Genomic DNA, 269,618 nt, shown 5'->3' with positions numbered 1-269,618 from the left:
AGCGGCGCTCTCTGTTGAGCTCAACTCTCTGGCTCCAGAGGGGGGTGGAGCCAGAGAGCTCCTGCTAGTGTTCATTCAGATGATTGACAGCATGTTGGCCAGTGGGCGGGACTTTGACCTAGCCCACGCTTACCTGGCGCTCTTCCTAAAGGTTAGCCAATCAGAACACACTCGTCAACTGTGCCATCTTTTATTGTGGAAGTCTCTTCACGATTTCCTGCTAACTTTTTTTGTTTTGTTTTTTTTAGCTCCATCTTCGCTCTTTATCACAGGACGCCACCGCCATGGAAGCTTTGAACCACCTCTTGTCCCGGTTGGAGAAAGGTTGGGCGGAGCTACAAGCATCATTTGACCAATCGTTATGTCTGCTTTCATACGCAAAGAGTGCCCTGCTGTGACACACATACATACACTTTTTGTATTCTAATAAATTTGTTTTGGATTCTTCTTCTGTGTTTTTATTTCAACCATTCAATGAATCTTCTTAATGAAAGATTTCAGTGCTGATGTGCTTTTCTTCATCACTTTCCTAATGCATGATCTCAATGGCAACATCTCAATCTAAAGGAGAATAAATGAGAGGTTTGGTGTTTGAACTACACAGTGGATGTCTGCCTTATAAAAACTACAATATCCAGAAATTGGACTACAAAATGCATACTTTACTTCACTCAAATGTTTTTACTGAGATGTTTGAGCAGTTTTTATAAGCGTGACATTCAGAGTTCAGTTGTGGGTTCATCAGCCTTTCAGGAAATAAAAAACACCATTAATGAACATCTTTGTGATCTGAGTCTGTCTCATGAACATTTCTGTGGATTATGGGATGGTATCATCTCCTATTGCAAATAGTATGTAATAATAGAATAAAATAAAAATGGTAAATGGCCTGTATTTGTATAGCGCTTTACTTAGTCCCTAAGGACCCCAAAGCGCTTTACACATCCAGTCATCCACCCATTCACACACTGGTGATGGCAAGCTACATTGTAGCCACAGCTGCCCTCGGGCGCACTGACAGAGGCGAGGCTGCTGGACACTGGCGCCACCGGGCCCTCTGACCACCACCAGTAGGCAACGGGTCAAGTGTCTTGCCCAAGGACACAACGACTGAGACTGTTGGAGCCGGGGCTCGAACCGGCAACCTTCCAATTACAAGATAAACTGCCAACTCTTGAGCCACGATCGCCCGAAAACATAAACCTTTAATTGTCCCACAGGGGGAAATTTGGTTGTAACAGCAGCAAAAAAAACCAAACACATATACATACAGAACAGGACATAAAATTTTTACATATTTACACAATCTGCACTTTTTGTGTATTGTACCTCTGCATTAAAAAGTGACATGTAACTTCCAATAAGTTATATATATAAACTGAGAAAAGTAATGTGCAATAAAGGGAGAATAGAAGCTGCTTATGTCAGAATTTAGGATTTGAGCATCTCTGATTGAGGCTGCAGAGACTTTGAACCTCAGTTGCTCCACCCGAGAAGTGGAAGTGGCCAAGGATGTGACACCTGCTCTTCTTGTCTAGCTTTTGCTCCTTCTGATAAGCATGTTGTTTTTTTTAAATGATTCCCGTTCATGCGCACATTTACCATCACGCATACATGACAGGCACCACTGACACCCGACACTTTCACACGTGAAGTACAGTTTCTTTAAACAAAATGTGTTTTCAGGTAAAGAAGGAAATCTTTTCATAGTAGTGTCAGGAACAGTGGATGAATAAACCCCTTTGAGTCTCCACCGTGTACAAACAGAGCATGTGTCTGTATTATCAAGGACATATTTACACACATTTGAGAAGCAGTTCTACCCACCAATATTTGTATGCGAGAGTGAAAACATTCTACATTAAGAGCTCGTTCAGTCCTTTTCTGTGTAAATGCCATTATTGTTCTGGGACTGAGGGATGTTCTGATGGAGGAGTGTTGAATTTTTAAAATCCCAGATTGAAATGCTGTTGTCAGCTGTGATGCTGTAGTTGGTTAACGTTACAGCGTAGTCGCTTAAATCTGAACTATAGTGTGATAAATATTTAACTTGAGTGACAGTTACAGTCACCAGGAGCTGTTCCATAAACATGTTTTCAGACCAATGAAGATGTTTTCTGTGTGTGATGGTAATATTGTTCCATATCAAACATCTGGGAGGAGAACAGCTGTGCTGGTGCAGAACACCAAAGAAAAACATCTGCACACATTGGCATTTCTGGGTAGAGTCACAGGAGTCGCCCCCTGCTGAACACTATTTTCACACATTGAGAACATAAAAAGTTTTTTACATTAGAAAAGTTTCCCGATGAACACAGAAATGTTTTAATTATTCAACAGGTTCCCAACAATCAGAGAACACCTCTGAACAATGAAACGAGCATAAAACAGAGCCACCTTTGTTTTTCTTTCAGAACGTATTAAACAAAGAATGTTACTGAACAAAGATCTGTTCCCAATGTGAGCAGGTGACAATAGCAGGTGAAAAAAGTCAAATATAACAGGGCCACCTTTACACCACGTGACTCAACGGAAGTGACGTCGTGCTGAGTAAGCTCAACCAAGCAGGAAGGAAAACAAACGGCAGTGCGCAGGCGCAGCAGCAGAAGCAGGCTGGTCTGACTCTGCCAAAAGTCCGAACTTTATTTTTGTTCGATTTTAAGAAACTTTTAATTTATTTATTGTTTTTTATTCGGTTCGTTTTCGCGGGAGGCTGAGGTCACGCAGTGTCGTCATTGCGCACGTAAACTGCGGCACGAGACGCAGTGAGAGCGCGAGACCCGCCAGCGTTTGTACCACCCGGAAGTAAGGAAGGAAAAGTCTGAGTGGAAGTTAGTAAAGTTTGATGAATTTTCTGTCGGAGGTTCTTAGACCTGCAGCGGAAAGCATCAGGTGAGCCGGCAGGTGAAAATATTCTAAATTATTTCTATTGGTCAGTTTTACTGCTGCGTGACAAGTTTGACTTAAAGAGCAGCTGTTTGGTCTCCGGAGAGCTGACGGGCAGATTTTACTGCAGGAAACGTGTGAAAGTTTCCTGTGAGCAGGAAAATTGTGAAACATCCACAGAAACCCTGCAGACTTGCGCAGTTTATCCGAGCTCGGAAACTCACCTGTTCATCACGTGCTCACCTTTTAATGTCCCACAGAGGGAATGACACTCTGCTGCTGTACACGAGACACGAGGACAGGACATAAAACCAGTGAACACATCAAACAATACAACATAAAACACATGGGAAACCTCAGAGTTTAGACAAATAATGTAAACTTAAAGAAAAAACACACACTTAAACAAACGTAACTTTATGGGTCATGCTCTGTGAGCGCTTCAATAGTCTGCACATATTAAATTTCTTCAAACGCGCCTTTAAACTCGGAGTTTGGAGCCAGAGGATGTTCTCCAGATGTGCGTCACGTGATGCTTCGTTTCCTGTTCGCTAGTAAAGTTTTTGGCAGGAAATTTGTGCTTTTTTAAATGAATCAGCTTACAGAAAACACAGAAACCAGACAGCAGCTGACAACATAAAGACTAAATATAACACAGCGAGTCTCACATTTAACTCTTTCCTCCTGAAAGTGTGCTAGGAGGAACCATTGAAGCTTTTTTCTGAAACATCACATTTCAGAACAAAATGACTGGATGTGTACAAGCTACTCTGGGGCGTACAGAGGAGGGCGTCAGATGTCGACTTTATGGGAGAAAAGCTTAAAAACTTTCAAACAGCCGGGTAAACGGTCTGTAATGTGCTGTAACTCACTCTCTGCTTTGGAGTGCACAGCTGGATCCTAGAGGAGGACTTCTGAGAGTCCGGCCTGTTTTTCCTGCACTGTGATTAATGATAATATTTTGATGTAAATGTTTTTATCTGTGTAAAGGAAAATTCAAATGTCAGACAGCAGGTTGTACTTTATATTTAAAGCAGAGATTCTGCGTCATTTACTAATGATTATTAATAAGGTTTCAGTTCATTTTCTGCCTGCTCAGACTCTCTCTGCTCTCCTCTGCATGTTTGCTTTTAAATGTGTAAAGAGTTAAACTTAATACTCATATCAGATGATTTTATTTAAGTTAAGTTAAGTTGAGTTTTTACCTCGGTTAAATTTCTTTATTACACTCTGGACTTTATCATCATCATCATTACTGTTTACAGCACAGTTTGTAGAACTAGTAGCAACTTCATGAAGAAAAGTTCCAACTGTGCAAAAAAGTGAGTGTGTGTGTGTTTTTTCTTGTTAATAATATCAGCAGCAGTGCAGTAACCCTCCTGAACTCTATTAATGTCTAAAAACTTAGCCTGACTCCTCCCTCAGAGCTAACCTGCTGGTTTTGAGACTGAAAACATTGCTTTTATGGAAACGACTGATCTTCCTGGACTGAGCAGTGACACAGAAATGAAAAACAGGTTCAGGAAAAGTGGGAAAAAAAAAAAAAAAGTTATTTCTGCAGAAACTCTGAGTTCACTGTCCTCAGGAAGGAAAGTGCTCACAGCTGCACGGACAGATGGAAACATCCAGATCTCTGGAGGTCTCCGATATTTAAAAGCCCCAGCATGTTTAAAACTGAGTTTTCTTAGATCTTCTGATCATATCTTTTATTTCTTTAAAGATTCCCCCCCCCCCCCCCCCCTTTTTTTTTTATTTTTAAAAGGGAAAGACTATGAAATTCATCCTGCAACATGACTGACTTCCTGTTGTATGTTATGCAAAGCAGAGGAGTCAGGAGAATTGCACAGAATTCATTAACAAGTCAAAAATCGCCTCTGTGAGCTGAGCCGCTCCGTTTGATCCATGGAGGCAGCGTCACTTCCAGACTAAGAAATCATGACTGAGTGTTTTCAGATGCTATTTCATAGCCTTAGATCTGAACACCTGCAGCTTTCATGTGATTGGTCCTTTTCTTCTTTGTATTTGTGGCCATAAACGCTTTAATTATCGGCTGATAGTCTGTCATCAGTGTCAGCCAGTCAGGAAGCATTCAGCCCTCCCGCAGGAAGAGGTCACGCCAGGTGAAGCGACTGCTTTAACCTCCAGATCTACAGAAGAACAAAAACAGGAACCATGTGTTAGACTGCCAGGTCAGCCTGGGGTTCACCTGTCAGGTGTCCTACCTGTCGGGCAGACCCTGTCCATCTGTTGTGGTCCCATTGGTCACAGGGTCTGTGGAGTCTTTAAAGAGGTCAGACAGTGAATTAAGACATCAAGCCTAAAAGTAGTCTGATTACTCTGCGGCACTAACATAGAGATGATCGTAAACTTCTGGGCCGATGCAGGCGGTTGGAAGATCAGTAATTTATTTTTAGTTTGTTTATTTCAGTCCCTCTGAACTCTTGAGGAGTGAAACATTACAGAAATAAGTCCTTCAGCTCTCTGAACATTTAACCGGTGCAGCTGTGAGAGCAGACAGCTGCTGGGCACTGATAAGAAAACATGAGTCAATAATTCTCATATCAGCTCTGAAATATTTACTTTGACAAACGGACTCTGAGGTTCAAAGTCTCCACAGTCTGTTTGTGCTGACCTGACTTTAAACTGTGTTTCCTGCTCAGAACGAGCCTCAACTGCACCGCTAAGCATGAACGATCAACCTGTTGTTTTATCAGTGAAATTAAATTAAATAATTTTATTTGGTCATTTTTAATACATTTCCAGCATCGAGCTCATGACCCTGATTATTTTTGCACATGCACGTTTTAAAATAAGTGTAATGTATAAAAATTATTACATGACATACAACTTACAGTTTTCCTAAAAATCAAAGCAGAAATTATTGGAAAAAAAAAAAAGTTAACTGATAGAAAATGTGTTTCTTTGTTGTCATAGCGATGAAGAGGAGTCGGATGTTGGCGGTTCTGGTGGGCGGAATCTTCTGCGTGGCTGTGATGTCACTGTACCGCATGCTGGACCTCATGCAGGGGTCAGAGTCTAAGCGATATGGGGAGCCACCTGGTGGACAGGTGGATGAGGTGCGTCCATAAGAGTTTTAATTTGTTTCACAATAAGAGCCTGTGGATTTTCAAAATAGTGTCATTTGTGAGAAAGAAAATTTAAACTCTTTTTTCACATTAACTTAAATTTTCTTTTTAGCTGTGATTCTTGTCATTATTCATAATAATAATAATAAAAATAAAATTGGCCCACAACAACAACAACAACAACAACAACAATAATAATAATAATAAGTGATAGTGGTAACTTTTAAAATTATATAAATATTTCATTACCAAGGAAAGAGAAACGAATTCAAACTAATTATAAAAATTGAACCAATCAGATCTCTGGGGTTTTTTAGGATTTGGCCCACCTCCAGCAGAAGATTGACGGGTTGGAGCGTCTCCTTAGCGACAACAACCGATTGGTCGCCATGCTCCGTGACACTCTGCTCCAAAGCAAAGCATCAGCGTGGAAAAGAGCCAACAACAGTATAGACTCCGCCCTCGGCAGGAGGGGTGAGGCTCTTCCTGGCTGCCGATTGGCTAAAGAGATGAAGGATGGAGTGGACGGAGTTCAGGTCTGCAAAATTTTACATTTATATTTTGTTCTGTCTCAACTTTAGAAGATTTAACTGACAACATTTACTCAAGTTTTTCAGTTTTTAATTTTTTATTACTTTTTATTTAAAGATGCTGATATCAACACTTTATCAAACGGGAACCAGCAGTTTAACGTGTGACTAACATGGCGTTGGCGTGGATCGGCTGTAATGTCAAATGAATCAAACACTTATTTAAGATAAAATTTATTGATCTTAAAAGTATTTGACCCTGAACACAGGCAGATATCGTTAGCATGTTTAGCATGTAGCTGCTGAATAAATAAAAAAGTAAATCAATGATGTTCAGCATCCAAACACAGGCTCAGGGAATCTTTCAGAACACACTGGTGTGGATGTAAACGAGCAGCTCGCACACACTGTGTCAGTTTCATGGATGTGTTCGTGCTTCCTGTTTACCTTTGGTTCCTTGACGTCACAGTTACGTGATTCTGGTTTGGCACCTCTGGTGAATACACTGTGAAAGTTCATCCTCCTCACATACTGACACACATTCTGATCTCTGTAGATTATAATACACTAAACTATGAAAGTTACACTGGCACACATCCAGCCTGTAAGGACAGAAATGTCCGTTTTTCACTCTCTGAATATCTAGGATAGCATCCCAGCAAATACTTTTATGCAGAGTAACGGTTATTTGAGTGTGTCCACCTCTAGTTTGAAAAGTCATGCTGACATCAGAGGGGTTACCTCACCATCTGCTGGACATCCTCCTTGGACTTCCTGTGTTTGAGAATTTTCTCCTTTTATTGATTAGAACAAAATTAAATAAAAGAATCTTGATGAGAACAGCTTGAACTCTGAACACGGAGGGTTCATAGTGCTGGAGTCTGGAGACAGTTTCTCTTATTGATAAAATCATGATAAAATCATCAGATGGATACATTAATAATGATTTTATTTTTTAGTTTAAATGGGTTTCGGAAGTTTGAATGAAGAACTGAAAGTTAAAATAAATATAAATATTCAAAGGAAAACGTGTGTAAATCTTTATTAACATATTCAAAGTTTTTATTAACATAGAAATAAAGTTTTAATAATAACCCCTCCTCCATCAGCTGCTGGATGTTTATGACCTCCTGCCCTTCGATAACCCCGATGGCGGTCCCTGGAAGCAGGGCTTTGAGATCACTTACAAGGGCGACGAGTGGTCGGAGCAACCTCTGGAGCTCTTCCTGATTCCACATTCACACAACGACCCTGGTGAGTGAGACTCTGAGACTCTGATGGCGTGACGGTGGCTGAACTAACACGTGGAGGTGATTTGGTTTTTTTTGTTCTTGTTGTCACAGGCTGGATAAAGACGTTCGACGCGTACTACCACGACCAGACGAGACACATCCTCGACAACATGGTGGTCAAACTGAGCGAGGACAGCAGGTACGCCCACTTCCTGTGCACTGACGCGCCTCACAGACGGCTTCCTAAACCTAACACTAAAGTCAGGTTTAATATTAAAGCAGCATTTATCAGCAGATTTGCATCTTATTATATTAATGTTTTTATTAACCACAGAGAAGGTTTAGAGGTTAAAATCAACCTTCATAACCAGGCTAGCTGAAAACAACCCCACCCAACATTCTGTTCTCTGATGGTGTAAATGTATTTATTTATGTTTTTTTTTCTTTGGTTTTCCCACCATGACACAGAAATTAGATCATTTTAGACACCTGTTAAAAATGTTTGGAGCTTTCAGAGTTTTATAAAAAAGTATGATGTGAATTATGAGTTTTGCCATCATCCAATGAGATCAGGAATAAAATACAGATCAGACTGACGATAAAACAACAACAATAAAACACAAAAACAAACATCATGACGTGAAACAAAGACACAGCAGCACAGACTGATGTTGGTTTGACTCTGAATAGGAAGAAATGATCTTCATATTTTTCCAAAATAAAACTTATTTACATTAAGTTTATCAGAAGTTTGATTTCTTTATCAGTTTGTGCTTCGTGATGCTGTTTATTGATCGAGTTCCTGACAGATTATCGATCATGTCATGTTTTCTGCTCCTCAGGAGGAAGTTAATCTGGGCTGAAATCAGTTATTTCTCCAAGTGGTGGAACGACATCGACGACCAGAAGAGAGCAGCAGTCAAACGGTAACTTCTCCTCAAGCTTCCTTTCATTTTCATGTTTGTTTGAGGTTTTTTTGTTTGGTTGGTTGTTTTTTTTTTTTTTTTCCAGTCACTTCTGAACATGTCCAGAAAAACCAAAAGTAATTATTCTTCATTTCATTTTCTGAAAATTAAACAATTAACCAATGTTGTTTAAATACCAGAAACATCTGGAAAACAGGAGGAAGCACAAAAATAAAATGAAGTGATAAACACAGGCAAGGATGTGCAGAGCTCAGGAGTCGAGCCGCAGACAGTTTTGGTTCATTGAGTCTGTATCTGATGCCATTTCCCCCCTCTCTCTAGTCTGAGCGTCTGCTTTGAGTCTCATCTCTTTATAACATGCTGCAGACACCAGCCTCCATCCAAAAACCCAGCAGTCATCATTCTCGTCCTCTCTAGCTTTTTATCAGCACTGTTCATGTGCAGCTCGTCTGTATGCTCAGTTTTTAAAATCACAGCCCATCACAGCTTCCCAAATATTTGAAGGATTCAGAAGATTTCAGTGGACATGAAGCTCAGGATCAGGACTTTCTAATATAAACATAAAGCGCTCAGCAGCAGATTAATAACAACCTCGTGCTGTGGGGCAATCCTCTCAGACCTTCTCTTTTTTGAACATTGGGTCTGTTTTCAGCAACTACTTCCTGTCTTGTGATGGCAGCTGTTAAAACAGTTTAACCCTCATCCTCTATCTTCATTAATGCTAATGTGTTAATGTTAGTCTAACCAGAGCTTTGTAGCTAACCATCAAGTAGCATAATGTCAGCTAGCATGACTTCACTGACCCTCCAGACATGGCTGCGGTGTAGTTTTCTTCCTCTTTTACAACCAGAGTGATATCAGCGCCATTCAGTTTTGTTGAAATCCTTCAGTCAGACCGTCGTACAAGATGTCATCCTTAGATGGATGCTAACCCCAGAAAATTGTGGCAGTCTGAATGTTAAACTTTATTGTAACAGCTGGGAGGAAAAAAACAGAAGCAGACTTTATTTTTTTAAACTATAACTAAAATTGTAAGCTGTTTCTTGCTTATTCTGAATTTTCCTTTCAGTTTAATTTCAATTTTTCTCTTATGTCATATTTCCTTTAAAAGAAAAACTTGTAAGTTTTAACCTGCTTAAATAAATGTAACTACATTCTTTCTGTTAATTTTTGTAATTAAAAATATATATATTTTCATCATTTGAAGCCATTTTTTCCCCTGTTTTCTGTTTCCTTTCGTGTGATTGGCCAGCCTGGTGGAGGCGGGGCAGTTGGAGCTGGTAACGGGCGGCTGGGTGATGCCCGATGAGGCAAACTCTCATTACTTCGCTATGCTGGATCAGCTGATGGAGGGACACCAGTGGCTGCAGAAACACCTGGGTCACATGACTCCCCTGTTTGGCACGTTGTTGTGATGATGTGTTTCCTGTTCGCGTGCTTAACCGTGGTGTTTTCTCTGTGCAGGTGTGAAGCCGAGGAGCGGCTGGGCCATCGACCCATTTGGCCACTCCCCCTCTATGGCGTACCTGCTGAAGGGGGCGGGGCTTCACAACATGCTCATCCAGAGAGTTCACTACTCTATCAAGAAGCACTTTGCCCAGCAACAGACCCTCGAGTTTCTATGGCGACAAAGCTGGGGTAAATAATGTTTTTTCAGTGATGGAAAAATTTATCATGAACAATACAAAACATTTGGAATTTTGACAAATATTTGAAATAATAATTTAAATGATTAAATATTGTAAGTCATTTAAAAATGTGGATTAAATTCAGATTTTTATTAAATTTTTTAATTTAATGGTGTTACTGAAGAAAATATAGTCAAAAAACTTTATTAATAACCAATGAAATACCAAAAGGAAAAGGGGCAGTTAGAGTGTTTAACTCTGCCCACTTCCTGTCCATCAGACTCCTCCTCCCGTAGTGACATCACATGTCACATGATGCCCTTCTACAGCTATGATGTGCCGCACACGTGCGGTCCAAACCCAGCGGTCTGCTGTCAGTTTGACTTCCAGCGGTTGCCTGGGAGACGGACCTTCTGTCCATGGAAGATCCCACCAAAGCCAATCACAGACCAGAATGTCCATGAGAGGTGAGCAGGAAGCGGGGCCAAAGAGAATAACAATATTATTATTATTCTGTTATTATTATTATTATTATTATTATTATTATTAGGTGTATTATTGAATTTTGGAGCTTTCTTCTTTTTAAAAGAAGGGTTATTTTATTTTATTTTACTTTCATTTTTAAGGAATTTTCGTGATTCATTTATTTATTTACCATTCAAATTTAGGCACCTTTTAAAATTGTTTTAAACTTCTTTTTTTTTTACATTAAGCAATTTTATTGAAAATAAATTGAAATTTTTTATTCAAAACTGTTTCATGGATGTTTTATGTTTTAACATAATTTCCACCTTTTTAAGTTTTTTATTTTTCTTCCTTTGAACTTTTTTCTTGACATTTTAAATTTTGATTGCTTTTTTAATCTTTTTTAGTTTTATTTTCCTTTTCTTCTTTTAATTTTTCCTTGACATTTTCTTTTTTTTAACCTTTACTTTGAATTTCAGGTATTCTAAGTAGAGTAAAGGTTATTGTATTATCATTGTCATTTTCTAGAATGACAGTGATAATACAAATAGTTTTCTAACAAACTTCATTAATTTAACATAGCAGCTTCTCTTCTTCTTCGGTTACTTTGCTGTATTTCTGCTAGTTTTGTTGTTAATAATCACTCTGATTGATCAGAGCTTCTATTGATCCACCTGTCGTCCTCTCAGAGCGCTCCTCCTGCTGGATCAATACCGTCAGAAGTCGAGACTTTTTCGCTCATCTGTCCTTCTTGTTCCTCTTGGCGATGACTTTCGATACGTTGAGTCAAGCGAGTGGGACGTTCAGTTCAACAACTACCAGAAACTCTTTGATTACTTCAACCAGCACCCAGAGCTCCACATCAAGGTGAGCTCTCAGGACACCTGGTTCCCAGGTGGGACCAACTGATTATCAACATTTGGAGACATTATGTTGGTCTTTGCTGTTCTTGAAGAGGCCCGAGTATGCAGCCATGTGGAACTCCACGTGTGATTTTTGCCTGCTAATATTTATCATTACTGCCTGACAAATAGGTTTCTCTTTGCAAAAATGACTCAGACAAACTTGACGCAGTTCCACAGGGTCTCGATCACTTTTCTAGAATATTTTATTTTATTTTCCATTTGTTGAATGTCACACTAATATCCAGTAAATACCCATGCAAAAGAGTTTTTTAAAATTATTATTATAATGAATCACAACTCTGGCCATTGTTGTTTCAAAAATTGATGTGATTAAAAACTATCAGTGTGTTTATGTCTCATGTGAAAAATGGCAAACACAAATATGATTCATGATATCTAAAATATTCTGAAACAACATCTGGACATACAATACAAAAGTGACAAAGAAAGCAAATGAGGTTGTTATCAGTGCAAACAGTCAAGTCAGCAACATCAGCTCTTCGCTGATCGACAGCTTTCCTCTTCTCTTATTTTCAGGCTCGTTTCGGGACGCTTTCTGATTACTTCCAGGCTCTTCATCGGCGTCTGAGCACCACGAGAACAACTCTGCCGAAGCTCCGAGGAGACTTCTTCTCGTATGCCGACCGAGATGATCACTACTGGACCGGGTACTTCACATCCCGGCCATTTTACAAACGCCTTGACAGGAAGCTGGAGGCCACGCTGAGGTACCGCCGCTCTGTGTGGTTACACGATACACATTATGATGTTGTCTTTATTTTTATGGTGACTGTCTGAGTCTTCTTTCTGTGTCAGAGCAACAGAAATCCTCTTCAGCCTGACACTGGCTGAGATGCGTCGTTCCCATAGCGATGGTCGTCTGGCTGAAAATTTTCCAGCACGTGAGTACTTCCAGTGGCTGACAACGGGGAGGCGGAACCTGGCGCTCTTCCAACACCATGACGCCGTCGCTGGCACCGAACGGGAGCATGTGGTGGTTGACTATGGTACCAGGTAGTTACTTCATGTTAGCAAAGTAGCATGTTAAGATAATCGGGAAATAAAAGCAATACATTTAACTTATTAAAAGGTCAATCAAACACAAACAGAGCATTAATCTCTGCTGTGTGAAAGAACAGCCAGGTAAACGTTGAAGTTTGCAGTAGACACATTAGCAAGGAGGGTGGAACAATAGAAGAAAATATGTACAGCACTTTCTGTAGTGAATTGCTTTTATAACTTTTTTTAAACTGACAAAAATGACCTGAGAAAATACAAAATACGGTGTTTAAATAATGATATCTAAATGATTTCATTTATTAAGGGAAAACTGCTGATCTGTTCCTGTGTTTATAAAAAAAGTGAAACAATTGCTCCCTAAACCTAATAACTGATTCTGCCAGCCTTGGCAGCAAGAACTGGAATGTAGCATTTGAGATAAAGTCTTGCTTTTCCCTTTTATCATAAGAAGTGATAGTGTTGGCCCATTCCTCTTTGCAGAATTGTAATAATTCAGCTACACTGCAGGGTTTCCTAACATGAACGGTCACCCTAAAAATTAGATTTTGTTTTGAGTCAGAGGGGTGAGTTGCTAGCGTGTTTTGGATCATTGTCTTGCTGCATAACCCACAAATGTGTGGTTTTATTAATTACAGCAACTCGTACGGGTCCCAAAGGACCAAAGCAGCCCAGACCGTCACACTACCACCCCCATCTGTTGCTCTGATGATCTTTTTATGAAGTACTGTTAGTTTGATGCCAGATGTAATGGAACGGAATCAAGGTGCAGCTTTTTTCCCCCCACAGAGTATTTTCCCAGCAATCTCGGGATCATCCATATGTTTTCTGGCATATGTGAGACAAGCCTTTTTGGTAGCAGTGGTTTTCCTCTAGAATTCTCCCGTGAGATCCTTTAGCCTGCTTCAGTTTGTAAAACAGTTTCTGTTTAAGTGAGTTCTGATTCAGCAGGTCTACCAGGAGTCAGGTCTGCGAGTGGCAGTGAAACTGAGCTCAACTTTCCAAAAAATGTGCTCAATCACAGTTACTTCATAATTAAACAAGAGGGATAATTACTTTTTCACACAGGATAACATTTTTTCTTAATAAATAAATTTATAATTTAAACAGATTCATTTTCTATTTAAACAAATTGCCTAATATCAAAATTTGTTAAACATGTAAATGTAACAAAACTGCAAAGTAATATCAGGTATGGGGAAAAAATACCTTTTCACAGCACATCAGTGTTAGCATCACCTGTATCTGTGTATTATTTTTAGCATTAGCCTGTTTTTTTTGTCTCATTTGTTTCCTCCATGCTTTCTGTTGAAGGACGGCGTCGCCACTGGCAACGGTAACAGGTACCACCACATCTAGTGTGTGCAGTTAGCATTTAGCATTAGCCTCCCATGACACCCATTCATCTAGATTTTAGCATCTAACACTAATAGTCCATCACTCCTGTTAAATAAGCGTGTTGCTGGCATGTTTTTGCCGTGTAGAATCTCAGTTGTCGTGTGTTTGGAGACTTTAAATATTGAACTGTTTCCTGAATTTAAATTTAAAGGAAAAAACATAAAGAAACAGAAAATTTTAGCTAATGTTTGTTTGTTTTCCAGGTTATTCCAGTCGATCCTGAATCTACACCAGGTGTTGCAGAGCTCCGCTCATTGGCTGCTCCTATTGGACAAGAGCCAATATCACCACGACCAATCAAAGCCCTTCTTACAAATGGTGACTTTTAACTTTCCTCTGGACTTCATATATTTATGAAGAATGTTTTTAATGCTTTCATCCTTTAACGTGATTTATATCCAAGTCCATGTTTTTATTCTTGGTGGCGCAGCTTAGTTCACAATAATCCTTCTTTATGTCATACTGGGCCTTGGTGCAGATCCTCAGGCCATCCTCCATGTCTTTACTCCTTAAAGAGGCTTCACTGACTTTAGTAACTTTTGAAGTTAAAAGATGAGTTTAGAAAGTTTTAATGTTAGAAACGATAAACTGTTTTAATGTTGTGACTTTCCTCCAGGACGAAGTGATCTCGGCGCAGGACGCTCTGCCTCAGAAGAGCACGCTCTCACTCAGTTATGAGCCGAGGTATGTGGGTGGAACTGAAGAGGCCTTTTTTCCCCCTTTTTAAAAAAAATTTTAAGGTGTGAATTTAATAATGAAATAATCCGGTTATTTTATTATTTTACTACTGCTGTTTAAACTGAGCTTTATTAATACTTTTCATATTGTGAATGTGTAAATTGAACAAAGGGGGGAAAGAGCAGATATAATCTCAATTTTGTATTTACAGTTCAGATTTTAGACGATCGTCTTTATGTCAAAACACAAAACAATAAAGTAGAAAAAGTGTCTTTAAAAAGTAATAAAATGAGTGAGAAAAAAATGGCGGGCCTCTGGGAGTGTAAATGTCAGTAACTCCTGTTAGCGGCTGACTTCAATCACAATCACTTCTATTGATTATTGGATTCTGCTTCAGGTCATTGATCATCTTTAACCCCACCGAGCAGCTCCGTACCTCTGTCATCAGCGTCGTCGTTGACTCTCCGGACGCACAGGTTATTGACGCTGAAACGGGCCGACAAATGTCCACTCAGATCTCTGCGGTGTGGGCGGAGCCAAGCCGGCCATCCACAGACACTTTCCAGGTGAGAACCAGCTCACTGATCAGGTTATTGATCACTGCGGTTTGCTTTAACTTCCTCTTCTCTCACTCTAGCTCTCCTTCGTGGCTGAACTTCCTCCTCTGTCACTCGTCGTGTACCATGTGACCAAAGCATCCTCTGGCTCCACCCCTCGGGTACGCTACACAGTCCATCGTCGTGGCAACCCGCTAGATATCCACACCGAGCACTTCCAGGTGTCCAGCCTTCAAGGATCTGAGGCAGACGCACCCCTGTCACTTAGCAACAAACACGTCCAGATATGGAGCTCACCTGAAACGGGCCTGCTGGAGGTCAGGATTTTCAAACTAAAAGTCTGTTGTGTGAATGTTGTTGGCAGACTTCCATGTTCTTAGTAACAAACTGTAAGAACTGATACATTCAGTAAAAGGGATTAAAAATAATGAAAATTCAAAAACATGACTATAAAATGTAAAAATCTGAGTCAAGATTGCTTCAGTCTCTGTACGATTACACCTTCAAAACCAGCAAAGAAGAAAACAAAATGTGAATAAAATCATGTGTGGTTAGATATCATCTTATTTTCAAAATAAGGTTTCTTTTTCACTAAAGCATCTTGTTGACCTGCTTTTACTTTGAAATCCAGAAGCTCCGCCTGCAGTCTGGTCTAGTCCGTAAGATCCAGGTTCAGTTCCTGTGGTACGGAACCAGAACCGGATCCCGGGACAAGAGCGGGGCCTACCTGTTCCTGCCCGCGGATGAGGGGGCTCAGGTGAGACCAGCATGAACACACCTGAAACTCTCGCTCTCTCTCTCGCTCTGTCCTCTGACTTGTTGTTAATGTCTCCTGCAGCTCTATACATCCTCTGAACCTCCATTGGTCCGCATCTCCAGAGGTCCCATCTTCTCTGACATCACTTCCCATTTCCCACACTTTACACACACAGTGCGACTCTTCCACCTGGATGGTAATGACTTCATTCATAAATTTATAAAATAAATTATAAATGATTGTAAATATGAATTTGCTTTGAATAATTCTTAAGCATCTGCTCTGCCTGCCTGTCCCAGGGCATGCTGGGAAATCCCTGGAGATTTCAAACTTGGTGGACATTCAGTCTCAGGTCAATCGTGAGCTCGTCATGAAGATTGTTAGTGACGTTGCCAGTGGCAACCGCTTCTACTCTGACCTCAACGGTTTCCAGGTTTTTACACAATTCTGCTGCTTTTATTTTGAAATGCAGTCCCTTCTGTGATTCCTTACTGAGTATTGATCTGTTATCGGTATAGATGCAGCAGCGTCGAACGCTGGCGAAGCTCCCCCTGCAGGCTAACTTCTACCCGATGACATCAGCGGTATTCCTGCAGGACTCGACGAGTCGCCTGTCGCTGCTGTCGGCTCAGAGTCAGGGTGTCGCGTCACTCAAACCAGGTGAGCCCACAGTTTACATCACATTTCTATTCTGTTTTAATAGTAGCAAAATTATCAGATCAGTAACGTTGCTGTTTAAAGAGTCACTGCAGTTGGTGGACCTTTGACCTGTGTGACTCCTTAACTGTGCAGGTGAACTGGAGCTGGTGTTGGACCGGCGCCTGCAACAGGACGATAACCGCGGCCTTGGGCAGGGTGTCACCGACAACAAGCTGACAGCGAGCCTGTACCACTTGCTGCTGGAGGACCGTGGGGGCGGGGCTAAGGTAAGGGACAGAAATAATAGTTGGCAGAAATAATAGCTAGATTTGTCGGTGGGGCCTAGTCTCACGGCACAGTGTTTTGTGAGATCAACGCTCATCACTTTTTCGCTTTTGTTTTTAAATCAAAGGTGACTTGATTACTTTGAGCAGAAAATACTCAGAGTAAAGTTTTCGATATGACACAGAAACAAACCGCCGTCGGAGCTTCGACAATAACAACAAATATTTTTTCTCACTCTGGTTTTATTGTGTTTTTGTTCTGACAGGAAGTGGGAGGAGCCTCAGTTGATCACCTGTCGCTGCTTGCCCACCTGGCCTCCCTCTCCCTCTGCCACCCGCCCATGACCATGGTTGCTACCAGCAACAGCCAGCTGCTAAAGCTCCGCCCTTTCCAGCCACTCCACTCGTCGCTGCCGTGCGACATCCACCTGCTGAACCTGAGGACGCTGGAGGACACGCAGGTGAGAGATGCACCTGGAGTACAGGTATAAAATAAATGATGAGATAATAACCTGTGTGATGTCACTGCGGTAACGGTAAGGAAACACCTGTGGCTCAAACTTCCTGTCAAGGTTCTCGATCAGCGCGAATCGATCACCTGTCAGAAACGAGGTCATTTTTTTGTGTTTGTGTAAACAGGAAGCAGATACACCATCACAGGAAACCGCCCTGATCCTCCACAGGAAGGGGTTTGACTGTAGCACCGCCCCCGAGCCGGCGCCTCAGTGCACGTGGAGCGAGCATGAAGAGGTGATGACACGCTCGCCATTTATTTAAGATTTAAAATGACATTAAAAGATTGTATGACTTAATTTTCTTCTTGTTGTGTTTCCAGGTGAACCTGGACGACCTTTTCTCTCCGCTTCAGTTCCAATCAGTCCGTCGGTCGGGTCTCACGCTGCTGCGAGCTGACGACGAGCCAGAGTCTGCCCAACAACGGCATCCGCCGCGCATCGCACAGCTGCGGCCAATGGAAATCAGCGCTTTCCGCGTACAAATGGACTGAAATGCTGACGCTGCTGCAGCCACTGAGCAGAGATTGGTACTTATGGTTCTCACAATCAGAGAGCAGACAAACAGGGACTGAAAAAAGTCACATTTAAGGTGAAAAGAAGCAGAAAATTAAAAGATTTAACAGAGAATTTTTTTTTTATCTCAGATGATTGTCAGACTCGGAGAGAAAATCTTTCAGGGACCAAAACAAAACAGGAAACAAATAGTAAGAAAGGATTCTTTCAAAATAAAAGCCATGATGTTTTCTAGTTTTAGTCCAATCAAAGGTCACATTATTTATTCAAATGAAGAAACACTGAAACTGTGACCAGTTGGTTTGTCCGTTCGGTGTCCAATGAGCGTGTGCGAGAGTGTTTCTATGGTGATGGTCTGTTACTGCTGTTTTACCTGTGAGAGTGGAAGTGTGTGTAATTTTGTCTCATTGCTCTGCTTCTAAATGCACATATTGATTTTTTTTTTTTTATGATTTAGTTTGTTGTCGCTGTGAAAAGAGAAGTTGCAGGGAATTCTGGGAAAGCTTTTTTTAATGTAGAGATTCTCTCGGGTGAAAGAAAAAAACAGAAACAATTTGTTAAAATGCTTTTACTGCTGGATAAATTTGTGTTAATATAAATAAAAAAAGTTTTTTTATATTTCTGAATAATTTTTTACAATAAGGTTCAGAGTTTCCTGTTTAAGGACTCAGTGATGCTTTGTGTTTGAAGGCTTCAGTCTGGTCACACAGGTTCATTTTTAAGGTGGTAATTGTAATTAAATATCTTTAAAAATAGTTTCAAACCTTCAAAATTAAAAATAACAAAATTCAGGGTGGAAACAAAAAGTTGCATTTTCTTAAACGACTCGTTCCTTTTTTCTGCTTATCTCTTCCTGTGCCCGCCTCTCTGGTTTGAGGGGCCACAAATACAGATACACAAGAACTGAACTAAAAATCAGTGAAAACAGGTCTAATGGAGCGATGAGTCCAAATTTGAAAGTTTTGGTTCAAATTATTGTCAGCATGTACAAGAGAAGTCCAACAGTGAGTGTCTAGCCCTCTGTAAAACACAGTGGCGGCTCAGTCATGGTTTGTGTCTGCGTTTGAGCCCGTGGTGGGAGATCTTTGGTAAAATTGGTGGAGTTATGAACACAGATTTTGATTCACCATGTTAAACCATCTGGAAAGAATCTGATTGGCAAACGCTTCATGTTTCAGTGTGACAGCGACCCTAAAACACACCGACAGTGCAGTAAAAGCAAATCTGAACAGAAAAAACACACAGTGGAACACAATCGGTCAAGAATCGGCCTCCCAGAGCTGCTTCATTAAACACATTTGGCAGTTTATCTGGATACAGATTAAGACCAGTTAATATTTACAGTTACACTGAGGCTGAATTTGCAGCTTAAGGGCCCCCTAGTGGCTGTGGGATAGTCTGAAAATCGGGGAAAAAAACGGCTCAAAAACTAAGTATGAAAATAACAGGTTGGCTATGGTTTATTTATTTATATATGGCAGATCTGTGTGAGCTCTTTAGATAACTGTAAATTGTAAGCTTGGATCTTCTTAACTTGACTTAAAATAATAACATTTCTTCATTACATAACAACTAAAAATCAGAAAAAAGGTACAAACAAGGAAGACAACATGAAACATTAGAAAGCAATTTCAGGTTAATCCACCCCCATACATGCCAACCCTCCCGATTTTTTTCAGGAGAATCCTGAATTTCAGTGTCCCTTCCGAAAATCTCCCAGAGTCACCATTCTCCCGAATTTCTCCTGATTTTCCACCCGGACAGCAAAATTGAAAAACCATGTCTCAGATTAGCCCAGCCACTTCCAGTTTCCAACAATGGCTACTACTACTGCAGCTACTTAGTTTTAATATTACTCTTCTTACTCTTTCTGGGTCGCAAAATAAACTTTTAACATATTTTCATGCAAGAATGTAGCTGTGTAAACTTCAAATATAATCGGTTTATCAAGACCACATATTTTCAAAAGTGCTCTGACGGCGAGAACAGCGGACTCCCGGCACAATGTTTTCAACCCGTCCCCCCCCGCGCGGTCTTTCTCGCTACTCAGGTTAAACATGATATATAACCCACATAGCAAAATTGGTATGGCCCGGATCTGGCCCACACAATGTGCTTACACATGGCCCACATACCGCAAAGAATGACGGCCCTTTGGTGGCCCAGATCTGGTTTGCCAGAGTTGGCCCACACATGGGCCAGCACAAGGCCAGTTGCAGACACACTGGTGGTCCTGTGCTGAGCCACGTGTGGATTACCTGGCAAACCTGATCTGGGTCACCAAAGGGCTGTCATTCTTTGCGGTATGTGGGCCATGTGTAAGTTGTGTGCAGCCATGGGCCAGTTGCAAACACACTGCTGGCCCTGTGCTGGCTCAGAACAGTTTCAGCTCTGGCCCCAGATGTCAGCCTAATGTGTACCTTCATCAAACAATGTAATAAAAATTTGCTGGAACATGATAGTGCAAAAGAAACATGATGAAACTCTGTTCAGACAGTGAATAGACTGATTCTTATATAGCACTTTTCTACTCTCCCGGATTACTCAAAGTGCTCTCTACAACATGCCATGTTCACCCACTGTCTTTAAACTGAGTGCTTCCTAACTACATTCATACACGTTCACACTTTTGACATGCAGACTGGAGGAGCCAGGGATTGAATCACTAACCTTCTGTTCAATAGGTGACCTGCTCTACCTCCTGAGCTACAGCCACCCAGTGGTAAACATCAGTAAACCCTAACTAGGTTTTGGATAAAGTGTACACTCACAAACCTGTCAAACCTGCATTTGAAACGTTGGCCACCATAGCAGTATAGTATTGCAATATGGCATTTGGGTCTTCTAACTAAAATAGGAACATAAATAGTGCCATTATTGCCAGACCTTGCCCACATCTGGTTGACATACACCCTGCCATGACAGGCATCAGGCAACAGGTGTGGCCCGGATCCGACATCAAGTGATGTTTTCTATGAGCCTGGGCCACATAAACCAAAAACCAATCGAACCAGATATGGCATGCCATCACATAAACAGTGCTATCATTGCCAGGCCTGGCTCATCTCTGGATGACATGCCACTTACCATGCCAGAAGTCAGCCAGCAGTGCTGGCTATAGTTTTCACACAGCTGAATAAACGTCAAACAGAAAACTGATTAAACAAAAGTGTGAGATGGTCGAGAATTTACTCCAATGCTGTGTTATATATTAGCGAGAGAGGAGCAGATGGCTGAGTTTATTAAACTGCACCGAGACATCTGATGACGAAAATCTGGCTAGACCGTCCCATTTCACAGCCTCACACTTCCGCCCTTCTCGGTCTTCAAAGGACCTGGCCCATGTAGACTGCAAAGGCCCGGTCCTCCGATGGATACAGCCTATGAATTAGGACAAAGCTAGGATTTAATGACTTGACTATCATAAGACTCCTTTACTGATTAATTATTTGAATAAATAAATCTTTGATTTGATATATTTCAGTTGGTGTTTACTGAAAATATTGCTTCATGTTTATGAGAGCAAGGAATAATTTTAGGAGTTATGGTGACTTTTACAAAGAGGCAAGTGGAAACATAAAAGCATCTTAAATGTAATAAATGAAATCTAATCAATTGCTATACAATATTTAGATTTAACATTAAATGTCATATTTAAATTTAACAGTTCACACTGTTAAGACTTTTAAATGTAGCAGAATTAATACTTTGATCAGTGTCACTTTGCTATGCTTTATGGCTGATAAATAGTAGCTGCCATCTGAACATCTCTCTCTCTCTCTTTTGCTCTCCTGTTGCTGACTCTGCATCCGGGTTTCTGCTCACCTGACTCTCATACCTGTCGCAGGTAGGAGTCTTGTTTATGCCCCGTCCCCTCGGCCTGATCAGGTTGTTCCTGATTTGTATTTATGTTGGATTCTTACTTTCCTGGAAGCTGTCCCTCTGAGGTTTGTTGGTATGTCGTTTATTATTTTGTGCTGAAAGCTGAATTCTTTCCCTCAGGTGTAAACAGGTGTTCTGATTGTAGGCTGTAGCTGGGGAAGTCTGGCACTGGCTGCTTCTTCCTATGACCAAGCGACGCTGCTTCATCAATGAGAAACTTCAACTTGGATTTATTTCTGTTATCATCGCTCCCAGGTAGGCTAAATGCGCTGTGTGCGGGGTGGTAGCCCCTTCGTACCTTAAACGTGTGTTTAAGGTACGAAGAGGCTGTCGTCATGCCTACGTGCTACTTCTCTTTGCGCCATCCACACAGAGAGGGATTCCGACGCCTTTTCTTTCTGAGCGATCCTTTTCCCACTGAGAAGCTGGAGCGTCAACGTCACATAGCGCTGCTTCAGCGGCTTCCAGCTGCTCTTTGTGCGACGTTCACGAGCCACACGCTGATGTTCCTTGTGGGCTATGTCAGCGTTATGTATATCGCTATTGCTGGTGCCTTTAGGTGCAAATTCAGCAAACCATTCTCCCGAAGACATATGGTTGTTTAAAAGGCTGCTTTGGTTCATTTTCCTTAGTTGGAATAAACATATCTGTAATCACTTTGATGTTCTTTTTGATGTAGCTACTTAAAACAGCTCAAAGCACATCTGTTTAGACAGGCATTTAGGTAATATTGATGTGTAGTAAACTGTTTTATTGGATATGCTATTATTCCCATGTGAAGCACTAAGACTCACCTGAGAGGTGTTATATGTGTTGAGACGAGACGCGTAACTGTGATGCGTAAGTGACTGAATAAAAATATTGGTGGCGGCCAGTTGTACACCTCAGCCTCCTAGGAGATGCACCTATGGTATCAATTAAAAAAAATCATATATAGCCGTATTCTCAAATTATTGCATTTACAAGTTTTAAAAAAACTTGACCTCTGACCTTCAACCTTGAGGACAAGGTTACTTACATTCAAACTCTGAGATCTGAGATTTTTAATAGTCACACCTAAGGTATCAATTTGAAAAAGCTACATCGCTTCATCCTCGAGTTATCGCATTCACACACTCGGGTGTCAATGTTTCCCACCTGGCAGGGTTGTGATAACACTCCATCAAAGGCTTCAGCTTTCTGAAGACTCAGTGTTCCTCAGGCACACAGCTTCTACAGCCAAACAGGTAAGAATCAGCACACAATATCAAACTAACAGCTGACAGCAGGATGGAGACAAAGGGCTGGTTGGCAGACAGTACATAAACTGTGGAACTGAAACCAAATGTTACCCAAAAGGTAAATCTGTGTTTCTCTGCAGGACTTTGGCAGTAAATCATATGGCCAACACTCATAAACATCAGTTTGAGAACTGATACTGACGCTGTTATTGTGATACCTGTGGGTGTGAATGATTTTCTGTTTCTGTTTTACAACAAAGGGAGGGAGAGGAGTCTTCCAGTACCGATGTTTTTTGTTTCATGGAGATGTTATAAAGTGGGTGATCAGGGTTGTTCAGGGTGGCTTCAAAGGTCTCTAGTGTGCATCTTTCCATCTCCACTTCACCTTAGTTATTAGGATAACAGGATCATTAAAAAAGATGAAGTTTCTGAGCAGTTATGAATGTGATTCTTGGTCTAATGGTGAATGTCTTTTACAGTGTTAGTCAGTAGTTGGTTCATCCACTCTGTCTTTTCCCTTTTCTGTTGTGTCATTGCAGCTGTAACCTTGAGTCTAGTTTCAAAACATATTTATATTGTCTGGAGTGTTTCCCTTTGCAAAACTCTATTAAAAGTTGCAGTACTGCCTCAGGGTTGTACATCTCCAACTGGTTCAACTGCAGTTTCCATCCGTCTGTCAGACTGCCTGCAATAAATACAGTAACGAGTCTGCAGGAATTTAACAGGTGGGTCCCAAAGATTATAGTATCCATTCGGTTTTCAGGTCAAATATAAATTATAGTCACAGTTTAACTTGGAGCTGGACATTAAGCTGGACATACAGCTTAATGTTTGCATCAGTTAATGATTGTGACAGCAAAGAAAGTGATGCTAAAAGTTTCTGGGTGTTGGCTCAGGAATGTTGAGTTGAATGCAGCTTCTAGAGGTTTGCCCTTCTTTCATAATGACAAACTGTCATTTTCAGTGTTGTTGTGTAACCGAAGAATGCTCTTTGGTGTTCAGAATCAGAATCAGAAAGGGTTTTATTGCCAAATGTTGAGTAGGTTTACAACATTAGGAAATTGCTGCGGTACTTAGTGCAACCATACTGTCAGATAACGCTTAAATAGACATAAAAATAAGAATTAAAAGTGCTAAGTAGATAGATATATACATGATATATACATGAGTGCAGGTGGTGATCAGTGCAAACATGGAATGATGCAGTGAACACAGCGTAGGGTCATGTGTTAGTGGTGGGAACAGTCATACGGTTATTGTTCATGTGTCCAACAGCAGAGAGGAAGAAACTGTTCTTATGGCGAGAGGTTCTGGTGCGAATGGACCGGAGCCTCCTGCCTGAGGGGAGCAGGTCAAACAGACTGTGTCCAGGGTGAGAAGGGTCAGCTGAGATCCGAGCTGCACGCCCCAGTGTCCTGGTGGTGTACAGGTCCTGCAGAGATGGGAGTCTGCAGCCAATCACCTTCTCAGCAGAGCGCACAACACGCTGCAGTCTCTGTTTGTCCCTGATAGTGGCTCCAGCGTACCACACGGTGATGGAGGAGGTGAGGATGGACTCGATGATTGCAGTGTAGAATTGCATCATCGTCCGTGTTGGCAGGTTGAATTTCTTCAGCTGCCTCAGGAAGTACATCCTCTGCTGGGCTTTCTTAATGACGGAGGTGATGGTGGGCTCCCACTTCAGGTCCTGGGTGATGGTGGTACCCAGGAAGCGGAATGAGTCCACAGAGGTGATGGGGGTGTCAGTCAGGATGATGGGGGGGAGTGGGGCTGTGTGCTTCCTGAAGTCCACAATAATCTCCACTGTCTTCTGGGCATTCAGCACCAGGTTGTTGTGGCTGCACCAGGACACCAGGGCCCTGTTTCAGGAAGCCGGTTTAGTGGAAAAACTGAGTAAGTATACCCTGAGTTAACGAAAACTCTGGGTTTTCGGTTTCACAAAGCGAGTTCAGCTGAAGCCTGAGTGAGTCACTATGACGACACACTCCGTGAAGCTAACCTGCCCCCTAGCAGGTTTACTACAACTAACCCTGACTGTCTCCGCCCCTTTGTCGGAAACCTGACAGTAGGAAGTGTCGGACATGGCGTGTCCCTTCCTTGAAGAGCCAGTAGATGTTGAAGCCCAAATTCTCCGCAGAGCTCTCCGCCGGGAGAGAGTGATCAGAGCGCGTTTGGACATTTTATCATTTCCTGATGATTTTCTGTGTGAACGTTACCGTTTCTCAGCACAATCTATAAGTTATTTGAATAACATCCTCAGGCCATATATTACGCATGTGACACATCGCGGACATGCTCTCAGTTCTGTACATATTATTTGTATTGCACTTCGTTTTTTTGCAAACGGGAGCTTTCTGTATAATATTGGTGACGCTGAGCACGTTTCCAAGGCTACCGTCTGTCGGGCAGTCAGGAATGTTACAGTTGCACTGAAACGTCTCCTGTACACGTTTGTGGTGTTCCCCGGTCACAGACCCACAAGATTTATCAAAGAGGGATGCCACAAAATTGCAGGTATCAGGGTGACCAAAACTTAATTTATGGTGTGGTGATACTTGGACTACTACTTAAATTTTACATTTATTTTCAGGGTTCCCAGGCGTGATTGGCTGTATAGATGGTACTCACATTCCAGTCATTGCTCCTTTAGTAAATGAAGGAGACTATGTGAACAGGAAGTCTTTCCACAGCATTAATGTACAGGTACATAGTTCCCTGTAGCATTTCAAACTAACAAATTATTTCATTATAGTAATGGATGCTAATTTGTGTTCTCTGCACTGTGAAGATCATATGTGATGCTGCCAACATTATCACAAATGTGGAAGCCAAGTGGCCAGGCTCTGTCCATGACTCACAAATATTCCGTGAATGTACACTGAGCACAAAATTTGGACATGGTGAGTTGAGAATACTTTAAAATATATAAAGACCAATTGCTTCAGGGACATTTGAACTGAAGTGTATCCTTCTGTCTTAGGAGAGTTCACTGGCTACTTGCTTGGTGATAGGGGGTATCCATGTTTACCCTATTTGCTTACCCCTTACCCTGACCCTGAACCGGGCCCACAGCAGCGATATAATCTGGCTAATTGCAGGACAAGAGCCAGAATTGAAATGACTATCGGAATGCTTAAGGCCCGGTTCCAGTGCCTGCAAAGACTCAGGGTCACCCCAGAAAGGGCATGTGACATTATTGTGGCATGTGTGATTCTTCACAACATTGCCACAATTAGAGGAGAACACTGTCCTTCTGAACCAAACATCAGCAGTGATCCAAACCATGAACATCCTGACCCTCCCACGGACATACAAGATGGAAGAGCAGTCAGAGACACCATATGTCACAATCATTTCTTTTGACCCATCATCTCAACATGTTGAAAGAAGAATAAACAGATTTTTTGTTCAACTGGCTTTATTGGTCGCCTGTGTTTCCTGTACACAAAGTATTAAAAGATGTAAACCTCATAAAGTGTCTCTGTTGCTTCCTCCTCTGTAACAGCTGTCAATGTTTCTTCATTATTTTCCTGTAGTAAAGAAATAGACAACATTGCTGTTCTACTGTAAACTCATATAATCTGTGGAGTATTACTCACAACTGCATGTTGGTCTGGCTCAACAGGAGGCTGCACCAGATGCAGTACACCACCACCATCAACTGATAGAATATGAGGTTTATACAGGTCACTTATAACTTACAAGGGACCAAATGGCAATTAACAAACATACCAATCACCTTACACTTCATTGTCATTATGCTCTCAAAGACAACCAAGGCTGAGGGAAGGCAAAGTCAGTAGGAAAATAACTTCACTACAAAATAATTCATTATGGTAAAGAGTTTATCAGATGAATGAGTAGCACTGCAAAGGTGACTGTGAAGAAAGGATGTATGCACATCATGTATTATTTTGAATTTACCCCCTATGTAGGCACTTGTGTCTTGTGGGGTTATTGACTCAGAGGATGTCCCCGCAGAGATGCCTTCGGCCACAGGGCGCCCACTGTTTTGGCTGAGGGCCAACTGCTCAGCCTCTGTGAGTGGTGGTGGTGGAGGACCCCCACCTGTTTTTCGGGCCTCCGCTTTTTTTCTGTTGGCTATAACGGGCCACATTTGAGCATACAGAGTAAGCAAATATGTACTTGTAATGTGCTCAGATAATTTCAATAAGTGCTTACAGAAAGAAAATTAATGTAGCCTCTAACTGCAATTGATTTACATGGGACAAACAGACCAAGCACTGTGGCTCATAATACAATTACACCTCACCTGTTTGGACTATATTTTTATATTTCATTTTTACTTGCTGCCAGGAACGTTTGGGGCCTGTTGGGTTGCACCTGCGCTCACATCACATCACAAAATAAAATGTATAAAATAACAAATAAAATAACATATGATAAAATAACGTGTTAAATGGGTGGAAATCCCTAGATCAATGTTTAAATTAACACTCACGCATTGACTCTGTCGGCTATGTTTTGCCATGCATGCTCCCTGTCTTTCGCAGCTGTGGCTGTGTTACTTTTTTCCGCGGAATTTGCATGTTATCGGCATATACTGCCATCAGAATTTCGGCCTCAAGCGCTGTAAAATACATTGACCACGCCTTCTTTCCCTCCGTCTCCATGGTGACTCGCTTAATCTGTGCTCCGCTTATCAGGGCTTTATGTATCCTCGTCCGCGCGCTTCACTTGGGGTTAAAGCAACTCCGCGTTGACTGAACTAATTGTTATCAGCCTTTCTGAAACCGAATATTCCGAGTTGGACAGTTCGGGGTTACTCAACCCTGCGTATCGTTTTTCACTCTGAGTTTTCTAAACCGGCTTCCTGAAACAGGGCCCTGATATCAGAGTTCATGCTGTTTGTGAGCAGCATCTGTGACTCTGATTGGTCCACATTAATTTTAAAAAGCGCTAACTGGAGACCATGTGATTTCAGAAACAAACCTCATGGTGGGACTGAGTGAGGACATCTCAGCTGCTCAGTAGTGATGGTAAATTTGATTCTTTTTACTGAATCGAGTGTTAATGAGTCACTCACCAAAGTGAATCAGGTGTTTTGAGTCATTTGATTCACTGAGTCAGTTGACCAGAGAGTGCAAAAATTTTACGTTTTCACTCAAACTTAATTTGTTTCCCTTTTCATGTAAATCCCACTGCTAAGATGAATGATTAAAAAAACAACAAAAAAAACAAACAACTATTTTATAGAGAACAAAGAGCAAAAACATTTCTAAAATTAAGCAATTTCTTATCAAAATTGCTTAATAAACATTTATTTTGTTTATTTGTATTTTATTTGTATTTTCCTTAAGTGTGTCAAATATATATTTTCTCATCTAAATGTCCACTGCGCTGTGAGCCAGGGGGCGGTAATGCGCCTTAACATTGGTCAAAGGAGCTTGCAAAGAACATTGGTTGCCAACCAAGAAGAAGAAGAAGCTGTGAGCCAGGAGGGAGGGGGTTAGTGAGTGAGTGATTCGTTCGCTCGGTCTATGATTCAGCACAGGAGGGAGGGGGTGAGTCACAAGAGCACCTGGCTGCAGCCACTGTGGAGCTCCACAGTAACCGGAAACACGTGACCTCCACAGTAACACGTAACTTCAGTTAAATCGACTATGACAGCGAAAACTAAATTGCGTTTTTGTTACTATTGATGCTGCTGAGAAATAAAAATGGTTTTAAGTGGGGTTTTTTTTTTAACACTCTGGGTTTGTTCAAAAAAATTCACCATCCCCTAAATTGTTCGTGGCCAAAAGTGACACTTGCTGTTTCGCTGATTTATTAATTTTTTACAGTACATCGCGTTGTGCGTTCTGATTGCTGTAGACCATTGTCAATCAATCTAGTCCAGTGTCTCCTGTACAGGAGCGGTCCCTAATAGGCCCACGGACCGCTCCCGGTCCGTGAGTCTTTTGGTACCGTTCCGCGAGAGTTGATCCTCCGGTGTGAAATGTATGGTTGTAGTTGTGTGTCTTATTTTGAAAGAACTATTTACGCGTTACCATAGCGACCAGAGAGCGTTAAGAAGCAGAGAGGAGAATGTCACTGTCATTGTTGCTGGCGCACAGCTCAAGTCACGTTTATTATTATATTTACAAAATACCACAGTTTCTTTTTTTAAATTCTTTTGTTGTATTTATCCGCGACACCTTAAAGGTCGTTCCCTGAAAATATTGTCTGACATTAAAGTGGTCTGTGGTGCAAAAAAGGTTGGGGACTCCTGCTGTACAGTACAGAATGCGTTTAGCTTGTCGAATTTACATAAATCTTCGATCGCTAGCAATGTAACTCTGAAGTGCTGTACTGTATGTTTGTAAGTTTTCTCCCAAACAAACACAACAATGCCGACGAAACGTTTTGCACCCTCAAATGCACCTTTAGGTTTCATTCCATAATCCGGACTTATGTTTCTACGAAGGTTTGAACTCTAAGAGTGTTTAAACAAAAGAGAAAAGTGTGAAAATGTTCATGCCTGTCTGAGAAAAGTGTATAAAGCAAGTAGTGAGGGGTTTTACAGTCTTAACATCTATAATAATTGTAAAAAATAAAGTTGGCTACTTCATGGATTTCACCTACCGCGGGTTATTTTTAGAACGTAACACCAGCGATAAACGAGGGGCTGCTGTATTATTAATAGTAGTGTCTGGGACATCTAATTGATTAACATCAACATTGATTATTATGCACTATTATTTTTGTTCAAGGAGAGCAAAAAATATAAAACTCTCTCTCAGCTTGTTTGTTGCCAAAAATGGCCACTTTTTGTGTATGTTCACAAAATGCTATAAAATGTATATTTCTTAAAACATTTATCTACTTTTGCCGACGTGACTCTTTAAAATAGCACCAGTCCTTTTCATCAAAATCAAAATTGTATCTGAGCATCGGGGAAAAGGCTGTCTTGCAATTGTTGAGGTCACTAGTGTGTGCCCCATTTCTTCCGGGATCACTCTCTTTATAGGTTTTAGTGGACTCCTAGTACTGCGAAGTGGTTTCATGGTACAAAGGGATTGTATTCCAAGATCTGGGAGATTGTAGAAATGAGCAGTGATGCCCTTCCTACCATCTTTCCAGAAAAATAATTGATCTGGAAGCTGTTAGGCTTACTTACAGCAGCAGCACTTTCTGCACCTGCATAAACTCCAGGACACATTTACTAACGGTGTTTGTTGCTGTATGTGCTGCAGCTTTGAATTTTTTAATAATATATATTTTGTTAATATTTTGGCTATGGTGTCTTGTTATGAAATGTACAAGAGTAAAAGTGTTTTTAGCAGGTGCTTCAAAGCTAAGTTTGACTGGGAAACTCAAAGCTCAATAGGCTGTATCAACAGAAATTCACTGCAGCCTGTGTAATATTTCATGCGTCATAATTTATTCTACTCTATCTTGCAAATACATATTTGTGTGGCAATGTCATGCACAACACACACAACTATTAGATCCTTAAGATCAAACCTGTGTCATTCTTTTGGTCCACTGCAGTGCAGTAGTCAAAAAAAAGAATAAGTGAAGTGTCCACAGATGGCCAGGATAGAGCCCAGAGTGTTAATGTTTAAAATGTATAAAAATATTATTGATTGCAATTCTTTACTGTTAATATCAACAATAAGCTTTTTATTTTGAAATTACAAGTTAAAAAAAAATGCTGTTACATTTACATTTAATGCTGTTACACTGTAATCCTTTATTATAAGTATGGACACAGAATAAAGTGAACAGCATTTTGAAATAAGTTTAATTGGAATTTTGTACTACGCAAAAAACAAAACAAAAAAACAACAACAACAACAACATATTAAACAAACAAACACAGCCAGTGCCTTCATTTGTCCATTACATGTCAAACATAGCACTGACCCTTAGCCCCTGCTCATCAGCACATGCTTTCAAAAAGAGCTCCATGTCCTCTGCAAACTGAAAAACAAAGAGGAACAAGTCCCTTGCTCCAGTGTCTTCTTCCTCTGACATGTCTATTAAGACCCTCTGCTGGTCCCCTTGATTTAAGGACAGATATTTGGGCATTGTTACATGTCCACAGAAAAGTGCCTTATTTTGGACAACCCACTGCACAGCAGGACGCAGATCTTCAACAACTGCTGGCTCCTGTGTCAGGCAAATGGGGATGAAAACAGTTATTTCTCTGTTGCAGAACAGTTTTTTAACAGTTATTCAAATTTCACTAACCATGTAATTACACTACTGTTTAAAGTGAATACTGACTTGACTGACTTCCTGGAACTTGCGCTTTTTCAGTCTGAAAATGGGCACGTGTTGTCCTTCAAGCACAGCTTTGGCTTCCTCTCTCCAGTGTGCAAATAGCTTGCCAGAGCTATGAAGAGTAAGGCCACAGTGAGGGCATGTCATTTTCAAGGACTTTCCATCAGCTGCAGTTTTATTGAACACAGAGGGTAGAGCCAATGAATGTTCTAACAAAGACTCAGAAAATGGTTCAGATACCGAAGACAAAACCTTGGGGGGGAAACGGGGCTCCTCGAAGAGTACTGCCGGAGGAATACGGGTCTCCTCGGAGAGTTCAGCGGGGAGCAGTCCTGATAATGGTGGCTGACTTGGTATTGAAGAATGCTGACAAGACAATAAATGCCTTGCCATATCCCCACGCCGTATGATTGTAATCTTACAGACAGGGCAGTGAAAGTGTCCTGTTGTCCTACAAGGCAGCCTGCACCGGCATATCATTTTATCTGTAAGAGAAAAAAACAAACAAACAAACAGATGTAATTTAAATGTAGTTGTATAGAATGCAATCAATTTGTCTAACAATCAGATTGTACATGTTAACAAAAACATCCAAGCCAACCTCAATAATGAAAGCAAAATGGTATGGATCACAAAACTTATGTCAAGAAAAATTGTGAAAAGTAAATAAAAATATATTTTATAAAAACACTATTTTTGTTGCAGATGAATGCACTGAACTGTACAATATCAACAGCAACTTTTAAGTCAACAAAGATACTGCAGAAGTGCTTAAAAAAGTGCATATTTATAACTATAACGTATATTTAATACAAACATACCTTTGAAAGGCAAAGCATTTTTTTATATGCACACTTAGATGCTCCTCAATCTTTGCCCTGACAGTTGGGCTGAAAGTGGGGCACAGAGGGCAGTGAAAGAGTCCTCTGCAACACGTGTTGCATTCCTGCAATTCTGGCTTTAAGCCCGAATTCCAGATTGATAAGTGCATCTAAAACAGAGAGAGAAACAGATAAACACCATATACACATTTAAGTTAAGGTTTTAGCAGAAATAACAATTTACAGTTGGCATGTAATAGATTTGGGAAGAAAATTCTTGAAAAAAACCCCACAAATATTTTACAAGACACTTTAATTTGTGAGACATGTTTCTATTGACATATAACAGTCAATTGAACAGGGGCTAACTAAAATCTGGGCAATAAAAAAAGCTGTACAGAAAAGAATAACGAATAGAAGTATTGATAAATATATAAATCTGTTTGTGACGAAATTTACAGTGTTGACGCTAACCAAAGGTGTCACAAGTACACACGTTCCTTACTACAGTTTAGATACCTCTGTTTAGAAAGCACTGACTCGACTTTTTAGTCAAGTCGAAGTAAGAAGTACAGGGTCTAAAATATAATTTATGTACAAAATTTTGAAGTAATCTTGCGTCCAAAGCATGCGCGCGGGGGGCTGATTTACAAATGTATGGATTACAAAGTACAGATACGCGTGCTAAAATGTGAGAAGTAGAAGTATAAAGAAGTATACAGTAGGCACAAAAAAGTACAGCAGTAAAGATACCAGAAAATTCTACTTAAGTACAGTATTGAAGTATTCGTTATTTTGCATCTCTGACGCCAACAATAAATCATACTCTAATGCAAAATGTGGTTTTTGCTTCTTCTCGCCCACAGAAGCCATTAATCCAGCTCTCTTACTTAAACCAGGCCCAGGAAAAAGCATATTTGTGTGTTTCTCTGCCATGGAGCACGATGAAAAAACATTAAAATAAATTGTAACGCTAAATAAGTGGCAACATGATCATTGTAAGAAAACTAGACGATTCCTAGAATTATAAAATCACTAACGGCAAATTTATTTAAGAAAGACTTAACCAACCTTTGTGATCAACTTGCAAGACTTCCATGGTATCCATGTGTGTTTACGGCTAGTGTGGAGGTCACGTGTTTCCGGTTAGTGTGGAGGTCACGTGTATCCGGTTACTATGGAGCTCCACAGTGGCTGCAGCCAGACCCTTCTCGGGGTTTTTTTTTTTTTTTTTTTTTCTTTTTTTTCCCAAAATCTTTATTTAAACATCAGTACAATACAAAATGGAATTAAGCAGTATTATAATAATGGTGATGTACTTACAGAAGAATTGTATGCATAGATAAACAAATACAAGAACAGCATTCAAAAGCAACAATAGAAACATGCTAGGGGGAAAGTAACTAATCAAGCCAAAGAACAAAGTGATTGAAAGATCTTGATTTTTTCACAAACACCAATAGTTTTTATAGCTTTTGGGTTAGTGGAGTTCTTAATAGAGTTAAGATACTGTACAAGTTCAAAGGAGAATACATAGAAAGAGGGATGTCTTCCTAAATATTTGGACTTGTGAATATGAAATTTAGCCATTAAAAGTAACAAGTTAATCATATATCTGTTATCAAAATTGAATTGTTTTTGATTTTTGTGCAGACCAAACAAAACATATTTCCAAAACAGTACAAATCCTTTAAATATATTTTCTGAAATAAAAACACATAAGCTCTGCCAAAAATCTTGTACAAGGTTACAAAACCAAAAAAGATGTGTAGTAGATTCCTTGGAAGTTTTACAAAAGCTACAGCTTGTATCAATGTCTAATTTGAATTTGCTTTGAAGATAATCTTTAGAAGGATAAATTCTGTGTATTAATTTATAAGAAATATCTTTAATTTTGTTGGTAATTAAAAACTGATTAGGGAGTTTCCAAACTTCGTTCCACATAATACCATCTGACAGCCGGTTCCAGAAAAAAATAACATATGGTAGCGTGGTTATGGTACTCTGAAATAAAGCTCTAATCGATTTATTGCTGTTTTTAGATTGCTTAGAAAAGCAAATCTTGCCAACAAAAGTTTGTATGGGAGATGTCAACGGCCTGTGGAATGAAGTGATATTAGGTTGATTCTTAAACAGCATACAAACCCCTGATGGTATTGAGCCAAATACTTTGGTATAATCATGACGATTTATAGCTAAATTGAAGTGTAAACAAAATTCTTCATAGGAGAAAAGAATACCATTTGAGTCAAATAATTGGTTGACTAAAACAATGTCATTCCTAAACCAACTATCTAAGAAGAGAGATTTTCTTTTAAATAAAACATCCTTATTATTCCAGATATAATAACTGTGTGGACTAAAGTTATGCTTGTAAATAAGGGTCCAAGCTAAAAAAGCTTGACGATGAAAAGCAGAGATGTTTAAAGGGATTTTATCAATATCAAAATTACAAGTAAGGAAAAATTCAGTGCCACCTAACTTAGAAAACATGAATACAGGTATAGCATTCCAAATGGAAGTAGGATTAGTAATTAGATTCTTCAACCAATTTATTTTGAATGTGTTATTTAAAGTGTTAAAATCTAACACATTAAGTCCTCCGTTGACATAGGAGTTCATAAGAACTGTTTTTTTAATGTAGTGTGTCCTATTTTTCCAGATAAAGTTGAAAATTAACTTATCAACCTCTTTTATAAGCTTTTTATCAAGGTGCAATGCCAATGCAGCGTATGTAAGACGAGAGATGCCTTCTGCTTTAGTTATTAATACTCTGCCTTTTAACGACAAATCTCTTAAGAGCCACTGATTAAATCTGTGTTTGAGTTTCTCTAGAATAGGATAAAAATTTTGAGTTATTCTACTTTCCTGGTTCTTGGTTATTATGACACCTAAATAACGAACTTCTTGTTTAAGTGGAATGTTACACAAAGCTGTTTTCGAGCAGTCTTTTATCGCCATAAGTTCACATTTAGGAATATTCAAGTATAATCCAGAAGCTTTGGAAAATATGGAGATTGAGTCAATAGCAATAGAGATTTGATGTTCATCTTTTAGGAATAATGTAGTGTCATCCGCTAACTGTGTTATGAGTAAATCTTTGCCAATTAGCGATATACCTTTTACATTGCTTGATTTCATATGGTTAGACAATAGTTGGGCAATTAACAAAAACAGGTATGGAGAAATGGGACAGCCTTGTCTTATCCCTCTTTGTATGTTAAATCTGGGTGAAGTACCGTTTGTTAATTTAATACTGCTGTTACTGTTATGGTATAATGTTTTAATCGCTGTAGAGAAGTAAGAGCCAAAACCATACTTATCCAGAGCTTGAAATATAAATTCATGCTCCACCGTATCGAGGGCCTTGTAGAAGTCTAAAAATAATATGAAACCATTGCAATCTATGAGGTCAGAATAATCCAGAACATCTAAAACCAATCTGATATTGTTAGTTATGTGTCTTTTGGGCATAAAGCCAGATTGTGTTTCATCAATAACAGAGTCAAGAACCATCTTAAGTCTGTTAGCTATAATTAGAGCAAATACTTTATAGTCATTATTTAGCAAGCTAATCGGTCTCCAATTATCAATCATTAATAGGTCCTTATTAGGCTTCGGGATCAATGTAGTCAAACCTTGATTCATCGTAGTGGGAAGCTGTTGGTTTCCTATGCTTTCTGCAAATACCTCAAGAAGAAAGGGAGACAACTCTTCAGAGAAAGTTTTATATAATTCAGCAGTAAGACCATCCGTACCTGGAGATTTATTATTTTTCAATAGCCCAATTGCAACTTTGACTTCTTCTAATGAGATGGGTTGATCACATAATATAGATTCTTCTTGGCTGATAGATTTAACATTCAGCGATCCTAAGAGATGATTTGCATCTTCCTGAGAAAATGTAGAACTATAAAGTTCCTTATAGAAATGACTACAATATTTAGAGATTAATCTGTAATCCTCTGTTATAACTCCATTTATCATTAATTTGCTAATATTATTTATACTTGAGTGTTTCTTTTCTAAACTGAAGAAGTAATGGGAGTTACGCTCACCTTCTTCAAGCCATTTAGATCTTGATCTGATAAAAGCTCCTTTTGCTTTGTCTGTGTATAAACGATCTAATTTATCTTGTAATTTAGCAAGGTTCATTTTTCCTCTTCAGGTAAAGTGTCAATTCGTTTATTAGATAACTGTGTGATTTGAGAAATTATATTTTCTTCCTCCAATCTTTTGGATTTTGCATTAAGGCTGCCAATCTTTCTTAAATATTTGCCAATTTCAAATTTTAATAATTCCCAGTTATTACCATATTTTAAATCTTCTTGAGCTATAGACCAAAAGTTTGAGATCAGTTCTTTAAGATCCTTTTTCACATCGTCTTTTTGTAATAATGAGCTGTTGAGTTTCCAGTATGTAAATTTAACAACAGAAGAATTAGGTAGAGAAGTTAGATTTATTTTAATATATATGGCTTTATGATCTGTTGCTGGAGAAGGCCAAGCACCTACATCTATGCTATTGCTGTCAAAGCTCTCTGAGACTAACCAAAAGTCTATCCTTGAATGTCTCGAGTTAGAATTGTTGCACCAAGTAAACATTTTGGACTGAGGATATTTGAATCTCCAAATGTCTGTAAGTTTCAGGCGTACCATAACAGCCTTCAATGTGGTATTAATTCTTTTCGAATGTCCTGGAGGAAATTTATCTAATTCAGCATCCATAATACAGTTAAAGTCTCCACCTAGTAATAATTTTGCATTTGGAAATTTATTTAACCAGCTAGATATTTTTTTTTCAATCGTCAAAAATAAATGATCATTTTCTAGCTTCGTGTTAAACCCATATATGTTAGTAACAATTAAGACTAAATCATTATATCTTATGACTTGACATATGTAATGACCTGCAGAATCACATTCTGTATGTAAAACATCCCCATTATATCTGTTTTTTAGGATTGATACCCCAGCTGATCGTTCAGTTCCATGAGATAACCAAATAGAATTTCCCCATTGAGATCGCCAAAAACTAACATCGTCGATAGTAGAGTGAGATTCTTGCAAAAACACAAAGTCAGATTTAAGTTGCTTTGCATAAAGAAAAGTGGCTTTACGTTTTAAGTTGTTACGAAGACCCCTAGCATTAATAGAAACAAAAAACAAAGAACACAAGTTGACAAAGAAAAGATATGTATTAAAAAGTAAATCGAAGATAAACTTTTTAACCTAACACTGAGATCAGCACTAGAATATGAGAATGTTCACAGTATAGAGTAAATATATATATATAAAAAAAAAACTTTAGACGCCTAATAAAAGCATAACAAAAAAGGTTTTACCTATTTAACAGTAATTTGGCTTTTTGCTAACACCAAAGAGCAATTTAGACAGCCAACTATTAATATCTACAAATATCAGGCACATCAATATAAAGAACACCTTGTAAACAAACCTGAGAAGAACTAAGGGTCAGGGAATATTGAAGAGTTTATGTGTGAACTTCAGCACCATTTACAAAGCCTCGACCTCCAATAAAGTAAGCAGACTTCCCTTCTTCACGTGCTTTCTTTATAATGGGCCACAGCTTCAGTCTGTTTTCTTTGTCCTCTCTCGTCAGGTCTTCAGTAAACCTCAGATGATTATTTTGAAGGAAAGTATTATTCTTGGCAGCTTTCCACACCGCATCACGAATTCTTCTTGAGATGAACCGGATGATGATCCCTCTGGGTCTCGGGTCATTTTGTTTTGGTTTCCCCACTCGATGAGCGATGTCTAAGACCTCTGAAAACTTTTCCTTCTCCGCAGGTAGAACCGTTTGGCATATCCCAATCGCCTTTGCGCGCACATCTTCCTTCTCCAACTCCGGTACCCCATACAGTCTCAGATTCCAACGGCGGTTGTAGCGTTCAACTTCAGAGATGCGTTCGTCACATTTCTGTGTAAGCGTTTCGTTTTTCTCAACCCTTTTCTCAATGACCATAATCTTATCACTTATGTCCTTTAAGTCCGTACGAACTGTTCCTACCATTTCTTCAATTGCGTCACTTCTGGTGTTGATCAGATTAATCAAAGTGTTGACCGCATCAGCTTTCAGGGAATCGTCATCAGAGTGACTGGTAGACAGTGTTGGTTTTTTAGCCACTGGAGGCTTGGAAGGCGTAACTGGTAGGGGTGGAAATTCTTCTTCAACCATCTGCTGACACTCCATTTCTCTTATGTAGCTATGGTCGCTAGCTAGCATGCTAGTTGCATGTGGTTTGCCCGAGTTACTCAGCCTTTTCTGAGCAGATTTCGACATGTTGTTGTTGCAGAATTTGGTTTCAGGTTTAGCAGGTTTAGTGTGTTGATCTTCAAAAAAGTCTTGAAAGTTACAAAGACGTCAAATAAGCGTTGTAAAAATGCTTTATATCTTTCTAGTGCTGAGAGCTCGAAAAGACACTCCTCATCACGCCGCCATCTTGCTCGGCCCCCTTCTCGGGTTAGTGAGTCCTGAGTGATTCGCTTATGCTTACGATTCAGCACAGGAAGGGAGGGGGTGAGTAGCTCAAATGTGCTGTTAGCATGTTAGCAGCGCAATGCTACTGTGAACCGAGGAGCTATTTTCTTGATGTGAGCTTCTACTCAGGGGGTTTTCTTTCAGTTCAGAGCAGAAATGCTTTTGTTACGAAACTGGCTGTTGTTTTTCCCCCCACAATTTTAATTATAAGCTAGATATATTTCTACTAATGGAATTAGTTTGCTAACAGCAACAGGGATGAGTCAGTGAGTCAGTTGGGCTTGTGAATCATGATTCACAAGTCAGTAAAGTGATTCTCGAGTATTGAACGATTCGTTCACGAATCGAACATCACTACTGCTCAGACATTTTGAAGAGTGACTCGTCGGAGCTGCTCGGACTCTCAGCTTCTGCAGACTAAAAAGGTGAGAATCCGCTCGTTATGTCATAGTGATTGTGCAGGTAGGAGAGAGAGGCTGGAGAGACAGAGAGCCAAAGAAGGAAGGAGGACTCAGATAATGTTCAGATAAACTCTGTTTGGAGTTCGTGGCGAAGTGAAAGTGAAACTAAGCATCAACAAGTGTTTTTTTTTTGAGTATTTTAGTTTTTTTAAAAACGTTTTTCCTGAAGAGTTTTCAGAGACTGAAAATAGTTTCATAACAGATGTATTCATCTGTACGGGATCTGAGTTTGATCTGCGTCATCACAGCAGGAGCAGGGCTTGCAAAATCGCTAGCCCGACGTCCTGGGGCTAGCGATTTTTCCAGTCGGGCTACCATCTCTGCCCTGCCTGTCGGGCTAATGTAGGAAGGAAAAATATATGTCAATGCTTTTGCATTCTTTCGGAAATGTAGCTGGGTAATTATGTCATTGGCATCGGTGAGCCACTGTCAATATGTGACATATTGAATTCGCGCTTGTTTTTTGCTTTCACTTTGCAATCGCGCGAACTGTGTATAGATAGGGACAGTACTGATTGGTGAGTGATGATAATTTGCACACCAATTCCTCTGACATCGTCTTATTAATCGTTAGCTTACTATGCAAACATGACAAGTGAAATCTCCCGCAGCTTAAACATGTGAGAGATTGATCGCGCAGAGAATCGCTGAGCGTTATGTGAGTGCGTGTGTAAAAGCAGCAGGATTTATATTTTAGTTCTGCTGAGCCAAATAAGACAGGTCAGGGTGAAGAAGTGACAGCCAAAGAAAAGCTTACCACAAAACGGAGAAGTTATGACAAATCAGACTATAAGGCAAAAAGAAAGTGCAGCTTTATGGTTTCATGGACAAAAGAATTTCTGTGGCTGCAATATGACGAGCTAAATAACCAGGGCTGCACATAAGTGGTCCGCAGGTGCGCATTTGCTGTCAAAATAGTTGCAACACGCGTTTGCGTACATAAGATTTTCTGGAGGAGGACAGACATTTGTTTAGAACTCTTAAAGATGTCGAAGAAGCTCCTTTAAGCAATTACTTTGGTTTTCCTCCACCTCCAAACAAATGTCAGAAGGAGTCCGAACCACAAAAGAAGCACGTATTCTCGAAAAAGTAGTTGCAGGAGGTGAGCTGGCTTCAAACAAATGATGAACGCACAGAGATGTGGTGCAGAATGTGCCGTGAAAATCCCACTCTAGCGGACAAAAACAGTGCTTTTTATATGGACGCAAACGCGTGTTGCAACTTCTTATCTGGTGCGCATCTTTTATTTTGACAGCGAATGCGCTGCGCACATGCAGACCACTTATGTGCACCCGTGTAAATAACATGATGTTCTGCCGGGTGTGTTGTTGGTTTTCCCTCGATTTCTGAGTCGACAAGCATCTTTGTTACTGGGACCAGTCATTTTAAGAAAGGCCCCCATTAGAACCCATGAGAAATGCAAGAAATGCATTATTGCTCAGTCTGCAATATCTTTCCCAGAACAAACACCAGTTGCAAATAACATACTAAAAATAAACCTGAAAATCAGTCTAAAACAGCGTACTATGTTGCAAAGAGTGAACTACCACTGGCACAATTTAGCAGTCTTTGCAAACTTCAAAAAGCAAATGTCCTAGATCTTGGTTCCACTTGTCTCTTACCTGTGATTTCAGTGGAAATTTCAAATTCAGGATCTGACACAGACTGATTCATGTCCTACACAGTTCTTACAAGTTCATAGAAATTTCTGTTCAATTAGAACCAAGTATTTGAATTGATGATTGTAATTTTTATACAATGTTGTAATTTGTTTTTCAACAATTTTTTGATTAATGTTTTGTTTCCTTTACAATATTATACTTTAATGTATAATATTGTAAAGGAAACAAAACAGGAAACAAAACATCAATCAAAAAATTGCTCTTTTTTATTCGGGCTACTTAAATTTATTTTGGGCTACAAAAAACTGAAGAGTCCCTGCCCGAAGGGCTACCAGGGATTTTGAAATTTTGCGAGCCCTGAGGAGAGTTAGAAACCTCAGAGCTGGTACACAAAGAGAAACATGTTCAGGCTCTGTATTCACAGATCTTTGCTGTAATAATTTTTGCTGCCCTGAAAACTGATTTTTTTTCTAAGAATTTCCCTGAAAGTTCAGATCCTGTGAAGCATAGCAAGCATAGCCAAGTTCCTTGGTTGCAATTCTGTTAGAAGTGATGATGGTGAAGACAATAAGAGGATGAAGAAATCCCTGCAGAAAATTTTTCAGATAACAGGTCTTAATAAAGTGCCGTCTGAACCAAACAAAGAAATAGAAATATTGTCTGGGCACACAAATGTTTCACCTCCATCGTCCCCTCACATCATCATAACCCGCTCATCTCCATTTCCCATCTTATATGGAAACTAACAAATCATCCTGAATTCAGAATTACTTTGTTTTTCATGGCGTCTGTTGGCACTTTTTGTAAGACCATGTATATCACCTGTTAATAATACATTTTGCTTTGTCCTCTGAATGCTTTGTTACATTTTCTTGTTAGTCAGACTGAACTATTGTAAACGGCAGTAATCTTTTCTTTTTTTTGTAGAAATTTCTGCAAAGTTTCCAGTTGATCAGTCAGGAGGTCGATTCAACATTTTTCCACTGCTTTGAATAGTATTAGAACATCTGGTGGTGCACCCTCACCCTCTGCTGACATCACTGCTAGCATCGACTAATCACCAGACACAAAGGCATTAGCACAATAACCACCGCTCACCTTCACCACACCGTAAGGAATCATGGGGGTTTCAAAGTTAAAGAAAATGCTAGATGATTTGTGTCTCTGTGAAGAGGTTAAAGTAGAAAAAACAGGTCTCATCATTGATGGTGCAGCTCTGTACTATTGTTTGTATTATAACTCTGATCCAAAGCTGGACCAGCGCTGTGGAGGAGATTATCCTGGATTCAAAGATGAGGTCTGTAACTTTTTTAAGACTCTGCAGGACTGTGAAGTCACTCCGTACGTCATCTTGGATGGAGGCTCGGGGCCTGACAAGCACAAAACAGTTGTGTCTCGCCTTGGAAATAGACTAGAAAAAGCAAAGACAATAGCAGAGAGTGAGCCTGACGCTGTGCCAAAAGGATGTAACGTCTTACCACCTCTGGTCAAAGATGTCTTCATAGAAATCTTGAAGGAGAAAGGCATAGAGTTTAAACAGTGTTTAGGAGAGGCAGACCCTGAGGTTTTTTCTGCTGCAAATCAGAAACAATGTGCTGTGCTGGCCACTGACACAGATTTCCTTATCTATGATGTGCACAAAGGTTTCCTTCATCTCGACAACTTTGAATGGAAAAGAAAGAAGGATGGCAAAATTCCTGCTAAGCTCTACACACGTTCAAAGTTTTGTGAGCATTTTAAATTGGACCCTGCTCTCATGCCAGTCTTTGCTTCAATAGCAGGAAATGATTATTCAAGATTAGAAGATAGAGGTAGGTTTGCAAGACAATCATCTTCATCTTGTGAGTACAGCATTAAAAGACTGGATGGTATGCTCAGGTTTTTAAGTAAAGTGAATCTGGATGGTTTGAACGACTCACAGAAGAGAGAACGTGCTCTGAGTCAAGCTTTAAATCATGTTGGTGAAAAAGAGAACAAAACATTCAAACTTGCCATTCAAAAATATGTTGAACCAGAAGAAACAAGTTCTAATCTGCCTTCGTGGATGCATGAAAATATGATGTCTGGAGAACTCACCACTTTCGTCACAAGTGTTGTGGATCAGAAGACAATGATGTTGACTCCAGTTGTGGAGGACTTTTCACAGCACAGTAGTTACACAGCTGCTTACCGTATCAGACAGTACTTCTATGGACTGTTAATTGGAGATAAGATGTGCACTGAATATGACAGGGATAGAGAAGAGATCAAAGACAAGCGTGTCCCATCAATACTCCTCAGCAGTGATGAACAGAAACAACTGCAACTAGAGCGTCTGCATAAGGTACTGAGGTTAATCATGAAATATGTGTTTAATTACTCTGACAGGTCATAGATGTGTTTCCGTGGTACACGTGAGCATCTTGTCTGTGTGGTACCTCTCTGTGCAGGCTCCTGAGGGTTTGCGTCGCAGAGTGTTTGAAGAAGCTCTGCAGGTTCAGACTTCAGCCTTAGAAAACATCCCCGACCAGCTGAAGCTGCCAGTCTGTGTGACTGTTTTCTGGTTCAAGAGGCTACACCACCCAAAACCTGAAACTGTCCACTGCCTCCACGCCCTCCTGTTGGGGTTTGTGTTTGACCAACATGGTCCAGGTGAGTCTCACTGGGTAACATGATGGATATTTACAACGAAATGCATAGTTACAAGTCACTTAATTAGGAACACTTGTGACAGCTCTACAGTTTCAGCTCCATAAAGTTGATTATTCGGTTTATTATTCACGGTCAGCTGTCAGCAGGTTAGTCTCTCTGAAAGCAGTCAGCAGATGGACTGTAGTCAGAGTTTCTGTGACAGCAGCAGCACTGATGCTTCCACATCAGCCTGATCAAGAAGACAAACTGCTGCTGGTCTCTGGTTCTGTGTCACTGAAACTTTGTCTTATGTTGTCTGTAGAGGACGAGTTTGAGAGGAAGAGGAAAGCTTTAAAGGATGAAGGTGTGAGTAACTGGCAGCCCCGTGTGGCTCATGCTTTCAGCCAATGGCTGTGCTGCATGAGGCAGAGCCTCCACCTGAACCAGCTGCTGTGTTCCCCTCTACCAGAACCTCAGTGTGCCCGGTAAACACCAGACCAATGATGCGCTCCACAGATGTTTAACACACTTCATCAACTTTAACTGAGATTTTCTGCTTTGTCAGGCTTTACTGTGGACCTCTCCTTCATCGGCTGGCAGATGAAGACGAGATTGAAGAAGTACAGAAAACACTGAGAGGAGAAAAGAAGGAATTATATGAGAATCTAAAGACTGCTTGTAATCCATCTTCTGGAGAGGGATCCTCTCAGTCCTTGATGAGTGCAGCTCCCTCTAATGAGAAGGGATCACAGCAAGTCCAGAAACGCAAGAGGGAAGAAGAGCAGAGAGACTCAAAGCAGAAGAAAACAGATTATTGAGACCAAGTGATGCTGCTGCTCCTGAAGCTCTATTCTGTTACACTTCTTTGTTATTCTCAGAAACTTTGTACCTTTTCTGCTCTCACTTTAGCTGTACTCTGTCTTTTGTATGCTCTGCATTGTCTATACTGAATGTAAATTGCAGAAGCATGGAAAGGAGTGTGAAGGGAATTGAAATTTGGGACAACAAGGCTGCCGATTTAAAGTAAAAGAGAAATTTTTATTTGGCCAAAGAAAAACATGCAAACCAAAATACAAAAGGAAACAAAAGCTAGAGTCCAGAAATACACAGAAATAATCTGATTAATGTGCCACATGTTGTACAAAGCACTTTGAGTGCTCTGGGAGAGTAGAAATATAACAATCAGTCCATTTACCTTTTACATGACAAATGACAGTTCATGGCGGTTTTATGTCACACAGTATCCACAGGAAGTATCATGATGTGCAACAGCAGGTTAAACTCCAGTGAGATTTAGACTGAACATTGATCATCATTTTACTTATTCTGTTTTAACAGCTTTATGTTGTTAAAACAAGTTATGGTGACAATTTGTGTTACTGTGAGATGTTCTCTTCTGTCTTAACTTTCTTTTATCCTGTTTGGTTTTGAATTGTCTCTTGGGTATAAAGCTGTTTCTCCCCCTCACCCCCCTTTCTGCATCCTCAGCATCACTGACCATCCTGAAATAACACAGGTAAGATCACTGCAAATGTTGGGATCAGGAAATCAAGATAAATTTAATGTAGAAGTTGATTTTTTTTTATCATCCTCATTTTTAACTTAATCATTGAGAAAAGGAAGAATTGCCAAGGGGAAGCAGCTTTTTGTGACGTATAGACGCAGATGTGTTTTTTCCAATATTGTCTATCATTATTTTAGATATTAAGATATATTAAGAACCAGTGTTTGCAATTTTCTTGAACATGGGATTATGTACCCTAACATATCAAGTGTGCTTAAATGAATTGGTCCTGGTGGAATTAATCTATTTGTATTACAACTACAGATAAGACTTGTCTGCATAAAGAAATAAATATTAAAAATACAGTGGTTTTGTTTTTGGCTTTTTAATGAGGGGTCAGCCATGTTGAATTAGCCATATTTATAACAACCTTTTTAGAGAAGTGTGTCAGTGTGCAGCTATTTTACAATAACATCCCCATAACGTCTTTCAGACTAAAATATCTTAAATTTACATTCAGGTTTAAATTTTCCTAAATATGATTCTGCAGTAGTATCCTTTGTGTTACAATGTTACTTCTCTGACTTTAGCTGAACAGATTCTGGAGCTTCATAAATGTGTTTCAGTGTTTGAAACATGGAGAAAATCTGCCTCTTTGTTTTTTTTAAACATATATTTATTGAATTTTGTATTCAGAAACATCCAACACTTTAAACAACTTGAACATATGGCAGTAAGAAAGTACTAAGAACACAAGACATTCAAAAAACAAATAAAAAAATGTTAATAATACTAAAGGAAATTTAAAAAATATAAAATAAAAAAAAAAGTACAGGATAGTCTGTACTGTATACATTCCCAAATTTAGTTGCATATTTTCATTACATTACTCTCTCTCCAGTTCCTCAACGTCCCCGGTCTTTAAAAGCTCCAGAAACATCTTCCAAATATCAAAAAATTCTGATGATCTTTTCCTAACCACATAGGTCAGTTTCTCAAGAACTAAATTTACATTGTTTAACATTGGTCAAAAGAGGGGCCACCAACATTCTTTTAGCATATAGCAATACAACGTTTGGCCTGGAGTAAGCAAAAGTCAACCATCTTTCTCTCTGTCTGAGTTGAAATACAGTCATCTGAATAAATGCCTAAAATACAGACCTTAGGACTTAACCCTTTAAGACCTACCATAGAACCAAGTCCGCCAGAGCTTATATTATATTTTTACATGGTGTGGTGCCATTTTTGGGAGCATTTCAAGTTGCTATACATCAATACATCAATTATAGCCCAGATTTTAATAATATGTATTCATTAAGTGCATAGTAATTACATAAATTGCAAAAAAGTGCAATAAACTACAAAAAAATTGAAAATCGTTTTTGCTTTTTTAACATATATTTCTAGTTAGAGAAATTTAAGAGGCTTATCCCTCAAAACTGTAAATACAAAAAAGTTGCACAAAATAGTTTCCCACCACAGGAAATTTATTTTGAGTGCCTTCATAGTTTTATTTTTGAAATACACCAATTTTTATATACTGCAGGAAAAACGAAAATAAATATTATACTGCAAATTTGCAAAAAGGCAGCATATGCATCAAAATAAACTATTTCCAGCAGTGCAATATGAGTCCTAAGCATCCCAGAAAAGACAAAGAAAGTCATAAAGTCAAAGATAACTTTTAAAAACACCAGTATAAGCCCTGAGGCCCTGATGGTAAAAAAAAACTACATTTCCGCGAAAACGACGGCACTTCCGGTTTCGGGCAAAAGTTCGCGCTGACGTCTATTCCAACGTAGGAAGTGTTATGAACAGCTGATTGGATCGGCAAAGCGTGTTTCTGGAATATTATGTTTTTGTTGCTGCAAGTGCTTTTTATGCAGTTTTTGCAAAGCTATATGTGGAAGGAAACCGTGACCTAGTTCAAGCTGATGGCATAAGATGTAAGTACATCTCCTCCGGTTTCATATGCAAAAAAAATTATTGCACTAGCTTACGTGGTTGCAGAGCTACCGGGATTTAAAAATAGTTACGCAAAACAGAGCGTGCCCGCTCTGACCGGCTCTAAAGGGTTAATGGGACAGGGAAGATGTGATCTGAGAAATATATTTTAACACTGAGCACCAAAACTTTTGAATCTTTTCACACTCCCACAAACAGTGGTACAATGAACCTTTGTAACCAGTACACTTATAACCAATGTTCCCCCTAAGCTGTGCACGTGCGCAATTGCGCACTGCTGGCACGGTCTCTGCGCACAGAAAATTTGCGTTGCGCACAAAAAAAAAAAGATCTAACCTGATTTGAAATTAAAATTAAAACTTTAACAATTCTGTTTTGCAGTGTTAGTCAGTAAGTGACTGGCTGCTCCTGTATGGGATTACAATGATGCCACCTTATCCCATAGTCCAGCCAATCACGCGATTCACATTCGTATATACGCAGCTAATCAACGTTGACAGGCTATGACAGCGTCCTTATGTGCCGACACCGGTGTTTTAGCTAGCAAAGCGGCTGATGTGGAGTGAAGCCACGGTAATGACAACGTGTACAACCATTGGAGATGTGAGCAGGACAGACGGAACAATTGACGGAAAAAGTGTGGACTTTATACCAGTTTTTAAATTGTGTTGATAGGCCACGTAAAACCAGAGTTGTGATAAAAATATCTGCAATGTTTGGTTTTCTTCCTGAATACTGTCGTTGTTTATATTTACTGCGGGGAGAAACGGTAAAAATGGCATTTTATAAGAAAAACGAAAGCACTCTCCACCTGTGAGCAAAGACAAAACCAAAAAACCCCGCCCTTTCCTATTGGTGGAAAAATGTACGTCGACCAATCAAAAAATGATATGGCAACATGGCATTCAGTTAAGAAACGGGGGGAAGTTTTAGGAGTGATGCCGGTGTTTTGAGATGTGAGAGATTTGTGACGTTTAGCTCAAATCTTGTGTAGTTAGTGTGTAGTGTAGTCAATAGTTTTGTTGTGTGTGTCAGAACAATGAGGCGACTGCTGAATGTTACAGGTGTTACAGCAGTGATACATCTCCTGTTGTCAGGCCTGCAGGTATCAGGCTGTTGTTCTCCTTTATCTCATAGTGGACAGAAATTATTTTTTTGGAGTGGCACAAATAATTTGTGAGAACAGAGAGAGTACAGAAACTAAAACCTAAGAACTAGAAAATCACAAACCGAGAAGAACTGGAGACAAAGAAAACACAAAACAGAAGCCCAAAACACTTGCAGCCAAAAACCATAATGAGAACAATGGGTCAATGACTAAGGTACCCTAACAGTGTGGGCCAAGGGCGGGAGCACGCAGTGAGCTCTGCCCAGGCAGAGAGGTGAGAGAAAGAGTAAACAAAAACACATGTAGCCTTGCGGGGCTGGCCGGGCTGACACGGGGACTGTGACATTATGAGATCCTGTATTCCACTTTGGGCCTAGAAATATTTATAATTGAAATTTTGTTTGTGAATCTATTTTTCATGGAGTTACAAACATGTCCACTTGGACACCATGTGATTGACTTTTGAACTAAAGAAATATGTATTTAACAAATCAATAACAGAAAATGGTATACTGTATGAAAACAATGAAAATAACAAGTTTTAATGTTGTTGATGTTTTTGCACATTTTAAGATTTTTAAAGCAAAAACGCTAGAATAGAAAGGCTTGTCTATGCTCTGCTTGACACCCAGAGTCACACTGTGTTTATTGATGAAGATGTTAGTCATAGCTTGACAACCAAGACCTATCCTGTAAGGCTAAAGCTAACCACCATGATCGGAAAGGACACAGTAACACACAGGGAAAGAGTCTCAGGTCTCAGAGTGCGTGGCTATACCTCCACAAATCTCATTGATCTCCCTCCTGCCTATACCAAAGCCTGCATACCAGTGAATCGAAGGCACATTCCTACCAGTGAAACGGCGAGGCATTGGAATCATCTCAAAGCAATAGCAGATGATATTCCACCACATTTAGACTGTGAAGTTGGTCTTCTAATAGGCTATAACTGCTCACAGGCACTAGCACCAAGACAGGTCATGCTAGGAAGAGATAATGAACCTTATGTAGTCCGCACAGACCTAGGATGGAGCATCATTGGCTGCTCACCACCTCACCTTGAATCTCCTCCTGTTGCCAACATATGCCATAGAGTAACTGTCAAAGAGCTTCCTCCAGTGACGCCATCCGATGCCATTAAAGTACTTGAGTCTGACTTTAAGGACATCAACAAGGACAGCAGAACAGTGTCTCAAGATGACATCCTCTTCCTGAATATGCTAAAGGAAAGCATTTCCATGAACGCCCATGGTCACTATGAGATCTCTCCCTTTTAAAGACAGACCCTACCTTCCCAACAACAAGCAGTTAGCTATCATCCGGCTCAACCATCTCAAACGAAAGCTGCTGAACAACAAGAACTACAAGACTCACTATGTAATGTTTTTGAATGAGGTAATTAAAAACAATGATGCTGAAGAAGTTCTCTGTGAAGAGAAGGAAGGTGAAACATGGTATATTCCACACCACGGAGTTTATCATTCCAAAAAACCAGAGAAGCTCTGAGTGGTTTTTGATTGCTCGGCTAAGTACAAGGGAACTTGCCTAGATGATCATCTCCTGTCGGGCCCAGATTTGACAAATACTCTAACTGGTGTACTTATTAAATTTTGACAGAACCATGTTGCTCTGATGTGCGACAAGTTCAAAGAAGCGCCCCTCCGACAGCCAAACCCATCTGTTCTCTGATTGGATTGTTACATTTGTGATTGACATGACATTGACCAATCAGATGAAAGGAAGAAAAATAGGGTTAAAATTCGTACTTGTAACTTGCAGAGTTTCATACAGTTTTTTTTGGGCTAAGTCCACACACAAATCTTTTTTATGTACACACAAATTCATTTTACACATACAAATCCTGATTTACAAGTACAAAACTGATTTACAAGTACAAAATATTTATGACCACAATTTGAGCCCATAGACTTGTGCGTAACAAGCAAGCGAATAATGAAGAAAACAGATTTTTAGATTGGAAACTGTTCTTGAAGTATACAGAGAGAGCGAGAGAGAGAGAGAGAGCGAGCTGTGCATGACGTGTGATTTTATCCTGGTGGAAGCAAAACAGCAAAAGTAAGAGGGAATTCATGATGATGTTTATGTGAAGCGTAGTTTGGATCTTCTTTTGCTGCTGGTTCGGTCAATACAGTGGGGCAAAAAAGTATTTAGTCAGCCACCGATTGTGCAAGTTCCCTCACTTAAAATGATGACAGAGGTCAGTAATTTGCACCAGAGGTACACTTCAACTGTGAGAGACAGAATGTGAAAAAAAAATCCATGAATCCACATGGTAGGATTTGTAAAGAATTTATTCGTAAATCAGGGTGGAAAATAAGTATTTGGTCACCTCAAACAAGGAAAATCTCTGGCTCTCACAGACCTGTAACGTCTTCTGTAAGAAGCTTTTCTGTCCCCCACTCGTTACCTGTATGAATGGCACCTGTTTGAACTCATCATCTGTATAAAAGACACCTGTCCACAGCCTCAAACAGTCAGACTCCAAACTCCGCCATGGCCAAGACCAAAGAGCTCTTGAAGGACACCAGGAAAAGTATTGTAGACCTGCACCAGACTGGGAAGAGTGAATCTACAATAGGCAAGCAGCTTGGTGTGAAAAAATCAACTGTGGGAGCAATCATCAGAAAATGGAAGACATACAAGACCACTGATAATCTCCCTCGATCTGGGGCTCCACGCAAGATCTCATCCCATGGGGTCAAAATGATCATGAGAACGGTGAGCAAAGATCCCAGAACCACACGGGGGGACCTGGTGAATGACCTGCAGAGAGCTGGGACCAAAGTAACAAAGGTCACCATCAGTAACACACTACAACGGCAGGGAATCAAATCAAATCAAATCAAATGTTTGGAGAGAGATAAAACTAACAGCCTTAGAATCAGCGCAAAAGGGTGTAAACACAAAGCGCGGACCCGCCGAAACATCAGAATCGAGCGAGCTGTCGGCTTTCAGCCCCGATCGTGTCCGTGCCGTCGGGTTAGAAAAGCGACATCTCACTGATTCTGATCCGCTGGCGGGTCCGCGCTTTGTGTTTACGTCTTTGTGCAGAATCCGTGTACCTGCTCTCATTTACTGTTTTAGCTGTTTGGTGGTTGTTGAAATTGTTGGGTCTGTGTTTCCACAAGCCCCGCTAATTCTAGAGACTTATTCATCATGAAGAAAACAAGACAGTCGACCGATCAATCACTTGCGCAAGGGAGGCCTGTGTCCACCACGAAAATGACCCCGACGACGACCTCCCTTGCTGCCCTTTTTATTGAGACACAGTTCACACAAAAAACATCAGAACAAAGCCATGCCCACATGGTTCTAAGACAAGGCCTTGTATGTATATGTGTGAACTTCTGTAAGAATGTGTGTGTGTGTGTGTGTCAGACCTCCTGTTGACCAAAGGGTCGTAAACGCTGGAATCTTACATCAAAAGAAGCAGATCTTCCAGATAGGATGTATCTGCAATAAAACATTACAGCCCCCCACCAGAACCTCGAGAATCTGGGGGTATAGGACAGTGGAATTTCTTTCATCAGAGTTGGCAAGCATAGAAATGACAACATTTAACAATTCACTCTAACAGAAATTTTGTGAGATTTAACCTGAGATTCTGGCGTTTTGGGCAAAATACATTTATATTGAAAAATCGATTCAGGATTTTAATGACTCGATATCACGTTATCCGAGCCAGAATTGATTTTAATCGATGAATCGATTATCAAAACCCACCCCTACTGAAGAGTACTCAGAGTAAGAAAGTAAAAGTAAGTTATTGAAGGACAACACTACTAACAAGAAAACTGAACCTTGTGTTATATTAATATGACAATAGAATATTATTATCACATGATAATAAAAATATTTAAAGTCTAATTCTAATGTATGTCCTCAGTTTCAGACTGATATGTAGGACACAAGCAGAGAAGACCATCCTCTGTACTGGTGGACGTAGGTTACTGGCCTGGTGGCCTGGCTGCCCCTGAGTGGATCCGGGGCAGGCGTGGGGGTTTGGGGGTGCTTCGCCTCCGTGCTGGGGCTCTGGCTGGGCCTTGGGGGCTTCGGTCCTCGTCGGTGTGTCACCGAGGTTGTGAGCGGGTGGGTGCACGGGGGCTCAGCCCTGGCGCAGGGGGCCTCTTGTGCATTGGCCTAACTGGGGGGCTCTTCAACTGGCGGGGAGGTTGTTCCATCCTTGCAGGAGTCCACTCTGCAGGTGGGGGAGAGACATAAGAGAGGTGGAGAATAAACTTAACCTGGGTGTCTGTTGTCTTGTGTAGTCTGGGAGACGATTGAATGTTGGGGTGGGTACAGTTCCCTCTGCGATGGGGTAGGGTGGGCTGCCCCGGGTCCTGTGGGGCTTGGCAGTGCTACCGTAGGCCCCAGTCTGGATGGACCTGGGCTCCCTTGCCTTGGTGGGTACCAGAGGACAGGGGTGCCTACTGGGGTCAGCAGGGGAGCTGGCCCTAGGGAGGGGCATCCTCCCCTCCCTCCTTTTCCTCCCCATCCCCGGCTACCTCCCTCTTCCCGCTCCACCACACTCACCCACACAGGTAGGGCCTTGGGGTGCGGGTGTGTCACAAGGGTGCAGGGGAGACATTACCCCCCCCCCTCTGTCCCCTTCTGGCCACCTGTGCCTCAATTTTATCTCACAACTTAGACATCCACATTACTTACACTCTCATAACACACACATATATATAGGGCCTTGAGGGTGGGCACGTTAACGGCGTCCAGTGGACGGTCTGTGTACTCAAACCTACCTCTGGCGCTGGTGCCCACCTCTCAATTTTAAATCCATGTAGACATTGAGGGTTCTCGGGAGGGGCCGTGCTAACACCTGCTGCTCTCTGGCAGCAGCACCATGCTCTCCCTTGTTTTAAATGCACTTTAGAACAACACGCAGCAACATTACACATGAGCGGGAGGAGGGAGGTATGGGGTCTTCAGACACCCCCGTTCTCTGCTGGCCATTGGGGCGGGGGGGCTGGGAGGAGATGTTGGCTGTCCGATTGGCCTCCCTGCTGCTGCGGAGCCTGGGGCAGTCTGCTTGCCTCCACCCCGGGGGGAAGGGTAACATCTCTTGGGTCTGGGTTCTGTTTCCCCCTCTGGGGGTGAGGGTACCTGGACCCGGAGTATAGAGTATGTTTGGGGAGTGTGATTGTGTGTACATGTCCATTTATGTCAATCCTTACGTTGGGTGAGTGCTGAGTGTTTGTATATGTGTGCATGAGGGTGGGAATGCATGTTTGTGTCTGTGTGTGCCTGTTTGTCTGTGTCTATATTTCAGGTCGGGTCTTAGACTCCACCTCTCTGGGAACTCCCAGGCCCTCCAAGGCCTATCTCCCCTCACCACACTCCCTGCCGGTGACTGATGCCCTCAGGGGTCGGTGCATTGGTGGTTCTTGGTGTCCGGGCTGGGCACTCAGGTATGTACCAGCTCACTCCCGGTGGCTACCTGGCGGGGCCTGGCGCCTGTTGCTCGGTCAGGCCTCCTCCGGGGTGCGGGGGGCCCTCGGGCCTCCGGCCTCTGGGCCTGCGGCTCGGTTCACTCTGGCACAGCTGGCTGCCGGCAGAGCCGGCGGGCACGCCGGTGCAGCCCCCTCTAGCTTCTGCTCGGTGGCTACTGGGTGACGCCTCGTCTGGGGATCCTCAGCCCTTCCCATGAGGGTGGCACGGATGCCCCTCCGGTGGTCCTCCTTGGGCTCTCGCACTCTGAGGCCTCTGGATGTCTGGGGCCTGGATCTCCTCCATGCCTGCTTCATGCCCTGGGGGACGGGGCTATGGCTCGCTACATCCTCTTGCAGACCATTACATGTGGGAACTATTTGAATACAAGCGCGCTGATCCACACAGGTATGCACATGGGTGTTCACTGCTCGTAGACTTAAATTACACCTTTCTTGGCTGCTACTTCAAAGCACATTGTGCGCTGTCTGTCCTGCGTGCTGCACAACAACATTGAATTTTTAGTATTTACTGCTGTTTACACTTAGCTAGATTAATGCGATGGTGTTGTGTTTAGTATGTTGCTTTGTTGTTTTTTTTTTGCTTGTTTTCTATTCTTCTCTCAACAGGTGATCCAGGAGATTTTTTTTCCTCCCCCCCTTTCTCACTGTCCCTCTCCCCTTCTGTTTTTCTTTTCCTTCCTCTTTCCCTCTCCCTTTCCTATCCCTCACTCATGTCTGTCCCGTCTGTAACATCTGAAAATAAAATATAATAAATAATAAAAGCAAAGGTCGATCAAATGGACCAATACGGCAATGCCACGATGATCCATTTGGCAAAGTAAATCCATTGGGTATCCTTGTTGGTCTTCAGACAACAATTCTGACGGCTAAAGAACCAAATGGGACAGGCAGAAAAGAAAAAAAAATGATTTTCTGTTGCTAACATGAAACCACAGCCACCCTGCACCAACCAACACAGAGCTGTACTGACAGTGCAGCAAACAAACCTTTTTATCCTGAACAAAAGTGCTCAACAGTATTTTCATGCAACATTTGAATAACACAAAGTTATTATAGCTTTGGTTGTTTAGCCAGATGTTTCACAATAATGCTCACAACATTCAAAAGGAGTCAAACTGGATGAGAGCAGATGCCACAAGTCTGTGAACGAGGCTCAGAGTTGGAGGGAAATGTAGAAGAGGGTGAATCTTTCCCAGGATGCTCTCTGTTTATTACAGAGATGAGAGATTTCTTTGTTTACATTTGGTGGATTTTGTATTTTGGACTCTGCATTCAAAACAAGCAGAAACTGAAGCATTTTATATTTTCTGTTTGAAGTTTATTTCTAGGACACTTGAAGAAGAAATTCTTATTTTTTTTAATTGTTTCTGAATGTATTAAAATAAGTAAATGGTTTTAAAATGGTTTGAATATATTTTTTTTTTTGCATGATGTGTCTTTTATTTATTTATTACCTTTATGTCATGTTTTGTTGCTCTCTCTCCTTTTTTCATTATATAGAAAATTATTTTTAAGAGCTTTTTCTTAAATAGAAATGTTTATTTTATTTATATTTAATTCATTCTTTTTATTAACCCTTTTATGCATAAATTATTAGATCCTCAGTGAAGAAATGTATTCCTCTTTGGACCTAGAAAATATTTGTCACGGCTGGCGGGTTGAGCCGTGTGGTGTGGAGGAAAAGGAGAACCCAAAATGCAGACAGCCGACGATATGAGTGAGGGTTTATTTACAGGTGACAGTGGCAGAACAGACAACGAATCATGAGACATACTAACGGAAACCTAAACTGGGAAAACTAAAGAGCAACTAGAAATCCTCAGGACACGGGGTGAAAGGCAGAGAGACACAGACTGACGGAGGATACCAAAAACGCAGCGATACACAGATGAATGCAGACGAGCCGACAACGAACACAGACCGACAACGAACACAGACCGACACCCACTAAATATACACACGCAAGGTAATCAGGTAATCACACACAGGAGGGAAGAACAGCTGAACCTAATACACATGAGGACCGGAGGAGACAAGCTGAACACAATGACAACAGACACAGACTTTCAGAACAAAACAGGAACTCTAGGACACGAGCCTTCAAAGTAAAGCAGGAAACACACAGACTGATTTACAACACAACACGGGGACATGAACAGGGCCCTGTTTCAGGAAGCCGGTTTAGTGGAAAAACTGAGTAAGTATACCCTGAGTTAACGAAAACTCTGGGTTTTCGGTTTCACAAAGCGAGTTCAGCTGAAGCCTGAGTGAGTCACTATGACGACACACGCCGTGAAGCTAACCTGCCCCCTAGCAGGTTTACTACAACTAACCTTGACTGTCTCCGCCCCTTTGTCGGAAACCTGACAGTAGGAAGTGTCAGACATGGCGTGCCACTTCCTTGAAGAGCCAGTAGATCGTGAAGCCCAAATTCTCCGCAGAGCTCTCCGCCGGGAGAGAGTGATCAGAGCGCGTATGGACATTTTATCATTTCCTGATGATTTTCTGTGTGAACGTTACCGTTTCTCAGCACAATCTATAAGTTATTTGGATAACATCCTCAGGCCATATATTACGCATGTGACATCGCGGACATTCTCTCAGTTCATTACATATTATTTGTATTGCACTTCGGTTTTTTGCAAACGGGAGCTTTCTGTATAATATTGGTGAAGCTGAGCACGTTTCCAAGGCTACCGTCTGTCGGGCAGTCAGGAATGTTACAGTTGCACTGAAACGTCTCTTGTACTCGTCTGTGGTGTTCCCCGGTCACAGACCCACAAGATTCATCAAAGAGGGATGCCACAAAATTGCAGGTATCAGGATGACCAAAACTTAATTTATGATGTGGTGATACTTGAACTACTACTTAAATTTTACATTTATTTTCAGGGTTCCCAGGCGTGATTGGCTGTATAGATGGTACTCACATTCCAATCATTGCTCCTTCAGTAAATGAAGGAGACTATGTGAACAGGAAGTCTTTCCACAGCATTAATGTGCAGGTACATAGTTCCCTGTAGCATGTCAAACTAACAAATTCTTTCATTATAGTAATGGATGCTAATTTGTGTTCTCTGCACTGTGAAGATCATATGTGATGCTGCCAACATTATCAGAAATGTGGAAGCCAAGTGGCCAGGCTCTGTCCATGACTCACAAATATTCCGTGAATGTACACTGAGCACAAAATTTGGACATGGTGAGTTGAAAATACTTTAAAATATATAAAGACCAATTGCTTCAGGGACATTTGAACTGAAGTGTATCCTTCTGTCTTAGGAGAGTTCACTGGCTACTTGCTTGGTGATAGGGGGTATCCATGTTTACCCTATTTGCTTACCCCTTACTCTGACCCTGAACCGGGCCCACAGCAGCGATATAATCTGGCTAATTGCAGGACAAGAGCCAGAATTGAAATGACTATCGGAATGCTTAAGGCCCGGTTCCAGTGCCTGCAAAGACTCAGGGTCACCCCAGAAAGGGCATGTGACATTATTGTGGCATGTGTGATTCTTCACAACATTGCCACAATTAGAGGAGAACACTGTCCTTCTGAACCAAACATCAGCAGTGATCCAAACCATGAACATACTGACCCTCCCACGGACATACAAGATGGAAGAGCAGTCAGAGACACCATATGTCACAATCATTTCTTTTGACCCATCACCTCAACATGTTGAAAGAAGAATAAACAGATTTTTTGTTCAACTGGCTTTATTGGTCGCCTGTGTTTCCTGTACACAAAGTATTAAAAGATGTAAACCTCATAAAGTGTCTCTGTTGCTTCCTCCTCTGTAACAGCTGTCAATGTTTCTTCATTATTTTCCTGTAGTAAAGAAATAAACAACATTGCTGTTCTACTGTAAACTCATATAATCTGTGGAGTATTACTCACAACTGCATGTTGGTCTGGCTCAACAGGAGGCTGCACCAGATGCAGTACACCATCACCATCAACTGATAGAATATGAGGTTTATACAGGTCACTTATAACTTACAAGGGACCAAATGGCAATTAACAAACATACCAATCACCTTACACTTCATTGTCATTATGCTCTCAAAGACAACCAAGACTGAGGGAAGGCAAAATCAGTAGGAAAATAACTTCACTACAAAATAATCCATTATGGTAAAGAGTTTATCAGATGAATGAGTAGCACTGCAAAGGTGACTGTGAAGAAAGGATGTATGCACATCATGTATTATTTTGAATTTACCCCCTATGTAGGCACTTGTGTCTTGCGGGGTTATTGACTCAGAGGATGTCCCCACAGAGATGCCTTCGGCCACAGGGCGCCCACTGTTTTGGCTGAGGGCCAACTGCTCAGCCTCTGTGAGTGGTGGTGGTGGAGGACCCCCACCTGTTTTTCGGGCCTCCGCTTTTTTTCTGTTGGCTATAACGGGCCACATTTGAGCATACAGAGTAAGCAAATATGTACTTGTAATGTGCTCAGATAATTTCAATAAGTGCTTACAGAGGGGAAATTAATGTAGCCTCTAACTGCAATTGATTTACATGGGACAAACAGACCAAGCACTATGGCTCATAATACAATTACACCTCACCTGTTTGGACTATATTTTTATATTTCATTTTTACTTGCTGCCAGGAACGTTTGGGGCCTGTTGGGTTGCACCTGCGCTCACATCACGTCACAAAATAAAATGTATGAAATAAAAAATAAAATAAAATAGAATAAAATAACGTGTTAAATGGGTGGAAATCCCTAGATCAATGTTTAAATTAACACTCACGCATTGACTCTGTCGGCTATGTTTTGCCATGCATGCTCCCTTTGTTTTGCAGCTGAGGCTGTGTTACTTTTTTTCTGAGAAATTTGCATGTTATCGGCATATACTGCCATCAGAATTTCGGCCTCAAGCGCTGTAAAATACATTGACCGCGCCTTCTTTCCCTCCGTCTCCATGGTGACTCGCTTAATCTGTGCTCCACTGATCAGGGCTTTATGTATCCTCGTCCGCGCGCTTCACTTGGGGTTAAAGCAACTCCGCGTTGACTGAACTAATTGTTATCAGCCTTTCTGAAACCGAATATTCCGAGTTGGACAGTTCGGGGTTACTCAACCCTGAGTATCGTTTTTCACTCTGAGTTTTCTAAACCGGCTTCCTGAAACAGGGCCCAGACGTTCAACCTCCCTCCTGTAGGCAGACTCATCCCCGTCCGAGATGAGTCCAATAACGGTGGTGTCATCTGCAAACTTGATTAGCTTGACAGACTGGTGGGTGGGGGTGCAGCAGTTGGTGTACAGGGAGAAGAGCAGAGGAGAAAGAACACAGCCCTGAGGGGAGCCAGTGCTGATGGTCCGGGAGTCCGAGACATTCTTTCCCAGCCTCACATGCTGCTTCCTGTCCGTCAGGAAGTCAGTGATCCACCGGCAGATGGGATCAGGCACATTCATCTGGGAAAGCTTGGAGATGGTCTGGAAGGATGGTGTTGAAGGTAGAGCTGAAGTCCACAAACAGGATCCTGGCGTAGGTTCCTGGGGAGTCCAGATGCTGCAGGATGAAGTGTAGAGTCATGTTGATAGCATGTTGTCATTACATCTTGAACTATTCCCATTGGCTTGTTGGGTTTCTCAGAGTAATGCTGTAGACTTTTTACCAGTGTCCACTGGAGAAATGTCCTGTGTAGGTTAACAAATTACTTTTGCCGGCGAGTGATTAAGTAACATACTAAATTACTTTTATGAAAAGTAACAAGTAATGTATAAAACATTACTTTTTTCAAGTAACTACGCCAACACTGGTCTTTGCTTTACAATATAAAGTGTCTTGACTTTCTTTGACTGGGTTTTTCCAGTCTTGAATGTGTTTAACTCACCTGCATCAACGCTTATCCACAGTTAACCTGTCAGACGTGAAGCTGTTCACCAGACTGGGCAGAGAAAAACTTATCAGTACATCCAGCTTGGAGGAAACTGCAGAAAATGGCCTTGGCTCCAGAAACAGCAGAAGGCACAGACCTGCAATGCTTATCTACAGTAATGGAAAAACTTATTAAAGATGCAGATTCATTCTTCCAACAATTTAACAGTCGTCAGTCAAGGATGAGAGAGATTGTAGAAAAGCTTAAGGGGATTTCTGAAGAAGTACAAAAGATGCAGCAGGTAGGATGCAGACAGAAAACTGCACCTACTGCTGAAGAAAGAGGAGCTGCAGCCATACGAACAGGAGTTGTTTTAGGAGCAACTGCTTTGGTTACAGCCAGGGGCGGAGCGTGGGGGTGGCTTACTGGGCTTAAGCCCGGGTTGTTTTGTCAGAAGCCCGGGGTCTTCCATCCATCCATCCATCTTCATCCGCTTTGTCCGGGGCCGGGTCGCGGGGGCAGCAGCCTAAGCAAAGAGGCCCAGACCTCCCTCTCCCCAGCCACCTCCTCCAGCTTATCCGGGGGAATACCAAGGCGTTCCCAGGCCAGCCGAGAGATATAATCTCTCCACCAATATCAGGGGGGATTCACGCACAGTCGTAAATTCCCACAGTGTGCACTATGTGCTTCGAATATTGTGTGTACTTTTTGTTTTATACAGTTGTCAGCCAGGCATCTAACTATGAAAAATTACACTCCAAAAGACCCCGGGAGGAGGCCCCGGGGCAGACCCAGGACGGGTCTGCCCCGGGAGTGTAATTTTTTCATAGTTAGATGCCTGGCTGACAACTGTATAAAACAAAAAGTACACACAATATTCGAAGCACATAGTGCACACTATGGGAATTTACGACTGTGCGTGAATCCCCCCTGATATTGGTATGATCCGAGCTCAGGCACTAAGCGACTGAGCGAGGGGGCGGGGCAGCTGCTGCCAGCAGTGAGTGCGCTGTTGGAGAAACGGAGCCAGCCATACTAAGGAGAGCTAAAGTTTGACCAGGTACCAAAGAAAATCATTCGTACCGTACAAATAATGTAAATATGACGGTGCATCATGAAAGATTGATATCAAACTGAACACTTGACCAATATTACGTTACTTGCTCTTCAAGTGAATCAACAAATGGCGAAATGAAAAGCCGAACAAATGCTATTTTTTTAGAGTCTTAGCTTACGTGTGTTTATTTCATATTTTCAGTTCTTACCCTCCCCGACTAAATCGGTTTCAGTTATGTACTGAAATATAAGAATGGACATTAGAGGGTTCTTTCAAAGAAAAACTCAGGTAAATGTTATTTTATATATTATGCTTTGGATGTTGTTCAGTATATTTCTATGCAAAACAAGAGGGATTTCAGGACACAGCAGGATATTCACATTTGTAACCAGATATTTACACTTTAGGGAGAAAACATAAAACATTTTTACTGTACAACATCAATTTAGAGTAAACTTGTTTTAGATAAATATTGAAATATCTTTTGAATTAGTTAAATGTCAGAATAAAGAGAGACAGAGCTGTCTATTTTTTATCACTTTGATCAAATTTAGGAGTACATATACATTAAGTTTATTGTTAATTAGTAAGAAACTCCAGACGATTCCATTCTGAGCTGAAGAAGCTTCTGATAGGTTAGTAGAGTCCATGTGAGTAAACTGGTGGCACACCTGTGGATGCATATAAGGAAAAACACAGAGCCTGTTTCTGTGACATGGGAAAATTAAGAGATGTCAACCAAAACACCAGAAAAAGAATTGTGGAGCTCCATAAGTGTGGCTCAATTATGAATACAATTTGGTTCCATTTGCAATTAAGAAATACAGACAGTTTCTCTCTTTACTCTTAAAGTTAACAAATATGTTTTTATATTTATCTAAAAAAAATAAACATTTAGTCTGATTTGATGTTACAATTAAAAAAGTGTTTGTGTTTTTATCTGAAGAGTAAATATCTGGTTTCAACTGTAGATTTGATGATTGTCAGCACAAAGAGGGAGAGAGAGGGACAGAGATGGAACAAGAGCAGGTGAGACACACATGTTAGTCAAATGGTTGTTTACCAAAAGTATCACCGTATCATAGGTCCTCATGTATCTCGTACCTAGTGTTTCTTTTTAGGTTTGTTATTTTTCAAATTCTATATTTATTAAGTTTTGCAGGCTTGTTTGCACAACAAGGCTAAATAATTATATAAACTTTTCTCAATCTAAACAGTGTACTATGGTAGAATTAAAAAATAAGTGTAGTGCAGGTATATGATGATTTTTAGTGCTACTATCATCTAGTTCTGATTCTGGTTCTGTCTTGGTTAAGTCCTCAGTAGTCCTGATTTTGAACTGTTGTAGTCCTGTTTTAATTCTGGATCAGTTCTGGGTCTGGTTGAATTGGGGTTTAGTCCTCGTGTCTTGATACAGCCCCGACTTTGTTAAAACTAGTTTAAGGTGTCCTGCACATGTGATATATATTTTTCCCTATATGAAGTCATTCTTTTTTGAACAGAGCCTATTAATCTTTCAGTCATTTCTACCCCCCCCCCCCCCCCCCCCCCAAAAATAAAAAAAATAAAATCCCACATGCATACTACTCTTTGGGCTAAGCCCCGGGTGTTTCAAATGTCTGGCTCCGCCTCTGGTTACAGCACCAATTTCTTTACCTTTAGCGGCAGGTTCTGTTGTTCTTACAGGTACTATGTTTAAAATCGCTAAGTATGTGGCTGGAAGAGGAGCTCCTCCTGCTGCTGGTGCCCCTGGTGCAAAAATAAAGCCAAAGAGAAGATTTGCAGAGGAAGTGGAAAAATTAGGAAAAGAATTAATGGCTATTGTTGAACCAATGAAGAAGAATGTGGAAGGAATAAAGACGGCATGTGAAAAGTTGGAAAAGGAATCGGCTGAAGCTCAGGCTAAAAATATTTTGACCGATATGGAGGAGCTTCAGAGGCTCCTCAGAAGAGTGTCTAAACTGAAGAGAATGAGTGCGTGAGTTTTGGATGACTTGGGAGAATTGAAACAGGTAATAGATGGGATAAGAGAACACATGCAAAAGGTCTTAATAAACAATACAACCCCTGAAGAAGATGAAAAGTTAAGAAATTGTATCATCCAGTCATTTAACAAGACTCAGAGCCTGGTTGATGAGTGTGCTGTAATGGAGACTGACCTCAGCGAGGTAAGTAAAAGCAGAGTTTCCCATCACACAGTAATCACTAGTAATCTCTAATCACAGTGTAACACTATGTAGCTTTGTGTTCACATTTTTTTAAATGATGAGTTCCATCAAGAGGAAGACCAAAATGTTGGACACTTAAGAAAACAAAAGACACACTACAAGTAACACAACAAGAGAAATATGACAAAGATGTAAAACTGAACACTAGATTCTGTGAACACAGACAACATGATGACTGACAGAGAGAAAACTCACAGACCAAACCCCCTCTAGACTCTTTTCATTAAGGAAACTTAATTTTCTTCCTGTGATAATTCACAAGGTGAAGCGCTGCGTTGCTTGTCCTGCTTCCTTGCATCTCTTCTCTCTCTACCTTACACCCTCACTGGAAAGATCTAAGATGTGTGGAAGATACATAAATTAAATTCTGTGCTATATCAAAGTAATGATAACAGCAACATTAACACTTACACAGACATCTATGAGGCTGACATGTTTTATAAAATGATCACCATAAAAGTCTTAATATTTCTGCTTCTAAATAAGCTAGAAAATTAATTTTAACTAGTAAATCTACACGTTTAAAGGCCAAGTAATTCAGTTTTGTAGTAATTAACCTAAAGAGACTATAATGCACTGACTGTACAGTACTGAAAAACATTTATTAAACCACCATCCAAGGTTTATGCCACAGCTGTCCTGACATAACATCATCAGTAAATACCAAAATCATCTTGTTTCTATGAGCTACATATAAATATATATGTTTCTATTACCAATATGTTTATCAGTGTTAAATACAGAAAGGTTAAAAGGTAGAACTAACACAAAGCTTACAGAAAATTGAAAAATCTCAGTTTCAACAATTTATTCTGATCATTTCTCGCACAATGTGAAACTGAAGATGAGAGTATGATTAAGAAACCTCAGTCCATGTGTCATAATCATAATGTGCGTGCATCACTGCTAGAAAACTGTCATCATTTTGCACTAGAGCAAAAATATTAATAACAAATATTTTCAATAACTCATTCACATTGAATTCTTCAGTAGTTTTTCTTGTAAAAATAAAAGAAAAACTTTAATTTCAAACAACTGTTTGCATCACTATACTGCTACATCAGTCTTCCCTTTTCTTTTTTTAAAAACCAGTGACAAATTAAATAGACGGGGTCCTTTATCAGAAATGCAACAATAAAGTTCAGCCTTATAAAAAAGAGCAAATCCGGAAACTTGTGAGGAAAGATGGAAAAATTGTTTAGTGAGAGTTTAAAACGTTTCACTCTTGGTGGCTGCAGTGAGCCTGTTTTTCACTGCGCAGCTTTTCAAAACGTGGTTGGAGGCTTAATACTGCTGCTCTCAAGTCATGTTCAGTATTCAGCCTCAGTCTATATTTTGTTTTTTAGTGAGGCAACAGCAGAAAATCCCATCTCACAGAGATAGGATGTTGTACATAGAAGCAGAATGCCCACAGCTCTCTGTCCTATGAGTAGATGCTCCCTCTACACACCAAGGCAGAATTCACTTAGTGTCTGAGCTGAAAAGCTCAGCCTGAGTGTGTGTCAGAGGTGATCTCAATAAACTGTTTTCTTCAGCAAAAGTAAAATCAGCAGGTGCAGGTTCTGAAAAAATGCTCTCAGGGAAAAGATGTGCTCTTTAAGAAATGAGATCAGTGTGCAAGCTCCCAACTCACTGGCTACATTTAGATACCCAGAGGAATCAACATTTCCTTCATCAAGTTGCCTGCTGTTCATCTCAAGTTTTAGAGTGCATGCATTGATTTTGTCTGCTATGAGGAAGATTTTTGTCTCTGCCTTGAAGCTGAAGATTTAAATCATTTAGCTTTCCAAATATATCGCTAAGATCGGCCAGCTTCATCATCATTAAGCTCCACCTCCAAAAACATCTGAATCTCCTCACCAAGTGCAATGAACAGTCACGCCTTAAGGGGCCTTGTTTATTGAAATTCACTGTGGCAACAACGTCAGTCTAAATTCTGGGCTAATCTGCAGAGTGCTTCTCTGTGTATGAAGCAGTGCGTCCATTGCACATTTGGTGAGACTTGTTCTGTAAGATAACAGTCAAGAAGCTTAAAGAGCTCATCAGCTGTTGCTGTACTTGGGACATACTTGCAAAGCAACACATCCTCACACAGGGCCTCTGACATGACAAAGCAAACACAAGCAATCAAAAGACAGTCTTTATTGCTGTCTGTAGCCTCGTCCACCTGTAAGATGAAAACTTTGTCCTTCAGCGCATCCGTAGTTGTTCACTTAAAACATCACATATCCATCTTCCAACTGTGTCACTGGACAGAGAGAGAGCCTTTAATTTTGAAGCGCTTGTCTCATTGAGCATCGATGACACCATATCTAAAGTTGCTGTATGAGCTTCTCTGCTATCCTGTGAGGTTTCTTGCTCTGGGCAATTTCGTATGTGACTTTGTATGATGCCATTAGTGCTTTGCTGTTTACTGATGCAGATTTTAGAAAGCATCTTCCTGCTGAAGATTCTCTCCAAATAGAGTGGATTGTTCATGTCACTGGGGTGTAATGTCCCTAAGTGTCTTCCTAATTTGTTGGGCCTCATACTGTCAGCTGGCAGACTGTTCAATCATAAGATACACTCGCGTCTCTCCTCATCATCTACCACACTCACCATGAAACCAAGAGAAAGATAAGATTCATCATCTTTCCTTTTTGGCTTATTTCTTTTGCTTACTATTGGCACTTGTTTGTCTCAGATGCAACACCTATTTTTCTTTTCGTAACTGCCAGATATCTCTTGATTTTGATGTCCATCTACAGTGAATGACCAGATTACTATACCTGAGATTAATTTCTTTGTTCTGCTGTAGAAACTATGTCGATATTAAACATTAATTCCCACATAACTTTTTGTCATGTAGCTCACACTTTAAGAATCACAGCACTAGCTTTAATATCTGCCAAAAGAACCGCTAGACTGATATTTGCATCAGACCTTCTCACTGATCATGGAGGTGCTGTGGTTGATGTTTCAACTCAGCATCTGAATGATTGACATCTCTATTTACAGGTGAACCACAAATGGAGTGGGTGTGGTTTTCAGATTCATGTAAACACAGTAGACTGAGTGTGCTCCATGCTATCTTACTTGTTCATTTTGTGGCTCTTTTCTCAGTTTTTATACAACACAGACAAAATGTTTCGATCTTAAAATGCTCAGTCCTGTGGCAAATGTGTTTCTGACTCAGTAATCTCGCAGCGGAGTAAAACAGTAAAACAGTAAGTGGCCCTGAAAGCGAAATCCCTGACAGTCTGGGAGGTCAGCTGCAAACTCCCAGACTTGATAACATTCAAAAATCCACCAGCTGTAATCAGTGTGTATGACTGAGCTTTTAGCTTAAACCTCAGTGTGTGACTGAAAAAGTTTGGATTCCCTGATATGTTTGATGGACATGTTTAGTCAGGTGGTAACTCTGTAAAAATTATGTCTCTCTTTGTGTGTCCACAGATACTAACTGAACATGAGGATTTTTACAGCCGTCACACAGCTTCATTTATCCAGCACACAGCTTCATATTTCCAGTATTCAGCATCATTTATTCTACAAGCAGCTTCTTTCCTCCAACATGGAAATTCAATCATCAAACAATTTTCCAGCCAAGACACAAAGGCCAGAGAAATTTTATCCAAGAGGATTTTTGAAGACATAAAAGAAATGCAGAGAAATACAGAAAGTCTGAAATCAGCAGGAGTTTGTACTGGAGAAATAGGAGCTAAAGTCTTACTGTCAGCCGCCCTTGCAGCTCCACCAAATCGAGGACTAAGTTTAGTTGCTGCTGCTGCTGGTGGAGCTGCTGCTCTAGATGTAAATATACTAATTTCAGAGGATAGAAATTTCATAGAAAATTGTGAACTACTGAAAAAGAGCCTAGAAGAAATAAAGAGTACATTTAAAAAGCTGGAGAAAGAATCAGCTGAAGCTCGGGTTGAAATTACTCCTTTGGATATCACACATCTACGTGTTTAAACTGAAGGAGATGAATGAAGGATTGATTGAATTTGAAAAACTGATACAAGTCATGGATAAACTAGTCACACTTACTGGAAGAACCATCAGAGACCATCCAACCCATGAAGTGGTCAAAGAGTTAAAACAGTCTATCCTGCTGTCAGCTGATCAATGTCAGGTTGTTGTCAGCGAGTGTAATAAGGTGAAGATTCAACTTCTAGAGGTACGTAAAACAATACCTACGACCACACAATCATTCATACAACCATACTACATAACCCCTGTTGGAGTTTGAAGTGATTTAACAATTTAAAGATGGATCAAAATGTCCCAAATTTAGAATTATAAATGAAAAACTGCATCACACAAAGCAGCAGTTTGACTCTTAACTTTATGTTTACAACAAAATCCCAAGCCAGCTCACAGCCAGTGATGAAGGGAGAGACGACTGTTGCAATGCTAATTATATTTATTACCAAGAAGTCAGTAAGAGCAAATGATGAGCATGTGTGGAATCAGAAGGAATCAAAAATGCATACTGAGCCTTTGTTTGGATGAGTGTAATGGTCTGGTGTGTTGTCACTGGAACACAAGAGTTAAAACAAACCAGCCTACAAGTGTGGAAACCAATAGGGAGTGAGAGAGCGTATTTGACCAGGGCTTTGGCTGAATAGTCCAGTTTGCTTAACCCTCTCAGGCTCAAATTAAGTTTTTTGTTGCTAATGCACAACCAAGTCCTGCAGTGGTACTTCTGAGTAAAATAAACTCATAAAATATGTATGTGGGGTAATCAGGTTGTTAGTTTCTAACTGTTGCAAATCGGCAACGTCTGCCTTGAGAGGGTTAAGAAGGCAACACACATACATTATCTCTCACCCTTTCCTTGACCTTCTGATGGTGTCTTGGTGGAGTTACAACACTGAGGATGCTAACTCATGGCTGACAGTTGAGCTTCCAGACATCATATATTCGGAAACTGTGATCATTTATCATTTTTGATAAATGGGATAAATTTGGACTACTCCAGTCTCAGATTTTTTTAGATGCACTTATTTAGTTTGGTGGTTATTCTGTAAAAATGTTCTTCTGTTCATAGGTTGCTTCTTTCGTCCGACATGCAACTTCATTCATCCAACAGTTCAACAGCAGCGAGTCACGGATGAGACAGATTGTGAGAGAGTTCCTGAAGATTGCAGAGGAACTCAGAGAAATGCAGAGTAAAACTGACACCGCGAGAAAAGTGGGAGTTGGATTTCTTATTGGCGGGATCTTAGAAGCTCCATTCACTACAGGAGTGAGTGCAGGTGCAGCTGCAGCTGCAACTGCACCTGCAGCTGCAGCCACTGTTGTTACTACCAGTGTAATAAAAATTCTGTCAGACAAAGATAAAGCAAAAGAAGTAAAAACATGGGGAGAAGAATTCATGGCCAAAGTCAGACCAATGAAAGAGAACCTGGAGGACATAAAGACGATATGTGAAAAGCTGGAAACGGAATCAGCTGAAGCTCAGGCCAGAGACACTCAGACTGATGTGGACGAGTTTCAGAGGACCCTCAGACGAGTGTCTCACCTGAAAGCGATGAGTTCAGGACTTCTGGTTGTAACTGAAACCCTGCTGGATGTTATGGATGACGTGGTGAAGCTCATCCAGAAAGACTTCAGAGTGACTGCGACTCCTGAAGAGGATCAAAAGTTAAGCAACGCCATCCTGCAGTCAGCTGCTCAGAGTCAGAGGGTCGTTACTGAGTTTGATAAGATGAGAAAAGAACTGAGAGAGTTCACATGAACTTACAGACAGCAGTAACATCAACTCTGCTTCTAACCTCTGAACCTGTACTGTGTTCACACTAACTAACAAATTAAGTTTTATGAATAATGTATTATGTCATTGCGACGCTACACTATCCGGTCGACTGCTGTCTGCTTATTTCTACTCGTCTGTTTTACTTTGTTTCTACTTGAATAACTGAATGATTAATACATGAAAAATACATCTAACATATAATGTATTTGTAATCAGATATCTCTGATGATCAGGGCATAAAAAAGTCGAAAAAGTGTCGTCTATGAATTACTAGATAGTGGAAAGGGAGTGGGATTAAATAAGGTTATGCTTCTTCCTGCTCCTTTTTGAACATGAAAGTTGTTGTTGTTTTGTTTTTTTTGGGGGGGATTGTAGTTGTGGTCCTTTTGTTTCGGTTTGTTTGTTTCTCTCTTTTTATTTCTATGTTGTTGTACTTTTTCAACATGTTCAAGATAAAGATTCAATTCAATTTTGAGCAAACCCACAGGACCCGTGGCTCAGGCTTGGGGCCAAAGCCAAAGTGCTGACCTGCTCCACACCTGCTCATTCTGAACTCTGAATTGTTAGAAAGGAGAGAAAAACGAAGAAGAAAATCCACTCACACTCCACCATCATGATCCATCGCCCTGACCTGTGGCAGGTTTGATGTTTTCATCAAGGTCAGGCAAACATAGCGAGAGAAAAGAGTTTATGAAGACACCTCTCCAAGGTATTCAGGCTGGCCTGAGCACCTTTTAAAGCTTCTGGGTGGAACCAAAGTGTAATGAAGGCAGTGGTAAAATTTGCTTTTCTTTTAGATGACAGGCTAAAGGTTGAGGTGATATATTTAGATTAGAGATTTAGATTAAATACATTTAATCTCTTTGTTTAGTTCATTAGTTCAGCTGATCAGGCCTGCCTGTATAACAACATGACTTACCAGTAGCAGTTTGTAAAGGGCCGTCAGCAGGAGTTTATAGTTCAAAGGAGAAGACAGAGACTGAGTTTGTTTTTTTAAACTTTTGCAAGTTGCACTAACCCTAAAAATACAACATCAAAAATTCAGATTAGCAGCCGGAATCAAATAACCTGAAAAGAGGCATGAAGAAGACCACGGCTGCTTACAAGAGGAAGACTGGGAACTACTTCTACAGCAGTAACACGGCAAATGTGGCAGTACAGATGTGATTCAAAGCTGCTAATGGTTACGCTTTGCTAGCGGATGAGTTGAACCACTTCTTTGCACGAATGCTTGGAGCTACAAAACAGGTCGTCACTATTGGCTGACATCACTGTAGCTACATCCGTCTTTTATACTGCCTGGGGTTACAGGTACAGGTATTCATCAACATTGAGATTGTTTAGAGGGTCACATGTGGACAGAGAGGACAGACAGTACATGTGGAGAGACACAGCGATGCTTCTAGTGACAGCACATATGGAGGAGCTGGGGGCTGCAGGTACTATCTCATACTAACCTCTCCCTGTTTGTTGGTTGATGTGTCTTCAGTGCACCTGTTATTACTGTCAGTGGCAACAAAGCAGGTGAAATGGAGTCCCAGCGGTTTATGATTTCTAACCCGACAGACTGATAACTGTCACTGATGTTTTAAATGTTATATACCTATGTGGTATGTGACTTTTGTTGCTATGATGCCAGGTCTCTCTTGGAAATGAGATTTTTAATCTCAATGAGATTTTTTTACCTGGATAAATAAAGGATTAATAAAAATATGTCTGAAGTTTGTTTCCTAGACTGATGATTGAGAGTTCCCATGATAGCTCTCAGCAGCAGCGACTGGAAAGTGTTAAATCCAAAAGTTGAAAAAGGTGATCCTGCAGCTATATGTACTGTTAAATATCAACACCTCACCAAGTTTTTTTGATTCCTCATAGGCATCTGATGGAAGACAACACACGGCTCAGTAGATCATTTAAACACTTTTATTACTTCCGGAAGGGAGATGCGTCCTGCATGAGACTCTGACGCAAATCTCGAAAAGGCGGTGTGCGCTTAACAGTTTTATTGCAAGCTGTCCCACTCTAGTCGAAACAACAGTGTTACACATGCATTCAGTAGTCACGTTGCATGGAGTACTCAGAGGTTATTGTCTATTAGCTGCAAAACATCTTCACTCAGCTCCAGCGAGGCTGCATCCTTGCCCTACTCCCTTCTAGTAAATTTCCACTGGCAGATGGTTCCCTGTTATCAACTCCTGCAGACAAGCGTGGGCGAGAGTCTCCTACATTTCTATCACTAAAGGACACGTAGTCTAAGCCCTTTAATATCAGGACCGCTTCCATTCAATACTACACTATGTAATTATATGACACTTTGGTAAATATAAAGCACAGCATTGAGGCGCCTCAGCAATCTCATCTCAACAGTACATACATACAAATGTAACGTGTACTTCTGATCACAGACAGCTTATCAAAGCCAGTCTTTCCCTCCCTCGTGTGTCTGCGCCTCATTAATAACCTCTCAGAAACCCACCAATACCATATGAACAGCTTTATCACTGTTTAAAGAACTGTGAAATACAGATTTCAATCATGGTCAAACTTTAAACTGGATTCCAGCAGTCCAGCATATCAGATCAAAGTTAATCACTGTTGTAACTGAACACAAACACCGATGCAGACAGAAGGCTGACAGAGGGGATACCGGGTCATGTGACTGATGAAGCAAGGTGGAGAAGTTAATAATTCACCTCACAGCTTATTCCTGAAGTCAGACCACTCAAAAGCATCCTGACTAACTCTCTGCCATCAATCCACAAGCTCTGCTGTCCAAGTAAGTGCAGAATTTTCTCGAAGTTCTTCATTAAAAAATAAATCTTTTCAGTGTTTTAGCTTTTCCTTTGCATTTCTATTTCTCTTCCGGATGAGCTGTGAGAGTTTGAGTTTGACTACTGCTCAGTCATTAATGCCCTCTGGACCCAGTGGAGGTGGTGAGTGACAGGAGAACGGCGGCTAAGCTGTCATCCCTGTTGGACAACATCTCCCACCCCATGCAGCAGACTGTGACAGCACTGAGCAGCTCCTTCAGTGGGAGACTGCGGCACCCACGGTGTGGGACGGAGAGATTTCGCAGGTCTTTCCTCCCCACTGCTGTCAGACTCCATAATAAAGACTTTAACTGATCAAGCACACACATCCACACATGTGCAATAACACTAAGTGCAATAATCTTTTCTGGCATCGTTGTATTTTTACTCAGTTGTATATAGCATTCGTATTCTATTTTTATCTTATTGTATATTTTTATTCTATTTTATTCTACTGTATATAGTATATTATTTTATTCTATTCTGTACAGCTGTGTACTGTATTTATTCTTATTGTATTCTAATTTTTGTGTCATAACTTTTGCGCTGTCCACTTCCTGCTGTGACAAAACAAATTTCCCACGTGTGGGACTAATAAAGGTTATCTTATCTTATCTTATCTTAAACAAGGTACAGCCAGTGCACCTGAACCTAAACTCATCTTTTTCTAATCCTAACCAAGGAGTTTGCTTTGATGCCTAAACGTGAGCAGTGAATTATTTATTTATTTAAGTCTGTCAAATTATGAACTCAACAATTTGTGAACAAGAGTGATCAAACATTTTCACGAGCATTTCAGACCATGTGAAAGGTAAACATGACTCAACACACCTGTCTGCCTTTGTGTGTAAAGCAACCTTAGTTCTTCTTGAAAGACGCTGTATAAATAGTTGTTGTTAGTGTTATTACTACTATTGTTTTTATTGCTATTTCCAATGTAAGTCTATGCGTATATGCATTTTTTTACTTGTTGATGAAAAATATTTTAAAATCTAGTCCTAGTGTGTTTTAATCGTTGTTTAATTGTTATTGTCACTGCATGATGGTTTCATTTTATATTTTTATTTATTTTCTTGGAGAAAAAGTGGTGGAGGATCACTGTGACAGAGAAACGTGAAGGTGAAGTACTGAATAGAAACGGGAAAACATTAATTTACAGCCTTCCTAATAAAAAAAATGCCAGCAAAGTAGGGCTGTACGATATGACCAAAATCTCATATCCCGTTATAAGACATTTCTCATCCCGATAACGACATATATCACAAAATAGTTCTTTTTCTGTAATTTCTGTGAGCCTTGGCCAACTTGACTTGTGTGAAGTGTTTTCAGCTGGGCGTTGTGTCCCTGCAGTGTTTTGAGATAAAAGTTGTAACGGCTGCCATTTACTTTGTATTTATTACACGGTTTGCTGTGGGGAAAGCCTGTTCTAAAGTTTGAGTCTAAGGTTTATTTTGAGCACCTGATAGCTCTTTTTTGCTTCTCATCCGTAAACTCTCTCCATACTCTTTCACATGATTCTTGCGTGGATGGTAGAAGAGGTTTGTTTGAGTCTGTGGTGGGGACCTGTTTGCAGCACAACCAAATCATGTGCATGCTACAGAGGTCCTTCTGTTTGGAGCTACTTGGTTCTTCCTCATCTTCACTGGCCATGCTGGTATTCTCTGTGCCTGCATCAACACGGTGACGATCCAAACGATGAAAAAATATTGCTGTAAACAGTGTATTTTGCAACACCACGAAATGAACAATAGTGTATAATATGAAACGATAGACGTTTTAATTTCATCATCTGATATATTTCGTCATATCGCACAGCCCTACAGCAAAGTCCAAGAATGTGTGAGATTAAATGTCATAAATCCATATCAAACCAGATTAAATATTAAAAGAGAAAACACAAAGCTCTATTGTTGTTACAAACTGAAGAAACACTGAGGTTTAGCTTCTTTTAGATGTGAAATGTTCGTCTTACTGTCGCTGACATGCTCATTGACTGGAATGAAGCTGCTCGTCATCACTCACAGAACAGCAGAGTTTGTTTAACTGTGAAATCTCTGCAGTGATGTGCAGAATGTTTGGAGCTCACTGATAAAAGAGTGAGTGTCTTGCCTTCGTGTTTCCTACTCAAGCTGTTTGAGTTAAAAGAGTCCCAAGCTGGCCTGTGCACCTTTTGCACGTTGTGGATGGAGTCCATGAACCTTCTCTGTAATCTTCCACCTGCCTGACACCTCCACTCTCCCTCCTCTGCACGCGTCTAAGTCATGTCAGACTCACCTCTCTAACTTTGTCTCCAAACTGCTCCCTGAGCTGTCCCTCTGATGTCCTCTAAGCCTCCAGTTTTTGCCCTGAGACCTGGATAGCTCCCTGTGTTCCTTTTGTTCTGATCCTTGTATCAGGTCCTTCTTGTCTCGTCTTCAGTGATTATCTCAGCATCTCATTAGCTCTCATGTATTTATTATGTAAATCTTCCTCTGTTAGTTGTCGCATCCTCCCTCGTGGTAGTGTGTTTCATTGCTCTGTGTTTCCTGTGGTCTCCTTTGAATCAGCTCAGCAGATATTTTTTTGTCTTCCGGCGGGCTTTCAGCAGTAAAGCTATATTTTTGAGTTCATTCCTGGTTTCCAGAATCCTGCCTGATCCTCCTGCTGAACCTTGACAGTGTTTGTATTTCTATCATCATCAGTGAGAAAGATTAATCAATCAAGCAACGCAAAGAAGATCTGCTGTTGTTTAAAATTTATTTTCAGGTAAATGTCAAAAAATATTTTATTTACTATTGACTTTTATTTTCTTGCAGCAAGAAGGCCGTGAGTTGAATTCCACCATTTGCATTGTGTTTGCATGTTCTCCCTGTGTCTGTGTGGGTTCTCGCCGGGTACACCAGCTTCCTCCCACAGATGAAGATCAAGAAGATTTGGCCTGCCTCATTTCTGTCTGCCGTTTATTTACTTTCCGGCTCTTTGAGACGTCGCGGCAAAAGGTCGAGGAAAAGCACCAGGTATTTAAATGGACTAACAATGAGGTGGCATTGTTGCTGCGAGTAACACAAAAGTACAAAGTTGCAAAAGCGAGTGAGAATTACAGAATTTGAAGAAAAGCTTTCCAGAGCATGTACAAACTGATATTAATCTCTAATAGGGCTGTCAAAATTGAGAGCAAACAAAGCAACTGCTGTATAATGCCCTCCGCTATCTTTGTTTAATTGGTCACGTGACTGCATCACATGACTAAAATGCATCATCGTTTTTGAAAAGGCTCCGGGTTCACTGTCCACACTGCAACACGAAAATGGCGTTTTCAAATCTATCCGCTTTGGAGAGCGTTTTCAAAATGCTGCATTTTCCTTGACAGAAAACGTTGTCTCAGTGTGGACAGGAAGCCAAAACGGAGAGAAAAAGATGCGTTTACAAACGAAAACACATTAGTGTGGACGTACCCTCTGTGTTAGCTCTGCCGCAGACTGGTGACCTGCCTTGTAGCAGCTGTAATAAGCTCCAGCCCCCCTCTGTGACCCTGAATTGGATAAGTGGAAGGAAATGAATACATTTAAATCAGTGCATACGGGGTAACAGCTGCTGGCTGTCAGCTAACAGCAGAGGTGAGCATCAGTGTTTTAACGTTTTTGAAAATGACCTGTTTCTGTTTCTGTTTGTGTCCACAGAGTCTTGCTGAACAGTTTGATTTACAATCCAAACCAAAGGTCAGAGTTCAAGCTGCTTCCCATAAGACTGCCTACCTACTTACCCACGGTAAAACTTTCACCACACGTCCACTTCAGAGGAAGCTGTGCAAAATGGCCTCAGCTCCAAAAAATGCAAGAATTAGCAATGACCCGCCTCCTGAATTGCATAAATTAAAGAACAAACTTGAAGATTCTGCAAAGTCATTCACTGCAGAGTTTGACAGGAGTGAATCAAGCATGAGAGAGATTATGAGAGAGTTTAGGAGGATTTCTGATGAAGTAGATGAAATGCAGAGAAAAACTAACACTGCGAGAAAAGTGGGAGTTGGATTTCTTATTGGTGGGATCTTAGCAGCTCCGTTTACTGCAGGAGTGAGTTTAGCTGCAGCTGCCGGAGGTGGAGCCACTGTTGTTACTACCAATGTAATAAAAATTCTGTCAGAGGAAGGAAAAGCAAAGAAAGTAGAAAAGTGGGGAGAAGAATTCATGGCCAAAGTCAGACCAATGATGAAGAACCTGGAAGAAATAAAGACGATATGTGAAAAGCTGGAAAAGGAATCAGCTGAAGCTCAGGCCAGAGACTCTCAGATTGATGTGGACGAGTTTCAGAGGACCCTCCTGAAAGAGATGAGTTCAGGACTTCTGGTTATAACTGAAACCCTGCTGGATGTTATGGGTGGTCTGGTAATGCTCATCAAGGAAGTCTTCAGAGTGACTGCGACTCCTGAAGAAGATCAAAAGTTAAGAGACGCCATCAAAAAGGCAGCTGATCAGAGTCAGAAGATCATTGAGGAGTTTCATAAGATGAGAACAAAACTGAAAGAGTTTACATCAAATAAAAGAAAAGTCACCTCCACCCATCCCCCCCCCCCCCCCCTCCATCACCCTGTGAGCCTTACTGTTCACACTGACTAACCAATAAAGTTTTATTAATAAAGGATCATCAGACTTTGACCTGGACTGTATAACGGACTTGTAGAGTTTGAGTCTGAAGCTTCCCCATGTCCTCTGTTCATAGACAGGATGTTGTTGTATATTCATGTAAAGCTGATCCACAGCAGCCTGATGTCACAGAGAGGTCGTATGAAGAGGATCCACAGCCTCACAAAGAGCTGCTTTCCTCCATGTTCTCTGCTGATCTCACCCGGGACGTCAAACTCATTTCACAGTGTGGGCCACTTACAGCCCACTTTGATCTTAGTGGGTTGGACCAGTGAAACCCTCCTTTCTGTCAATGTAAAGAAGCTTAACTGAACATTTAATCACTGAGATATATTAACATAAGAAAAAAAGGGTAATTTCAACATTATGTCTTTTTGATTTTCGTCCTAAAAAAAGAATTCTGCTGTATTAAAAAAAGATATCCGCCAGCATGACTCTTTGGACTTAAATTGTAAGAAATAAATCTGTAAAATTACAAGTTCTGGTAGCTCATTGTTGTTTATTATTATAACGGGGGAGGCTGGAAAAGCTGTAAAACTAAAACAAACAAACAAAACAAAAACATTTTGTTGTGGTCTTTTTTCATAAAGTTAAAAGTCCAAAAACTATGCCCTCCCTCATGTTTTCCATAACCATACAGTGTTGGCTGATTCTGGCCCCTCCCAGCCTGATGTTGACACCCCTAATCAACACCATTTATCTGACAGTTTTTACTGCACTTTTAATATGACTGAACTCTGAGCTTCATCACTGACTGTTTTTATTTTCACTAGAAAAGTTATGTTCATGTATTTCTTCCTTTTATAGAATCACAGATTAATATTTGGGCTGAAATATGTTTTGGGTGTTGTTACAGTTTCCAAAGGGAGAGTTACTACTTCTTGCAGCTTTAATGTATCTGTTATGAGAGCTTTATTACTCTTATTTTTAATGAATCATGGTGACAGTTTGTGTTTCTATATTTGATTTTTCCTTTTGTCTTTGTGTTTGAGGTTAGTGTTCAGATCTCTGCTCTTATTTCAGAGCTCTTTGTAAACTTTGTTTAAAAAAAAGTTATATAGACCAATAATCATTAATCAGAAGCTTTTATCCTGTTCTATGTGAACTATTCAGATGAAGCTGAATCCCAGCTGGAAGTGAAGAACAAAACAGTGTGTGTGTCAGTGCTAATGCTTTCCTCTCATTTTGTTTGTCCTGGTAAGAAATAACGAGAATCTGAGACAGGAGGCCTGACAAAGGTTCACTTTCACCTCAGTTAAAGTCTCTTTATTACAAGTTCATCAGCTAATGACTCTGCACGGAAATGTCCTTAAACTTTACTGTGTGGAGCTCCACCCTTTGGATAAACAACTATTACAACCAATAAGAGACTTTTCAGTCTCCATAAGTCAGGTTATTGATTGTCTGAACCTGAACACATTAGACATCAGGGTTTTTGTCCTGTCTCTAATTTGTGCCTTAATCTTCCCTCCTGAGAGAGGTGTAGGTGCTCCATGTTGAAAGATGTCTCTGTTCCTAAAATGAATCGGGATTAGAGAAGAGGCAGCAGGACGACCTTTGTTGATGGTGACTCAAGTAAAGACTCAACACTGAATTTTATCAAGGTATTATTGTAACTAACCAAGACTTTATGCAGCTTATTCCTGTGCACGACAGATTACTCTATACAGGTTATGGAGCACGCCTCCGAGCGTGCCCATCACTAACGCTACTGCACACAGAGCTCCAAACAACTCCAGTATTGGCAATTTATGGAACAGACTGGTGGTTCATTACAAGCTTTACTACAGTGTGCTGGGATGGTTAAATGGCTGTATCGATGGCTTTGACCAGTCATGTGATTTAATCAGAGCTTCCTACTTCAGATGTCATCAGTCACTTGTAATGATCCATACCGAAGCAAGCTTTGAAGCAGTAGTAGTTTGAAGCCTCTAGAGATCGCCTGGGGATTATTTTCCTCCATGGATTATTGATATATTTTTATTCTGTGCCATACTCTCATTTATTCTCCTCGGTAGTAAACAGGTGAGCAGAACTCCTATTAGCCGCTGTCCCCGAGAATCAGGCCTTTTGATCAGTGTGAAACTTTGACTTTTCATGATCTTAGCATTGCTGTCCCCATCATTTTTACTTTACATGAAGCTTGGTTGGGTGGGCGCTTGATGGCTTTACAGCGGGGGCTAGTCTGTACAAGGAATGTTTGGGCCATAAAACATGTTTGCATCTGTATGATGACAAAACTCTAAAGAACAAATTTTTAAAAAAGTATCAGTATTTTTTTGAAGAGACTTACTAAATGAAATTTTGCTGTTGAAACAGCATCAGGTTGTCTGTGGTGCCTTTCTACATAATGGTGGTCATTTTACAACATCCCTCGATAGAAGTCAAACTGGGCAAAGGCCAAAATAGCTATAAAAATTCAATGTAAAGAAAAATGACCAAAGTATGACACAGACCAGTTAAACAAAAACAGGAAAAATAAGAGACCAAGCCCACAACATCACACAAACCAACAAAATCCGCATCCCTAAATGGACGTGTCGGTACTTGTTTGGACTGGAGAGAGATGAATGCGCGTAGGTTTATCATCACTGAAAGCACGAGTCCTGTGTTAGCTGGTAAAATGATGTCAGTTTGAAGTTTGAGGGGACATTAGTGTAAGGACTAGAAAGGCATTATTGACAAAAACAAGACACCCCACATAATCTTTTATTTACAATATAATATTTGGTTAAAATGTTTTGATTGTTCAAATACTTTTGTCACGGTCATTGGTCGGCGATTTTTGTATTATTTATTGTGTTTTGATTTCATCATGATTTATCACTACTAGTCTTTTGGTTTATGATTCTGTATTTGTAAGCTCTAGTAGTTCCTTTTGCTTCTGTGATAGTTTGATAGTTCCTGTCCTGTGTGCATGTGTCTGGTTTTTCTTCCCTTGTCTCGTCTGGTCTGATTACTCCCAGCTGTGCTCTCCTTCTGTGTCTCATTCCCTCGTCATCCCTCACTGTATTTAGGTGCAGCGTTTCTCTCTGTCAGTGTTGTGTTGCACCCTCTTCATGCTGTGTGTGTTTCTCCCTGGGCTCCGTTTCCATGTGTCTAGCATTAGCTTCTAGTTTGTTTGTTTTTTGCGTGTTTATTTTTGTGGAGTTTTTGCACCGCAATAAAGCAGCCTCTTTAAGTCTATTCCTCCATTTGAGTGACATGCGTTTGGGTCCTACATGCTGCCTACCACACAGCCGTACCATAACAATTTTCATTAACTGTTGTAAAATAATGCAGTTAGTGGGGATAGGTTAATTGGTTAATCCAAATTGCCCATAGGTGTGAATGTGGGAGTGAATGTGAGCGTGAATGGTTGTCTGTCCCTGTGTGTTGGCCCTACGACAGACTGGCGACCTGTCCAGGGTGTACCCCGCCTCTCGCCCTATGACAGCTGGGATAGGCTCCAGCGCCCCCCGCGACCCTGAAAAGGATAAGCGGAAGTGAATGGATGGATGTTGTAAAATAATGTGTGCCCCAATCTCCAATGAGACATAGGCTGTCTCCCAATTCAGGGTCTGCAGCCTTAAAGTACGCATTTCAAGGCCGATTACGTTACAGCGGCGCGCCGAAGGCTGTCCCAATTCAAAGGCTGCTCGAAATGCGGCCCTGAAATGCGTCCTTCATTTCCCTGAATTTTAAGGCTGTGGCAGTGTAGACTTCGTGGTCCCATATATCCCACAATTCATAGCACGGGAGTCGGTGTGGAGAATTCTGCCGCAGACGGCAGAAGCGGAGCGGCCGAAGAGTAAACTGTGAAAAGTAAGTACTGAATATTATGTCACTTATTTATGTGCAAATGTTTAATAACGAAGAACATTAAACATTACTGTTGGCCACATGTCGGCAAAGTTATGTGACATTAGTGACGTTTGTACTAACTTGGTTTTAAAGCCTTTACTTTAAAATACACGCCGTTCAATAGCTGAGCTTAATCTTACAGAGAATGATCAAAGCTCATGTAGAAACAAACAAACAAATGAACAAAAGATTTTCTCCTTCATTTCTGTCAAACAAAGCTGTATGACACGTTTCCAGTGGTTAGTATCATGGTTGCTAGGCAACCTGGGCAGCGCAACGGAGGCTTTTTTTTTTTAAACTTTATTGACAAACAACAGTATCAGCGCAACGGAGGCTAGACCGTCCCATTACACAAGCCTCGCACTTCCGGCCTTAGCGGTCTTTGAGTACGCGGCCCTTGAGGATCGTTGAAGCTGCGTACTTTAAGGCTGCAGACCCTGAATTGGGAGACAGCCAGTGTGCTGGAAGTGTACTTATTCCTCTGTTACACCACAAGAGGGAGTATCTCCTGAAATGAATAGCAGGAGCAGTGGGAGCAAACAAGCCAGGCCACTCATACAGTACGACTAACAAGAGCTGTGTGAGACTGTGTACAAATGTGTAACGATGTACTATATCTATATATTTGCAGGTAAGCAGATACAAAATACTAAATAACTTGACTTTGGTCTAAAGATAAGTCCACAGGGTTGCAGAGAATGTGGGAAAGTTGGCTGTTAATTCCCATTATGTGTAGTGTTTATTTATTGTGTATTTTTAGTGCATTTTATTGTATATTTAATGTTTATTTGGTAGCGATGCAGATTAGCCATGAAGCCAGTTTGTGTGGTAACCTCAAGGAGCTGTGGTGGATCTATATTCAATTTCAATTCAATTTTATTTATATAGCACCAAATCAAACAACAGTCGCCTCAAGGCGCTTTATATTGTACAGTAGATCGTACAATAATAGATACAGAGAAAAGCCCAACAATCATATGACCCCCTATGAGCAAGCACTTTGGCTACAGTGGGGAGGAAAAACTCCCTTTTAACAGGAAGAAACCTCCGGCAGAACCAGGCTCAGGGAGGGGCGGCCATCTGCTGCGACCAGTTGGGGTGAGAGAATGAAGACAGGATAAAGACATGCTGTGGAAGAGAGACAGAGGTTAAGAACAGATATGATTCAATGCAGAGAGGTCTATTAACACATAGTGAGTGAGAAAGGTGACTGACAAAGAAATATTCAGTGCATCATGGGAATCCCCGGCAGCCTACGTCTACTGCAGTATAACTAAGGGAGGATTCAGGGTCACCTGGTCCAGCCCTAACTATATGCTTTAGCAAAAAGTTTTAAGCCTAATCTTAAAAGTAGAGATAGTGTCTGTCTCCCGACTCCAAACTGGAAGCTGGTTCCACAGAAGAGGGGCCTGAAAATTGAAGGCTCTCCCTCCCATTCTACTTTTAAATACTCTAGGAACAACAAGTAGGCCTGCAGTGCGAGAGCGAAGTGCTCTAATAGGGTGATATGGTACTACAAGGTCATTAAGATAAGATGGGGCCTGATATGTTAAGCAGTTCTTTTTCAATCTGTGCATATCTTGTCTCTGCATCTGTCATGGATCGCGATGCATATGCAACAGGCTGCCACTCATCATACCTCTGCAGAAGAACAGCTCCAAGCCCACTCTCTGATGCATCTGATGAGATCTTAATAGGTCTCATTGGATCATAAAACTTCAGAACTGGTTCCTTTGTAAGCAGATCTTTCAAGTCACGCCATGCTTTCTCATGTTCATGATTCCACTCCCATGCAATTCTCTTTTCAGTTAGCTGTCTCAGTGGTGCCATTTTTTCCCCGAGAGATTCGGTATGAATTTTCCCATGTAGTTTATCATGTCATTAAATCCCTGCACATCTTTCTTGCATTGGGGCTTCAGCATGTTTTCAATTGCAGACACCTTTTGAGGATCTGGTCTGATGCCTTCACTGCTCAGGATATCTCCAACGAATGTCAGTTCCTTCGCCCCAAGCTGACATTTCTCTTTGTTCAGCTTCAGATTGGCTTTTCTGGTTGCTTCAAGAACATTTCTCAGTCTCATGTCATGTTCAGCTTTTGTGCTACCCCACACAATGATGTCATCCATTGACGTGTCAACTCCTTCCAGGTGTTCATAGATCATGTGTATTGTCTTGTGATACACCTCAGGTGCTGAAGCAATGCCAAATGGCAGTCGCCGGAATCTGTACCTGCCAAGTTTTGAACTTGCTTCGTCCAGCTTCAGTTGCCAAAATCCTGATGAAGCGTCTAGCTTGCTAAAGTACTTCGCTTTTGCAAACTGTGACATTATCTCTTCTCTTGTAGGTTGAAATGTTCTCTATTTATTGCTCTATTCAGATCTCTAGGATCCATGCAAATTCTGAGCTTTCCAGTCTTTTTCTCCACAATAACAAGAGAACTCACCCACTCCGTTGGTTCATCGATCTTTTCAATCACTTCCAGGTTTTCCATCCTGTCCAACCTGGCTTTCAGTGGCTTTTGTAGAGCAAATGGTACTTTGCGGCATGGATGAATGGCTGGTCTTACACTTTCATCGACTCTGATTGTGTGTTCTCCAGCAAGGCAACCAAGTCCCTGAAATAGGTCACCATATTCCTTCATCAACTCATTATAGTCCATGTCATCATCCGTTTCCACAACGAGCATTCTTTTCACTAGGTTCAGACTCTCACAGGCATGTAACCCTAGTATAGGCTGCACATTCATGGGCACCGCAATGAATGTTAGTGTGTGCTCCTTGTCTTTGTGTCATTTTAACCATGCATTTTCCTTTCACAGGTATTTCTGCACCTGAGTATCCACTCACTTTAACCTTTGTTGGATGTATTTTAGGGATAGGTCGGATTTTCTTGAACTCTGCTTCTGATATCACATTCACTTGAGCTCCAGTATCCAGCTTGACTTTCATGAGTGTGTCATTCACTTTGAGTGTCATTATCCAGTCCTTTTCACCTGTCTTATTGTCTGTCACTGCCGCTACATAGAGCTCCTCTGTGTCTTCTTCATCCACAGTATGTACTGTACTCTGTTTCGAGGTTTGAGCTTTGCAGCACCTAGCATAATGGTTATTTTTGTTACAATTATTGCATCTTTTCCCATATGCTGGACATTTTTAGGAGGATGTTGCATTCCGCAGCGACCACAAGTAGGGCTGGGCTATATCATACCGTTCACGGTAATACCGGTGTAATGTTGGGCAACGATAGGAAAATGAAATATCGTGATAGAATATGGGTAAAATGCGCATGCGCAGTGCCTTTATTTACATATGCACATGGCGGCGACGCAGAATGAGAAGAGCAAAAGTTGATCGCTAAATGAAACGGATGAACCAGAATTGGTTTGTAAAAATGCTGCAACTTAAGTGGTGTGGAACTGGTTTAGCTTTCGTCCATCAGATACACAACAAAGCACTATTTTTGGTAGAGCATGCTAGTGGGCCATCGTTATTACTGTGTATTTTGGAAAATACGGCACACTTAAAATCAATCCTTTGATTTTTCTGAAAATCGACAGTGCCCCTTATAATCCCGTGTGCCTTATGTATGAATTCTGTTTGTGTTTACTGACCTCGAAACTATTTTATGTGGTACACGGCGTTCAAAAATCTGTCAAATGTTTCAGTACAATTTTGTTAAGCTACAAACCCAGCTTAATGCTGGGCAGACACTGTGCGATTTTTTTCAGCCGCGCGATTCAGCTCCTGCTCAAACTGTACGATTGACTCGCAGGGATCAACTCAAGTTGATAGGATGCAGGGTCTCACACTATATGGCCCGATGCTCTGATGCGACCTGAATGCTCAAACTGTGCGTCCATAAAATTAAGGTCACTCTCGCTCTCTCTCCCTCTCTGTCTTTCACTCACACAGACACGCACACTGCCACCATCAACTTTGCTAAATTGCTAATGAAAAACATTGATCAGTCAGCTGTGATTGAGCAGCAATGTCCATCCAACTATTTTCACGGTTACTGTGGTCGTGATAATTTTCTGAGGCCACATTGAAAAGGCTCAGATGAGCTTTCCAAAGTTCTACAAGTGCCTCCATCGCTTGTGTCCAGATCACACGCTGCACTGCCGTGCTACTCCGTCTTTTTCACCGACATTTATATGTTTGCGCGTGCGCAGTGTAAGAAGCTGCGGTGACACCCTCACGACGCTCACGAGGATGTTTGAAATCCTCCCAACCAAGCGATTGATGATCGGGAGCTGGTCGTGAGGTGTTAATCGCTTCTCGTTACCCCACGTATACTACACGATGCACAATGAAGGCCAGAATCGGGCCAATCACCAAAACGGTCGCACGACTGAAAAATCGTCTCAGAATGGGCCAAAAATCGCACAGTGTAATCCCATCATAAGACGTCCATGCTCACGTCGCTAGGTCTCTTTTCTCCCCCTCGGCGAGTTAGCTACACTACGTTCACTGCTAAGCTGATCCATCGCTACTGCTATGTTGTAGTCCGTTACCTTTCTTCAAGTCTAGCTTCTGACACCATGTCTTGTTTCTTTATGTTGTTGTGGGTTCTCAAGAATGACACCATTACTTGAAGAGAAGGTATTTTATCGAGCTGTGGTTCACATGTAAACAAAGCTTAGCCATCACCGTCTGCCCCGAGGTATCGCTCTCTAGCTCTCTAGCTCCCCCTACAGTCTAGGAGTATTAACAACATAAAACATGATACTAGGCAAATAAGGATTTGCTGTTATCATCAGTGTTGGGAAGGTTACTTTTAAAATGTATTCCATTACAGAATACAGAGTACATGCCCCAAAATGTATTCTGTAACTGTTGGGGGAAAACTCTGTAAAAAACCCAGGAGAAATAAAGACACAATGAGACAAAGTTACTTTCTTTATCAAACGTGTACACGGGTGAGCTGCTAAGGACAACTCACACCATGCACAGTGGCTTGGTAATTTTTATAGGCACAGAGCACAGAGACAGTGAGAACAGGATAACAAATAATAAACAGATAAAACAAAACAACTCCATATATGGTGCTAGTCTCGTCAGCAGAGAGCTAGGGAAGATAAAACAATCTAAAACAATATGTCCCAGAAACAAGATGTGTTTGCTGGGAAAGTCTAAAAAGATAATTCTAAACTAATCTAACCATAGGCAAAGGGCAGATAAAAGGCATCATTGTACATTTAAAAGAAGGTAAAGAAACATAGAATCATTTTTCCTGTAACATTCCCTCCTGTTTTAACTTATTTTAAATGTATACAACAATTGTCTGTGAAGGTTATTTATTAAGTATCTTAAACAATTTTTTAATTTTCAAAATGTCAGCATAGCAGAAATGGAAGTCATTTGGTCTAAAGAATAAAACAAAAGAAAATAATAAAAAGAAAAACATAGTAAATGAAAATCATAGTAAATGAAATAACAAGTGGAATAAACAAGAAAAAATAATAAAACTAAAACTACAAAAATAAAGGATAAAAACCTTATATTTTAAAACGAAAACTACAAAAAATAAAAGGATGAAAACTAAAATGAAAACTTTGTATTTAAAAATGATGAAAACCTAATATGTAAAAAGAAAACTTCAAAAAATACAAGGATGAAAACCTTATATTTAAAATGATGCAAACCTTAAATTGAAAACTTTATATGTAAAATGATGAAAACTTCATATTTAAAATGAAAACTTCAAAAAATAAAAGGATGAGAACTTCAAAAAATAAAAGGATGAAAACCTTATGTTTAAAATGATGAAAACCTTATATTGTACCTGCATAAACTACTAATGTGTTAATCAGTGCATGATCACTTGACAAGTCATTTTTAATCACCACGTCATTCATTAGCAGTTATTACAAGTTCTCCTCTAACAGAATTGCAACGGGATGCTGTTCTTCTTGAGGCACGGCAACATAAGCAGTCATTGTAGTTGTTATCATCTGTGAAATCATTACTCTTAGGCATGGCAACACACACAACACTAATATGAGCAGTGCTATCATGATGAGACCTAGAAGGAAAAATGGCTTTGCTACAGCAGCCAGCCATGAACCGCTGAACAGCCAGTCCAGCCAGCTTTGTGCTGTAGCTGCTCCAGGTGTGTGGTCAGTGACATATTTTTGCAGAGCGGTCAAATTCTGCAAAGCTTCATAAATGTCTCCTCCAGTTTCGTATCCATCAGGGATAAAAGTGCAACATGTTTCCCCGATCAGCTTGCAAACTCCTCCTTGTGATGCTGTTAGCAGGTCTAGTGTCAGTCTGTTCTGCAGCACCATCGTTCTGATGGCCTGCTGTTCTCCTGCTAAGGCGGTTCCCAGGGTCTTAGTCAAGTTGATGTGTCGTAGCAGAGCATATCGGTTGATTTCCACGTGATCCCGCACCTCGGCAACTCCAATGCCGGGGATCAAGCTCTGTAAGAATTTCACTCCTCCTCCCCAGATGCGAAACTCTCCCGGCACTCCAGTGTCCACTGTAATGCCGAAAGAATTGGGGGAGGCGATGTCCACTTCACGTCTCTGCCGGCTGCTTGGGTGATGTGCAACACTTTGCATGAAGAAAACGTGATCTGATAATTCCACCAGGGCGCACAGACCTCCCCAACCTTCAGGGAGTGACAGATAAGCCTTGTTGCCACATAGGAAGTACCAGTCAGCCAAAACTCTGGTTCCTCTGCTGCTGGGTGCCGTCCGTGCACATCCTGTCTGGTACTGAGTCTTTGTTTGTAGTGGCATTCGGTAGCTGTAGTCGGAGCGACAGTTTAGGCCCATCAGCGTCGTGTTACTGGCACAGGTTTCGTTGAGTGAACAGTCCATACACTTCCTCTCGTTCCTCGGTGGGCAGAAAGTGTATATGTATTTGCATAGCAGTCAGTTTTATTATTCAAGTAAGCTGTAGTGTTCATAAACTGCCACCAGAAATTAGTGGCATAGCCATGGGGAAACTTGGTGTACTTTCCTTTGTCATACAGTGTCTGCCTTTTCTTCATATAGCGTGACTTATTGTCCCTCACGGAAGCAAAGGTGAGGAGCCCGGCCATGGTCAGGGCCGCTGCAGTTGTTAAGAGCCACCACCTCATGACGACGGGACACACCCTCCTGTCGCGAGTAGACCCCCCGGCCAGGAAAGCTGACCCCTCCACCGGGCGAGATCACAACAAGTGGGCAAGCCTGCCGTCAGCTGTGTTTAGATGGCTTCACTGACTCGCCTGCAGTGACTCTGATGGATCCAGGATGGTCGTTCTGCAATTTTGCAAGCTCCAGTTTTTCCTTTGGAGCACTTTGATCAGAACCCAGTCACCGGGCTGTGATCTGCAAGACACTTGATAGACATCATTACATTCTTCGTCATTTACAATCATCTCTTTATTTTCCTACAACTTAGACATACATTTTGCTACTGAAATTGTATCTGCCTTTTTCACTGGGTAGATTTCTGGCCACTTTGAGAATACATCTATAACCACTAGGGTGTATTTTTACCCTTGGCATTCATTTAGTTCAATAAAATCCATATGGATTGTGTGGTCTCAGGTTTCCCTGAGCATTACATTTTTGACACGTCATGCACGTTCTGACAAATTGTTTTGCTGAGGTTTCAAAATTTACAGTGTAGAATTTACAGTGTAGAAATGAGAGTTGACAATACTGGTCAGTCCCCCCGTTGACAAATGCGTACAGCCATGAGTCACTAATGCCGCCATTTTGTGGAGGAATTTTGGCAACACTAGCTTGCCATAACACATCATTAAGTCGTTTGTCAGAACTGCACCGTGTTTTAGCCATTTTGCCTGCTCTGCTGTGCTTGCTGCTTTTGTTCATTTTTCAACACATCCAGTGGAATCTGATGTGTGTTTACTGCCATCAATGTGATGTTTGTCTGTTGTGCCGCCTATTTTGCTGCTCTGTCAGCAAACTTGTTGCCTGTAGTAATGAAAGAGTCAGTAGGCGTTGTAAGAGGTTGGCATGGTGAACCGGTTTTCCAGTTGGTGTAATCATTCCTCTGTTATGCCAAATTTTTTGCAAAATGATGCACAGCAGAGAAAACATACTGGCTGTCTATATAAATGGTTATTTGTTTATCTTTGTGTATTTCACATGCGCAACAATCTCGTGTGAAGTGACCTTCCTCTCCACGGTTCTAGCAGGCGTTGTCTCTATGTTATCTGCTGTTTCTGCGTGGCTATCTGCGGCCTTGGTGTTTGTGACTTTGCCTCGCCTCTCTGTTCCTGATAGCCACCTGCGAATTAGTGTTTTAGTCTGTTGTCAACAGTCAGCCTTATTTTTAAGTTACAGAATGCTTCTCCCTTTTTTTGTTTTTTGTTTTTTTGTTTGGGAGAATAGATGCAACTCTACATTTTCACTTAAGGCAGTTTTAGATAATTTCTAGTTCTTCAAACAATGCATGGATCTCACACATTTCAAACTTTCAAGTTTGTGTTGTTTCCCATTTATACAAATATATATATTTAACTTTGCATTGCTCACAGCTCATAGCTCACAGCTCTAAACCTAGGCATTTTTCAATCATATGCCTAATCACTATGTGTCACTGTGATTCTCAAGTATGGTCACAAGTTCGTTTAAATTCGTTTCCAAAACCAACAAAATAATCAAAGAAAAACAAAAACATAAACGTGTCAGGACACAAAAGAAAAAGAAAAATGCTGCCACCCGAACAAGGCAGAAGTCTGCATATGTTGGCTTTTAATAGCATGCAGCTTGTAACATGGTAGACTAATGTGCCTGTGTTAATTCAGCTCCATATTATTGTGTGAAGTTGCACTGGGTTGGGAGTGGTTTTGTGTGTGTCACATTTTTGGTGAGCCAATGGCTGGAATGGGGTTGGACTAATTAGAGGCAGGTGTACTTGATTGCACTGATACACTGGTCTACTTATAGCCCACACTACAAACACTGCTGTGTTGTTTTGTCTCTCTGTGCAGGTATGTAATGTGATGAAATCAGATATGTTTGGGATGGATGGGTTTTGCCCTATGAATTTTATATTAAGTGTGTCGTTTTGTCTCTCTGTGCAGGCCAGGGCCTATTATATGCCACAGCCTAAAGGCAGCTGGGTTGCAGAGGCTTGAGTGACCACTGACTATATGCTTGCAGGGTGGTGGGTCTCCAAGGACAACTTCTAACCCTGTTAAAGGCAACATGTGGGGTGCAACTTGGCTGTGTGGCATAGCTGGCTCTGGCCTTGGGACTGTGTGTTTTTATACAAGTCATAAGTGGGACACTGGACTGTTTTATCTTTTATCTCTTGATATATTTTTCGTCAATAAATTATCTTTTAGAATTTTATTGACCGACATCTTTTTGCCCACGACTGAGACGGTTGGTCAGACCTACAGTCTTTCTTTGGGTGTGTTACAGCAGCTTCTGCTCTAAAAGAAACAAATAAATAAAAAGAAAAGAAAATGTGGAACATGCTCATCAGCTTAGCAGTGTCTACATATTTAATTCAGCTTCTCAATCCTGTAGTTTTAGCTGTTGTCTACAGGGTTTTGCTTATTGGTTGTTATTATAGGTGTGCTCTATATCTCAGCAATGTGTCATTCTAGGATGATAGGTTTCAAGCTGGTCAAGTGCCTCTATGCACTTCATTAGTTTAGTTATTCTCTGTATTGTCTTCATCTCACATGTCATTACACTGAGTTTCAGCAAACCTTAAGCTTGATGCAGACTACTGCTTAACAGTTATCCACCTTACATCATAACCGATTAAGGTGCCTCTTCATATTAATATTATGTCATTGTTAATATTATACCCTTTGTCTTATATAACAGCAATAGCATATTATAATATTTTATCAGTGTGTACCATTATACTACTCCTGAGCCAATTTGTTAGTTAGGATCATCTTATTCAGCAAACAGATAATTTAGAATTCATCCAATCTGCGGTCACATTTGTTCTCTCTGTTGCATGGCGGACCAGGCAGTTCTATTATAATATATTATTTATATTTTATTTTGTATCCATCAAGGGCTTCAGATGACCTGCAGAATCATCCTTTTCCCAGGGTGGAGACAGTTACCTTTTCACACACTGTCCTTGGCTGAACAATGACACAGCCTTAATATACCTTATTTATTTTATTAAAATATTTTCGTGTGAATTATTTGCTTTATATTCATTTTATACATGCTGGGCATGGTCATCATGCCAACTGTGTTTCATTGTTAATATCACTTTACAGGTTGTTATCCTTGCTATTATTAAATTCAAATACTCTAAAGATCATTTCTACTGTAATTTTCCCTTTGTTTATCTTTATTTCGTACTTTTTATATTTATATCTACTCAGTGGGGTCTGTTTTCAACCCTTTTAAACTACTTCAAACTACTGTGATCTCTAGTTTTCACCTAATAAGGGATTATTATGTTCTTCCTGATATGGGTGGTGCTGCAGATGCGGCTGCAGGAATGAGTGATGGTTTACTAAAAGGATTGTGGGAACTGCACAGTGTCTCGTCTTCTGGTTTTACTAAACTGGCAGTTGGATTCTGTTCTTCTGACTGTTTATATTTTGTTTTCTTAAATCTCTGTTTACAGACACTGTTTTTGTCCGGCGTCTGGACTTTTCTTTTCTCACCACTGCTCGTCAGCAGGAGTGAGTTTTAATTTCACTTGCTTGATTACCCATCTTATTTATGTATTTACTTATTTTTGTTTAAGTAATATATACACAATACAGCTGCTATCACCTTCGCTGGTATTAGAGACGAGAGTGGTTGCTCACACGCCCTTCTACTTTCGGACTATTTCCAAAAGCGGTGTGAACTTTACGAGACGGAACTCGACCGTTCTCTCAACTCACCAGCACGTCAGTGAATAGCAGTAAAAGAAAAACACAGTAGGAGCAGCTCAGTCTCTTATCGGACCGTGAAAAGTCAGCTTGCTCCGTTAATTAAAACAATGCACACACACATTCACATTCACACCTATTCGCGCGATCGGAACCCTTATCATAAGGGGAGCTGCCAGTCTTTCTGTAGACGAGCTACTTATTCCCTAGACCCTGTCTAGACCCAGCTGGGGGAGCTACCCAGAGCTCCAAACCTAACCCACAGAAGTGGGGAGCTTCCAGTCGACGAGCTCCAAGCTACCAGCCGACGAGCTACTTTAAACCCACAGAGGTGGGGAGCTTCCAGTCGCGACGAGCTACTTTCGCTATTTTAAATTCCCTGAATTTAAAGTACGCTTTTACGCAAGATTGTGTCAGTGTGTCTGTATCTACCTGGTCGGTGTCGCCGGGTCTGGTCCACCTCGATCGGGCCCCACCACCGTGGGTCGCTTTCTAAGACGTTGGCCAAGACCCGAATTTAACGCTCTTGGTCTTTTTCCACACACCTGGTGTGTGGGCTGTCGACAGGCAAACAACGTGGACTGGTCACGGAGATGGGACACGATGGAGGTGATCCGGCTGTCGAAGGACCAAGAAATGTTGGGGGAAAACTCTGTAAAAAACCCAGGAGAAATAAAGACACAATGAGACAAAGTTACTTTCTTTATCAAACGTGTACACGGGTGAGCTGCTAAGGACAACTCACACCATGCACAGTGGCTTGGTAATTTTTATAGGCACAGAGCACAGAGACAGTGAGAACAGGATAACAAATAATAAACAGATAAAACAAAACAACTCCATATATGGTGCTAGTCTCGTCAGCAGAGAGCTAGGGAAGATAAAACAATCTAAAACAATATGTCCCAGAAACAAGATGTGTTTGCTGGGAAAGTCTAAAAAGATAATTCTAAACTAATCTAACCATAGGCAAAGGGCAGACAAAAGGCATCATTGTACATTTAAAAGAAGGTAAAGAAACATAGAATCATTTTTCCTGTAACAGTAACGTATTCCGTTACTCAATGACATTAACGTATTCTGAATACTTTGGATTACTTAATATATTATCATGCTTTTTACAACAATGTGAATGTACTATTGCTGTGTGATTTATTACTATTACTGAAGGTCCGCGACTCCGAACTGTAGTAAAGGGACCTCTGACTAATACGGCGGGGTCCCTGTCGGCTCGTAGCCGAAAAATAGCTTTACTTTGTTGTGTGGGTCAACTTTTCTTGCGAGAGACAGAGAGAGGCGTTGAAAGGCTGCTCCAACGGAACTTATTGTTTTCGGAGGAAAACACGAACACGGTGTACAGTCGAGTCTTAATAGCTTACTTACAACTGGGCTCGTCAGGCACTCTTCTTGGCTGCAGTGGTTATTATTATATTTACATGCTTCCAGCTCCCGTTTTTCCTCGATGACAACTCGTACCTTTCCACTCCCCTTTTTCTCCCTCCTCGCGCTCACAGACCCATAACGTGTATGGCAGTCCATTCTCCCTGCAACACGGACTATACTGCCCATGATGCTACATTCTTTAGAGCTATGCTTGTAGCATTCTGCCTGTTAGCTTAGCACAACAACAACAGCAACGAAAAGCCGCTCTCTCACCCAGGAAACACACAGTCGCAGAGAGAGAGAGAGCGTCGCCCTGTAACCATGGCAACCGTAACGCTGCCGCCTGGAACAACAGAACGTAGCTGTCAAACAAAACCCAAACAGTCCTGACCCGCGACAAAATGAAACAGGAAAGTACCGCAGTGTAATCCATTTATTTCAACAAAGTAACTGTATTCTGAATACCACCTTTTTAAACGGTAACTGTAACGGAATACAGTTACTCATATTTTGTATTTTAAATACGTAACGGCGGTACATGTATTACGTTACTCCCCAACACTGATTATCATTACAACTGACTGTGGGCTGTCGTGGGATGGATGCGTGCGCGCATTCCACACACTTGCCTTTTTGTTACTGCTGCATGTCGCTGGGTCCAGCAGTCGAACAGGAGGAAAGGAAGACAGGTGACTTTAGTACACGTGCAGCCAGCGTGTATTATCACTTACTTGCCACTGAAAGGATTGCACTGTTTCGGACCACAAAGCTGGAGGTGAGGCATGTCATTCCTGGTGTTAAATAGCGGGCTCCTGTCCCGCTTTGGGGTCACGTGACCTGTACTATGTTGTTTGGGTTCTTCCTCTTTTAACCATCCTGTTTAAGTCGCCTGCAAGTAGTTGTATAAATATATATGATTAATATGGAAACTATTGTTGGTAATGAGCAGGGAGACATACTGTTTTGTGGGAAAGATGGATAGACATGATGCCTGGTGGGATACAACAGGGTGTAAAGGGAGTTGCCCAGGCCTACACAGTCAGTTTATTGGTGGTTACAGTGAGGGTAACGTGTGGCCTGGCTGTTAAAACGGCAGACTTATGAAGAACTCACTTCAGTCAGTTAGTCTCTAAGCAAACTATTTTATTTTCTTATTTTTTATTTATTGTATTTTTATTTATTGTAAATAGTTCTTTTGTATTAAATTCCACCTTCAGAACATCTTCTGACTATGCCTGCATTTTTCCCACTAGTGAGTGTTCTCATGGTGAACCCACAGAGGATTAAAGGATTCATCCTCCTGATAAACAGTTTAATGCTGTCAGGTTTAAATCTTTTAGACTCTCGTCATTTAATTGTTTCCCCATACATATACATAATTATTACACCACCTCTCTATTCTGACACATGCTGTTTCACAACTCACACTACTCATAACTCAGAAACACCTTCAGATTTTACATCAGTAATAACATACAACCTTTAACAAGATGAGATTTTTAAACTACATATACAAATGTACAAACTTTAATAGAAAAAAGGTTTTTTGTGAACACTGATTTTTTTAAATTACTTTCCTAATTATTTTTGAATTACAACCTTTCTCTGAATGTCAGTGTCATTACCTCGGCGCTGATCCTTATCTGCTGTCATTTATGTGTTTTTAGGGGTTCTTGTAAAAAAATTTTCTTAGATTTAAAGGCTCCACTCGCTCTTTTCAGTGAATCATAAAGCTTTAATTCAGAACAAGGAGAATAATAAATTCACATTCAGAATATTAAAACGTGGAGACAGAGATGGGGAACAAAGGAGGGAACAGGAACTATAAACAAAGACTGCAACAAAACCAATAAATGACAAGAATCATGAAGTAAATTATTATTATTATTATTGTTATTACAAATTAAAGTCATTTTGCTCCTGGGAAAGACAATAAAGGCAGAGAAACGCTGCAACACAAAAGCTGGAATCAACCCAGCTGTAGGTACTGATGTTACCTGCTTTGAAGCTGCACACAATATAAAATCAGCTGCTGTGAAAACAGGTTAACAAAGATCACAGCAGCTGACATTAAGGGTTTGTTGTGGGCTGCATCAGGCTGAGTCCCTGCACAGCGAGGCACAGAACCTCCAGCAGAACCTCTGGGGGCAGCTCGGGCCGGTCCCAGCCGTCACTCAACTCTTTCAGCTTCTGATCGTTCAAACAGATGAACTCGGCCGCCCAGCGGAGCTCCCCTCCCTCCTGCAGGGGGACGGGCAGGGACTCTGGCAGTGTGGCCCGACCGTCCTTCAGACCATCCACCTGGAGAAGCAGAGAGGGAGCTGTTGTCTGATCAGATTCAAACATGAGGAAGACTCCGCCCACAGGCTGCTGATAGTGGGCGGAGCTGCTGCTGATGTGCTGTTAAGTGTAACAGGGTCTGTAAAATCACTGTAAATGTTCACTTGCTTAATTCAGGAAGCCCAACCATGTTCTGCACATATTCTTACAGCAAGCACTTGTGTGGAATAAGGTGTGATGAGGCTTTTGAGAGGAGCATGTAGATGAATGTAGACGAATGAGTGAATGAACCCACCAGCTGGTTGAGGACTCTCAGAGTATCTGGACTGCAGCGGGTCAGAAGTGGTGGCACTTCATCTGGCAGAGCTGCACAAACATGAAGAAGAAAGACAAAGTTTGATGACGATGTGACGAGCTGAAACACTTTGCTTCAGATGTGTCAATAAAATTAAATCTACATGTTACTAAATGGAATAAATGTCTCAGAGCGGGTCAGCTGACTTACTGTCCAACGTGCTGACCAACAGATGAACGGCATCCTTCACAGCACTGGAGATGTTTGAGATATCAAGAAGGTCCATGAAGGAGGAGACAGCCTCAGACAGGACATGCTCAGAGGTTCCTTTAGTGCACTGGTCCAGCTGAGAGGAGCAGAGGATTATTATTATTATTATTGTTGTTGTTATTATAGTTGTTGTTGTTGGGTTGTAGTCATAGAAGTTGTAGTTTCAAACAGGTTTTAAGATTATTTTGTTTCAGTATCACTTTTTCCTCTGATAACTGATGTTTCCCTTTTTATTAATTTATTAACAGCGTTAATGATCAGCAGAACTGTTCGAGCACACATGGAAGACGGCAGGTGGGGTGGCGTTGGGTTACAAAGTGGCCTGCAGAAACTTTGGGCAGCTTGGTTGTGTCTCCCTGAACTACCTCTGTGCTTAGTTTAACATCATAAAGACCAGCCAGCAGGACTGATTTGGCTTCAGATAAAAAGAAGAAAAAACTGTTAAGATGACAAGGAAGTGTATTTTAAAATAAACTGAAATATCCAATACGTCTTTAAAAACCTGCAACACCGATGTTTATCTCAGTGTAAGCTGACCAGGCTGCAGTAACTGATGAAGATGGCAATGAGCCTTGAACCTTAGGAGAAGCACACACCAGACTCTGGTCAATATTCTTCTTACTGTCTGTTCCAGCAGAGAGAGAGTATCTCCGTCCTCAGCAAGCTCGCTGAGCTTCTTCAGCAGATCACGACGGGTCGACTCGGGAAGCTCTCCGAGCGGCAGCAGAAGATGATCCTTCGTCTCCAGTTCTGCAGCAAACACAGAAGCAGCACCAATCATACCATCAGTAAATGAAAGCAGCTTTTTATTGGAACCATAGAAACCAGTTTATTAAGCATCAGGTCTCAGTGTCAAATCCCAGCAGACATCAAATTATTTATTAAAACAAGTAAAACATAATCAGGTTTTATGTCTCATGTTTTCAGGTTTACTTAACACTTCTCTGAGTAAAACATGACTCATCACTCAAACACTTCATGCATGCGTATCTCACCAGACAAACCTGAATGACCTTCGATCAAAATAAATATTTATTTCAAGTTATTTATTGCAAACACAGATCAAAACAATTCCCATAATCTATTATGATTTCTCACATTACCATATTTAACGTATTTATACCTGATTGGTTAGTGAGTGGTTCCTGGATGACATGGTGCTGAGCAAAAAACCTCCAAGTGATTGTTTTGGTTCCTAGCAATGATTGTTCAAACAGATGACTTTGGGAGTCCCTGTTACTGCCCATAAAACTGTTTATGTTGCAGATGGCAGTTTTCCATACTATAGTTGGAATACTATAGTATTGGAATAGTTGGAATATACTATCTGTTTTTGCACTTCTCTCCATAATCCTCCTACATCCAATGGCAGAGATGTTAAAGACACATCAATGTGTCTGCACAACCTCAACCTAAAGCTACCAACCGAGCGACTTTTTTTCACCTCAGACAGGTGAATGTGCACAAATAAGGAGCGCTCTATTGTTAAATTATGTAGTTATACTGAACGACACAGGAAATCATTCCTGCCTGTGGCCATCTCCCTGTACAACGCATCCACTTAACACACTGTTTGCTGCTACAACTACACATGTTTCTTTTCCAAATATTTATTTATAAGTGACTTATGTATGTATGTATGTATATATATGTATATATTGTACTATTCTTAGTTAGCGTATTGTCTGTCTTGTCTTAATGTTGGTTTAAAATGGAGCACTGTAACAAAAAATAATTTCCCCCAGGGATCAATAAAGTATTCTGATTCTGATTCTGATTCTGATTCTGAAACATTTCTATTTTACTCTTACTTTACTTGTTTTTTTTTTTACATGTCCATCTCTAGGGATGGGTATCGAAAACCGGTTCTTGTTGAGAACCGGTTCCCACTGTTTCAATTCCTTGGAATCGTTTGCCATTTTTGCAAACGATTCCCTTATCGATTCCAGTCGCCCCGAATGACGTCACCACGTTGCGGAGCGTCATTTACCTGGCAGGAAACACGGCGCCTAAGCGGCTCAAACGCTCAAAAGTTTGATTATACTTTATGAGAACCGATGACAACAGGGCAACTTGCAAAGTAGATATTTCATTTAAGGGAGGAAACACTACGAATATGCAAAAGCATTTGCTCACAAAACACGCGATGACACGTGTTTTTAATTCCGCTCCGGACTCGTGACTCTCAACCCAGCAGCAGCAGTAACGTTGCACGTCCTCTCCCGTTAATGCGGCAGGTAAATAATCAACTAACAGTGCATATTATGTTAGCGCAATCTGCCTTATTACAAGACCTGCCATTACTGTACATGTAGGTGACCATGATGAGAGAGACAGACAGAGTCTGGCTGGCGCTCGCTGGCAGTTCTCGCTGCAGTCTATCGGTAGCGTCTCCTTTCAGGCCAGGATAGACGAATGTTACCGAGCAGTGACTAAGTTTGTGGTCAAAGGCTTGCACCCATTTGCCACAGCAGATGTCCCGATTTTCAGTAAGTGAATGTGTTTAAATGTAGGCAGGGACATTACTGGATATTCTTGTGTAATTGCTACAGAATAATTTATGTTATACTTTGTTATTGCTACAGAAGAATATTTATTTTATTATTTTACATTTACAATTTTTTTTTTCCTGGGGACCCTGTGACACCCCATTGAAGAGCCGTAGGCTGGATCTCTTAAGATCTCACTGTTGGGTTTGTAAGGCCATGTTACTCCTAAATTTCTATCTTGTTCAAAGAGAAGATATAAAACAAAGTTCTAAGCTAATCGACCTTAGTGTTCTGCTTTTTAAAAAAAAAAAAAAGAATCGATAAGAGAATCGATAAAGAATCGAATCGTTAAACAGAATCGAAAATGGAATCGGAATCGTTAAAATCTTATCAATACCCATCCCTATCCATCTCTGATATCATGACGATAAGGAGGAGAGTGACAGAATGAGCCGTTGTCATGTTTAAAATATTGTTAATGCTGATGCAGTGTTATTTAAAAAAATAAATCAATTCTAAAATTTTAAAAGTCACACACACACACCTTCTTTCACTTTGTGCAGCATCTCTTTGGAGTTGATGGCATCGTTGGCAAACAGACCTGGAAACAAACCTCAGAATGATTAAAGCCACAAAAGGAAAAACAGCACAGTGTCTGATAAATGTCTGCTACATCCTAGATGCATGAAGGAGCATTTCCGCAGGTCCTTCCTCCCTGCAGCTGTCAGACTGTACAATCAAAACTGCTCCCAACAACATCATAGATGTTTACATCTGCGCTGTAACTGCAATAATTTAATCAACCGATTCGCGCTACAACCTGGGTTTGCCATCTGTAGTTAATTTTATTTAATTTAATAACTGTACAGTACTCTGTTTATAGAAACCATTGTCCTTGATGTAAGTATGTAAGAACAAATTGTGTATGTTTCTGTTCTGTGTCCTGTGTACTGTTTGTTTGTATATGTGTCTTTCTGGTTGCTGTTACAACCAAATTTCCTCTTGTGGGACAATTAAAGGATTATTCTATTCTATTCTATTCTAAACTGTCAAACTTGATTTAATCATTCACGCCTCCCAAAAGTAAAGATCAAGGCAAACATGGAATCAAGACTAAATCTGACATTTATAAATGAAGAAGAAAAACCTTCAACAACAGAATCAACCTACCGAATAAACCTGTTTTATGAGTAAAGGGTTCACATGTGATTTCTAAGATGAGAAAAGAGACATTGTTACATTCAGTAACAGGAAAACACACTAAATCTACTCGGAAACATTAAACACAGTCATGTACTCTTACTCAGCTTCTCATCATCCATCTTTAGCTCCATGAGACCAAAACCAAAGGTGGAGTTTTCCGGCACAGTGAAGCTCGTCACCTCCTTCTTGCTGCCCTAAATACAAATAACACGGTATTGGATCTACTGAGAAATACTGAAACGTCGGTTTGTTCCTCAGACAGATCAGAAGAGTGCTAGAACAACGTCTTAATCATACAACATTAAATACATTAAAATCAGGATTGTGCAGAAACTGTTTGTTTCTGTGGTGAATACTTGTTGCCTTATACAGCATTTAGAAACAAAAAATAAGAACAATGGACTCTCTTGACCTGCTGCTGTTGTTGCGCTGCCATTAGCAGAGCCTCTGGACTATCATTAAAGCTCATAGAATCAGTGAGCTCATAATTATATTATCAGTGCACTATTAGCCTTTGACGGTGCCATGCACTCCAGCGCTCTGGTTGGTCTGCCTGGGTCCTGGTGCACTTCTCTATCAACCAGGTGCTGGGGCTTTGGCCCGCTGGTGTCTGCTGTAAACTTTATTGTCATATCTGCTACATATAGTACAGTATATAGCAGAGATGAGACAACGAGGCTCCAGTTCCATTTAGTGCAAAAGAACAACAATAAATACAGGAAGAGTAGGAAATAAATATACACTTTAAGACTAAGGACAGGGGAGTAAATATACACTTTGAGGTAAAAAGGGTCAATAATAGTCTAAAATGTACAATTTACAATTGAGATTTAAAGCAACCTTGAAGTGGTTTAAAATGACCAACGCAGCAGCTTTACAGTTTACAGTATGAGTGATGAGGTAACTGGTGATAATGAGGATGGACTGATTATCCAGTCTGCCATCAGGTCGGCTTGTTTTTGACATGTTGATGTTTCTGTTCACATTAGATTGTGTTGCTCATTAAAGAACTGACCGGGCTGGCTCAGTGTTCATAGATGAGCTGATTCTCTGTAGAGCCCATACAGAACTTTTCACTTTCTCTGATGGCTTGTTGTGGTTTCAGGTTAAATTAGTTTGGCTCTATTCCAATGTTCTACAGTACATATTTAATCACCTCATACCATCAAAGTTCAGCTTTCATAGATAAACGTCAGATTCACTCACCTTTATAAGAACATGCAGCATCTTCTGACAGGAGGCTGAGATGGACCCACTCTTGTTAGACTTTCGAATCATCTTGACAGGCCCGCTGTTGTAAACTTTCTGGTAAACAAAAGTCAGTTTGTCATTGTCCTTCAGTCCCAGTAACTCCATGTTTTCCTTCTTTATTTTCCTGGAAACAGAAAGCACCAAGAGAGGGAAACAGGTTAGGAACTGTTGGCAAAGGAGGATGCACATATAGTTAGATGGTATGTGGTGTTTTTAATTACAAGATAAACGTAAGTGAAAGTTAATCGTAATTTTACACATGCTGAGCTTATACGTACAGGAGTCACAGAGGGCTGTGGGAGCAACATACAAATAACTACGTGATGATAACCATGATGAATTATTGGAGAGAAGGTTGAACTAGTGACACGTTTAAGTATTTAGGTGTTTACCTGGACTGTCAGATACAGCAGGTTCATCATATGTGGATTTCTAACATCTCTGCTAAGTTCAGTTCCCAATTTCAAAATTTGACTGAAAGGGGTGAGAAGATAATTGGCACGCTCCCCGAGCTTGCCCTCCAGTATTTCAAGAGTCAGTGATAAAGAAGAGTCTGAAAATCTCTGAGGATATCAATCATATCCTTTATAAAGAGTATGAGTCAATGCCCACAGGAAAAAAAACCCAAAACCCTGAGTTAATTGGGTACAAATTTTCTTTAGGTGATGATGAAATTGTATGTGTGTTACCTGATATTACATGTTACCTATTATATCTCGTGTTTGTCCAAGAGAAATGTCACCCAAGATAATAAAGGCTAATCTAATCTAATCTAATCTAATCTAATCTAATCTAATCTAATCTTATCTGATAACCCTTTTAAATTGCCCCCCGCTGGACAAAAGAAAGAATGCAGGCCTGGAAGTTATTTCCATGTTTACAGAAAGTCTGCTGCTGAACTCGAGCAGAGAGACGGACACTTACCTGCCACTGAACTTGTTCCTCAGTTTTTTAACGTCGGCTTTCTTTTTTATAATGCTCACAGGTTGTTCCAGTCCATCCACGGTATCACCAGTTGCCTCAACTTTGGCTTTACCCACAATATCATCTCCCCCACCAATTTCTCCACTCCCCTTTGTCTCCATAGTAGTCGTGAAATCCTTCACCAAGACCTCCTCCTTATAATCTGGAAGGAGCATCACATAAGTATGTTGGGTGTGTCTGAGTGGACATGTTTAGATGTCTTTGTGGTGACAGAAAATTGGAATGCTATTATACTTGTGGGGACCAAGTGTGTGTGTGTGTATTTGTGTGTGTGTTTGTGTGTGTGTGTGTGGTTACACACCTTTACATGTGTCTTCTTCCTCCTCAAGCTCGGCCAGCTCAGACAGGCTGAACTCCATGGGCTTGTACTTTGGTACGGGCCAGAATCTTCCCTCACTGACTTTGACCAGAGTCAGCAGATCCATCTTGTTATTTAAGTTGTTATTAGAGATGAGTTCTGCATCGGCTCCCACATTCTTAAGAACCGTGCTGGTTTCAGTTTGATACATCTGTGGACACAGAAGTCACAGAGCAGCTAAAAACAACTGGCAGTATTTCTACTACTTTCGTGTCACTTTACTTCCAGCTGGTCTCACTCCTGTACTGGACCACTTCATTTTTCAGTGTGTAGAGCTGATGTTGTGATTTTTTTTTTAACTGAAACCATGACGTCTTCCCATCATGCCTCCTCACCTGCACTTTGATACAAGCCCCTAATATATTAAAATATTAATGAATATTAATTATTAGTATTGCATCAGTTAGTGCACATTTAAAAACACTCTGGGAATGAGTTTACCCCTCTTTATGAGTTCTGTGATGGATTTTGGAGTTGATCCCTCTATTTGTTGACTTTTCACTGTGGCGGCGGGCATGAATCGCATGTTTGAGCTTTTTGAAGAAGACTTCGTCGTCTTCTAGCTTTTATGTTTTGCCTCTACAAACATCCTGACTGCTCGGCGATGTGTAAAAGCTCACTTTAAGTGATCCGTCATCATTGGCGGAGAAACTCTCTGTAGGTGAACTGCAGACTGGTCATACCAACTGTAACCTGTCTGTTCTTGATTTTTATATCAATAACTTTTTATAATTAATCTAAAATTTACATTTTTAACCAAAAATATTTTGGAACAGGAATGGATTCATCAGTTTTTCCAAAAGTTGCATGACCTTTGTTTCTGTTCACTGCATCAGTAATGCAGATTACTACCAACAAACAAGATATTATGTGTTATAGATGCATGCCTCTATACTGATTTAGCATATAGTAAGTACATAGTTGTAGGGCTGGGCAACAAAAAAAATAAAATGATTTATTTAATCCTTTCTGCAATAAATCAGTTCAATATCATCTTTAATGTTTCCATATCATGCACAGAAAATGCTGTTCGCATGTTTAAAGGATGACAACATGCTGATGAGAAAGATCACTTAGAGATCATTTAAAGTCTGAGAGGGAAAAAAGTAGCCATATGAACCATACACTGTAACCAAGAAGCATCAAATATACACGAAATGCTGTTTCATTAGTTTTAAAAATATCAGATGTTAAATCAGGTAACAACCACAAACAAGGCTTTGTGACAAGCTTCATCAGTATTTTAAGCACATTTCAGTTTGATTGTCAGTTTATATAAACATTTTTATTATGATCCCATTTATTACCCAGCCCTGCATATGCATTTGAAGTCATATCATTGAGCAAACAACATTAAATTAAAATCTTTAAAAACTTTTGTAACTATTTAAATTTGAGCTCTGTTCAATCTTTGCTTTTATGGGTTAATTATGAATGAATGAATTAATCTGAAATGTTAAGGTTAAACCGTCGGGTCTTACCTTAGTCACTCGAAAAACTGTAGTTAAAGTGCTTTAACTAGTCGCAGTGGTTTGTTGAGTTGAAATGTTTTCCTTTTGCTCTGCAATCTGTAATATGCAGCAGCCAAACCACAACTGATGGTATCAGATCAAAGAACACCCAACGCCAAAATAGACTTCACTGGAAAATCCTTGTTCCTGCTTGACTGGCACTAAGTCACACTTTGAGTAATGCAGTAAGGTCTTTAAAACATTTCCAAACCGTGAGCAAGTTATTCTGTTCATCTCATTTTTGAGATTTTCTTTTCTTTTCTGCATGTTGCAAACATTTATTTCTAAAATACTCTGGATGATGTACAAAATGTAAGTTACACAAATGAATGATCACTTTAAAAATGCATTTAAAAGAAAATATATGACATGCAGAAACTTTTTTTTTTTAAGTTTTCATTTTAAATTAGCAACATGTTACAACAAGACTGTGAAAGTCGTGTAATACTTGGAGGGGCAGGTGTTTGGGACTTCTTCCAACTAGTGAGGTTAATTAGACACTTAAGATACAAAAAGTTGTTTCAGAACTAAAGAGAACATGTTTATGGTTCTGTTACGAAAAACGTGGACAAATAATTCAACAATTTGAGAAGAATTTGAGAAGAATTTGAATTATTTGGATTTGTTTGTTTATGGGTCAAAATCTCTCGAAAAGGTTCAAAGGATCGAGAGAAATGCCTGCACACAGGGACCGGGCTGCACAGCTTGGATGTTGGTGATGTTCAGGTCCTCAGAGATGATTCTGTGGTGAAATATCTGCGTGAGATCATAAAACTCTGAAGACCATCAGCAGGGACTACAGCTCATCCGTGCATCCACACGTGAAGTTCAAACTCCACCACATAAAGAACATAAAGAACAAATAGAGCAAACACGTCTGTCTTCTCTGAGCCTGAGCTCATCTATGATGGATGTAGGCTTAGGGGTAACCTCTCCTCTCTTCTGACCAATTAGAGTCCCAGACTCTGCTGGAAATCATGGATGCTGGATCCTACAGGCTGAAGAGGAGCAAGACCATCCAATCAGTGCAAAGTCAGCATCCCTAAAGGTATTTGGGGGGCATTAGTGCACATGGCAGGGCAACCTGCACATGTGCAAATGCCACAATAATACAGATTTAGGAACGACATGTACTGACCCTCAGGTGTCGTTTTCAGGGACAGTCTTGGTTTCAGCGAGATGATGTTCCTATATTCCACAAGCAGTTCAGACCAATGTTCCCTCTAAGCTGCACGCATGCGCAATCGCGCACTGTTGGCACGGTCTGTGCGCACAGAAAATCTGCGTTGCACACACACAAAAAAAAAACTAACCTGAATTGAAATTAAAATAAATACGTTAACAATTCATTCTTATCTGCAGTGTGAGTCAGTGAGTGACCGGTGACTGGCTGCTCCAGCCAAAGATACGATTCACATTCGTATATACGCAGCTAATCAACGTTGTTGACAGGCTATGACAGCATCCTTATGTGCCGACACCGGTGTTTTAGCTAGCAAAGCGGCTGATGAGGAGTGAAGCCACGTTAATGACAACATGTACCAACTATTGGAGATGTGAGCAGGACAGACGGAACAATTGACGGAAAAAGTGTGGACTTTATAGAGATTGAAAATGTGATGTCATTCAGGGGTAAAACCGCAAAGGATACTGGGAACGAGTGGCAAGCGGTACTAGCGCACACAGGCTTTGTCGTGTAATTAATATATTCTTAGTGCTTATTTTCTGATTATATTGTTTTATGTACTTTAATAATGAAGGTTTGTAAAGCAAGGCCACTTTTGACTCATAAACTAAGTGCTCAGCCAGACTGAAAAACAGGAAGTTAGTGTAGAGCTATACAAGCATATTAATAAATGCAGGAAGCCAGACAGAAAAGAGGAACTTGTACCATATAAGGAGTTGTTTGTATCGAAATTGTGTGATGTGTAAAGTACCAAAATAACACCTATATGTGAGACATTCTTAGCTTCTAATATTAGAGATCCTGCCACTGGCGTTGGGCTGTGCAGGGCTTTCTCTCTTCCGGAAGATGATTGAATAAAGAATTATAAATGTTTTGACCACTCTGAGTCGGGTTTTCTCTGTTCTATCATGGGGATCAAAGAATCGGGTTTTAATAGCTTTCACATGAAAACAGTCACACAGCGATAAAAAGAAACACAAAAAATCCCATTGGTCGAAAAATGTACCATGTCGACCAATTAAAAAAATGATATGGCAACATGGCATCTAGTTGTTTAGGAAAGGGGGAAGTTTTAGGAGTGAAGGCGGTGTTTTGAGATGTGAGAGATTTGCGACGTTTAGCGTGTTTGGAGTCTAAAGTTAGTGTGTTGTCTTGTGTAGTTAGTGTGTAGTGTAGTCAATAGTTTTGTTGTGTGTGTCAGAACAATGAGGCAACTACTGAATGTTACAGGTGTTACAGGAGTGATACATCTCCTGCTGTCAGGCTTTTGATGTTCTTCTTTATCTCATAGTGGACAAAAATGATTTTTTGGAGTGGCACAAATAATTTCTGTGGCATCAAATTTGATGCAGAACAGCTGATTGTTCTGTAAATAGTTTGAAATGTTTATTTAAAAAACCGCTTTGGCTGCGTTTTTAGATAAATAGCTGAAAAAACTTAGTTGTTTGCAAAACTCAGTTACTTTTTTATAGAAGTAACTATATAATTAATTGCCCAACACTGGTCATTATATACTGTATTCTGCACACAGAGAGTTACAGGACTCTCTCCCAGACCACAGACTCATAATACAAGTTACAATATTTTTACTTCCAATAGTGTTAACATACTACACAGACCATGAACATGACTTTTTAAAATTTTCATTGTAAGTGGGCTAAAGCACTTAATTAAAAGTAGTCTACCATAACTGTAAATGCTGTAATTTGATTATTTTAATAAACCATGTAACATGGATTCGATGCTGGTGTGACCACAGTGCACACATCTGCTGTTGCTCACAGTGGTCCAAGGGATCGCTCAGGGAGTTTGTGTGTTTGCTCAGTCACATGAAAAATTAGAGGGAACATTGGTTCAGACCATCACACACTGAAAATATGTGGCTAGCAGCTAGGGTCCTCACACACATTTACAGGGAGTTAAAATCTGAGCTGGTAAAGCTCAGTGGTTATTTTCCATTTGAGTACTTTAAAAATAAAATCTGTAAGAAGTTTATTAGCAGGCCAAGCAATGACATCATTACCTTGACACAATCAGCGAGTTCTCTAAATCAATATCTGAGTCTGTTTTGCTCACTTAGTCTAAATGCATATGAACAACATTTTTCCCAGCATGCGAACTGAGTCTGTCTGGACTGAAGCCAGTTCGCCTCTTCATTGACACTTCCATGGAAGCATCACGGCAGCACGGTGAAACAAAGCTGAGGAGTTGCTGGGCAGGTTTTATGTGTCTTTAAAAGACAATATTCCTCATGCGATTGGCTGACTGACTGCGGTAGGCACACTGTTGGATTTGTGTCGGGTGATCATCGAACAGATGTGGGTGGAGGAAACACTGAGTGCTCACACAAGCACTCAGTGTTTGTCTGTTTTTAAAGCTGAAACTGTCAGACTTACCACGAAGAACATAGTCTGTTATAGTAACCATAGTCTTTGTTGCTGGGCAAGTAGCCAATCAAAGGTTATCTAATAATACTTATAATTGGTTATGAAAACATTTGGTCAAATTTTGTGTACATTAAGCACTTACGCACAATCAGAAGCGATGATGAAGGTAAAAAATGAAGAATTACCGGCTGATGAGATTACATAAATAAATCGTTCTGTGGAATCAACATGAAAAGATTTTATCAAGTAAAGTGGAAGACAGATTTGTTTGTAGATAGACAGCCACAAATAATTCTCAATTTCAACGTATTGCTTTTACACTTTTACAAATAATCCCCAAAATGAAAAAGGATACAAATAACATACAGGAGAAGAGTCAGTGCACTTATTTTGTAGCCTCCGTTTAATTCATATTAAAAACTGGCTAAATGCAGATAATGAATGAGTCCACACATGAAATTTACTGAAATATGAAATTTATTAGCACGGTTGCCTCACAGCAAGAAGGTCCTTTCTGTGTGGAGTTTGCATGTTCTCTCTGTGTCTGTGTGGGTTCTTTCCAGCTACTCCGGCTTCCTCCCACAGTTCACAGACATTCAGTTAGTGGGATTAGGCCAACTGGTTACTCTAAATTGCCCAAAGGTGTGAATATGCGTGTGTATGGTTAACTGTCTGTCACAAAACGGATGTGTGCAGGCAGGAGAAGGACCCAAAAGCAAACTCTGCAGAACAGGAACTTGACTCAAAAATTCAGCTTTATTTGCTGAACTGAAGAAAAAGTGATACAAAACAACACAAACTAAACTTGGAAAAACTAATGCACAGGGAGACACAGGGAAATTACACACAGCTATGAGGGAGGACAAAACACTGAACACAGGAAGACTGAGGACTGAAATACACACATGAGGTGATATGGAGAAGTGGCAACATGTGGGGGAACAGCTGAAACAAATGAACATAACGATGTCACAGGGGAAGTGTAAAACTAAACACAATGAACATAGGAACACAGGACCTCTTTCAAAATAAAACAGGAAACATAATAAAACGCAGACATGACAACATGAACTTGACAACAAAAGACATGAAGACATGAAACACATAAAGGACAAGGGAGACTTAACACAGGGGTTGAAAACACAAGGGGAAACTAATAAATAAGTGAACTTAAACATAAACATCAAAATAAACTAAAACCCAACACGCTGGGTCAAAAGATCCAGGATCGTGACACTGTCTCTCTGTGTTAGCCCTGCAACAGGCTGCTAATCTGTCCTGGGTGTACCCCACCTCTCAACCCATGGTAGGTTTAATTATTATAGCATAATTTATATCTCATAGAAAACTGACAGCCCTAAGTGAGGATTTTAGGAAAATAAAGATGTCAAAATTCACAAATCGAGGAAGAAATAAATCCTTTGAGTTTAGTTTTACCACAGAAAATGATTAAACTGATTATATTCAAAATAGTATATTTAAGCATTTATTTAATTGTATTATTACTGAATAATCCTAGAAACTTTAGAAAAATCATTAATATAGATGAGGAATAACAAGGATCCAGGAATGGAATCTTGTGCAACTCCACAGAATAATCTGACTTTGCCGAAACAGCTCAAAACACATAAAAACTGACCTCTGTTGAACTTGAACTTTAACCATTTCTACATAATAATGCAATAATATATTTGAGTGACTTCTCCAATAAAATATGATGATCATCAACAGCTTTAGAGAGATCTGTGAACATACTAACGATATATTTTTAAGTGCAGAGACAACTGTGTTAGTCAGGTGACGCAGAACATGGACTGATGTTTAGAGAAACCAAAAACTGGTGTTCGTAAAGAACAGAATTAGAATGTTAATTTAAAAAATTATAATAACCTTTTATAATATTTTTAGAAACCATGTCAAAATATAAATCTGTCTATATTTATTAAAACAGTGAGGCTCATCTGCATTGAATGGAGGAATAACTTGAGTAAGTCATCAGACCTGTTTTCAAAGGCAAAGTGAAAATGTGAAAATCTTTGAGTAAACTTTGAGTAAACATTAAGAAAACAAAAGCACTGTGTGTAATGCCAAGAAATACTTGTTTTACAAAATGTTTTACATTTTTCAGGCACCCATGTAGTTCCTGAAAACTCCAGAAACCTGATTTAAAAACAAACCCTCTCTCATTAAACAAGGGTTCACCTGATGGGTAGCTGGATTATAAAAAGAAAACCATGTAATTAAATACGGATCACCAACCCTGTTATAAAAGGGTAATTAGTTCACACGAGCCTCGTACGTCCTTTGGGCTGAATAGAATAGTTCAAATAATTTGATCAGCTAATGTAAAGACAGTGGCTGCAGGCGTCACAGACCGTGATGGAAGTCAGCACATAAGCTGCATGAATGCATTAAAAGTGCAGCTACAGGGAGTGCAGAATTATTAGGCAAGTTGTATTTTTGAGGAATAATTTTATTATTGAACAACAACCATGTTCTCAATGAACCCAAAAAACTCATTAATATCAAAGCTGAATGTTTTTGGAAGTAGTTTTTAGTTTGTTTTTAGTTTTAGCTATTTTAGGGGGATATCTGTGTGTGCAGGTGACTATTACTGTGCATAATTATTAGGCAACTTAACAAAAAACAAATATATACCCATTTCAATTATTTATTTTTACCAGTGAAAACCAATATAACATCTCCACATTCACAAATATACATTTCTGACATTCAAAAACAAAACAAAAACAAATCAGCGACCAATATAGCCACCTTTCTTTGCAAGGACACTCAAAAGCCTGCCATCCATGGATTCTGTCAGTGTTTTGATCTGTTCACCATCAACATTGCGTGCAGCAGCAACCACAGCCTCCCAGACACTGTTCAGAGAGGTGTACTGTTTTCCCTCCTTGTAAATCTCACATTTGATGATGGACCACAGGTTCTCAATGGGGTTCAGATCAGGTGAACAAGGAGGCCATGTCATTAGTTTTTCTTCTTTTATATCCTTTCTTGCCAGCCACGCTGTGGAGTACTTGGACGCGTGTGATGGAGCATTGTCCTGCATGAAAATCATGTTTTTCTTGAAGGATGCAGACTTCTTCCTGTACCACTGCTTGAAGAAGGTGTCTTCCAGAAACTGGCAGTAGGACTGGGAGTTGAGCTTGACTCCATCCTCAACCCGAAAAGGCCCCACAAGCTCATCTTTGATGATACCAGCCCAAACCAGTACTCCACCTCCACCTTGCTGGCGTCTGAGTCGGACTGGAGCTCTCTGCCCTTTACCAATCCAGCCACGGGCCCATCCATCTGGCCCATCAAGACTCACTCTCATTTCATCAGTCCATAAAACCTTAGAAAAACCAGTCTTGAGATATTTCTTGGTCCAGTCTTGACGTTTCAGCTTGTTTGTCTTGTTCAGTGGTGGTCGTCTTTCAGCCTTTCTTACCTTGGCCATGTCTCTGAGTATTGCACACCTTGTGCTTTTGGGCACTCCAGTGACAACCCGTTCTCACTCCCAAAGCGTAACATTTTACGCTAGGTGACAAATCGTCACCATATTACGTTTTCGGCTACCCACCACGTTCCTAAATGACGACCTCGGAAAAAGAGGAAATATGAGAACCGTCTGGACTGAACCTACACATGTTCACTCTTTTTCTTCAAATCGCTTAGAAACACGCTATTTAACATCATTAAAGTCCTGGTTAAGGTCAGGAATAAGGTTATGGTCAGGGCTAGGGATAAGGTTAGGTTTAGGGCTGGAATACAGGGCTGGAACGTCTACTACCGCGGGAGCGTCATTGCACTGGATTCCAGCAATAACCCGCCGCGTACCATAAGAACGCCGAAGGTCTCCTTTCGCGTTCCTCAGGAACGCCGCGGGACGTGACAAAACGTCGACATGTTACGCCTCGGGAGTGAGAACGCTCTGCCAGTGATGTTGCAGCTCTGAAATATGGCCAAACTGGTGGCAAGTGGCATCTTGGCAGCTGCACGCTTGACTTTTCTCAGTTCATGGGCAGTTATTTTGTGCCTTGGTTTTTCCACACGCTTCTTGCGACCCTGTTGACTATTTTGAATGAAACGCTTGATTGTTCGATGATCACGCTTCAGAAGCTTTGCAATTTTGAGACCGTTGCATCCCTCTGCAAGATATCTCACTATTTTTGACTTTTCTGAGCCTGTCAAGTCCTTCTTTTGACCCATTTTGCCAAAGGAAAGGACGTTGCCTAATAATTATGCACACCTGATATAGGGTGTTGATGTCATTAGACCACACCCCTTCTCATTACAGAGATGCACATCACCTAATATGCTTAATTGGTAGTAGGCTTTCGAGCCTATACAGCTTGGATTAAGACAACACGCATGAAGAGGATGATGTGGACAAAATACTCATTTGCCTAATAACAAGACTTTAGACCATGTGTATTCCAACCTGGCTGGAGCCTACAAAGCCACACCCCTCCCCCACATTGGACAATCGGACCATCTCTCCCTGTTCCTCACACCACGGTATTCACCACTCATCCAACGTGTGAAACCTGCTGTGAGGACAATTAAAGTGTGGCCAGAGGGGACAGACGCAGTGCTCCAGGACAGATTTAAAAACACAGACTGGAATATGTTCACCCACACAGACCTGGACCAGTACGCCTCATCTGTACTGGATTACATCTCCAAAACCACAGACAGTGTCACCACCCAGAAACGGATCACCATGTACCCCAACCAGAAGCCTTGGATGAACCGGGATGTTCGTCTCCTCCTGAAGGCCCGCAACACTGCCTTTAGGTCAGGAGATGCACACGCCTACAGTACAGCCAGGGCTAATCTAAAGAAGGGCATCAAAAAAGCCAAACACCATTACAAAAAGAAGGTAGAAGAACACTTCTCCAACTCCAACCCCCGACGCATGTGGCAAGGACTCCAGACCATCACAGACTACAGGACCACCAAACCCTCCCCCGCATCCTCTGATGTCTCCTTCCTCAACGAGCTCAACAACTTTTATGCTCGTTTTGAGCGAGGGAACCCCACAACCACAACCAAAGCAGACATGACGCCAGACCACCAACCTATGACTCTCTCCCCCACCGATGTAGGAGCGGTGCTGAGCAGGATCAATGTCCACAAGGCTGCAGGCCCTGATGGCATCCCCGGGCGTGTTCTCAGAGCGTGTTCTGGGGAGCTTGCAGGAGTGCTCACAGACATATTCAATCTGTCCTTGGCCCACGCTGTGGTACCGGCCTGCTTCAAATCCACCTCCATCGTCCCGATACCCAAAAACTCCAACCCATCTTGCCTCAATGATTACCGCCCAGTAGCACTCACCCCCATCATCACTAAGTGCTTAGAGCGACTGGTCCTAGCACACTTCAAATCCTGTCTCCCCCCCACCCTGGACCCCCACCAATTCGCATACCGCCGGAACAGGAGCACAGAGGATGCAGTCTCCATCGCACTGCACTCTGTCCTCTCACACCTGGACAACAACAACACCTACGCCAGAATGCTGTTTATAGACTTCAGTTCAGCGTTCAATACAATCCACCCCTCACAACTCATCAGGAAACTGACAGACCTGGGTATCAGTTCCCTCATCTGCAAATGGTTACTGGACTTCCTGACCAACCGCCCCCAACATGTCCGGCTGGATAACCGCTGCTCATCTACCATCACAATGAACACCGGTGTACCACAAGGCTGTGTGATGAGCCCTTTCCTCTACTCCCTCTTCACCCACGACTGCAGACCTGCTGATGGTTCCAACACCATCATTAAGTTTGCAGATGACACCACGGTGATTGGCCTCATCAGTGACAACGATGAGGCCGCCTACAGGGAGAAGGTGGATCGTCTGGCTGAGTGGTGCGACAGAAACAACCTGCTGCTTAACACCGAGAAGACCAAGGAGCTCATCATGGACTACAGGAGGAATGCTGAGCCACATCCACCCATCCACATTAAGGGGACGGCTGTGGAGCGTGTGAGCAGCTTCAAGTTCCTGGGAGTCCACATCTCCGAGGATCTCACCTGGACGACCAACTGCTCCAAGCTGGTCAAGAAGGCTCACCAGCGCCTCTTCTTCTTGAGGACTCTGAGGAAGAACCACCTGTCCTCAGACATCCTGGTGAACTTCTATCGCTGCACCATCGAGAGCATCCTGACCAACTGTATAACAGTCTGGTACGGGAACTGCTCTGCCTCGGACCGGAAGGCGTTGCAGAGGGTCGTGAAAACTGCCCAGCGCATCGCCGGAGCACCACTTCCTGCCATAAAAGACATCTACAGGAAGCGGTGTCTGAAAAGGGCTGGGAAAATCATCAAAGACCCCAGTCACCCATCACATGGACTCTTCACCCTCCTGCCCTCTGGGAGGCGCCAGAGGAGCCTCCGGACTAAGACCACCAGGTACCGGAACAGCTTCTTCCCCACAGCTGTCAGACTCCTGAACTCTGCCTCCTGACATCTGACCCACGTTAAACTCATGGACTGAACATACACACACCCACAATGGACAACTGTACCCTCAAACACAATAATAACATGGACTGAACCACCACTCACAACCACTAGCACTTTATATAGCCTCTGTAGAAACTATCTACACCCTCACTTATCTTAACTGCACTACTGTATAGCTCTGTGTAAATAATCATTCTGTACATTCGATAATTTTTAATCCTACAACTGTTTACAACTTGCATAGTTCCCATTTCTGTATAGCTGTATATCCCAGATTCTGTAAAGTTATTTATTTCATATTCTGTATAGTTTTTCATATTTATATCCTGTTCATATCCTGTACATAGCTTGTACTCACTACAGCCTGTACATACTTATAGTTATAGAATATTCACAACATACTTCATACCGTGTACATTATAACATACCATAATAGACCCATTTCTGTAATATACTCACATATCTATATTATTGCTAATATATATTGTAATAGATCTATATCACTAAAGCACTTCTGGATGGATGCAAACTGCATTTCGTTGCCCTGTACCTGTGCATGTGCAATGACAATAAAGTTGAATTCTATTCTATTCTATTCTATTCTATTCTAATTCTGCACTCCCTGTAGAGGTGGTGGGAGTGTGAGTTTAAATTGGGACCTCCTTTGGTCTGAGCTTTAATTCTCAAACAGTCTCTATGCCGTACATGTATAGAGATAAAAACAAGCTCCAAAGCAAATAAATACTGCACTTTAGTTCAGTTTATTCTATTTGTGAGGCACAAAGTACAGATTCATGCTGACTGCTGAAAATCAAACAGCATTTAGTTTCTTCACAAGGTTAAATGACCATAAATGGAGCCTCCGTCAAACCTCTGATCAGCAGCCTGCTGGAGAGGATTTAAGTGAGGGGGAACAGACAAATAAACAAAGAGGTGGATAGATCTGAGGTGAAGACCACGCTCTGTCAGAAATACTGAGACGACTGAAGTGGTGGAAGGTAAGAAGCTTCACTGCTCCTGATGTGCTGACAGGGAGGGAAAAGGCTGGGCTTTAGCCCAAAAGAAACACTGTGCATGTACCCCAGTATGTGCAGTCTGCACAGCAAAGCTTATTAAAATATGGGGTGGCTGTGTCTCAGGTGGTAGAGCAGATCAGCTACTGCTTGGAAGGTTGATGGTTTGATTCCTGGCTCCCCCAGTCTGCATGCCAAATATCCTTGGGCAAGATGTTAACCCCAACATTTATGTTTATGTTTATTAGTTGCACTTGAGTTTAGAAGTGCTTGTATGAGTGGGTGTGAATGGGTGAATGAGGCATGTTGTATACAGTGCTTTGAGTACTCGGGGAGAGTAGAAAAGCGCTATATAAGAATCAGTCCATTTACCAAATATGACACAGGGCTTAGGAGGAGTGGGCTCTGGTCTGCATGCCTAAATAGCCTCGTGCAAGATACAAAACACCACCATTGCACCATTGATACATCCAGAGTATGTGTGTGTGTGAGAATAGGCCAACAAGGTTTGCAGGATATACCAGTATACCAGTGCCCATTTTTCATTCAGAATGAAAGTGCTGCTAATTGAAATTAAATCCACACCTTTAAATGTGAAATACTGAATCATTCAGTGCCAGATTAGCTGAATATTTAACCTTTTGACTTCTTTGTACTTGCTGGACATTTAGATTAGAGGACATGATTCCCTCACAAACTCACAAATTTTTTTTGTGAGTTTGTGTGTGTGTGTATATATATATATATATATATATATATATATATATATGTGTGTGTATGTATATGAGTCCTGAATTAATCCATATTCATAAAAAGGATGTCAGCAATACTATAAAATATCTTTTTTAACCTCCTGAAATTTAATAATTTAGGCAAATAAACTGTTCCTGGAAGGTGCCAACATAAACCAGGTTGTGCTGTGGCTGTTTTACGATGTGGAGGCTCGTGCTGACTCTCACTCTGTTCTTCTTGGGATCTGAGGCCATAGTGACCTGCAGGGATAACAATGATCATGAGGTAGACTGGTGAGGAAACACTTTTATTAAAATCCTTTCTAAGACAGCAATGAACTAATCTTGTCTCACTCTTAACTTGTCACATACTGAGTCTCAGTAAAGCCTGTTTTTATTAACACTGTACAACAGCAGGCATTCTTTCATCCTCATTTTTAATGTGTAGAACAGTACACTAGAGAGCAATAGGAGGACTGAAACAGACACGAGTGCTTAATGTGAGTGGGTTTTTTAACATTTTAAAACTAAACACTAACAGCAGAGGTAGAGTTGAAAATTTAAAATCAAAATGCAAACAAGTGCAAAAAAAACAACAAAGAACCAACTCTTTTACTCTGGTTAAAGGTTATATGACTGTGCCGTCTGTCACTTTACCTGCCTCTCAGTGACAACTCTGTTGGAAAATTATGCTAAGGGTGTCCCCTGGGCATCAAAGAAAGGGTTTTAACCAAATGTTTTTAGTGGGAGTCAGTCAGGCTAACATTTATCCTTTTGTCTCTTTTTACATTTTATTTCTCTTTGTGATCAGGTACATCTTATATAAGGCACCAGGAGAGAAGATCCCAGATCCTCAAAATCCTCAAACTAAAATATATAAAAGGGAGATAAAATACATTTACATCGATTCAACACAAAGAGTGGATATGGTACCCGGTACAACTAACTATAAGAACCTCATCGATTCTTCTGCTGCCTTGGGCAACACGCTGAGGCCAATCTTGAAGTCAGTTAAAGACATGGTGAGAGTCTTTGGTTGGTTAAACACATAAAAGACAAAAACCAAGTTACCAGTGAACACTAATCTGTTTCAAAAATAAGTATAATTTTGTCTCTGCAACATGTGTTGCTAAGACTTTTCATAGAGGATGTGTCACAATGCAACCAAGAAAATGCAACTGTTGCATTTTAACCCAAACCTAAAACTACCAAACAGCCTTGTTGCTAAAACCTAACCAGGCAGATTACCTGAAAATCAGACAAAATCTCTGTCTAGAAGCTGGAATTAAAAGGTTGAATGTCATGAGTGTTTCTGCTGTGAGACTGTGTTGTCATGTAGGCCTGCTCTGTATGTTTACTTACAAAGTGTTAATGTAGCTTTTTTTGCATCATTTGCAGCCACGAAACTTTGGATTCCTCAGTTACAGCGATCAGCCTCCAGGATGTAGTGCCAACACTGACATTTTTGGCCACAGTAAAGGTAAGTAAAGCTAGAGATTGTATCTTTTCACTAAGAACACACTGTCGCGAGTCCATCATATAAGGGAAATACTTGCTATGGTTCTGGGTCTGTTGAGCATTTTTAGTTTATCCTGTTATTGTGATTCTTTTGGTGATATTGCGAAGATATTGAAGTTTTACAGTTTAGTCTTGAGTTCAGTTCTTTCTGTGTTTCTGAGTTTATTTATATTTCAGGTTACTGGTTGCTTGTCTGTGAGGTTCCTCTTGTGTCATGTTTTTCTGTGTTTAGCTCCTTCACCCTCTCTGTGTGTATTTCTCACTCTCCCTGTCTTAGGTTGTGTCTCTGTGTTTCTTACCTTTACCTGTTCCTCTCTTTGTGTTTCATCTTTTGTATCTGTTGGTTTACACACGTTTCTGTGTCAAGCCCATGTTTCTTAGTCTATGCCTCAGTGTGTTTCATGTTTTATTTTGACAGTTTTGCATCCTATATTCAGTGTGTTTAGTTTTGCTTCCCCTGTCTCTTTATGTCTAATTTATTCCTGCTGTGTTCTCATGTGCTTCCACTTCCCTTGTCACCCCTCAGTGTTTATATTGTCCCCGTATTCCTCAGCCCTTTATCAGTTTGTGTGTTCATCTTGCTACTCCTGTTAGTTTTCTCTGTTGTCAGGGTTCTGGGTCTTGAACTTAACTTTTGAGTTTATATATTTTTGTGTTACTATGGTTCAAGTCAATCCTGTTCTCATGTGCGCTCCTTCCTCCTGGCTATGTGTCTTGTTGTGTGTTATAGTTTGCGTCTTAGTGTTTCCTGTTTTATTTTGACAGTCTCTCATTTCGTGTTTCGTATTGCTTCCCCTGTGTCATTATGTCTATTCATCCCAATTGCATTCCCATGTGTTTAAACTTCCCTCATCACCCTCATGTGTATGTATTGTGTGAGCTTCCCTGTGTTCGTTGTCGAGTTGTCTGTTAACCTCCCCTGCGTCTTCATGTCCCAGATTTCTCCTCCTGTAGTTTTTCCCAGTTCAGGCTTTTGCTAGTTCTTGTCCAGTTTTTGTTATTGTTTGATTTATGTGTTATCAGACACAATAAAGGCTCGCTTTCTGTTCATTTCGATCCTGCCTCTTATTCACTTGCTTTTGGGTTCACACTACAACACACTGGCCACCTAGCCATGACATCCATGTTCCAGGTTTTTTGGGGTTTTATTTTCCCCATTGTTTGGTTTTTACTCAGTTTATTTATCGTTATCTTCATTTTCACTTTCCTTGTTTGTGCTCTGCTAATAAACAGCTTGCCTTTTGTTAAGACTACATTTTGGGCCCTGCATTTGGGTCCTCATCACACTCCACTCCATGCCATCTGCGCATGCATTTAGGGACAATACTAGAAACAAAGTCTGTTGACTGGTTGAGTCATCCATGAGTGGGCTAGCAAGGAGTAAAGTATTTGATGAATGGGTATCCATTCTACTGTTTAATGACCAGCTGTGTAACTGTTCCGGTTCACAGGGGTTCTGATGGTTGAAAAAAACAATTATGGGGTCTGGCTCTTACACAGCATGCCTCAATTCCCCTTCAGAAGAGACCAAAACAAGTTCTGGCCTGAAAGCGGATTTAAAAATGCTCAGACGTTCATCTGTGTAACTTTCCCCTACGACCAGTTCAAAAACATCGGTAATAAGCACAATTTAAATTCTATACATTTCACAATTTAACCCCCAGAGGTTGATCTAAAGCTCACAGTAAAGATCTCCTTGATCTATTTCCAGGTAATCACCTGCAGTACATCGGAGCTTTTCCTTTTGACTATGATATTCCAAATGATTTCCATCAAGAGCTCATTAAAGCAACAAAATGGGTTCAAGTCAACCCACCAAGAACCTTACAAATGCTGACGTCAAAAGAACATCAGAACTTTTACAGCATTGCTAAACAACAGTCAGAACACTTAACAGGTGAGATGTCTGTATGTATATGAGTGCCAACTTAAAGGCTAACCTTTTAAATTAAACAAGTGTGGGGCTTGTGTGGGGTTTTTTCAATTTGCTTTTATTTATTTGTTCAATAGTACTAATCAGAATCAGTTTGTAAGAACTGGACAGGATTAAAGGATTCTTGTTGTTTCTTGTAGTTGGAGACCTCTACTTCACCATTGCCCAAGTAATTGACAGTGATGTTGCTGTGCAGACCTGGGGCTGCCAGGCTGGACGGGCCCCGTCCTATTGTTCAGACCCCAACCACAGAGTGTACAATATTCAAAATATCAATACAAATACAGGTGTGGGTAGTTGGACTCCTTCAAATGACCATTCAAAGTGGTGTGTGACCAAAAACCAAAACAAACACTGGACCTGTATTGCTGATGTAAACAGGGCTAAAACCCAGTATGAGAGGCGAGGTGGGGCGCTGTGCATTAACAATCAACGAATAAGAGACATGTTCCTGAATTTTGCTGGGCTCACTGAGGATTGTCCACCTACTATACGTCATGGATTCCACATCATGGACATCGACCCTGACTGTGGGCCAAGCCCTGATTTCAGCACTGATACTCGCATGGGCTGAATACAGCTTAACATCACTGTAGAGTTTCCTACTTTTTAATAAAATGCTAAAGAAAAAGAGTTAGAGACGTATTGGTTTAGTCATCACAGTTTGCCTGTTTCTGAAAAGATAAGTATTACAGCATGATTCACCGATTTTATTCTGTTTGATTATGAGAACAAGATTTTTTTGTGTTGGATAAAATAAATTAATCTGACACCATGATTTGGTTTCTCTTTATCTCTGTTATTAACCCTTTAAAACCGGTGGGAGCGGGCACGCTCTGTTTTGCGTAACTATTTTTAAATCCCGGTAGCTCTGCAACCACGTAAGCTAGCGCAATAATTTTTTTTGCATATGAAACCGGAGGAGTTGTACTTACATCTTACGCCATCAGCTTGTCCTCTGTCACAGTTTCCTTCCACATATAGCTTTGCAAAAACTGCATAAAAAGCGCTTGCACCAACAAAAACATAAAATTCCAGAAACACGCTTTGCCGATCCGATCAGCTGTTCGTAACACTTCCTACATTGGAATAGACGTCAGCGCGAACTTTTGCATGTCCGCCATTACCTGCCCAAAACCGGAAGTGACGTCATTTTGCGGAAATGTAGTTTTTTACCATCAGGGCCTCGTGAGCCTATACTGGTGTTTTTAAAAGTTATCTTTGACTTTATGACTTTCTGTGTCGTTTCTGGGATGCTTAGGACTCATATTGCACTGCTGGAAATAGTTTATTTTGATGCATATGCTGCTTTTTTGCAAATTTGCAGTATAATATTTATTTTTGTTTTTCCTGCAGTATATAAAAATGGGTGTATTTCAAAAATAAAACTATGAAGACACTCAAAATAAATTTCCTGTGGTAGGAAACTATTTTGTGCAACTTTTTTGTATTTACAGTTTTGAGGGATAAGCCTCTTAAATTTCTCTAACTAGAAATATATGTTAAAAAAGCAAAAACAATTTTCAATTTGTTTGTAGTTTATTGCACTTTTTTGCAAATTATGTAAGTACTATGCACTTAATGCATACATATTAGTAAAATCTGGGCTATATTGGTTGTATTGATGTATAGCAACTTGAAATGCTCCCAAAAATGGCTCCACAGCATGTAAAAATATAATATAAGCTCTGGCAGACTTGGTTCTATGGTAGGTCTTAAAGGGTTAATCTGTATTTATCACCCTATTCTCCAGCACCCCCTGGTGTACAAATAGCTGCATCTATCATTTTTTACACATACATGAGGAAGCAAATATGATCTCAGTGTGATTGGTTGTCTGTGTTAGCCCTACAACTGTCGAGGGTCCATGATGTACCGCCCCTCTTCCCCTATGACAGCATGGATAGGCTCCAGCCCAGATATGAGGAATGTGTTTTTCAAAAAAATAAATAAATCTAATTTTGTTCAGTGTTCAGTGTCAAAATAATTCTAAATATTTTAACATAGTAAAATTTCAAAGAGAAACTAATTTATACTTATCTTTTTTATGGCCAATTTGGTAAGCAGGTGAACACTTTGGAGAATCCAGGATTTATTTTTTATTTTTTATTTTTTATCTGTCCCGTTTGGCTCTTTTGCCATCAGAATTGTTGTCTAAAGGCGAAGAAAGATGCCCAACGGATTTACTTTACCAAATGGACCATCCCAGCCTTGCCGTAATGGTCAATTTGATTCACATTTTTTTGTTGTTTATTTTATTTCATTTTCACTCGCTAAATACGGGACAGACATGACTGGGGGGGGGGGGGGGGGGGGGGGGGGGGAGGAAGAAAGAAAGAGAGAGCAAGGGCGTAGATTTTGTTCTGGCATTGGTGGGGACGAATGATTCAGGGGTTTTTTCCTTTTTGTCTTTGCTTCTTGATAACAAAAGGATAAATGTACTTGCCTACATATGCTATTCTACATGCTTTTAACCCTTTAAGACCTACCATAGAACCAAGTCCGCCAGAGCTTATATTGTATTTTTACATGCTGTAGTGCCATTATTGGGAGCATTTCAAGTTGATATACATCAATACAACCATTATAGCCCAAATTTTAATAATATGTCTGCATTAAGTGCATAGTAATTACATACATTGCAAAAAAGTGCAATAAAGTACAAAAAAATTTAAAATCGTTTTTGTTTTTTTAACATATATTTCTAGTTAGAGAAATTTAAGAAGCTTATCCCTCAAAACTGCAAATACAAAAAAGTTGCACAAAATAGTTTCCCACCACAGGAAATTTATTTTAATTGTCTTCAAAGTTTTATTTTTGAAATACACCAATTTTTATATACTGCAGGAAAAACGAAAATAAATATTATAATGCAAATTTGCAAAAAAGCAGCATACAGTGGGGCAAAAAAGTATTTAGTCAGCCACCGAGTGTGCAAGTTCCCCCACTTAAAATGATGACAGAGGTCAGTAATTTGCACCAGAGGTACACTTCAACTGTGAGAGACAGAATGTGAAAAAAAAATCCATGAATCCACATGGTAGGATTTGTAAAGAATTTATCCGTAAATCAGGGTGGCAAATAAGTATTTGGTCACCTCAAACAAGGAAAATCTCTGGCTCTCACAGACCTGTAACGTCTTCTGTAACACGCTTTTCTGTCCCCCACTCGTTACCTGTATGAATGGCACCTGTTTGAACTCATCATCTGTATAAAAGACACCTGTCCACAGCCTCAAACAGTCAGACTCCAAACTCCGCCATGGCCAAGACCAAAGAGCTCTCGAAGGACACCAGGAAAAGTATTGTAGACCTGCACCAGACTGGGAAGAGTGAATCTACAATAGGCAAGCAGCTTGGTGTGAAGAAATCAACTGTGGGAGCAATCATCAGAAAATGGAAGACATACAAGACCACTGATAATCTCCCACGATCTGGGGCTCCACGCAAGATCTCATCCCGTGGGGTCAAAATGATCATGAGAACGGTGAGCAAAGATCCCAGAACCACACGGGGGGACCTGGTGAATGACCTGCTGAGAGCTGGGACCAAAGTAACAAAGGTCACCATCAGTAACACACTACAACGGCAGGGAATCAAATCCCGCAGTGCCAGACGTGTTCCGCTGCTGAAGCCAGTGCATGTCCAGGCCCGTCTGAAGTTTGCCAGAGAGCACATGGATGATACAGCAGAGGATTGGGAGAATGTCATGTGGTCAGATGAAACCAAAGTAGAATTTTTTGGTATAAACTCAACTCGTCGTGTTTGGAGGAAGAAGAATACTGAGTTGCATCCCAAGAACACCATACCTACTGTGAAGCATGGGGGTGGAAACATCATGCTATGGGGCTGTTTTTCTGCCAAGGGGACAGGACGACTGATCCGTGTTAAGGACAGAATGAATGGGGCCATGTATCGTGAGATTTTGAGCCAAAACCTCCTTCCATCAGTGAGAACTTTGAAGATGAAACGAGGCTGGGTCTTCCAACATGACAATGATCCAAAACACACCGCCCGGGCAACAAAGGAGTGGCTCCGTAAGAAGCATTTGAAAGTCCTGGAGTGGCCTAGCCAGTCTCCAGACCTCAACCCCATAGAAAATCTGTGGCGGGAGTTGAAAGTCCGTGTTGCTCGGCGACAGCCCCAAAACATCACTGCTCTCGAGAAGATTGATAAGGAGAGTCCTCAGAATTCAGCGTATATTGCGGGACAGACAGGATCCTTTAGCTCAGCGCGACAGTGTGCTCATAGAGAGATATCGATATTCCCGTGAGGGTATCATTTACTTAACCAACTTGTTGACGAGGGGGTGCAGGACCACCACCTGTCTTTTTGTGCTCTGCCCTTTTCTTGGTTGCTGTTATAAACAAACAAACAGATTATTTCAGGGTCTCTTTGCAAGAGACTAAAAGCAATATAAGTGATAAATATTACCATTCTGTAGAATATTCTTATATTTCACTTTTACTTGTTCCCATGTTCTAGTGGGTCCTGTCGTGGCTCTAATGTGAAAGAGGATATGATATAACATATTATAATATAGTATAATGTAATATAATATTGGATAATATAGTGTGATATGATAAATCTACCCTACCGCCTACTGGTGTTGGCCAGAGGGGCCGATGGCGCAATATGGCAGCCTGGCTTCTGTCAGTCTGCCCCAGGGCAGCTGTGGCTACAACCGTAGCTGCCTCCACCAGTGTGTGAATGTGAGAGTGACTGAATAGTGGCATTGTCATGCGCTTTGGGTGCCTTGAAAAGCGCTATATAAATCCACTCCATTATTATTGTTATTATTAAATTACTTACGAGTTTAATTTGTCAGCAACTTTCTGCCAGCCCTCTCTCCTTGCTTTTGCAGCCTTTGCAGTGTTCCCTTGCGTTCTGATTGAACTCTGAAACTCCTGAAATCCCTCACTCAAGAGTTCTTGCTCTGCTGCCGGAAAATACCGAGCGCGCTCCTTCGACATTTTCGTCGACCAATCAGCGGGTTGCCGATCAATGTTTCTACTATCGATGCGTAGCCCCTGTTGGGCCACCCAGTGATCTCACATTACTTCATCCAGCTGTACTAATCGTCAACAACAGGTGTGTTCGTGGAACCGGAATAGCGAGCTCAGAGTTAGCGCGATGATTTGATCTTGGATGTGTCATTTGATCTTGGATGTAGTAAGCGACGTACGAAGAACGGACCCCTGGTAAAGACCTATAGTAAACGTTTGACCTCTGTTATTGCCAACAAAGGTTATGTTACAAAGTATTGAGTTGTATTTTTGTTATTGACCAAATACTTATTTGCCACCCTGATTTACGAATAAATTCTTTACAAATCCTTTACAAATCCTATTCATGGATTTTTTTTCACATTCTGTCTCTCACAGTTGAAGTGTACCTCTGGTGCAAATTACTGACCTCTGTCATCATTTTAGGTGGGGGAACTTGCACAATCGGTGGCTGACTAAATACTTTTTTGCCCCACTGTATGCATCAAAATAAACTATTTCCAGCAGTGCAATATGAGTCCTAAGCATCCCAGAAACGACACAGAAAGTCATAAAGTCAAAGATAACTTTTAAAAACACCAGTATAGGCTCATGAGGCCCTGATGGTAAAAAACTTCATTTCCACAAAATGACGTCACTTCCGGTTTTGGGCAGGACATGGAGGACATGCGATAGTTCGAGCTGATGGACGTAGGAAGTGTTATGAACAGCTGATCGGATCGGCAAAGCGTGTTTCTGGAATATTATGTTTTTGTTGCTGCAAGTGCTTTTTATACAGTTTTTGCAAAGCTATATGTGGAAGGAAACTGTGACCTAGGACAAGCTGATGGCGTAAGATGTAAGTACAACTCCTCCAGTTTCATATGCAAAAAAAATTATTGCGCTAGCTTACGTGGTTGCAGAGCTACCGGGATTTAAAAATAGTTACGCAAAACAGAGCGTACCCGCTCTGACCGGCTTTAAAGGGTTAAACCATTTAAAATTACAATTGATAGTTTTATATGTGAGTTATATAATGCTAAATTACAATTAAACAAATGACTAAGTATTTTAGACTTTAGTTTACTTCAGCCATATTCAATATAAATCAGGTATCATACAAAAATAAAAATAACTTCAAATTCAGCAGGGCTGGACTGAGACAAAATATTGGCATTTTGACTAGTGACCGGCCCACCATGGTATTATAGGAAAAGTCATAAATCCTTTAAAGCCTTTATAATAAGCTTAAACCTACACCACCTTCCCTATTCTGGTATTCTAAACAGTAACACCTAATTTATAATTACATATACCTATAACTAATAGAGCTGCCAACTCCCAGCAAAAAAAGAAAAGAAAAAATAGGGAACCACTCCCCCACCCTCTGCCTCAAGATGCTTAACTAACAAAACTGATTTAAATTTAATGCACGTATCAAACAAATGCACATAAATCTATTATTTTTCTCCACTAATTAAATAGATTCAACATCTTTCTTCAACAGAATTGCAGACTGCACAGATGGTACTGTTAGGTTTTGTATTGTTGATTGTCATTTATGCTTAGAAATATTTAACCATATATGCTTAGAGGTGTATAATCAATTGTGTAGTGATAGGTTGTGTGATCTTTAACAGGCTGCAAAGGCTTGGTGTGTATTCCACACTGGAATGCACACCTACATCCTGGGAGCATGGGAAGAGGTCGTACCTTCTCTTATTGTTTTATGGTAGGATAAACGTGGCTACGTTTGTTTTAGTCTAAGTGCTTTTTTGTTTAGATGAACTGTTGGATTTTCCAGACCAGCAGGTTAAGGGAAGTTGTTTATGGGGTCACACTCTGACCCCACACACGCACACACACACACACACACACACACACACAGGCAAGGTACTCTTTGTGTGTATGTAGACGTCGTATGTTAATGAACCTATGCATATTCATGTAACCACAATAAAAGGAGTGCTATGGGGAACCTGGCTGAGAGTCTGACGGAGGTCAAGTGGTGGAACGACACTTGGCTCCAGGCAGGTCTCCCTCATGCATGAGTAACAAGAAGAACTTTGCCTACTTCGTGTCTTGCAATTATTATTATTGTAATTATATTGCCTTCAACGTTCCAGCGAATAGGTTCAAGCTACAAACCTATCAGGTACCTTCCCAAAGTAAAGAATACTATAACTTACTAGGGTGTATACTAACTAGACTTAATATTTACTGAATACAATAATGGATTTCTATACATTTTACATCAGATGAAAACGTTAGTTGAAAGATTCAGATAATTATTTGTTAAAAGCGAGACATTTTAAATGAGAATAAGAAAGAAAAGTATTTCTTTGTGCCCCCCTTTCCCTGTTAATGGCCTAACTGGCCCCCTGGCAAAACTTTGCTAGATCCGCCCCTGCACAGTTACCAGCTGTCAGCTACATAGAAAAGAATCCTGATGTTATTTGTCTCTCAGAAACAGTTCATAACTTCCCTTGAACTCATTCATGTCACCTAAAAGGTAAACCTGTTTCTCCATCACCTGCTCAGCTCTGATGATTCAGTAAGGACATCTCCTGGTTTCATCTTCATGTTTCCCTCTCACCACATATCCAAATCGACATCTTGACCAGCAGCTTTTACAGCTGTGGCTCCAGCAAACATCAGCTGATACGAGAAATTAATATTAAATAAATGCTAACAACAGCTGATCAAGCTTAAACGTGCTGCTGTTGTTTAATGCGACCTCCGCTGGTTTCCTCTTTCTGGCGCAGAGAGAAAAGCTGATCATTGATCAGTTTTAATGATTGAATTAGCAACTTTCTAGCTGAAGTGGTACGGGACAAATCGCGTTCCTTTTCACCTTAACTTTAAAGTTTAACCTCCTCGGCTGTAATCGGTCCAGCCCAGAGTCGATCATGACCAACTGGCCAATCCACCACCATTCATTTATACCGTTAAAAAAAGAAAAGGAAGAAATCCCCATTGGCCTGATACAGTCATGACAATAAACGAATATGAGTTCAAGGACTTAACAACATTACTTCAGTTACATTACACCAACATCTCTGATACATTAGCACTAAGGGAACACTGAATGACCTGGTGGTTTATGTCCATCTAAGATTACCACAAAGTAAAAGATCTCTCAGCAAAATTATGCAACATTTTAGCCACACTATTGCCCCGATCAAATCAATGAGTTGGGATTTTTTATTCTAAGCATGAGCTACTGTTACAGCAACAGACATTTATACTACTGGTGTCTCACACAACAACTCAATGTCCACTATGTGAAGGAGCCAAACACATGCCTTCTCCTCTCGTTAACAGAGATAAACTGCTGGCATATTGGTTTTACATCTATACTGTCCAGTTTCTCCTGGTGGACATGGCATACAGCAGCATTGTTTAATCTCATTTGAGTCATTGTTGACTTTAGCCATGTTTTTAATCTTCTGAGAGCACTGAAGCTTCTTTCAGCCTCAACTGAGGATACTGGGATGACTAAAATCAGCCTGACAATTGTCATGATAATAATACTAGTTAATCTATAGCACCAAATCATCAGTCAGTGACCCGTGACCTCGCCTCTTCACCTCTGTCTGAGCTACAACATGGCAGAGCTGCCTCTGTCACCTGATAAATAACAATGAGACATTCCAAATACATGCAGTCACACATGTGCTTCAAATACAGTAATGAACCACCAAATCATCATCCAATTTCACCTGTGATCTTGCATCACCATTGCTCTCTGAGCTTTGTGTTGGTTCTTTTGTCACCTGACAAATGGGACATACATGACAATAAGAATAAAATGTGGAGCTGCTTCAGTGTTTCTGTCAAATTGTGCAGATCTTGACTCATCAGTAATGTTTGTAGGGTGAGTGCATTTTTACAACAATTTGTGTAAACTGCACTACAAGGTGGAATATTTGCAAAATCGTGACTACATGATATTTTGTCTCAAAAATTAACACTATGAATATGTCAGTACCATTAGGATGAAATTATTGTGTCACTGACATTTTGACGTTAGACCTATAATTTTAACAGCCTCTGTAAACTAATATCCTGGCTCGCTAGAGGCTGCCGTTTTCTCCGACAGCTTCAATCAATATTAGAAATGCTACTCTGGGAGTGCTGCCTGTTGTGCAGTTAGTTTCCAAAACACGTTATTAATGGTTACATACAATTTTAGACTGATGTGGGCCAAAGCCTAGCACAGCCTGTAACGTTATTATGACGGACACATTTTATGAGTGAACTTGACTTTAAGTCACTTACAGGTTTCTTTGAAAAATACTTTCTTATATCCAGGTTCTTCCTTTTGGCTGTCATCCTCCTCTCCTCCTGGCAGCGCAGGATTTCCGCTGCTAAAACTAAACAGAGCTCACTGAAAGGCACAGCCAATCACATTGGCCATATTTGTCACATGACGTACACTGTAAAATGTAATATTGTGTTTAATTAAAAATATTAAATAGGGTGAACTCAATTTTTAACAATTTTTTATTAGAACTCGATTTAAATAAGTTACCAGTACTTTTTATGCGAAAATGCTGATAAACTCAATTTATTTGAGTTGTCTTAACTTAGAAAAACTAAGTAAGCTGGAAGTTTTGCTTCTCAGTGCGGAAGGATGAAAGATGTGTTTTGAAAATGCCACGTGACTACCGTCCTCCTACCTCTCGGATCAGTCCGCATGTTCATGGTGCCAGCATTTGTTATGGAATATGTTGAGCAAACCTGGAGAAGCGTCAGTTCAAGAGATTATTGTCATTGCTGTGGATCTTTACCTGATACACTGACTTGGTGAGTAAATGTTTACTCTTATTCAAACTGATTTTGTGGCTTCTCTTAGTTTTGCACCAGGTTTATAATCTTGCTAGCTAGTTAGTGTTAGCCTAGCGTTGCTGCTGCTGCTGGGCTCATGTTATTTAAAAATTAACACCACAGCCTTAAAAACCTTACATAAAACTATGTCTGTGAAATTTTCTGTTGATTGTTTGAAATAAAAAAAGTGAGATAAGAGCTCAGACAAAATTCTTCGGGAGGTGCAGCCGTTAGGGGTGGGGTGTGGTGTGGGGGGTATTTTCAATCCATAGCCATAACTAACTAACTAACTAAATAACTAATTATATATATCGTGTTTAACCTGAGTAGCAAAAGAGTGCAGGGGGCGTTGAAAAGAATAAGACAGGAGTTAGCTGTGCTCCCGGACTCTATCCGGTTGTTCAGTCTGACGTCACTAGCAGTGTCTGGGTCTAAACTCCGCTGCAGGTCCATATATCAAACGATCACTATGGCATTACTGAGAGTTGAAAAACTGTCTAAAGTCTTTCATCTTTAATAAAATGATCAGCGTTCTGCTCTACCAGGTGTAACAATTGAGTTTAACATCCAGGCATCCATGAAAACGGAATTTATGACATTTAACGGAGTTAGAAGTTAGCAGGGAGTTAGCTCGCTAGCTTCTATCTAAATACAATATAGCATGTCCTGACTGCAGGGTTTTGGAAACAAATTCAAACGTACAGCTCTGTTATCACTTCCAGCATAAATGAAGACAGAAAACTAAACAGCAGTGACGTTTGTAGGGTTACTGAAGTTGGGCTAGCTGGTATATAATGATGTGCTACGAGACTGCTAGCGACACAGCTATGTTAGCATAATATAAACAAGCTAACTTTTTTTTCCACTCGATAAAAGTTAACGTGAGTGTTCTCGGTGGTCAGAAACAAATGTAATCGCATGGCAGGATGCTGTAAAAGGACCAAACTTCAGCCAGGAGAACAACTGAGATAATCCATCCACAATACGAGGTTAGTCATTCATATACTGCTGCATGGGCTGGGCTGTAGTTACATCCTAAGGTTTTAAAAACTGAGCTTAAATAAATGATTAGTGGTAATAAAAGCCGAGGGAGGTCAACAGTGATCACTGACTGTTTTAGGAGCTTTTTGAGATCAAATAGAAGAAAATACATAACATTAAACATGTTAACAACACAAAAGCCATATTAAACGCAGACTACTTTAGACCCGGAAGTAGGATTCGTCGCGTCATCACTGAACAACCGGATTGAGCCTTGACCTCCCGGCCAGCTATCGCGCTGGTGGATAACAGAGCTCTCCGAAAACGTGGAAGCACTTTTGCAAATATGTGATATTTTGATAAATTAAGTAGATATTTGAGCATTACACAGCTACATTCTCGCCTGAAAATATCTTAAAAGGTTATTTTGTGACCCAGAAAGGGTAGTCTGGGGAAAAGGAGGATCGCATTTGTCGCAGGTTGTCGGAGCCTGTGCGTACGGTGGCCCCTAGAGACAAAGCACTTGCAAACTCCAAAACACTTGCAAACTCCAAAACACATGCAAACTCCAAAACACTTGCAAACTCCAAAACGCTTGCAAAATCCAAAATACTTGCAAACTCCAAAACACTTGCAAAATCCAAAACACAACGGAAGTGCTCCAGGACGCTAGGGGCAGTGTTGAGCTTGATTTGCAAAATAAACGGCAAGTTTTTCCAAGAGCACCTGGCTGCAGCCACTGTGGAGCTCCACAGTAACCGGAAACACGTGACCTCCACAGTAACCGGAAACACGTGACCTCCACACTAACCGGAAACACGTGACCTCCACATTAACCGGAAACACGTGACCTCCACACTAGCCGTAAACACGTAACTTCGGTTAAATCTACTTTGACAGCGAAAACTAAATTGCGTTTTTGTCACTATTGATGCTGCTGAGAAATAAAAATGGTTTTAAGTGGGGGGTTTTAACACTCTGGGTTTGTTCAAAAAAATTCACCATCCCCTAAATTGTTTGTGGCCAAAAGTGACACTTGCTGTTTCGCTGATTTATTTATTTTTTTTACAGTACATCGCGTTGTGCGTTCTGATTGCTGTAGACCATTGTCAATCAATCTAGTCCAGTGTCTCCTGTACAGGAGCGGTCCCTAATAGGCCCACGGACCGGTCCAGGTCCGTGAGTCTTTTGGTACCGTTCCGCGAGAGTTGATCCTCCGGTGTGAAATGTATGGTTGTAGTTGTGTGTCTTATTTTGAAAGAACTATTTACGCGTTACCATAGCGACCAGAGAGCGCTAAGAAGCAGAGAGGAGGATGTCTCTGTCATTGTTGTTGGCGCACAGCTCAAGTCACGTTTATCATTATATTTACAAAATACCACAGTTTCTTTTTTTAATTCTTTTGTTGTATTTCTCCGCGACACCTTAAAGGTCGTTCCCTGAAAATATTGTCTGACATTAAAGTGGTCTGTGGTGCAAAAAGGTTGGGGACTCCTGCTGTACAGTACAGAATGCGTTTAGCTTGTCGAATTTACATAAATCTTCGATCGCTAGCAGTGTAACTCTGAAGTGCTGTACTGTATGTTTGGAAGTTTTCTCCCAAACAAACACAACAATGCCGACGAAACGTTTTGCACCCTCAAATGCACCTTTTGTTTTCATTCCATAATACTGGACTTGTGTTTCTACGAAGGTTTGAACTCTAACAGTGTTTAAACAAAAGAGAAAAGTGTGAAAATGTTCATGCCTGTCTGAGAAAAGTGTATAAAGCATGTAGTGAGTGGTTTTACAGTCTTAACATCTGTAATAATTGTAAAAAATAAATTTGGCTATGGATTTCACCTACCGCGGGTTATTTTTAGAACGTAACACCAGCGATAAACGAGGGGCTGCTGTATTATTAATAGTAGAGTCTGGGACATCTAATTGATTAATATCAACATTGATTATTATTCACTATTATTTTTGTTCAAGGAGAACCAAAAATATAAAACTCTTTCAGCTTGTTTGTTGCCAAAAATGGCCACTTTTTGTGTATGTTCACAAAATGCTATAAAATGTAGATTTCTTAAAACATTTATCTACTTTTACCGACGTGACTCTTTAAAATAGCACCAGTCCTTTTCATCAAAATCAAAATTGTATCTAAATTTTTTACTCTTTATAGCCAGTTAGGTTATATATTACCATTAACTTTTCAGATAAAACGGTGATAAAGTCCTAATGTTTTCATGAAACTTCCTTTTTTTCCCCATCTGAGCATCGGGGAAAAGGCTGTCTTGCAATTGTTGAGGTCACTAGTGTGTGCCCCATTTCTTCCAGGATCACTCTCGTTATAGGTTTTAGTGGACTCCTAGTACTGCGAAGTGGTTTCATGGTACAAAGGGATTGCATTCCAAGATCTGTGATTCTGTAGAAATGAGCAGTGATGCCCTTCCTACCATCTTTCCAGAAAAATAAGTGATCTGGAAGCTGTTAGGCTGACTTACAGCAGCAGCACTTTCTGCACCTGCATAAACTCCAGGACACATTTACTAACGATGTTTGTTGCTGTATGTGCTGCAGCTTTGAATTTTTTAATAATATATATTTTGTTAATATTTTGGCTATGGTGTCTTGTTATGAAATGTAAAAGAGTAAAAGTGTTGTTAGCAGGTGCTTCAAAGCTAAGTTTGACTGGGAAACTCAAAGCTCAATAGTCTGTATCAACAGAAATTCACTGCAGCCTATGTAATATTTCATGCGTCATAATTTATTCTACTCTATCTTGCAAATAGATATTTGTGTGGCAATGTCATGCACAACACACACAACTATTAGATCCTTAAGATCAAACCCGTGTCATTCCACTGCAGTGCAGTAGTCAAAAAAAAGAATAAGTGAAGTGTCCACAAATGGCCAGGATAGAGCCCAGAGTGTTAATTTTTAAAATGTATGAAAATATTATTGTTTACAATTATTTACTGTTAATATCAACAATAAGCTTTTTATTTTGAAATTACAAGTTTAAAAAAAATGCTTTTACATTTAATGCTGTTACACTGTAATCCTTTATTATAAGTATGGACACAGAATCAAGTGAACAACATTTTGAAATAAGTTTAATAGGAATTTTGTACTACGCAAAAACAACAACAACAACAACATATTAAACAAACAAACAAACAAACACAGCCAGTGCCTTCATTTGTCCATCACATGTCAAACATAGCACTGACCCTTAGCCCCTGCTCATCAGCACATGCATTCAAAAAGAGCTCCATGTCCTCTGCAAACTGAAAAACAAAGAGGAACAAGTCCCTTGCTCCAGTGTCTTCTTCCTCTGACATGTCTCTTAAGACCCTCTGCTGGTCTCCTTGATTTAAGGACACATATTTGGGCATTGTTACGTGTCCACGGAAAAGTGCCTTATTTTGGACAACCCACTGCACAGCAGGACGCAGATCTGCAACAACTGCTGGCTCCTGTGTCAGGCAAATGGGGATAAAAACATAGTTATTTCTCTGCTGCAGAACAGTTTTTTAACAGTTATTCAAATGTCACTAAACATGTAATTACACTACTGTTTAAAGTGATTACTGACCTGACTGACTTCCTGTAACTTGCGCTTTTTCACTCTGAAAATGGGCACGTGTTGTCCTTCAAGCACAGCTTTGGCTTCCTCTCTCCAGTGTGCAAATAGCTTGCCAGAGCTTAACAGAAAATGTTGATATTGTTAAGGTGTGTAAACTTTGACACAACATAGAACAGAAGTCAAAGTATAAATACCTCCTGAGATCAAAGTTCTCCATCAACAGCAAGCACCACCATTTACGCAAGTAGGGCATGTCTGACTGTAAAATATTAATATGAAACATATTTAACAACTTTCAAAAGATTCAAGACTCCATTGCTGTGAAAGTAAATAGAATACTTACTATAGTATAGTCAAATGAAGCATCCAGTGCCACGTACAGAGCAGACTATTTGTAAGAAAAAATAAAAATGTCATTTTTCTTTAGAAGCTTAAATTAGCTTCTGTATGAATCTCAAGAAGAGAAGAGACAAATTACCATCAGCATGAAGATCCCACAGTCAACTCCATAGTCTTGGCTTGGAAAACCCTGTATTACATTGAAAATAAAGGCTCTTTAATAAAATCCCTTAAAAGAAGACTAGTGTAATTCATATTATTCACCATACACTTAAACTAGCACATACCTTCAAGTCACAGCTCTTTTTTTCTGACCACTGCCCGGGAATGATCTTCACTGCAAGATTCCTTTTTTTTTTAAAAAAAACAGTTACATTCACAAGTTAACAGATGATGATCATGATGGGTGTGAAATGTTTATTGCTAATAGCACCAACTGTAACTACAGGCCTTAGGAACACGACCTCAAAAAAACAGCATAACAAAATGAAAAAGTACAGTCACATGCTCACAGTTGGTCAAAATAAAGCATTTACAGCTTTAAGTTAATGTTGGCATATTTTATAAAATAATTTTTAATGGTGTTTTATGTTAAAATAGAACACTGGAAGACCCAATTTATGTCTGAAACTCATCTACAGACAGTATCACTGACTTGATCATAATTTGAAGATGAGAATAAAATGTTGAAGCATCATGCTGATATATCCATCCATCCATCCATCCATCCATTCGCTTCCGCTTATCCTTTTCAGGGTCACGGGGGGCGCTGGAGCCTATCCCAGCTGTCATAGGGCGACAGACTGGACAGGTCGCCAGTCTGTCGCAGGGCTAACACACAGGGACAGACAACCATTCACACTCACATTCACTCCCACATTCACACCTAGTGGCAATTTGGATTATCCAATTAACCTATCCCCACAAGCTGCATGTCTTTAGACGGTGGGAGGAAGCCGGAGTACCCGGAGGGAACTCACGCAAACATGGGGAGAACATGCAAACTCCACACAGAAACTTGCTGATATAGTTTATAGAAAAAGCATGTGAGTGTACTGTATGTGTGAACACTCAAGATCAGCAGAACATGATCTGGGATGCACTTAACCTGGAACACTGAACAGGTTCCTGAAAACTCCGGAACAAACCAAAAATGCTTATAAAAATGTGACCTCAAAAGTGAAACATATTGTTGGCCACCAAATCCTGCCTTGGTGTATAATGGGTCAAGAAAGAGGATTTCTCTTTTAGGTGGCTTCAGTACCTAAAAGACAGTTAGCCATGACTTCAAACCTGAAAACAATGTCATTGCAAGCGATCACAGTCAAAGACTTTTGAAACTGCGTCATAAAAGCTTGAATACATCTCAGACACATAGCAAAATTCTAACAGTTTGTACGTGTCAAAAAACAAGACTTACACACAACTGGAAATGACCAGGTGTCCAGAGAGGGAGAACTATGATGTCCATCCTCTGAGCATCAGTCTGAAACAGAATTGTATTTTTAAGTATCCTGTATATGAACTCGCACCAAAGTTATAAAAAAAATCATTTGGATTACTTGCTTGTTTCTTTAAAGGACGGTACACTTACAGGAAAGGACCGCAATGGATCACAGCCATAGGGTGCAAGCCAAGTCCGGGTGACATACAGATTTTCGATGTAAATGCTTATCCCCTAGAATGTAAAAAAAAAAACAAAAAAACATTTAAAACAACAGCTCTTTAAATTAAAGCTTGACAATCATCATATACAACATACAGTACCTTTGACTGAACAATTTTAGTGATAAGCTCAAAACAGCCATTTCCAATCTGAAACAGAAAAAAATCATGATAACAATGAATGTACACTTTATTTTTTCATATTCGTAGAAAAAAAATACTTACAGTCGATTCCATTTCTTTGTTTAAACCCAGTGTCCAAAAATCTGACCGCGTGAGGCATCCAGAAGACGTTTCAACAATCAGCTCATCTTTGGGTCTGCTGATGTCCAGAACATAGTTGAGCTAAAAAAAAAAAAACAGATAGGTGTCATAGACTGTGGATGACAAAATCAGATAAGCACTAAAAGTTGCACTTTGCGACATCTGAAAACTTTAACATACAAGCTGTTGTTGGCCAGGGTGCGGTACAAAACACCATGATGAACGGCTGGCCAAAATGTTCTCAGGCTTTGTCAGAGCTTCGCACGGTGGTCCACACGGGTCAGGAAAAGTTGCATCTGTTGACCTTCGATTGGCTTTCTTGTTGTCAACTCTTTTCTGAGGTTCTATAGGGATTTTAACAGGTTTCAGACAAAACACTACATAGAATGCATATTAAATGCAAGAAAAATAAGCACTATCTATAGAAGGAAATTCATTTTAAACAGCATGTAACAAATTCTTTTATGAGCCATCAACTACAACAAGATAATGAATGCAAGATTATTATTTCACGTACATATGTCAATCACTATTCAAAATAAGAAATTTTACCAGTGTCACCAGACGTTGAAGGTGCTGGGTTCAACACCGTTTCTGTGATTTCTCTGGGTTTATTGCACACCTGTGGGGCTAGGTACACAAAGAAAAGAATATACACACACAGATAGGAACAAATATAACATGTAAACAATGGTAGCGTTCTGGTCATGACACAATGCATGTACTTACCTACGACAGCTTGACCCAGTGCCGACAATGAGATATTGATCTTTCCAAGTCGACCATGTCTTAGCTGCCTCTCCAGAAGTTTCTTGTTGGTGACAGTGTTATAATGATGATTTATATTTCTCATCAGAAACACATGTGTGGATGGACTCATATTACTTAAAAAGTAATTGCTTTTCCTCATGTTTGCAAAGAACTGTTCAACAACTTGACTGTTCAGCCAGCCTTTCAGCTCCGGGACAAGTTGAATTCTGCGTAATATGTCCTTGGGATCTTTTGTATTTCCCTCATGAAATCTGTCATACAGGACATAATGGTCAGATGATCCAGTGACAGGATGAGGATTTTCATTTACACTATCCATCCTTTCATGTAGCCATGGAAGATTCACTTTCAGGCTTCCATCCTGTGCAGCCTTGACATTTTCCTCAGTGGGCTCAGCAAGTCGACCTTCATGTGGATGAAATGGCAGTTTATCAGGAACCCGCAAATTGGTGTGTGCTGCCAAACCCCTCGCAAAATCGTAAACACAGACGTTTGGCATGTGCTTCCAGGACAGGAGAAGGTCAGCAAAATCCCGGGGACTTTCAGCACGAAGATTAAATTTAACACTGTATACAATGCCATGTGGACATAGTATTACAGACCATCCTCCTGCAAGCAAAGATTTAAAAAGTTGTTTGTAATTGTAATTACATTTTTTAATGCTACTTCTAATAATCGCTAAGTGATGCTTACCAGAGGCACCCCATATGCTTTGAAAGACCTTATCATATGTCTGCCTGCTCTTCATCTTCTCCCTCAGTCTGGTGATGAGATCAAAGCGGGAGCCTTTGGAGTCGATGTTGCATGCTTTACACAATTTTCTTACCACTCCAACCTGACAGCAATTAGGGAAAACTGTAAATGGAACAACCCCAGAACTTTATGTCATATTCTGAAAACTTCAAAGCAATGTTACCTTTTGTTTGGCAAGTTCATCCAACAGACGGTCTTCTGTGACACTGCTAAGCTTTGCTTCATGTGAAGAGCTTGTTCCTACTTTTTTAAACTCTGTGTTAAGCACAATGTCACTTGTTCGAGTTTCACTCCCGATCCATGGTGCCCAGTGCGTGTAACTTGGTGGAACGGAAAATGGATTCTTCACACCGCCTACAGAAAATGGCATGTTTTTAATTACAATCTAAATTACTTTAAAACACTGAATGACTTTCAAAAAGTTTTTGCCATCACTCACTTGGAAAAAAACCACGGCTTATCATTTCCAGGTGAATAGAGTTCCAAAAACCTTCAATGTCATGTTCACCATTGAAGTCTTCCGGGGCTTTGAGGTCACTCACTATAATAAATTGACTCATGAAAACATGCACATAATGTACACAATGAAATATATACACAAATGTACATTAAACTTACCTGCTAACTTGAACACCCCTTTTCTGTGTAAGTCCATAACTACCACAGGGGGGTGAAACCCACAGTTTATGCAGGAGTACATGTATTCTGCGTCAGTCAAAGCCTCAAAATGGCAATAAGCATGAAAAATGGTATCCCGAGAAGGAAACTTCACTCTTCTTAAGCCCTCCAATGAGTCAATGACCCTTGAAGCAGATACATGGTTCTGTAATATGACAAAAGGGTGAAGAAGACTATGATTACACAGATATTTAAATTTGGTCACCAAAATATCATAATGACACAAACACATTTTTAAAGCAATCTTCAGATGAGTATATTTTATTTTTGTGATCCTCACCTGCAGATTTTCTCTCAAAAAAAGGCAAAGTTCAAGAGACAAAACAACATGGTTGTCAAAGTTGTGAAGCCCATCTGTCCACTCCTGGTACCTGTAGACCATGTGGCACCGAGGACACGATCTATGGTGTGTTGAAACATCTGTTAAAGACAAATCACATTAATGTCAAAACATTAGTATAGGAACAATTATAACTAATTATTTCACACTGATGTTTAATCTTATTCATTAAAACTTACTCTCAATCACTCCCATCATGCTGACAATCCTCGCTTTATTGGTAACTAGAACAGCCTCATCAAGTTTTGGGTGCTCTGGGCACACCTGGCACAACGTTTCACATGGAAAGAGCTGTTTCTGATGATCCATTTTCTGTGAGATGACATTTTCTGGAAGAGATCCAGGTATTTTTTTCTCTTTAAAAATATAGCGTATACTCCTTTCGACGGCAGCATTGTCCTCAAAGGAAGAACTCTCCTGAGTCATCTGTGATGGGGTGCCTGATGATAGTGGTACAGTTGATTTGAAGATGTCTCTCTGTGTCTGGAAGAGATGCCATTTAGCTATGTTTTTATGAGGACATGATATTCGAGGCTTTGCACAAGCACAATGCCAGGTGTTCCTCAGAGCATTGTAAGTCACAAATATTCTGCCAAGACGGCAGAAACTGTGTATTTCCGGCTCAAATACAGACAAACAGATCTGTGTTGAGGATCCACCAAAATCCACCCTCACACAAAGTGGAGCATGTGCCATCTGGGCAGCTTTCTGTCTCTTTATGCATGTAGCAGCTTTGGCCTCTCCAAAAAATTTAAGGTCCACCATTTCCATCACGATGTGCTCTTGAAGAAAAACCTCCTTTACAGTTTCTCGGCAGTAATCTAGTGAGCGAAGGTGCTCACATAAACTGAAGCCTAGTCCGCTCCGCTGGGCCAGCAAATGGTATTGCTGACATTCCTCCAGCTCACATCTGATATTGTGAGACACCCCCCATGTTTTCCTCTGAACGTGAACTGGCACAGAAAACCCATGGCCAGTTCTCTGCACAGCAAATAACCCTGTAGTTTCATCTACACAAACACACTGCAGATGACTGGCCAGGCAAACATCTATTGATTGGTTGGAGTGCTTCCTCATCATGTGAGCCTTGTAGTTTTTGGTACGAAGAGTAAGGCCACAGTGAGGGCATGTCAAATTCATGGACTTTCCATCAGCTGCAGTTTTATTGAACGCAGAGGGTAGAGCATATGAATGTTCTAACAAAGAGTCAGAAAATGGTTCCGATCCCAAAGACAAAACCTTGGGGGGGAGACGGGGCTCCTCGAAGAGTACTGCCGGAGGAATACGGGGCTCCTCGGAGAGTTCAGCGGGGAGCAGTCCTGATAGTGGTGGCTGACTTGGTATTGAAGAATGCTGACAAGACAATAAATGCCTTGCCATATCCCCACGCCGTATGATTGTAAGATTACAGACAGGGCAGTGAAAGTGTCCTGTTGTCCTACAAGGCAGCCTGCACCGGCATATCATTTTATCTGTAAGAGAAAAAAACAAACAAACAAACAGATGTAATTTAAATGTAGTTGTATAGAATGCAATCAATTTGTCTAACAATCAGATTGTACATGTTAACAAAAACATCCAAGCCAACCTCAATAATGAAAGTTAAATGGTATGGATCACAAATGTTATGTCAAGAAAAGTGGTGAAAAGTAAATAAAAATATATTTTATAAAAACACTATTTTTGTTGCAGATGAATGCACTGAACTGTACAATATCAACAGCAACTTTTAAGTCAACAAAGATACTGCAGAAGTGCTTAAAAAAAGTGCATATTTATAACTATAAAGTATATTTAATACAAACATACCTTTGAAAGGCAAAGCATTTTTTATATGCACACTGAGATGCTCCTCAATCTTTGCCCTGACAGCAGGGCTGAAAGTGGGGCACAGAGGGCAGTGAAAAAGTCCTCTGCAACACGTGTTGCATTCCTGCAATTCCGGCTTCAAGCCCGAATTCCAGATTGATAAGTGCATCTAAAACAGAGAGAGAAACAGATAAACACCATATACACATTTAAGTTAAGGTTTTAGCAGAAATAACAATTTACAGTTGGCATGTAATAGATTTGGGAAGAAAATCCTTGAAAAAAACCCCACAAATATATTACAAGACACTTTAACTTGTGAGACATGTTTCTATTGACATGTAACAGTCAATTGAACAGGGGCTAACTAAAATCTGGCCAATAAAAAAGCTGTACAGAAAAGAATGACAAATAGAAGTATTGATAAATATATAAATCTGTTTGTAACGAAATTTACAGTGTTGACGCTAACCAAAGGTGTCACAAGTACACACGTTCCTTACTACAGTTTAGATACCTCTGTTTAAAAAGCACTGACTCAACTTTTTAGTTAAGTCGAAGTAAGAAGTACAGGGTCTAAAATATAATTTATGTACAAAATTTTGAAGTAATCTTGCGTCCAAAGCACGCGTGCAGGGGGCTGATTTACAAATGTACGCATTACAAAGTACAGATACGCGTGCTAAAATGTGAGAAGTAGAAGTATAAAGAAGTATACAGTAGGCACAAAAAAGTACAGCAGTAAAGTAAAGATACCAGAAAATTCTACTTAAGTACAGTATTGAAGTATTCATTATTTCGCATCTCTGACGCCAACAATAAATCATACTCTAATGCAAAATGTGGTTTTTGCTTCTTCTCGCCCACAGAAGAAGTTAATCCAGCTCTCTTACTGAAACCAGGCCCAGGAAAAAGCATATCTGTGCGTTTCTCTGCCATGGAGCACGATGAAAAAACATTAAAATAAGGAGGAATGTTGTTGTAACGCAAAAAAAGTGGCAACATGATCATTGTAAGAAAACTAGACGATTCCTAGAATTATGAAATCACTAACGGCAAACTTATTTAAGAAAGACTTAACCAACCTTTGCGATCAACTTGCAAAACTTCCACGGTTTCCATGCGTGTTTACGGCTACTGTGGAGGTCACGTGTTTCCGGCTACTGTGTAGGTCACGTGTTTCCGGTTAGTGTGGAGGTCACGTGTATCCGGTTACTGTGGAGCTCCACAGTGGCTGCAGCCAGACCCTTCTCAGTTTTTCTGTATGGGACGGTCTAGTCTCCGTTGCGCTTCCCAGGTTGCCTAGCAACCATGATACTAACCGCTGGAAACGTGTCATACAACTTTGTTTGACAGAAATGAAGGAGAACATATTTTGTTCATTTGTTTGTTTGTTTCTACATGAGCTTTGTGTGATTTGATAAGTATCTGAGGCTGAGACCACAGGACAGTAAAACATGATTTTTGGGCTTCATTTCTGGACTGAACAGTCATTTAAGATTAGTTAGTAAATAACAATTAGCTAATGTTGTTCATGAGACTAAAGTCATATCACTTTGGTAATGTAAATATAATATGGCCAATATTATAGTTATTATATTAATCATTATTAGCTATTACAGCAGTGAACATGAACTCTGTGCCAAATACTGAGCCTCAGTACAGATTCAAGTTGCAGCTATTTACAGTGGGGCAAAAAAGTATTTAGTCAGCCACCGATTGTGCAAGTTCCCCCACTTAAAATGATGACAGAGGTCAGTAATTTGCACCAGAGGTACACTTCAACTGTGAGAGACAGAATGTGAAAAAAAAATCCATGAATTCACATGGTAGGATTTGTAAAGAATTTATTCGTAAATCAGGGTGGCAAATAAGTATTTGGTCAATAACAAAAATACAACTCAATACTTTGCAACATAACCTTTGTTGGCAATAACAGAGGTCAAACGTTTACTATAGGTCTTTACCAGGTTTGCACACGCAGTAGCTGGTATTTTGGCCCATTCCTCCATGCAGATCTTCTCGAGAGCAGTGATGTTTTGGGGCTGTCGCCGAGCAACACGGACTTTCAACTCCCGCCACAGATTTTCTATGGGGTTGAGGTCTGGAGACTGGCTAGGCCACTCCAGGACTTTCAAATGCTTCTTACGGAGCCACTCCTTTGTTGCCCGGGCGGTGTGTTTTGGATCATTGTCATGTTGGAAGCCCCAGCCGCGTTTCATCTTCAAAGTTCTCACTGATGGAAGGAGGTTTTGGCTCAAAATCTCACGATACATGGCCCCATTCATTCTGTCCTTAACACAGATCAGTCGTCCTGTCCCCTTGGCAGAAAAACAGCCCCATAGCATGATGTTTCCACCCCCATGCTTCACAGTAGGTATGGTGTTCTTGGGATGCAACTCAGTATTCTTCTTCCTCCAAACACGACGAGTTGAGTTTATACCAAAAAGTTCTACTTTGGTTTCATCTGACCACATGACATTCTCCCAATCCTCTGCTGTATCATCCATGTGCTCTCTGGCAAACTTCAGACGGGCCTGGACATGCACTGGCTTCAGCAGCGGAACACGTCTGGCACTGCGGGATTTGATTCCCTGCCGTTGTAGTGTGTTACTGATGGTGACCTTTGTTACTTTGGTCCCAGCTCTCTGCAGGTCATTCACCAGGTCCCCCCGTGTGGTTCTGGGATCTTTGCTCACCGTTCTCATGATCATTTTGACCCCACGGGATGAGATCTTGCGTGGAGCCCCAGATCGTGGGAGATTATCTGTGGTCTTGTATGTCTTCCATTTTCTGATGATTGCTCCCACTAGGGCTGGGCCATATTATACCGTTCACTGTAATACCGGTATAATGTTAGGCAACGATAGGAAAATGAAATATCGCGATAGAATGGGAGTAAAACGCGCATGCGCAGTGCCTTTGTTTTCATACGCACATGGCCGATTGTTGAGTGAAACAGATGAACCAGAATTGGTTTGTAAAAATGGTGCAACTTCCGTGATGTGGAACTGGTTTGGTGTTTATCCATCAGATACACAACAAAGCACATTTTTTTGCAGAACATGCAAGCAGCCGTTGTTATTGTCATATTTGTCGGACTAAGATGCTCTTAAATCTGGGAATAATCTGGGTCCTAAACTCCGTATTCTTCAGGTCAAACAACACTGCAGCATCACTTAGAGTTAAAAACTGTCTAAATTCTTTCATCTTTAATAAAACGATCAGCATTGCTGCTTTACCAGGTGTAACTATAAAGTTTAACTTCCAGGCATCCATGAAAACAAAAGTTATTACATTTAACGGAGTTAGAAGTTAGCAGGAAGCTAGCGGAAGTTAGCTCGCTAGTTTCGCTAGTTACCTAAGCATGATATTGCATGTTCTGACTGAGAGATTTCTGAAAAAAATCAAACGTACAGCTCTGCTATCACTTCCAACATAAATGAAGACAGGAAACTAAACAGCAGCGACGTTTGCAGGGTTACTGAAGTTGGGCTAGCTGGTATATAATGACGTGCTACGTGATCGCTAGCGACACAGCTATGTTAGCATAACATAAACAGTGAAGCTGGAGGACGAACACTAACACTTTTCCACTTATAAAAGTTAACGTGAAGGTTCTTCATGGTTAGAGACAAATGCAATCGCATGGCAGGATGCTGTAAACGGACCAAACTTCAGTCAGGAGAACAACTGAGATAATCCATCCACAATACGAGGTTAGTCATTAATATACTGCAGCAACATGGGAATAGAGCAGCTGCCAGAGAATTCAACATTAATGAATCAATGGTACAGAAGTGGAGGAAGCAAGAAGAATGAGTTTAATAAAGTTTGATTTATCTGACTGCTTTGTTTCGCTTAATGTGCCTTATAATCCCGTGCACCTTATGGTCCGAAAAATGCGTAATGCACACTGCAGTTTAATGTTGCAAAGCACCTCTTTTTAACTTCAGTGGATATTATACATGGTTATGCTCAGGATATGTCAGCCCATTTCTACTGGAAATGCCTTTTGGTTAAACTTTCAGCAAGGAATTTGCATTTGCACTGTTACATTTTTATAAAGCTTTAATGTACATAAAAACCAGCTTCTTGTTTAAGTGAAAATAAATGGAAGGTTGTCTTTTTGCGCTAGTAATGTTGTGGAGTTGTATTTTGTCTCGCATCAATTATATCGTCGGTTATATCGTTATCGCAAATTTTCAAATATATATCGTGATAAATATTTTTGGCCATATCGCCCTGCTCTAGCTCCCACAGTTGATTTCTTCACACCAAGCTGCTTGCCTATTGTAGATTCACTCTTCCCAGTCTGGTGCAGGTCTACAATACTTTTCCTGGTGTCCTTCGAGAGCTCTTTGGTCTTGGCCATGGCGGAGTTTGGAGTCTGACTGTTTGAGGCTGTGGACAGGTGTCTTTTATACAGATGATGAGTTCAAACAGGTGCCATTCATACAGGTAACGAGTGGGGGACAGAAAAGCGTCTTACAGAAGACGTTACAGGTCTGTGAGAGCCAGAGATTTTCCATGTTTGAGGTGACCAAATACTTATTTTCCACCCTGATTTACGGATAAATTCTTTACAAATCCTACCATGTGAATTCATGGATTTTTTTTTTCACATTCTGTCTCTCACAGTTGAAGTGTACCTCTGGTGCAAATTACTGACCTCTGTCATCATTTTAAGTGGGGGAACTTGCACAATCGGTGGCTGACTAAATACTTTTTTGCCCCACTGTATATGTCTTATCACCTTAAATCTTCACTCAAAGACAAGTATCTTTGACAGTGCATATATAGGTGTATCATATATAAGAGACAAATGTTGTTCCTTCAGTATGTTGGCATTACTAAATTTGGCTCATTGCTTATATATATTTATAAAAAGAAAATGTATAAGCTGTGATAACTGTTTCTGATAAAATGAAGAGTAGACTGATATATTAAATATTCCTTTATTGGGTGAGAAAATCAGACCATGTCATAACTGCTTTAAGTCATACAGAATAGATATCAGAGCCTTAAACAGGCGGACTTCTGCTAAATGGGTCAAACTGGGCAGAAAGTATACAAACACATAACATCCTTATAGAATATGATGTAACACTATAGATCAACTTACCTCAGAATATATAAAGCATATAAACAATTACAGCAATATGATGCAACAAACACAGCAGTGCTACTAATCCAAAATACTCAAAGCTTCATAGAACTGAAACAAACATTTATTTTTAGCTCCATTCTGCTGCTGATACATACTTTAGGTTTCTGGATATTAAACTTGTTGCTGCCTTTCATAGTGTGTAACTTGAAGGCCCTGAGTACTTTCTCCCACACTGAAAACACTGGAATGATAAAATTATTTGAATATTACCTAATAAGACTGATTCAGGACAGACAATTAGTTATTTCAAACTTTCCTAGCAGTCCTTCACAAACAGGGAACAGTCTGTCTATTCTCTCCATCTGTCAGCTGCTGCTGGCTCTTCCTCCTCCTCTTCCTCACACACTGCTGAGTTTGTCCTGGTGGATCATCAGGGGTGCAAAGCCTCACAGATGATGTGCAGCAGTGGGTCCCTCAGTCTGTCCTCACTCTTGACACTTGCAGTTGTCACTAGGGATGGGTATCGTTTAGGTGTTATCCGATACCGGTGCCAAATCGGTACTTTTGAAACGGTGCCGGTGCTTAAACGGTGCTCAAACCGGTGCTTAAAGAATGGAGAACACAAAATTGGTCCAAAAACCTCTCATGTTCAGCTGTTTTTTGTAAAAAGATAACCATGTTAGCCTTTTCTGCAGCTATAGGGCATATATGGTATCACTCTTGGCTGGAAGCAGTGCTTAAACAATGGAAAAAACACAAACTTTGTCCAAAAACCTCTCATGTTTAACTGTTTTCCACTTTTTCTTTGGTCATTTTAGCCTTTTTGGCCAGGGTGAAGGGAGTATCTGCCATCAAACAAGAAGACAGCCGCATGTAGCTATGATGATGTTTGCTAGTTCACCTTACATGCATTAATGTAATAACGTGGTTAGCATACTCAACGTAAATTACACATGAACAACATTAAGCTACTCACGCAGAGAAGAATGACTGCTGCTGCCGTCATCATCCTCATCATTTCTGCTACACTGGCAGGGCTACGGGCCAGGACTCTCCTCTTCGTGTTTTTGGGGGATGTTGCATAACAGGCAACCCACCCGCAGTAGATGTGCTCGGTGTGAGGTCTCGCAGCAAGCTATCAAATACGGCGCATTTCTGGGCTTTTAAAAAAAACGCTATGCGTCGCCAGGTGTTTCATCGGATTTGAGGTGTTACCTCCTTTGACAGTATCACAGTATCAGCTTAAAGCACTTGTTGCAGGCTGCTGAGTTTGGCTGTACTTCACAGCAAAATATGCAGACTTTTGACCGCTTCGCCTTGGACATTTTTAATCTGTAGCTGTGCTCTAAAAGAACGTACGTACCTGGGCCCGCCTACTATCCTCGGAAACGTAAAATGATTGGCTAGAAGTGTATCACAGCTCAGGAAAAAATAGCACCGAAATGTGCGCTGCTTTTCGGTCTGGTTACTACCGTTTATGTCAGAACCGGTGCCATCATGGCACCGGACACCGGTACCCATCCCTAGTTGTCACACATGGAAATCAAATGTGTGATAAGCTGCAGGATTCAAACACAAGTGTAACGTATAAATACACGTTCATACTTTTATTACACAATCAGAGAGAAAGAAACAGAGAGAGAGTGCAGGACAGACAGACAGGTGTCTCAGGTGTACACACTGCTACAAAACAGCACAAGAGAATTCAGTGTTTGTGTTATTACGAAACAAGAAGAGTTCCCAGATGGTGCAGTGGACACATGTGTGACTGCTGTGATTAAAGCATCTTTCTTTCAGCTTAACGAGTGAACCGTCAGCTCGTTCAAACACACGTTAAAATCCGTTTGGCTCGACACCACCGAACAGAGGCAGCAATATAACATAGCTAACATTAACAGTGCAGTGAATCCTGCTTGTGCCGTGATATTCAGGACTGCAAACCGAGCAGCATCACTGACTTTCAGCCTGTTGTGTTTGTGGATATATGACTGACTTTAATTATCCACAAAATCACCAGATTCTCTGTAAGATTAAGGCCAACTATATATATATTTTGAAGTAGAGGCTTTAAAACCAAGTAAACGCTGAAAGTACAAACATCGCTAATGTCACACAACTTTGCCGACATGTGGCCAACAGTAATGTTTTAATGTTCTTCATTATTAAACTTTCGCACATAAATAAGTGACACAATATTCAGTACTTGCTTTTGACAGTTCACTCTTCGGCCGCTCCCTTCTGCCGTATTTTTCGGCAAAATTATCCACACCACAGCCGGGCTATGAAATCTGCCATATGTTGGGCCATGAAGGCTACACCGACCCATCCTTAAAATTCAGGGAAATTAAGGACGCATTTGAGGGCCGTATTTCGAGCAGCCTTTGAATTGGGACAGCCTTCGTCATGTCGCTGTGGCGTAATCGGCCTTAAAATGCGGCCTTGTAGTTACTAGGTAACAAAAGCTCAACACTGCCCCTAGCGTCCTGGAGCACTTCCGTTGTGTTTTGGAATTTGCAAGTGTTTTGGAGTTTGCATGTATTTTGGAGTTTGCAAGTGTTTTGGAGTTTGTACGTGCTTTGTCTCTAGGGGCCACCGTATGTGCGTACTTGTAAGCGTGGCAATGGCGGAGGAGCGCGGCTAAAAAACTTATTACTTTTTCTGGGTCACAAAATAAAACTTTTAAGATATTTTCAGGCAAGAATGTAGCTGTGTAAAGTTTAAGTATCTGCTCGATTTATCAAGACATCACATATTTGCAAAAATGCTCTAACGTTTTCGGAGACGTCCATTTTTTTCATGCTTTGTGGCAGCTTTTGAACATCTGTGGCATCTATTAATGTCAAATCTAGCCTTTATTTAACAACATAAGCAATCTCTATGTTACAATAATTGCACAGCCATTAAGGATCAAATCAGTTTCTGAAAAATGTTCTGTTTTTTCTCCCTCTGCTTGCTTCTTACTGTCTTTGAGGCCGATCGGGACCAGCACTCCTGTTGTTGGACAGAAAGACATCAACTCAGCGGTAAGTATTTTGGTTTTCCAATATATTAGCAACTGTCAGTGACATTTATATTAATCAGGCTGAACTTTAATCATACTTTAGATCAGCCTGTTTTACTTATTGTTTTATTTGTGCTTTGGTTTGGGGAAGTTTTGCTGTTGACTCCAGTTAATTCTACAAGACATGCTGTGTAAGTAAACAAACAATAACAGTTTGGTCTGCATTTCTTGAAAGATCACATCCCCCAAACTTAGTTTAGAGGGTCTACACTGTATATAGTGAAGTCTGCAAGTTTTCTAACAGCAAAATTTGTTTTGTTCCCAAATCATTTTGCACATCATTAGAATGAAAGTTATTGGCCATGTTTGCATAGCCCTTTTTAAAACGATGCTTTCATGACATTATTGTGTGTCGGGTGGGGGTCAGGGCTATCCAGACTGACAATTGGGACATTGAATGTCACCTCTCTGGTGGGGAGGGAGCCTGAGATTGTCTAAATTGGAGTCTGTTTTATACCAAATGCAGAAAAAAATGTTTTAAGAAAGCAATTAAGTTCATGTTCCAAAAAATATGATTGTTTGCTTGCAGAACACCAGGAGAGATGAGTCCTCCGTCACAGATGGTGTGGTCAGTGAAGATGGTCGCCTGCAGGTTCAAGCTCATTGCATCTCCAACCCACATCCACTGCCACTGTACTTCAGGGAAGTTAAAGACTTTCTTCTGCACTTACATTTGGATCACCTCGATCCATGATAGTCATTCAGGCAGTAATGCCTGGACTGGAAACAAGCCATCCTTAAAACATTACAACATTCCAGCTCATGTGTTGGAATGCAAAACAAATGTGTTGTTTAAATCAGAGACTGCACTTGTGACAGAACAACAAATATTTTATTTTGATTATATAAGTAATGTAAGTACGAAACAAACTTGTGGTAGACCTAAACTTATTTTCAGAATAATTACATCTGAGACTTTGTTTCATTGTGAGATTATAACAGTGATGGCAATATAATTGTTTGTTGTTCAGCAGAACAGTGTCCAGTATGTTGGCTGTTATACTTTGTTGTGTTTGAAAATAAAAGTTGGGCTGATTTTAACATCATTACAAAAAGTGTTGTTAATTATTTTTAATCATATTCAGGTTACCACAAATTGTTTTTTCATTTAGTTGAACTTGAAATGTTTGTCAGTAGGTAAACAATTAAAATTGTACAGTCAGAAATATCAAGTTATTCTTAATACTGCAGACTTGCAATGTGTAAGTTGTCCTAACAGTCATCTTAAGTAAGCTTTACTTACTCTTTTTGAGGCAACGAGTTTCCTCAATTTCTTTGAGTTCTGGGAACTAACAAGGCTGTACACTGTACTCAAAATGAGTAAGTTGCCCTAACTTGGTCATCTTACGTAGACTTGATCGAATTTTCTTGAGTTCTGGGAACAAATGAGCTTGTACAGAGTACTCAAAATAAATAAGTTGTCCTAATTTAGTCATTTTTAGCTAAGCTTTACTCAATTTTTTTGAGTTCTGGGAACTAATTAGATTTTACAGTGTAGGACTCCAGTAGAGAACGTAATTTAACTCTTTCTGCACCTCTGGGTGAATGAGATGCTGACAGATCGCTTTTTTTTTTCTTTCTATCGGGTTGTTTTTCTTTACTCGAAGAGATCAAATTATTGGTGGGGACAATTCAATAATCGCTGGATATTGGTGGGGACATGTCCCTTCCGTCCATGCCAAATCTACGCCCTTGGTGTGTGCCATTATCTATGCTGAACCAGACATTCCAGCAATAGCTGAGTGACAAGCAGATACAAAAGGGCTGACCTGTCACAATAAAACAGTCCCAGGTCTGTGCCACATATGCAGATGATACGCAGTTATATTTCCACCAGAAGGCAGAGAATACAAATGTAAATTAAATAACAGGAAGGCCTTACCAACATAAATATTAAGAGTATTCATGATATCAAGAACTACAGTATTGATAACTGACATTTGTTAAGTGATACAATTTAATGCACCCTTTTCTAAATAGAAGTAGTTTTTGGTTCCCAACTGGCACGTAAAAAAAAAAAAAAAAGGCAGACAGTAATAATGAGCTAGTTCTCACCTGCTGCTCCTTGTTCCTGATGTTGCTATCACTCTGTAGCAACGTGTTTTTCATGTCCTTACTTGAATAAAAGTGCTAAAGACAACACAGTTAGATAGCCATATATTTGCATCAACAAGGTGATTCCCAAAATGCCTTCAGCCTAAGCCTATCTTTGCATGCCGTGCTGTCCTTAAAAATGTTAAGGAGCCTGGACAAGTGGAGGACAGAAGAAGTATGAGGCCTAAAAAAACTGCAGTGGACAAACAGTATGTGAAAGTTATGGAATTGGAAAAACAAAAACCTGACACTGCATCTGGACCTTCTGCTGATTGTTTGCTGTTCACTAAAATCTCATCAGAAATGGTGTCAGAATGGTGGCTGTCAAGAAGACATTGTTAAGGCCTGGAAAAAGGGCAAAAAGGCTGAGGTAGTCAGACAAGAAGATGCAGCTGTCTGATGGATTTATGACTGCAAATTTGAAAATTGTGGTTTAAATTGTTGTCAGTATATAAGGACGAGATCAGAAGAGAGGTCCAGCAGCCATCTGTAAAACACTAATAATTGAAGCAGAAAAAAGCCTCTAAAATTAAGATGACCCATCAAACATTTGTGGACATGCTATTGCATCAGTCTTACCTACAAACATTTGTTTACAGATGTTCTATAAAGTCAAGTTTTTAGTTTTTGTGTTTTACACTACGGGGCCACCGTAAAGAGCTCACAGGAAATTTAAATCATTAAAGTTTCACTGAAGCCTTCCTGCATGCACACTGGCAGCGTCATAGTTTAAAGTCAGAGACAATCAGGGCGCCTTCAGAGCAGCAGCGCCCCCTGGTGTTCCCGATTTGTATGAATAAAAATGCGTGCATTTTAACTTCGGTTTTACATTTTAAAGCTGATGCACTCAGGAATCTTTGAGTTTTTTTGTTAGTGTGTAATTAAAATTAGTTTCTGTTTTTAGCACCATGAAGAAATTAACCTGATTTAATTTCGGACAAGACAGAATAAGGTAGAAAGGAAAGTGGGAACAAATTAGAGAACAGACATGCAGGATTAGGGTTGTACTTAAACCCAACATGGGCCACCTGCTCAACCAGGTAAGCAGATCCCAAACTGATTTATTAGCAGTAAATCAAAACTGGAAATTAATCTAAATAAAATAGTAAATAGTATCAAAGCTACTCATGCTTTTACAGATTCACATAAGACCTTATTCAGGATTAAACAGGGTCAAACCAAAGACACACATCCCTCAATTAATTCTGAAGGAAACTTCTAGTTGGCCCATTAATAATCATCAACTTACACCCATCTGTATTTCTTTCATTTTTTTGCAATTAAAATCTGATAATCTGTTAGTGTTTATAACTACTGATATGAAAACACATTTCACTTCAAAATGTGAAAGACACAGAACTATTAAAAATAGTCAGTACTGCGTTAATCCCCTGCATGCACTCCAGCAACAGTACTGCTGCAGCAGTACTGGTGTCTGATATCTGGCTGTACTTGCCTGCTGCTGTCATAACAGCTGTTATCGAGGGGAATAGATCAAATCAGTCTCTGTATCAGGCTGTAAACACGTTTATTTCTGCTGTAAAGCTGGGCATTTTAACGTGGGGCTGAGTCACTGCTGGAGCCTATAGTGGACATTGGTTTCTGATTGGCTGTCTGAACTCAGCTGAAGGAAGGTATTGGACACACCCTGGATGTTATTAAGGTTGCTTTATTGAGGTGTTAATGTGTTTTTATTATTAAGGCAACATGTACAGGAACAAAGAGCAAGAGGGTGGGGCCTGTATACATGTGGGTGGGGTTTCATTTTCACAGTTTGGCCTTGTTCATGCGATTCATGAGTTTCTCCAACTTGATCGCCAGCGTCATGTCTCCTTTGATCTTCAGCTTCCCTGACATGAATGCCATCGTGGGCTTCAGTTTTCCTGAAATAACAAAACTGCAGCTTCACTAATGTTTCCTATAGTCATATTTTTTTTTTTTTTTTTTTTTTTTTTTTTTTTAATTGCCATGGTGACAGGTTACCTGAAAACATCTTGCTGAAGTCACTGGAGTCCATTTTCATGACAACATCAGCTTTGGTGGGGGGCTCACCCTGCCCCACGCTGCCCGAGCCAGTCTTCAAGTCCAGAAACCAAACGCCAGTGTGCTCTCCTATATGAACATAAACAAGTGTTGAAGACACGCCCATTGAATCTCTTTATATGGACATAAATGTTAAAGACACGCCCACTGGACTTGCCCCTTTAATTCCTTGTTACCTGACAGGTCAAACTGATAGATGCCCTGAGTAGACTTGACAACGTCTTCATTAATGACTCCTTTGATGGCATCAAACGTGGTTTCCACTGGGCCTCCAGAGGTGGGCGTGGCTGATGATGAGGATGGTGGTTTAAAGGCTGGGGTTGCCCCTAGGAAAAAATAAGAAGGTGTTAAAAATGGTAAAGACCCCGGGGCTGCTGGGATGTCAAAGTCAAAGCCAACGTCTTTATTTTTTTTAGTTTTAGTCTTTTCACCAGGTGACTGGCTAAAAGAGCTCCAGGGTAATAAACTTAATGTTCCCATTTATTCTTGATAATGTCACAGTGACTGAAAGTATTTCTCCTAACACAAATTATTGCACTGCATTTTATTTAGATTTGAATTTGTTGAATTCCTTTGTTTTTCCTATTTAACGGAGTCCCTTCATAATTCTTTTTTTTACTTTATTGATCTATTTCTTAGACAGGACAGGTGTTCTATTCGTTACAGTGGCTGTGTCCCAATTAAGAGACCGCACGCTTGAAGTACGCATTTTGAGTGCGATTACGTTACCGCCACGCGACGACGGCTGTCCCAATTCGAAGTGTACTTCAAATGCGTACTCCAAATGCGCTGTCGATTTCCCCAAATATCAAGCGTGGTCCGGTGCGCGCTTCGTGGTCCCATATATTGCACAATTCATAGCGCGGCGGTGGGTGTGGATAATTTTGCCGCAAAATACGGCAGAAGGGAGCGGCCGAAGAGTGAACTGTCAAAAGCAAGTACTGAATATTGTGTCACTTATTTATGTGCGAAAGTTTAATAATGAAGAACATTAAAACATTACTGTTGGCCACATGTCGGCAAAGTTGTGTGACATTAGCGATGTTTGTACTTTCAGCGTTAACTTGCTTTTAAAGCCTTTAAAATATAATAATACAATAGTCGACCTTAATCTTACAGAGATTGTGATGATTTCATGGATAATTAAAGTCAGTCGTATATCCACAAACACAACAGGCTGAAAGTCAGTGATGCTGCTCGGTTTGCAGTCCTGAATATCACAGCACAAGCAGGATTCACTGCACTGTTAATGTTAGCTATGTTATATTGCTGCCTCTGTTCGGTGGTGTCGAGCCAAACGGACTTTAACGTGTGTTTGAACGAGCTGACGGTTCACTCGTTAAGCTGAAAGAAAGATGCTTTAATCACAGGAGTCACACATGTGTCCACTGTACCATCTGGGAACTCTTCTTGTTTCTTAATAACACAAACACTAAATCCTCCTGTTTGCAGCAGTGTGTACACCTGAGACACCTGTCTGTCTGTCCTGCACTCTCTCTCTTTTTCTTTCTCTCTGATTGTGTAATAAAAGTATGAACATGTATTTATAAGTTACACTTGTGTTTGAATCCTGCAGCTTATCACACATTTGATTTCCATGTGTGACAACTGCAAGTGTCCAGAGTGAGGACAGACTGAGGGACCCACTGCTGCACATCATCTGTGAGGCTTTGCACCCCTGATGATCCACCAGGACAAACTCAGCAGTGTGTGAGGAAGAGGAGGAGGAAGAGCCAGCAGCAGCTGACAGATGGAGAGAATAGACAGACTGTTCCCTGTTTGTGAAGGACTGCTAGGAAAGTTTGAAATAACTAACAGTCTGTCCTGAATCAGTCTTATTAGGTAATGTTCAAATAATTGTATCATTCCAGTGTTTTCAGTGTGGGAGAAAGTACTCAGGGCCTTCAAGTTACACACTATGAAAGGCAGCAACAAGTTTAATGTTCAGAAACCTAAAGTATGTATCAGCAGCAGAATGGAGCTAAAAATAAATGTTTGTTTCAGTTCTATGAAGCTTTGAGTATTTTGGATTAGTAGCACTGCTGTGTTTGTTGCATCATATTGCTGTAATTGTTTATATACTTTATATATTCTGAGGTAAGTTGATCTATAGTGTTACATAATATTCTATAAGGATGTTATGTGTTTGTATACTTTCTGCCCAGTTTGACCCATTTAGCAGAAGCCAGCCTGTTTAAGGCTCTGATATCTATTCTGTATGACTTAAAGCAGTTATGACATGGTCTGATTTTCTCACCCAATAAAGGAATATTTCATATATCAGTCTACTCTTCATTTTATCAGAAACAGTTATCACAGCTTGTACATTTTCTTTTTATAAATATATGTAAGCAATGAGCCAAATGTGTTGCCAACAACAATAATAAAAGAACAATATTTGTCTCTTATATATGATACATCTATATATACACTGTCAAAGATACTTGTCTTTAAGTGAAGATTTAATGTGACAGGAAATATAAATAACTGCAACTTGAATCTTTGACACAGAGTTCAAGCTCACTGCTGTAATATATCCTGTAAAATATATATCTATTTATCCATCTATATATATCATAATAATCTGACAATACATATAATATTGGCCATATTATATTTACTAGAGATGGCACGATACCACTTTTTTATGTCCGAAACCGATATCATACATTTGGATATCGGCCGATACCGATATGAATCCGATATAGTGTGTTTTTTAATTAAAACTGTTTTTTTAATATCTTGCTGCATTTTGTATAAGTTCATACTCAAGTTTAAATAAACAACAACACTAAAGCTATTCTGTTATACCTGTATGCAAAAACTACACTGCACCCAAAATATTTCATAGTTCAATACTGATCAATCTAATAAACTTAAACCTACTCCATCCATCCTCCCTATTCTGGTATTTTAAAGAGTAAGCAACCTAATTAATAGGGTTGCAAACTCCCAGCAAAAAAAAAAAATAAATAGGGAACCACCCTCCACCTCATGATGCTTAATCGACGTAAAAACTTTAATTTGATGAAGTGTGAAATAAAATGCACAGAAATCAATTATTTTTCAAGAATAATTAAATAGATTCAATATCTTTCTTCAACAGAATTGCAGACTGCACAGATGGAAAAAGTACTATAGCTTACTAGGGTATATTAGACTTAACGTTACTATATACAGTAATGGACTTCTATACTTTTTACATCAGATTAAAACTTTGGGTGTAAGATTCAGATAATTATTTATTAAAAGCTAGACATTTTAAATGAGAATAAGAAAGAAAAGTATGTCTTTGTGCCCCCTTTTCCCTGTTCATGCCCTATCGGCCCCCCTGGCTAAACTTTGCTAGATCCGCCCCTGCACAGTTACCAGCGTCAGCTACGTAGAAAAGGATCCTGGTGTAGAAAGTAATATTAAATACATTCTAACAACAGCTTATCAAGGTTAAACGTGCTGGTGTTGTTCAGCCGCTGGTTTCCTCTTTCTGGCGCGAAGTGGGCGATAAACAAACAAGAGAGACGGACTCGTGACAGAAAAGCCGATCAGCTGATCATTGATCAGTTTCACGATTGAAGTAGCAGCCGGAGACGGAGGGAGAGAGAGAGAGAGGCAGTCGCTCCATATATCGGTTGTTAAGCTTAACGCTGGAATGCTTTACAAATATTCAGAGATGAACTTACACACTTGCTTTACTTCTCTCTGGGATAACTTCCTCGGAGATGAATGCCAGTTTGGTAGCGAGGCTCCAAATGCTGAACCAGACAACAGATCTCGCACGCCACAGCCGCTCTATCACGTGACACACTGCTCCGACGTGCTACGGTTATGAGCCGAGTTACGCCGTGTTGCAAGTTTTGTGAGGTGCTTTTTTGATATTTAATGGATCGGATTACATTTTTTTATTTCTCTCCGATATCCGATCCAGTAATTTAGGTCAGTATCGGACCGATACCGATACGTAATATCGGATCGGTACATCTCTAATATTTACATTACCAAAGTGAGATGACTTTAGTCTCATGAACAACATTAGCTAATTGTTATTTACTCACTAATCTTGAAATGACTTCAGTACAGAAATGAAGCCCAACAATCATGTTTTACAGTCCCATGGTCTCAGCCTCAGATACTCAACTAATCAAAGTGATGTCATGACAAAAATGAATGACCAAGAAAACATTTTTCTCCTTCATTTCTGTCAAACAAAGCTGTATGAAACGTTTCTCGTGGTTAGTATCATGGTAGCTAGGCAACCTGAACAGCGCAACGAAGGCTAGACCGTCCCATTTCACAAGCCTCTCACTTCCGCACTTCTCGTACTTATAGTACACACCGTACGTAGTACGCGTAGTGCGCGTACTTCAAGCGTGCGGTCTCTTAATTGGGACACAGCCAGTGCCTGGCAGGCAGCAGTGTGTTTGTTTGTACCGTGCTGCTCCATCTTCTCCACCAGTGACTCTGGAGTCTCATCCAGGAAGAAGTCTGGCAGCAGAGGGTGACCCGGCTGGACAGCGTACTGGTCGAAGTCTTTGACGCCCTGCTCTCTGAGGAACTCCTCATCCACCAGGAAGTGACCCGTGTAATCTTTCGGACGGGACAGGATGGCGTAGGCAGCGTCCGCTATGATGTCAGCTTTCCGACACTGTTTACTGACACCCTCTCCCCCCAGCATGTCCATGGCTGCTGTCTGAATCGCTATGGCAACAACACAGAGCAGGGTTAATATTACAGAATAAGTGTTAGCATTGTTAGCATGCTAACAGCTGCTCACCCGTCCTCGGCCAGAGGGCGTTGACGGCAATTTGACCTCTGAACTCTTCAGCCATTCCCAGTACGCACATGGACATGCCATACTTCGCCATTGTGTAGGCTTTAAAAAAAACAAACAAAAAAAACAAATCAGACATGTAAAGGTTGTACAGATGCATGATGGGACACAGGGCCAGATAGTTGCTATAGTTACCGGTGTGGTTCTTGAACCAGACGGGGTTCAGGTTGAGAGGCGGCGACAGGTTCAGGATGTGAGGATTCCGACTCTTCAGCAGGTGAGGGATGACCAGCTTAGACCTGAAACACAGACCCATCAAACACGTGTGACCACATACATGTTACTGTCCACATGTATTTGAAAACCTGTTCCAGTAACACAAGTGTTTTCCTAAGTGTCTTGTTTTCTAATCATTGAAAGACAAAGCTGTATCTGATTACATGAATACGCTACACTCTGCTCCAGTTCATACTGCCCTCTGCTGGTGTTGTCATGCTTTGCCCCACAACACAGATCTCACACAGTATCAGTTTAAAAGGAGGAGCATCTTTCCCCCCCCCCCCTCACAGGACTGTCAACCTTACACAAATGACTTTAAGTTTAAATGTTAAAGTCACTTTCATGAGTGATACTGAGGGGAGGCAGGAGGAAGTGACACGCAGCTGACAGGGCGACACGTTCACCCTCTGAAACCCAAAACACACAAAGCGCTCATCAGCCCACACCACGAGTTTATTCCCAACTCCCAGGATGAAGACACGTTTACATGTTCACAGCGATGCATGAGTTCTCTTTACTGTGAACAGATGTGGGCGAATATCAGCTGAGCAGCAAGATTAACTCATAACATCTGCCCTGAGTTTCCTTTTACACCTGTACTCATACCAACTGTCCATCGTGGCCTCACAGCCAACTTTTCACTGATGGATATGAGAAAGTTTCGCCTGAAATAATGATGTGTACAGAATAAATGGCTAAAAATCGAGTTGTCACTGATCACTGACCATCATCCATCAGCTCACCCTGATCTGAAATGACTTAATCTAAAACTGGACTAAATGCAGTTTAAATAGTTTTTGCACTATGAGCTGTTTAGACACCGTTCCAAGTTCAAATATGATGCAGTCATTAAATGCTGCAGGGCAAAATTTTAAATGTTCAACAGAGTCTAAAATTATTTAGTTTGACTCTCGAAGTCACCAAAGTATCTGTTTTTATCTGAGTCCTATACGCAGCCACTCTTTTTTTATTTGGGCTCTTCAGCCTGTATTTTGACAGGCTAGACAAGAGAGCACGCAGGCGTAAACACACAAACACAGCAAATAGCTTGAGCCCAACTCAAACCAAGGCCTCTGAATTCGTCTCGGGGCAAAGGTGTAACCTGCTCAGCCTGATAAGGAGTACTGGCAGCACTGGAAGGTTTTCAGCACGTATCGAGTTCTGGTTTTTCCAGTCTCATGAAACTCTGAGGACACGTGGCTCCTTAACTCCTCCTTAACTTGACTCACAAAATGCAAACCGTCCATCTCCTCAACTCCAATACTAAGTAATGACACCCAAATCACAGCACATCGTGTTTTGACGCACACAGAGAGCAGTGTACTGATAGTGTGGTAGATTACAAGCGCGACTGGTGTTTAGACCAAACCTGTTTAATGAGTGCTTCCATCATGCTCCGCTCATACCAGCGGCTCGTGAAGTTATCAGGCAGGAGTGTTTATGGAGAGCTAGATTATGATGTTATAGAAAGACTGCTGTAGCACCCATGTATGCTCATTGAGTGCCACCTAGTGTCATTTCAACTTTACAGCAGGACCATCTGAGGACAGAGGGTTAAAGAAGCTTAAACAGACATGCACCTCTTACTTGTGACTTCTCTACCTTCAACTTGGCGGGGAAACATGATGTGAGGGAAGTGTTTGAAAGCAGAAACTATAAGGAGATGTTTGGTGCTCAGAGAATATGACTTTTAACCACACTATATGAAAATTTAAAGAAATAGCAACAGATGTCTTATTTCAGTGATCCAGTGAAACCTTTCCCTGCTCCATGTCTACGATTTCTATAAGTGAAGAAAAATTCCTTCCATTCGTCAATTATCCTAAAGGGTGAAACACACATTACTAATGTAAACTGAACTCAAGTGAACACTGAACTCACTTTGATAAGTTAATCTTTCATGATCTGAACAATTTCTATAAATCATGCAAATCAGTTATTACAGCAGTGCAACGTTTAACAACCTGCTGGTGGAAATTAAAGGACACCAGCAGCATTTCCACGATGCGCTCCACTCACTCACGTTTCTGAACAGCCTGATGAGACGGTGTCAGCTCGTCTCCTAAAGTGTGGTCTTCTTCCTCTGCTATGAGCTGATAAAAACATGTGGCTACTTTATTCCCGCTAAAAGCACTGAAACTTGTTTCTTTGATATTTAGTGCACTTCAGCTCAGCTCACGGTGCAGGGGTTTACAAATATACTTGGCAAACAACAGCTTGCAGGACAAAAACACCACCGGAGAGTTGTGTCACTCCGTCAGTTTCAAAACTTGAAACCGTTTGACGACCTTTATGTTTACTTTGGTGGTACGTGTTCTCATGAGGTGTAGTGTGTGTTTGGGAGTCACACCGTTTTGGTTTAAAGCTACAAGAAATGTAACTATGCTGTTGTGCTCACATCATCATCAGGTCACATGGAAACATCTTTTTTTGATCCACTGGATTAAAAATGCAGACTCTGCTCTTTATTTGCCCGTTGTCATGGTGAATCAGTGATGACAGCTTTCTTTTATCAACTCAGAGCTGAATGATTAACCCTGATCAGCCTTTCTGGCACTCAAACAGTCACCTGTAACTCCTCACTGTAAACATACTTCCTGTATGTGAACTCACAGTTTACAGGAGACAAGCTGGTTACCTGCTCTACCTGTTCTCACCTGTCACAGACCTGGAACTACCAATCGTGTCTGCGTGTGATGGATGAGTTGCTGTAGCTTTAAGCGTCTTAGCTCACTTCCTGTTTAAAAAAAACAAACGCAGGTATGTGCTCATACGTCAGGTAAGTTCCTCTCAGGTTGATTCCCAGCATCAGGTCGACCTTTTTCATATGCGTCTCCAGAGTTCCTGTCAGACTGATGGCACTTGCATTGTTCACCAAGATGTCGATGCCTGCCAATCAGACAGGAACTGATGATGTCACTGATAAGGTGGTGTGTTGCCAGGATAGAATTTACTTCCTGTTCTGATTAAAGGTGATTTTGAAAAAGTGTCTTTACCTCCAAATGCGTCAACGGCTTTCTGAACAGCATCTCCGATCTGCTGCTCATCACGAATGTCCACCACGCATGGCAATGCCTTTCCGCCCGCTGCCTCCACTGCAACATGCGCGCACACACACACACACACACACACACACACAAAATGTAAGTTCAGAGACAAAGGTTGCTCGTTACCTTATTGACCTGTCAGCGCCTCACCCTCCTGTGCTGCGGTGTAGATGGTCCCGGGGAGTTTGGGGTGGGGCTCAGCAGTTTTGGCAGCAATCACGATGTTGGCACCATCTCTGGCAGCTTTCAGAGCTATGGCCTTCCCGATTCCTCGACTCGCTCCGGTGATGAAGAGCGTGCAGCCAGCTAGCTTCCTGCAGCAGGAAGAAAGTTAACCTATATGCCAACACCTCCCTTCTCCCCTCAATGAAAATAAGACAGAAGAAAATTAAAAGAACCTAAATAATCCGCCCTACATTTTTTATTTCTTGTTTTAAGTTAATTAAATGTTTAATATTCTTAAAATAGGAAACAAAGGAATGCGTTAATTTCTTTAAAAACAAATTAAAGAAATTTCATCGGTTTGTACGGGCCATATTTGAGATTAAATTAATAAAATGTATATATTTGACACACACAGGACTCTGAATTGTTTGTCAATTCCAAATATGCAAGTTTCTGTTGGTTTTTAATAGTAAAACCTACACAGCAACATTGTTTTATTTTGAAAATTCACTTCCTGTAAGGTTAGCTTAACTACACTAGCGTTCAGCGGCTGTTCGAACAAAAAAATCATCTGAATAAGTCTCAGTCCAAAAACGAGCTTCAGGCAAACTTTTCCTGCTAAAAAACAAATAAAGGAGGGAGTGTTTAATTAGGCCGGGAGCTAACAGACAGAGGTAGTTACACGGTAGCTGCTGCTGCTACAAACTCCTACATCTGACGCTTTGAACGCTACAACTCAAAGGTCAAAGGGCAGACAGAGTACAGCCAAATTGCGAATTATTTATGAAAGACAGTTATAACAGTTCGGCTCCACTATGGTCGAAAACGTTTATTTATATTAAAATGGCCACTTGTTAGTGGGTTGATTCCTTGGGATTGTCGAGTGGATGCCGATGCAGCTAATTAAATGTTTAAGCTGAATTCAGACTGATCACCAGTGACCAGACGCTGCAGATAAGATCCTGTAATTTAAAGCAATGCCACCAGCTCAGTTCCTCTCCCGTGAGGTACCAGTTTAAAACTGTTTACATACACTACAGTTCTACAGCTTTTCTCTGCTCTGAACTCTAAATCAGGTGGTTAATAAATGCAGACCACACAAGTTTCTGAACAGAAACAGCCTGTTTGCATGCAAGGGCAGAATCTCATTGTGAATAAGCAGTTGCCACCAGATCCAATACAATAATCTTGGACTTCATAATGCCTTGCTCAAAAACACAGACGACAAGAGAAGAAGAACAAAGTATAGCAGATTTACACAACGGAACTCTTCATCATTAATTCGGCTGCGTTAAAACCCTCAAATCGAACCATTTTATTAATTTAAAACCTCCGCTTGTTCCAGGGCTGCGTAGCATTCCGTGACGACACTTCGGGCGAACCGCGGACTTTACACAGCGAACTTTTGAAAGGACTTCTGCGTGCAGGAGAAGGCACTCACCCTGTGTTCTGGAGCATGGTGGGGCTCAGGTGAGTTGAAATGTAGAGGAAGCGATCACAGTTTGTGCACAAATTGGCTGCGGGTCGTCTTCTTCACCTTTCACCCAATTCAAGCGCCCCACGCCACAGCCGGAAGTCAGACATAACTTCCGGTCCGCATACCGACGAGATGCATCAATCGGACTATAATTTTTTTAATTGCTTAGAGTTTGCTCAAAATTCATTCACTTGTATAAAATACTGCATTTTGTTCAGTTCAATTGTTTTCATATATAGTACAAAATCCCAACGGTGGCAGTCTAAGGTAAACCCGACACTAACACATGTATGCAACCAAAAACCTTTTTTTTTTTTGACTGTTTCTTAGATTTTCCTCTCACTGAAACATTCAAAAATATATATTTTTTAATTCCATCTCGTCAGGTTTGCTAGCAGAACTCACGTTTTTAGTTTAATTAAGCGTGCAATGTCCCTTTTAAAACTGAAATTTGGTATCGTATACTTGAGTCAAAAAAACATAACCAATAATTATTTCTTACACTGTAAAAAAAGTCAGTAAAATATACAGCAAAACACCGTCAAATTCCAACGGTAATGGAGCATAAAACCAAAAACTTCCTTTTACTGTATTAAATAGATTGAATAACCGTTAATTGTGAGACTGGATAAAACTTTGTTTTTTACTGTAATAAAATTTTGAAATTATAAATATTTTCTGTGAAAACAAATAAATATGCATACATTTTACAATTACATATTGTAATGTTGAAAATGTCTGAAAAACTTAGATTTTACGGTATTATTTGAGTAAAACTACATCTTTTGGAGTTGTGCACATTGGAATTCACAGTATAAAGCTGTAGATTTTTAAGCAAACAAAAACATTCATTTTTACAGAAACAAGATGTTAAAAAATAGGGTCCACCGTAATAATACAACCAGTACATACCATTAAAAAAAAGCAAATATCAGCAGTGAAAGACAATAAAACTGATAGTATTTTTATTTTTTTTTAAATTCAGATACTGATATACAGATTAAAAGTTAGGCCTGCAGTATATCATTGTTAACCTTCTGATAAAAAAATCAACAGCAAAAGAAGATGTTAAAAATAAAGTTTATGGTTGTGAATAAAATTGATTTCAATAATCTTTTTTAATCATTATTTTAAAACAACTATATGTTGTTGTGTTTCACGCCATATTATCAGACCACCTTAAGTGGGTCGGCCTTAAATTTTGAATTTGTGTGATCGCTGTTGATTGGTAGCTAAACTGCTGGTAAACTGTGTGTACAGACGTTTTACGTTCGAATTGCAGAGAAAAAAAATCTGGTAGCAACATTGTGCAGTATGAGCGAACCATTTCACCAAAAAAGGGGGAAGCAAGGCAAGACGTGGCTGCAGCGGTCTGCAGACGTGACTTCTGATCAAATTCGAACCTCCTAAAGAAACAAAGAGCGACGTTACATTGCGGGATGACGTCACCTGAAAATGACCAATAGCGTGGCGCGCTGCTGAGCTGTGTGCCAACCGCTCTTTTTTTCATGCAGGAGACTCAAGTTGGCTTCGCTAACGGACACAGTTTTGAACTCGTATATTAGCGCCATTTATTGCTGCTTGGACCACAGCATCTTTGGAATTTGTAGACATCCTGGCAGCTTACAATTAGTTCGAGGTGAGGTGAGTACATGCAACTTCAAGTTATCTCTGTTATAAAAATCCACCAGCCCAGCGTTTATAGATAATTTTAGCAGTTCGTTTTTTATGAGTGAGGTTGTGAATTTAGTTAGCATTTGTGAGTTGAGTTAGCATTACTGTTGCGAGGGAAGCATTGCTCTGGATTAGTTTCTGTATATGGCGTGCTTAATTCGCTAGGGAGGAATTACCAAAGTACATGGAGTTATGTTAACGTGTAATTTCTGTGGTAAGGTAGTTCAGTCATCAAGGGGCTACGTGCTTCATTGTAAACTGCATCGGAATGAGCCACGTTGTTTCTTTCGGTGTATTGAAGCAGGCTGCAAGCAGACATACACCAGGTATGGCGCGTTTAAGGCTCATTTTTACCGAAGACACTGCCCCCACCCATGTCACTGGTGTGGCGGTGGTTTCTTCGTTTACATGTGCAATGGCGATGTGTGAACGTCAGTGTCAGAACTCTAAAGAGTTAATAGCTCATCTGAAGAGCCATATTGTGGAAGGACACGTGGTCACTTGTCCAGTAAGAGGATGCACAAATACCTTTAGAGTTAAATCATCTTTTGCTGCTCACATGTCACGTAAACACAGAGTTTTCAGACAGCAGCATTGGTGATTTATATAGAGAGTCTGCATGTCAATCATCATCTGTTCCAACCACATCAGATGACTTTGTACCCTTGATTTCCGAGCCTGCTGCACAGTCTATTACACATGAAGATAACATGGAAATGCCCCCTGAATTCTGTGATCTTTTTCTGAGAAACGTTTCACTATTCTACTTAAAATTGCAGGGTCAGTTTCTACTGCCTGCTTCAACCATACAGAACATTGTAGAGGAAATGCAGAACATGCATGAGTTGGGACAGACATACAGTTTGGGTAAACTTGCATCACTGTTAAAAGATGACACATCATTATCAGAGGAGGACATCAATAAAGTCTGCGAGTCTGTCAAAAGCTATGATCTTTTTTCTGCATGTCATACCGGGCCATTGAGGACAGTGCACTCCAGAGCTCAGATCTTTAAAAAAGCCTTCAACTATGCGGAACCAAAGAAAATATTTTTAGGGAGAGATGAAAACAGAAAAGATAGGTTTGCCTATTATGTGCCTTTAAGAGAGACTTTGAGATGTCTGCTAGAGTCTGATCTGTGGCAGAAATCAGAAGAGCCCTCTACTGAGCCTCCTGCTGATGTTCTGTGTGACATAAGTGATAGTAAGCTGTTTTAAATAAAATGATTTTTTTGGTCAAAACCCACTGACTTAATTGATTTCTATCCATTAACATCTTACATGAAGTATGGGTACCAAATGGTTCCATTGAAACACAGTGTGCTGTCACAATAATGGTGCTGTTAGTTTGGTACTTACGAAACACTGTATAAAAGTGTAGTATCAAGCAAGATCAGCTTCATATTTTAAGACCAAAGGTACCACTTGGTGTAAATTGACCTTTATTCACATTCTTTTATCAGACATCTTGGAAATGGGGGGCAGCATAAGGAGTTCCATTACTAAGGTGCTGCCGGACCTGTCTGCCTCAATCCTTGAAATTGTACTGGAGGCACTACAATCATTAGGAGTGGAGACATCTGAGAAACAAACCAGTAAGTATTATGATTTCATTGCACAATAGCCATGAAGGACTTTCTGTTTTTTCGATTATGCTTTGGCCAAGGTCCAAAAAGTACAATTAATCTATTGTTTGTGATATTGTTTTACAGCACCAAATATGGAAATTTCAAGCCAGGCCAGCATATCGTCTCCATCTGTTTTAAGGTTTAAGGGTGGTGGCACAGCTAAGACCCAAGAGTCTCTTTCAAGGTTAGTAAAGTAAACAGATTCAAGAAGATATTTTACACATTTCTTTGTCGTCTGTCTCTAAATCTTATTTTGTCTTTATTATGATTAAAAGGGTTTGTTTTGTTCCTGCCCTTTTCAGACACTGAATTTGAGCAGAAACCATAAGGATACTCAAAGGACCTGTGACTCTCAGGAAATGGTGAGATTTCAGGTCATAATCTTTTTTTTTTCCCATTAAATTAATTTTCCTTTGCCCCTTTACAATATTGCTGTTTTGTTTTTGTAAACGGCATCAAATGAGAGGGACCGATGAAACAGTTTCAAGACAATGGCAGGAAAAACATGCTGAAGATTGAAACAAACCTTGGCTGGAAATATTTGGTATGTGTTTTACCGTAAATCAAATTGTTGAAAAACATTCAGCTACACTGTAACACAGGGAAACTTGATTTGCACTTATTTTGTTACTTTAATTTCTTGTCTCATTATTTTTGTCAGTTATTATTGTTTATGGTGTATGCCCTTCTTGTTTTCTTTCTGAATGCAGAAGGTATCTAGCCAGTCCACAATGAAAGCTTCGTTGCACCCCATGAGTCTTCTGGCAGAAATGATGGCGGCTGTATTCTTTGGTTTCCCTAAACATCACACCCTGCCTGTTTATACGAGGCTCTTCAATTAAGTCTGCACCCAAAGATTCAATGAGAGGTAAGCAGTGGTATTATTCAAGTTTTGCTAAAGAAAGATGGACAGGAGACACTAATCTTAATCAGCCGAGCTCAGGTTCATGTCCAGGTGAGCAGTTTCATACGCTATAAAATGTAGATTGAATGATAGGTCTCATCACCATGCATTCAGCCATTAACTTCAAGATTTAAAGTATAACTATTGCCAAAACGCAACCTGGGCTGTGTTTTTTTTTTTTTGTTTGTTTTGTTTTTTTGTTTTTTTTACTGTATCGATTTTGATGTGCTCAAATTTATGCCCCGGCCCCCTAGTATTCCCATTCACTGGCTATTGACCACAAAATAAAATCACGGTCAATCTCAAAAACGGCTCGTTTGTCGTAATTATGCTTTTAGATATATGTTTGTCTCGTTTACAGTAAAAAAACAACAACAAAAAAAACAGCCCAGGTTGCATTTTGACAATAGCTATCCTTTAAGAACTGTATATTTTACACTTAAGAAATCATTTATCATTAGATCTGTTTTTGGCAGCACGTTTTGTTCATTTCTGTGCATTTTGCTCAAGCACTGATCAAACTTTGTCCATTTTTTTTGCTGCAGAGGGGATCCTGCCACTCCAAAGTGAACTCCTGATGGACATTGAAGTACTCCTGCAGAGCTTGTATCTTCAACACCATGCGCATTAGAAACTCCACCGAGTCCTTTCCTTCACCAAGGCAGGACCCAGTGACTCATTACTGTTGATAGGTCAGGGGCAGGTAATATTTTGTTTCATGTTTATTCATTCCTCCATGGATTACCAGCCATATATATGGACACATGCTGTATTCTCAAGATCTATGCTGTTTTGTAGGAATAGAGAAAATGATATGTTTAGTCTGTTTTCAAATGGTATGTCAAATTTTCTCATTGTTTATCAGTAATATTCTCTACCTTGGTTGTATATGAGCATCTTTAGATTTTTCTATATTTAGCGGTTGCAAATGTAAAATGTACGGTAAACCATTTATGTTCCTCATATTGTACTGTATTTTTAGCGGTAAAATACCGGCAGCTGTGGTTGCCAGGAATTTACCGTAAAATGTATCTGGTCAAAATAAAATGCTGTAATTTGTTATACAATTTCACTGTGTTTTTTACTGTCAAAGGTTTTAATAAGGTTTAACATATTTCTGTTATTTTTACAGTTATTTACAATAATAGGGTCTATCCTATTACTGTTAAATTAACAACAAATTACTGTAAATATTATTATATTATAACTTTTTTTTTTACTGCAAATATCCGTAAAAAGCTATGGAAAGTTGCATTTTTTACATTAAATTGCTGTATAATTGACAAATATATTTGTTTTTTTCTATCATGATTTTGGTAAAATAATACGTTGTCTACCTTAAAAATTAGGGTTACAAAACCAGTATACCGTATTGTCTTTTACAGATTCCACATTTTTTACACGGTATATTCCTGGCAACCACAGCTGCCGGTATTTTACCGTAAATTTGACAGATTTTTTTTTACAGTGTACATTAATGTAATATTTCTAGAAAATGAAATAAATTGAGGGGGGTCAGTAGGAGTGGGAGGGTATCGTAGGTTTGGCGATGTGAGGAGCTCAGATGATCCCCAACAGGTTTGTTTTGTTCATAGGGAAAGGTAAGGAATCTCAGAAAAATTATGCATAGTATTGAAAATCAAATATTGATTTTTGTCATTGCTGTTGTGCTTTTTATAATGTCAACTCCTCATGTTTTGCAAAAAAACAAAAAGAAAACAAAAGAAAACTGTACGTCATGGAGGCAACTGAAGATCATTTTTTGAGTCAACACCCTAAAAAACATGAAATTTACCAAAAGTATTCCATGCAGCTGAACAGTAGCGGTTTCTGATACGGGCGACACGGGCGGTTGCCCCGGGCGGCATCGTGGTGGGGGCGGCATCACGGGCATCGGCAAAAAACAAAAACAAAAAACTTGCTCGTAGGCTACTCATGCTGCCCCGACATCAGCCAGCGCATAGTGTGAATGGCGCAGGCACCGATGGGTTTTCTATCGCTCATTTGCTGGGAGTAAGGGCGCCCTCCGTTTGCGAGGTGCGCCTACTGCTTGCGGCACAGGGAGGAGAGGGCGGGGCGGCGGGGGATTCTCTGGCTGGCTGGAGCAGCGTCTAATAACCAACTCGGAAAATAAAACAAAATAAAAAACAAACCAACGAACACGAAAACACCAGAGATCATGATACAGACTTATAATTTGCACCGATGTTTTTTCCAAATTCTGTATGTGAAAAGTGAGCGCGAGAGCCCTCGGTGCGCCTGCTTGCTGCTGAAGTCAAAGTAAACTTTATTGTCATCTCCGCTACATACAGTCCAGTAGAGAGACAAGATGACGAGGCTCCAGTTACAGTAGTGCAAGTAAACAAACAATAAATATAAGAAGAGTGAGAAAATAAATATAAACTTTAGGACCAGGGGTAAAGGGATCAATAACAATTTAAAATTTATAATAATTTACAGTTTGATGATTTAAAGTCTCACACAACCCGAGGGAGTGTTCGCCCAGGGCGCCAAACAGGCTAGGACCGCCAATGCAGCTGAATTTTTATTTTATTTTTTTCAGACCTGTGTAATACAAAGAAAACTAAAAACACCAACAATCACATGGCTCCCTGTGAGCAAGCACTTTAGCGACAAAGGGAAGGAAAAACTTCCCTTCAACAGGAAGAAACCTACAACAGGGATAGGTAGCCATTAGAGCAGGAAGACAGGACAAAGACACACTGTGTAAGAAGTTAAAAGCTATCTTGTAACCAATTTATTATACATATATATTAGGGGTGCAACGATACTCGTATCGATATTGAACCGTTCGATACAGTGCTTTCGGTTCGGTATGCATATGTATCGAACAATACAAAATTTTTAATTTATTTTATCAACTTTCCTTCTGACGATGCTGTCTGTGTTGAGCGCTCAGTGGATCTGCATTCGACTACTCCGCCTAGGCTGCACTGTCGAGTGCAGATCCCCTGAGCGCAGCGCAAGCTAGCAAGACAGAGACCCTTTCTCAATTCTCAAGTACTACTCGCCGAGAACGCACGGGAGTACAGACTCGAGATTTGTACAATTGGAACACCAGCGTACTTGATGATGTCACAGGTCCGGAGTTTTTACTGCTGTCCCCTCTTAATTTAACTGGGAGTAATATGTTATGAAGCTTAACTTTAATCACAGCCAAACCGGTTTACTCAGGAACAAATAAAACACTGAAATAAACCAAACATTAACATTTAGAAGTGATCTAAGTGACTTATATATCATGTTTAACCTCAGTAGTGAAATCTCTATTAATAAAAATGTATTTTTTCGATCCAAAAAAATGTTCATGCCTTTTTAATTTGTCATTTATTAATATATATATGCACACACACACACACACACACACACACACACACACACACAAAATATAAATATATGTGTGTGTGTGTGTGTGTGTGTGTGTGTGTGTGTGTGTGTGTGTGTGTGTGTGTGTGTGTGTGTATAAAAGTGAGTTGAAATCTTGGTTTGCACCAATAACTGAAGAGTTAGCAGATGTTGAATCAACAAACAAGAAATCAAAAACAGAATTGTGCTAAAAACTGGCAGAGTTCCTGTGTTTCAGAATATAAGACCTTATATAAAATATAAGACCTTATATAAGGTCTTATATTTTGAAGGTTGCAGTGAAGGTGAAGGTGGCAGTGCTGAGCAGACTGTGACCATGAAGCTAAAATGTTGCAGGAGAAACATGTTGGACAGTGAGGATACTTTTGTAATCATGCTTGGACAGAGTTAAGCATCTTGGGTTATGATATTTGATAACAAAAACTTCTAGTCTGAGCAGGAAATGTAATGAAAATCAGGAACAAACTGTCCACCTGTGGCACCATGAACTAATTTTTTTTCATCAAGAGACAAATAAAGGAAATTTGTTCATCCCCTCCCAGATATGTGCTTCCAACAGACTGACAAGGCTGGGCACACAAAACAAAAACAATTAGACCAAAAAGGACACAGGGAACAGTTTGCACTGTTGTCACTGATGTTTACAAACTGATACAAGGAGGTTTGGTGTCTGTCCAGGGTCCTCTTCAGAACTACATGTATAACTCACCTGTTTCCTCTTTAGCCGCTCCTTTAGGGGCCTCAAACACCAATTCTCTGCATGTTTTCCTTCAGTACATCCATCAAATGTCTGAGGTCTAATGTCAAAAACACCTCAGACTTTGTCTCCAAACCGCTGAGCCTGAGCTCATGTGCCCTTTTCTAACCCCGCCCATCCTGCTCAGCACCAAAAGAAGAGATTTTAACATCTCATCTTTAACATCTAACAGCTCACCCTCCTGCCTCTTTTAATCAGTGCCACCATCCCTGAACCATCCATCACAGCAGGTCTCACTACGAGCTTATCAACTCTCCCTTTCACACATCACCCACTCATCTCTGTCCACTCCACCTTCCTTGTGCACTGTCTGTTGCTTTGGACGGCTGACCCTGGGTAATTAAACACTACCTTCACCATCAGATTCTGCTCCTTGCATCTTCACCTTTATAACTCACCTGATTAAACTGTATTGAGGCTTAGAGTTTGCATTATTAGGGGTGGTCCTCAGACAGGTGCTGTAGTTTCTAGCTACCTGCTAGGCTTCACCTCAGCTAATTTAAGTCCCTTTTACTGGACCTGTGGACTGTGTTTGAGCGGTTGGAGCTTTTTATTAAATAGTGTTATAAAATCTGCTGTGGAGTCAAATGTACTAACAGACATTAAAAGTCTGAGGTGGAGTTCTGATGAGTGAAATTCTACAATTCAGCATTTAGCAGGTATCTGTGTCTGTACAGTAGATGGGTGATGTCATAGTGGCTACAGCTGGTCTGTCTTCAGTCAGATAAAGTTAAGAAAAAAGAAAAAGGATTACACTTCAGACAACAGTCCGATTAATTTCTCCAAAATATACTAATACTAGAGGTGGTAGTCCAATGTGGAACAGCCATGGCAGGGAAACCAAATATGACAGTCTAAAATAGTACAACACTGCTCTCCCCTTTAAATATTAGGCACCCAAACAAGAACACTCAGGAGTTCAACAAAAAGTGTGAAAAAAGTGCTTCTTTTTTTTTTTGTTTTTTTTTTTTTTAAATAAAAGGAGTAGAGCTTTTTTTGTTCTATTTTCATAAAAGCTGCCAAAACTGGTAGAATTGCATTGCAATAATTTTTGCGATTGTTTTCAAATGTAGAATTTCAGATTTTTTCAAACACATATTATTTTACATGAATGAAGGCCTAATACATTTCAACATGTATTTTATTATAAATTACATTTTTATTTTACTTGAAGCAATTTTTATTAGTATTTATTTAAATTTATACCATATTTTGAATTTAAGGCAGAAATTAAATTTATTTAATGTGTTTAATGGAGTTATAATTGATAAGCAATTTTAAATTGATTTTATTTATCTTGCTTTGAAAAAAAAATAAACTAAGTACTTTTTATTTTATTCCATATTTCAGGAATTATTTTTCATTTTAATTTATGTTAATTTTACATACAAAACATGCATTTTCTTTTAAATGTCATTTTGTAAAATCTTTTTACATTTATCTGTTTGTAATAGTATTTTTAATTGTACATGTATTTGATATTGTTTTAAATACAATGAATATATTTGACTTATTCTTAAGTCTTTTAATTGTTACTATAATTATTTTTTATAATTATTGTATTTCTTTTTATCTGAGGTGTGTCCTCCAGACGCCATGTTCTGTCGTGACGTCACCAAACGGGAAGTGAGCTCGTTGTTCTCCTTGGTGGCTGCCTGGCTGCGAAGGCTCGCGGACCAAAACAACTCCTTCTCTGCTGCGCTTCCTCCTCTTCCTCAGCACGGACCATGGACGGGTGAGAACGGGAAACCGTCCCGAACCTTCTCGGAACCGTTCCCACCGCACTTTTACCTTCCTTCCTCCCTTCGTTTCCTTGGTGACTGAACCGCACCTGCGCGAGCCTCAGATGCGCCCCTCCCTGCCTGTTTGTTGTTGGTGTTTACTGAAATGCTCTCCCAGAGCCCCGTTTTCCTGTTGCTCGTGCGCTGTGCTGTGCAACTCTGCTCTGTTCTGTTCGGCTCGGCGTGAAAGTGTCACGGGGCAACAGTAGCGACAGCCGCGGTGTTTTATTACCTGAAATCTCGCGATATGTGCGTGTTCACGCAAAGAGCCTCTCTGTCTGTGTACAAACAGAGAGGAATTACTTTCATTTTCTGTTAATTAGTTCGACTTTGGGGTTCTAAAATGTCACTAGCAGAGCCCGAAGCTTCTTTAACTGATCCCGGGAGAAGGTTAATGGTTAAAATGTTAGCGGTAAAGTTAAACAGAAGCTCAGAGCTGAAAATGAAGAAGTCATCAATCATCTCCTGCAGTCTGTCTCAGGAAACAGGCTTTAAAGATCAATCACGTCTCAAAAAAAAATTGCAAAAGAAGACAGGATTTTAAATATGGAGGTTCATGTGCTGCTGATTTGATAAATTCATTAATAAATTGATGAAATGTGATATAACTTTGACATTTCAATAACTGATTATTGTGTTTGTTTCCAGGAGTCAGAGTTCAGCTCGTCTGTCAGCAGCTCTGAGAACATGAGCTCCTCTCACCTGTCCACAGGTGAGTCTATGAAAGTCTATGAAAGGGAAGCTCCTCCCACCTGAACCCTTTCCATCATAATTTACCTGTCTGTTTCTGTCTATCTGCAGTGGATGGCACTGATAGACTGTGTGTTTCAGAGCGTGCTCAGTGCGTCCCATCTCGGGTCCTTCACCTGCGTCAGCTTCCCCCTGACGTCTCTGAACAGGAAGTGCTTTCTCTGGCGCTTCCCTTTGGTCGAGTTAGTCAGCTGATCACACTGAAGACAAAGAATCAGGTGAGCGCTAACGATGCCAGCAAGGTGCGCAGTACACAACTGTCTGAATTCCTCTTAACCTGTTCTTTATTATTATTAAGTCATTGCTGGTGAAAGTGTGCAGGTTTATGTGGTTTAGAACCCTGAGCAATTCACTTTTACTGTACAGCACATGTGCTCTTGTTAATTGGAGGAAAAGTGAAATAAAAATACACAAAATAAAAAGAAATCCACTAAATTGTTGAGAGCGGCGTTCGGCTGCGACTGCTTGCGACGTCATCTTGCATCCAAATTTATTACTAACACATTTGGTAGCTGTGTGGGGGTTTGTGAGGTTGTACTGAGTGAGTAATCACTGTGTGTCATTATATAGCTCTTTAGTTAGCCACAAGAAGGCACTTTGTTATTCACTTCAGTTCAGTTTTATTTATACAGCACCAAATCACAACATGTCGTAAGGTAAAGACCCTACAATAGACCCTCACTATCCTGTCTCCCTTCCCTCACCCCCAACGCGAGTTGTACCCACCTATCTTTCCTTCGTCTGGATTCACTTACCCTAACATCTGCAATCAGGATAAGCAGTCACACAAAGCTGCAAAGGGAGATAAAGCTGTAATATGAGAAAAATCTAACAAGATTGAACACAGTATACAGATGCCTGCTTAACGAAAGTAGTGGTGGAGGACCAGCGCTTTATGAAGGCGTGAGTGCTTTAAATGCTTCGGTCAGTTAGACTGGACAACAGCTTAGCCTATTTAAAGCCTGGAAAGAACGCCAGTTAAAATGTGACTGTGTGAATGTGCGACTGCAATGTTTTTTTCTGACGGAAACAAGGCAATATCTAAATAAAAGCTTGTGCAGAAACATGAAAATGATGATAAAATGTATCGAGACTTTTGTCAAATAATAAAAACAAGATGACATCCAATCAGAACAAATAAGTTGTGTACAAAGGCGGGACGAGTTTGGAAGGTATCTGTTTAGAAGATGGAAGGCTTTTGGAAATGGCACTGTTTCTCATAAATTCGACAAAATGTAACTGCTTAGGAGGAATAGAAGAGCAGACAGATGAACACGTGCCAGGCACTTTTGATGTCTAGGAAAATAAGACGTTTTGCAAACTGTGGAGCAGCTCTCACTGATAAAATCATCACAGATTTTAGACTATTTCATTCAACTGAATCAACTTCAGATTTAGTCCATTTAATACTATAATAACGTTGTTGTAACTTGTTTGCATTAAACAGGTAAAAAAAAAAAGAAAAGAAGTAAAGCTGCATCTAACAATCTATGTTTATACCGATGCTCATTGGGGAAGCACAGAGACATTCAGTTTAGTTCAGTTTTATTTGTACAGCACCAAACAGTCACCTCACACCTCGCATATTGTAAAATAAAAACTCTACAATACTGCGGAGAAAACCCCAACAATTAAGCAACCCCTATGAACAAGCACCTAAGCGACAGTGGGAAGGAAAAGCTCCCTTTTAACAGGTAGAAACCTCCAGTAGAAACAGGTTCAGGCAGGGGTGGCCATGTGCAGCGACCGGTTTGACAGGACAAAGACATGCTGTGGAGGGGAGCCAGAGATTAATAATAACTAATGATTAATTTCAGAGAGGTTTATTAACACATAGTGAGTGAAGAAGAAACACTCAGTGCATAATGGGAATCCCCCAGCAGCCTACACCTACTGCATCATAACTAAGGGAGGATTCAGGGTCACTTGGTCCAACCCTCTCCGCGAGAGAGACTCTGCGCAGCAGTCTGAGGGCTCTGCCAGGAGTGGAGATGCTGTTTTCCAGAGAATTGATTAGTCAGTAGGTGGGAGTTACACACCTGTTGATGTGTAATCTGGAACATAGCCTGTTTGCAGCATAAGTAACCATAGCGATATATCCCAGTAAAAAGTGAACCACCTTTGAAAAACAGAAAAAAGAGTTAAACCTGAAGTCACATGGATAAGACCAAATCCTGCTTTGTAGCGCAGGCCTCTGGACATCAGAGTGAAGGAGCGGAGAGACGGAGCAAAATGAATTCCCGCCCACAACACCTCTTCGTTGAATTCAAATTTAGTGGGAAAATGGGCATGTCAGTTTTGTTTCTTAGTAAAAACAGTTAATATGATTGTACCCTGTATATGCAGAGCTCCAGCTGAGCCAACCAGCACACTGTTTATTTGTATTTTATCTTGTCTATGTCATCACGCCGCATGTGACTCAGATTGTCTTTTTTTAATGGCTTCTCATTGCTTTAGTGCCCTCTCAGGTTCTTACAGCTGACCTCTCATCCAGAGAGAAATAATCCTTCATTGATGCATTGGACACTACAAGTTATTTTAATAATCGTCTCATGGGTCTGTCACTAACAGTGACATGTTCATGGAAACAAGTAATGACATGTTTCAGGTGTGAGTCATGGCACCAGAGCTGAACTCTTATTTCAGCTTGTGTTGTAATATGGTGTTGTGCAAAAGTTTCAAGTCAGCCCTCATTTCTTTGTATTTTGATGAAACGATGGGAAATTGGTTCAGTGAAACGTGTGCAGAGATAAATGGTTCCACCTGCAGCTGCTCTGAGGCATGTGGAAGTATCGGGGGGACAGATACTGAACCCTAAATTACCCACGATACATCCATCAGAGTGCAACAAGTGTATGTGAATGTTAGGCAGGGTCTAAGCCACTCTTCCACTGAGTGGTGTGTTTTTATGACAGGCTGTAACAGGCGAGTAACAAAGAGTCTAAAATTATTTAAAGCTGGTTCCTCACTAAGTTTTCTGTTGTGCATAGACACTTGTTACTCTTTGTGTTTGGAGCATTTTCATTCTTGAATGGCTCACAGAGAGCGGGTTTACAAACAAAAAACAGTCTTCCAAAACTGGTCAGAAATAAGGGGCGGTTCAAGACTTCTGCACAGCAGTGTGGTTCACTGTGTTGTGTAATTTGTGAGGTAGTGAAAGTCAAACACATGATGGCTGAGGCTTTGTGTTCTCTTCAGTCTCCTTTGTGGTCTGATCTCAGCGTGGATTAAAGTAATGAAAGGCTTTTGTACTGCTCCCTCACTGCTTTATTTTGTTTACACCTGTCACATGATCCAAGCAAATCTTTTTTTCCCTTCTGTGTGAATGGACAAATTTTCTACAGAGAGCAGCTCTAGCTAATGTTAGCTTAGAAAAGATGTCCCACCGTGACAGACTCACACAGAGAGGAACACATGAAATTTTTAAGTAATCGTTTTTTTTCTTTTCAGGCGTTTTTAGAAATGGCGTCAGAAGAAGCCGCTGTTACCATGGTGAACTACTACACCTCAGCCACTCCCTCCATCAGGAGTCAGCCAGTCTACATTCAGTACTCCACCCATCGCGAGCTCAAGACTGACAATATGACCAATCAGGTGAGGAGCAGCAGCTCAGGCCCCACCCATGGTGTCTGTTTATTTGTTTGAAGTTTGATCTGTCATCTGTTTACAAAAAGCAGCGAGATGGTCCTTTAAACAATCAATAATATGTTTGTTTGCTGACAGAGGGCTCAGGCAACGCTGCAGGCCATGAATGCAGGAGCAGTGCACTCTGGGAACATGGCTTCAGGTGGGGAGGGCCGGGGCATAGCTCCAGGTCAGAGTCCCGTCCTGAGAATCATTGTGGAGAATTTATTTTACCCTGTGACTCTGGAGGTCCTCCAGCAGGTCAGGACTGCAGATATCATCAGTGTTATTATTGTTATTATTATTGAAGTTTTTATTATCATGTCCTTTCTAACAGTTCTTGGTGGTATTAATAAAATTTTTTCACAGATCTTTAGTAAGTTTGGCTCCGTGCTGAAGATCATCACGTTCACCAGAAACAACCAGTTTCAGGCTCTCCTGCAGTTCAGCGACACCGTGCATGCTCAGCACGCCAAGGCTGTGAGTCATACACCTACACACACATTCTCACTCTCTCTCTCTCTCTCTCTCTCTCTCTCTCTCTCTCTCTCTCTCTCTCTCTCTCTCTCACTCACACACACACACACACACACACACACACACACACACACACACACACACACACACACATTTAGAAATCCAGCTCCAGTTCTAGGTCTGAACTGGTGCGGGTCCAGTCAGATCACAGTATGTGTCCTTCTGTCTGTCAGACTCTAGACGGTCAGAACATCTATAACGGCTGCTGCACGCTGAGGATCGACTTCTCCAAACTGAGCGTGCTCAACGTGAAGTACAACAACGACAAGAGTCGGGATTTCACCAGAGCCGACCTGCCAAGCGGAGAGCTAGAGCCTGCCGCCACCTTCGGTAAGAGTAAGGGCCTGTCTCAATATGCATACTTTTGCGTACTTGTGTTCTCGTGTAGTCGTGATAAGTCAAGCCGTAAATATTCCCTGATGCCTCCGACGTCTTCGGAGACGTCTGTTACCCACCAGCTCCATAGCAGACTGGGAGGTCGAGGATCACTAGAGCCGGCGAGAACAGCGGATTCCCGGCACATCATTTTCAACCCCCCCCGCGGTCTTTTACTACTCAGGTTAAACATGATATATAGGTCTCTTAGATAACTTTGAAATGTTAATGTTTGGCTTTTTTCAGTGTTTTATTTGTTCCTGAGTAAATCGAGTTGGCTGAGATTAAAGTTAAGCTTCATAACATATTAGTCACAGTTAAATTAAGAGGGGACGGCCGAAAGAACTCTGGACCTGTGACATCATCAAGTACGCTGGTGTTTCAGTTGTACAAATTCATTACAACTCAATAAGCGCACACACCTCGACTGACCAGCAGCTGTCATTTCTATAACTCTATGCAGACCTCAGAGTCATTGTATGGGGGCGGGGCTAGTGAGCTAACCTGTATGTGTGTTTCAGGTGTAGCTTTGCCTCCGTATGGAGCAGCGGCATTCCCACCCACTTTCCACCAACACACAGGTGAGTTGCACATGAACATCACCTTTGACCATTGACATTTACATGTTTTAAGATGAGTCCATGTTTAATAATCCGGCTGCTGGATGCGCTGAGCGTGAATATGGAAACCACTGAAATAAAGTTTTGGTGTTTTCCGTCCTCAGGTCTGTCCATGGCGCCTGTCCCCGGCTCGCTAGTGTCTCATCCTCGCGTCTCGCTGCAGATGGCGCCTCCTGCTGTCCATTCGGTGCTGCTGGTGTCGAACCTGAACCCAGAGGTCAGAGGTCACACATGCTAGCTCACACAGTCACTGGTCGTGTCCAAATTCATGGGCTGCATCCTCCTGAGGACACCGGCCTTCGCGGTCTACGTGGGCCGGGTCCTCAGAAGGTCGGGTAGGCCGGAAGTAAACGGCCGTGAAATTGGACGGTCTAGCCTTCTGATTAGCGTCACCGCTGTCTCGGTGGAGTTTAATAAACTCAGCCGTCTGCTCCTTGCTATCTAAAATATAACGGGACACTGGCGTAAATTCTCGACTGTCTCATACTTATGTTTAATCAGGTTTCTGTTTGACGTTTAGTCAGCTGTGTAAAAACCAAGGAGGAACCCACCCGGGGGATTAATAAAGTTTTATTTTATCTAATCTTATCTAATAACTTTAATCTCAGCCAAACCGATTTACTCACGAACAAACAAAACACTGAAAAAAGCCCAACAATAACATTTTTAGGTTGTCTAAGTGACTTATATATTACGTTTAACCCGAGCAGCGAAAGTCCGCGGTGATCTGAAAATGATGTGCCGGGAGTTGTGCCCTTCTCGGCGGCTTCAGTGACCCTCGAGCTCCCGGCTAGCTGTCGAGCTGGTGGGTAGCAGACGCCTCCGAAAACCTCGAAGCACTTTTGCAAATATGCAATATCTTGATAAACCGAGCAGATATTTGATGTTTACACAACTACTTCCTCGCCTGAAAATATGTTAAAAGTTTATTTTGTGACCCAGAAAGATTAGTATGAGTAATTTTAAAACTTAGTAGCGGCCGCCATTGTTGGAAACTGGAGTTTGGCTGGGCCGCGCTATGAATTCTGGGATATGGTGGGCCACGAAGGACACACCCGACCCATCCTTAAAATTCGGGGAAAAGGAGGACGCATTTGTCGGCTACATTCGGATGAGTCTACGAATTTGGACAGCCTTCGGCGCGTCGCTGTGACGTAATCGGTCTACAAATGCGGCCTCAGGAGGATGCAGCCCATGAATTTGGACACGACCACTATCCAATCAGAGCACAGCTCACTGAGCTAACTTGTTTTTTGTTTTTGAACAAAATAACAATTACAGCACTCATTTTACATGACAACAAAAAGTTACATACAAGTACAAGTGGTTAAGAACAAAGCAGCCATCGAATAAAGAACAAAAGAACAGTATAGGTCAGAAATACCATAAAGCAGCATACAAGTACAGTAAGGTGATCTATCATATAAAAGTAAAAAACAAAAGTACGCACATACAATCAAGTAAGGTGTGAGCTTTATTTAAGTTACACTTGTCTAATGAAGCCTTCCACAGCAGCACTTCATTTTTAAATCCAGCAAAAATCGGAGTAATTTTCAATAAGCGACCTTTGTGAATGAAAAATTTTGCAACTAGAATCTAATACTTGAAAGGTTAGAGAAGGGCAGTCAATATTTATGGAGGTTAGCCAGTACTGAAAATCATCCCCAAAAGATCTGGAACTTTCACATGAATAAAAAAGATGCTCTGTAGTCTTAATATCAGTATTGCAGAAAGTAGGGCTGCTCGATTATGGCAAAAATGATAATCACGATTATTTTCACTGAAATTGAGATCACGATTATTTGACGATATTTATTTAACCCTTTAAGACCTACTATAGAACCAAGTCCACCAGAGCTTATATTATTTTTTTACATGCTGTAGTGCCATTTGTGGGAGCATTTCAAGTTGCTATACATCAATACAACTGTTATAGCCCATATTTTAATAATATGTATGCATTAAGTCCATAGTAATTACATAAATTGCAAAAAAGTGCAATAAACTACAAAAAAAATTGAAAATCGCTTTTGTTTTGTTTACATATATTTCTACTTGGAGAAATTTAAGAGGTTTATCCCTCAAAACTTTAAATACAATAAAGTTGCAAAAAATAGTTTCCCACCACAGGAAATTTATTTTGAGTGTCTTCATAGTTTTATTTTGGAGATACAGCAATTTTTATATACTGCAGGAAAAACAAAAAACAATCCTATGATGCAAATTTGCAAAGAAAACAGCATGTGCATCATTTCACTGTGGGAAGTGTTACGAACAGCTGATAGGAACGGCAAAGCGTGTTTCTGGAATATTATGTTTTTGTTCCTGCAAGCGCTTTTTATGCAATTTTTGCAAAGCTATATGTGGAACGAAACCGTGACCGAGGACAAGCTGATGGCATAAGATGTAAGTACAACTCCTCCGGTTTCATATGCAAAACAAATTATTGCGCTAGCTTACACGGTTCAGGTTCTACAGGGATTTAACAATAGTTACGCAAAACGGAGCTTACTGCTCTGACCGGCTTTAAAGGGTTAACAATGACTTAAAAAAAAAAATATAAAATAGTGTGCAACACCACTGAAGTTTTTTTTTTTTTTAACTCTCTTTTCAACCAACGGCAGTCACTCTCCAAATAACTTCTGCTTAGCTTTCCGAGCTTCCCTCGGGTCCTCTTAATCAGCGGTCTCCAACCTTTTTTGCGCCACGGACCGGTTTATGCCCGACAATATTTTCACGGACCGGCCTTTAAGGTGTCGCGGATAAATGAGGGAGGGGCTAATAATCGGCTCAGTCATTTTTAATGATCGTTGAAAGCCCAGATCGTAATCGTGATTAAAATTCGATTAATTGAGCAGCCCTAGCAGAAAGTGCATGCATTCGTATCTACAGGGTGGGCCATTTATGTGGATACACTGTAATAACATGGTTGGTGATATTAAAGTCCTGTTTGTGGCACATTAGTGTATGTGAGGGGGCAAACTCCTCAAGATGGGTGGTGACCATGGTGGCCATTTAGAAGTCGGCCATCTTGGATACAACTTTTGTTTTTTCTATCCGGTTGTTCAGTGATGACGCGACGAATCCTACTTCCGGGTCTAAAGTAGTCTGCGTTTAATATGGCTTTTGTGTTGTTAACATGTTTAATGTTATGTATTTTCTTCTATTTGATCTCAAAAAGCTCCTAAAACAGTCAGTGATCACTGTTGACCTCCCTCGGCTTTTATTACCGCTAATCATTTATTTAAGCTCAGTTTTTAAAACCTTAGCATGTAACTACAGCCCAGCCCATGCAGCAGTATATGAATGACTAACCTCATATTATGGATGGATTATCTCAGTTGTTCTCCTGGCTGAAGTTTGGTCCTTTTACAGCATCCTGCCATGCGATTACATTTGTTCCTGACCACCGAGAACACTCACGTTAACTTTTATCGAGCGGGAAAAAAAGTTAGCTTGTTTATATTATGCTAACATAGCTGTGTCGCTAGCGGTCTCGTAGCACATCATTATATACCAGCTAGCCAAACTTCAGTAACCCTACAAACGTCACTGCTGTTTAGTTTTCTGTCTTCATTTATGCTAGAAGTGATAGCAGAGCTGTACGTTTTAATTTGTTTCCAAAACCCCGCAGTGAGGACATGCTATATTGTATTTAGATAGAAGCTAGCGAGCTAACTCCCTGCTAACTTCTAACTCTGTTAAATGTCATAAATTCCGTTTTCATGGATGCCTGGATGTTAAACTCAATTGTTACACCTGGTAGAGCAGAACGCTGATCATTTTATTAAAGATGAAAGACTTTAGACAGTTTTTCAACTCTCAGTAATGCCATAGTGATCGTTTGATATATGGACCCGCAGCGGAGTTTAGACCCAGACACGGCTAGTGACGTCAGACTGAACAACCGGATAGGAAGAGGGCCATGTGACTCATCAAACCTATTGGTAATGTCACAAGAAAAACAATGGTGTGCTTGGTTTCAACGTAACTTTATTCTTTCATGTGTTATTTACAAGTTTCTGACCACTTATAAAATGTGTTCAATGTGCTGCCCATTGTGTTGGATTGTCAATGCAACCCTCTTCTCCCACTCTTCACACACTGATAGCAACACCGCAGGAGAAATGCCAGCACAGGCATCCAGTATCCGTAGTTTCAGGTGCTGCACATCTCGTATCTTCACACCATAGACAGTTGCCTTCAGATGACCTCAAAGATAAAAGTCTAAGGGGGTCAGATCGGGAGACCTTGGGGACCATTCAAATGGCCCACGACGACCAATCCACTTTCCAGAAAACTGTTCATCTAGGAATGCTCGGACCTGGCACCCATAATGTGGTGGTGCACCATCTTGCTGGAAGAACTCAGGGAACGTGCCAGCTTCAGTGCATAAAGAGGGAAACACATCATCATGTAGCAATTTCAAATATCCAGTGGCCTTGAGGTTTCCATTGATGAAGAATGGACCCACTATCGTTGTACCCCATATACCACACCAAACCATCACTTTTGTTGTTCCAACAGTCTTGGAGGGACCCATCCAATGTGGGTTAGTGTCAGACCAATAGCGGTGGTTTTGTTTGTTAACTTCACCATTCACATAAAAGTTTGCCTCATCACTGAACAAAATCTTCTGCGTGAACTGAGGGTCCTGTTCCCATTTTTGTTTTGCCCATTCTGCAAATTCTGTGCACCGATCTGGGTCATCCTCGTTGAGATGCTGCAGTAGCTGGAGTTTGTAAGGGTGCCATTTGTGAGTAGCTAATATCCGCCGAAGGGATGTTGGACTAATGCCACTCTCCAGTGACATGCGGCGAGTGCTACGCTGTGGGCTCTTGCTGAATGAAGCTAGGACAGCCACTGATGTTTCTTCATTAGTGACAGTTTTCTTTCGTCCACATTTTGGCAAATCCAACACTGAACCAGTTTCACGAAACTTAGCAAGCAGTTTGCTAACTGTAGCATGGGAGATGGGTGGTCTCGTAGGGTGTATTGCATTCAAATCTGCTGCAATGACCTGTTTACTGCGTTCACCAGATATCAACAATTTCGATCCGCTCCTCACGTGTTAACCTCTTCGACATGTCAATGGCTGTGAACGAAGAGAAACTTGTAAATAACTCATGAAAGAATAAAGTTACGTTGAAACCAAGCACACCATTGTTTTTCTTGTGACATTACCAATAAGTTTGATGTGTCACATGGCCCTCTTCCTATTGAAAAAACAAAAGTTGTATCCAAGATGGCCGACTTCTAAATGGCCACCATGGTCACCACCCATCTTGAGGAGTTTGCCCCCTCACATATACTAATGTGCCACAAACAGGACTTTAATATCACCAACCATTCCCATGTTATTACGGTGTATCCATATAAATGGCCCACCCTGTATATTGAATTTCTTGTGAAGAAGTCATTGGACAGATATATGGCATTTAAATTTTTAAATTGATTTTCTTTTGCTTTCGGTGGAATTGGAAAGGAACGATACTTAGTCAAAAACTTCAAGTTATAATCTTTAAACATATATTTTCCACTGAACTAATTTTATTCACCTTCTGCAGAACGTCACGCCTCACTGCCTCTTCATCCTGTTCGGTAGGAAAACTCAGATTTTATTTCTTTAACGTGTTTGAAAGGTGTTTCTGTGCTGATTCATTGACAGTTTTGTTTCATGTTTTTTCAGGTGTTTACGGAGACGTTCAGAGAGTGAAAATCCTCTTCAACAAGAAGGAAAACGCTCTTGTTCAGATGAGCGACGCCACGCAGGCTCAACTCGGTCTGAAACAATTCAGTTCATTTAAAAAAAAACAAAATTAATTAATTTTAACATTTTTTTTCTTCATTTTTAATGACGCTGTGAGCGATGATACAGAAGGTCAGAGCTACTTTAGTTTTTAATTCCAGTTCAGTGAATTAATCTGTGATGATGATTAATTCAGCATAATCAGGGCTCTAGACTAACTTTTTGCCATGGTTGCACTGGTGCGCCTAAAAATAAAATTTAGGCGCACCAGCACAAAATTTAGGCGTACCCAAATTTTTTAACTGCATTACTTAACACCGCAGTTTTACATGTTCACGTTTTTTTTTTTTTTTTGTAAATGATTAACTAACAACCTTTCAAAATGATTAACTTGACACCCCCTTTGCTGCCCAAATTAACAGCAGCTCCATCAGCCCCCATAGCAATGATTTTATCCAACCAGTTACTGCACTGGTCCCCAAGAGCAGCAAATGCTTTCTTTGAGGCAGCATAAATTCCTAAACAAATAAAAAAAAAAATACCATTTACTTATCAGATCAAGAGTTTACAATGCAGTCTTTTTCAGTTTGAGTTTCTATATTCATGTATTATTGCTATGTTTAATTTTCAATGATAAGAACATGCTAGATATGGTTAATTCAGTAACACGACGTAATATTATTAATCATATACATAGGCTACGTGACATGACATGGCTTACCTTGGGCATGGGCATGCTGGACCTCAATGTGTCCAATCAGTATATTCGCTGGTCTTCCTTTTTGCAAGATACGAGCGTACACAATGACACATTCTTTTGTGGCGATGTCTGTGTCTCCATCGATCAGGAAGGCCATGTATGTACTGTTCGCAATTTCCACTGACGTCTTTTTTTTCAGTGTGTCAGCGATTACGCCTATAAACTGGGCGCACGCAACATCATTGCTGTATGTGGGGTTTATGTCCAAGCCATTTTTCCTGTGAAGAGTTATTTCTGACTTGAACTTAGTAAACGGAACTTCTTCTTTTGCAATATTGTAGGCGATGTTAAACTTAATGATCATCTCGGCCTCCTCCGATGACCTGTTTACTCCTGCCTGCCGCTGAAAGGCAGTGGGGAGCGGGGACATTTTGGCAGAGCATTTATCGCGGCATATAATGTGTCTTCTCGATGCTGTATGCTTTTTCAGCGTTTCAATTCGAAACGTATTAGCACCAGTGACAAATGCTGTGTTGCCGGCCATGGTCTTTCCACACTCGCGACAATAAATGCAGTGCATCATATTGTCAGCTTGGCTGTATCTTAGCCAGGGAAACTGGTCAAGCCACTCGATTCGAAATCTATACATTTTCTCACTTTTACTTTCAGTGGACTCCGGCTGGGAGTCGATCGTATGTGGCTCATTTTCTGATGCCGTCTCCGGACCAGTGTTTGACAAAAACGGAGAGGTTGATGGCTCCGTGTCAGAGCGCTGGCTCAGAATTTTGGACTGATCAGGCCTTAACTTAACGAAAAAGTTATCAATTGTTCTTTTCATATTTTCTCAATACCAACTTCATACACTTCTGACCTGGGCTACTCACCCTTCTCTATCTGCCCGCACTTTCAAACGTAAACACAAGTAGGTCTGCAGGAATATCTGGACCACGGCCAATCACAGAGGTCCCCGCCTCTGAGTATCTCTGATTGGTTTAGAACACGACATGGGCATAATGTGTGTCTGTTGTTGAACACACGGAGACTTTCAGGGTTGCTGAAACGTTTTTTTTCCGAGAAAATACTTGGTTGCACCGGTGTGACCAAGTATTTTTTTTACTTGGTCGCACCGGTGCAACCAAGTATTTTTTATTAGTCGCACCATGGAGAAATTTGGTCGCATTTGCGACCAAATTGGTCGCACTCTAGAGCCCTGATAATAATAAATATTGTCATGAATAATGACTAAATGCACGGGAGTACAGTGGTCAATTGAATTATAATGAATGAAAAGTTCGGAATTGTATTTTTAATGATTTTAATACTGTAATGGATGAGCAGAAGACAAATTCTTGTTTATCTCTTTGTTCTTCAATGACAGCGATGAGTCACCTGAACGGGCAGCGTCTCCATGGTAACGTGATCCGGGTGACGTTGTCCAAACACCCGGTGGTGCAGCTGCCTCGCGGAGGGGCTGGGCAAGAAGAACAAGCACTGACTCGGGACTTCTCAGGCTCTGCCCTCCACCGCTTCAAAAAGCCGGGCTCCAAAAACTTCAACAACATCTTCCCTCCGTCAGCAACGTTGCACCTCTCCAACATCCCGTAAGACCGCCTCGCTTCCTGTTTGATGTGTTTGACTCTTGGAGACTGATATGCATTTAAATATTGTTGTCCTTCATTGTTTCCTTGTTTCCTAGCTCTTCAGTGAGCGAGGAGGCGTTGAAGGATTTATTTTCTTTGAATGGATTTGCAGTAAAAGCTTTCAAGTTTTTCCAGTAAGTAACAAAGCAACTCCGTTCACTGATTTGTGCTTGTTAACCAATCAGAAAAAGGCAGATTATTATGATTTATTTAAAAAGAAAAATACTATTTAAATGAAAACAAAAAACATATTTTTTAAATACAGATGTTACTGAATAATTTTAAATTTAAATTTTTATAAAATATTATTTAAATCTATAATTGTTTACTGTATGAAATGTTTACTTTACGAAATAATGAAAAAAGAAAAAAATAATGAAATAAACTGTTTAAAAAGTTCAGTTTTCTCTTCAGTTTCTAATGTTAAAAAAAAATATTAAAAATTCTTTAAACTTTTTTTTTGTAAGTGTTTATGTACTCCTTTCCTCTCCCTCCTTTCTGATGGGTTGTGGGTGATGATGTCACTTCCTCTGATGTCACAGGAAGGATAGGAAGATGGCGCTGATGCAGCTGGCTTCGGTGGAGGAAGCCATTGAGGCTCTGATCGCCCTTCACGACCACCAGCTGGACCACAACCAGCACCTCCGGGTGTCCTTTTCCAAGTCCACCATCTGACCTTTGACCTCTGAGCGGCCGCTCAGAGCGCAGGGCTTCTGATTGGCCCGCGGCGCAGACAGACAGACCACGGGGATATCTTTCTGTGCCTACAGCAAGCCTCGTATCATGGTGGCAAATGATGTCACAACCGAGGGTCATGGCCATGGCTACAGAGGTTACAGAGCACATTCCGGAGCAGACTGAGTAGCAGTGCATTGTGGGTAATGAAGTCCATCATGGAGGTGACGTCAGTTTGTGTTTGTTAATGTGATGCAGGAAACGAAATCAGGAAGTAAAAAAAAAAAAAAAAAAAAAGAAGGAAAAAAACCTGCCTTTTATCAAAGGTTTACTTTAAATTTATCTTTATTTAAAATTACCAATGAGCATTAAGTAAATTATTATAGATATTATTTTTAAATGAAATGAAATGATTTGACCCTTTTTTATGTTTAAAATTCAGATTCCAACGTTTTTCTTTTTACTTCAGGTTTTTATTTTTCTCGTTCTTCACAAACTTCCGCCTTGTTATTTTTGAATTTTCAGCCTCTCTGCACACTGCCGTCTGATTGGCTGGAATTATGTTAATGATTATTATTTTTAATTATTATTTTAGGGTTAAGCTGCGATCTCAAATCTTCTTCTGTGCCTTATTTTCTGAATTATTATGCTGGGTTCTGGTTTTTTACGTGGTGTTTGGAGGTTTTGGTGATGGATTGTTTTGTGTGTCTTTAGATTTTTTTTTTTTTTTTTTTAAGTAGAATTTTTCTACTTCATTTAAAATATTTTTGTTGGTGGTCAACATTTTGGGTGGGTTTTTTAATCATGAATGTATTTATACTGTACAACATGTAAGGCTTTCTGTGTGTTTGTGCGTGGGTATTTATGTGTGTGTGTGTATGTGTGTATATTAAGCTGAGTTGTGAGTGGTTGAGCTTCAAATGTCCCATCTTTTACTGAATTAATTTTATTAATTTCACTCCCTTATTTTAATATTTTTTTTCATTTTCTGTTTGGATTCGATTTTTTTTTTTTTTTTTTTTTAAATGGGAAAAAAGCCACAAAATACAGGAAGCTGCCGATTCCCAGTTTGCCTTCTGACCTCAGACCTGCCTACCGCTGCCATTTAGTTCATTTTCTGTTCAACTTTCCCCATTTTACATTTTTAATTTACTTCTTTTAATATTGGAGTTTTTTTCCACTTATTTAAAGATTTTAAGCACTTTATGTGAAATTGTTACAAGCGTTGTGGGTGGGTGGGGTCAAAACAAGCCAAAGTTCCTGTGCCTTTTAATTGGACAAATCCATTTGCCCCCATTATGAAATCACTTCCTGTTTGAATGGCCTAGAAAACTGTTTTCCTTCATTTAAATTTAAATGTAAACCACACCGTTTTTAAAAAAAAGAATTTTGCGATAAACCCACCTACTATTGCCTTTCAAAATAACATTCCCTGCTAATGTTTTGAAAGCATTTTTGTTTACAGTTGTCTACATATTTATTCTAGCCTTGGTTAATTAATTAATAAACAGTTGGGATTAAAAAGCGTGTATGTGAAAACATGAAATCTTCAAAATATATTTTCCCTTTCAGAATAAGGTTAGAAATGGTTGTTTAAAATGTTGGGATTTTATTTTGATTTTTATTTAAACTTTTTGTTAAAACAAACTGTTTTTATACCTGAATGTATCAGCTGATGTAAAGTAGTTGTGGTGCATTGTGGGAGCTGGTGGGACTTTATTGTTATTATATGAAATATTTTTAACATGGACCAGTGCATGATGGGAGGGGGCAGCGCTAAGCTAAGCCGCACTCTGCTCCAAAACAAAGTTTGTTAATTTTTATTTATTCTGAAACTTTGACAGGAAGTTGTAGCATGAATCACTGAATAATTAAATAAAATCATCTGACTGCCAAAGACTCCCCCCACTCAATCAACTGAGCCTGTCACAAAACACTTACAGATTTTAGGTTGAGATAAAACTTTATTGTTCCTATCGTGACACAGTTGTGAACTGTGATTGGTCTGTTCCACATTAGATAAGTCTTTAGAAAAAATAAACAACAACAACAATAAACAAACATGATTCATCTGACTGGCCACGAGGGTTCATCCGACAGAGTGATGTCATCAACCAAACCGCAAGTGGCTACGGTAACAGCTAAACGCTAACATTGAGCTTAAAGAAACACTTTCTCTCACATCCTCACACACATACACAGTGTTCAGACTGAAAACTTCAGAAATGTGGATTTTTGGTCTTTTTTTTTTTTTTTTTTTTTTTACATTAAGAGAAATTCTTGAAATGCTACGACCGTTCCTTACAAAAAATACTGGAATTCATTCAGTGCTAGATTCCCAAGTGTTTTCCAGGGTCAGAGATTAAATCAGGGGAGAAAAAGACATTTGAGCTCCCAGAAAAGTTATTGTCTCATTTGGTAATTTAGTTTTTTAATTAAGACAACTCTTTTCCCACTGTAATTTTTTTTGTTTCTGGATTTTACTCAAGAAGACAACAATCCCTTTAGAAGTTTTCTAATCTTTTCAGTTTAAAATTTAGATCAATTTTATACTTGTGTTGTTTTAACAATTTAAAATGAAATGGCAAAGAAATATTTAATTTATTTTTATTTTTAATAATGATGTGCATCTCACATCGGACTAAAGAGTATTTTACCGTTTATGGGTTTTGCAGCTGAACTGATGATTGAACTTGTTGATTTTGTGACAATAATTTGTCACGTTTCCGTACCTTTGCACCTTCACAATGACAAAATAATGACATTCTGACGATTTCATTTCATTACAAGGATTTTTTTTCTTCAAATAACTTAATGATGAATTAAGAGAAAACTTCACTTGTTCATTGTTCACTTCATTTTTTTTCCTAAACGACAGTCAGCGGCCTCAAGTCCTTCAGCTGCTCATGTTTGCATTTTTTTTTTATGTTTATCCTAAAGCTGCACAGATTTTATGGACAGAAGCAAAAACCAAGCAGCTGCTTTCCTGTAGTGACTCACAAGGCTCAGAAGCTGAATATAATTCACCTTTCACGTAAAGATGATTCCGGAGCTGAAGATTAGTTTCAGCTGAAGTCTCTTTATGACTCCAGAACCAGAACTGGACGACTTCAGCTCATCCAGTCAGAACCACCCAGGACAGATTTTCCTCTTTTATCCAAAAGGTTTTTTTTGTTTGTTTACTTTTGTAAAACAATGGAAACGGATAAAAGTCGTGATAATCAGAAGGTTTCAGATATTTTACTCTGAAAACAGCACAGTCCTCCAGCTCCAGCTTTTCAAAAACCACCGAAGAAGAGAAGGCTTTGCAATAGAAAAACAGTGAAAGCTGACTCTTGTTCTTCTGATATGTGAATGTGACGAATGTCACATTCAAGTTTGTGCTGCAGTCTCAAATTAAGTAGTTTTTTAAATATCTGACAGCACAGAGGACTTTCAGAGTAAAACGTCTGCTCTCGTTCATGCCTATTTTATGCCCGTCAATACCTTCCATGCAAAATAATATCAGCCAATCAGGTGGGAGTATTGTGTAGTCCTCTGTCCTGATTGGCTCACGGTCGTCCTGTTTTCTTGCTCTGATCAGAGACCAGATGATTCAGTGCATGTGTCGCTCACATATTTCCTTGCTTCCTGCTCTCTCATTGGCTTGTTCTGGCGTCTTTCAGCTTTTAGCACCAAAAGAAAGATAAATAGTTAAAACACGCACACACACAGACACACACACGCACGCTCATGTGCACACGCACACATGCACACTCTTCAGTTTTTCCTCATAAAAAAAGAGAAAAACAAAAACAAAAACAAACATCAGTCTCTTCCTCTCCTCGCTGTAATGAGGAGGTGAGGGTGGAGGGGCAGATGAGGCCCGTCACCGAGGTAACTAGACATCGAGGATCTCCTCAGCGGTGCCTCCGCAACGTAGCCGGTAGCGTCCAGTCCTCCAGCTGATGGTTGGGTCCCACAGAGCCGACAGGAAGATCTGCACCGCCATCGACTCCCTGATGAACCAGGCGACTGCAAAGTCGAGCTTCGAGAAGCACAGAGGGCCGCCCTGTGGTGATGTCATCAACCAGTAATCAGTCACACTTTTAAAAAAAAAATCTCCTTATTTTTCAATTTCATTTAAATTTATTAACTTTCTTACATTTGTTTGTATTGTTTTTCATTAAAAAAAACAACAACTTTTAAATCTAAACATTTTTACGATTATTTATTGAACTGAACCTTCAAATATTTTAATCTTTTTGTTCCAGTTTTTAATGTTTTTATTTTTTAATTGGCTTAAGTTTTTTTTTTTAATTTAATTAACCTTACTTACTAAACTGTCATCTTTTCTATTTAAAGGAAGAAAATTAAGACAACATTCATATTTTTCATATTATTATTAAATCAATCGGAAAACATCAGTAATTGGCAGCTTCATATTTGTGTTTCTGAATTCTTAAAAATGAAAAAGTAATTGTTGTTGAAAAAAAATATTCCTTTTAAATTAGAAGTATGTGATATTACCTGGACCCCGGTCAGCTGAATGTAGTCAGATATAAACCAGGCGAGACAGTGACACATGAAGAACACCATCATGTCCCATCTAAAGCACACACACACACACACACACACAGATCAATATACAGTGGGGCAAAAAAGTATTTAGTCAGCCACTGATTGTGCAAGTTCCCCCACTTAAAATGATGACAGAGGTCAGTAATTTGCACCAGAGGTACACTTCAACTGTGAGACAGAATGTGAAAAAAAAAAATCCATGAATCCACATGGTAGGATTTGTAAAGAATTTATTCGTAAATTAGGGTGGAAAATAAGTATTTGGTCACCTCAAACAAGGAAAATCTCTGGCTCTCACAGACCTGTAACGTCTTCTGTAAGACGCTTTTCTGTCCCCCACTCGTTACCTGTATGAATGGCACCTGTTTGAACTCATCATCTGTATAAAAGACACCTGTCCACAGCCTCAAACAGTCAGACTCCAAACTCCACCATGGCCAAGACCAAAGAGCTTTCGAAGGACACCAGGAAAAGTATTGTAGACCTGCACCAGACTGGGAAGAGTGAATCTACAATAGGCAAGCAGCTTGGTGTGAAAAAATCAACTGTGGGAGCAATCATTAGAAAATGGAAGACATACAAGACCACTGATAATCTCCCTCAATCTGGGGCTCCACGCAAGAGCTCATCCCGTGGGGTCAAAATGACCATGAGAACGGTGAGCAAAGATCCCAGAACCACACGGGGGGACCTGGTGAATGACCTGCAGAGAGCTGGGACCAAAGTAACAAAGGTCACCATCAGTAACACACTACAACGGCAGGGAATCAAATCCCGCAGTGCCAGACGTGTTCCGCTGCTGAAGCCAGTGCATGTCCAGGCCCGTCTGAAGTTTGCCAGAGAGCACATGGATGATACAGCAGAGGATTGGGAGAATGTCATGTGGTCAGATGAAACCAAAGTAGAACTTATTGGTATAAACTCAACTCGTCGTGTTTGGAGGAAGAAGAATACTGAGTTGCATCCCAAGAACACCATACCTACTGTGAAGCATGGGGGTGGAAACATCATGCTATGGGGCTGTTTTTCTGCCAAGGGGACAGGACGACTGATCCGTGTTAAGGACAGAATGAATGGGGCCATGTATCGTGAGATTTTGAGCCAAAACCTCCTTCCATCAGTGAGAACTTTGAAGATGAAACGAGGCTGGGTCTTCCAACATGACAATGATCCAAAACACACCGCCCGGGCAACAAAGGAGTGGCTCCGTAAGAAGCATTTGAAAGTCCTGGAGTGGCCTAGCCAGTCTCCAGACCTCAACCCCATAGAAAATCTGTGGCGGGAGTTGAAAGTCCGTGTTGCTCGGCGACAGCCCCAAAACATCACTGCTCTCGAGAAGATCTGCATGGAGGAATGGGCCAAAATACCAGCTACTGTGTGTGCAAACCTGGTAAAGACCTATAGTAAACGTTTGACCTCTGTTATTGCCAACAAAGGTTATGTTACAAAGTATTGAGTTGTATTTTTGTTATTGACCAAATACTTATTTTCCACCCTGATTTACCAATAAATTCTTTACAAATCCTACCATGTGGATTCATGGATTTTTTTTTTCACATTCTGTCTCTCACAGTTGAAGTGTACCTCTGGTGCAAATTACTGACCTCTGTCATCATTTTAAGTGGGGGAACTTGCACAATCGGTGGCTGACTAAATACTTTTTTGCCCCACTGTAGTTTCTCTGGATGATGTCCAGGTGATAAATGTTTAACCTATTTTTTGGTGATTGAGGCTAAAGAACAATAAACGCCCAGTCAACCAATGACCTCATCCCTGTGTGGTCAACTGTGTACCTGAACACATAATGAGCGGCCCAGCCGATGATGAGACTGGCGAGGAAGCATTCGGAAACAGGCTCAAGCACGGTGCCGGGAAGCATGTTGATCCTCAACTTCGTCCACCTGCAGACATAAAACTTGATTAATATCAGCTGCTTTGAGGATTCAGGTCAAAGAGGAGATTCAGAATTATGAGCTATGGTCCAACAGCTACAACCACTCTTTAGTCAAAAGCCCACGCCTCTAATAACGCTGCTTATAACTAATAATAAAAACTAAATGCTAATGGCTTATTGTGAAAAACAAAACAGGTAAGAAATTAAAGAACACAATAAATGTAAATAAAATTATGTCTTGCTGCAGGTCATGGACCAAAAAAAAAAACCAAAAAAAAAAAAAAACAGGCAAAATGGAGGGAAAAACATTTAAAAACCATCACTAATCAATCAGTAATGAGTACTGAGGTCACCTGATCATGCGGGACTGGAACTGGCCAATGGAGTAAGATCCAGAATTCTGCAGCGCCACCTGTGTCGCCATGGAGAATTTCCAGCCTCTGCAGAGAGATAGGATAAGTGTGAAGTGAAGCTCTGACAGCAACATCGACAGGGTGCTAATGTTAACGTGCCAACCTGTCAGCAATAGCTTTAGCCATGAAGTAATCCTCAGCAATGTACTGGGCGAAGGCGACCAATCCGCCGGCCTGATCCAGAACATCCTTCCTCATCAGACATGACATACCCGTCACGCACTTTATCCCAGTCACATTAGCCGAGATGTATGAGCGGGGGTGGGATGTCCCAAAGTACACCTGGAAACAGGTTAGTGTTAGCATTTGTTAGCATCAAGACAAGTAAAGAAAATAATTCCCATTACATTAGTGTGACTTTACCTGTTCCAGTGTGGCAGCGAAGCCTTGGCGGTCGGCAACGTACGGTAACCCATGTACCAGTCCCACCTTCTCTGTCATCTGATTAGTCATATCTGTCAGGGTGTCCGGTTTCACTGCAACACACAAACACAAAGGGAGTTAGCTTTAGAATCAACAATGAAAACAATGATAGCCATCACATCAGTGGTGAAGAACTGACCTCTGATGCCACTGTCGCAGATCCACACCAGGCCATATTTAGCTCCTTCGTAGCCCGGCATCAAGTTATTGATCTTGGGGTTAATTCCAACTTTCTTCCCTCCTGAGAACCAGAGACATCACATGCTAATGTTAGCTGCTAACAGATGAAAAACATGTAAGAAAAAAAAAAAAAGAAAAAAAAAAAGCATAATTTAAAGTAATTTTTTCTCACCAATGAATAATCGAGCGTCTACATTCGGGTATTTTCCCAACAACTTTTTGCAGACGTCAACAGCTGGATCGTCTTGATCCTGAATGCACAGCAGGATTTCAAACTGTAAAACCAGATGTTTCAATTAGTCTGAGAAGCGGTACAACAGCAGACAGATGTTTATTATTGGAGCTCAAAGGTTAGTAAATGTTACAGGGTAGACTGAGGCAATGGAAGGTCAGTCTGTGGAAGGACAGGGATGGTAGCCCAGGACAGTGGGATGGTAACTGGGACTGTAGGGTGGGACAGTAGGAGTCTTGGTAGTCAGGCAGTCATGATAGGTTAGCTGGGGGGAGTACTAAGGGGTAATTATCTGGGTTGGGAGTATTTGGCTTCACCTTTGGGTAATCCAGTGTAAAGAATGTCTCCAGGTTGGAGATCAGGTTCGGGTCAACTCCTTTTAGTGGCTTCAGCAGAGAAACTCCAGCTAGCTGCATGAACGGCTGTTTGACCTCTGGTCTTTTCTTGTGGAGGTGAAGACGTCTGAAAGAAAGAGGTCAAAGGTCAGCAGGTAAAAATCAAAGAAACATTTGAAAAAACAAACAAATAAAAACATTATTTAAAGAGAACATCATAACCAACATATTTTAAAATCTATTTTGAGTCTCTGGGTTTATCAAGAATGGAAAATCTGCAGCACCTGGGTGAAAAAGTTCCTGTTAGCATAATCTGACTGTGATGTATCACTGGGCTAAAAAAATAAAATCAATCATTCATACAGATTGCGTTTTATCTAACGGGTGACCTTTGATTTATTTCAGTGTTTTATTTTATTATTAGGAAATCAGTTTGGCCAAAGGAAAGGTAAAGATTTATAGCTCCAGGTTCTATTTAACTTTATTGTTGTACTGGAAGTAGGGCTGTGCGATATGACCAAAATCTCATATCCCGATATAAGAATTCTATCATCCTGATAACGATATAAATCACAAAAATGTAACATTTTCTGTAAATTCTGTGAATCTCAGGCAGCTCGACTTGCATGAAGTGTTTCCTGCTGCAAGTCATGTAGCTGGAGTCGAGTGTTTTAACCGACGCATGAAACGATACATTTTTAGACATAAGTTGTAACGGCCGCCGTTTTCTTTGTGAGTATTTATTACACGGCGTGCTGTGGAGAAAAGCCTGTTTTAACGTTTGAGTCTAAGGTTTATTTTTTAGCACCTGGCGGCTCTTTTTTACTTCTCATCTGTAAATAATCTGCTCTTTCACGTGATTCAGTTTATTTTGAAAAGTCTCAACAGGATCTTGAGCTTTATGTGAAAGGTTTATGTGGAACATAAAGAAGCGGACACGCGATGCTGTTACCATCGTTGTTGCTAACCACAACGCATAAAAACAGGCGCTTGTCCGTCTCTAGTGTGGTTATATTAAATATAAGAGAAAGAGAGAACTTTAAGAAATTAATATAGCCCCTACAGTGACCACCAAAACGATGAAGAAATATTGCCGTAAACAGTTTATTTTGCGACACCACGAAACAAATGATAGCGTAAAATGCAACGATAGACATTTTTATATCGTCATCTGATATATATCGTTATATCCAACAGCGCTAACTGGAAGGGAGCTAGTATATTTTCCTGTGTCAGACCTGCTCCAGCAGCTTACTTTAACTATTAAAATTAATGCAAAGTGTTCTGATCCAGGGAGGACAATGATGGCCTTTTAACTGGAAGCACAAACACGATATCCAGACTGAGGTTTTCCTAGTGAGCTCAAACTAAGCCTGTTAAGAGATTTTAGTTACTAAAATAAAAACAAGAACCAGACTTCCAAAGAAATAAAAACTGGGAACTAACTGAACCAATCACATTTACAAAATTAGAAAAACAAATTGAAATGAACTTTGTAAAGGACACAAAGAGTTCCTCCCTTCACATCACAGCGTTCAGCGATCCTGTAAGAATGGAGTGGTGAAAAAAAGCAGGTGGAGGTGTCTGTATTTATATTAATGACAGATGGTGCAACAGCTACACACTATCATAGTGATGTTCTGTCCTTGTCCTTTAGACCCATCTATGGAGATTGTAAAGTTTTTTATAGCTTATTTATATTAATCAGAGAGCAAATACTTGGGCTGCAGCAGAGATAAGATACGGTTAGGTAAGTAGGTTACCAAATGTTGTTTCTAATACCCTGTAAACTCTACTGAGGAAATTCAGAGCATCCTACCAGAGAGGAGAGGGACCTGGATTTATATTTTAGCAAATATAAACAAGGCACTACAGGGTTCAGAACACTTCTCTACACACAGCCGCTTAAAACCAGCAAACCTGAGCTTCAATCAGTGAGATAAGAATAATGACAGTGCACTGTCTCACAGAAAGCTACGGCATCTTCATAGGCTCTACAGTTCTCTTTTGATAAGGGAAAGTTTTGACACAACATAGAGATTTTTAAAAGATAAACTATGGGTAGCTGGAGAAGTAAAAGCAGAAACGAGGAAGCACAAACAAGCTGTCTGCAGGGGAACAAAGGCGACTCGCTTCTTTCTCCTCAGAAAGAGGAAATTAGACAATAAACAAACAGATTTCAACACAGACCATAGTTGATATTGTGGAACAATCCTGGCCAGGAAGTAAATGTAAAAGCAGAGGAAGTTTCTCAGACTTTTAAAATTATTAATATTCGAAAAGCAGCAGGAGTGAAAGAGGGTCTTCTTCAGTCGCCTGTTCCAAATCTGATTCATAAGACCTCATATTTGAGGTTCATAAGAACATTCATAAGACCCATCGAGTTCCCAGAGCCTGAAAGTCCTCATTAACAGTTCCTGTACCAAAAATATCAAAAGCACAGGCCATACAGGAAATGCTCTTTTACATGTACCGCACAAAATACACAGTCATCTCGACCAAACCTGTGTGTGCCATGTTTCATCTGCATTTAGTAAGAGCACATATCAAAGGCTGCACAGCACAATCATCAGATGTGCTCAATCCTTTTTAGCTGACTGATCACTGCACGTTAGAGTGAAAGCTGCAGTATCATCTGTTGCCACGACGGCCCTCCGGGGTGTACTGCAGTACATCTCCATTCATTACTCTGTGAATGCAGTACATTAACTCATCTGAAGTCTTTAATTTACTGAAGGTGCAATGATTGGTGGTTTGATGAGAGAAGATGAAACAGACTTTGTTACTCTGTGTTTTCTCCATTTGAAAACAGAAGAGATAATTTTTGCTTTTAGAGCGAGCGGGATGGCTTTGAGTCATTTAGAGAAGGATTACAAGGTTTGTACTTGATGTGGAGATGGTTGGAGGTGGACAGAAGTACAGAGTGTGTTTTGTGCAGACCTTAATATGTCTGTAAACACTGCAGGTTAGGAACAACATGGTATGATGCAACTCTGGGAGTTCCAAGTGCTGGAAAAAGGTGTGACATCCTCAACAATGTCTCACACCCTCCTCATGGTGAATATATCCTCTACCATCAGGACGGAGTTACAGGGCACCACCCTTACAAACGCTTCGCACCCAGAGGTCTGTGGTACAGGCGTCACTCGCACATAGCTGTGCATAGAAGCACTTTCTTGCTGTTGATATGTTTATCTGACAGTCAATATCAACATTTTATCGAACCACTCTTTCTGTCATGCTTAAAAGCTCCTTTTTACTCCTAAGTGATACAGTTCATTTAGATTAAAATATGATTCATTTTCTCTCAGCTTCTGTCAGTGATGCTTTCTGTCAGCTCAAGGCATCACTTTAGGTTTAAACTATGTGATGAAGGAGTTTAGCTGGTGTTTTCCTGTGAAAACACTGCCTGTGAGACAAAAGGCTCTTCATGAGAGTCCGTTTCACATAGGCTGCCTCACTCGTCATGCTGACATTGAGCATACGTCCTGTTAATGGTCATGAATAAGACCAAAGGCTGTTTGATCCAAGGATAAGAGTGAGGGAAAGGCGATCAAGGTGAAAGCACATGGCTTTGCTGTCCTTACAGATAATTTTATGTTAAGATAATAAACAAACTAGCTCAGCTTTTAATTAGCCTTCCCAATTATTTCATCCTCATGTTATCTGTATAGATTCACATGTTGTCAAAGTGAACATATAACTTTATTTTCTGGCAATACACATCTTTAGAAGAGCGCATGTGTGATGTGTCATTTTCATTCCAAATATTAATCCCATTGAAAGCAGGCATGAATGCTGCAGTCCTCCCTACATCTTCCAGGGAAGTGTGAACATGTATGAACGTGTTGAACACACTGTATGTATGAACATACTGTGACAGATTCCCGGATTTCCAAGAAACTTTGGAAGCATGTTTACCTCCAACAGTTCCACATCCTTGTGCAGATCAACTCGCGTTATCTTTCACCTTTAACAGCCAACTAAAACACATCTCCCATGTTTGTTTGAAGTATGCTCCAATTTTCTTTCCCTACTGAAAAAAAGGAAGCTGTCACATGACTTCTTAAGAATTTCAGGGGAAGCAAATCTCACAAAACCTTCAGTAAGTCAGCTGAGCTGCTTTTTGCTCTTTCAAAGATCTGGAGGGGTTTAAAAGAAACTTCTTTAAGTTTTCTAATCTTTACGAAAACCCGGCAAATTAAAGGGTTTAAATCCTAGACTGCCTGGAACTTTTACTATAGCGGTGGAGATGAACGAACCATGTTCAGACCAATGAATAGGAGCCTAAACTTTAAAGTCCATTTACAGGATATGTTGTTTTGTTTTGTTTTTGCCAGGTCAGGTGCTGCTATAAGACCTGCAGCATGAATTCACTCTGTTGAGTCCAAATCATTAAAAAAAATTTTAAGCTGCAAAGATAAGTTCCACAAATTCCACAGCACCAAAGCCCATGCTCATTTTCAGCTTCCCTTATGGTGCTGCACAAAGGTATGGCTTCTATGTACGATGCTTATCTTCTGTCCTACTAAAGGTTAACTGATTTAGTCATGCTCTGTGTACAGAAGTATAAACATGACCAAAAACATAGAAATTCATGGAATTAAAAAGTAAAAGATAAAATGGGTTACAGCCGAATTAAACAACGGCTCACAACACTTAAATACAACACTAAACATACACTCCATAATGTAAGAAAAGCGGCTGCTGAATGAAAATTCTAAAATCCTATTTTAATTAAGTGAGATTCTGCGTTAAGAGGAAGCAGGAAATTAGGTGCGTAATAAGCTACAGAAACGTCACCTAAACATCTACCGCCATTTAAAATGTTCTGTACGATGAAATACGGTTACTTCAGGTTCCTTGTTATCGATTCACGGTTTATAAAACTATAATTAATGACGTGATTTAGTTAACTACCACCTGAAAGGACCGCAGTAACCGGAATATCCCGTCCGAGCTAACATTACCCGGCTAGCGGTAACCAGGAAAACGCCCAAGAGCTAACCGTCCAGGCTGCAGGTTCACCTCCTGTCATACATCCACAAACCCGTCCCCAGGAGCAGGGGGTCGGCTTATTTCCGAGTTTAACCCCGTTCACACATAATCACACGGGGACAGACAGAAATAAAGGAAGGAGCTGTGCCGAGGCTAGCTGTTAGCAATGTTTAGCCTCGCTCCGCGATGCACTCACACATAGATGATGGACATGAAGTGCATGAGCCACAGCACGAAGAACAGGATGAAGCCGAACACGGCGAGGCCCTGCATGGCGAGGTCCAGCAGGGCCATGGCTGTCAGCGGAAGCTGCCTGGGAGGTGGGCCGGCTGGAGTCACACGGGCTCGGGATGGAGACGACCAGATGAGCGGTCACGGAAGACAGGGAGAATCCGGCTGTTTCCGCGACTTTGGCGTGTTTAGGCTAACCGTTGCACTTCCGGATCACAGCGGAGGGTGTCAGGTGGCTGCCCGAGAAAGGAGCTCCGATAACATGGCCAGAGCAGGGTTCGGCCCGGTGACGGTAGTCTCCCAGTATCAGTGCAGACTTGGAGGGTTTGACAGTCAGCAGACCGACTCTTGGTCAGCTGACCGGAATAGCGGAGGGTTGGGGGATAAAAACTGTTACCAGACTTCCGGGACAATTTCAAAGTAAAGCTGTTCATTTAAAAACATCAAACGCATTAGTTTTTACTCGTTGTTGTTGGTATTTTTATTTAGACTTGTAGTTGCTGAGCTGTTACATTTAACCTAGCTTTTCTACTTCCTTGAGCGCTTTTATTTGTAGTAACATCTACTGAAAAGTTAATCTAGTTTATTTTTTTTGTTCCTGGTTGTGTTTCCTGTTTTGAGTTGCGGAATTCGGGAATTTCCCATTTTAGGGGTAACTAAAGTTTATTTGTTTATGGTGTTTTAGCAATCATAATTATTTATTATAATGGTTTCATATTGTTGTTCTGTTTAATTTCTATCTCTATAACTTAACAGAAATAACTAAATCCAAACATTGTCCACTGTTTGCTTCAGAAACATTTAATTTATTGCTGAATCGTTTTATACATCATTCATATGGGGCATGTTATCCTCTGAACATGTTAAGAAAAAAAGAGGTTAGATAAAAGGTGCACGATCATTTAACGGCCAACGTAAAGGCTCCTGTGAGAAGCAGGCATGTATTAATTGATCAGGTTAGTTACAGCAACCCAATGCTTGCTTCATTTTCCTCACCCATTTAGCAATGGGTGAAATGAGAGGCGATGACCTATGGAAACCTTTTCTTAAAAAAAAGAAAAAAAAAGTAGTAGTAGTCTAGTTTCACCTTCATCAGGTGACTCAACAGGTTCAGAGCCTGTTGAGTTTGATCACCTGAGCAGGTAACTCGAATGTCTACTAGTTTTCACACACAGCCAGTGAAGGAAAGAGTGAATCACTGAAGGGTAGAGATCAGGTTTCGTTTGAGGAAACATAAAAATTTAAAGACACAGAAATGTTATCTCCTGCTTTCTGCTGAAATTGTAATCCCTAATTTATATTCCCTGCATTTTGTTGTGGAGCAAACGTCTCTACTCACGTAAAGGAAACACAAGCATCAGTTTAACATGATCTGGAACGTAACACAGTGACATAGTTACCCCCAGTAGAAGACAGATTAACCCTCTTGAAACACCTCTGGGCACTTATCATGGCGGTATTAAAAGAAACTGAATACACAAATGTAATATTCTGTCCAAAAATAACATCTTAAGAGCTTTTTTCTTCCCTGGAACTCGACCTCTTACCATGATTCTGACAGAGGTTTGAATTTGTTTTTCCTGTATTTATAAATATCATAAAAACTGCTCCACTGTGGTAAAATGCAGCTGGTGTGCTGTATGCTAGAGTGTGAGCACCAGCTGTTGTGCAGATTTATTATCTGCTTCACTGTTACACGCTTTACTTCATGTCCTTTTGTTTTTATCTCTGGTGACCACGTGCTCTAGATTTCTTAAGCTTCTTGGATGACGTCGTTGGTTTTACAGGAGATTTTATTGTTTGACACGATTGCAAACATGATTCACATGCAGATACACTCCGCCTGTTAGTCATCATGATCTTATCTCACTGCAGGAGTGCCTGCAGGCACAAGAATGGTTCTTTTAAACTTGCCACAATTAATATTTCCCTTGCTGAGTCAAACATTCAGACCTTCTACTGTCTTTATGGTCTCTTGGTTTCAGAGGTGACGACTGATATCAGGTCATTTTTTATGCTTTTTGTTTGAGAAACCAATTAATCTACGATAAATTCAATCATTCACGTCACACGTGAGTATTTGTAAAATGTTTTTACGAAGCCTGCGTCGCGTCTGTTTGACGCCCGATAACGAGGACAGGAAACATCTTCAGATTAATCAGCAAACTGACAGGAACAAATCTTCACCTCAAGGCACAGCAGTTCACATCTTATCAGATTTTCAGCCTTTTGTCCTCTCTCTAGTTCACGTTCACCACTCGCAGGAATTCTTGGTTCATATTTTGTGCGTGAACCAGACGCCCTGCTTCCTGCTGGAACACCAATACACCAGACTGACCCTCCTCCTGTGGACTACAGAGAAATCTTTCAACCTGTGTGCTTGCCTTCATCCAGAGGAAGATGATGCTTTTCAGTTTAATCCAGATTGAAAATTTTACCACCAGAGGGCAGCATTTTATCAGCAGGTGTGCGTACTGCTTTTTTTTTTTTTTAACCTTTATTACATCTTCAGATCCTCCGTCTCCCCAAGATTTACTTTTCCCAGCCTTCCACTGTAGATACGAATATAATCTAATAACTCACGTGGTTCACTCAAGGTTACACAGATTTAACCTTAATCACTGCTCCACCTTGTGGTATAAATTGGTATCACACCAAATGACAGCACAGACATGCTTTACCTTCAAGATAACACACAGATATTTTGGACACTAAGTTTTACAGCAGTTTTTTCTTCATGTTCTGATGATGGTTTTTAGTTCATTTTGGAAGATTTTACAGCATTCATACATTTAGTATCTTAGGGGGAAAAAATCTATGTGACCGTCAGACTCAGTCAATACAAAAATACAAATTTAAAACATTTTAAGCTTTACATGATCATTAGTTTTTTGAAATATTGTGTTTTAAATGAAGAGAATTAGAGTTAAACTCAAATGGTCTAAACATATAATTATGGCTCCGCCCACCACAAGTATCTGTGTTTTATCACATTTTTTTATTTAGGTTTTCCCTCAGACAATGTGTTTTCTGGCGGTTTCTTCTGATTGGACCACGAACACTCAGCGTTCTCCTTCCAGTTCACCTCCTGCGTGTCATAAACTTCCTGTTGATCACAAGCACACAATCAATAATCAATAATCATTGACATGATGTGTCGATCGCGCTGATCAGACTGGCTCCGAGGTATCACCTTCTTCCAAATGGGGACATTAGCCTTCAGCTGGCTGATGCAGTGCTGGATCGCCTGCTGGCCGTCATGGCGGTGAGGAGATGAGATCGCCATGACAACACTGGTTTCGCCCACCTTCACCCACCTGATGGTGGAAGCTATGTGTCATATTTTTTATTTAAGTTAAAAACTACAAATGTAACACCAGCGTGGCCCCGCCAACCTGCCACATTTAGCGTCCTCACCCGAGCCTGTGGTGGACGCAGATGTGTGTCACGCTTTGCCAGCGCGCTCTGATGTCAGCACACAGCTTGTTGAACTCTGATTGGGCCATGGGCTCATATGCCTCGTACTCCAGTCCAACCACCTTCCTGCCGTCTGCCTCGTCCTCGCGGGTGGTACCTGTGTACACACATAGCACGCACAGGCGCATGCACAAATTTGTATAGCCAGCAATGTGAGGACTCATGTCTTCCCCTCATCCACACCTGGTCCTGAACCACTAAACAGCTCTTTGTAGTCTGACACACAGTGAGGAGGAGCTTGATCTCAAAAGGACGACTCATTGCTGTGACTGTTACTGGTTATTGATCTGCTTTAACAAACCTCTATATTATTTTTTTTAAACTTTAAATACAAAACACTAATAATATCTTTGAGAAATACTTGTAGAAAATATTAAGACTGAGCAGGAAATCTGACTGTCATGCTTCAGAAATAAAAGCTGAGTATTTTAACCCTCCGGGGTCGACGTACTCACCAGCGTGTCCAAATCAAACAACAGATTTAAAATGACATAGCAACAAGATGTTATTATTAAGTAAAGTATTTTTATCTGGCTTTTGCAACAGTTACTCCAATTATTGTAAAGCATTACCCTGAAGTGTTGTAGTTTAAAAGAAAATAAAAGAAAACATACTTTGTTTTGAAAACAAAGTAACTAGAAGAGCTTCCTAAAATAATGGAACTGCAGCTTTGTCCTCAAATGTTTTTACTTTACCTTCTTTCTTAAATACTGGCATTTCACACAATTTTACATGAAATGTTGAAATGCTGTATTGGAACATTAAATAAAAATTCAGCTTTTGTTTTTCTAAAATGCCTTTACACAAATTTGAGTAGTTATAAGAAGTAAAATTTTAAATATTTTATCAATATGCTAGATTTTCTTTTCCTCTCCAGCATTTGACACTTTACATCCCCATCCTATATTAAATATATCACTTTCCCCTTTATCAAATGCTTCTGACTTATTTTCCTCTAAAATATTTAAAAATAAAAGAAACGTGCCATATTGCTTCTTGATGCATGCTCAGTCATCCAGGTAAGTAAATAAAGTAAATGGGAACAAACCTATAAATACTGAAATGGCTCCACACGAAGGGCTGCTGACAGAGTCGACCACTTCCTGCACAGACAGCCAATCACGGCTCAGCTTGAAGACATCGCTCAGCTCCTTCGACATCTTTGAAAAGAAATGGTGGTTTAGATCAAACTTGTTGACTCTTTATCATTAATTTATTGGATTTAAAGTCACAACAGGAAAATATGCTTTGATTTTTAAATTGTGCAGTGAAGCAAGAGCAAATACCTGACATGGACCTTTTTCTTGATCTCTGATCAGTAATTACTTACAGTCTCAAGTCTCTTAGCCCCCGCTAAGCGGCGGCACTACGGCGACTTCGTCTCCGTCTCCCAGAGTCAGCACCTGGTCGCCGATGGGAACGTACTCCTGACGCACTGCCAACACGACGCCGTCCTGCAGCTCGCACAGTCTGGACACACAAACACTTGTTAGACCTTGACTCGTCTTCACACTTATGTTCATGTGCGCTTTTTTTTTCTTTTTTTACCTTGGGTGCCGCTGTAGCAACAGCTTCCAAAGGTCGTGGCTGCTGATTGGTGTTGGCACAGCAACAGTCTTCTCTTCCTTCACACCTGCCAGCTCAACGCTTTTCGCGAAGTACAACACGCACACCTGAAGGAGAAAAACTATGAATCCATCAGATTATTTACCGTTAAACAGTGAGTTCTGAGTCATTCTCAGGGTTTCAAACTTCCTGTTTCCTGTGTGGAGTTCGTGTTATATTTATTTATCTGAAGCTTTTGTGTCAAAAATGTGCTTCATAAATAAAACAGGAGCTTCATTAAAAGATGTTTTTCCATCACATGAAGCTGTAAATGGTATTTGCCAGCTCAAAATGAAGACTTTCTTAAAGATACTGTGATGTAACACTGAGGCTACACGTCCCAGGAAACCATGAACAGGAACACTTAAACGTTTGGGAAATCTGTTCATTAATCTATTTATTGGAGACTAAACATCAAAAAGCTTCAGGATCAAAGCATTTCTAATATTTTTCCGATCATCAGCGTGTACATTTCTGCTAACACGGGAAAACTCAAACTGCTTCCTGTTTGTGTTTGGAGACATGATGAAGACTTCCTCCTCCTACTCTTCATCATGACAGCTGATAATGAATAATGATGATGGAAGATATTGATATCAAAGTCAGCTTTGAACCACACAATTCTGACTTTTGGCAGTTTTTTTGTGTTTTTTTAACATTTTAGTAAATATTTATTTATTTTTTGTTTTTTAACCAAAAACTGTCATTCTGAATTTATTACATACTTTATCCCCCAAATACTAAATAAATATTTTTTGAGACTTTTCTGATTTGGTTCCCTTAAATACCCTCTTAACTCATCAATTCTCCAGATTTATTACAAATTCTGAGACTTTCGCTAAAGAAGCATCATAAAAACATAAACGGGGGTCAAGGCCCATCCAAAAAAGTCACTGTGGCCTTCAGCTGATTTCTAATGATACCCTTCAACTGTAAATCACATGAATTCATACAGTTTGGTCATGAAAAAACTTAAACGCCCACAGAGTTAATGCAGTGTAAGCTCAGTTGAATTTGTAGTAACCAGCATGAGTGAGGAGGCCAGAGTGGCTGGGCCTGTGCAGCCCAGACTCTGGGAAATACCCGTCGTGTCTCTCTGAAACTGAAGAGGTCGTTCTCCAGCCTGTGCAGCTCATCTTAAAGCATGACAAACTCAAACACTGCAAAACAAATGGACACGTGTTGGGAATTTTCTACCCTAAACGTCAGCTTTACACCTGTGGCTACAACTTAAAGAAGTCCAGACGCTTTTCTTTGCAAACTCCTTTGACTACGATGACCTGGATGACTGAGAACCTTCTCAGACATATTGCCGTACATTTTTGGAGGAACACCCTTCAACTGGTGCGGGAGTATGAAAGGGAATCAAGGAAACTAGCGGATCATAGGAACCATCTCCGTTTCAACCTAAGATGCAGACAAAGCAGAGTTGTTTCTAAGAGCCTGCGCCTTGGATCCACTGTCAGGGGATACAGAGCAGACTTGATTCTACAGAGAGCACAAAATCACTTTTTAAGTGAAAGGATAAGACAGGTCCATTTCACTATAGATGCCGTCCAGATCAAGATCAGCCAGACTCTGCAGGAACTGGAAACCCTTCTACCCTCTCCAATCTTAGAAGAGGTTTACAAGTTTGTGGACAAGGCTCAGCGGGTCCAACACTCTAAAGGAAAAGAAAGACAACGCAGGACATTTCACACCTTGCTTTCAAAAACACACACTCCTCATCCTGAACCTACACAACTCAGAGAAGAAAACACACCTGATGCCAGTCAGGAGAAATGGGTTAAGAACTTTTCAGACAGGATTCTCACTGAACCTGAAAAGAGAGTATTAGCCAAAGGACTCAATTTTGCCATTTCTCCACAACAGTTGCCCATAGTGGACCAACTATCCAACCTCACAATACAGGAAAAGAAGGCCGTTGCTTCCCTGAGCAAAGACCACAACATCACTGTTTTACCAGCTGATAAGGGAAGATGTACCGTGGTCCTAAACACTACAGATTACCATACAAAGATCACTACTCTCCTCAGTGACAACAATACCTACGAAGCCTTAAAGCGAGACCCCACAAGCAGCTACAAAAAGAAAGTTATAGCTTGCCTTCAAGACTTTGAAAAGGACAAAATTATTGACCGCCTTACATATCACCGCCTTTACCCAGGGGATGCCATACCCTGCATTTACGGACTTCCTAAAATCCACAAGGAAGCTGTCCCACTCAGACCCATAGTCAGTAGCATAAACTCAGCCACTTATAACATTGCAAAACACCTTGCTACCATCCTTGCTCCTCTCGTGGGGAACACCCCACACCACATCAAGAACTCCACCGACTTCACCGACAAGGTCCAGAAACTTACCCTGGATCCAGATGAAACCATGGTGTCCTTTGATGTAGTCTCTCTCTTCACTTGCATACCCACCACGGAGGCCGTGGAGACTGTCAGAAAACGACTACAAGAAGACAGCTCCTTGGAGGACAGGACACCCGATCAGATTTGCACACTGTTAGACCTCTGCCTCATCACAACATATTTCAAATACAACGAAGGCTTTTACAGACAAAAACATGGCTGTGCCATGGGCTCCCCCGTGTCACCTATTGTAGCCAACCTTTACATGGAGAAAGTGGAAAGGAAGGCTCTTGGCTCTTTCAAAGGAAGAGTACCCAGCCACTGGTACAGATATGTGGACGACACCTGGGTCAAAATCAAGACACAAGAAGTGGAATCCTTCACTGCGCACATTAACTCTGTGGATAAAAACATCAAGTTCACCAGGGAAGACACAAAGGACGACTGTTTGCCTTTCCTGGACTGCGCTGTGCACATTGAAGAGAATGGCAACCTCGACATCGAAGTTTACCGGAAGCCCACACACACAGACCAGTACCTCCTCTTTGACTCCCATCACCCTCTGGAACACAAACTTGGAGTAATTAGGACCCTACACCACCGGGCAGAACATGTTCCCTCTAAGCCTGAAGGGAAAAAGAAGGAACACACACATGTAAAGAAAGCACTCAAAACGTGCAGCTATCCTAAATGGGCGTTCTTAAAGTCAGCAAAGAGGCACAGAAAAGAAGACCAGACACCAGCGAGGGAGGATAAGAAGGACAGACGCAACAACATTGTCATCCCCTATGTAGCCGGTGTATCAGAGAAACTCAGGAGAGTTTTCTCCAAGCATGACGTCCCAGTGTATTTCAGACCCAGCAACACGCTCAGACAGAAACTGGTTCACCCGAAAGACAAAACGCCAAAACACAAACCTAACAATGTGGTGTATGCTGTACAGTGCAGCGAGGAATGCTCAGACCTCTACATTGGAGAGACCAAACAGCCACTTCACAAGCGCATGGCACAACACAGAAGAGCCACCTCCACAGGACAAGACTCAGCAGTCCATCTGCATCTTAAGGATAAAGGACACTCTTTCGAGGATGCCAATGTTCACATTTTGGACAGAGAGGACAGATGGTTTGAAAGAGGAGTGAAAGAAGCCATCTATGTCCACTGTGAGCGACCATCTTTGAACAGAGGCGGGGGTTTACGACACCAACTCTCTGCCATCTATAATCCAGTTTTGAGTTACCTCCCCAGACGCCTGAACGCCCACTCACATCCTGGGCCATCTTGAGCTCGCCCGAAACTCTGGCTGATTGGGACCCACACCCAGTTTCACACCTTGGCTCAGGCGATTAGAGGATCATCAGGGGGTCCTTTTGTCCCTCTGTGGGGGGTCACTCCCACTAGGTTTATATCTGGGACTCTCCACCATTTGACCTTAGAACTGAAGAAGCTTCTCGGATGAGAGGTGAAACGTCTTCAAGCAACTTAAAGAAGTCCAGACGCTTTTCTTTGCAAGCTCCTTTGACTACGATGACCTGGATGACTGAGAACCTTCACAGACACCTGTGGCTACATTTCTCTGAGGTGTACTGTGTATACATCTTTGGTTACATACTGGTTTAAAGTAGCTTGTTTATCCTTAAATAAGCCTGTAAATTTGACCCAGAGTTCAGGTTTAGTAATCATAAAGGACTGTAATCTTTAAACTGTGATTGCTGACCCCTTTTTAAAATAATACAATAATAATAATAGTAAAGTCCCCTTATCCAACCCACCCTTTAAAGGGGCTCTGGTGCTGATCCTGCAGAATGTCTTTTAAAATTACATTTAATCACAAATGAACCTGAAAATTAAAGTTAAAAATCACATTAGGCCTTTGTTGTTTACCGAAACTGTTACAGACGTGTTTATTCATTCAGTGCGGCTCGGATCTGAGCATGCCTCAGATATTGACTCTCATATGTTCAGCAGCAGGAGGGAGGACAGAGCATGGAGGTATTCAGGAGACGCATGTTCCTGGAAGTTAGCAAACTGGTATTTAGGTCAGATTCTTCATTCAGCTCAGCAGATACCCAACACTTATGGTTCTTATTCTACCGACAATGGGAGAATAAATCACTTTAATGCCTTAGATGTTTTTAAATATTAGAAATGGTTTAAATATTAATGACAGTTTTCCTTAAAACCATCTAAAAACTCGTAAAAAATACAAATGTTACAACTTTTTACCGGATATGTTTTTCCCCTCAACATAACCTGATAAAATACTCAAACTAATTTTGTGTCTTTATCCTTTTAATCCTCTCCCTTCATCTCCAGATTTCACCATCAGCGCAGACCTGCAGACACACGGAGGACAGACACCACCGCAGGTGTGCTGGCTGAAAGGGGGAGGAGCCTTTTGGAGGATCAAGTTTGACCTTTCGTTGTTTGATTAACCTTTTCCTGCTGATCAGCCATGGCGCCCTTAGTTCGCCTCCAAAAGTCCGTTTGAAAAACATCAAATCTGAACATTTTTCACCCCAAACATACGCGTTTCAGTCTAAACACCGCTGATGACGTCATCGTGACATGAGCCGGAGTTCGGCTTCGGTTCGGCTTCGGTTTCCGATCACATGTCTGAGTTTTGTTTGAATGTTTGTTTCCTGCAGCTAGTCTGAACTTCTGTTTCTCTGACAGGTAAATGTGATACAGTCAGCGTGGTGTAACGTCAGAAAACTCGCACAGGTGAGAAAAGACTCACCTGCGCAGTCATGAAGAAACGTGCAGAGGTCAAGCATGTGAGGAAGGTTTCCAGCTGTCGGTGAGCAGCAGGAGACAGGAACGCGTTTGCTTTCCGCAACTTCCTCTTCAGCTTCATGAGCGGTCTGCAAACAGTACAGAGCTGCAATGCTGCCACCTGCAGGTGTAGGTGCGAACATAGAGCCTGTCCTGATGGAGGTGCTGTCTCTAAAACAGCAATAAGGATAATTATTAGGCCATATGTAAATAACAAAATAACTTTACAACTTAAAGTAAAATTGGGAAACGTAAAGTCTGGAACAAGTCTTTATATTAAGGGCCATCAGTCAAACAATATTGTTTTGTCTCTGGGCCTAAACAGCGCCTTGTGTGTGACGTCTTCTTTTTGCGCATGCGGCCGCTTTGAGGGTTCACACAGGGCTCAAGACTAACCTTTTGCTACGGTTGCACTGGTGCACTGGCGCACCCAAATTTTTTAACCACATCGCTTAACACCGCAGTTTTACATGTGCACTTTTTTGTGGGGAAAATTGCTGTCCATAAAGACAATATTGATTTATAAATGATTAATTAACAATCTTGTGCTTGTGCATTGGCACTCTTTGATAATATTGTGGGTAATGGTAAACTTATTCATCACGTCGGCCTCCTCTGACGACCTGTTTGCTGCTGCCTGCCGCTAAAAAGGCAATGGGGAGAGGGGACACTTGGGGAGTGCATTTATCGCAGCGTATAATGTGGTGGAAGCAAAAATGCGTCTGGACGCTTTTCTTTTCAAGATCCTTAGACTACGATGACCTGGATGACTGAGAACCTTCACAGACAAAAATGCAAAAGTAAGAAGGAATTCATGAGGATGTTTATCAAATGTGAAGCGTAGTTTGCTGCTGGTTCAGTGAATTTTGGTTGGAGAGAGACAAAACCTGCTGCTCAGAAGCTAGCCCAAAAAGAGTATAGCGTGGACCCGACGCACCACAATCAGTGAGCTGTCGGCTTTCAGCCCCGACGGCGTGTCCGTGTACGGCCATCGGGTGAGAAAGCCGAGAAAGAGAAAGGTAATTCTGATGCGTTGGGTCCGCGCTCTGTGTTTACGTCCTTGTGCAGAATCCATTTACCTGCTCTCATTTACTGTTTGTTGAAATTGTTTTGTGAGCTTTAACCTGAGATTCTGGTGTTTCTGGCCAAATACATTATATTTAAAAGTCAATTCAGGTTTTAATGAATCGATATGGCTTTATTTAAGTTACTCACCTCTCTATCTGCCTGCACTTTCAACTGGACCACGGCCAATCAGAGAGGTCCCACCCCTGACTATCTTTGATTGGTTTAGACCACGATAGGGGCACAATGTGTGTCTGCTGTTGACCACACGGAGACTTTCAGAGTCTTTTGCTTTTCTTTTTTTTTACTCGAACATTTGGTTGGACTCTAGAGCCCTGTCACACTAGAGCACGTTTGCTGTCACATTTTATTTGTAGTGTGAACAAGCAGACAAAAAAAATCGGATTTGATCAAAAAATCGGAATTGAGCATTAAGACCTGCAGTGTAGCCTAAGACTCATCATGATTCTCTGTATTAGAGCTCCTGAGATCCCGAGGAGTCCTCGGACCAGATACAGCATCCAGGCACTCATCCCAGTTTGGCGTGCCTGGAAAAACCTCCAAAGGAAGCTCCACCTTTCACCTGAGCACCACATTAATCCACCTTCAGTGTTAAGATGCTGAGACTCTTCAGCTACCTCGCTTCAGGCAACTTCTAAGACGTGGAGGGCCATTTACCAGTAAATAAGTCAAACACATGTGCAAAATATGTTTACTCTCCCCCACTATTCACAAGAAAAGCCCTGCCTACTGCTAACTGGAGAAATTAACACTCACTGCCTTATAATATTTATTTATTTATTTTTGTGTGTCTAATCTTCACAGCGCCTCCCTGCAGATTTGAATCTACTCTGAAAAGTCAAATCAGATTGTCTGAAGTAAAAAGGAGGCAGAGGTATTGATAACCATTTATGTAGATTAGAAATTTCACTTGTATATAGTAAATAGTTCCCCCCACACACACACTTTTTCCTTTTGTTGCGTGATATAACTCTAACTCACCTTTTCTTGCTGACCTCTGTGCTTCTGTAACACGAGTGAGTTTCGCCTGTGTGGCATTAAGTCTACATCTATCCTCTATGCTTGTTTCTGTCCAGCAGAGGGCGCTGACAGGTCAATGCAGCAGCTAAACTCTGTGGAAATGAACACCAGGAGAAAAGTAGCAAAACCACAGCCTGATCACAGGTTAATTTCAGAGTGCACAGATAGATGAGGACACTGACAGACCTCTACGTGCCTGTTGGATCATTAACTGGCTGTAAATATGTAATCATGTATGATATGCATGTTGTTGTAGACTAAATATGCTCAGACTTGACAGAGGTGGTGGTTTACGACACCAACTGTCTGCCATCTATAATCCAGTTTTGAGATCCCTCCCCAGACGCCTTAACGTCCACTCACATCCTGGGCCATCTGACCTCAGGAAATCACATGAAAGGGTGGGGCCAGGTTTCACAATGAGCTCACCCGAAACTCTGGCTGATTGGGACCCACACCCAGTTTCACACCTTGGCTCAGGCGATTAGAGGATCATCAGGGGGTCCTTTTGTCCCTCTTTGGGGGGTTACTCCCACTAGGTTTATATCTGGGACTCTCCACCATTTGACCTTAGAACTGAAGAAGCTTCTCGGATGAGAGGTGAAACGTCTTCAAGCAACTTAAAGAAGTCCAGACGCTTTTCTTTCCAAGCTCCTTAGACTGCGATGACCTGGATGACTGAGAACCTTCACAGACGCTCAGACTTGACCTTCAGAAGCAGAGCTGAGGTTTCTGACAGAACCTGAATTGAAGAAGACAAAAGTCTGAAGAAGTCAAAGCTCAGTAACACGCAGAGTATAAAGAGAATTTTATTGTTTCATTCTATTTATTATTTAGCTTGGCTCTTCATCGTAAAACCCATTACAGACAGAGAGTAGAAAACTATAAACCACAAATGATAAAGATCTAACAACAAGGCAGCAGCACGACTATGAAACTACTTCATTACTTCATGAAGTAAAACAGTAAATAACAGCAAGACAAAAACACAAACATATAAACAATAATCAAAACCTGAGCCAGATGAGCAGAGCTTAAAGAAACTTTCACTTTACAGGAACTGACTTCAGCCTGAAAGACGTTTTTACAATAAACCACAGTCCAGTTTTCTTTCTTGTCAAGAACAAACACAGAGCTAAGAGGTCTTTAAGAGGTTGCAGATGTGAAAAAAGAACAACTATGTCGACGTTTATAAGCCTCCATTTTCTTCAGTGTTGCTTCATTTTAACCACACATCAAAGGAAAACTGACGCGTGGTTAAGAAACGAGAAGGTGTTATTTTTCAGATGAAGCTTCCTTCACTCACTTTGGCCTTTAACACAGTTTTTCTGTTCAGAGATTTTCCCTTCGGCTTCACAAACAGGCAACAATTCTGTGTAAGCCAAACTGTGTCCCTAACCCAAGATGGAGGGCGATGTTAATCTTACATGCCCACATATATGAAAAAGTTTTTACTGGTTTTTATTACCCCAGCACAACTACTCTAAAAAGCAGAAACACGCACTTCAAAGAGCTGTCAGCTCCTCAAAGTGCATGTGTCAGCTAAATAACAGGTTAAATACACCACATCATCTCTATCAAAGTCAGCGTTAAGCCTTTATTTAGGAAAACTTCATCATAAAACAGTTACTGTCCACCTCCTGCTGCGGTGGGCACAGAAATCTTTGTTCTGGCAGGCGTTCCCGTGACACTGTCCCTGTAGCAGGGTCCCTGTGTCAGGTGTCTTTTTGTTTGCTGTCACCATGGTTGAAGCTCGGTAATGCTGCTAACCTTCACAGACAGCAGAACATCATCTCTGTAAGGTCAGGTCACAGAGCACACAGACAGACACAGGTAAAGCGTGTCAGGGTGGAGCAGGTAATTGCACAGCAGGGCAGGGAGGAGGAAACAAAGGGGAGTAAGAAGCAGAAATCACTGCTCACTGATATTTAGTTAATCTTCTTCTTTCTGCTCCTTTCAGGGATCGCCACAGCAGCTCATTTGCGCATTAAACAACAGCAGCACTTTTAAGCTTGATCAGCTGTTGTTAGAATTTATTTAATATTACTTTCTAGTATCAGCTGATGTTTGCTGGAGCCACAGCTGTAAAAGCTGCTGGTCATGATGTCGGTTTGAATATGTGGTGAGAGGGAAACATGAAGATGAAACCAGGAGATGTCCTTACTGAATCATCAGAGCTGTGATGGAGAAACAGGTTTACCTTTTAGGTGACATGAATGAGTTAAAGGGAAGTTATGAACTGTTTCTGAGAGACAAATAACACCAGGATCCTTTTCTAAGTAGCTGACAGCTGGTAACTGTGCAGGTGCGGGTCTAGCACAGTGTTGCCAGGGGGCCAGGTAGGGCATTAACAGGGAAAGGGGGGCACAAAGAAATATGTTCTTATTCTCATTTAAAATGTCTGTTATTAAATAATTATCTGAAGATTACAACCAAAGTTTTTATCTGACGTAAAATGTATAGAAATCATACATATACCAACAAGACTGTACATCACTGTCACAACAGTGTCTGTTTTCATTCAAAGGCTTTATGGCTTTTCCTATAACACCTGGGGGGCCGGTCTCTAGTCAAAATGCCCGGGCCAATTTTTTGTCCCAGTCCAGTCCTGGTAACAAGCAGAGCAGCCGCAGGGCTGGACGGATGTGATCGTTGATAATAACATGAGCCACTTTTTCCTGTTTACGGCTCAGTCCATGAGCTGGCAGCTTACAGGGAGGACTTTGTAACGTCCTGTCTGACCGCCTCCTGTAGGAAAAAGGAAAATCTGCTGATAGCTGATAGTATTTTGGAAAAAGTTTCTTCATTCTGACTCTGTTAAAGTCTCCCAACACAATAAAGTCTCACTCTGGGTTAAAATCCCTGATCTGCTAATGACGCTGCACCTTCATCCACAGCGGATGTCAGCTTGTGATGGGATGTAAAGATGGGAGAGGAGAGCTGAGCTGAGGTAAGCGGGTCTAACTTTAACACTATGTTACTAACACTCAAACGTCTGTGGCTCAGAGTTCCCTCCCTCCTCTTGATTTGCATAAGTGCTTCTTTCTGTCTCAGATGGATGATAACACTGTCCAGTGTGATGGCAGCTCCTGACGTGTCTGCTTCTGCCCGATTCTTTCTGTGTTTGCTTCGAGTTTAGCTGAAGCTCGGACATCGCCTGCCTTCTGGTATGTTTTCCTTTTATTGATTCATTTTCACCATCATGTTTCCTTTCAGTCAGCCTGGCGCAGCATTGTATTCAGACCTGCTGACATCTTCTGTTACCTGTAGTCTACTTTTCATACTTAGATGTGTGCAGGTGTTAAAAAAATGAAAATAACACAGTGACTCTACACAATTCTGACACCAATTAAAATCATATCATTTAATTTGATGAATGTTTGATAGAGACTAAACGTTTTTTTTGGTAGTGTTTGTGGGTGTGCCGTCATTCTGTCTGTAACACGGTGAGATTTTAATGAATTCTGATTAAAATTTTCTTTTTTCCCCCACAAAAGTGGACAAAAAGCTGTTGAACTTAGAGGCTATGATTCTTACAAGTGTGCTGTGTGTTGTCATTATATAGACATTTAAAACATCATGTCACGTCATTTGACCTCTGACCTCACTTTTACATTGCACATGCGCCTTTCTTTCAAGTTTCTCGAAAATGTGTTAAATGTGATATATGTTTAAAGAAAGCAGAAACAGAATGAGCTTCCTGCTTAGGTAGAAATATACTGTAGTGTAATATTATTAATCAGTACCTATCATCCATCACCTACACCCACACGATATTTGTGTGTAATGTTGTTAATGTTATGTGGTTCATCCTGATGTAACCTGGTGTCGATAGTCAGACAGTAACTGTGTTTGTTACATTCAGGCGCTGATAGAGTCTGTTTAAAAAGACAAGAGAGAACAGATGAATACTGTTTCCTTAAAGGGTGAATGCTGCCCGCTGGAGCTTTGCGCTCTCAGCTTCTTGTTTGCTTTATTTTTTTGCCTCAAAGGAAAGTTTTAAGTTGCTTATTTGTTTGCTGACAAACAATATGAGTCCATCATCAGAAATATTTACCATGCAATAATTCAGTGACAATACTAATAATTGGCCTTTGAAATGTAGTATTTTCTTCATCATACTAGTGAGCGGCTCCATTAACAAGAGTCGGAAGCTCATTAATCAAAGAATCCATGATGAAATCAGACACCACATCCCACGCTTAACTGCTTATTCTGAAATAAGCAGTTAAGCGTGCAGTCAGAGGATGTTACTGACTGTTTAATGGTGTTCAAGCATTTCCTATTATGTTGGTGGTTTTTTTTACTTCCTGTTTTTAAAGTTTATTTAGAAACTTTTTTTTTCATATAACCACTCAGGTTCCCTTTTTCACGCGAACACCCAAACTGTGAACTTTGTGACTAATTTTCCACACCCAGCCTTTTTTTAAGAACCCACTGAGTGAAGGCCATGCATCCTCCTCCTAAAAGACTCGTGCACTTCTTTGATATGCAGCTGATTATCAGCAGTTAATAAACAACAGGCAGGCGAATTCAGTTGACAACTTCTGTTTTCTCTTATCCTGATAAGAGCCACAGATAAAAGAACCACTGCAGGCAGATTATAGCAAGGCTTTTATATGATTTCTTAGCATGGCTTTTTATATGATCAGTGCAATAAGGTGTCATTTATAATAAATTTATAGCCTTTGAGGGTAGCTGTTTTTGAAAAGTGTAACTTTCAGCTGTTGAACTCTGCAGGCATTGAGGTTAAAAACACCACACTACTCATTTCCTGTAGGTCGAGGACCCTGATACTCCTGAAGCTGCAGAGAAAGCGAAACAACAGTTTAATTGGCATTGAGGACGAGCACGGTAAGACTAGTGTTTCCTAGCTCTGTGTTTCAGCTTACCTCGTGTTATTTTAGGCAGCAGAGTGACACCAAAACAACAAGGTGTTTTAGTGGTGTCTGCGCCCACCACTGTAAGCTACAGTCGTAATCCTGCAGTGCAGGTGAAACAGCGCTTTATTACTGAAGGATCAGTGTGTGCATCCCTGTTGAGCTTAAGCTTGTTTATGTCTGTAGTGCTAATGGGTTTCCTGATTGCTGTGTGATCAGTGAACACATCATTTGAGACACTTGTATTTTGTTAAAAACTAGTTCAGCTGATTATAAACTCTGTGTCTGTAAAAATGCGGATATCTCACCAAAGATTAAACATGAGATAATGAAGATATTTGTGTGACATCTGCACAGGAAACACTTGTATGTGCAGATTAAGTGACAAAGTCTCTGCTCAGAGCAGACTGTACATATCTGAATAAGATGAGAAATTATTTAGAATTGAAATAATTTACTAATAACTACAGAAAACCTTCAGATCACACCACCATGAGGTCATCGCTGAAGAGAATGAGAGGGTTCAGTGTTTGTAGGAATCGATGCAGCACCATACACCATACAGACTAATAAAGGTTATCTTATCTTATCTTATTTCTATTTTTAAGAAAGTAGTCTTTTTAGAACCAGGGGCGGAGCCAGACATTAGAAACACCCGGGGCTTAGCCCTAAAGGGTAGTATGCATGTGGGATTTTTATTTTTTATTTTTTTTTTGGGGGGGGGGGGGGGGGGGGTTCAGAAATGACTGAAATATTAATAGGCTCTGTTTTGAGTTTTGTTAAAAAAAGAATGACTTCATATAGGGAAAAATATATATCACACATGCAGGACACCTTAAACTAGTTTTTTAATTAAGCAGCAAGGCAGAACAAAGTCGGGGCTGTATCAAGACACGAGGACTAAACCCCAATTCAACCAGACCCAGAACTGATCCGGAATTAAAACAGGACTACAACAGTAACCAAGACAGAACCAGAATCAGAACTAGATGATAGTAGCACTAAAAATCATCATAGACCTGGGCCCTATTTCAGGAAGCCGGTTTAGAAAACTCAGAGTGAAAAACGATACTCAGGGTTGAGTAACCCCGAACTGTCCAACTTGGAATATTCGGTTTCAGAAAGGCTGATAACAATTAGTTCAATCAACGCAGAGTTGCTTTAACCCCAAGTTACGCGTGCGCACGAGGATACATAAAGCCCTGATTAGTGGAGCACAGATTAAGCGAGTCACCATGGAGACGGAGGGAAAGAAGGCGCGGTCAATGTATTTTACAGCGCTTGAGGCCGAAATTCTGATGGGAAAAAAGTAACACAGCCTCAGCTGCAAAAGAAAGGGAGCATGCATGGCAAAACATAGCCGACAGAGTCAATGCGTGAGTGTTAATTTAAACATTGATCGAGGGATTTCCACCCATTTAACACGTTATTTTATCATATGTTATTTTATATTTTATACATTTTATTTTGTGAAGTGATTTGAGCGCAGGTGCAACCCAACAGGCCCCAAACGTTCCTGGCAGCAAGTAAAAATGAAATATAAAAATATAGTCCAAACAGGTAAGGTGTAATTGTATTATGAGCCATAGTGCTTGGTCTGTTTGTCCGATGTAAATCAATTGCAGTTAGAGGCTACATTAATTTCCCCTCTGTAAGCACTTATTGAAATTATCTGAGCACATTACAAGTACATATTTGCTTACTCTGTATGCTCAAATGTGACCCGTTATAGCCAACAGAAAAAAAGCGGAGGCCCGAAAAACAGGTGGGGGTCCTCCACCACCACCACTCACAGAGCCTGGCCACTTGGCTTCCACATTTGTGATAATGTTGGCAGCATCACATATGATCTTCACAGTGCAGAGAACACAAATTAGCATCCATTACTATAATGAAATAATTTGTTAGTTTGAAATGCTACAGGGAACTATGTACCTGTACATTAATGCTGTGGAAAGACTTCCTGTTCACATAGTCTCCTTCATTTACTGAAGGAGCAATGATTGGAATGTGAGTGCCATCTGTACAGCCAATCACGCCTGGGAACCGTGGGAATAAATGTAAAATTTAAGTAGTAGTTCAAGTAGCACCACATCATGAATTAAGTTTCGTTCATCCTGATACCTGCAATTTTGTGGCATCTCTCTTTGATAAATCTTGTGGGTCTATGACCGGGGAACACCACAAACGAGTACAGGAGACGTTTCAGTGCAACTGTAACATTCCTGACTGCCCGACAGACGGTAGCCTTGGAAACGTGCTCAGCGTCACCAATATTATACAGAAAGCTCCCGTTTGCAAAAAACCGAAGTGCAATACAAATAATATGCAATGAACTGAGAGCATGTCCGCGATGTGTCACATGAGCAATATTAGGCCTGAGGATGTTATTCAAATAAATTATAGATTGTGCTGAAAAACGGTAACGTTCACACAGGAAATCATCAGGAAATGATAAAATGTCCGAACGTGCTCTAATCACTCTCTCCCGGCGGAGAGCTCTGCGGAGAATTTGGGCTTCAACATCTACTGGCTCTTCAAGAAGGGACACGCCATGTCTGACACTTCCTACAGTCAGGTTTCCGACAAAGAGGCGGAGAAGGTCAGGGTTAGTTGAAGTAAACCTGCTAGGGGGCAGGTTAGCTTCACGGAGTGTGTCGTCATAGTAACTCACTCAGAATTAATCTAAACTCGCTTTGTGAAACCGAAAACCCAGAGTTTTCATTAACTCAGGGTATACTTACTCAGAGTTTGCACTAAACCGGCTTCCTGAAATAGGGCCCTGGTCAAACTTAAGCTCTCCTAGTATGGCTGGCTCCGTTTCTCCAACAGCGCACTCACAGGCAGCAGCTGCCCCGCCCTCTCGCTCAGTCGCTTAGTGCCTGAGCTCGGATCATACCAATATCAGGGGGGATTCACGCACAGTCGTAAATTCCCACAGTGTGCACTATGTGCTTCGAATATTGTGTGTACTTTTTGTTTTATATAGTTGTCAGCCAGGCATCTAACTATGAAAAATTACACTCCAAAAGACCCCGGGCTTCTGACAAAAAGACCCGGGCTTAAGCCCAGTAAGCCACCCCCACGCTCCGCCCCTGTTTAGAACACACAGAAAAAGCACTGTACAACAAAATAGAGTAAAATAATATATTATAGAAAAACAAGTTGAGCCGCAGAATAGAGTGAACATCAGAAAAACCTGACTAAACAAAAATGTTTCAGTCTTGGAGCCACAGACTGAAAGGCTGCGTTCTCCTCCAGCTTCCATCTGGTACGATGAGTCTGTGAGCAGCAGAGTGTTCAATAAGGCTGAAGCCTGGCCGTGGAGTGCTTGGTATCTCTTCTGGGAGTCAATGTAAAGAGTATAAAACAGGACTAATGAGTTTGCTTACTGAACCTGTTAATAAATTTACTTAGATTTGATTATAATTTCAACTTCCTATCACAACATTCTGATGTTTTCAGTGAACTGTGGATAAATAAAATAGGCGATTAGGAAAATACTGATGCTGATGAAAACAGTTCACTGGAGGTTAACTCCTATTTGTATGAAATGGTCGAAAGAATTGGAACATTTTAGAACAACTGTCATAGAGAACGGGAACACTAAAAGTTTGAGAGACACAAATAGAAATATTTAAATGGTTATAAATCGTGTCTGTTTTTCAGATGGTTTTGAGTGACGTGCTGTAATCAGATACCTTTCACAGACACAACATTTCTCAGTTTCAGTGTTTAATATGTTGAACTTTTAGCATTTTGAGTGGCTCCATACTGCAATGTTTTGGTAACGATCAGAGAAACATAGCTTTATTTTTACTCTTTTATATTAAATATTGGGTTATAAGGATTTGCAAATGGCTGCATTCTTTTAGATTTGCATCTTAGACAGCGTCCTATCTTTTCCTGGACGCAGGAAAAGTTGATCATTTTTGCAGCATTTGGATAAATCTGCAAATTAACCATTAAGAAATCCATGCAGTGAATTGAAAACAGCTGTGTTTGTTTTATTGTCTCCACAGAAGATGTTTGCAGCTGAGGCCAAAAAACTGATTGACAAGGTGGGAGATAAAGAGCTCATCTATAATGAGAGCCTAATCAAGAAAGTAGATCTGCTGACTCTGGTCAAAGTCAGCAAAGGAAAATTCTGGCCAGTGCAAAAGTACAAGATAATGCAACTCAGTCTGCCCGAGCTCATGGAGGTGGAAGACTTCAGCCCAGGTGTGTATTCAGATGCATAAACACACACATATTTTGTGTCACACAATATAAATACACCTTTTTTTATGACTGAGTCCCATTGGCCTGGTGATGATGATATAATACTGTAGTTCACATGCTGACCTTAATTCACAGAATCTATCTTATTCATCTCTGCCCCTCATCGTCCATACTTTTGCCAGAAAGAAAGGAAGGGTGATAAAGTAAGACAGAGGATGATGGGTTGTGACCTGCAAGGCAAACAGGCTCACCAGTGTCACAGTGAACTAATACATTCCTTAATCCACAGAAGGGAGAATCAGCTGGGAGTGTGTGTCTTTATGCTCCAGTTATACCAGAGGTGGCGGTGGGTGTGCCTCTGTCTCCTAAATAACTCCCCCTCATTAAGCTGACCTGTGTGTTGTGGTACATTGACCTCATAATATATAGAACGACTGTATCATGTGTAAGTGATGCTCCTTTCTCCCTCCAGAGTGCACAGATGAGCCCTTTGTGAGTAATTTCATGACTTCAACAAAGACGAGCGGGAGAGGAGGGTTAGGTGGAAAAGACATTGGTGTGTATGAAGCTGAAGTGAATGCAGGCGCTGACAGTATGGATGGACTAGTTCAGCCCGTCAACATGATGTCGAAGAAAGTCGACCTTAAAGCCCTGAGGAGCGCGCTCAGTGACGGGTAGGGCTCTGTCTCTGCTCAGCGATCGTTGTTTTCCAAACATGCGCTAACCTTTTTACTCTCTGCTGCTGCTTCCTGTTTCCAGGACCATAAAAACAGACAAAGTGAACCTGCTGGCACTGAAAACGAAGGATAAACTGGCTTTTGTTCACCAGACAATTTACAACTCTTCTCCTGTCACACTTATTAGAAAGTGCACGAGGGATGGGTCCTTGTTAGCCTCCTGCATAAAGATACTGAGTCTGTTTGCAAAGGTGAGTGAATCTCCAAAAGATGAAGACATTCTGGGCTCAGCTTTGTTTTCAGTAACTCATGTTTGAGCTGTATTGGTAATGAATTGATTACTTGTTTGTGAAGAACAAACTGTCCAGAGTGCAGGTGCAGCATGATTTGTCTGTAGTGATTAAAGTGATCGAGTTAATGAATTTGAATCAGGAATTCTTTACGTATTCAGTAGACTGTTGGTAACTTCTGCCTCATTGTTTAATCAAAACTGATTCTGCGGACATCAGGACTCTGGGAATCCAATCCACTTCCGCAGGACTCCACTCACTTTGTTCCACTTCAGGAACTCAAAGGCTATTTGTGGTCATAAACGTCCCTGGCAGGCCTATTTCAAGGCCACATTTGAGGAAGAAACAAGTTCCTGTATAACCCCCCAAAAATAAACTCCTGAGTAGCAGACTGGTTAAAGTCATAAAAATAAGTATTGTGTAAAAATTCAACAACTATGAAGAGCATAATTCCCAAATTACTATTTAGAAAACAGCATTTGCCACAGAGCACGGTTTCCACGGTTTCCTGGTTCCTACACTGCAATGCTAACAAGCAGGCAGAATACCCAGCACTGTAAACCCTGGCACCAGGCCTGACCCGTGGTGTAGCCAGGTCATTTTATTAGAGTGACGTGATTATTTACCGGAGAGTGGCACATAAACAGATGCTCTGCAGCAAGAACCATTGTAGACATCATCTGATGGAGCTGTGTGTAACATTTAAGGTCAAGGTCAAGTTTATTTATATAGCACATTTCCAAACAGTCCATGCTGCACAAAGTGCTTAACAATGTAAAATGCCACTAAAATAAATAAAATGCAGTGATGCAGTAAACTATAGAAAAGCAATTAAAAAAACTAAAACAACAGCAACAACTAAGGCTGTTAAAACCAAAAATGTTTAGGTCAGAGTGTGTTAATAGCCAGACTTAAGTGTGTGTCTTTAGTAATGATTTAAAATGTTTGAATGTTTGTGCAGATCTAATATTAAGAGGAAGGCAATTCCAGAGTTTGGGACCTGCCGCACAGAAGCCTCTGTGTCCACGATAGTTAAGTTTAGTCTGTTGAATAGTTAAGGTTAGTTTGGAACTCATGGTTCTTTCTGGAGCATAAATATAAAGGTGGTCAAATAGGTAAGAAGGCGCTTGGCCGTTAAATGATTTAAAAACAAAAAGTAAAAATTTAAATTGGATCCTGTAAGGAACAGGGAGCCAATGTAGAGAGGCCACACCCAGGATAATATGCTTCTTCTGTTTAGTGCCAGTTAGCAGACGAGCAGCTGCATTTCAGACCAACTGGAGACGATAAAGAGAGGCCTGGTCCAAACCAAAGTACAAAGAATTGCAGTAGTCCAGTCTGTAAGTAATGAAGAGATGAATAACACGTTCAAAGACATTAGCTGGAAGGTACGGCTTAACCTTGGCTAGCTGTCTTAAATGAAAAAAGCTGGATTGGACTACTGAACTCACCTGCCTACACAGTTTAAAGCAACCATCAAGGTACACACCGAGGTTTTTAACCACTGTCTTACAATAGGAGGATAAGGGGCCTGGACTGCTGTCAATGGGCTTAATGAAGCTACCAAAAATGACAGCTTCTGTTTTGTTTTCATTTAATAAAAAAATAAATAAAAAATTAAAGACATCCACTGTTTAACACTATCAAGGCAACATAATAATAACTGAAGTGGGCCTGTCCCCGCTTTTAAAGGCAGATAGATCTCAAAGTCATCTCCAAAATAGTGAAAAAAGAAGAAAGTGAAGAAAGGTTGTACTGTGAGAAAACAGATCCCAGTGGCAACATATGCAGTGCAAACAAGGCAGGACCCAAACTAGAGCTTTGAGGTGCACCATAATTAAGGGGGGCTATTTTGGAGCTGTGATGGCCCATGTTGACATAAAAAGTCCTTCCAGATAAGGACCAAAACTACTGAAGAGCAAACGCTATTAGGCCATCATATGATTCCAGCTGTGATTGCAGGATATCATGGTCGACCACGTCAAAGGCTGCTGTCAGTTCCAACAACAAGAGGGCAGCAGCTTTAGAATTTGGGTGTTCACGCTGCAGCAGCTCTTTAAAATGTTTGGAAGAATTCAAGCAGTCTGTTGTAAACCTGATCCCTTCACCTCAGCAACTTCAGACCAAAGGTCTCCAAAACTCTTGGAAATGGACTGAAGATCATCTAAATTGTGTGGCAAATGGAGAACAATGATAGTGTTTCTTCTATGCTTGTGTATTGATTGTGCAGTTATGTGTAATTTAACAAAAAATAAATGTTTTTAGGGCCACAGAAAAGAGAAGACAAGCTTCACTGTTCCAGAAAAATCCACCTTTGCTTACGGCCTGGTGGAGATAAAGATAGAGGATGAGAAGCTGAGTAAGAGCACAACACTGTGTTGATTGCATGTGTGTGTGTTTGCGTGTGTGTGTGTTACTGAGTATAATTTCTGTCCTTTGCTCTCATTTAGAGATCTCGTGTGAACCCTGGACTCGAGGTGCCCTCGGTATGTTGCTGTGTGTGGTTGAAGTTGATGCCATGTTTGTCTTAATGTTCACATCAACATGAAGTCTTTCTCACTTTTAATAATCTTGAGGTCTGTTTTCAGATGGACTCTTTGGCGATGACATAGAGAGTGCGATGCTACAACAGATTAAAGAAGGTGTGTCTGACAGTTTGAGCTTTTCCCTGTTCTGAATTAATCAGAGTGAAGCTTTTGGAATTTGGGACCTACAGCACAAACTCTGCTTTAATTTATTGAGTGTGATCGTATCAGTTCTGCTATTTCTGTGTTTGCCGCAGAACTAAAGATGAAGGATGCTTTTCTGCAGCCGCTGGCAGATCTTCCTGAGTCGACCCGTCATGATCTACTGAAGAAGCTCAGCGAGCTTGCTGAGGATGGGGATACTCTCTCTCTGCTGGAGCAAACAGTAAGAAGAATGTTTACAACATCTGAAGCTTCTTTGTGCTCATCATGAGGTTTCATCTCCCACTGATCTTAATTCTTCAACTGATGCTTCATCAGTTACTGCAAGGAACAAAAAGTGAAGAGATGGTTAAACAGGCAGTCACGTGAGAATGGAGGTTCCACAAGAATAAACAAGCATCAGTCTAGCGGATTATCAGCAAAGGAGAGTGCCTGTATAAAAGCAAATGTTTTGGCAGTTTGCTGATCTGGTGCATTCAGGTGTGTTAACACAGTGCTACAGTTACCCCACCAGTGGACATCCCAGGTCAGACCATGTAACCTCAGATAAACTGCAACAAACCCAAGAGCTACATCTCAGACTCCACAGGCCTTAGGTTAAATGATTAAGTTCATGACAGCAAAATTAGAAAAAGAATGAACATGTGGGGTTTGTTCAGAAGGGTTGCCTGAAGAAAGCCTCTTCTTTCTAAAAAGAACGGAAAAGCTCAGCTTAGGTTTGCAAAGTTGTTTCTGAACAAACTCCAAGACTCCAAGAACACAGCTGAGATGTCTAAGCAGCTGAACAGAGTAAACTGTAAACTGCTCCATAACCAGAGTATTCAAGATTCAAATGTGAGGCCATCTGTCCCACAGCTAAAGCTTAGATCAAAACTAGGTCAATGATCAGAGCACATCAGCACATCTCTGAAAACTGTAAGAGTGGCAGGATCTTAAGAATCCTGTGCATAAATAAATCCTCACAAACCTCAGTGCACTAAGAAGAGTGAAGCAAAATTGCTCCACTCTATGGAACGCCAGGACTGCCATAATGAATTAATTAAATACACCATTAAATAATTAATTAAATGTGTCAATAATTAATTAAAATTGGAATTAATTAATTAAATAAATAGTTATGATACATGTAATTAATTAATTATTGACACATTTAATTAATTATTTAATGATATATTTATTTATTTCATTTTGGCAGTCCTGGCGCCTGGCTCTCATCATGAAATAATTTTATCTGTCAGCCTCACCCATCAAACTCAGGGGGCGGGGTTAACGCTGCCCATGCAGCTTCTCTAACATTTGATTGGTTGCCGTGGAAAGTAAGTCAAAACAGGTCGATCCTAGATAATCGATTGCTTGTGTAGACTTGGGGCAGCCAGGTATCCCAGAATGCAGATCAAATCACAAGCAGCAATGGTGGTGGTGTAGTTTTAAAATACCCCGTTTTTCTGTCACCAGCTACACTTTTAACAGTGTTTTAGCTGCGAATGTCGCAACGTATGTCTGGTCAGGTTGTCAACATAGAACATGTTTGCAAAAGTGCTCAGATGTTTTCAGAGATTTCACTAGCTCTGCTAACAGTTAGCATGCAGAGTAGCCGAGGGGGTACGTTAACCGGTTTGTTTACATATTCCACTCTCCGTGTTCCACATGTTGCATTCGCAGATTCTCATTTTCACCGAACGATCGTCTCTTTCCGCCTGGTCTTGTGTCTCTGTGCTTCTGTAACATAAAGAACGAGCTGACATTTTTCTCACGAAACCAGCGATCAGCTCAACAGACCCTCAGTTTACCTGCATGCATCCTCCTCCTCATCTGTCAGCTGTTTAACACCTGCTGCTAATTCAAGAAACACGCCTACGTTACCTGGTGATAGTCACAGTTTAACTGGGCAGCCGGTGCTCGATATAAAGCAATGTCAGCGCAATTTTCTGCACAAGATAAGTAAATATAGTGTTTTCCCCGAGCGCAGAGCTGCTGGAGCTTGTTTCCTTACAGAGCACTTTATAGGCGAACCAGCTTCATCAGCGGCTGATGTCCAATCACCAGCACACAGCTTTGAAACCTCAGCTGAGTTTTAGCTCTCAGTGGTTAAACGCTGGACTTCATTCACTCAGGTTCTGTCTGTCGGGTCACGTTTACTTCGCTGTTTTATTCACAACTGAGCAAATCGGTTTGGCTGAGGTTAAAGTTACGTTTCATAACTGCATAGTTTCACAGACGTTTAATGGTTCACTGGCACATGTGTGAGACTGAACTATTCGCTTTTCTTTATCTGGTGTGTTTTGGATTTAACAGTGAATTTTGAGATTAAACTGACTTTTAAAATGTTTTTATACAAAGAGGAAAGAGAAGGCGCATTTCCACCGAGAGGAGCAGAGTTTGCAACAGCATGTTCATCATGAAGTCTGCAACCTGGACAGAAATATTATATCATCTGTTTTTTAATAGTTATTCAACTGTATTCTAAGCACCAGCTGTCTGTTAGAATGTGATTTTTTTTTTCTCTCTGTTGGCAGAGGTATAAAAAATGCGCAGGAAAATCTGACGTGCATGGCGAACTTCACCGACGATATTTAGGGAGGAATAAACACACATCAAACATAAATGAACCATTTTTTTGCTTTTTCGGTCATGTTATGTTTACCTGTCAAAGGCTTGTTACAAACTATGAAACACATCGTGCAGACTTCTGGATGTTAGAAGAAAAGTAATACTGCTCATGAATGAGACTAAAGGCAGGAAGGTGTCCTTTAAAACTAAACATGTTAGTAGGACCTCCCTATTTATATCATAGTTTATGATATAGCACATGTATTTCAGTAATAGCCTGCTGATTTCAGTGTAGTGGTGAACAGTCGCAAAGCTCACGTGGGCGTTATCTGTGATACTCCTTAACTATAATTTATCCAAGTTAACTTCAGTTAACCATTCAGACAGTTCTTTTGCAATGAAAAACATAAACACCCATGCTGCCGGGAGGTTTTCTCAGTGCCAGCTGTTAACATTATAGCTGCTTATGCAGTAACCATGGTAACCACGGACTCTGAGCGGCTGGATCGACGGAGGTCAGACAACAATTTTACATGTATGATCTTAAAACAGGACACAGCCACTATACGTGCTGGCCTCATATCAAATGTGAAGGCAGACTGAGTCTATGTTTGACGTTTTTTATATCTAATCTTCCTTTTCAAACATTTAAACAGCAGCGAGTCTGCAGCTGAGGGAATACAAACTCAAATTGTCGGAACAGGTTTGCTCGTTTCTTGGATTCATTTGGTGATTTATTAAATGTATAACTGTTATTCTAATCTGCTGCTGAGTCTCTTACACTTTTCTTTATGCTGTATATTTTCATGTCTCTGGAATAGTTGGCAGTTAGATAGTCAGCTGGGAAACTCTGTGTTGACTCATGGAGCTGAGGATATCGTGGATATGCTGACCTCGCTGCGTGGTGTACAGGGCCGTTTACCCTCATGATTAATATTCACAATAAGAATATTAGCCGAACATCATGAAGTCTGTATGTGTTTCATAGTGTCGAACAACCTTTGTACAGTTAAAGCCAGCAGTTACTACATGACGGAAACACCAACGTTATCTCTTTTATGTGTTTATACACAGGTCACGCTGATTACTGAACAAAAACCCAAAGATCAGATGTTAAACAGATTTATTTGCTCTCTCCTCCTTAAACATGTTTTTAATGTTAGAATTCAGAATTGGCGACTGAAACACGTAGGACACATAAGAACATCAGGAAATAAAACATCGATAAATATAACCTCAGTAAAAGAAGTCAGCGGGGGTTACTACAGCTGTGTACCGGGGCCTGAGCTTTGTCGGTGGGATTGCTTGCGAGGCGAGCGGGTCTATCCCACGCTTTGCCGTGAGACTGGGCAGACATCTCCGAAATCATCGAAGCACTTTTGCAAAGAGGCTGTATCTTGACAAACCGACCAGACACATGAAGATTAAACCACTACATTCTCGGCTAAAAAAAAATATTAAAACGGTATTTGGTAACACACAAACAGGGTTTTTCAAAGTTCAGTTCTGTTAGTTTCCACATGCCGGTTGTTGTGTGCTAGAAACAATGGCCACCAGGCCAAAGCAATGGTTTTGACTCGATCAGTGTTAACCCCGCCCCCTGAGTTTGATGGGTGAGGCTGACAGATAAAATTATTTCAAGATGAGAGCCAGGCGCCAGGACTGCCAAAATGAAATAAATAAATATATCATTAAATAATTAATGAAATGTGTCAATAATTAATTAAAATGTGAAATACATAAATAATTAATTAAATGTGTCAATAATTAATTAATTACATGTGTCATAACTATTTATTTAATTAATTCCAATTTTAATTAATTATTGACACATTTAATTAATTATTTAATGGTGTATTTAATTAATTCATTATGGCAGTCCTGGCGTTCCATACACTTCAACGTGAGAAACTGATTAAAAGGATCGCTTAAAGTTATTGCTGCTTAATTATATTTCTAAAAGCTCTTTACTGATATTTCTCAGCTATCGGAACCATGGATGCTGCTGGTTATCAATCATGTATGCACAGGCCCAACAACCAATACTGACAACAGGCTTGGGGCTTTACAGACAGCAGGTACAGTTAGGGCCATATATTTGGACACTGGCACAAGTTTTTCTTTTACCCATTAACTGAAACATGTTACAATTATAGTTATATAACAGACATAAATGTAGACTCTCAGCTTTCATTTGAGGGTATACACATTACAAAAGTAATTGGACAGTTGACTCAAAGGCTACTTGATGTGCAGATGTGGGCAATTCCTTTGTTATGTCATTGTCAGTTAAGCAGATAAAAAGCCTCGAGATCATTTGAGGTGTGGTGCTTGCATTTTGACGATTTTGCTGCGAACAAACAAGGTGCGGCTCTGTATGCAGGTGCAACAAGCAATCCTTAAGCTGGAAAAACAGAAGAAAAAAACAATTGCTACAATATCAGGAGTGGCAAAAACTACAGTTTGGTACATCCTGAGAAAGATAGAAAGCACTCGTGAACTCAGCACCTGGACCTGGAGGTCCACAGAAGACAACAGTGGTGGATGATCACAGAATCATTTCCATGGGGAAGAGAAACCCCTTCATTTCATGTCTTGATGCATGCTCAATCATCCAGGTAAGGAAATCCCAAAAAGGGGATTCTGTTCACCTGGACAAAGTGTTTTCAGTGGAAGAAACATTTTGTCACTCATCCAAGTGACTTCTTCACTCTCAGCTGGCTGCAGGTTTCCCCAATCTTATAAACAGTAAATTTGCACAATGACTGAAACTGGGCAGTGGGCTGTGAGGTCATAACCTCACAACATCCAACCAACTGAACTACACCGTCTACCATAAAGAGAAGACTGAATGAAAGTAAATGCAAATGGTTCACTGCAAGGTCCAAGCCACTCATAAGACTCAAGAATAGAAAGGCTCAAAAAAACCAAACAAACACAGTCCTGGAAAAGTATTCTTTGAACAAGAAAAACGCATGCAGAAGGCGTGGAACAGCTCATGATCCAAAGCATACCACAACATCTGTAAAACACGATGGAGACAGTGTGATGGTTTGGGTATGCATAGCTGCCGTAGGCACTGGGACACTAGTGTTTAATGATGATGTGACACAGGACAGAAGAAGCTGAATTAATTCTGATGTCAGAGACATACTGTCTGCTCAAATCCAGCTAAATACAGTCAAATTAAATGGGCGGTTTTTAATAATACAGATTGACAATGAACCAAAACCTACACCCAAAGCAACCCAGGAGTTTATTCAAGCAAACAAGTGGAATATTCTTGAATGGCCTGGTCAGCCACCATATCTTGATCCAGCTGAGCATTTCACTTGTTGAAGACTAAACTTCAGACAGAAAGGCCCACAGACAAACAGAAATTCGATGCCGCTGCAGTAGAGGCCTGGCAGAGCATCAAAAAGCAGGAAACACGTCCATGAGTTCAAGACCTCAGGCTGTCATTGCCAGCAAAGGTTTGTCAGCATTAGAGTATTAGAAATGAACATTTTATTTTCAGTTATTTAATTTGTCTAAATACTTAGTCTCTGAAATGGAGGGATTGAGTTAAAAATGGTTTAGTTCTTCACATTTTTATGCATCTTTTTGTTCAACCCACTGACTTAAAGCTGAAAGTCTGAACTTCAACTGCATCTAAGTTCTTTCATTTAAAATTCATTGTGGTAATGTACAGAACCAAAATTAGAAGAAAGTTGTCTCTGTCCAAACATTTATGGACATAACTGTAGTTTTATGTTCTCCATGACTAAACACCATCCTGCTCTGATACTACTACTAATAATCCTCTGCTTCTCTCAGTTGGATCACTGCAGTAATGGAGCATTTGAAGGCACTTTGTCTCAGGCTGCCTCCTCCTTCATGGACCTTCTCGATATTTCAAACATCTCCACTGCTGTGAAGGATGCTGTTCACCTGTTGGTCAGCGCGTTGGACAGTAAGTCAGCTGACCTGCTCTGAGACATTTATCCCATCCAGTAACATGTAGATGCTCCACATCAGGTGTGGTATGTGAGCTGGAGGTGGTGGGGCTGAGATAAAGCTGCTCAGGTGTGATTTGGGAGTGTGTGAGACCTCAGCTCACAGTTTTATTGACACATCTGAAGCAAAGTGTTTCAGTGTTTCAGTTCATCACATCGTCATCAAACTTTGTCTTTCTTCTTCATGTTTGTGCAGCTCTGCCAGATGAAGTGCCGCCACTTCTGACCCGCTGCAGTCCAGATACTCTGAGAGTGCTCAATCAGCTGGTGGGTCCATTCACTCATTCATCTGCATTCATCTACATGCTCCTCTCAACAGCTGCCAGCCTGATCACAGCTTATCCTACAGACTGAGCACACTGAACATGTGTAATCTGACACCTTAAAGCATCGTCTGTCATGTTTTTGTAATGAAGAAGAATAAACTAAAACTAAACAGAAAATCCCACACGTGTAAAAGCACATCAACAGCAGCTCCGCCCACTATCAGCAGCCTGTGGGCGGAGTCTTCCTCATGTTTGAATCTGATCAGACAACAGCTCCCTCTCTGCTTCTCCAGGTGGATGGTCTGAAGGACGGTCGGGCCACACTGCCAGAGTCCCTGCCCGTCCCCCTGCAGGAGGGAGGGGAGCTCCGCTGGGCGGCCGAGTTCATCTGTTTGAACGATCAGAAGCTGAAAGAGTTGAGTGACGGCTGGGACCGGCCCGAGCTGCCCCCAGAGGTTCTGCTGGAGGTTCTGTGCCTCGCTGTGCAGGGACTCAGCTTCCTGATGCAGCCCACAACAAACCCTTAATGTCAGCTGCTGTGATCTTTGTTAACCTGTTTTCACAGCAGCGTTCTGCATCTTTGAACGTTTCTGCCATTGTTTCCTGAACTTTCATCTGTCAAAGATCAAAAATAAAAAGAATAATCTAATAAAATATATATATACTTTTAAATAAATAAAACTTCATACTTTTATGTTCGGCTCATGGTTTTAATATTTTATTAGTTTTTGCTGCACTCCTTTATGTTCTGTCCTGTTCCCTCCTCTGTGCCCCTGACCCTGTTTCCATGCTTGTTTACTGTTAGTTATTTTTACAATATTGATATAGAACTAATCTCTTGAAATATCATATATCAGATTTGGTACTTGAGAGACAAGAAAAAGAAGTGACAGCATGCAGAGAAGGAGGCTAAACATTGTGCCCTCTGCTCCAGAGACAGTCCTCACAAACAGGCGATAGAAACTGTAGGGTCAGAGTCTGGACTGAACCTTATGCCCTTTTTAAGAGGACTTTCTGTGTTTATGGTTTCATCCTGCAGATCTCCATCTGGAAAACGTTACAGTCATTTATTTTTCAACCATCAAAAAAACATTTCAGTCCAAGCAACCTTTAATGAAAGATTTAATTTATCAGACGGAGTTTCAGTTCTGCTTTAGGGTTTCTCATTATTACTCACATTTTAAAACATTTACTTCTTGTGGCTTGTTGGAGTTTCCAGAGATGTGAGAGGAGACTTACCGGCGCCATCATGAGGAAAAATGCTGCATCTGCAATTCTGAAGAAAGTTGAAATCAATTTGAAACAGGATTTAATCTACACATCTGAAAAAAATATACTATGCTAATATTTCTTATAATCAGGGTTGAAGACATGTAACATGTAACAGGAGACTCAGCGCTGCTGTAAGGTCGACACAACAGGTTCAGATGTTAACGAAAGTTAAAACGCTGCTGTTAAAATTGATGAGTGGGAGTCTCATTTTCACCGTACACCTCAGGATTTTCCTCAAGTGATTTTGAAGTAAAACTTCAGTATATAAGGAAGTGAGAGCACAGCATGTAGATTTGCCCAACTTAAATGCATTCTTTGTTTCACTTTTCTGAAGAAACAAAACAAAAACATTGTGTTGCTGTGTCACAGTTCAGCAGAACTTACAAGCTGCTGCATGCACAGTCATGTCCTTCAATGTTTGGACAGAGATTACCAGAGTAATCAGCAGTCAGTGACAGTTTTACTGAAGAATCTATTGTTTATAAAGAGAGAGTTTAAAAAAAGCAGTCTCACAGGTTCCTACAGGTTTCTGTGAAGTTTTTCTCGCTGTAAAATGAGCCAACAGGTTTTTCTGTTGCAGCGTGTTTACCGTCTTCAGCACACGCCCTGCTGCTCTTCACAGACACTGCAGCATATTTTCAGCTGAGAGACTCAAACACAGGCTTTGTGTTGTTTTCCTCTCTGGTTTTAAATCTGTTAAACGCAGAGTTTAAACTAAATTTTCTTTTTAGAAGAAGCTTCCTGCTGCTTTGTGGGACCTCCAGCTGTTGCACTCTGCATTGACCTGACCCTGACACGTGTGACTGTGCAGTGATTCATTGTCTGAACTGGTTTAGCCGTTGGGTGTGAAAATCTGCCGGAGGTAAGAAACTCTTTAAGATTCATGTTTCACGTTAACTTTGCTGTCAGGACACAGGCATGAAAAAGTTTTACATGCTTACAGCCTGATGAACAGTTCAAAATTATATCAGATCCATCTGTATGTATGCACGCATTTAAATAGTAATCAAACAGTAGGTAAAGCATATTTGAGTGTATTGAACATCATATTTGGTTTTACATGCATCAGCTCTGCATAACATTGATTCTGCAGGTGATGAAGTTGGAGCAGATTTTATTATTTATAAAATCTCAGTATCTCAATTCTTGTCATCATATTCATTCGTATTACTAACAAAGTAAATGCCATAACCTTTATAACATGTTACTGGATAATCCCACAAAGAGAGCATCAAATGTGAAAAATATCTTATTTCTGCTCAGATGAGAAGTGATGAAGATCCTGTTTAGAGCAGTTTGTAAGTGCACCCCTGTATTAACATGCACATGCAGGAACACTAAGGAAAAGCAAGCAGATGTCATTTAGCTTCCAGCAATGCCATCAGTGAGATCATTACTGATTTTTTACTGCAGGAGTCAATACATGTAAAACCATATTAAAAAAACAAACACAAATACATTTATTCCCAGACTCATTGCCTCTGACAGTGATACCACTGTGGGCTAAAACAAGGCGGTGGAAAATCTGCATACTGATGACTTTAACTTGTGAGATGATCGGGGTAAAAGGAGCATCTTGAAGAAGCTGAGTGGTTCAGAAGTAAAGACGTGCAGGCGATCAGCTCTGTGTGAGCAAATTCGCTCTGAATGACAAAACTACGGATTGTTATGACATCATCTTTTTGTTATAACCTCAGAAAGATTCAGAGACTTTTGAGTGTCGGTTGTGTTCAGGCAGCGCTGCATTAAACTCTCACTTGACTTTGAGGAGGACTTTTGAGGAGGTATTAACCTGGCAAACTTACTTTCAAAAAGTCACAAAATCCTCAAGACTGGTGTGTAGCACAGATGCTTTCATTTATTTATTTTATTGTATTTATTCATGCACATATTCCATTATGAAGTCTAATCAGAATGAGATTAATATAAAATATAAATCAGCTAATAAATTGTTGTGTGGTTTAGCTTCAGTGAATTAGCTCCAGCTGTGTTGTACACTTTAACTACTCAACAATGATATATAATTGAATTATTTTCATGAATAATATTTGTACTTACTTAAGTAAAATGTACTTTTACAGAATGTACATAAATATAGTATTATTACTTTTATATAAGTAAAGGATTTAGGTAACTACAGATATAACCACAAAGCATTACAACTTAGCACACCTGTCACACAGCAGCTACAATCACTGTGTGTAATGTAGTAATAGGAGCCTTTAGATTTCCAAAGCATGATGCAACAGCTGTTTATCAGACACTAGTTCAGACCAATGAGCTACTTACCAAATGACAGCCTGTCACATCCTGCTCTCCAGTCCACTCCACAGTCTGTCTGTTCAGAGGACCCAAACATTATCTGGATGAAATATTACAGTGGAGCCTGAACCCACAGGGAGCTGAGTAATCTGGTGTCCATCAAAGTGACCCCGTCCTGCCTTAGGTTCTGCCTCCAACTGTCAAAAGTAAATGTAGTCGTGCGAGCAGGATTTCTCTCCAAATGCAGAGAGCGTGAAACTGTAGAGAAATGTATTTGCGCCAGCGAAATGAAATTATTTGCTTGGATTATCTTTTTGCTTGTGCATTTGTTATGACATATAATTCGTAGCAATGCATCAGGGAGGGCACCTGGTATGAAAATCTGCACCAACCATACAGACACCCGCTGAGTGTTTTAATCTCAGTTTCCCTGTTAATTCTTATTTGTTGATTATATTTTAACTGAGTCATCTGCTTTGACTGATGCATCTAAACCTGCCAAATAACTAGAAACTACTTTCCTCAAGATCTTCCTGTGCCATAAATGTAGAAAAAAAAAATGGAAATCTTCTGTGCTGACGTACAGAAATGTTATTCTTGTTTCCACAGAAGATGTTTGCTGCTGAAGCCAAAGCATTTGTCCAGACGCTGGGAGGAACAGACCTCATCTCTAATGATAACTTAAACTGTAAAATGGATCTGCTGACTCTGGTCAAAGTCACTGAGGGAATTTTTTGGCCGGTACAGAAGTACAAAGTGATACACTATAGCCTGCCCGAGCTCACCGAGGAAGAAAACTTCTCTCCAGGTACGTTATCAAGAAACAAGGCGTTACTGAGTAACCATGGTTCTATGAAGGAAGGTCAACAGGTTCACCTGGTGAGCTGTTTAGGAGACAGTTTAAAATTTACCCTCCATTGCCCCTGGTACTGGGAGCAAGAGGGCAAAGTTCCCGTTTAATCGTCTGTAACATGGACTTGGTAATAAAAGTCCCGGTGTTCCGGCATACCATCCCATCATACATAATTTATGCACATTAATTCACACAATAATTCCAGCATAAATTTAAGTAGGATTGTTTACCACTTAACTTTACCTATCAAAGTATACTTGTAGTTCATATTCACAAAGATAGGATGGTTTGCAAGTTTCATCACAATGTGACAAAAATTCACCAAACCAGCCACAAAAGAAGATCATAATATTTTTGATAATCGACAATCAATAACATGAAAATCGGGCTTACCGTGCTCGTTATTTCCAATGTGTAAACATCCATTTGGCTCTACAGAATGTTTCCTTCCTTACTCCATCTTCCACAATGCCTCAGAGACGTTTCCGTTAAAAATCACCATTCTCTGCCCAGTTACAGACATTTGATTGTTACAGGGCAAGTGTTGTAATTTAGGGTCATGTGTATTTTTCACCTTGTAATTTCTAATTAGTGGAACTGACATGAACAATGCCACATTGCTGTGATTCATTTGGCTGAAACAATTCAAAAGAGATGTCAATCATGCAAATTGGCCAAAAGAAGCCGAAGCCACAGCCCCTCAGAATGTAAAGTGAAAACACATATTTCCAGATCTTGATTATCCACAGTAAAAAAAGACCCAGCGCTGTAAAGCCTTGAATAAAAGGTTTCTAAGCCCACTAACCCTGCCACTCATGAACCTGTGTCTCCTAAACAGTTCACCCTCACTGAGCTGACCTGCATGACAGCATGCTGACCTCATATGAAACAGAAAAAAATGAAACCGAGTATGAAAAATGATGCTCCATTCTCCTGCCAGATTACACCGAGGAAGTCTTGGTAGAAGACTTTAGGATCACTACAGAGAAGAGTGGGAGTGGAGGTATAGGTGGAGAATGCAGTAATGTGGGTGAAGCTTATATTAATGCCAGCACTAGTTCTGTGGATGGACTGGTTCAGCCCGTCAGCATGATGACAAAGAAGGCCAATGTTAAAACTGTGGTGAGCAGATTCAAGGGCAGGTACGTCTGTCTTTTTGATTATTTATTTATTTGTGTATTTTCAAAATAAAAGCCAATTTTTCCTCTGTGTTGGATCCTTTTAAATCCAGGAAAATACACAAGGATACCTTGAACCTGCTGGGACTGAAAGAGAAGGATAAACTGATGTTTGTCTCTCAAATAGTTTACAACTCCAGTCCTGTCAAAATTATTAGAAAGTCTACGACTGATGGCTCCATTTTCACTTCTTATGTAAAGATGCTGAGTGTCTTTGCAAAGGTGAGTGAGTGAATTCAGCGGTCTGCAGGGACAAGAGTATCTGTTTCTGATCTTCACATACAGGAACCCATAGACTGTTTTAGGGCAAACCAAGACCTTGTAGGAGTCATTTCAGGGCCACTGTAAGGAGACAAACCTGCTAGGTGGGGCACTAAGGTAGTTTATTTGAAATTCAACAACCATGAACAGCAGACTTCTCTGACTGTTATAATCAGTACATAATATGCCAATGTTTTTGGTTTATTTACAGACATAGTGTTTGAAGCCTTTATCCATGTCTCATGTGTAAAGAGAGTTGGACACTTATCCTGTCACCCCAATGTTCCTTCAGGCTCAGTGAAGAAATGCAGACTAAACAAGGCTTAAAGCCTGGTACTGAACTTAAACCGTGGCTGGAGGTGTTATTTATCCTGGGTGGCACTGCAGGTCTGAACTTGTCCAGATAATATCTGGTGGAGCTGATTGTAAGAAGACACAGCTCACTGTGACTGGACATTAAACAAGCTTTAACCTGCAGGTTTGGTGGCATGTGAGAACAGTGCAGGTAGTAGTAAAAGAGTGACATAGGCATGAGTGACAAAGAGCGATAAATACAACTTTCTACTGTTAAAGTGACCATGTGGGAACACTGAACATATAGCAACGATTTTGAAATGAGACCACTGATTCAAAACCTAAACAGAATTAAACTGAAACTAGAGTTAATTGATTTATTGAGAAGTATTTCTAGAAGTAACAGTTATCAGGCAATGTTTAGTTGTCTTTGATAAACGCATTTGTATGATCGGATCTAATCTTTAAGTGACATTTTGGTGCACACTCGATAAACTTGGTGGGGTAATGCACCAATACGTTGTTTGTCAACCGCCAATAAACACTGAGCAGAAGGAGAAATCATTTGCAAATAGTCAAAATAGTTGTTACTTACTATAACTCCAGTTCTCTGAGTATATCTGTGGTTCGTGTGGGGTTGCCTGCTGTGGATCTGTTGCTGTCAGCAGCTCCAGAACTCTCAAAGTCATAGTAAAGATTCTCTGACCTTGTCTCCCTCTCGTTGTGATTGTAAAGATGTATTATTGGTCTAAATAATAATAATAATATTGTATTTCTTCAGGGGAGCAGTAAGGCGGAGACAAGCTTCACTGTGCCAGCAAAATCCATCTTTGCTTATAGCCTGGTGGAGATAAAGATAGAGAATGAGAAACTGAGTAAGAGCACAACACTGTGTTTAATGTGTGTGTGTGTGTGTGTGTGTGTGTGTGTGTGTGTGTGTGTGTGTGTGTGTGTGTGTGTGTGTGTGTCGGTGTGTCGGTGTCACTGAGTAGTCTTTCTCTTTTTCTCTCATTTAGAGATCTCATGTGAGCCATGGACTCGTAGTTTACTCGGTAGGTCACTGGGTGTCTGAACTTCTCTTCTTTTGCAAATTTGAAAACATTTTTTTGATGTCATATTTGTATTCACAGTCGCACTCACAGTTACTCAATGTTACTAAGAGAAAAACACTGTATCAAACTGTAAACCAAAGACGACGGAGCATCGAGCTTTCACTTTAGACTGCTGAGTTTATTCAGAGTTTATTTATTCAGCATCAGAGTTAAAATCAGACACTTTCCAGATTGAAATGCTTACATCAGTAAAAAAGTCCTTATGCTGTTTCTCTCTTTGTCATAAATCCCTCCTTTTCCTGTTCAGGTGAACATTTCAACATTTCAACCAACCACGATTAGACCTATGCTTAGTGTCATCCTCATTGGACTATGAGCTTTGTTTTTTTGGGGTTGTTTTTTTTTTTTAGGTTCCACACCAAAAATAATTATGAATAGCCAAAAAACTTCACAGACAGACACAAAGGTGCTCACATTTCATTATCCCAGGAGAGAGTGCTCTCTACACAGAGTCTCTACCTTCAGAGTTTTACTTTCTGCAGATACAATTTGCAGGAAATAACCAGCAAACATTTTAATGTTGAAAACCAACTGACTGTCTTTCAGTGTCTTTTTGAACGGTACCTAGAGGTCTTTTTTGACGTTCCAGCAGGAGGTAGCTAGTGTGGAAAAATTGCTTGAATGGTGTTATTGAAGAAGAAGAAATTAAAAATACTGTCAAGAACTTCTCTGGATGCATTGTGCTTAGTATAAAGTTTGATGGAGCGAGTATTATGGTATTCGGCTGTTTTTCAGCAGCAGGGCCTGGCACCTTAGTTCCAGGGAAAGGAAGTGTTAGTGCGTCAACATAACAAGACATCTTGGAAAACTTCCTACTACCAACTTTGTAGAAACAATTTGGGGACAGCCCCCTCCCGTTCCAACATAAATGCGCACAGTAGGTCCATAAAGACATGGATCAGTTAGTCCGGTATGGAAGAACTTGACTGGCCTGCACAGAGTTCTGATGTCAACACGATAGAAAACATTTTGGAAGAATTAGAGCAGAGTCTGTGTGTCAGACGTTCTTATTGAAAACCCCTGTCTGACTTCACAAATGTGCTTCTGGAAGAATGGGCAAAAATTCCCATAAACACTTTTAAACCTGTTGAAAGGCTGAGAAGAGTTGAGAGCTTTTTTATCTGTAAAGGGTGAGTCGACATCATAATAAACCCAGTGGATTAACAATGGGATGTCACATGCGTGTCATGTCAGACGAGTGACTTTTGGCAATAAAGTGTAGTTATCAGTTGAATATCAGTAGGAAAAAAAAACTAAGAATAAACAGAGTCGGTCTGTCCAGACTTTTATTGTAAAATGTGTGTTTGTCTGTGGTTCAGTTTTGTAAGAGTAAAGACTTTCAGAGTTTCTGGTGATAATCACTTTGAGATCTGTTTCCAGATTGGCTCCTTTGTGATGACGTAAGCAATCCAACTGTGAAAAAAGTAAAAGAAGGTAAGTGTGTGTTTAAATCTGCTGAGCTCTTCACAGTTCTGAAATAATCCGCTTGTTATCTTTAGAGATTTAAGACCTGCTGTTTAACAAACTGCTGGTTCCAGCACAAACTCTGTTTTCATGTACTGACAGTGTGGTCAGCTCATTGCTGCTGTTTCTTTGTTTGCTGCAGAACTAGAGATGAAGGAAGCTCTACTGCAGCCGCTGGCAGATCTTCCTGAGTCGACCCGTTGTGATCTGCTAAAAACACTCAGCAAGCTCGTAGAGGATGGAGACAATCTCTCTCTGCTGGATAAAACAGTAAGGAGAATATTTACAAAAAGCTCCTCATCAGGTTTCATCTCTCACTGACGTCTTTATCAGTTAATGCAATGGTGGAAACTTCTCTCTCTTACAGGCAGATGGACAGCAGGCCTGTCTTATTTTTTATTTGTTTATCTGAACAAAGAACAGACCTGCTGATTGTATTTGTGATCTTAAATCAAGCACAGCTTTAGTTCAGGTACACCACGCTGCCAAGCTGTGTGTCACTTTCCTCCCATCTGGAAGCTGCTCTGTAGCCCACCCCCAGCTCTTGCTTTCTACAAATGTATGCTCCAGAACAAGACTATTAACAATAATATTAATAATAATCACAATCCTCTGCTCCTCTCAGCTGGATCATTGCAGTAATGGAGTGTTTGAGTGTGAGTCTGAGGCTGTCTCTTCCTTCATGGACCTTCTCAATGTCTCAAACATCTCCACAAGTGAGCAGAATGCTGTTCATATGTTGGTCAGCGCTCTGCACAGTAAGTCAGATTCAAAGATTCAAAGTGTTTATTGTCATCTATACAAAGAAAAGCATTTCTCTGTGCAATGAAATTCTTTCTTTGCTGTCCACACACAGATGCCCAGTTAGTATATACAAATAGAAATAGAACAGATAAAATACAAATAGTATAAATAAATAAATGAAGACAAAATTTAAGAGTGAAATAAATGTGTGTGCAAAAGAGCTATGAGCTTAATATGCAAGATGACCTGATGTGCAAAAAATAGTATTACTGTTGAAATAGGTCAGCTGCTCAAGAATCTGATAGCAGTGGGGAAGAAGGAGTTGTTGAATTGGGATGTTGTGGATTTCACACTTCTAAACCTTCGTCTCGAGGGCAAAAGTGTGAACAGACCGTGTTGGGTGTGTGTGGGGTCTTTGAGGATGGAGGCAGCTCTCCTTTAGACTCTGCGATGGTAGATACTCTGCAGAGAGGGCAGTGGAGTCCTAATGATATTCTCGGCAGTTGTTATCACTGTCAGCAGGTGTTTGTGGTCCATAGCAGTAGTGCTGCCGTACCATGCAGAGATGCAGCTGGTCAGTGTGCTCTCCATAACGCAGCTGTAGAACCTGCTGAGGATCTTGGCTGACATACCAAATTTCCTCAGCCTCCTTAGGAAATACAGCCATTGACCAGCTGTGTGGTGTTCAGTGTCCAGGTGAGGTCCTCACTGATGTAGACGCCCAGGTACCTAAAGCTGCTCACCCTCTCCACTTCAAGTCCCCTAGCTTGAAGCCCCGGATAAACTTCAAGTTAGGAGACTTGAAGTGGAGAGGGTGAGCAGCTTTAGGTACCTGGTCACTGAACCCAGTCAGATGACCTGCTCTGAGACATTTATCCCATCCAGTAACATGTAGATCCTCCACATCAGGTGTGGTATGTGAGCAGGAGGTGGTGGAGCTGAGATAAAGCTGCTCAGGTGTTATTTGGGAGTGTGTGAGAGCTCAGCTCACAGTTTTATTGACACATCTGAAGAAAAGTGTTTCAGTTCGTCACATCGTCATCAAACTTTGTCTTTCTTCTTCATGTTTGTGCAGCTCTGCCAGATGAAGTGCCCCCACTTCTGACCTGCTGCAGTCCAGACACTCTGAGAGTGCTCAATCAGCTGGTGGGTCCATTCACTCATTCATCTGCATTCATCTACATGCTCCTCTCAACAGCTGCCAGTCTCATCACACCTTATCCTACAGACTCAGCACACTGAACATGTGTAATCTGACACCTTAAAGCAGCGGTCCCCAACCTTTTTTGCGCCACGGACCGGTTTATGCCCGACAATATTTTCATGGACCGCCCTTTAAGGTGTCGCGGATAAATACGATAAAATAAAACTAGTACCGGTACCGAAATTTTTTTTTATTCATAACACACGTGAAAAGACCCAGGAAAACCGAGTAAACGATAAAAACGATAACAAAATAACGCTGAAAACCGATAAAAACCCTGAAACTATACATTTCACACCTGAGCCTCAACTCTCGCGGCCCGGTACCAAATGACTCACAGACCGGTACCGGTCCGAGGCCCGGGGGTTGTGGACCGTTGCCTTAAAACATCGTCTATCATGTTTTTATGATGAAGAATAAAACTAAAACTAAACAGAAAATCCCACACGTGTAAAAGCACATCAACAGCAGCTCCGCCCACTATCAGCAGCCTGTGGGCGGAGTCTTCCTCATGTTTGAATCTGATCTGAGAACAGCTCCCTCTCTGCTTCTCCAGGTGGATGGTCTGAAGGACGGTCGGGCCAAACTGCCAGAGTCCCTGCCCGTCCCCCTGCAGGAGGGAGGGGAGCTCCGCTGGGCGGCCGAGTTCATCTGTTTGAACGATCAGAAGCTGAAAGAGTTGAGTGACGGCTGGGACCGGCCCGAGCTGCCCCCAGAGGTTCTGCTGGAGGTTCTGTGCCTCGCTGTGCAGGGACTCAGCCTGATGCAGCCCACAACAAACCCTTAATGTCAGCTGCTGTGATCTTTGTTAATGTGCTTTTACAGCAGCCGATGCTTGTGATGGTTCAGTGTCCAGTCAGGTGAATACAGCATAGTTTTGATGTCCATGGTTGATTCAACAATTGGTGAACTTTATTTCAATGTCTCACTCTGATTTTGTTTCTTGTATAACTCTGTCATCTTTCAAAGAGACAAAAAGACAAAAATAACCAACAGAATTCACATTTTATTAAAGTAACATACTTTTATTAAGTTATTTACATTATTGTTATAGTTTATGTCATGGTTCCTGTAATTTGATGGTTTTCTTGGATTCTTTGTGTTTGCAGACCCCACTTTAATCATCTGGTCTCCAACCTCTTCGTGTTCATTTTGAGGTTTTTTTTAACAAGTTCTTTATAAATACTTTTTAAATTCCTGGTTATTAAAGGTTTGAAATTATGTGAGGGAACAAGTGGAACAGTTTTTCTATTAGAATGAAAAAAGAATGTTTAAAAACATGAATGATGATGCATGATTAAGGCTGGAAATAAAGTTAATACTTAGAGAATAGTTGTAATTTTGGGGGCAAGTCAGAAAATCATACACACTGTATGGAACATATAACAATTAGAATGAGCTGTCTACCTATATCATTTTTAGGAAAATCTCATCTTAAATTCTGTAATCCTAAAGTGTATATGCTAAACGCTGATCTAAAATGGGATTGTGCTAATGAGAGCTTAATGTCATGCTCAGAGGTAAAAACAGGGTCAACAATGTAAATGATATAATACAGTGATGAGGTGTTACACCCTCTGTAACCCCTACTTGCCTTGTACTGAGTCTGAGCGTCTGGGTGTTGTTGAGGCATAATTGCTAATTATCTGCACCAGATGAGGTGTGGCGGGTGGCATGTCTGGGGAGAGTTTGGGGGATGTTACTTCTAGCCTTGAAAGAAGGTTGTTATTTTTGATTGGATGTTATTTGGTCATTTAAACTAAAAACCAAGGTTTCTGCAAAGTTTGGTATCAGTATCCACTTCATGTTGCAGGTTCATGTCCAGATCCAATGATGAAGTAATATAGTAAATATATGTTTGGCTCGATGAACATGCACGAAACATTTTATCAGAATGATGAATCATTTAATTTTTGCTGGTTTCAGCATAAAACACATCTGATAAGAAGCCTCAATAATGTCACATACTTAAACTTAGGTTGGGCCAGGAGTGATTGACCTGATGATCTTAACGCTCAGCGAGGAGTGTACATATTGAGAAGATCAGTGAGATAACTGACTGGGTGCAATATTATTCTGAATTTTGAAAGGGAGTAGCCAAATTTTAAACTGACCGCAATATTTGATAGGTAACCAATTTAATCAACAAGAGCTGGAGTGATAGAATCAATTTTTCCAGCTCTGGCAAGAAGGTGAGCCGCAGGATTCTGACAGTTGTAGCCTTTGAAGAGAGACAGATTGGAGACTACAGTAAAGAGAATTGCAATAGTCACACCTGGAGGTCACAAAAGCATGGATCAGTTTTTCAAAGTCTCCTGTATTGTATATAACGCTTAGCTTTAGAAATCTGGCATAGTTGAAATAAGCTAGATTTAACTACAGATGACACTTTTTTGGGCTTAAAGGAGCTATCCAAATAGATGCCCAGGTTATTTATAGAATCAGAGAGAGAGTTAACAAGGGGCCCCAATAGGGCAACAAGCTGTTCTTGAAGAATATAGAATAGAATAGAATAGAATTCAACTTTATTGTCACTGCACATGTCACAAGTACAAGTGCAACCCAGAGTAAAATCTGTTTTACTAGAATTTAGTAATTTCCTGCACTTATTTCCTGCTAATGAACGCATCACAAATGCATGACTCCAACCACATAACTTTGCTCAGCCAATAGGTTAATTGGCTGCTGCCGGTCCAAACAATTTGATTTTGATTTTTGATTTGACCGATAGTTGTTGAATAACAAATGTTGTGAAGCTATATATTATGTGTATCCGGTTGTTCAGTCTGACGTCACTAGCCGTGTCTGGGTCTAAACTCCGCTGCAGGTCCATATATCAAACGATCACTATGGCATTACTGAGAGTTGAAAAACTGTCTAAAGTCTTTCATCTTTAATAAAATGATCAGCGATCTGCTCTACCAGGTGTAACAATTGAGTTTAACATTCAGGCATCCATGAAAACGGAATTTATGACATTTAATGGAGTTAGAAGTTAGCAGGGAGTTAGCTCGCTAGCTTCTATCTAAATACAATATAGCATGTCCTCACTGCGGGGTTTTGGAAACAAATTAAAACGTACAGCTCTGCTATCACTTCCAGCATAAATGAAGACAGAAAACTAAACAGCAGTGACGTTTGTAGGGTTACTGAAGTTTGGCTAGCTGGTATATAATGATGTGCTACGTGACCGCTAGCGACACAGCTATGTTAGCATAATATAAACAAGCTAACTTTTTTCCCCACTCGATAAAAGTTAACGTGAGTGTTCTCGGTGGTCAGGAACAAATGTAATCGCATGGCAGGATGCTGTAAAAGGACCAAACTTCAGCCAGGAGAACAACTGAGATAATCCATCCACAATACGAAGTTAGTCATTCATATACTGCTGCATGGGCTGGGCTGTAGTTACATCCTAAGGTTTTAAAAACTGAGCTTAAATAAATGATTAGCGGTAATAAAAGCCGAGGGAGGTTAACAGTGATCACTGACTGTTTTAGGAGCTTTTTAAGATCAAATAGAAGAAAATACATAACATTAAACATGTTAACAACACAAAAGCCATATTAAACGCAGACTACTTTAGACCCGGAAGTAGGATTCGTCGCGTCATCACTGAACAACCGGATAGCAGTTGAAATGTTTTAGTTAAATCCTTATTGGTTAAATATACTGTTTGTTTATCTATTTATAAGTTGTGTAAACAGGAATAACTTAATGTATTTTAGCTTAACTGGCTGACATTTTTGTATTATTCTTGTGATTTCTTATTGGCCTTGTTTATTTAATGCAGGTCAGGTGAACCTTTTGGGGTATGGAAAAGGATGGCGAGCCAATGAACGGCTAGGAGCAGGAATCATTCTGCATTGAAGCTTTCACTGGTTGGGTAGGAAGCGATCAAAGACGACGCTCTGTCCCCATTTTCCGAATACACTGATTTCCACAATCATACACACCATTCCCCCCGTTTATGGACAATAGCGCTTGGACATCTCTCATGGCCAATATGACAAAGAAATCACATATTTGCTTCAAAGGGGTTAAGTGTTCTAAAATCATGAAATCACGAAAACTAGCTTAATTGTTTTTTGACATAGTAAAAAACAACATGTATCACTTTAGATTTTAAGCTAATTGGGCTGAAGGGTGTCTTGTTTCGATTGGTAAACAGTTCTTAGCAAATGTATTTGTCCGCTCCTCAATGAAAGTTTTATCCCAAATATTGACAGTGTTGATAATTAAAGGAATCCTTTTTGGGTTTTCTGTAATGGTTAACTGAGCAGTATATGCAGGCTATTTAAATAAAATAATATTTTTACTGCAAAAATATTATTGATGTTTTATCCACAATTTTTTTTATTTACATTTTTACAAAATAGTCGGAAAAATAGTCAAGCATATTATTGTGCCTTGAGGCAATTGCTGTTGTGATTTGGTGATATATAAATATAATAAAATAAAACTGAACTCAGTTATTATTATTATCTTTATTAAGATGCCAATTTAGAGTTATTTACTTGCTTACTTGATTGATTTCTGATTTCTCAGTGTGCCGGCTTAATTTTGGGTAAAGAAACATTAATTCAGTTTGTCAATTGCCTAATAAAAAAACAACAATTATTGTGTTAAAAAGCTTTTGGCATGTTTCTAAAATATTTGTATTTTCATGCATTTACGACGGGTGGTCTAATAAATTTGCTCACTCCCGCACTTCAGGCAGGCGATCTTGCATGTTTATGCATTTACAGTGGCTTGAAAAAGTATTTGAACTTTCCCACATTTTGTCACATTACAGCCACAACCATGAATCAATTTTATTGGAATTCCACGTGAAAGACCAACACAAAGTGGTGTACACGTGAGAAGTGGAACGAAAATCATACATGATTCCAAACATTTTTCCAAACATTCCAAACAAATAAATAACTGAAAAGTGGGGTGTGTGTAATTATTCAGCCCCCTTTGGTCTGAGTGCAGTCAGTTCTCCATAGACATTGCCTGATGAGTGCTAATGACTAAATAGAGTGCACCTGTGTGTGATCTAATGTCAGTATAAATACAGCTGCTCCATGATGACCTCAGAGGTTGTCTAAGTCAGGGATAAAGTTATTGAGAAATTTAAAGCAGGCTTAGGCTACAAAAAGATTTCCCAAGGCTTGAACATCCCACGGAGCACTGTTCAAGCGATCATTCAGAAATGAAAGGAGTATGGCACAACTGTAAACCTACCAAGACGAGGCCGTCCACCTAAACTCACAGGCCGAACAAGGAGAGGGGTACAAGTGTGTGTGTACCTAACCTAATAACACACCTAATTGTGTGTCCACCACCCTAATTTACGAATAAATTCTTTACAAATCCTACCATGTGAATTCATGGATTTTTTTTTCACATTCTGTCTCTCACAGTTGAAGTGTACCTCTGGTGCAAATTACTGACCTCTGTCATCATTTTAAGTGGGGGAACTTGCACAATCGGTGGCTGACTAAATACTTTTTTGCCCCACTGTATACACATACACACATATACACATTTTCAATAACCCCAGTAACACCTCAAGGGATACAAAACCTACAGATATATATATACCCATACCAACATACCCGTGCACCCGCACACATATGAAAATATTGGACAAGAACACCCTATCAACTCTCAACCTCTTCCCTGCACCCTGCAAAAACCATATCCTTAAACCACTGTTTAAATTGCACCATGATCGGACATTGCTTCATATCTTTACATAGTCTGTTCCACAGCGTTACTCAACACACAGAGATGCAAAAACTTTTTAATGTTGTACGGATACAAGGATGTTTTAAATTTAATTCCCCCCTCAAATTGTATCCCCGTTCCCTTTTAGAAAACAATTTGAGAATATTGTCAGGAAGTAGGTTGTTTATTGCTTTATATATAATTTGTGCAGTTAGAAAATGAACCAGATCTGTGAATTTTAGAATTTTTGATTTTAAGAATAGTGGATTTGTATGATCTCTGTAACCACTTTTATGGATTATCCTTATGGCTCTTTCTTGAAATTTTGTTATGTATATGATTTATATGTGACTTCCAGCTTAATTTATCATCTATAATCACACCAAGAAACTTATGCACTCTTTCAATTTCCACACAATCTAAATGAATCTGCACTTGTGCATTTCGAAGGAAATTTCCAAATAAGACTATTTTATCCATCCATCCATCTTCATCCGCTTTATCCAGGGCCGGGTCGTGGGGGCAGCAGCCTAAGCAGAGAAGCCCAGACCTCCCTCTCCCCAGCCACCTCCTCCAGCTTATCCGGGGGAACACCAAGGCGTTCCCAGGCCAGCTGAGAGATATAATCTCCCCAGCGTGTCCTGGGTCTGCCCCGGGGCTTCCTCCCGGTGGGACACCCCCAGGAGGCGCCCAGGAGGCATCCTTGTCAGATGCCCGATCCACCTCAGCTGACTCCTTTCGATGTGGAGGAGCAGCGGCTCTACTCTGAGCCCCTCCTGGATGGCCGAACTATCTCTAAGGGAGAGGCCAGCCACCCTCCGGAGGAAGCTCATTTCTGCCCTTTGTATCCGCGATCTCGTTCTTTCGGTCACTACCCACAGCTCGTGGCCATAGGTGAGGGTAGGGACGTAGATCGACTGGTAAATTGAGAGCTTCACTTTTACACTCAGCTCCCTCTTCACCACGACGGACCGGTGCAGCGTCCGCACCACTGCAGCCACTGCACCAATCTGTCTGTCGATCTCCGGCTCCCTTCTCCCATCACTCGCGAACAAGACCCCGAGATACTTGAACTCCTCCACTTGGGGCAGGAACTCATCCCCGACCCGGAGTGGGCACTCCACCCATTTCCGGCTGAGAACCATGGCTTCACATTTGGAGGTGCTAATCCTCATTCCCACTGCTTCACACTCGGCTGCGAACCGTTCCAGTGCGAGCTGGAGGCCCTCACCCAATGAAGCCAACAGAACCACATCATCCGCGAAAAGCAGAGATAAGATTCTGAGGCCACCAAAGTGAAAGACCTCCGCCACTTGGCTGCGCCTAGAAATCCTGTCGATAAAACTTATGAACAGAATCAGTGACAAAGGGCAGCCCTAGCAGAGCCCATTACCCACCGGGAACCAGTCCGACTTATTGCCGGCAATGCGACCCAAGCTCTTGCAACGGTTGTATAGGGATTGAATGGCCCATAGCAATGGGCCAGACACCCCATACTCCCGCAGCACCTCCCACAGGACACCCCAAGGGACACGGTCGAATGCCTTCTCCAAGTCCACAAAACACATGTAGACTGGTTGGGCAAACTCCCATGCATGCTCAAGTATCCTTGAGAGGATAAAGAGCTGGTCCAGTGTTCCGCGACCAGGACGAAAACCGCATTGTTCCTCCTGTATCTGAGGTTTGACTAGCGGACGAACTCTCCTTTCCAGCACCCTGGCATAGACTTTCCCAGGGAGGCTGAGGAGTGTGATCCCCCTGTAGTTGGGACACATCCTCCGGTCCCCCTTCTTAAAGATGGGGACCACCAGCCCGGTCTGCCAGTCCAGGGATACTGCCCCTGATCTCCACGCAACAATGTAGAGGCGTGTCAACCAGGACAGCCCTACAACATCCAGAGCCTTCAGGGGCTCTGCCACCAAGGAGTTGTTTAACTGCCTCAGTGTCCTCGCCTCCGGAAATTTGCGGGTCATTCCCCTCATCCCCAGACTCTGCTTCCTCCTCGGAAGACGTGTCAGTGGGATTAAGGAGGTCCTCAAAGTATTCCTTCCACCGCCTGACAATTTTCTCAGTCGAAGTCAGCAGCGCTCCGCCAGCACTATACACAGTGCAGGTAGAGCACTGCTTCCCCCTCCTGAGACGCCTGATGGTTTGCCAGAATCTCTTCGAGGCAGTCCGAAAGTCTTTTTCCATGGCCTCTCCGAACTCCTCCCAGACGAGTTTTTGCTTCAGCCACTGCCCGAGCCGCATTCCGCTTGGCCTGTCGATACCTGTTGGCTGCCTCCAGAGTCCCACAGGCTAACCAAGCCCGATACAACAACAACAACAACAATCTTTATTTATAGAGCACATTTAAAAGCCTTGGGCATACCAAAGTGCTTTACATAAAACAATAAAAGGTTCAAACATTGAATAAAAGGTTCAAACATTGATAGGACTCCTTCTTCAGCCTGATGGCTCCCCTCACCTCTGGTGTCCACCATTTGGTTCGAGGATTACCACGACGGCAGGCACCAACCACCTTGCGGCCACAGCTCAATGCAGCAGCTTCGGCAATGGAGACGCTGAACATGGTCCATTCGGACTCAATGTCCCCAGTCTCCCTCGGAATGCTGTTGAAGCTCTGCCAGAGGTGTGCGTTGAAGATTTCGCGGACTGGGGCCTCTGCTAGACATTCCCAGCACACCCTCACTATGCGTTTAGGTGCACCAGGTCTGTCCAGCGTCCTCCCCCGCCACCTGATCCAACTCACCACCAGGTGGTTATCAGTTGACAGCTCAGCCCCTCTCTTTACCCGAGTGTCCAGAACATATGGTCGCAGGTCTGGTGATATGATTACAAAATCGATCATCGACCTGCGGCCTATAGCGTCCTGGTGCCACGTGCACTTATGGACACTCTTATGTTCGAACAAGGTGTTCGTTATGGCCAAACTGTGATTTGCACAGAAGTCCAATAACAAAACACCACTCGGGTTCAGATCAGGGAGGCCGTTCCTCCCAATCATGCCCCTCCAGGTCTCGCTGTCATTACCCACTTGAGCACTGAAGCCTCCCAGCAGGACAACCGAGTCTCCAGGTGGAGCACCTTCCAGCACCCCACCCAGGGACTCTAAGAAGGCTGGGTACTCTGAACTGCCACTCGGCGCATAAGCGCAGATGACAGTCAGAACCCATTCCCGGACCCTAAGGCGCAGGGAACAAACCCTCTCATCCACCGGGAAAAACCCCAACATACCGGCAGCAAGCCAAGGGGATATTAGAATATCCACCCCAGCCCACCGCCTCTCACCAGGGGCAACTCCAGACTGAGACCAAGTCCAGCCCCTCTCCAGGAGACTGGTTCCAGACCCCAAGCCATGCGTAGAGGTGAGCCCGACTATATCTAGCCGGTACCTCTCAACCATACGCACTAACTCAGGCTCCTTCCCCACCAGAGAGGTGACATTCCATGTCCCAATTGCCAGTCTTGGCAGCTGGGGATCAGTCCGCCAGGGCCTCCGCTCCTGGCCGCCGCCCGGCACACAATGCACCCGACCCCTTATATTTAGCAATTGTTTGTTCCTCTTAAACCATTTTTAAATTTTGAACATTCCTGAAGTAATTGTATCGAGCAACTCCTTTAGATTCCCACCAGAACAAAAAATATTTGTGTTGTCTGCAAATAATACTAATTTTAATATATCAGATCCCTTGCAAATATCATTTATATAAATAATAAATATTTTTGGACCCAGTACAGAGCTTTGTGGAACACCACAAGCAATGTCCAAGCATGATGAGGACTGGACACCTAGCTTCACAAATTGTTTCCTGTCACTTAAATAATTCCACTTAAATAACTGTTCCAAATGTTACAGGCCCCGCTATGGTGGGTACGCAGCCAGATTACAATCCTGTAAAACAGGAGAGAAAGTGAACACAGGAGACTGCCATTCGCCCAGTCAGTCTTGCCAGAATTTATTCATACAACACAAGCATATCTGCTCCACTCTTTTTGTAACTCAAAACACTTCAATATTAATCAACACTACTGGGATAAAACAACAAAAGGTTGAAATGAATGAAACAAATGACAAATACACCTCTTTTCCCATGAAACAGATAAGGAAAATAATTCAATGGACATTTAGATGAGAAAATATATATTTGACACGTTTAAGGAAAATACTAATAAAATAAAATAAACAAAATAAATGTTCCCTTTAGAAATTTTTTTTTGCTCTTTTTTGTTCTATAAAATAGTTGTTTTCTTTTAGAACCACTCATCTTAGCAGTAGGATATATATGAAAAGAGAAACAATTTAAGTTTGAGTGAAAATATACATTTTTTGCACTCTCTGGTCAACTGACTCAGTGGCTCAAATGGCTCAAAAAACCTGATTCACTTTGGTGAGTGACTCATTAAAACTATTCAGTAAAAAAAAAAATCAAATTTACAATCACTAAACAGTGTCCAGCTGTGTATTTGTTTATGTTTTTAACCACAATACTTACCTGTAACACAGGAGAGAATGTGAACACAGGAGACACGCTGCCGTTTGCCTGGTCAGTCTTGCCAGAATGCAAGCTTACGGCAGCTATGCACCCGACTCAGTTCACAAAGCACGCTGCTGCCCCCTACTGTCCAAAGTGTTATACACTCTCCTGGCAACAGAGAACTTACATGACGTTGCAGATTTAAATGACACCAATAAACCAGCAACATAAAACATGTATAATAATCTCCATAAATCACGCCACTTAACTCAAAATTGTGACCACATATTTGTGTGGATCACACAAACATATAACTAACCACAGATCTTCTGCGGATGTAGGCTTCCTCCCATCCTTCTGTGTCTGCATGTAATCCCAGACACACTTGATGATGTTGAGATCAGGACTCTGTGGGGGGCAGCATTTCTTGTTCTTTGTGATGAAGATAGTTCTTAATGCATTTGGTTGTATGTTTGGGGTCATTGCTCTGCTGCAGAATTAATTTGGGGCCAATAGACAATCATTTATATTTCTGAACGCATTCTTTGTTTACAGCATTTTTTTCACACCTGCCTAAAAACTTTGCACAGTACTGTATATTTTAAAATACATATTCTAATATATATTTCTACATCTTTTTTATTAATATATTTGTGGAAGAAGGAAAAGACCTAATTAAAAAAAATACTATCACGGGCTCTTCAGTTTACCGGATATTAACGCCATAAATTTAGTCTCTGTTGAACTAAACATATACCTCCGGTTACTCACAGAGAAACACCGGAACTCCTCCCACTGAGCATGGGAGAGCCAATCACAACGCAGAATGGATCAGCAAGTCTCCATGGTAACGGAGTATCGTTTGGGGAGGGGCAGACTGGGAGAAAGCAAGAATCTAAAGGTTAAAGTGTTAAAACTCCTCAGTCGGACTCCTCTCTGTGCTTACACTGATCCTCCTCCTCTTGGGCTTCGTGTTTACCTCTTCAGCCTCACTAAGCTACAGACAGCGGACACACAGCAGGACAGGTAACACACCTTCAGATCCTCCATTACGCTTCCATTTTCTCGCTTTTGGAAATCAGAACCTTTGAGGATGAACAAGAATCAACAGGAAGTGTGGAGATTTAAAAATAAAAGCAGGGAGCAGACACAACAGTAAGAGCCTCAAACTAACAGCTGGAGCATCGGCTGTTGTTGATTTGTATGTCTGTGTATGAAGAGAAGCTACTGTTTTCACAGGCCCACACAGTTTACACATAGACGACACAATAAATACACACATTTATGTTACATTTATGTTATGTCACTCCACACACAGAGAGATAGATATATATAATATAATGAGGTCATCTAGTGGAGGCAAAGCAGTAAGGTGACGGAGGCTGAAGCTTCATTTAACATTCAAATGATTTAGTGTGACCAGCAGGAAAACGATCCTGCTGTCTGCGTTTGTTTAACGCATGTGGTCATTTTGCTGAAGGTAGCTGCAGTTGTCAGAAAGATGAAGGAAATCTGAAATATTTCACTGTACAAACTTTATTTGTAGAATAAAATAGAAATATTCCATGTGGTACTGTGATATAATGTACTTCAAATCTGAAATACTTGTACTTCAGTTTTTATTTTAACCATAATTTCGTAAATAAATATTTTGCTTCATTACAAACTGCTGCTGATATTGGGCCTGCTCTCTCCTTTTTAACTTCTTTCTTGGAATGAAATGAAAACTTTTCCTTCTTTAATTTTTAATGTTCAGCCTGCAGGTGCTTCCAGCCTCCAGCAGGTGGAGCTGTTTGTCTTTTAGAATCAGAATATTTTATTAATACCTAGGGAAATTATGTGGGTTACAGTTGCTCCAGTACAGTAGCATTGACAAAAACAAACTAGACTATTTATCAATACAATATGTTAAGATATGAGGAAAAGCGCAATTTATACAAGTCACCAAGTGAAACATTCAGGGTTGACAAATTATAAATAAATATCAAGAAACTGACAGCAACATTAGAGTAAGAAGATGTGCGGGCTGTGGATCAGGTTTTTTTTTTTAAGACTTCAAGCTGTTATAAATATCTGGATCAGTTTAGACACAAACTCAGTGAGCCTCTCTTTTTTTAACATCTCTCATACAGGTGAGAAAATTTAGTCTTCAGATGACTGACAGCAAGACAATGTAATATGAAAAAACAAAAGAAATAATAAAACAGTACAAGTAACTTGAATATAACATTAACATATAAGAACAAAAGGATCAAAGGCAACAAAAATGAATAAAACAAAACAAATGCTGAATAAAGCAGATAAATTAGAACAGAAAAATGAAATAGATTTAAATGTATTTACATGAAATCTAATCAGTTAATAAATGAAAGTAGGGCTGAATGAAACTTCATTTAAAAGCCAAAACAATAAAATAATACAGAGGGCTTCCACAGTTTGTTTTAATTTCTTTGATGTTTTGGTAAAATAGCAAAATAAATAAGTTCACAGAGTCGGTGAACGTGTAAAAAGGAAGATTACAAAATTGTTTGCATTATTTAAATATTTAATATTTGTGCATTATTGATAATATTGATATTTATTTTTTAAATATCATAATTAATGTAACCATGTCACTCTTCTACAGTAAAGATAAATCACAGTAAATAAAACAAAAGAAATAATGCTTATAATGCAGACTCAACAAAAATCCAGACTGAAGAGTTCTTAACCCGTTGTGCTGCTCGCAGGTTCTCAGTTCAGACTGATCCAACAGCTCAGAGAGAAACACAGGAAAAAAGTAAAATACAGAAAAACTTAAACGTAATAAACTAAAAACTCTAAACGACCAACTAAAACCAAAACACAGGATGGATAATAATCAATAAGAATTAATAAGAAAGAGTCCCACAATATCGATCCCAATGTTCAATGTTCCGTGACATGATCTTCAAAGAAATAAGAAAGAAATGAAGAAACAGTTATCAAAACAGACTATCTGACCACAGCCCTCATGTCCAAACACACCTGAGCCTGTAGACAGCGCTAATAGGGGGTCAGGTGTGGTTGTGGCCTCAACCTAAAGTCTGGTCCTGCACACAACAGTGAAGATAATCACAGGGATAGAAAAACATCCATGGATGTGGTTTTCTGGAGCGTCCTGGTTGGCTGATCATGGCGGTTCAACGGATGACGCTTTGTCTAAATATGATTTAAGAGGTATCTGTCACACCTCCAGGAAGTGACATTTAAAAAAAATTTTTTAACATAACATTTCATATTTTATCTGGCTGAGGTCAGACAGACACACACAGCACACTGTAGGCTGAGTTAAGGTATAGATCAGCTGTCAGAGTGAAACCTGATTGGTCTGTGTTATGTCAAGGATGGCGGGCACATCGAGACACGACAGAGAGATGGCGATGAATGCCAAGCGCCAGCTGTCCGAGTGTTCAGACCCCATAGAGAGACTCCGGCTGCAGTGTCTGACTCGAGGCTCGTCTGGGATCAAAGGTTTGGGCAGGTGAGCTTCACACACCTGTTCACACATTCAACATTCCAATCCAGAAGAAAAAAAGAAGGAAATTCTGTGTTTATAAAGATGTCAAATCAAATCACTTTTATTGTCACATCACATGTGCAGGTACACTGGTACAGTACATGTGAGCGAAATTCTTGTGTGCGAGCTTCACAAGCAACAGAGGTGTGCAAAGTACAATAACATAAGAACAAGCAAATATAAGAATGGCTAAATCTGAGAATTATATGAATAAATATATGTACAATATAAGAGTGTATACATATTACTGAATGTGTATACTAAATATGTATGTCTACGTGTGTGTATATATGTGTGTGTGTGTGCACATATTTTACAAATTAAATAGAGTAAAAATAAAATAAATATATAAAATATACAGAGGTTGGTAGTACCAACATAAAAAATCTGAGTTAAGAAACAGAATCAAAATTATTAAAAGTTCGCAAACACGTAAAGATGCCCGAGCTTCATCATCACACTGAAAAATAGACTCCAGTCACTCGTTCCTTTTTCCATTTTATCAAACTGAACAACAAACGTCAGCTTCTACAAAGACGAGAACCTGCTGCGAAGCTGCTAATTCTTCTGTTGTGTTAGCCCCCCTAATATAAAACCCCTGGATCCTTAAAAAAAGATTTTTTTAATTCTCTTTAGAAGTAAAAAAAATCTGTGTTTTTAATTTCAGACTGCTTCAGAGTCCTTCGCAGGTCTCTTTTCTCCATGATCAGAAACTATAGGGACCTCTATAGTCAACCAAAGCTTGTCACTTCCATCTGCAGTCGTCTGTTCTGGGCCCTTCTCTCAGATCGGTTCATGACTCAGGCAGACATTCTCAGTTATTCTTTAATGCAGTGGAGTAAATGTCGTGGAGTGTAGGTCCTCTGCTGGCTGTGATTTGTCCCTTTAATGCAGCGGCGGTGGGTTTCGGGGTCAGATGAGAGTAATGAAGCACTCACATCGATGTTTACGCTGAGGTTTTCCTGTCAGATCATCGCTGAGTCGGCACGGCTGCAGGATGTTGTTGTGTTTGTCTTCGTCGTGTTGTTGCTCTTCTTGTGGTTTTCACTCCGCTGATGTTCAGCTGTACACTGTGCAGTAACCTCAGGTCCTGTAATACGCACATTTACTCCCAGCACTGCAGTACTGGAGTACTTTCAGTTTGAGCTGCTGTATACTCTGCTGCTCTACAGCTGGATGATGATTTAAAAACATGCGTTCATAAGATCAGTTGGTGAGCTGCAGTCACAGTAATGACATTATTCATACTTCACACATCAGATCTGAATCCTTCATCCAGCGCTGACTAAAGGAAACAATGTTTCTTTTTTCTAAAGCTACATGAAAGCGGTAAAGACAGAAGTGAAACTGTCTGTTCTGAAGCAGCTCAAATATCAGGGGACTCAGGACTAAAAATACAGTTTACTACTTATTTACTTTAACTGACATATAGACAGTTATAGTTTTTTTAAAATAAAGTTTTACTTTTCAATGGTATAAAACTGAAATGCTGCTGTCTGATTCGCTGATTTTGTTTGTCAGGACCTTCAGAGTGATGGACGACAACAACAACCGCTCGCTGGACTTCAAGGAGTTCATGAAGGGGTTAAACGACTACGGGGTCTTGATGGAGAAGGACGAGGCCACAGCTCTGTTTCAGCAATTTGACCGTGACGGCAGCGGGACCATCGACTTCGACGAGTTCCTCGTCACTCTCAGGGTAAATCAGACCAACGATGAGAGCATGAGATGAGATCGCCTCCTATCAGTCAGCCAGAACTAAAAAATACCCCCAAAGCCCTCCTTCCATACGTTTTTAACAACTGTGGTTTCAGTGCTCGTGTTTCAAGGTGAACAGCTGCTCTGAATAAAAAATAGTTGTGAAGGCCCCTAAATGGCATGGATGTTTTAATCTGCAGTCAGCGATCGTCTGTTTCAAACTACTGAATGATGTGTCATAAGCTGGACTGAACTGAATCTTCACTCCTTTAACTTCCCCTTCTGTTAACTGCAGCCGCCAATGTCCAAGGCCCGGAAGGAGGTGGTCATGCAGGCGTTTCGGAAGCTGGATAAAACGGGTGACGGGGTGATCACCATCGAAGACCTGCGGGGTGTTTACAACGCCAAGTACCACCCCAAGTACCAGAACGGAGAGTGGACGGAGGACCAGGTCTTCAGGACATTCCTGGATAGCTTTGACTCTCCGTATGACAAAGATGGAAAGGTAACGAGCTTCTGACAGGAATGCCAGACAGGCGGTGTCTGTGTGGGTGGAGGTCAGTGACTGTGGCCCACAGACCAGTAGCTCCTGCACTGAAACAGACTTTAGGTGTGCACTTTCCTCAGCGTTGATGAAACTGTATGCTCCTCTCTGAAGGTGACCCAGGAGGAGTTTATGAATTATTACGCTGGTGTGAGCGCCTCCATCGATACAGACGTCTACTTTATTGTGATGATGAGAAATGCCTGGAAACTCTGAATTAGCGGCGTTCTGGTAATCGAGCTCCGTGGTTTTTGGGTGGTGGTAGGAGGGCGGCGAGTATTTCCATTTTGAGGTGTTTTCCATTGTAGAAAAGCTGTGATTAAATTTCCTCCCTGGGGAATCTGGTAATGTTCTGCAGGGTATGTTGTATGGTTTTACTTGTAAATGTGTTCCAATGAGATGGACTCAAAGAACCAGACAACATACAAACTCAGCAGTGAAATCGTTCATTTAGCGTGTTAGTCCACGCACTGCAGGCTGCTTCACTCTGGCTTCTTACTGTGGTTCAACCTAACCAATCAGCTTTTTCTCTTTCACTTTCTGGATGTAAACAAACTGCTGTGTAAACAAACACAGCCGCGCTGTTTCCATGCAGATGTGAAACTCGCGCAGAGGTGATCAGTTCTCATCATTTCCTGCTCCACATTTTTATTCTTGCACTCTCCCAGAGCAGCTGTGCATGATTCACACTTCAAAATCATCCTTCTTTATCTTATACTGCGCCTTAATGCAGCCTGCAGTTCAACCTCTGTTTGAAACAAGCTGCTTTATCTCCTCCTACTTTTAAATCAGCTTTCTTCTGATTGGATGATTTGTGAAGTCTGCCTTGGTTCAGCACCCAGTGCTCATGAGCTGTAATATTTACAAAGATCTTTTGGCTCATAGGGAGTATTTTTACATATCATTACCTTTATATTTTAAACTTTAGCATGAGCATCTGACACCATAATATCATGCACAGGTTGGAAAATGTGGAAAATAAGGTGATGAAAAATTAAACATCTCTTAAAAGTTAAGTAAGTATACCCCAAGTAACATGACTGTAACACACCCAAAGAAAGATTCTAGGTCTGACCAACCGTCTCAGTCGTGGGCAAAAAGATGACAGTCAATAAAATTCTAAAAGACAATTTATTGACAAAAAATCAAGAGATAAAGGATAAAACAGTCCAGTGTCCCATTTATGAATCAAATAAAAACACACAGTCCCAAGGCCAGAGCCGGCTATGCCACAATGCCAGTTGCACTCCACGTGTTGCCTTTAACAGGGTTAGAAGTTGTCCTCTGAGACCCACCACCCTGCAAGCATATAGCCAGTGGTCACTCCAGCCTCTGCAATTCTGCTGCCTTTAGGCTGTGGCATATAATAGGCCCTGGCCTATTATATGAGAGACAGAGAGACAGAGAGACAAAACGACACTTTCACTATAGAATTCATAGCGCAAAGCCCATCCATCCCAAACATATCTGATTTCATCACATTACTCTCTTTATTTCATAAATAACTTCATATCTATCCATAAACCTGTCTTTAAAGATTTACAGTTAGATTCAGATCACCTCTGTCTAAAGAGCCATCTGACTGCAATTTAAGGTGTTTACAGTTTTTAGGGAATTTCATAACTATTTGAAATGTTACCCCCTTACTTTGCTTCATTTAATTTTTTTGTACACAGAACACCTCGAGATTATTGCCTTATTTTGATTTGAGTTTTTTGTTTTTTCAATAATTTTTTGTGCAAATCAAAATGGGCCTATATTGTTACTTTGTTTTTCCAATTTTAAACAAGAAAAAAAAATTGATTATCCTGTATGGATGATTGGATGAAAGAGTGGATGGATGGATGTCAATCAGGTGAGGCACCTCATTTTTTAAAATTTTCCTTTTAAACTTTAAAGCCACACAAGAAGAAACGGGCCGCTGTTTCATTCTGATCTAACCGATGAAGTTGGCCCCTTCCTCTTCATCTCTGCTGTTTGTCTTCATAGTAACACTTTGAAGTACTGTCGTGTTTGATCTCTGTATTTAAGCTGTCATTAAAGCAGGTTTCTTGTACTTGACAGGTGACCCATGATGAGTTTATGAACTATTACAGTGGCGTCAGCGCCTCCATCGACAGCGACGTCTACTTTATACTAATGATGAAAAACGCTTGGAAGCTCTGAATCACATTAAAACTCCAGAATCTAAGCACCTCGTGGATTTCCGACAAACAGAATTTGTTTTAAATGATCATAATGATGTGTCTGATCAACTCTGCAGCCTGAATTCTGTCATATTTTCAGTTAGAAGTCATATTCTAAATAAATGCAGTTACACAGATTGGTCCGACTTTTATCATTTTTGTATCGTGTGCACATTTTTCATTACTAATTACATCACAGTGAAACAGCAGGATTTCATTTTCCACTTTATTACTATATACACTGATATGCATTGTGATTAAATAAAAACAATTCCACGTTACATCAACACGAGTACATTTAGACATTTCCATAAAGTATGTACGTTGTATTTAGTACAGATTACAGACTTCTTGTTTCTGAGTATAAAGCGTACATTCCTGTTTTTGTTTCAGCCATTGTGAGGTCGGTTGTGTCAGATATTGAAGCAGCAGCATTGGGTTTAGCATCTCCATGACTACAAACAGAAACAGTTGCTACAGCAACGCATCCACAACCCGCCTACAGACAGCTGAGCTTGCGTGGACATGACGTACACGACTGCTCAGAAGTTGGAGATCACTTTGAAACCTCATGTTTTCAGGAAGAAAAGCTGATTGAGAGAGTCATAAATGGATGTTAAAGTAGAAATACTGATTAATTGTGTAATTTCTATCTAACTAATCATTCTTTTTATGGAATATCTATGTATGTGTAAAGAGGCCCATTTTAAGCAATCATCTGTGTTCTAATGGCACATGATGTTCTCTAAAGGAGTTTTATAATATTAAGAGGCCTATTGATTATTAGAAAAACCTTTTCCCACCACGATGGCACACCTAAAAACTGCTTTACTGATTATAGATGTACTAAATCTGGCTAGTTGCATCTCTGGAGCATTTCTGTGTAGATGTGAAGCTTTAAAATGGCAAAAAGAAGAATGTGTTCAGGCTGTGTGCGTGTTCTAAGAAATGAAGGTGATGCCTTGCAGCCACAAGAAGAAAACAAACCAAATAACACTGGTGTGTATTACTCTCAAGAGAGCACTGCTAAGACCGGTTGGTGGCAGGCCCCCAGCAACCACAGGTTGCTAGGAGAAAAAGGTGTATTCCCCAGCCGGCTGGCAAGTGGTTGCTGTTGGTTGCTGGCAGTTGCTGTGAAACTAAAGCCACAGTCATACAGGCCTAGAGACCAGTGAGTTACTCACTGTCAACCAGCGGCTGCTCGGGAAAAATGTGTATTTCCTGCCCGGTTGGTGAGCAGCTGCTGAAGGTTGCTGATTGTGACTGTGGCTTTGGTCACTTGCAGATTATCGTGGCCGCCTCAGTTTCCATGGAGGGTGCCGACTTCTCTGCAAACATTTACTAACTACTTGCCGAGTAGAAGTAAAACTGTAAAAAAGTCAGACACAAACTGGAAACAGCGCAAGTTTCCCTTCAAAATAACAGTTTTGCCTTTTGAATCGTGTTGATTGAGGCACAACTTTTACTCTGAATTCAAACATTCTCCGTTTGCAGTTTGTGTCAGACTTCATTTTCATTTCCACTCAGAAAGCAGTTGGAGAGTGTTTGCAGACAAGTCTGTGTCTTCCATGCAAACTGCAGGCGACCATAGCAGCCTGCTAGTGACCAAAGCAACCATGCAATTGATTTCACCCAGCAACAGCTAGCAACCACTTGCCAAACAAGTGAATATGCACATTTTTCCCTAGTGGCCTGAGGATGTGAGGAGATTGCCAGTGTGTAACTACTTAAGTAGTACAGCACCTTTACCCACATGATTGGACGGTTTTTCCAACAATGAGTCAGCCTTTTAATGTGATAAACCTGCACTGCTTGCCTCTGATGTAGATATTCCAATAAAAAAAATCTGTTTAAGGATTCAGTTAGTTAATATTTATGTTCACTTAACTGTAAATTAAAGCAAATTAGCTTTTCCTTCAAAAACATGGTAATTTCTAAGTAACCCCAAAGCTTTGAGTGCTGTACTATGATTCAGATGAGCTTTAGGAGGCTTTACATGTGATCCTGTTTGATATGCATGGTGAACGCTGCAGCATGAGTTTCAGTTCCCAAAGAGTTTAAGTGCAGATGAGTTTAGATACAAGCAGCTTTAAATGACCTCACTGGTGTTGTTCGATTTTTTTGGTTGAGGAATGAGAAAAAAATAAAATACAGATGGTGAAAAATTGAAAAATCTGATAAACAGGTCTTATACCAGACTAGTTTTTGTGAGATGGAGCACTGAGAATTTATGAGTAAATCCATAAGCCGAAGTTTAATTAAATTCATTTCTACAAGACCTGGAGAATAAAAAGCAGGTCCCAAGAGTTCTTCAGGTTGTGGTCATGTGACTCAAGGACTCAAGGTTTAGGTTGTAGAGATCTTACAGGCCCTTTTAACCAATAACAATGTTCCACAGATTGTTTAGGTGGTTCTTCTGTATAGGTCTCTTTGTGGTTCCTTGTTTAATTGTAGTGGCTCCTTTTGGACACTGAGAACGTACTCAGGTTCATTTACAGGGATCGTGGTTACACAGGAGGTATCAGGGATGTTTTATGTGGTTTTAATGGCCTCCAGTATGAGCTTCTAGTAATATTTTTGTTATTTCTTGTGGCCCTTTAGATGGATAAAGTAGGAGCTTTGATCTAGCAACCAGTTAGGTGCTTTGAAGGCTCATTCAGTTGGGTGTTTTGGTCATTTAGGTAGTACACTGGGTCAATATAGATGTACTTTGGGGGTTTAAAGGGTTTCTTTAGATGAGCCACACTCTTAAATATCAAAGAAACTTTCATTTCTCTCTCATCTGTCAACTGAAGCTGTTCACCACCTCCCAGGCAGCCAACACGATCCATAATGCTGAGTTAAAAGATAAAGTGATCACTTAGACGCTGGGATGCCTGGAAGGTAGTTTTATCTGAAAACCACTATTCTATGCTATGTAGTAAAACAGGCAAAAACACAGGTATATATGATTCCTCCAACGACAAATGACTACATGTGGAGGTGTGTCAGTAAAAACATGAAAACACACTTGGCCTCAAAGCAACAAAATAAATCCTGTATTTCAGAGCTGCAGGTCAACAGCCTGCTCTACTCAAAGCTACATTTTGGGTTCAAGTGAAAGATTAAAGCTAAAAAAAAAAATCTGTTGGTACAAGCACAAGAATAACAGCCAATTTATCACTTTAAAAATAACAGCAGTGACTAAACATATTAAAATAAACCCGATTATAAAGGAGCAGAACTAAGTTCATATTGTTAGAATAACGTGTAACACATCGTTACTTTAGTTGTCTCAAATGTTTTTGGTTTATGAGTCACAAAAATTAACCACAGGCTGTGTTTTGCTGTCTTTGAATATGAGCTGTGAGCAGCTCCACTGCATAAAAACGTTTTTTCCTTTTTCTGTTTTTTTTTTCTTAGCAAGCCTGTTGATGGCTGACTGTCCAAGAAAATGACACAGGAAGAGAGAAACATCAAAGTGAGGACAAATTTACACGTTGGTGATTTTTTTTTTTTTTTTTTTTTTTTTTTAAACGAGTCAATGATGGAGACTCCCCTCACCCCCAACCAGTCACAGCAGATGGCGGCACATGAGCCTGATTCTGCTGAGGCTTTCTGTTATACAGTGGTTCTTAACCTGGGTTCGCTCGAACCCTAGGGGTTCGGTGAGTCGGTCTCAGGGGTTCGGCAGAGCCTTCGCCATGACATGCATGGCTCATTTTGTGCACCAGTAAAAAAATCACATTTTATTTTTCACTAAAGAGGGGTTCAGTGAATGCGCATATGAAGCTGGTGGGGTTCGGTACCTCCAACAAGGTTAAGAACCACTGTCTTATGAAAAGGGAATTTTTCTTCACCCTGTCACCAAATACCAAATGTTGTCATGCTGTCTATTCTCGCTTTACAGCCTGTAAAATGTGACACTCCCACTAATCCTATCACGGCTAGCACTTCAAAACCTTTTTCTTAAGTCCCAGCTGGGAGCCAGCTTCTATACAAAGATGAGACGATTTATTTTGGGTTAAAATGCTGGTGCAAAAGATGCAAAAATATGTTCATGAATCAGAAAAAGAACCCATTCCATGTTAGTGGCAATGGGGAATAAGAGTCTCCACTCATGTTAGCAGCTTGTTGAGGCTGCTACACTTAAAAAACTCTGCTAAACTCAGAGTGTAGCAGAGACAAAGTGATGGATGTGTAACATAATGAACTGAGGATGGTGTGAAATTACTAAATGTTATCACTGTTCATCCTGATGGGAACATCTGAACCAAACGTCATAGCAGAAACTGAGTAATTCTTGTGTATATTTGCTACAGAACTCCAAGATGGAGTTAAAATAAATGTCAAAAGATGACAAAACCTAAAAGAATTTATCCTCTTAGGTTTATGCGCAAATGGGAATCCAGATGAGATACTTCACCAGTAAAAGCTTGATTTCTGTAAAGTGAACCAAACTTCAGCACTCCATTCAGTGATTTTTCTTTTGGTAATGAATGCCAGATGTCTCGTTCTCTGGACAGAGGTCCAGCATCATTGAAATCCAGGTGAAATGTAAGTGGTAGATAGGCACATCCGGACAAAAAGGCAGCATGTTTGTCTTTCTGTTCTTTCACTTTGCTCTGAAGACCTCGTGAAGTTGGAAGCCCTTTGCTTTAGAGCATCCTGAAGTTTGATAAGTACAGTCTCTGATCCTGTTTGCTCACCACTGCATCACCTACTTGATCTTATAGAAACTGGACATGGTGACGTAAGCCTCCTCCTGTCGATTTGCTCCAAACACCTCAAAGTCATTGACTTCAAATTGTTGCTCAGGCTGCTCGGGTCTTTCCCCAAGCTGGAGGATGTCGATGGGGGAAGGACTGCAGCTCGACAGGCTGTCCTCGGCTTCAGACGAGCTCCTGCTCAACAAGGCAGAGAGCTCCAGCTCCTCGGTGCTGGCGCTGGCAGTACTCCTGCAATCTAAGCTCTGGGTGGAGCAGGGTTCGCTCGACTGAGTGCTGTAAGCAGCAGCAGATGCAGGACTGATCGCAGGCTCTGTTTCCTCACGTGCTGTCGTCTCCACGGGGTAGACTTTGAGATCACTGAGCACCTCAGGTCTGAAGGTCAGCAACAGAGGCTGCAAAACCAGAATGACATCATATTTGTCTACAGCCAATCAAAAGCTCCTTTGTCATGTTCTTTGTCTTAACAATTACAAGTAAATTCACTGGTTTTAACTACCCTACGGTGCAACAGTTAAAAGCAGCTTGATCTAGTACCTCTAAAAAAAACTAATCACAATGTTAAACAGCAAAAACCAACGGGCTGTGCAGAGGCACGCCAGAATTTCACACAGTTAGTTAAATGTCTGCTGCAGACAGCTAATTTTTGTGCTTCTTATTAGTCAAACTGAAAGTTCCAAAGATTCATGTCAAAATGAGTTTCATGAACCTGTAGTGCCTGTTTGATATCTTTTGTACCAGAGAGGTCAAGAGTGCAATGTCAGCATTAATCAGTACAACCGATGCACCGCTCACTGTGCTGTAAAATCCTGGTGTCACATCAAACAAAGCAATGCTTGAGGTTTTACAAACTGTGTTTATAAGCGGATGTGCTCAGCATAGCTCAGCAAGTTGGTCAATAAAAAAGTATCATCAATATGAATGTTTATGTTACTATGTTGATGCCACAGTTTTGACTACAATTGCTCTTTGGTAGGGGTACCACCACCTGAAATCTCATCTAAGTAAGATTTTGTGTTGTGATTTCTACAACTGGTCCTGTCGCTCACACGTGACCTGATGTTGCTTTGCAGTGTTTTTATTTTTTATCTGACAGTAGAATAACTCACATTGTTTGGCTTGCAGATCTGCACCAGAGTCTGTTTAGGATGCGGGATGCTTGGCCACATGTAGGTAAATATCCTGTGGAATAAAAAGGAAAGAAACTTAGTGAAGGGAACTCACTACTCAGATTGTTCTGACAGAAAGTAGACGTCATACTTGTTTTTCCAGAGGATGATGATGATACTAAAGGTCACCATCAGCAGAGAGACCAGACACACTCCGACTTGGTACGGTTCCACCTGTACTCCACTGGTCTGCTTCTGGAGGTTTTCTTCAGGAAGGAGAACAACACAGATCATTACTGATATCAGTGTTTAAAAAAGGTTGTGCAGCAGGACTAGACTATTGTTCTTACCAGGGGTAAGGAAAGTGAACGTTTCACTCCACTCACTCCACGTGCCCTGAAACATCTTTGGGAGTGTTTGCGCCCGCACTTTGACATAATACTTTGAGCCTTTTTTAAGGTATCCCATGTTGATATTTATGAAGTCCTGGGATGAGGTGTTCTGAATCTGTGGTCAGAGAGAAAAGAAAACATTTCAGTCATTGCAAAACATTGTATGATATTGTTGATGTAAAACAGTCTTTTTATGTTGAAGCACGTCCTCATACAAGATAGGACAAGTATTAAATTCCAGATGACCTGTAATGTAGCGCTGGTCCCTTTTGACTCTACTGGAACTACAGTTTTCAAAAGAAACAACATATTTTACACAATAAGGTTTAAAACTGGTGATTGGAACCATTAAATTATCAGGAGAGTGCTTAAAATTTATCATTGTGTGAGAAACTGTGGAAATCAATTTGACCTCGATTGGAACCAGGTGCTTTCTACCAGAGAAAAGGTAAGACGATGCTCTCAGATTTGTCTGCATTACAGTTAATATCACAGGAACTTCAGAGACTACTACTGGGCAAACCAAACACTGAAAGATTTACTCATTAGATTGTTTAACATTAAAAACAACCCACAATACAACAGTCTCTCTAGGAGAAACTATGTCTGATGTTATAGCGAAAACCTGAAAGTCTTGAAGTAGAATGTGAGATTGCACTTCTGAGCTATACTTTTTAGATCACTGTACCATGATTTCCCCAGCTGTCTCGATCTGAAACTGGAATTCCTGGTTCTTCACTTTCAGGTAGTCCTTTTGGTACGGGATCTGAATCCAAATCTTAGCCTCGTTAGACTCTTCTTGGAAGGTGATGTTAAACACCTGAGGACTCATTGGTTTAACTGCAGGGACAGCACACAGAGAGAGGACAGCAATGATAGCAGCTTTGGGCACGCAGAATTCAAGACTTTTACATTTCTATACTGGAAAAAAGGAAATGAACATGAAGTCTGACAGGCAGTGCAGTGGTGACTCTTCACCAGGCAGCTACTGATGTTTAGAAGCATTTGTAAAGTCTGAAAATGTAACCAGATGACATGTTTACCTATGTTCTTCAGGTAGAGTTTTTGTGAAATCCTGCCGCCACTCTTTAAGTGGACGGTCAGCCTGAGTTCCGACAAGGGCTTCAGGTCTGGGGAGCTGAATGTATCACTGTATGTCTCCATGCACTTCATCATTACGTTGCTGTCATAATGAAGGTAGCTGAACAGAAGAGCAGTGACCTGCATCAGTATCTGAATTTCCTCTGACATGCAGCACAGTACTGAATGTTATATCAAAGGTTTACCACAGGGTCATCCTCTCAATGCTGTCGCCTCCATCACCTCCACCCTCTTCATCATCCTCGTCATCATTTCTGCCTTCAAGCAGCTTGCAGGTCAAATTGCATCTTTTCATCATGATGTGAGACGTGCAGCTGATTCTGGGCTCTGAGATGAAAAACACTTTCAGACATTTCTCCACTTTTTGAGTATTACACTCTTGTCTTTTAACTTTTTTTTTCTGTCAGTTAGCAGTATATATATCATATACTACCAAAGATGTCTAACCACGGCTGATTTGCAGCCCATGTGCCTTAAGCTGATTTAAGATTAAGCTTTACATACAACATGCCAACACAGACATGAAAACAATCAGGAAGGGAAACAGCAGTGAAATAAATGCAAACTACATCAAAAAACTTCCATGTCACTGATCAAATATTTGTCTTTATCATTAACACCAGTTTATGCTTTTATCTCTGAGTGTTTCAGATCTTTAAGAGTGAAAAAAGACTAAATAAATGTTTTTTGCTTGTTCAAAGCCCCACTGACTGTTCCTGTGGTTAAGTATGTTGATTAAGTAGATTGTGGGTGATTTAATTTATTAAAATGTAAAACTTTGAATTTCATGGTGATGCCAGTTTATTATCTTCTGGTCCAATATCTTGCATCATGAACACTATTTATTGCTGACTTGTTTAACCCAAACAGTGACATAGCATGAAAGCTGTGATAGACTATATCCAAATTGCTGAATTGATTTCTTTCTAATCAGAGGTTACTGAGAAACCATCACATAACTCAACAGCACACTGGAGTCCCTCCTGATACGCAGATAACTGCATCATCAGCATAATTTTGAAACCCTGCCTCTGCAGCTGCCTGTCACTACAGTATGAAGTGCTTTGAGAACATTTTTATTCCAATTTGTCACAGTATAAATAACTAATTCTCTTTGATTTTAGGGATGCAACACAAAAATAATTATTCTGTAGTAACTCGTTGAAGGAAAACTGACTGTGCATCATCTGCATAAAAATGAATACCGAATTTTCTTCAGTTTTTAATTATAAGACTAATTGGAAGCATTTAAGCAGAGGGGGGGGGGGGGGGGGGTGCAGAGGTTAGCACTGACTACCTGTAGCAGCCTCTCACACTATGACAGCTAGGTTAGGCTCCAGACCCCCCGCCCTCACTCTGGCAACCCCAGGACGATAAACTGGGTCGCGAGAAAGGAGAAAACGCTGAGGCTGTAGATGTCTCTGTTTACCAAACACAATATGCTGCATGACAAAATCTTACCAGTGACTTGACATGTTGACCTTACAACCATGTTCAACACCACAACACTTTGAAGCTGCCAGCATGATTAAATCGTGTTATACAAGTTGTTAAAATAACCACAACTTTTCTTCCTGACTTTGCAGTTATTTATAGTCACTGCTTTACTTCGCATTAACTGCCTGAACGCCGAACAGTGTCCTTGCTCACCTTAAATACGTGCATTTAACTTTATTCATACCATTGCTTATTATAAACTGCTTTTATGTGTTTTTACTGCTAAATGGATGGCTTACGTAGGGTGTTGCCAGTACACTAAAACTGCATGCACTAAGCAGAACCTCTAAACTGTCAGCTATGTGTGAAGATTTAACCACAGGAGGAATTTTAAGCACCTGATCCAGTCCACCGCGGTGCAGAAACTGAACCGAGTGAAGCTCTGATGGAACAAAAAGCAGAGCATCAGCGCAGCCCCACGAGCACAGAGACGAAGCTGTGTTTACTCCCAACTGTCACGCTGATAACATCACTGCTTCTGATTTTGTTTGTGCCTACGAGCCGATGTGCACGAGAAGGCTGATTATTAAATCAATCCCGGATATCGAAAGCTGATGATGGGACTTAACAGGTGTCTCATTTTTCTTCCGAATTTGTGCCCCAAAGCTGAAGTGAGTGTCTCATAAAACTGCTGAAATGATGATTATTCATTTGTTTTTGTCTTAAGAGATACAAATTGTTCACGCTTCTTCGAAATTAACGGTAACCACACTTGAGCGCAAAGTCATTTAAGGATTTTAAAGAGTCTCTTCATGAAGCTTTTTAATTTTGAGCCATTATGCTCAGGTAAGTGCTCCACAGGTGCAATAATTCATCTCAGATAATATGTGCTGCAAATATAGCCCCCATCAAAGATCCAAACTTTACATTTTCTAATATTTTTTCTGTATTTGTATTTCCGTGAAAGATACTAATGTAAAAAAATCACCCCCAACATTCCTGTGCTAACCGCATGTTTTAAAATCTTCTTACCCATGTCGGGGTCTCCATCTCCGCTCTGAGCCTCACACACAGCTGGCAGCAGCAGCAGCATCACGGCGATCCTCCAGCCGAACTGCATCTCATCACCGAGTCTCCGTCCAGCTGCACACACGCTCACCTGCCGCTCTGCTCTTTCATAACCCGCCGTCACACCAGCTGAGAGCTTTTCTCGTCAGCAGGCTGGGAGAGAGGAAGGAGGAGTGGCTAGTCTGCAGAGGAAGGAGGAGGAGGAGGAGGCGGGGGCGATGCTGGGTAGTTGAGGTCTTACAGGACGCTCTGTAAATCAGAAAACATCCTTGATTTGGAGACTGCGGGGTCTGTGTGGTTAGAAGGCTGACGGACAGTTAACTCTCAGATGACAGATTATTAGGAACGTTCAGGGCTCAGTCACATG

General features: G+C 40.6%; 17 protein-coding genes, 3 long non-coding RNA genes and 1 pseudogene across 32 annotated transcripts in view; 12 read left to right on the top strand and 9 right to left on the bottom strand.

Annotated features, from left to right (window-relative positions):
* The window catches only part of wdr36 (WD repeat domain 36), a 12,591-nt gene extending 12,144 nt beyond the window's left edge, over window positions 1–447 (top strand). Inside the window, exons 21-22 of the mRNA XM_085462995.1 lie at window positions 1–151; window positions 249–447. The exon at window positions 1–151 is cut by the window's left edge and continues 37 nt beyond it. Coding sequence (XP_085319121.1) covers window positions 1–151; window positions 249–398 — 301 coding nt within the window. The 3' untranslated portion in view covers window positions 399–447. The remainder of the gene's footprint in view (window positions 152–248) is intronic.
* Window positions 448–2,580: 2,133 nt separating this feature from the next.
* LOC146705343 (alpha-mannosidase 2-like) lies at window positions 2,581–18,634 on the top strand. Of its 2 annotated transcripts, none has more exons than XM_085462993.1 (24): window positions 2,581–2,892; window positions 5,821–5,963; window positions 6,290–6,508; window positions 7,612–7,756; window positions 7,846–7,933; window positions 8,577–8,660; window positions 9,913–10,040; window positions 10,125–10,298; window positions 10,569–10,755; window positions 11,443–11,620; window positions 12,196–12,386; window positions 12,475–12,672; window positions 14,277–14,391; window positions 14,690–14,757; window positions 15,149–15,317; window positions 15,389–15,625; window positions 15,940–16,065; window positions 16,147–16,261; window positions 16,365–16,498; window positions 16,584–16,725; window positions 16,858–16,991; window positions 17,255–17,449; window positions 17,628–17,738; window positions 17,824–18,634. In XM_085462993.1, exons 2-24 carry the CDS (start codon window positions 5,823–5,825, stop codon window positions 17,992–17,994), a joined length of 3,450 nt encoding a protein of 1,149 aa, XP_085319119.1. In that variant the 5' UTR covers window positions 2,581–2,892; window positions 5,821–5,822; the 3' UTR covers window positions 17,995–18,634. The 2 variants fall into 2 exon arrangements, with proteins under 2 accessions (XP_085319119.1, XP_085319120.1); XM_085462994.1 differs by having other exon boundaries at window positions 2,581–2,904.
* Window positions 18,635–24,970: 6,336 nt separating this feature from the next.
* Window positions 24,971–26,541, top strand: LOC146705342 (uncharacterized). Its single transcript, XR_014921689.1, has 3 exons — window positions 24,971–25,821; window positions 25,907–26,018; window positions 26,099–26,541. It is a non-coding gene; the product is annotated as an uncharacterized LOC146705342 (long non-coding RNA).
* A 4,376-nt stretch (window positions 26,542–30,917) lies between these two features.
* Window positions 30,918–33,376, bottom strand: LOC146705341 (uncharacterized). 2 transcript variants are annotated; one of them, XR_014921341.1, is made up of 5 exons: window positions 33,240–33,376; window positions 32,169–32,338; window positions 31,588–31,832; window positions 31,351–31,459; window positions 30,918–31,233 (listed from the first exon to the last, which is right to left on the bottom strand). It is a non-coding gene; the product is annotated as an uncharacterized LOC146705341 (long non-coding RNA). The 2 variants fall into 2 exon arrangements; XR_014921340.1 differs by having other exon boundaries at window positions 31,351–31,832.
* A 5,294-nt stretch (window positions 33,377–38,670) lies between these two features.
* LOC146705340 (single-strand DNA endonuclease ASTE1-like) lies at window positions 38,671–45,463 on the top strand. Its single transcript, XM_085462992.1, has 5 exons — window positions 38,671–39,094; window positions 41,680–43,075; window positions 43,182–43,383; window positions 43,685–43,847; window positions 43,928–45,463. Exons 2-5 carry the CDS (start codon window positions 41,873–41,875, stop codon window positions 44,178–44,180), a joined length of 1,821 nt encoding a protein of 606 aa, XP_085319118.1. The 5' UTR covers window positions 38,671–39,094; window positions 41,680–41,872; the 3' UTR covers window positions 44,181–45,463.
* Window positions 45,464–59,383: 13,920 nt separating this feature from the next.
* On the top strand, window positions 59,384–65,004 carry LOC146705339 (uncharacterized; annotated as a pseudogene).
* Window positions 65,005–65,961: 957 nt separating this feature from the next.
* LOC146705338 (uncharacterized) lies at window positions 65,962–68,538 on the top strand. Its single transcript, XM_085465182.1, has 2 exons — window positions 65,962–66,699; window positions 67,573–68,538. The coding sequence occupies exons 1-2, from the start codon at window positions 66,505–66,507 to the stop codon at window positions 68,260–68,262; spliced, it is 885 nt and encodes a 294-aa protein (XP_085321308.1). The 5' UTR covers window positions 65,962–66,504; the 3' UTR covers window positions 68,263–68,538.
* A 15,848-nt stretch (window positions 68,539–84,386) lies between these two features.
* On the bottom strand, window positions 84,387–87,469 carry LOC146705337 (syncytin-A-like). 2 transcript variants are annotated; one of them, XM_085462990.1, is made up of 3 exons: window positions 85,340–87,469; window positions 85,200–85,304; window positions 84,387–85,132 (listed from the first exon to the last, which is right to left on the bottom strand). In XM_085462990.1, the coding sequence occupies exon 1, from the start codon at window positions 86,379–86,381 to the stop codon at window positions 85,422–85,424; it is 960 nt and encodes a 319-aa protein (XP_085319116.1). In that variant the 5' UTR covers window positions 86,382–87,469; the 3' UTR covers window positions 84,387–85,132; window positions 85,200–85,304; window positions 85,340–85,421. The 2 variants fall into 2 exon arrangements, with proteins under 2 accessions (XP_085319116.1, XP_085319115.1); XM_085462989.1 differs by having other exon boundaries at window positions 84,387–85,304.
* A 6,161-nt stretch (window positions 87,470–93,630) lies between these two features.
* LOC146705336 (uncharacterized) lies at window positions 93,631–102,450 on the bottom strand. Its single transcript, XM_085462988.1, has 11 exons — window positions 102,377–102,450; window positions 100,839–101,046; window positions 100,478–100,679; window positions 99,509–99,677; window positions 98,403–98,496; window positions 98,270–98,311; window positions 97,644–97,700; window positions 95,233–95,360; window positions 94,551–94,686; window positions 94,341–94,411; window positions 93,631–94,066 (listed from the first exon to the last, which is right to left on the bottom strand). Exons 2-11 carry the CDS (start codon window positions 101,044–101,046, stop codon window positions 93,836–93,838), a joined length of 1,338 nt encoding a protein of 445 aa, XP_085319114.1. The 5' UTR covers window positions 102,377–102,450; the 3' UTR covers window positions 93,631–93,835.
* Window positions 102,451–113,315: 10,865 nt separating this feature from the next.
* On the top strand, window positions 113,316–118,426 carry LOC146705335 (deoxyribonuclease-2-beta-like). 2 transcript variants are annotated; one of them, XM_085462987.1, is made up of 7 exons: window positions 113,316–113,451; window positions 114,361–114,491; window positions 115,009–115,219; window positions 115,596–115,677; window positions 117,167–117,331; window positions 117,427–117,612; window positions 117,789–118,426. In XM_085462987.1, exons 2-7 carry the CDS (start codon window positions 114,400–114,402, stop codon window positions 118,220–118,222), a joined length of 1,170 nt encoding a protein of 389 aa, XP_085319113.1. In that variant the 5' UTR covers window positions 113,316–113,451; window positions 114,361–114,399; the 3' UTR covers window positions 118,223–118,426. The 2 variants fall into 2 exon arrangements, with proteins under 2 accessions (XP_085319113.1, XP_085319112.1); XM_085462986.1 differs by having other exon boundaries at window positions 113,317–113,451; window positions 114,339–114,491.
* Window positions 118,427–131,527: 13,101 nt separating this feature from the next.
* LOC146705334 (uncharacterized) lies at window positions 131,528–139,865 on the bottom strand. Of its 2 annotated transcripts, XM_085462984.1 has the most exons (22): window positions 139,722–139,859; window positions 138,637–138,805; window positions 137,007–138,299; window positions 136,768–136,907; window positions 136,428–136,632; window positions 136,249–136,350; window positions 135,973–136,163; window positions 135,750–135,891; window positions 135,015–135,665; window positions 134,838–134,915; window positions 134,466–134,629; window positions 134,247–134,366; window positions 134,124–134,171; window positions 133,951–134,034; window positions 133,777–133,842; window positions 133,529–133,620; window positions 132,644–132,704; window positions 132,496–132,546; window positions 132,361–132,405; window positions 132,212–132,276; window positions 132,027–132,135; window positions 131,528–131,907 (listed from the first exon to the last, which is right to left on the bottom strand). In XM_085462984.1, the coding sequence occupies exons 2-22, from the start codon at window positions 138,803–138,805 to the stop codon at window positions 131,638–131,640; spliced, it is 4,146 nt and encodes a 1,381-aa protein (XP_085319110.1). In that variant the 5' UTR covers window positions 139,722–139,859; the 3' UTR covers window positions 131,528–131,637. The 2 variants fall into 2 exon arrangements, with proteins under 2 accessions (XP_085319110.1, XP_085319111.1); XM_085462985.1 differs by lacking the exons at window positions 131,528–131,907; window positions 132,027–132,135; window positions 132,212–132,276; ... (1 more) ...; window positions 132,496–132,546; window positions 133,529–133,620 and having other exon boundaries at window positions 139,722–139,865.
* A 10,689-nt stretch (window positions 139,866–150,554) lies between these two features.
* hsdl2 (hydroxysteroid dehydrogenase like 2) lies at window positions 150,555–160,793 on the bottom strand. The gene is made up of 10 exons (XM_085462983.1): window positions 160,645–160,793; window positions 159,189–159,352; window positions 158,988–159,086; window positions 158,766–158,880; window positions 155,908–156,011; window positions 155,716–155,814; window positions 155,373–155,639; window positions 151,121–151,270; window positions 150,885–151,013; window positions 150,555–150,784 (listed from the first exon to the last, which is right to left on the bottom strand). The coding sequence occupies exons 1-10, from the start codon at window positions 160,659–160,661 to the stop codon at window positions 150,669–150,671; spliced, it is 1,260 nt and encodes a 419-aa protein (XP_085319109.1). The 5' UTR covers window positions 160,662–160,793; the 3' UTR covers window positions 150,555–150,668.
* Window positions 160,794–161,831: 1,038 nt separating this feature from the next.
* On the top strand, window positions 161,832–165,952 carry LOC146705332 (uncharacterized). Of its 2 annotated transcripts, none has more exons than XR_014921338.1 (6): window positions 161,832–162,319; window positions 163,817–163,948; window positions 164,066–164,165; window positions 164,284–164,525; window positions 164,692–164,849; window positions 165,431–165,952. It is a non-coding gene; the product is annotated as an uncharacterized LOC146705332 (long non-coding RNA). The 2 variants fall into 2 exon arrangements; XR_014921337.1 differs by having other exon boundaries at window positions 161,832–162,324.
* A 4,672-nt stretch (window positions 165,953–170,624) lies between these two features.
* On the top strand, window positions 170,625–185,777 carry LOC146705331 (polypyrimidine tract-binding protein 3-like). Of its 3 annotated transcripts, none has more exons than XM_085462978.1 (14): window positions 170,625–170,764; window positions 171,459–171,522; window positions 171,612–171,778; window positions 175,011–175,154; window positions 175,284–175,445; window positions 175,554–175,664; window positions 175,895–176,051; window positions 176,618–176,677; window positions 176,821–176,933; window positions 182,284–182,317; window positions 182,406–182,498; window positions 184,544–184,766; window positions 184,862–184,939; window positions 185,348–185,777. In XM_085462978.1, the coding sequence occupies exons 2-14, from the start codon at window positions 171,498–171,500 to the stop codon at window positions 185,478–185,480; spliced, it is 1,500 nt and encodes a 499-aa protein (XP_085319104.1). In that variant the 5' UTR covers window positions 170,625–170,764; window positions 171,459–171,497; the 3' UTR covers window positions 185,481–185,777. The 3 variants fall into 3 exon arrangements, with proteins under 3 accessions (XP_085319104.1, XP_085319103.1, XP_085319102.1); XM_085462977.1 differs by lacking the exon at window positions 170,625–170,764 and adding an exon at window positions 170,768–171,362 and having other exon boundaries at window positions 171,642–171,778; XM_085462976.1 differs by lacking the exon at window positions 170,625–170,764 and adding an exon at window positions 170,768–171,362.
* Window positions 185,778–187,712: 1,935 nt separating this feature from the next.
* Window positions 187,713–199,129, bottom strand: ugcg (UDP-glucose ceramide glucosyltransferase). The gene is made up of 10 exons (XM_085462979.1): window positions 198,712–199,129; window positions 193,500–193,644; window positions 193,123–193,225; window positions 192,910–193,011; window positions 192,711–192,823; window positions 192,451–192,629; window positions 192,288–192,374; window positions 191,834–191,941; window positions 189,990–190,068; window positions 187,713–189,531 (listed from the first exon to the last, which is right to left on the bottom strand). Exons 1-10 carry the CDS (start codon window positions 198,807–198,809, stop codon window positions 189,361–189,363), a joined length of 1,185 nt encoding a protein of 394 aa, XP_085319105.1. The 5' UTR covers window positions 198,810–199,129; the 3' UTR covers window positions 187,713–189,360.
* A 409-nt stretch (window positions 199,130–199,538) lies between these two features.
* LOC146705329 (molybdopterin synthase catalytic subunit) lies at window positions 199,539–203,383 on the bottom strand. Its single transcript, XM_085462981.1, has 4 exons — window positions 203,272–203,383; window positions 202,164–202,320; window positions 201,940–202,063; window positions 199,539–201,852 (listed from the first exon to the last, which is right to left on the bottom strand). Exons 1-4 carry the CDS (start codon window positions 203,381–203,383, stop codon window positions 201,745–201,747), a joined length of 501 nt encoding a protein of 166 aa, XP_085319107.1. The 3' UTR covers window positions 199,539–201,744.
* A 183-nt stretch (window positions 203,384–203,566) lies between these two features.
* mocs2 (molybdenum cofactor synthesis 2) lies at window positions 203,567–209,043 on the bottom strand. Its single transcript, XM_085462982.1, has 3 exons — window positions 208,929–209,043; window positions 203,772–203,896; window positions 203,567–203,693 (listed from the first exon to the last, which is right to left on the bottom strand). The coding sequence occupies exons 1-3, from the start codon at window positions 208,938–208,940 to the stop codon at window positions 203,567–203,569; spliced, it is 264 nt and encodes an 87-aa protein (XP_085319108.1). The 5' UTR covers window positions 208,941–209,043.
* A 4,735-nt stretch (window positions 209,044–213,778) lies between these two features.
* Window positions 213,779–231,419, top strand: LOC146705327 (uncharacterized). The gene is made up of 13 exons (XM_085462975.1): window positions 213,779–214,019; window positions 214,124–214,236; window positions 215,850–215,923; window positions 219,972–220,170; window positions 220,643–220,844; window positions 220,930–221,098; window positions 223,403–223,496; window positions 223,588–223,623; window positions 223,726–223,779; window positions 223,920–224,047; window positions 230,191–230,326; window positions 230,566–230,636; window positions 230,929–231,419. Exons 4-13 carry the CDS (start codon window positions 219,975–219,977, stop codon window positions 231,160–231,162), a joined length of 1,320 nt encoding a protein of 439 aa, XP_085319101.1. The 5' UTR covers window positions 213,779–214,019; window positions 214,124–214,236; window positions 215,850–215,923; window positions 219,972–219,974; the 3' UTR covers window positions 231,163–231,419.
* Window positions 231,420–232,514: 1,095 nt separating this feature from the next.
* Window positions 232,515–246,024, top strand: LOC146705326 (uncharacterized). Of its 3 annotated transcripts, none has more exons than XR_014921336.1 (12): window positions 232,515–232,769; window positions 234,779–234,977; window positions 235,963–236,164; window positions 236,254–236,422; window positions 237,537–237,630; window positions 237,772–237,807; window positions 239,248–239,301; window positions 239,474–239,601; window positions 239,957–240,089; window positions 241,151–241,221; window positions 241,836–242,139; window positions 245,073–246,024. XR_014921336.1 is itself a non-coding variant. In XM_085462974.1 (11 exons), the coding sequence occupies exons 2-11, from the start codon at window positions 234,782–234,784 to the stop codon at window positions 242,064–242,066; spliced, it is 1,314 nt and encodes a 437-aa protein (XP_085319100.1). In that variant the 5' UTR covers window positions 232,515–232,769; window positions 234,779–234,781; the 3' UTR covers window positions 242,067–246,024. The 3 variants fall into 3 exon arrangements, 1 of the variants encoding a protein (XP_085319100.1); XR_014921335.1 differs by having other exon boundaries at window positions 242,389–246,024; XM_085462974.1 differs by having other exon boundaries at window positions 241,836–246,024.
* A 6,263-nt stretch (window positions 246,025–252,287) lies between these two features.
* On the top strand, window positions 252,288–259,575 carry capslb (calcyphosine-like b). Of its 2 annotated transcripts, XM_085462972.1 has the most exons (6): window positions 252,288–252,498; window positions 254,837–254,974; window positions 256,532–256,709; window positions 257,004–257,213; window positions 257,367–257,483; window positions 259,317–259,382. In XM_085462972.1, the coding sequence occupies exons 1-5, from the start codon at window positions 252,299–252,301 to the stop codon at window positions 257,466–257,468; spliced, it is 828 nt and encodes a 275-aa protein (XP_085319098.1). In that variant the 5' UTR covers window positions 252,288–252,298; the 3' UTR covers window positions 257,469–257,483; window positions 259,317–259,382. The 2 variants fall into 2 exon arrangements, with proteins under 2 accessions (XP_085319098.1, XP_085319097.1); XM_085462971.1 differs by lacking the exon at window positions 257,367–257,483 and having other exon boundaries at window positions 252,291–252,498; window positions 259,317–259,575.
* Window positions 259,576–259,647: 72 nt separating this feature from the next.
* Window positions 259,648–269,365, bottom strand: il7r (interleukin 7 receptor). 2 transcript variants are annotated; one of them, XM_085462969.1, is made up of 8 exons: window positions 269,216–269,365; window positions 266,932–267,073; window positions 266,689–266,846; window positions 266,334–266,485; window positions 265,604–265,760; window positions 265,405–265,519; window positions 265,254–265,326; window positions 259,648–264,539 (listed from the first exon to the last, which is right to left on the bottom strand). In XM_085462969.1, exons 1-8 carry the CDS (start codon window positions 269,301–269,303, stop codon window positions 264,138–264,140), a joined length of 1,287 nt encoding a protein of 428 aa, XP_085319095.1. In that variant the 5' UTR covers window positions 269,304–269,365; the 3' UTR covers window positions 259,648–264,137. The 2 variants fall into 2 exon arrangements, with proteins under 2 accessions (XP_085319095.1, XP_085319096.1); XM_085462970.1 differs by having other exon boundaries at window positions 266,689–266,828.
* Window positions 269,366–269,618: the final 253 nt, after the last annotated feature.

Source organism: Copadichromis virginalis, linkage group LG7 (assembly GCF_057382275.1).
Source record: "Copadichromis virginalis isolate Kocher_CV1m ecotype Utaka linkage group LG7, C_Virginalis_male_GT1.1, whole genome shotgun sequence".
Taxonomy (NCBI): Eukaryota; Metazoa; Chordata; class Actinopteri; order Cichliformes; family Cichlidae; genus Copadichromis; species Copadichromis virginalis.
Note: the sequence above shows the minus strand (reverse complement) of the source record. Positions and strands in the feature narration are given on the sequence as shown.

What these genes read in the sequence shown, in the direction of transcription:
- LOC146705338 (XM_085465182.1), top strand. Translation starts at nt 66,505, where the DNA reads ATGAATGAAGGATTGATTGAATTTGAAAAACTGATACAAGTCATGGAT. An exon ending in TGAAGATTCAACTTCTAGAG is followed by an intron (nt 66,700 to 67,572) that starts GTACGTAAAACA and finishes TTCTGTTCATAG; the next exon opens with GTTGCTTCTTTCGTCCGACA.
- hsdl2 (XM_085462983.1), bottom strand. An exon ending in CTACACCGCAGCACAGGAGG is followed by an intron (nt 159,087 to 159,188) that starts GTGAGGCGCTGA and finishes CGCATGTTGCAG; the next exon opens with TGGAGGCAGCGGGCGGAAAG. An exon ending in CTGAGAGGAACTTACCTGAC is followed by an intron (nt 156,012 to 158,765) that starts GTATGAGCACAT and finishes TCTGTGTTTCAG; the next exon opens with GTCTAAGCTGGTCATCCCTC.
- LOC146705343 (XM_085462993.1), top strand. Translation starts at nt 5,823, where the DNA reads ATGAAGAGGAGTCGGATGTTGGCGGTTCTGGTGGGCGGAATCTTCTGC. An exon ending in GGACGCTGGAGGACACGCAG is followed by an intron (nt 17,450 to 17,627) that starts GTGAGAGATGCA and finishes TTGTGTAAACAG; the next exon opens with GAAGCAGATACACCATCACA. An exon ending in CGTGGAGCGAGCATGAAGAG is followed by an intron (nt 17,739 to 17,823) that starts GTGATGACACGC and finishes TTGTGTTTCCAG; the next exon opens with GTGAACCTGGACGACCTTTT.
- il7r (XM_085462969.1), bottom strand. Translation starts at nt 269,303, where the DNA reads ATGCAGTTCGGCTGGAGGATCGCCGTGATGCTGCTGCTGCTGCCAGCT. An exon ending in AGACAGCTGGGGAAATCATG is followed by an intron (nt 265,761 to 266,333) that starts GTACAGTGATCT and finishes CTCTGACCACAG; the next exon opens with ATTCAGAACACCTCATCCCA. An exon ending in AGATCTGCAAGCCAAACAAT is followed by an intron (nt 264,540 to 265,253) that starts GTGAGTTATTCT and finishes CTGGTTTTGCAG; the next exon opens with CCTCTGTTGCTGACCTTCAG.
- LOC146705326 (XM_085462974.1), top strand. Translation starts at nt 234,782, where the DNA reads ATGTTTGCTGCTGAAGCCAAAGCATTTGTCCAGACGCTGGGAGGAACA. An exon ending in GATAGAGAATGAGAAACTGA is followed by an intron (nt 237,631 to 237,771) that starts GTAAGAGCACAA and finishes TCTCTCATTTAG; the next exon opens with AGATCTCATGTGAGCCATGG. An exon ending in TCTCTCTGCTGGATAAAACA is followed by an intron (nt 239,602 to 239,956) that starts GTAAGGAGAATA and finishes TGCTCCTCTCAG; the next exon opens with CTGGATCATTGCAGTAATGG.
- LOC146705329 (XM_085462981.1), bottom strand. Translation starts at nt 203,383, where the DNA reads ATGTCGAAGGAGCTGAGCGATGTCTTCAAGCTGAGCCGTGATTGGCTG. An exon ending in AGCCATTTCAGTATTTATAG is followed by an intron (nt 202,321 to 203,271) that starts GTTTGTTCCCAT and finishes GTGTGTACACAG; the next exon opens with GTACCACCCGCGAGGACGAG. An exon ending in TGCGTCCACCACAGGCTCGG is followed by an intron (nt 202,064 to 202,163) that starts GTGAGGACGCTA and finishes TTCCACCATCAG; the next exon opens with GTGGGTGAAGGTGGGCGAAA.
- mocs2 (XM_085462982.1), bottom strand. An exon ending in TTGCTACAGCGGCACCCAAG is followed by an intron (nt 203,694 to 203,771) that starts GTAAAAAAAGAA and finishes TTGTGTGTCCAG; the next exon opens with ACTGTGCGAGCTGCAGGACG.
- ugcg (XM_085462979.1), bottom strand. Translation starts at nt 198,809, where the DNA reads ATGGCCCTGCTGGACCTCGCCATGCAGGGCCTCGCCGTGTTCGGCTTC. An exon ending in TTCATGTCCATCATCTATGT is followed by an intron (nt 193,645 to 198,711) that starts GTGAGTGCATCG and finishes TCTTTCTTTCAG; the next exon opens with ACGTCTTCACCTCCACAAGA. An exon ending in GCCGCTCATTATGTGTTCAG is followed by an intron (nt 190,069 to 191,833) that starts GTACACAGTTGA and finishes TGTGTGCTTTAG; the next exon opens with ATGGGACATGATGGTGTTCT.
- LOC146705331 (XM_085462976.1), top strand. An exon ending in ATGCTCAGCACGCCAAGGCT is followed by an intron (nt 175,665 to 175,894) that starts GTGAGTCATACA and finishes TCTGTCTGTCAG; the next exon opens with ACTCTAGACGGTCAGAACAT. An exon ending in TGTCGAACCTGAACCCAGAG is followed by an intron (nt 176,934 to 182,283) that starts GTCAGAGGTCAC and finishes CACCTTCTGCAG; the next exon opens with AACGTCACGCCTCACTGCCT.
- LOC146705334 (XM_085462984.1), bottom strand. Translation starts at nt 138,805, where the DNA reads ATGCACTTATCAATCTGGAATTCGGGCTTGAAGCCGGAATTGCAGGAA. An exon ending in CTAAAATTGTTCAGTCAAAG is followed by an intron (nt 134,035 to 134,123) that starts GTACTGTATGTT and finishes TTTACATTCTAG; the next exon opens with GGGATAAGCATTTACATCGA. An exon ending in CTGGTCATTTCCAGTTGTGT is followed by an intron (nt 133,621 to 133,776) that starts GTAAGTCTTGTT and finishes ACTGTCTTTTAG; the next exon opens with GTACTGAAGCCACCTAAAAG.
- LOC146705337 (XM_085462989.1), bottom strand. Translation starts at nt 86,381, where the DNA reads ATGGACTGTTCACTCAACGAAACCTGTGCCAGTAACACGACGCTGATG.
- capslb (XM_085462971.1), top strand. Translation starts at nt 252,299, where the DNA reads ATGGATCAGCAAGTCTCCATGGTAACGGAGTATCGTTTGGGGAGGGGC. An exon ending in AGTTCCTCGTCACTCTCAGG is followed by an intron (nt 256,710 to 257,003) that starts GTAAATCAGACC and finishes TGTTAACTGCAG; the next exon opens with CCGCCAATGTCCAAGGCCCG. An exon ending in CGTATGACAAAGATGGAAAG is followed by an intron (nt 257,214 to 259,316) that starts GTAACGAGCTTC and finishes TGTACTTGACAG; the next exon opens with GTGACCCATGATGAGTTTAT.
- LOC146705336 (XM_085462988.1), bottom strand. Translation starts at nt 101,046, where the DNA reads ATGTATCAAACTGAAACCAGCACGGTTCTTAAGAATGTGGGAGCCGAT. An exon ending in AGGAACAAGTTCAGTGGCAG is followed by an intron (nt 99,678 to 100,477) that starts GTAAGTGTCCGT and finishes TTCTGTTTCCAG; the next exon opens with GAAAATAAAGAAGGAAAACA. An exon ending in GCTGCACAAAGTGAAAGAAG is followed by an intron (nt 95,361 to 97,643) that starts GTGTGTGTGTGT and finishes TGTTTGCTGCAG; the next exon opens with AACTGGAGACGAAGGATCAT.
- LOC146705327 (XM_085462975.1), top strand. Translation starts at nt 219,975, where the DNA reads ATGTTTGCAGCTGAGGCCAAAAAACTGATTGACAAGGTGGGAGATAAA. An exon ending in TCTCTCTGCTGGAGCAAACA is followed by an intron (nt 224,048 to 230,190) that starts GTAAGAAGAATG and finishes TGCTTCTCTCAG; the next exon opens with TTGGATCACTGCAGTAATGG. An exon ending in GTTGGTCAGCGCGTTGGACA is followed by an intron (nt 230,327 to 230,565) that starts GTAAGTCAGCTG and finishes ATGTTTGTGCAG; the next exon opens with CTCTGCCAGATGAAGTGCCG.
- LOC146705335 (XM_085462987.1), top strand. Translation starts at nt 114,400, where the DNA reads ATGTGGAGGCTCGTGCTGACTCTCACTCTGTTCTTCTTGGGATCTGAG. An exon ending in AATGATCATGAGGTAGACTG is followed by an intron (nt 114,492 to 115,008) that starts GTGAGGAAACAC and finishes CTTTGTGATCAG; the next exon opens with GTACATCTTATATAAGGCAC. An exon ending in TGAAGTCAGTTAAAGACATG is followed by an intron (nt 115,220 to 115,595) that starts GTGAGAGTCTTT and finishes CATCATTTGCAG; the next exon opens with CCACGAAACTTTGGATTCCT.
- LOC146705340 (XM_085462992.1), top strand. Translation starts at nt 41,873, where the DNA reads ATGGGGGTTTCAAAGTTAAAGAAAATGCTAGATGATTTGTGTCTCTGT. An exon ending in AACTAGAGCGTCTGCATAAG is followed by an intron (nt 43,076 to 43,181) that starts GTACTGAGGTTA and finishes CTCTCTGTGCAG; the next exon opens with GCTCCTGAGGGTTTGCGTCG. An exon ending in GTTTGACCAACATGGTCCAG is followed by an intron (nt 43,384 to 43,684) that starts GTGAGTCTCACT and finishes TGTTGTCTGTAG; the next exon opens with AGGACGAGTTTGAGAGGAAG.